The 263,546-nt window shown below is 38.5% G+C and overlaps 3 protein-coding genes across 5 annotated transcripts in view; 1 reads left to right on the forward strand and 2 right to left on the reverse strand.

Moving 5' to 3' along the window:
* ATM (ATM serine/threonine kinase) overlaps window positions 1-19,657 on the forward strand; it is a 135,076-nt gene extending 115,419 nt beyond the window's left edge. For 2 of the 3 annotated variants that reach the window (XM_037841327.1, XM_037841328.1), the window contains 4 exons: window positions 13,186-13,300; window positions 14,039-14,102; window positions 17,313-17,449; window positions 17,558-19,657. In XM_037841327.1, the coding sequence (XP_037697255.1) occupies window positions 13,186-13,300; window positions 14,039-14,102; window positions 17,313-17,449; window positions 17,558-17,741 (500 nt within the window). In that variant the 3' untranslated portion in view covers window positions 17,742-19,657. Of the gene's footprint in view, window positions 1-13,185; window positions 13,301-14,038; window positions 14,103-17,108; window positions 17,221-17,312; window positions 17,450-17,557 lie in introns of those variants that run through there. The other variant, XR_005217550.1, reaches the window with a different exon arrangement.
* Window positions 19,658-48,198: 28,541 nt separating this feature from the next.
* On the reverse strand, window positions 48,199-224,099 carry C6H11orf65 (chromosome 6 C11orf65 homolog). Its single transcript, XM_037839069.1, has 9 exons — window positions 223,980-224,099; window positions 202,495-202,584; window positions 158,317-158,409; window positions 137,686-137,739; window positions 137,354-137,554; window positions 82,578-82,708; window positions 70,550-70,720; window positions 50,354-50,409; window positions 48,199-48,266 (listed from the first exon to the last, which is right to left on the reverse strand). Exons 2-9 carry the CDS (start codon window positions 202,573-202,575, stop codon window positions 48,232-48,234), a joined length of 822 nt encoding a protein of 273 aa, XP_037694997.1. The 5' UTR covers window positions 202,576-202,584; window positions 223,980-224,099; the 3' UTR covers window positions 48,199-48,231.
* Window positions 224,100-228,385: 4,286 nt separating this feature from the next.
* POGLUT3 (protein O-glucosyltransferase 3) lies at window positions 228,386-252,453 on the reverse strand. Its single transcript, XM_037841349.1, has 8 exons — window positions 252,204-252,453; window positions 246,174-246,371; window positions 242,751-243,037; window positions 239,730-239,946; window positions 234,764-234,960; window positions 233,274-233,468; window positions 231,458-231,562; window positions 228,386-230,034 (listed from the first exon to the last, which is right to left on the reverse strand). Exons 1-8 carry the CDS (start codon window positions 252,400-252,402, stop codon window positions 229,909-229,911), a joined length of 1,524 nt encoding a protein of 507 aa, XP_037697277.1. The 5' UTR covers window positions 252,403-252,453; the 3' UTR covers window positions 228,386-229,908.
* Between the last annotated feature and the right edge of the window lie 11,093 nt (window positions 252,454-263,546).

A 263,546-nucleotide genomic window follows, 5' to 3' on the forward strand; every position in this document is an offset into this window, starting at 1 on the left:
CAAATAAATAAGAAGCTGATGAGTTAAGTTTTGCACATTATTTTGAGGTATTAATGGGACCGGACCGCCAGGTTGATTGGGCAGTTTATAGAGAGGAATGAAAAGAGGTTAAGCACAATGACAGAGATCTAGAACTGTCAACAGATGGTTTCAGTTGAAGTCATTGGACTGGAGAAATTCTCATCTTACACATCATCTTCACAAAGAGGATGAGAATGGAATTATAAGGAAAGGCAGCATCAAAAAGGCTAAGTCAGAAAAAAAAATTGAGAAATAGTCAACACATTATGGGAACCGGAAGATAGGGATATCTTGGAGCCAAGGGAGGAAAAATTTCATGAAGAAAAAAACTGCTCAATAGTATCTGATATAGAAAGGTCAAATAGGATGAAAGCTGAAAATAGGCCTTTGAATTTAACAATCCGTCTTAGAGGTCTGGGGGGTTTATCAGCTAGACTCTAAGTTTTGTACCCATAGCCTAGCAAGACTGTCTCAAGTACTCCTTAGTCCCTCAGCCATGTCATCTAGAATAGGAAAATGCCCCCAGGGGAAAGCAGCCCCAAATACCAGGCTCAATTCCTTGGATTTCCCTCTTTTCCCAGATTTTTCCTGGTAAAGCTTAACTAGTTTTGTTAGGAGGTGGATCGTTTGGGGCAGTGATCTTGTTATCCTCAGAGAGTGGTTCCAATTACCTAATACACCATTACTGGAAATGACAGTGGCCACATAGAGGTTAGCATCATATATTGATCATGTTGATATGAGTTAAATTGTTAATTTAACTTCATAGTCATAGAATATGATTTGTTAATTATTGTGAGAGTGCTCTGTGGCATATGTTAGCAATATTAAACATTCCATAGATATGGACAAGAAAGGAATGGAGTTAAATATAAATGTATTAAATCAATGATGGTATTTATATAATTCACATCATCTATGCCAGGGATCAGAAACTCACATACTTTTAAGAGTCAGACAGGTAAGTGTGTGATGTTGGTTGGAAGGTAAATCAGAGAGCTCATACCTTTTCTAAAGGGTCGACCACTATTTCAGTTTCGTCTGATTGTTGACAGGAATTTTGGCCAAGAATATCACAGCTTCAGATTTTCAAGAAGAGACAGAAATCTGGACTTTTCTGGGAAATCTGAATTTTTAACCTTGACAACCAATTTTTTTTAATATTCATTTTATTGAGATATATTCACATACCTTGCAGTCATACAAAACAAATCATACATTTGATTGTTCACAGTACCATTACATAGTTGTGCATTCATCACCAAAATCAATCCCTGACACCTTCATTAGCACACACACAAAAATAACAAAAATAATAATTAAAGTGAAAAAGAGCCACTAAAGTTAAAAAAAGAACACTGGGTGCCTTTGTTTGTCTGTTTGTTTCCTTCCCTCATTTTTCTACTCATCCATCCATAAACTAGACAAAGGGGAGTGTGGTCCTTATGGCTTTCCCAATCCCATTGTCACCCCTCATAAGCTACATTTTTATACAATTGTCTTCAAGATTCATGGGTTCTGGGTTGTAGTTTGATAATTTCAGGTATCTACCACCAGCTACCCCAATTCATTAGAACCTAAAAAGGGTTGTCTATGTTGTGCGTAAGAGTGCCCACCAGAGTGACCTCTCGACTCCTTTTGGAATCTCTCAGCCACTGAAGCTTTTTCATTTCCTTTCAGTTCCCCCTTTTGGTCAAGAAGATGTTCTCCACCCCACAATGCCGGGTCTACATTCCTCCCCAGGAGTCATATTCCATGTTTCCAGGGAGACTCACTCCCCTGGGTGTCTGATCCCACATAGCGGGGAGGGCAGTGATTTCACCTGCCAAGTTGGCTTAGCTAGAGAGAGAGGGCCACCTCTGAGCAACAAAGAGGCATTCAGAAGGAGGCTCTTAGGCACAATTATAGGGAGGCCTAGCCTCTCCTTTGCAGCAACAGTCTTCCCAAGGGCAAGTCCTGTGGTAGAGGGCTCAACCCATCAAATCACCAGTCCCCTATGTCTGTGAGCACGTTAGCAACCATCGAGGTGGGGCAGGCCAATACCCCTGCATTCTCCACCAGCTCCTCAACAGGGCTCTGCATTTTTTTTTCTTTTTTTTTTTTTTAAATCAACTGTATAAAAAATAAAAAAAAATTTTTAAAAACATACAATAAAAGAACATGTCAAACAGACCATAACAAGGGAGTAAGAAAAAGACAACTAACCTAAGATAACTACTTTACTTCCAGCATGTTCCTACTCTCTCCAAGAAAGTAACCTAATGTAGCAACATTTCTGTGAACTTGTTCCTACTATACCCATCAGAAATTAACAGATCATAGTCATTCCTGGGCATTTCCAGTACGTTAAATTTACCCATGATAGCTTATCTGTTCTTATTGGATTATCTTTCCCCCTTCCTTAATTGCTCTCTATCACTAGTTCCCCTACATGCTGCATTACAAACTATTTGTTTTACATTTTTCAGTGTTCAGATTAGTGGTAGCATATAATATTTCTCTTTTTATGCCTGGCTTATTTCTCTCAGCATTATGTCTTCAAGGTTCATCCATGTTGTCATATGTTTCACGACATTGTTCCTTCTTACTGCCGCATAGTATTCCATCGTGTGTATATACCACATTTTATGTATCCATTCATCTGTTGAAGGACATTTGGGTTGTTTCCATCTCTTGACAATTGTGAATAATGCTTTGCACATTGGGGTGCAGATATCTGTTCGTGTCACTGCTTTTAGATCTTCTGGGTATATATTGAGAAGTGCAATCGCTGGATCAAAGGGTAACTCTATATCTAGTTTTCTAAGGAACTGCCAGACTAACTTCCAGAGCGGCTGAACCATTATACAGTCCCACCAACAATGAATAAGAGTTTCAATTTCTCCACATCCCCTCCAGCATTTGTAGTTTCCTGTTTGTTTAATGGCAGCCATTCTAATTGGTGTGAGATGGTATCTCATTGTGGTCTTAATTTGCATCTCTCTAATAGCTAGTGTTCTAGTTTGCTAATGCTGCCAGAATGCAAAACACCAGAGATAGACTGGCTTTTATGAAAGGGGGTTTATTTGGTTACACAGTTACAGTCTTAAGGCTATAAAGTGTCCAAAGTAACACATCAGCAATCAGGTACCTTCACTGGAGGATGGCCAATAGTGTCCAGAAAACCTGTTAGCTGGGAAGGCACGTAGCTGGCATCTGCTCCAAAGTTCTGGTTTCAAAATGGCTTTCTCCCAGGACGTTCCTCTCTAGGCTGCAGTTCCTCAAAAATGTCACTCTTAGTTGCACTTCGGATATTTGTCCTCTCTTAGCTGCTCCAGAACAAGAGTCTGCTTTCCATGGCTGTCTTCAAACTGTCTCTCATCTTCAGCTCCTGTGCTTTCTTCAAAGTGTCCCAATTGGCTGTAGCTCCTCTTCAAAACATCACTCACAGCTGCACTGAGTTCCCTCTGCCGGTCAGCTCATTTATATGGCTCCGCTGATCAACTTAGACCCACCCTGAATGGGTGGAGCAACACCTCCATGGAAATTATCCAGTCAGAGTCATCACCCACAGCTGAGTGGGGCGCATTCCAAAGAAACACTCAAAGAATTACAGTCTAATCAACACTGATAACTTCTGCCCACACAAGATGACATCAAAGATAATGGCGTTTTGCGGGACATAATACATTCAAACTGGCACAGCTAGTGAAGCTGAACATTTTTTCATGTGTTTCTTGGCCATTTGTATTTCCTCTTCAGAGAACTGTCTTTTCATATCTTTTGCCCATTTTATAATTGGGCTGTCTGTACTATCGTCATGGAGTTGTAGGATTTCTTTATATATGCAAGATATCAGTCTTTTGTCAGATACATGGTTTCCAAAAATTTTTTCCCATTGAGTTGGCTGCCTCTTTACCTTTTTGACACATTCCTTTAAGGTACAGAAACTTCTAAGCTTGGGGAGTTCCCATTTATCTATTTTTTCTTTTTGTTGCTTGACAACCAATTTTTAAAAAATACTATGTGCGGCAAGCAAAACGCATCTTTGGGTTTATAGGCTCCTTGTTTTCAACCTCTACTCTATATCCTCCTTTACTTTCTGCTTACTTTATCTTCCAAGGACTGACAGAAAACGTTACCCATGACAATTCTATTTATTGCCGTCTCTATTTCTACATATATTTCACTGCAATGTTATTCACCACAAAAAGGTTAGCATCTCTTTAGGTCATTATATATCCAACTATTTCCTGGGGATGTTGTAACAAAGTGCTACAGCTGCGTAGCTTAAAATAACAGAAATGCATTATCTCACAGTTCTGGAGTCTAGAAGTCCAAAATTAGGATGTTTCAGAAGGGCCATGCTTTCTCTGAATTCTCTTGTGGAAACTCTGTTCCTTGCCTGTCTCCTAGCTTCCAGTGGTTTTAGGCAATCATTGGCATTTCTTGCCTTGTAGCAGCATAACTCCAATTTCTGCCTCGGCCTTCCCATGGCCTTCTTCCCTCTGTGTTTGTGTCTCTGTTTCCAGATTTTCCTTTTCTTGGGATCCAAAAAGCCAACAACCCAGAAATGCCAAAGGGCATAGTCAGACAAAGCTCTAGCAAAAGGCTTCTCTCTCTGACTAAAGTACCAGAAAAGGGGCAGACTAGCAAGAGAGGAAATTTTTAGACTATAACCACTCAACTCCAGTCAGCCACCAAAGGAAAAACTGTAGCCCTGTCCCTACCCATGCAAACAAAGGCCAAATGGGGGGCGTAGACTTCCCATCCTCATCAGGCAGTAGTGAGGCACCCAGATCTGCCTGCCAGGGTAGAGTCAGAGAAGGCTGAGTAGAGTCAGGACCTTCACACCTACTGGGCAGTAATGATTCTTCCCACCCTGACTCCACGGTATCCTTGGAGACCATGTGGGGACCCTGGACTTCCACCCCCACCCAGTAATAACAGGTCACCCCTTCTGCCTGCCCAAGGTGCATCAGAGAAGGCCTAGTAGAGTGTCAGGACTTTCAGAACTGCCCAGCAGTAACAAGGCCACGCTGTATCCCTGATGTCAGTGGAGGCCACATGTGAAGCAGTGATGAGTATCCTACACTCAGCCAGGGTGGCATCAGCAGAGGCCCAGTGAGGAGCTGGGATTCCCATCCATGCCCAGCAGTAGCAAGGAGTCCCTTTCCCCCTCGGGTGTCCGTCGAGGTCAAATATGGTACCTGGACTTTTATGCCCACCTGGCAGTAACAAGGTGGTGATCCCCTTCTGCTGGAGTGATGACTCACGAAGCCAGCTAAAACAGAAGGTTTAAATAAGACCCCAAGTCTTGTAACATAAAACCCAAAAGTGTCCAGGTTTCAACTGAGAAATCACTTGTCACACCAGGAAATTTTCAACTTGAATGAAAAATACAGTCATCAATACTGAAATGACAAAGATTTTAAGGCAGCCTTCATGAACTTGCTTTGCGGTGTAGTTACAAGCATACTTGAAACAAATAAAAATATAGAAAGGCTCAGCAAAGAAGGGGGTTTCATCAAGAAATGGAAGACATAAAGGAGAACCAGATGGAAACACTCAAACTAGAAAATACAGTAATTAAAATACTCGATACACTCAACAGCAGAATGAGGGGACAGAAGTAAGAATCACACAGAACAATAAAAATTTCCCAGACTGAACCAAGAGAAAATAGACTTTAAAAAGAAAAAATGAATAGAACCTCCAGGATCTGTGAGACTAGAAGAAAATATCTAACATTCCTATCATTGAAGTCCTGGAAGGAAAGGAGAAAGGGGGTGGGGCTGAAAAAGTACTCAAAGAAGTAATGGCTGAAAATTTCCCACATTGGACAGAAAATCAGCAAGGTTATAGAAAAACATAACATCAACCAATAGATTCTAATTGACATTTATAGAACACTCCACCCATTGACAGTGGAATACACATTCTTTTTAAACACCTCTGGAACATTATACTAAGATAGACCATATCCTGGGCCATAAAGGAAACTTTAGCATATTTGAAGTAATTGAAGTGATCCAGATAATTTATTATCTGACAGTGAAACCAGGAATATGACAGGAAATACTTGGAAACTAAACCCCCTTCCAAATAATCCATGGGTCAAAGAGGAAGGCTCAAGGGGAAATTTAAAAAAAAAAAATTGAACTGAATGACAATGAAATACAACATATCAAAATTTGTAGAATATAGCTAAAGTAGTGCTGAGAGGGAAATTTATATTACTAGATGCTTGCATTGGAGAAGAAGAAAATTCTTAAATCAATAATCTAGGCTCCCAACTGAAGAACTTCTGAAAAGAGCAAATAAATCCAAAGCAAGCCAAAGGAAAGAAATAATAAAGAGAAGAAGTCAATGAAATTGAAAACATAAAAACAATAGAAATGCCATTGAAACCAAAAGCTGATTCTTTTGAGAAGATAATAATATTGACAAACCTCTATCAGGAATTAATGAAGAAAAAATGAGCACAAATACAAGTTACTAATATCAGGAGTAAAGCAGTTTACGTCACCACAGACCCTGCTGACATCAATAGGATAGTAAGGGACATACTACCAACAACTCTGCCCACATATACGTGACAACTTAGATGAAATGAACCAGTTCCTCAAAAAAGCACAAACTACTACAACAAACTCAATATGAAATAGGTTATTTGAATGGCCCTATAACTACTAAGGAATTTGGATTTGTAATTTTAAAACTCTCAAAAAAGACATCTCCAGGCCCAGTTGGCTTCACTAGAGAATTCTACGAAACGTTTATAAGAATTGACACCAATTCTACACTCTGCTCCAGAAAATAGAAGAGGCTGGAATAGTTCCCAATTTGTTTTATGACTACAAAACAAAGACAGTACAAAAATAGAAAACTACAAACATTATCCCTAATGAATATAGACACAAAATCCTTTTTAAAAAATAACAAGTAGAACTCAGCAATATGTAAAAAGAATTATATACCCTGACCAACTGGGGTTTATTTCAGGGATGTGAGATCCGATATTCAAAACCCATTCAGTGTAATCTACCATATTAGCCAGGTAAAGAAGAAAAATTATATAATCATTCAATTGATTCAGGAAGAGCATTTGACAAAATTCAACAACCATTCATGATAAAAACTCTCAAAAAAATAGGAATAGAGGGTGTGATGGTTTGAATCTATTATGTCCTCCACAAAAACTGTTTTTCTACTGCAATCCTGTGGAGGCACTCTTATTAATCTTTTTGATTAGGGTGAAACCTTTTGATTGAATATTTCCATGGAAATGTGACCCACCCAAGTATAGGTGAGAACTTTTTGATTAGATTATTTCCATGGAGGTGTGCCCCCACCCATTCAGGATGGGTCTTGATTAGTTCACTGGAGTATTTAAGAGAGCTCAGGAGCCGATAGAGATGACTGGAGATGCTTGGAGATGTAGGCAGAAGGACTTTTGGAGATGCTAAGCTAAGAGATGAAGCCCAGAGTTGCCCCAGAGAAGTTAAGAGAGGATCCCAGATGCTTAGAGAGAAATGCCCCAGGAGAACCAAGCAGAGGGCTGAGAGAGAGGAGTGAAGACAAAAGCCCAGAGACATTTTGGAGAAAGCCGTTTTGAAACACAACCCAGGAGCAAAGGACCAGCATATGGCAGCCACATGCCTTCCCTGCTGACGAAAGTGTTCCGGATGCCACCGACCATTCTTCAGTGAAGTTATCCTCTGGTTGTTGTCTTCGACACTTTTATGGCCTTTGAACTGTAAATTTGTAACCTAATAAATCCCCTTTATAAAAGCCGATCTGTTTCTGGTATCTTGCATAATGGCAGCATTAGCAAACTGGAGCAGAGGGGAACTTTCTCCACTTGATGAAGAGCATCTACAGAAAACAGCTAGCGTTACCCTGACCAGTGAAAGGCAGAATTCTTTTACCCTAAGACTGGAAACAAACCAAGGATGTTTTGTTTCCTAAGACTGGAAACAAACCAAGGATGTTTCCTAAGACTGGAAACAAACATAAAGATAGAAGTTTTAGCTTGTACAATAAGGGAGAAAAGGAAGAAAAAGATCAGAAAAGAATAATAAAACAGTCCCTGTTTGCAAAGGACATGATTGTCTAGGTAGAAGATCCCAAGGAATCTACCAAAAAACAAAACAAAACAAAACAAAAAACCTTCTAGAACTTAAAAGTACATTCTGCTAATTTAGTGTATGAGATAAACATACAAAATTAAATTGTATTTCTATATCCTTGCAATGAACTTATAGATACCAAAAATAAATACAGTACTGTGGACAATCATTCAAAAAAAATGAAATACTTAGGTGTAAATCTAACAAAATATATACAGGATGGAGCACTAATGGAAGAAATCAAAGAAGTGTGAGGAAAGGAATCAGTCTACCCTATTCCAAGACTTACATTGCTGTGGTAATCAAGGCTGTATAGTTGGCAAAAGAATCAACACACAAATCAATGGAACAAAATAGAGAACCCTGGAACAGACACAAGTACAGACAGATGGCTTTTGATAAAGGTGCAGAAGCAATTAATAGGAGTACCTTTTCATCAATGAAGCTGGAGCAATTGGAAAAAAAAAAAAGCTTGACCTAAACCCTCACACCTTAGACAAAAATTAACTCAAGTGGATCTTGGACTTAAATGTAAAATATATTAAAACTGTAAAACTTTTAGAAAAAAAATGTAGAATATCTAGGGCTAGGCAGAGTTCTTAGACTTGACAGTGAAAGCACTTTCCACAAATGGAAAAATTGATAAATTGGGCTTCACCAAAATTAAAAATGTTTGCTTTGCAAAAGACCCTGTTAAGAGGATAAATTATAAACTGAGAGAAAATATTTGCAAACCACAAATTCAGCAAAGGACTGGTATCTAGAATTTATGAAAAACTCTCAAAACTCAAGTTAACAAAACAACAATCCAGTTATAAAATGGGTAAAAGGCATACACAGAGGATATACAGATTACAAGCACATGAAAAGATGTTCAACATTATTAGCCACTAAGGAAATGTAGTGAGTTATCACTACACAACTATCAAAATGACTGAACTAAAACTAGTGACACCACCAAATGCTGACAAGGATGTGGAGAAACTAGAGATGGTGAGAATGTAAACTGGGCAGTCACTCTGGAAAACCGTTCGGCAGTTTCTTTAAAAACTAAACACGCCAGTAGTATACAAACCAGATATTGTACTCCTTGGCATTTATCCCAGAGAAATTAAAACCTATGTTCACACAAAAGCCTGTAGAGCTTTTTTTTTTTTGTATGGCAGCTTTATTTGTAATAGCCCAAAACTGAAAACAACCAGACATTCACCCAGTGAATGTCTAAACAAACTGTGGTATATCCACACCATGGAATACTGTCCAGTAATAAAAATGAATGAAGTATTGAGAGGACTCGGGCAAGATGGCGGCATAGAGAGGAGTGGAAGCTAAGTAGTCCCCCTGGAACAACTACAAAAAAACAGAAACAACTAGTAAATAATCCAGAATAACTGCGGGGGGGACAAACGAGACCATCCATTCATCATACACCAACCTGAATTGGGAGGAATGCCCGAGAACACAGCATAAAATCTGTAAGTAAAACCTGCGGAACCAGGTCGGGAGACCCCCTCCCCCATAGCCCGAGCTGCAGAGTCGCGTGGTGCCACAGAGAAGCTCTCTCCCAGCAAGCGAATATAGCTCAGCTGAGCTCCAGTTGGGGTTTTAAGTAGCGAGTGTGAACTGCTCACTACAGGTACACATCCCCAAAAAACAGACAGAGGCTTTGGGTGACGACTGACCTGGGAGAGCCAGAGGGTCGCCTTGGACTGGGTCTGAAGGGGACTATCTGTTTCTTTTTTGGCTCAGTGGAGAAAGCCCCAGCCATTTTCAGTTTCCAGGGCTGTGACTCGGGGAAGGGTGGAGACAGCACAAGCAGAGAGCGAGACCACTGAAATGCTAATGACCTCCACCTGGGGGGTCTGTCTTCTCTAGGAGGAAAGGGGTGGGGCCCTTTCCATTCAGAACCAGACCCCAGAGCCTGGGGGAACACGGCCATACCTCCTCACACCAGTCAAGAATTATAGGCTAACAGGCGCCACCTGCTGGGCAGAAAAGCACAGTGACCCGAGGCATCAAAGGGTGGAGCAATTTTCTAAGACACACCCACAGGGAAACCAGTTACTGAATATTTCTTCCCTCTGGGACCTGAGCCTGTTCTGGTCTGGGAAAACCTGACTTGGATAACCAAGGAAACCATGCCTAGACAACAGAAAATTACAACCTACACTAAGAAAAACAAAGTTATGGCCCAGTCAAAGGAACAAACGTACACTTCAACAGAGATACAGGAATTTAAACAACTAATGCTAAATCAATTAAAAAAGTTTAGAGAAGATATTGCAAAAGAGATAGAGGCTGTAAAGGAAGCACTGGACATGTATACGGCAGAAATCAAAAGTTCAAAAAACCTACTAGTAGAATCTATGGAAATGAAAGGCACAACACAAGAGATGAAAGACACAATGGAAACATACAACAGCAGATCTCAAGAGGCAGAAGAAAACACTCAGGAACTGGAGAACAAAATACCTGAAAGCCTACACGCAAAGGAGCAGATGGAGAAAAGAATGAAAAAATATGAGCAACGTCTCCGGGAAATCAAGGATGAAACAAAGTACAATAATGTACGTATCATTGGTGTCCCAGAAGGACAAGAGAAGAGAAAGGGGGCAGAAGCAATAATAGAGGAAATAATTAATGAAAATTTCCCATCTCTTATGAAAGACATAAAATTACAGATCCAAGAAGCGCAGCGTACTCCAAACAGAAGAGATCTGAATAGGCCTACGCCAAGACACTTAATAATCAGATTATCAAATGTCAAAGACAAAGAGAGAATCCTGAAAGCAGCAAGAGAAAAGCAATCCATTACATACAAAGGAAGCTTAATAAGACTTTGTGCGGATCTCTCAGCAGAAACCATGGAGGCAAGAAGGAAGTGGTGTGATAATATTTAAGATACTGAAAGAGAAAAACCACCAACCAAGAATCCTATATCCAGCAAAGCTGTCCTTCAAATATGAGGGAGAGCTCAAAATATTTTCTGACAAACAGACAATGAGAGACTTTGTGAACAAGACACCTGCCCTACAGGAAATACTAAAGGAAGCACTACAGGGTGATAGAAGACAGGAGTGCGTGGTTTGGAACACAATTTTGGGAGATGGTAGCACAACAATGGAAGTACACTGAACAAAGGTAACTATGAATACGGTTGAGAGAGGAAGGTGGGGAGCATGTGAGACACCACAAGAAAGGAGGAAAGATAACAACTGGGACTGTGTAACTTGGTGAAATCTACAGTATTAAACAATTGTGATAAAATGTACAAATATGTTCTTTTACGAGGGAGAACAAGCAAATGTCAACCTTGCAAGGTGTTAAAAATGGGGAGGCATTGAGGGAGGGATGTAATCAGCATAAACTAGAGACTGTAACTAATAGAATCATTGTATTATGCTTCCTTTAATGTAACAAAGGTGATATACCAAGGTGAATGCAGATAAGAGGGGGGGATAGGGGAGGCATGTTAGACACTTGACATTGGTGGTGGTGTCTGATTCTTTATTCTACTTTGATTTAAGGTTATTTTTCCTTTTGCTGCTTCCTAGCTGTCATTTTTTTGTTTCCTCTTTCTTTTGCCTCTCTACCTTCTTTGACTCTCCCTCCTGCCTTGTGGAAGAAATGTAGATGCTCTTGCTTAGTATGAGCAGAATGTTCAATTAGGATGAACTTAAATGTTTGGAAATGAACAGGGGTGTTGGTAGCAAGATGTGAGAATAACTAACAGCGCCGAATGGTGTGTGAATGAGGTGGAAAGGGGAAGCTCAGAGTCATATATGTCACCAGAAGGAAAGTTGGAGGTCAAAAGATGGAAATGTATAAAACTGAATCCTATGGTGGGCAATGTCCACGATCAACTGTACAAATACTAGAAATCACTTCATGAACCAGAACAAATGTATGACAATACAATTAGAAGTTAATAATAGAGGGGCATATAGGGAAGAACTATATACCTATTACAAACTATATACTACAGTTAGTAGTATTTCAACATTTTTTCATAAACAGTAACAAACGTACTATATCAATACTAGGAGTCAACAATTGAGGGGGTTTGGTTAGGGATAGGGGAGGTTTAGAGTTTCCTTTTTTTCTTTTTTCATCTTTCACTTTATTTCTTGTCTGGAGTAATGAAAAGTTTCTAAAAATTGAACAAAAATTAAGTGTGATGGATGCACAGCTGTATGAGGGTACCCAGGGGCAAGTGATTGTACACTTTGGATCTTTGGATAATTGTATGGTATCTGAACAATCGCAATAAAAATGAAAAAAAAAAAAAAAAAGAGCCTAAAAAAAAAAAAAAAACGAATGAAGTATTAATACATAAAACAACTTGGATGACTCTCCAGAGAACATAAAATTAGCTGAGTGAAAAAAAGCTAATCCCAAAAGCTTGCATACTCTATGATTCCATTTATATAACATACTTGAAATGGCAAAATTATGGAAATGTAAAACAGATCGGTGGCTACCAGGAGTTAAGAACTGGGAAGAGGAGAGTCATGGGAGGGAAGTGGTTGTGGCTATAAAAGGGCAACATAAGGGGCCTTTGTACAAGGTGATGGAAATGTTCTCTACCTTGACTATTTCAGTCACTATACTAGTTGTGATACTGAGTTTTGCAAGATGTTACCATTAGTAGAAAGTGGGTGAGGGGTATGTGGGATGATCATTCTCTACATCTGTATGGGAATCTATAGTTATCTCAAAATTTAATTTAGTAAAAATAATTCTAAATACACACATGCATACATATTTCTACATTTAAATTCTACCAGCCATTACTTCATTTATAAAAGTCATCCTTTAATCTAGATTTCCTAATTACATCAGGAAGGTAGTTATGTTTTTTTAAAGGAAGGAAGATCTCATAGACAATCATGAAGATGAAGAAGCAGGCAGTGCAGAAATAGAAAACTTTATGTTCCTGTACTAATAGAATAAAGGTTACATGTTATTTGGTGCCTTTCAGAGTTCACATGCCAGTTGGAAAGGAAGCAGATTAACTGTCAAATCTCCTAACATCATTGTATATTTTACTTAGGGGTTGCTTTTGAACAGGGTAAAATCCTTCCTACTCCTGAAACAGTTCCTTTTAGACTCACCAGAGATATTGTGGATGGGATGGGCATTACTGGTGTGGAAGGCGTCTTCAGAAGGTAAGTGATGTAAAGAAAGGGAGGGCAGAGTTTTGGGTATCAAACTATTTGGATTAAAGATTTCAGTAGATTATAGAATTTAATGCTAGAATTATATCCTAGTGCTTTATCTATGCCAAGGAAAGATCCTGGGTAAAAGCAGTAATAGATTCCCCATCCCTCAAGCCACCTGGGACCTCAATATAACATACATGCTCTCATTGTTAACCTCCTATGGAATCGACTCCACTTTACCTTAATACCTCTTTCTTAGCTGTGTTTCATTTTACTGACCAGAATGACTATTGGGGTGCCCATTTTGGGGGATATAAAACCAACTACATTTTTATATTAAAGGAGCTTATATTCATTTATGAGTTCTTGCTAAAAGAGCTTTGCAGTTCTCTTAGTTTTCCCAACTTGAATCTATGTACTCAAAAAACTTTTATTAGGGCAGATTCCAGCCAAAATAAGCTAATAATTATAACAGTAATCGAAGACTTAAGAATGTCTCATAGGAATATTGTGTTATCCTCATAAATGCTAAGCATATGAAGTATTCACATAGATATATATTTGTATTCATTTCAGAAATATCTATTGAAAGCTATTTCTGCCAAGGTCTGTATTATTTGAGATATAAATTTGTAAATTATTAACAAAGAATAGTCTCGGCATACTACATGCGAGTATATTTAAAGATACATTAAAACCATTGGTGTGTAACGCAATCCATATTTATAATGTGTTTGACTCTAGATGCTGTGAGAAAACTATGGAGGTTATGAGAAACTCTCAGGAAACCCTGTTAACCATTGTAGAGGTAAGTGTATATATGTTTATAAGGAAATTTTATTCCTCTACTGATAGACCATGTATCTTGTTAGGGAAGTCACTGATTAGAAGATAATTGCTTCATTCTAATACAGTGGGATGATGCTAGGCAGCAGAAGGAGGAGTTGACACACTAAGCATTTTTATACACCAAAAAGTCCCCTCAAGTTTTTCAGAATATTTTAGTGTTGTAAGTAATCTCTAGTCGTTAATACAGAAATCAGCATTTTGACATCTTAGATATTCCTTATGGTACTGTTGTTTTCAGAATGGTTTCCATTGAGGTTTAAGAGAGATCAGTAAATTATTTCTCCTTTTTCCCTGCCCAGGTTCAGAACCAATTAGTCCAATAGATGGAGATCAAAATGTCAGTATTGTTATTGGAGGAACATGGCTTGAGGGAGAGAGGGACTGGCTTGCTGCTTTTGCTCCTTCGATGCCTCTCTTCTGTTTCAACCATGGAACAGCCCACCGGCAGAGATTTGGGCCTGCAGAGCATACACACTTAATCAGTATCTCTGCCTCGTGTTGATCCAGGAAAGAATGTCAAACAGATTTCCGGTTCTTATGACATTACCTCTACCCAGCAAGAACTGTATACCTGTGGTGGTTATTCACCACCCTGGTAAGGGATGTGCAAGAGATCAGAAGTATTTCCTCCATTAGGAAACATGGGAATAGGATAAGCATTCCTTCCTTATATTCTTCAGCTTTTCCTTCCTTTAAACTTCTGGACCTGGCTGCATATTAGAATTACCTATACTGCTTATAAAAAATATTGATGCTGACCAAATTCCAAGCAGATTTCTAGGGATGGGCATGGGCTTTTGTATTTTTTAAAAGCTCTTTCTACCATGCAGCCAAGGTTGTTATTCTAGTCAATCTAATCACTGCCTCAGTTCATTGGCATTATCCATTAAGCCTCTGGTCAACATAGGTGGGGCTATGTTATATCCCTTGGGGGATGAAATGAACAGTCTGTCAGAGTAGTCCTGTGTCCACCATTATAAAAGCCTCTTTACAGATCTTCTTTGGACTACTGGTGACAACGTGAATTTTGCTATAAGAGAGCTCTGAAATGGGTCCAAATAGTATATTGATAAAATTAAATCCAAGGTTATGCTAGTCCCAAGGCTGAAAATTCATTCCCTTTTCCATTTTAAATTATATTCGTACATGTTATCATTATTACAGTTTTCCAATAGTTCTGCATTAAGAATAAATGATAACATGGATGCCTCAATAATATAGAAATTAAAGTCCAAAATCAAATATCTTGTCATTTTGCCTATGACAAAAATAGCCCAAAGTTTTCAAATTAAGTTGCAAAGAAATTTAATGTGTTCCCTATATTTTATTCTTTTTCATCTGTCAGAAAGTTTTCTTTTAAATGTCATGGTAGATTTGGGTCTTCCTTCAGTAGCTGTATCCTAAGTTAACACTCACTGGAATGGAGTAGTTCTTTCAAGGCCTCAGAAGTTCTGTTAATTTAATGCCAAGTTGCTTATGAGCCTAATTCTTTAAAGAGCAGTAGGAGATCAAGTTAGAGAAGTTACAGTCACCAGATCACACAGGGATTCCTATTGTATTATAAAGACTTGGATTCTACTCTGTGTGAAATGAAAGCTATTAGAGGGTTTTGAGCAGAGAAGTGACTTTGATCTCCACCTACGATAACTATGTCACTTATAAATTCACCTTCTAATGCTTTGTGTGTTTCACACTGATCTACCTGATCTTCCTTCTGTAAATCTGTCCATATTTCCTGAAATCACTTGCTATGGTTGTCCCAGTCTTCAAGAGTGGTTTCCCACTTGGCTTGGTCTTTCTGTCTTCTACTTTAAGAGCATGCTTCTCAGTAGCATCCAGGGTCCCAATCCTCTGGGATGTCATTCCAGTCTCCTTTTTTGGATTCATTTCTTTTTCTCTGGTGGATTTCAGTGTACCTCAGTCACTTTCTAATCTGATAAACAATTAAAACATCTCCCTGCTTCCTAAATCCCTCTTTAGGAGCACTTTAACTGGGATGCATCCTCCTTTCCCTCTCATTACATTTGTCTCTCTTGGCCTTCAAAGATCTCATTTTCCTTTCCACAATGGGCCATCCTGTCCTCCGAGAACTCGTCTACTAAGGCTATCTCTGGAGACAATTTTGGTGTCACAACTGAGGGGAAAGAGTACTACTGTCATCTAGTGGATAGAGGGCAGGCATGCTGCTCGACATCCTGCAGTGCACAGGACAGCCCCCCACAACACAGAAGTATCCAACCACAAAATGCAGGAGTGCCAAGAAACCCTGCTCAAGCTTAATCAAACTATAGTTAAAACTAAAGCATATGTCAAACCACATGCATATAAGTTTAATCCTTCAGTTTTTAATGGCCCTGGAGGATGCTCAAAACAGCATAAAAAAATGACCACATGGCCTGAAAAAGTTTTGTGCTTATAAACACCAGAGACAGTTAGTTGTTCCAAACTGCCAACGTCAAAAAATCCCACATTACTTCATTACTAAAATTTAAGACCGAGAGCCAGTTGTTGTGGCCATGCCAGTTATTTTGGTACTCAAATTCTGCTCCTTACGTATATCTCAAAATCTCAACCACAGCATCATATCTCAGGGTTTTGAGAAGGTTTCAGTGAATTATTCAATAAATTATTGAATCAATAATCAATAAACCCTTATTTTCCTCTTCCAAGTTTGGAACTAATTGAGAGAAAAAGAGAGCCACAGGAGTTGGATTGGAGATCAAAATGTCAGCTTTATTCCTGATTGAACTGTTGGAGAACAAGGCTTAGGAATGAGGTACAGATGGCCTTGCTAGTACTCTCCAACTCCCATAACCTAACCTATGTTTTGGGACAGCCCACCTGAGGGAGAATAGGGGCCTGCAAAGCATATGTCCTTACCCAGGATCATGCTGGTTGAGAGGAAAAAGAGAAGAAAAGAAAGTGACTAGTGCATACCTTATTTTAATAGACTATTTTCACCCAGTCAGGAAACATGCATCAAGGAAGATCACTCCCCAACTATGGAGAAGAATGATTAAGGATGTGGTAAGAAGCCAGAGCACTAGGCTAGTAGTTCCCCTACAAGGAAACATGAGGCATGTGCAACAACGTCCCCATCCCCACTCCCAATCAATTGCCATGTGAATGGCCTATGTTAGTTTTGTAATACTGGTTCTCCTCTATTTAGGTCCTCTTATATGATCCTCTGTTTGACTGGACCATGAATCCTTTGAAAGCTTTGTATTTACAGCAGAGGCCAGAAGATGAAACTGAGCTCCACCCCACCCCGAATGCAGGTGACCAAGAACGCAAACGAAATCTCAGGTGAGCACATATTTTGGGAAGGGCCTATTGTCAGTTAATCAGATTTTCTTATTCTCAAGGCCCTTTAAACTCTTCCATTCATTAAAACCTTTGTATTTTTGTCATTAGTGATATCGACCAGAGTTTCAATAAAGTAGCTGAACGCGTCTTGATGAGACTGCAAGAGAAACTGAAAGGAGTAGAAGAAGGAACTGTGCTCAGTGTGGGTGGACAGGTGAATTTGCTGATACAACAGGCCATGGATCCCAAAAATCTCAGTCGCCTTTTCCCAGGATGGAAAGCTTGGGTGTGATCTTCAGCATATAAATTATCCTTGAATTCAACCTCTTAGAAATCAGCTTTTTTTTTAAATCCACCCACATATGTGGAATAGGTATTAGTATTGAACTACATGAACTATTGTATATACTGTTTAATATTCATTTTGAAATCTGATTCAGTTATTACACAAAGATGCTTTGATAATCTCAAGGGACATTTCTTCCCTCATAGTTTAGAAATAATTGTCATTCATACTATATTTCAAGGCAAAACTTTTGTATTTCTTCTCAGGTACATACTTGTGTCATTTTCAATAGAATCACTAATATATGCATTAGCCGAAAACAGTGGTAGCAAGAGTAGTGCGGGCACATTGGTGACAGTTTTCCCATTAGTGTTAAAAAGAACAAATAAGTAAACTGCTAGTTTTGAAGTGACTTTTAATTACAACTTCTTTCTCAAATATTACATATGAATGATGAGTGCTTTGATAATTGATATATAAAAAGAAAAAAAAGTTAACTTAATAACCAGCTCCTTTATATTATGGTAAAGCTCACCTACATTAAAAATAAGAAAAAATGTTGAAAACATAATAGTGTTTAAGATGTGTGTTTGAATTTTCAGTAGCAAAATCACCAGTGCTGCCGAAAAATGAAGTTATGTTATAGAGAACAAAGAGACAGTGAGTGTGGTTACTATTTTTAAAAAAAGTATATTGACCTTCTCTTTCTATCTTCTTTATCTTTTAATCCCTTCTGTATTTTCCATTATTTTGTCTTCTGTGATGCCATCATGGTGGTTTTTTCATATGTCTTCTATTTCATGAATTCTCTCTTCATTTGTATATAATTTCTTTTTTTAACCTATGCATTGGGTTTCTTCTTTCAAAATTGTTTTTAATTTCTAGCTATGTATCAGTCTTCAGTTACACCTATTTGTTTCAGCTTTCTAGTTTTTCTGTTTTTCATTGTTCAGTTCCTTCTTTTATGTCACTAATCATTTTAAGCATTCTTATTTCATGGTTTATCTAATATCTCTATTAAATGAGTTTCTTGAGCATCTAATTCTGCTGTTAGTGTCTGTTAATTCTTGTTTGTCAATTGTTTACCCAGGTCTTCTGTAATTTTGAAATGTGAGTTTATTTCAGGCAGGCTTTATCTGTGAGAATCCTAGGTGACTTGGGTTAAGAGTAATCCTTCCAGATAAGTTTTATGTCAGCTTATATCATGTATCCAGGGCAGTCACTGACACAGGACCACTCTCATTTTAATTTTGTTAGTTGGGAGTTTCCAGACCTCAGGCATAGTATAAATTTGAAATCCAAATCTACCTGAAAGCAGGTCTGTGATAATAGATTCTTAGAGGAGAAGGCTCTCCCAAGCCAAGGCATTGTTGTCATCACATACAAATTCCAGGAATGCTTTCTTATGACACTTCCAGTTTAATTCATGTTTTCTATCAAATTACTAATATGTGCCATGGAGGTTGGGGAGGAATAGGGGAATAATTGGGGAAGGTGAAGAAAGAATAAGGGATATAGGCCACTTAAGGTGTGGATTTGTTTTCAGGGGTGTAGATTGTGAACTGGAACTCAGTTACTTTTAATTGGTAGATATATAAATTGAAAGTCATTATAGTATATGCTTAAAATATATGCACTTAGAAATGCTAAGAATTTAAATATGGTCTAAAGAAAATGAAGAACAAAGAAGAAACACTGTGGATATCTTAAGAATTAAAATAGGCTAGACTTTTAAAAAGTAGAAAGCTAGTATACTGGTTTCAAATATAAAGATCTGTGTGCCATTTCAAGTACTTTAATTGCATCTTAATGAAATTGTATATTTTATATAGGTTTATTTTAGTGCTATTGAATGTATTTGCTTATACTGTTACCTAAACCTATTATAAAATATTTTTTGAATAAATAATTCCAAAATAATATGTATGCTAAGACTCGTTCATTTTATTCAAATAGTTGGGTATTCTGTGTTCCAGGCATGGAGCTAGGCCCTCGGGAAATACAGTGAGCAGGGCAGCCTCAGTCTGGGGAAAATAGGCAACTCAGAATGCAGTGAAGCCTGAGACACAGAACCAGCCTGAAACGTGCTGCATCTCAATCTAAATATTCTGTCAGTTTTATTGAATTATCCTACCACAGAAAGACAAATGGACGTTCATTGTTTTGATTTAGAAAGTAGTCAGTCGGCACTGGAATGTGGCAAATACAAACATCCTGATATCCTAAATATGAAGTTTGTATTCCACATACATATCATAGTTTTTAATAAATAAATTTAAACCTCTTCAGAGTTTCAGGCTCTTTTCTTCTCTAGTTTCTGATAAAATGAATTTTGCATAAATACAATAATTCAAAGTTTTCACAAATATTATACAAAAGTTGATATTAAGGTGAAAATATCATATCTTGAAAATTATCCCCTAAAATCCCTTACTTTGCCCATAAAGTATAGCATATTAAGTTTTATTTACAGTAATATGTGTGTGAAAATGTCTACTGTCTACACTACAATGTATGACTCTAGAACAGTGGTTCCCAACAAGGGGTGATTTTGCCACCGCCCCACCCCACCCTCACCTTCACCCTACCCCTCACCCCACCCCACCACCGCCCCCCACCCCACCCCCCGCACCAGAGTACATTTGGCAATGTCTGGTATTTTTTGTTGTCACAGTTGGAATGGGGATGGAGGAGTGCTGGTCTCTAGTGGGCAGAGGCGAGGGATTCTGGTAAACATCCTACAAAATACATGACAGCCCCCCACAAGAAAGAATTATCTGGCTCAAAATGTCATTAGTTGCCAAGGTTGAGAAACCTTATTCTAAACTAGAATACATTCAGGAATTAAATTACTCATGAGTTTTGCACCTTGGAGCATTTCCGATTTGTGACTATTATTAGTTTCTGGCTTTTACTATTTGCTGTCATCTCCTTCTTTGGAAAACATTTCTTCACTCTTCAAATTCTTGATACCATATTTCTGTGGCTAAGTCTTAAGTCTTTCATCTGAAACAAGGCTTCCATAATATATTTAACTTTCATGTTGACGATTAGGAAAACCTTCAGATCTTTCTCTCAAGTCTTGTCTAAAAATTTTTACCTTAAATAGTATCATCTTGCTTTATTTTACATCTTGCCTTCTTTCACTCAACATTTTTTTTTGAGGTCTACCCATTTTTGTTCACCTATAGTTTATTTAGTTTAACTGCTGTGTAGTATGTCATATGAATATACCACATTTTGTTCATTTATTCCCCTTTTATGGTTTTATAAATTGCGTTTTGACTGTTGTAATTTTGCTGTAAACATTACATGTAGTGTATATTTTCAGAAATACAATTGCTAAAACACATGCATGTTTTCATTTTTACTAGATAACTGCCAAATTGCTCTTTAAAGTAACTATACTAATTTATACTCCCATACATGGTATGGAAACTGGAATTTTGGTTATTCTGATGAGTATAAAATGGCATCATGTGTCTCATTTTAGTTTGCCTCTCACTAATTACTAGGGAGATTGAACTTATTTTTTTCATATGTTTAATATCCAGTATGTTTCTCTTTCATGAATTGCCTCTACATACTTTTTGCCAATATTTCTACTAGTCTTTTGTTAATTATATAACATCTTTACTAACATCTTTCCCCATTCTGTGGCTTGTCTTTTTGTTCTCTTAATAGTGACTTTTGAATAACAGGCATTTTAATCAAACTTTTCATTTATGGTTAAATCTTTCATATAAGGGAGTTTCCTATGTTCCCAGGCCTTTTTTTGTTTGTTTTTGAATTAAGATTTATTCACATACCATACAATCATCCAATGTATATAATCCATTGATCATATTACCATCATATAGTTGTTCATTCATCACCCCGATCAATTTTTTTTTAACATTTTCCTTGTGCCAGAAGAAGTGAAAGCAAGAATTAAAAAAACAAGAATAAAAACAACACCCAAATTGTCGCCCACCACCCCCATTCTTCCTTTAGGTTTTTTTTGTTGTTTTTGTTTGTTTGTTTGTTTTGCCCCCGTTTTTCTACTCATCCATCCATACACTGGACAAAGGGGAGTGTGATCCACATGGCTTTCCCAATCAGGTTGTCACCCCTCATAAGCTACATTGTTATACAATTGACTTCAAGATTCAAGGGTTCACATGGATGAACCTTGAAGACATAATGCTGAGCGAAATAAGCCAGGCACAGAAAGAGAAATATTATATGCTACCACTAAGTGAACTTTGAAAAATGTAAAACTAATGGTTTAGAATGTCGAATGTAGGGGAACTAGCAATAGAGAGCAATTGAGGAAGGGGACAGTAATCCAAGAAGAACAGATATGCTATTTAACATTCTGGGGATGCCCAGGAATGACTATGGTCTGTTAATTTCTGATGGATATAGTAGGAGCAAGTTCACAGAAATGTTGCTATATTATGTAACTTTCTTGGGGTAAAGTAGGAACAGGTTGGAAGTAAAGCAGTTATCTTAGGTTAGTTGTCTTTTGCTTACTCCCTTGTTACGGTCTCTTTGAAATGTTCTTTTATTGTATGTTTTTGTTTTTTGTTTCTTGTTTTTTGTTTTAAATTTTTTTTCCATACAGTTGATTTAAAAAGGAAAAAAAGGTTAAAAAAAAAAAGGAAAAAAATATGTAGTGCCCCCTTGAGGAGCCTGTGGAGAATGCAGGGGTATTGGCCTACCCCACCTCAATGGTTGCTAACATGACCACAGACATAGGGAACTGGTGGTTTGATGGGTTGAGCCCTCTACCGTAGGTTTTACCCTTGGGAAGACGGTTGCTGCAAAGGAGAGGCTAGGCCTCCCTATAATTGTGCCTAAGAGCCTCCTCCCGAATGCCTCTTTGTTGCTCACATGTGGCCCTCTCTCTCTAGCTAAGCCAACTTGAAAGGTGAAATCACTGCCCTCCCCTCTACGTGGGATCAGACACCCAGGGGAGTGAATCTCCCTGGCAACGTGGAATATGAGTCCCGGGGAGGAATGTAGACCTGGCATCGTGGGACAGAGAACATCTTGACCAAAAGGGGGATGTGAAAGGAAATGAAATAAGCTTCAGTAGCAGAGAGATTCCAAAAGGAGCCGAGAGGTCACTCTGGTGGGCACTCTTACGCACAATTTAGACAACCCTCTTTAGGTTCTAAAGAATTGGGGTAGCTGGTGGATACCTGAAACTATCAAACTACAACCCAGAACCCATGAATCTCGAAGACAATTGTATAAAAATGTAGCTTATGAGGGGTGACAATGGGATTGGGAAAGCCATAAGGACCACACTCCACTTTGTCTAGTTTATGGATGGATGAGTAGAAAAATAGGGGAAGGAAACAAACAAACAAACATACAAAGGTACCCAGTGTTCTTTTTTACTTCAATTGCTCTTTTTCACTTTAATTATTATTCTTATTTTTGTGTGTGTGCTAATGAAGGTGTCAGGGATTGATTTAGGTGATGAATGTACAACTATGGTACTATAAACAATCAAATGTATGATTTGTTTTGTATGACTGCGTGGTATGTGAATATATCTCAATAAAATGAAGATTAAAAAAAAAAAAGATTCAAGGGTTCTGGGTTGTAGTTTGATAGTTTCAGGTTATTTACTGCTAGCTATTCCAGTTCATTAGAATCTAAAAAGGGTTATCTATGTTGTGCGTAAGAGTGCCCACTAGAGTGACCTCTCACCTCCTTTTGGAATCTGTCAATCCTAGGCCTTTTTTAATGTCACTCAATGAAGTTTTACAGTTTCCCCTTACAAATCTTGCATATTTTTGTTACATTTATTTCTACACACTTTATTTTTGTGTTTTTTGTAAATGGCATTTTTTCATAATTTTTTCCCAATTACTGCTGGTATTTAGAATTAAAATTAGTCTTTGTATATTGATTTTCTATTTGGTAAGTTTGCTAAACTCTTATTTCTAGAAATATAACTAAATTATTTTGTATTTTCTACGTACATAATCATACCATTGATGAATAATTTCATATTTGTTTCTTTCCAAGCCTAGAATTATTTCTTTTTCTTGCCTCACTGTTCTGCATAGAACCTGTCTCCAGTAAAATGATTAATAGAAATGGTGATATTGGGACATTCTTGTCTTGTGCCTGCTCTCAAAGGTAAAAGTGTCAGTGTTTCACCATTAAATGGGTTTTTGCCACAGGTTTTTGTATGTTTTCTTTATTTTAACATTAAAGACATTCCATTTTATTCCTAGGCTGCTATGGGGTTTTATCATGAATGGGTATTGAGCTTTAATAGTTGATCAGCATTTAAGAATGATTTTCTTCCTTGAATCTGTTAATGTGGTAAATTACATTGCTTGATTTTTTTAAGGTTATATCAGTCTTTACACTTCTGGTATAAACACAACTTTGACTATTTTATGTATAATTTTATTCTGTTTGCTGATGATTAGTGTTTCCATGTGGGAATTCCTTCCTAGAATTTCTAGGGGAAATTTATGTGTTATATATGCATCATATAGGTATTTCTTTTTAGTTTCTAGGATATTAGAATAGCTAGAAGGAAATACCTGAATCTGTTGAACTATAATCCAGTAGACTTGATTCTCGATGATGATGATTGTATAACTAGATGGCTTTTATCATGGGACTGTGTGATTGTGAAAACCTTGTGACTGGCATTTCATTTACCAGTGTATAAGCAGATGAGTAACAAAGACAAAAATATATAAATAATAGGGGGGTATAAGGGGTCTAGAACGGTTTGGGTGTTCTTTTTTATTTCTTTTTTTATTTTTTTATATTTTTTTCTTGATTTTGGAATAATGAAAATGTTCTAAAATTGATTGTAGCAGTGAATGCACACTATGATTATACTTTGAGCCACTGATTGTATACTTTGGATGGATTATATAGTGTGTGAATATATCTGAATCAAATAGCATAAAAATAAAAAAATTAAAAGTTCAATAAAAGGTTTTGAATGGAATTAAACAAGCAGAAAAAAAGAATAAGTTGACTTGAAGCTAGGACAATTGAAATTATTGTTTGAGAAACAGGAAAAAATAAAAGAATGAAAAGAAAGGAACAAAGAGCCTCAGGGCCTGTGGGACACCATGAAGTATGCCAACTTACAAATTATGGGAGTCCCAGACAAGAAGAGAGAGAAAAAGAGTCAGAATAGTTGATGAAATAATGGCCGAAAATTTCTTAAATTTGACAAAAGGACATGAATATGCACAACCAAGAAGCTCAATGAATTCCAAACAGGATAAACTCAGAGTTTCACATAATACACATTATAGTCAAACTGTCAGTTGCCAAAGACAAAGAATCTTAAAAGCAGCAAGAGAGAAGTGAATTGTCATAATTGATCTTCAGTAAAGTTAAATGCTGATTCTCCTCAGGTCAGAAGGCAGTGGGATGGCATATTTAAAGTGCTGGGGAGAATAAAAAAACAAAACTAGTCAACCACCAATTCTAGATCTAGCACAACTAAGGGAGAGGTTAAGACATTTCCAGATAAACAAGAGCCGTGTTCAGTTCTCCCTTCTCCAGGGTTTTCTGTTATGTTTTTAATTATTGGAGGCTGAGTAATCCATTTGTTTAGTAATTATTCCAAACTATTTATGCAAAGTCTGTGTTTCTTGTCTTATGTGATCATTGAAATTTCTGTTCCTTTACCTTGTATTCAGCTAGTGTTTTTTAAAGCAGGTTTTCTTGAATACCAAGAGCTCAGGGAAAAAAATACATACACAAACAAAAAAAATTCTCTCCCAGTCTTTGCGCACTGGCTCCATGTTGAGGCTCTCCTTCAGTCCTTAGCCCAGCTTAAACTGAACTTACAGATCAGCATGAGGTGAATGCATAGGGTCTTCTAGGGTCTTCTTGGGTCTTTCTGGGCATGCATCTTTCCCTAGACATACATAGTGATTTTCAAACTTCCCCAGTAGGTACAAATACTCCTGCATGTTCTAAAAGCAGTCTTTCACCCCCAGGTGACTGTAGTTTGGTAGATTCCAGCCATTTTTCCATACCACTTCTCCACCCTGAGAGAGCTCTGGGTTAGGTGAAACAGATGAGTGTCTTGAGTCAGTCTTTTAGGTAGACACCAGACTGGTTGGAATAGACATATACACTAATTTGTGCATAAGATGTTCTCTGCTCCTTCTGTAACCAAATACAGGGACCTAGGTTGGGAATGCAGACTGCCATCCCACAGACATCATCTCAGTCAGAGAAGGGCGCAGGGCCAGGGCAAGTATAAGTGCCATGCAGCTTTTCTACTTTAGGTTGCCTTTTTCTTTATGCGGTGTTTGCTTGGTTGCTGAAAACCTTTGACTATTTGAGTTCTACAAATGTTTCTGACAATTTCTACTTGGTTTTTTTTTTTTTTTTGATGTTATGGGGGAAGATGAATGTGCATTTGGAGCATCTTACTCCACCATCTTGCTGATATCTGCTCATTTTATCACTGAATAATATTCTATTGTATGGATGTACCACAGTTTATCCATTCCACTATTGATGGACATCATGGTTGCTTACAGTTTGGGGCAATTATGAGCAAATCTCCCATAAACACTGGTGTGCATGTTTTTGCGTGGACATAGATTTTCATATCATTTGGGTAAATACCTCGGAGTGCGATTGCTGAATTTTATGGTAAAACTATGTTTAGCGTTATAAGGAACTGCCAAACTGTCTTCCAAATTGGCTGTACCACTTTGCATTCCCATAGCAATGAATGAGAGTTCCTGTTGTTTCTCATCCTCATCAGCATGTGGTATTTGTGTACTGTTTATCTCTTAATTTGCAATTCCCTAAGGACATATGTTAAGCATCTTTTCATATGCTTATTTACCATCTGTATATTTTCTTTGATGAGGTGTCCTGATCTCTTGTCCATATTTTAATCAGTTTTTCTTATTTTGAGTATTAAGAGTTCTTTGTATATTTTGGATATAAGTCCTTTATCAAATAATGTGTTTTACAAATACTGTCTCCCAATTTGTGGCTTATCTTTTAATACTTTTAATACTGTCTTTTTCAGAGCATAATTTTTTAGTTTTAACGAAGTCCAGCTTACCAATTTTTACTTCGTTTTTCATGGTTTTGGTGTTTTATCTAAAACCTCATCACCAAACCAAAGATGACCTAGATTTTCTCCTATGTTATTTTCTAGAAGTTTTATAGTTTTGCATTTTACACTTAGATCTGCCATTTTGAGTTAATTTTTATGAAAGGTGTAAAGTCTGGGTTTGTATTCATTGTTTTTCCATGTGGATGTACAGTTCACCATTTGCTGAAAAGACTATCCTTTTTCCATTGAATTGCCTTTGCTTCTTTCTTTGAAGATCGGTTGACTATTTGAATGGCTCTATTTTGGAGCTCTCTATTCTGTTCCATCAATCTATTTGCCTATTCTTTCACTAATACCACACTAACATGATTGTAGCTTTATAGTAAGTCTTGAAGTCGATCGTGTCAGTCTTCTGACCTTCTTCAGTCTTAGATACACTATTCTGAGTCTTTTCCCTTTCACTTAGTTAATCACATTGTTGATATTCATGAAATAACTTCATGGAATTTGATTGAGATTGTGTTGAATCTATAGGTCAATTTGTGATTGATTATATTTTAAAAATATTGGCTCTTCCTATGAACAAAAAAGGTCTCTCCATTTATTTATTTAGATCCTCTGATTTCTTTCATGAGAGTTTTGGGGTTTTTCTCTTTCATGTCATGTACATATTACGTTACATTTATTCTGGGTACTTTTTTGATGCTAATATAAATGGTGTGTTTTCAATTTCAAATTCTAATTGTTCATTGCTAGTATATAGAAAAGCAATTGACTGTTGTATATTAATCTGTATCCTGTATCTTGCTATAATTGCTTATTAGTTCTAGGAGTTTTGTTTTTGTCAGTTTCTTGGGGTTTTCTACATAGACAAATCGTGTCATCAGTGAAGAGAGATAGTTTCATTTCTTCCTTCCCAATGTCAATGCCTTTTACTTCTTCTTGTGTAATTGCATTAGCTAGGACTTCCAGTACAATGTTGAATGTACTGGAAGCCTCATAGGGGACATCTTTGCCTTGTTCTGGACCTTGGGGGAAAAGTAGTTTTTCATCATTAAGTATAATGCTTAATGATGAAAAACTAGTAGTTTTTACTACTTTTAGTTTTTACTAAAAGTAGTTTTTCATCAAGTATAATGCTGGCTGTTTGCTTTTTGTATCTATTCTTTATCTAGTTAAGGAAGTCCTCCTCTGTTTCTAGTGATGTTGTCAAGTGTTTTTTCTGTGTCTATTGAATTGATTTTCTCTTTAGCCTGTGATGTGATGGATTATGTTAATTGATTTTTGAATGCTGAGCCAGCCTGGTATAAATCCCACTTGGTTGTGGTGTATATACTTGTACACATTGTTGGATTTTGATTTGGTTATATTTTATTGAGGATTTTCACATCTATGTTCATAAGAGATATTGGTCTATAATTCTCCTTTCTTGTAATGCCTTTATTTGGTAGTAGGGTAATGCTGGCCTCATAGTATGAGTAAAGTAGTGTTCCTTCTGTGTCTATTTTCTGGAAGACATGGTAGGGAATTGATATCTCTTCTTAAATGTTCAGTAGAATTCACCAGTGACTGGTGCACTTAGGCCTGGTTCTTTCATTTGATAGTTATTGTGGATTCACTTTCTTCGGTAGATATAGGCCTATTCAGATTATTTCCCTTTATGTGAACTTTGATAGATTATGTCTTGCAAAGAATTGACATATTTCATCTAAGTTATCAAATTTATAGGCATGGAGTTGTTAATATCCTTTTTTAATTTTAACCATATTTTTTATTGTGGAATATAACATATATACATAGAAGTGATAATTTCCAAGTGCAATTTAACAAATAGCAAATTTCAAAGAATGTTGTGGGTTACAATTCCACAATTTCAGTTATTTCCTTATTGTGAAACATATGTGCAAAAAGGTAATAACTTTCAAAGTATGATTTAACAAGTAGTATATAGGAAATTTCCAAAAATGTTATGAATTACAGCACCATAGTTTTAGTTATTTCCTTATTGTGAAATATAACATATATACAAAAAGGTGACAACTTTCAAATTGCAATTTAACAAGCAGCTGTAGAGCAAATTTCAAAGAATGCTATGAGTTCCATTTCTACCATTTCATTTCTTCTAGCTATTCTAGTACCATAAGAACTAAGAAAAAGCAAATTATAAAACGATTATTCATAATCCTTTATTAAATTCCATTTTGTCTATTGCTACCCCTTCCTTGGGTTTAATCACTTTCCCACTCTTCAGGGATGTCTAGGCAGTGACCACCCTAACTTGTCCATATTGAAAAGGGGTATCGACATTATGGGAAAAAGGGACACATCTGGTTGATGGTTATTGCCTCTTTGTTTGGGGACTTAACTGGCATTGGAGTTCTCTTGAGGATTTAAGTTTCTGAAGAATAAACTTAGTGATCCAGGTATTCTTTAGCGTTCTCAGGACCCTGTTGACTTGGGCTTATCATACCGTGGTAATTTGGCATATCTAACGGAAACTTGCATAGAACTAAGCTCTGTGACAGCCTATTTTAATTCTCTCAGCCACTGAAACTTATTTTATTGCCTTTATTTTCCCCCTTTTGGACAACAGGGCATTCTCAACCCATCGATGCCAGGGTCAGGCTCATTCCCAGAATCCATGTCCCCACATTACCAGCAATACTCATCCACCTGGGGGTGCAGAGTTGGGCTTAGAGAAAGAAAGGCCACATTTGAGCAACAAAAGAGGTTCTCTGGAGGTGACTCCTAGGCATAACTATAGGTGGGCTTAGCTTCCCCTTTACAACCATATGTTTCACAAGAGCAAGCCTCGATATCGAGGGCTTGACTTATGAAGTGTAGAGGGATTCCTGAGTTCACAAAGCGTATGTTATGTCCACAGTAATCCATCCATATCTCACACTGTCATCACTTAGTTGTACAATCCTCATCACTCTCCATTTTAAAGAATTCTCATGACCCAAAACACCATAGCTCTTTTCAGCCCTTAATTATTTGTCCCTAGTATTTGGGTGGTAGTAGTAAGGTATTCCTATTAATTATATTCCCTGGTATACAATAAGTAAATTTTTCCCACATACCATTCTATTGTCAACTCTCTGTACTAGCATCATACCTTAGAACCATATCATGCAAACACCTATTTATAGTTGTAGTGCTGATCCATGGGATATATGCCTTTAAACAACCCCTTTCAATCCTATTCACCTTCAATACAGGTCTGATACTTACAATCCCATTAACAGTCATCACCCCTATCCATTCCCATGCCTTTGAATTCACCCTCTGTGCCGGTTTGGATGTATTTGTCCCTCACAAAAGATCATGATCTTTAATCCAATCTTGTGGGATATTGGGACTAGACTGTTTCCATGAAGATGTTATTCAGCCAACTATAGGTAAAACTTTTCATTGTATTATTTCCATGGAGGCGTGGCCCCACCTATTCAGCATAGTCCTGATTGGTTTACTGGAGTCCTTTAAAAATGCTGGCACAGACCCAGATGCTTGCTGGCTTAGCTCAGAGATGCTTGGAATTGTGGACCCCTCACGTTGCTGACACTTAGACATTTTGAAGAACACCATTTTGAAACGCAACCTGGGAGCAAGCAGGCATCAATGTGCCTTCTGAGCTGACAGAGGTTTTCTGGATGCCAATGGCCTTTTTCCAGTGAAGGATACTCATATTTATGCCTTAGTTTACATACTTTTATGGCTGTAGAACTGTAAATTTGTAACCAAATAAAACCCCTTTATAAAAGCCAATCCGTTTCTGCTATTTTGCATAATGGCAGCACTAACAAACCAGAACATCCTCATTAATGTATCTGAACATATTAGATTATCATTCCCCCTTCACTAGCTTCTGTCTATCATTTGGTCCCCAATATTCTACATTATAAGACATGGATTTTTCATTGTTCGAGGAGTTCATAGTAGTAGTAACATACAATATCTCTACTTTTGTGTCTGACTTATTTCATTCAGCATTTATGTCTTCAGGGTACATCCATGTTACCATATCTTTCAGAACGTTGTTCCTTCTTACTGCTGCATAGTATTCTGTCATATGTATGTACCACATATGTTTATCCACTTGTCTGTTGAAGGACACTTGCGTTGTTTCCATCTCTTGGCAACTGTGAACAATGCCACTATGAACACTGGTGTACAAATGTCTTTTTGAGTCACTGCTTTCAGATCTTCTAGGTATATATTGAGAAGCGGAATTGCCGGATCTTAGGGTAATTTGATATCTAGTTTTCTGAGAAACCACCAAACTGTCTTCCCCATCGGCTGTCCCATTATACAGTCCCACCAGCAATGAATAAGAGTTCCAATTTCTCCACATCCCCTCCAGCATTTGTTGTTTCCTGTTTGTTTAATGGCAGCCATTCTAATTGGTGTGAGATGGTATCTAATCGTTCTGATTTGCATTTCCCTAATAGTGAAGATGAACATTTTTTTATGTGTTTTTTAGCCATTTGTATTTCCTCGTCAGAAAAAAATGCCCATTCATATATTTTTCCCATTTTATAATTGGGCTGTTAGTACTATTGTTGAGTTTTAGGATTTCATCGTATGTGCAGGATATCAGTCTCTTATCAGATATATGGCTTCCAAATATTTTTCTCCCATTGAGTTGGCTTCCTCTTTACCTTTTTGACAAAGTCTTTTGAGGCACAGAAGCTTTTAATTTTGGGGAGTTCCCATTATATATTTTTTCTTTCATTGCATGTGTTTTGGGTGTAAGGTCTAAGAAGTGATGTCCTAATACAAGGCCTTGAAGATGTTTCTCTACATTGTCTTCTAGGAGTTTTATTGTGCTGTCTCTTATATTGAGGTCTTTAACCCACTTTGAGTTCATTTTTGTATAGTGTTTGAGGTAGGGGTCCTTTTTCATTCTTTTGGATGTGAGTATCCTGCTCTCCCAGCCCCATTTGTTGAAGAGACTGTTCTGTCCCAGTTCAGTGGATTTGGGGACTGTGCCAGGTTGAATGTATTATGTCCCCCAGAAAAAGCCATATTCTTTGTTGCAATCTTGTGGGGCAGACATAATAGTGGGGATTAAGTTGGAACGTTTGGATTAGGTTGTTTGCATGGAGATGCGCCCCACCCAACTGTAGATGATAACTGATGGGATATTTCCATGGAGGCGTGGCCCCATCCATTCAGGGTGGGCCTTGATCAGTGGAGCCATATAAACGTGCTGACTCAAAGAGAAGGAACTCGGTGTAGCTGTGAGTGACGTTTTGAAGAGGAGCAAGCTTACTAGAGAGTAACGTCCTGGGGGAAAGCCATTTTGAAACCAGAACTTTGGAGCAGACGCCAGCCACGTGCCTTCCCAGCTAACAGAGGTTTTCCGGACGCCATCGGCCATCCTCCAGTGAAGCATTAGCAAACTAGAACAGGGACCTTATCAAAAATCAGTCTTCCGTAGATCTGGGGATCTATTTCTGAACTCTCAATTTGATTCCTTTGATCAACATGTCTGCCTTTGTGCCAGTACCATACTGTTTTGACCACTGTGGCTTTATAGTAGCCTTCATAGTCTGGAAGTGTAGGTCCTCCCACTTGTTGTTCTTTTTTAGAATGTTTTTGGCAATTCGAGGCCCCTTTCCCTTCCAAATAAATTTGATAATTAGCTTTTCCAAGTCTGCAAGGTAGGTTGTTGGAGATTTGATTGGAATTGGGGTATCTTTGATTTTTTCACATTTATGTCATTTAGAAGAGTTGGGAAATTTTCCCCAACTATGTCTTGAAACAGACTTCGTAGCCCATTACTCTTCTCTTCTCCTTCTGGGACACCAGTGATTCTTATATTTGTTCTCTTCATGTTGTCCCTCATTTCCTTGAGATTCATGTCAAATTTTTCGATTTTTTTCACCATGTGTTCTTTTGTGTGCTCTCATTCAGTTGGTATGTCCTGAAGTTCAGTCATCCTTTCTTCTGCCTCTTCAGATCTGCTGTTTTTTAATTTATTCTTTCAAATTCTTCTTTATGCAATTCTAGAGTCTTGATATCCTTTTATGTCTTTAGCCATCTCATTGAAGTTGTTTTGGAGATTTGTGCTTCTTTAATTCAATGTTCCAAATTTTGTGACTCTTCTGTTTTTTTAATTTGTTCATTTGGGTTGTTCATTTCTTCTAGATTCTTCAAGTGCTCTATGATTTTCTGTTGGCTTCCAGGCATTTGCTTGTCTTGATAAGGTTATTGGGGTAGATGCAGGATTATTTGAGCATTTATATTTGATTTGGCAGAGCTGCAGCTTGCTGAAGTGCAGTTTCCCTATCCTACCAGCAGGTGGCACTCTTTAGCCGCCTTTTACTCTCAAGCCAGTCTTTCCGGAACTTCTCCTGTGTTCTGGGGAGAGCCTAAATCAGGTGGGGATCCAGTCAGTGTACCAGTTCTCCGTGTGCACTGCAGACTGCCTGCCCTGGGGGTGTGATGTGGGCAGTTCTGCAGGGAATCTGCTCTCTTCATGCTGTCAACCTGTGAACCTGATACTCTTTTATTATCCTTTTAATATCTGTGGGTTCAGCAGTGATGGTCCCTCTTTCATTTTTTATATTAGTAATTTGTGGCCTCTCTCTTTTTCTTGATTAGCCTGGTTAGACTTGGTTAGAGGTTTGTCAGTTGTATTGTTCATTTCAAAGAACTAACTTTTGGTTTCTTATTTTGGTTTCTCTCTTATTTTCCTGTTTTCAGTTTTATTTGCTCTCTTTTCTAATTTTTATTTATTTTCTTTGGATTGCTTTAGGTTTATATTGCTCTTTCTCTAGTTTCCTAAGGTCAACATTTAGCTTACTGATTTTGTATGTTTGTTCTTTTCTAATATATGCATTCAGTGCTATGAAATATCCTGTAAGCACAGAATTTGCTACGTCCCATAAATTTTTTCCCCAAACATCTGTGACATTATTTATTTTTTAATTTATTGTTTTTAATTTTTTTTATTAAAGAAGTTGTAGGTTCTGCTGGCTTGAAGCTGTTTGTTTCCCAGGAAAATATATTCTTAAATCTAATCCATTCCTGTGGACTTAAATCCAGTGTAAATAGGACCTTTTGCTGTGACCCACCTCATTCAAAATGGGTCTTAATCCTATTACAGAGTCCTTTATAAATGGAATGAATACTGAGAAAGAGAGAGAGCCATGGAAGCAAGACGGTGAGATCATTGAAATCTGGAAAAGAAGGGAGAGATGAGCAGACACTCCATGTGCCTTGCCATGTGGCAGAAGATTCAAGGATCACTGGCAGCTGGTCTGCAGAAAGAAAGCGTCTCCTTGATGATGCCTTGATTTGGACATTTTCCTGGCCTCAAAACTGTAAGTTAATAAATTCCCATTGTTTAAGCCAACCCATTTCATCATTATTTGCTGGAGCAGCCTAGGAAACTAAAACATAGGTTTTCAAAAAATCATGCTGAAAATAGTTAATACCCCCATATACCCTATTACTAACCTTTGCAATAGAGTGGAAACTTTGTTACAATTTTTGAAAAAATATTGTACTATTGACTATAGTTCATACTTTACATTAGAGTTCACTGTTTCTTGTACAATCCTATGGGTTTTTAAAAAGTTTTTATTTTAGTAACATATAGACAACCTAACATTTCCCCCTTTTAACCACATTTACATATATAATTCAGTGCCGATAATTACATTCACAATGTTGTGCTACCATCACCACTGTCCATTACCCAAACTTTTCCTTCATCCCAAACAGAAATTCTGTGCCAACATAAAGCATAACTCCCCATTCACTTTCCTCACCCTGGCTCCTGGTAACTTGTATTCTAGATGCTGACGCTAGGAATTTGCTTATTCTAATTATTTCAAATAATTGAAATCGTACAATATTTTCCTTTTGTGTCTGACTTATTTCACTCAACCTGACATCTTCAAAATTCACCCATGTGTTTGCATGTATCTGCATGCCATTCCTTTTTATAGCTGAATAATATTCCATTGTATATCTATAACACATTTTGTTTATCCATTCATCTGTTAATAGACACTTGGGCTGCTTCCATCTTTTGGCAACTGTGAATAATGCTATTATGAACATTGGTGTACAAATATTTGAATCACTGCTTTCAATTCTTTTGGATATATACCTAGAAGTAGGATTGCCAGGTTCATTTTTGAGGAACCACTAAACTGGTTTCCACAGCAACTGCACCATTTTATATTATCACCAACACTGAAGTCGTGTTCCTGTTTCTCAACATCCTCTCTGACATTTATTTTCCACTATTTAATAGCAGCCTTTCTAGGCGTTGTGAGATGGTATCTCATTTTAGTTTTGACTTGCATTTCCCTAATGTGTTTTTTGGCCACTTGTGTTTCTTCTTTGGAGAAACGTCTATTCAAGTCCTTGACCCATTTTTCAATTGGGTTCTTTGACTTTTTGTTGTTAAGTTGAAGATTTCTTTATATATTCTGTATATTAAACCTTATTGGATATGTGGTATCCAAATGTTTTCTCCCATTCTGTAGGTTGCCTTTTTACTTTCATGATGAAGTCCTTTGATGCCCAAAAGTTTTTAATTTTGATGAAGTCCCATTTATCTATTTTTTCTTTTGTTGCTTTTTCTTTTGGTGTCAAGTTGAAGAAACCATTGCCTAACACAAGTTCCTCAAGATGCTTCCCTAGGTTTTCTTCTAGGAGTTTTATAGTTTTTGTTCTTACTTTAGGTCTTTGATCCATTTTGAATTAATTTTTGTATATGGTACAAGATAGAAGTCCTCCTTCATTCTTTTGCATATGGATATCCAGTTCTCCTAGCACCATTTCTGGAAGAGACAATTCTTTCCCCATTGAGTGGACTTGGCACCCTGTCTAAAACCAATTGTACTTAGATGTGAGAATATATTTCTGAACTGTCAAGTTGATTCCATTGGTCTATGTCCATCCTTCGTTATACCAGTACCATACTTTTTTGGTTACTGTGGCTTTGTAATAATTTTTAAATCAGGAAATGTGAATCCTCCAACTTTGTTCTTTCTCAAGATAGAGAAAATTTCCATATAAATTTGATGATTGGCTTTTCCATTTCTGAAAAGAAGGCTGCTGGAATTTTGATTGGGATTACACTCAATCTTTAAACTGCATTGGGTAGAATTAACATCTTAACAATTTTGAGTCTTCCAGTCTATGAACACAGAATATCCTTCCATTTATCTATGTCTTCTTTCATTACTTTTAGCAATGTTTTGTACTTTTCTGTGTACATATCCTTTTCATCCTTGGTTATATTTATTCCTAGATATTTGATTCTTTTAGTTGCTATTGTAAATGGAATTTTTTTTCATGATTTCCTCTTCAGTTCATTCATTACTTGGGTATAGAAATACTCCTGGTGTTTGAATCTTGATCTCGTACTCTGTCACTTTGCTGAATTCATTTATTAGCTCTAGTAGCTTTGTTGTGGATTTTTTTCAGGATTTTCTATTTATAGGGTGTCATCTGCAATTAGGAAAACTTTTACTTCTTTTCCAATTCTGTTTCTTTTTCTTGCCTAATTGCTCTGTCTGGAACTTCTAGTACCATGTTGAATAACAGTGATAAGGGTGGGCATCATTGTCTTGTTCCTGATCTTAGAGGGAAAGCTTTCAGTCTTTCACTATTGAATTTGATGCTGGCTGTGGGTTTTTTATATATGCCCTTTATCATGTTGAGGAAGTTACTTTCTATTCCTAGTTTTCTAAGTATTTTTTTATCAAGAAGAGATGCTGGATTTTGTCAGATGCCTTTTTTTTGCATCAATTAAAATAATGTGTGTTTTTCCCTTTGTTCTGTTAATGTGGTATATTATAAAATTGAATTTTTACACTTGCATACCTAGGATATGTCCCATTTGATCATTGTGTATAATTCTTTTAACCTGCTGTGGAATTCTGTTTGGTAGTATTTTGTTGATTATTTTTGCATCTATATTCATAAGGGATATTGGTTTGTAATCTTCTTGTGGTATCTTTATCTGGCTTTGGTATTACGGTGATGTTGGCCTCATAGAATGAGTTTGGAAGTGTTCCATCCTCTAATTATTTTGCATCCCACAAATTTTGATAAGATAATTTCATTTTCTTTTAGTTCAAAATATTTTTAAATGTGTCTTAAGATGACTTCTTTGACTCATATGTTACTTAAATGTGTACTGTTTAACCTCTAAAAATTGGGGGATTTTTTTCAGCTATCTTTCTGTTGATTTCTATTTTAATTCCATTTTGTTCTGAGAGCATACTTTGTATGATTTCTATTATTTTAAATTTGTTGAGGTTTATGGCCCAGAAAATGGGCCATAAAATGTTCATGTTCATGTGAGCTTGAGGAGAATGTATCTTGCTGCTGCTGGATGAAGTGTTCTGTAAATGTCAGCTAGATCCAGTTGACTGATGCTGCTGCTAAGTTCAACTATATCCTTACTTATTTTCTGCCTCATGGATCTGTCAATTAGTGACATAGAGATGTTGAAGTCTCCAACTATAATGTAGATTTGTCTATTTCTCCTCAAAGTTCTGTCAGTTTTTTGCCTCACATATTTTTACACTGTTGTTAGGTACAAGAAGCAAGGCACATTTGGATGTGGGATAAATGGGAAAAGGGCTCTGCCTTACAGTAATGCTCTAAGTGCTTCAAATAAAGAAGGAAAATAATCAATATGAAGACATTTTGTACCCAAGTATAAATATTTATGTGTGGTTGTTAAAGCATTATGGTTTCTCAAAAATACCAGGGCTAATTTCTATGTTTTCCTTGACTGTTGTATTAAGTCCAATATTTTATTTCTCTTCAGTTTTTCCTTACTTAATTGGACTAGGTTCTGTGCTAAGAATACACAAGTCATGTTAGTTAGAATAAACTATATCTCTTGACTATAATTGGTAGATGCAGGACTTGAAGGGCTATAGCTCAGAAAGGAAAATAAAATAATTTACATTCAGGTTAAGTGGACTCAGGGATCTGTCTAGGAGATTATTGTTTTACATAAACATTTTGATGTAAAGGATAATTTTGTGTTCCCATCTGCTTCTCTGATACATCTTCATGGTCAGATGCTTTTTTCTGTGCTTGCTCAAACCTGAAACCTAAAGAAAAATGGCAAATGATTAGAAAGATGCTAAAGGTAAAAAGATAGTAGACTCATTCAGTGTGCTACTATGTGCCAGGTGAGGTGTATCCACATTGCTTTTCATCTCTCTTAAAGGAGATATCTTCCTATTTAAATGAAACCATGAATGTCCCAAATTTCTGAGCTTGTCCTTCTCTTCACTGCCATATACAGTTGATTCTCATTGTTCACAACAGTTATGTTATTATTTACAGTCTCTGAACACTGATAACAAATACTGAACCATTACCCCTGGAGAAAATATAGGGTGAGGTTCCTGTGATTGTCTAGTCACATTTCAATCAATACATAACCATGTTTTATGTGTTTGTTTAAAGATACCTTATATCTTTTGCTTTCTCTTTAAATCTGCACTCAATGATTCCGTAGGAAGTTCACCAACATTTTAGAGACTGCTCCCAATTAACTTCATCTAGAAATAGTATCATTGCCTTCAGAATATTTTAGAGCAACATTTAAACAAAGCCTCCGAACAAATTTAAGCAAGCTAAATCATAAATTCTGTTGGAGAGCAGGTAGTTGGAGCTCATTAAATAATGTGTTAATTCATTAACATTGAACTCATGGCCAACAGCATTATATCTCATGCGTGGATTAAGCTTATGTATCATGTATTTTCTCTGTAAGGCACATCACAGTCATCTAGAACTTAGGAACGTACAACACCACTTTAGCAGTACACTTGGGGACCATTTTAAACAGTGAAGTCACAAGCAAAAAGCACAAAAATGTGAAAAAGTAGCATTAAGTATATTATAAAAAGGACACTTGTTTGTAGTCTGAAAGCTAAAACATGAAGGCACATTGCCTTGTTCAACATCAGCTGGGATTATGTGTTTTGGGCAATTCAAAGTTTTCACGAATGACCACCAAAGCACAGTGAAAGTGCTGCAAATAAGGATATGTGATAAATGAAGAACAATTGTATCATTGCCCATCTCGACAAAAGGCTCTGTAGAACTGGATTTGAAATTTGACTCTGCTACTTACTAGCTGTGTAATTTGGGGCAAATTACTTAACCTCTCTGTCTAAGCTTTCTCATATATAAAATCGTGATAATAACCCAAATGCCAAACACTGTGCCAAGTTTTTTTTTATTTTTTTATTATAGAATATAACATATATACATAAAAATGGTAACTTTCCAATTGCAATTTAACAAGTAGTTAGCAAATTTCAAAGAATATTATAGATTACAATTCCACATTTCCAGTTATTTCTTTATTATGAAGTATAACTTATATACAAAAAGGTAGTATCTTTAACAAGTATATATATAGGAAATTTCCAAAGTTATTATGAGTTAAAGTACCATAGTATCAGTGATTTCCTTATTGTGAGATATAACATATACAAAAACGTATAGCTTTCAACTAGAATTTAACAGGTATAGAACAAATTTCAAAGGATGCTATGGGTTACAGTTCCACCATTTCAGTTCTTTCCTTCTAGCTATGCTAATACCCTAGCAATTAAGAAAAAGAAAATTATATAAAGATTTAGTATCCATAATCCTTTGTTAAATTCCGTCTTGTCTGTTGCTACCCCTTCCTCTAATTTAATCACTTTCCCCATCTTCAGGGACATCTAAGCAGTGACCACCCTAACCTGTTGGTGTTGAAAAGGGGTGTCAACTTTATGAGCAAAGGAGACACATTTAGTTGATGTTCTTGAAGAGGCTATTTTCTCTGGGTTTGGGGACTTAGCTCGCATAGGAGCACTCTGAAGGATTTAAGTGTCTGATGAATGAACTTAGTGAGTGAAATTTTTAGAGTTTCAGACAGGGATCTGGGTATTCTTTAAGGATTTCAGGACTACTGTTAACTTGCGTTTATCATATTGCGGTCATTTGGTGTATCTAGGTGAAGCTTGCATAGGAGTAACCTCCAGAACAACCTCTTGACTCTGAATTCTCTTAGCCACTAAAACCTTATTTTGTTGCTTTATTTTCCCCCTTTTGGTCCACAAGGCATTCTCAATGCCTCGATGCCAGGGTCAGGCTCATTCCCAGAATCCATGTCCCACATCACCAGGAAAGCTCATTCAACTTGGGGGTCCTGTCTGAAGTCAGGGGGAGGGTGATGAATTTATTTACAGAATTAGGCTTAGAGAAAGTCCACATGTGAGCAACAAAAGAGGTTCTCTGGAGGTGACTCCTAGGCATAATAACAGGTGGGCTCAGCCTCCTCTTTACAGCCGTAAGTTTCACCCGAGCAAGCCTTGATATCGAGGGCTTGACTTATAAAGTAAGGGGTTCCTAAGTTCACATAGCATATGTTATATCCATGATAATCCATCCATATCTCACACTGTCATCACTCAGTTGTACAATCCACGTCACTCTCCATTTTAAACAATTCTCATGACCTAAAACATCTTGTCACTCTTGTCAGCCCTTAATTATTTGTCCCTAGTATTTGTGTAATACTAGTATGGTATTCCTATTAATTATAGACCCTAGTATGCAATGTGTAGATTTTTTCCATGCACCCTTCTGTTGTCAACTCTGTGCTAGTGTCATACCTTAGAAGTATATCATGCAAGCACCTATCTATATTTGTGGAGCTGATCTGTGAGAAACCTGCCTTTAAACAACCCCTTTCATTCCTGTTTGCCTTCAATATAGCTCTGATACTTATAATCCCATTAACAATCGTCACCCCTATCCATTACTATACCTTCGAATTCACCATCATTAACATATCTGAACATGTTAGATTATCATTCCCCCTCACAATCTACTGTCTATCACTAGGTCCCCAATATTCTTATAAGACACTGATTTTACATTGTTGAGATGGTTTACAGAAGTGGTAACATTCAGTATCTCTCCTTTTCTGTCTGAGTTATTTCACTCACAATTATATCTTCAAGGTTTATCCATGTTGCCGTATGTTTCAAGACCTTGTTGCTTCTTACTGCTGTGCTGTATTCCATTGTATGTATGTACCACATTTTGTTTATCCACTCTTCTGTTGAAGGACACTTGGATTGTCTCCATCTCCTGGCAATTGTGAACAACGCTGCTGTGAACATTGGTGTGCAAATGTCTGTTCACATCACCGCCCTCAAATCTTCTGGGTATATATTGAGAAGTGGAATTGCCAGATCATAGGGTAATTCAATATCTAGTTTTCTGAGAAGCCACCAAACTGTCTTCCAGAGTGGCTGTACCACTATACAGTCCCACCAACAGTGAATAAGAGCCCCAACATCTCCACATTCTCTTCAGCTTTTGTAGTGTCTTGTTTGTTTGATGGCAGCCATTCTTATTGATGTGAGATAGTATCTCACTGTGTTCTTGATCCGCATCTCCCCAACAACCAGCGAAGATGAACATTTGTTCATGTGTTTCCTAGCCACTTGCATTTTCCTATTCGGAGAAACATCTTTTCATATCTTTTGCCCATTTTATAATTGGGCTGTTTGTACTACTGTCATTGAGTTGTAGGATTTCTTTATATATGTAAGATATTAGTCTCTTATCAGATACATGGTTTCCAAATACTTTCTCCCATTGAGTTGGCTGCCTCTTCACCTTTTTGACAAATTCCTTTGAGGTTCAGAAGTTTTTGATTTTGAGGAATTCCCAACTATTTTTCCTTTCATTGCTTCTGCTTTTGGTGTAAGGCCTAAGAAGTTACCTGCTAATACTAGGTCTTGAAGATGTTTCCCTACATTATCCTCTAGGAGTTTTATGGTACCGTCTCTAATATCGAGGTCTTTCATCCACTTTGAGTTAATTTTTTGTATAGGGTGTGAGGCAGGGATCCTCTTTCATCCTTTTTGTTATGGCTATCCAGTTCTCCCAGCCCCATCCATTGAAGAGACTGTTCCATCTCAGTTCAGTGGATTTGGGGTCCTTGTCAAAAATCAGTCAACTGTGTATCTGGGGTCTATTGGTGAACTCTCAGTTCTATTCCATTGATCAACATGTCCATCTCAATGCTATTACCGTGCTGTTTTGACCACTGTAGCTTTATAGTAGGCTTCAAAGTCTGGAAGTGTAAGTCCTCCCACTTTATTCTTGTTTTTTAAGGTGTTTTTGGCAATTTGCTTCCAAATAAATTTGATAACTAACTTTTCCAAGTCTGCAAAGTAGGTTGTTGGAATTTGGATTGGGATTGCTTTGAATCTGTAGATCAGTTTGGGTACAATTGACATCTTAACAATATTTAGTCTTCCTATCCATGAGCATGGAATATATTTCTACCTATTTAGGTCCTTTTTTATTTCTTTCAGTAAAATTTTGTAATTTTCTTTGTAGAGGTTGTTTACATCCTCAGTTAAGTTTATTCCTAGCTATTTGATATTTTTAGTTGCTTTTGTGAATAGAATTTTTTTTTTTTTGATTGTCTCTTCAGTTAGGTCATTACTAATGTATAGAAACATTACCGACTTATGTGTGTTGTTCTCGTTTGCTAATGCTGCCATTTTACAAAACACTAGAAATGGATTAGCTTTTATAAAGGGGATTTATTTGGTTACAGAGTTACAGTTGTAAGGCATAAATGTGTCCAAGCTAAGGTGTCAACAGGGTACCTTTATAGACGAATGGCCAATGGCATCTGGAAAACCTCTGTTGTCTGGGAAGGCACGTGGCTGGCGTCTTCTTCTTTTGCTCCCAGATTGTGTTACAAAGTGGCTTTCTCCCAGGATGTTTCTCTCTAGGCATCTGGGGGTATTCTCTTAGTTTCTCCCAGGCAAACTCGGGAGTAGCAAAAGTCTACTTTCAGCGGCAGTCTTCAAAATATCTCTGTTGGCTACACCACCTCCTTCTGTCTGTGAATACTTTTATAGGACTCCAGTGATTCAATTAAGACCCACCCTGAATGGGTGGGGTAACACCTCCATGGCAATTATCCAATCAAAGGTCTCACCTACAGTTGATTGATTCACATTTCCATGGAAACAATCAAAGGATTCCAACCTAATCAACACTAATACATCTGCCCCCGCAAGACTGCATCAAAGAACATGGCATTTTGGGAGACATAATACATTGAAACCAGCTCATGCATTAATCTTATATCCCACCACTCTGCTGAATTTAGTAGCTCAAGTAGCTTTGTGGTCGAATTCTCTGGATTTTTCAAATATAAGATCATATCATCTGCAAATGATGACATTTTTACTTCTTCCTTTCCAATTTGGATACCTTTTATATCTTTATCTTGGTGAATTGCTCTGGCTAGAACTTCTAGCACAATGTTGAATAACAGAGGTGACAGTGTTCCCGATCTTAGGGGGAAGGCTTTCAGCCTCTCACCGTTGAGTACTGTGCTGGCTGTGGGTTTTTCATATATGCCCTTTATCATATTGAAGAAGTTTCCTTCAATTCCCACCTTTTGAAGTGTTTTTATCAAAAAGGGATTCTGAATTTTTTCAAATGCTTTTTCAGCATCTATCAAGATGATCATTCAATTTTTCCCTTTTGATTTGTTAATGTCTTGAATTACATTAATTGATTTTCTTAGGTTGAACACCCTTGCATACCAGGTGTTCTAGTTTGCTAATGCTGCCAGAATGCAATGGTGTCCGGAAAACCTCTGTTGTCTGGGAAGGCACATGGCTGGCATCTTCTTTTGCTCCCAGGTTGTGTTAAGGCACTTGGCTGGCATTTGCTCCAGAGTTCTGGTTTCAAAATGGCTTTCTCCCAGGACATTCCTCTCTAAGCTGCAGTTCCTCAAAAATGTCATTCTTAGTTGTTCTTGGGGCGTTTTTCCTCTCTTAGCTTCTTCGGAGCAAAAGTCTGCTTTCAATGTCCATCTTCAAACTATCCCTCATCTGCAGCTCCTCTCTTCTCAGCTCCTGTGCGTTCTTCAAAGTGTCTCTCCTGGCTGTAGCAAGCTCGCTCCTTCTGTCTGAGCTTATATAGTGCTCTAGTAAACTAATCAAGACCCATGCTGAATGGGGGGGGGCCACAACTCCACAGAAATTATCCAATGAAAGATCTCACCCACAGTTGAGTGATCACATCTCCACGGAAACATCCGATCAAAAGTCTCCAACCCAATCAACAATATGTTTCCTGCCCACTGCAGCAAAGATAATGGCATTTTGGGGGACATAATACATTTAAACTGGCACACCAGGAATGAACCCCACTTGGTCGTGGTGTATTGTATAATCATTTTAATGTGCCTTTGGATTCGATTTGCAAGTATTTTGTTTAGGATTTTTGCATCTGTATGCATTAGAGAGACTGGCATATAGTTTTCCTTTTTTCAGTGTCTTTATCTAGTTTTGGTATCAGAGTGATATTAGCTTCATAAAATGAGTTAGGTAGTGTTCCTTTTTCTTCAATTTTTTGTAAGAGTTTGAGCAGGAATGGTGTCAATTCCTTTTGGAAAGTTTGGTAAAATTCCCCTGTGAGGCCATGTGGCCCTGGGCTTTTATTTGTAGGTAGATTCTTGATGACTGATTGGATTTCTGTTTCTTCTTGGGTCATTTTAGGTTGTTCATGTGTTTCCAGGAGATTGTGCATTTCCTCTAAACTGTCTAATTTGTTGGCATATGGTTGTTCATGGTATCCTCTTATGATTTTTCTTTTTTATTTCTTTGAGATTTGTAGTAATTATCCCCTTCTCATTTCTGAATCTATTTGGGTCTTCTCTCTTTTTGACTTTGTCAGTCTAGCTAAGGGTCTGTCAATCTTGTTGATCTTCTCAAAGAACCAACTTTTTATTTTATTTATTCTCTATTATTTCTTTGTTCTCAGCTCATTTATTTTTGCTTTAATCTTTGTTACTTCTTTTTTCTATTTGCTTGAGGGTTAGTTTGGTGTTCATTCTCTAGCCTTTTTAGTTGTTCAGTTAGTCTTTAGTTTTAGCTCTTTTTTTGCTTTTTGATGTATGCATTTAGAGCTATAAATTTCCCTCTCAGCACTGCCTTCACTGCATCCCACAGGTTTTGATATGTTGTGTTCTCATTTTTATTCATCTGTAGATATTTAGCAATTTCTCTTGCAGTTTCTTCTTTGACCCACTGGTTGTTTAGTAGTGTGTTGTTTAACTTCCATATATTTGTGAAAGATCTGGTTCTTTGGTGGTTGCTGATTTCTAGTTGCATTCCATTGTTGTCAGAGAATGTGCTTTGAATAATTTCAATCTTTTATAAATTTATTAAGACTTGTTTTGTGCCCCAGCATATGATCTATCCTGGAAAACGTTCCATGAGCACTAGAAAAGAATGTATATGCTGTGACTTTGGGATGTAATGATCTATATATATGTCTGTTAAGTCTAATTCATTTATCATATTGTTTAGGTTCTCAGTTTCCTTATTGGTCCTCTGTCTAATTGTTCTATCTATAGAAAAGAGTGGTATATTGAAGTCTCCCACTATTATTGTAGATGTGTCTGTTGCTCCCTTCAGTTTAGCCAGTGTTTGGCTCATGTATTTTGGAGTTCCTTGATTGGGTGCATAAACATGTATCATTTTTAATTCTTCTAGGTGAAGTATCCCCTTTATTTATATAGTGTCCTTCTTTATCTCTTAAGACATCTTTGCATTTAAAGTCTATTTTGTCTGATATTAGGTTAGCTACCCCAGCTTTCTTTTGATTGCAGTTTGTGTGGAATATTTTTTCCATCCTTTCACTTTCAGTCTCTTTGTGTCACAGGGTCTAAGATGAGTCTCTTGTAAACAGCGTATCGCTGGGTCATATTTTTAAATCCATACTCTCAGTCTGTATCTTTTAATTGGAGAGTTTAATCCATTCATATACAAAGTTATTACTATGAAGGGAGTTCTTGAACCAGCCATTGTCCTTTTGTTTTTAGTTGTTAGATCTATTTTTTCCCCTCTCTCTTTTTTTCCTATAAGTTACCCTTATTAATAACTGTTCAGTTCTGTCTTCTTCTCTAGACCTCTCTCTCTCTATTCTTTTTTTCTCAGCTGGTAGAGCTCCCTTTAGTGTTTTGTGCAGGGCAGGTCTCTTGTTAACAAATTCTCTCAGCATTTGTCTCAAAATTTTAAACTCTGATTTTTTTAATACGGTTTTATTGAGGTATTTTCACATACCCTACAATCATCCACAGTGTACAGTTATTCACATTACCATCATATAATTGTGCATTCATCATCAGAATCAATTTTTGAACATTTTCCTTATTCCAAAAGAAATAAAAATAAAAGTAAAAACACCCAAAGCACTCCATCCCCCCACCCCACCCTATTTTTCATTTAGTTTTTGTCCCCATTTTTCTACTCATCTGTCCATACACTGGATAAAGGGAGTGTGAGCCACAAGGTTTTCACAATCACACAGTCACACCGTGTAAGCTACATATTTATGCAGTTGCCATCAAGAATCAAGGCTACTGGGGTACAGTTCAACAGTTTCAGGTATTTCCTTCTAGCTATTCCAGTACATTAAAAACTAAAGAGGGATATCTATATAGCATGGAAGAATGCCCTCCAGAGTCACCTCCTGACTCCATTTGAAATCTTTCAGCCACTGAAACTTTTATTTTGTTTCATTTAGCTTCCCCCTTTTGATCAAGAAGATTTTCTCAACCACAATGCCGGGTCCAGGCTTATCCCTGGGAATCAGGGGTGTTTAGTAAGTTCAGCTGCTACGTGAACTGAGAGAGAGAGAGAGAGAGAGGGCCATATCTGAGCAACAAAGAGGTTCTTTGGGGAAAACTCTTAGGCACAATTAAAAGTAGGGTTAGACTCTCCTTTGCAGTAACAAGCTTCATAAGGGCAAGCCCCAAGATTGAGGGTCCATCCTACTAAATTGTTATCCTCAATGTTTGTGAAAATATCAGTAATAAACCAGGCAGGGAAGTCCAACATTTTTGCATTTTTCTCCAGTTCCTCACGGAGGGCCCTGCAAATATATTTTTATTCTCTGCTGAAATTACTTCGGGACGTATCAGGATTTCATACTAACCTGTACAAACCTACCAGATCTCACTTCCTAGTCAAAGTTCCATGTAATTATGGTGTTTGAATAAACTGACCGTGCAAGTTAAATTATTTAGTGTGGAGCAGAAAATATAGATCCTGCACCAAATAAACCTCTCTTGCTTTGTTCTCAAACAGAAGCTGAAGTTTTAAAACACAGTCAGTACTGTCCTTTACCCTTTGACCTAATTTGCCCTAGTCCTAACCAGATCCTCTTCATTCATAACTCTAACTGAAGTCTGAACTCTTTTTCAGCTTTTTTTTTAACAGTTGTTGTATGAGGCAATACTGACATTCATAGCTGCCAAACTGTAGCCCTGAGTTCCAGGAGTCGCACAGATACTCAAAGTTCCAAAGACCAACCAGGTTATCTCCAAATTCTGAGCTCAGCATCTCAGAATTTGGAGATAAGCATTACAACTCAGGAATAGATGTGGCTGCTGTAAGAGCTTACTATCTAGGGACCATAACAATGAGCATTCCCCTGATAAGCTGTGCCCTAAGATTCATTTCTCAGAGTTTACACATTGTAGTTAGTCCATATTAGTGAGGCACTATAATCTCCCTCAATTTTGAAGGAGAGTTTTGGTGGATAAAGAATTCGAGGGTCTTCTTCATGTCCTTTGTATCCTGAGCCATAATATTGATATTTGTGTGTACCTCTTTGATTAATTGCTCCAAATTTTGTGTCTCTTCTGGCTTTTTAATTTGTTCATTTGGCTTGTCCATATCTTCTATATCCTTCAAGTGCTTCTTCATTGTCTGTTGGCTTCGGGGCATTTGCTTGTCTTGATAGGGTTATTTGGGAAGTGCAGAATTAATTATTTATATATAATTTGGTTTGCTGGAGGGCAGTTTCCCAATCCTAACAGCAGGTGGCGCTCTTGAGGCACAGCTTTCTGGAGTGAGGTTTCCTTAACCTACCAGCAGGTGGCGCTCTCAAGTAGGTCTTCCTTGAACTTCTGTGCGGTGAGCGGAGTCCAAACCTGGTGGAGAACCAATCGGGGCGCTGGATCTCCGTGTGCTGTGTGGATTCCCGGTCCTGGGGCTGCAACTTGGGCTGCAAGCAGGGAGGCAGGGAGCCTGATCAAGGGCACCCCGTAGGTGGGACATGGGCCCTACCTGCCGGTTCCCTGTCTGCCTTGTGCCCGCCAGTCTTTGGGGTGTGGGAGGGGCTCCCAGTGGCCGGTATGGTGCCTCCCTTCCCTGCTTCTTTCCGTTGCGCCGCCCACCCCACCCCCCCATACTTCCATGGAGGGAGAGCACTCACTGCCTGCCAGGTTCCTTCATGGGAGCTCCAGGCTGTCTGGCTGTGGAAGATCGCCCCTCAGCAAACTGTCAAGGTAGGTGGACTGGAGTGGAGAGCCGCTGCTCACTCTCTTGCCCAGTGGTGGCTTTGCTGCTGGCCTGGGGAGGGGGGTGAGGGTCCAGACAGGGAACACACTCATCGCATCCTTCCAGCCACTGTCTTTCCTCTGTTTTTGTTGGGTGTGCCTTCCACATACTGTGGAGGACCCTCTAGCCAGTCACACCTGGAACCACAGTCCCTGGTGTCCTCTGACCCCTTTCTAGTTACTCTGAAGGAGGAGAAGCCCATTCTGCCGCACCTACTCTGCTATCTTTCCGGAAGTCTATGCTAACTTCTTTACACACACCATCACAGTTCAGTTTCACAAAAATAGGAAGGTGCTAATTGTGATGGTGTGTGTAAAGAACTTAGCTTAGTGTTTGGCTCTGATTGTTGCTCCACAGTTAACTTATTAGCCACCAATTCTTTATTCACAAATGAAGAGATTCCTTTTCCCTCTCCACAGCTAGTTTCCAAATCTCAAAATTTGATCTACTTCTTGAAGTGGCATCCGAACCACTCTTCTCCAATGCTAAAATCATCAGTGTTTCATCTTCCACTGGCTTCTATTATAATGCAGATATCCACTACTTAAAATAACTTGCACCTTCCAACTACTATACTGTATCTTCCCTTCTTTTCACAGTAATCTCTTTCAAATCAGTCAATTGTATTCTCTGGTTCTATTTTTTACCTATCATTTCTTTTTATCCTTTTCCTGCCATTGAATATTTACTAAGTGATACACATTGGGGATTTGCTAGTCAACAAAACAGACAACTCCCTGTCCTAGTGAAGACAGTTACCTAAAACTAATCTTTAGAAGGCAGTCAGCTTATTTAGTCCCCATGAAGTGAAAGGAATGAGGAATGAGGACAGTAGGACATGATGGAAGTGGAAAGATAGGCCAGATCCAGATACAGAAGGCAATGGTAAAGTTAGGATTTTATACCAAGTGCATTGGTATAAAAATAAGAGGATTCACAAAGCAGTTAAGAGTATGGATTCTGTACCTAGGCTACCTCTGTTAAAATCCTACTCCTGACACTAATTGATTGCATGACTTTGAGCATCTCTTTGCCTGTCTGTTCTTCTGTATGTTTATAGAACTTAGGTTGTTTGAAAATCAGATGAGTTAATATTTATAAAGCACTTTAAAACAGCACTTCCACAGTAATTGCCAAAGTAGAATTTGTTAAATAAATTGAAGTGGTTTTGAATAGGGAAGTGACTGGGGTGATCTGAATTTTTAAAAGATCCCCCCTTCTATTGTGTGGAGAATGGATTGGATATCAGCTTGAAGGCTACTGAAGAAGCCTGAAGATGTATGATAGCAGCTTGGACTGGGGTGGTAGCAATGAGTTGGAAATAAGTGGTTATGTTATGCTAACATCCATTGGCTACCTATTATGTGCTGGGCACTAATGTAAGCTCTTTACATGTATTACTTCTTATTACCTCACAACAATCTATGAACTAGATACTATTGTTACATACAGGTGAGGAAACTGAGCTCGTAACTTGCCCAAGATCACACAGCCAGTAAATAATAGAGCCAAAAATTGAACACAGGCAGTGTGAATCAAGACTCCACAATATTAACTTCTGTGCTTTTCACAGTACTAACTTCTGCTGCTTTTCACATCTGATAGGAAAGAATTCATACATTCAGATTATACAGTAACCATATTTAGACCACGGCTATATCAGTATTATTGATATTTCTGGGATATGATGGTACTCTTCTTCAGCCTGCTATCACTTGCAGCTTATCAGTGCTGTAAGTGACTGGTGTGATAATAATTCCATGGAGACTAAAAAATATTTCCAACATTTTAAGGCATTTATTTTGCTGAGTGAAGTTTGCTCATTTAAAATTATTACTGAAACCAAGAGATATTTAACTTGAAAAAATGCATTCAGAAAACAAAAATATTTCATCCAATCCTAGATAAAATAGAGTATTTCCTTCTGTTTCCAAATAACAGTATTACATATGAAGGCAAAAATGACTTCGCAAATTCATGTATACCTACCTATCTTTGCAGGGTGTTGAAAAGTTAAGACACTTAGAAATACATACATGTGTGAAATGTATCATTTTTGTTCACAATAATGTCACAAAGTATTGCTGAAAATCACCTACCCTTGAAGTTTGCTGAAGAGTTGCTTGTAGCCATTTCCTTCCAGTTGGCAATGTACCTAAGCACATTATATGGGCATTCATTGAATTGATTCATTAGTAAGTAATAAATTAATTCATAACTACATGTTCTTAGACTACTTCTAAATCTTAGACTACTTCTAAAATTCCACTGTCTCTAAGAAATCTTAGATTAATGTTGACAAATTTGCTATTCTAAATGTTTATTTTTGTGACTTTCCCACCTCTTAGGAGCTCACATGCACCTAAGGCACCCCCTTGGATAAGAAGTTGAAGGAGGTAAAAATAGTGCCCACCATTTACCATTTTAGTGCCCTTTTGTCTCCCTCCAACACACTTCATTTTAGCTTGTTTCATTCCTGCAAGATCATGTCCTCAGCCAAATTCTTATTAAGATGTTAACTAATAACTTTTAAAATTAAAAGCATGAACAGAAACACTCTGGGAGAGAAAAAGTCAAAAAACAAAACAAAACAATCTTCTCCTTGCTTTGGGATTGCCAGACCTATTGTCTTTGACATGTTAATGGAATTTTAAAGCATGTCTTTAATGATTTTATCAGAGCAGTGATGCTGTTGCTGCCACCCCCGATTTTGATGTCCAGTAAACATAGGAGATTACATTTAAATAGAGAAAATACAGCTGCCATCTCAGCTCCCCAAATAGATTGAAATAGGGAGAAAGAATAAGCCATGGGGGAGGCCAGGGTAGCCAGAGAAGAGGTAGCATAGGGAAGGGCAAGATACAAGCTACAAGGACAAGGGAAAGTTCCAAGAGGCAGATTTCTGTGACCTTATTCCATTTCATCTTAAACTCCTTATTCCTCTTTCCCAATGCTCCTTCCTTTCCACTGCACCATTCTTACAATGAAATCAGATTAAGAAATTGGTCACAGAGGCTGCTGAAGGGGAGCTGGCAGAGAAAGGACAAGGAAGCTTAGAATCATGTAGCTTAAAAACATTACGATTTTCCAAGTATTTATTTATTTGATTTGAATTATTTTTACTTTTGTTAACTTTGGGTTCCTGAAGTTTTTTCCTATAGGAAGGTATAATTGTCCAGTGGTTTTAACTGTAATAAATTACTGCATTTAAAAGCTGCTCCTTCCTGTTACTGCTACCTTTTATTGTTCCACAGACATTGTTCTTTCCCTTTAACTAGAATACTGTTAACAGGAACACTGTTAAATGAAAGAGTATAGGACAACAGCAGGTGGTGTAGGCCCCTTTCAAGATCTAGTAGGCAATTCAAACTGGCATCACCTTAAATTTAGGCTGACTTTGTGCTTTCATTGGTTGCTCAGGAATACGACTAAGAGTTGGATGTCAGTCACTCTGCTTCCTTGGATTTATATGCTAAAAGGTTTTCATTCCACCTTCAAGCAAACAAGGTAAATAGTACCTATCCCTGACAGTCTGGGACACAAACTTATGCCATATTAAGGCCTATCACTGATTCTGCCTGATCACTGTCCTAATACAGTGACATGAATTTATTCAATTATTTAAAAAGAACTTCTCATCAAGCATATACAAGCAATAATAAGAAATTTAAGTTTTACATAAAGAAGCAACAAATGCTGCTTGTATCATAGAGTTTCTATCTTTTACTAAGAAATTTTTGCAATTTTTTTAGTTAACAATTGTGGAATAAAATGTATATGGAATCTAGAATGAATCCCTTTAGGAGTATAACTTTAATATTTTAATTGTCCAAGAAAAGTCCCAGAGAGACCACATAATTACATGTCTTAGAAATCAAAGGAGCAGCTTCGGATGTAAAAACTTATCCATAATGCATGTGGTCACAGAGCTCTCACTAAAAGAGTTAATAGAATACCAGGAAGTTATTTAAGATTTCCCTGCTGCTGATCATGTAACAGGTTATATCAAAATTCTCTTGGATTTTGAAAAATACAAAGATTCTAAGAGAGGAACATCCATCTTGATAGAGAATATGCAGCAGAAAATCCATTAGAATGAATAGTACCAATAGTCACATAACCAACATGTGACATTGTGGGTGACCCAGTTATGGCTGTAGAGGGATTGTATTAAGTCTAAGAACCTGAAGCAAAGTATTTCTAGCTACTACAGTATTTGCAGCAGTACTCATCAGTGTCCTTGAGTACAAAAGTGAAGTTGGCTCTGTTTATTCTTCAAAATTATAATAATAAGGTACTCAGTTGATATTGTTCTAATGTGCATTTGAAGATGCAGCATGGCTTCTTCCCAGTAGAGTGTCCATCTCTCATACAAGGGATCAACACAAAAGCCTTTTGGGAAGAAATTGGTTTATATCACTTAGTATCAGTGTTTAAGGCATTTATGCCATTTTCATGGTACAAATGCAGAAAACCTCCACAGATTTTGAAGGACACTGTCCAAGGAACTAGTGGCTACCAATTTGGAATGGAAAAAATGTCCGACTCAGAAATTCTCATCATACAAGGTGTCCTTAAGCCAGTTACAAATATCTAGTCATTAAGAATCTTTAACACCTACTGGAGAAGGGCATTAGAGGGTCAGGAGTGAAGATGGGGAAAGGCTTATATAGACAGAGATGCCTGGTATAATGTTTACTTCGTTGCTTTGAAGTCAACTGTTTTGTGTTTTTTAAAACTTTTTATTGTGGTAACATATATACAACATAAAATTTCCCATGTTAATGACATGTAAGGATACAATTCAGTGGTATTAATTACATCCATAATTTCATTACCACTATCCATTACCAAAACTTTTCAACACCCTGAACAGAAATTCTGCAGCCATTAAGCAATGAATTTCCATTCCCCTCTCCCCTTTACTGTCAAATTATTAAGTCTAGTAGGTTTCTTGTAGAGTCTTTGGGATTTGGGGGCAAGGGCAGGGGGTGGTTTATGTATAGGATCATGTCATCTGTGAAGACAGATAGTTTTAATTCTTCCTTTCCAGTTTGGATGCTTTTTATTTATCTTGCCTAACTGTTCTGGCTAGAACTGCCAGCACAATTCTGAATAACAGTGGTGAAAGTGGGCATCCTTGGCTTGTACCTGATCTTAGAGGGAAAACTTGCAGTCTTTCACCGTTAAGTAGGATGTTAGCTGGGGGTTTTTCATAGATGCCCTTTATCATGTTAAGGAAGTTCCTTTCTACTCCTAGTTTTCTGAGTGTCTTAAGAAACTGCTCAATTTTGTGAAATACCTTTTCTGCATCAACTGAGATGATCATGTGATTTATTTTTTTCCTTCATTCTGTTATCATAATGTACTACTTTAGCTGATTTAAACCACCTTTCCATTCCTGGCATAAATCCCACTTGGTTATGGTATAAAATCCTTGTAATATACTATGGGAATTGGTTTACTAGTATTTTTTTTGAGGATTTTTGCATCTCTATTCAGAAGAGATATTGATCCATAATATTTTCTTCTTGTGAAAACTTTATCTGGCTTTGGTATTAGGGTGATGCTAGCCTCAGAATGACTTAAGAAATGTTCTCTCTTCAGTTTTTTGGAAGAGCTTGAGAAAGATGGGTGTTAATTCTTGGAGTGTTGGTAAAATTCACCAGTGAAACCATCTGGCCTTGGACTTTTCCTTGTTGGGAGATTTTTTTTTTTTTTAATCTTCATTTTATTGAGATATATTCACACACCACGCAGTCATACAAAACAAATCGTACATTTGATTGTTCACAGTACCACCACATAGCTGTACATTCATCACCTAAATCAATCCCTGACACCTCCATTAGCACACACACAAAAATAACAAGAATAATAATTAAAGTGAAAAAGAGCAATTAAAGTAAAAAAGAACACTGTGTGCCTTTGTCTGTTTGTTTGTTTGTTTGTTTCCTTCCCCTATTTTTCTACTCATCCATCCATAAACTAGACAAAGGGGAGTGTGGCCCCCATGGCCTTCCCAATCCCACTGTCACCCCTCATAAGCCACATTTTTATACAATTGTCTTCGAGACTCACAGGTTCTAGGTTGCAGTTTGATAGTTTCAGGCATCCACCACCAACTACCCCAATTCTTTAGAACCTAGAAGGAGCTGTCTAAATTGTGCGTAAGAGTGCCCACTAGAGTGACCTCTTGGCTCCCCCTGGAATCTCTCTGCCAGTGAAGCCTACCTCATTTCCCTTCACATCCCCCTTTTGGTCAAGAAGATGTTCTCCATCCCACGATGCCGGGTCTACATTCCTCCCCGGGATCATATTCCACGTTGCCAGGGAGATTCACTCCCCTGGGTGTCAGATCCCACGTAGCGGGAAGGGCAGTGATTTCACCTTTCAGGTTGGCTTAGGTAGAGAGAGAGGGCCACATCTGAGCAACAAAGAGGCATTCGGGAGGAGGGTCTCAGGCACAACCACAGGGAGGCCTAGCCTCTCCTTTGCAACAACAGTCCTCCCAAGGGTAAATCCTGTGGTAGAGAGCTCAACCCATCAAACCACCAGTCCCCTATGTCTGTGGTCATGTTAGCAACCATCGAGGTGGGGTAGGCCAATACCCCCACATTCTCCACACGCTCCTCAAGGGGGCTCTACATATTTTTTTCCTTGTTTTTTTTTAACTTTATTTTTTAATCAACTGTATGAAAAATAAAAAAATAAAAAATTTTTTTTAATTTAAAAAAAAAAAAATACAATAAAAGAACATTTCAAAGAGACCATAACAAGGGAGTAAGAAAAAGACAATTAACCTAAGATAACTACTTTACTTCCAACATGTTCCTACTCTACCCCAAGAAAGTTACCTACTATAGCAACATTTCTGTGAACTTGTTCCTACTATACCCATCAGAAATTAACAGACCAGAGTCATTCCTGGGCATTCCCAGAACGTTAAATTTACCCATGATAGCTTATCTGTTCTTCTTGGATTATCGTTCCCCCTTCCTTAATTGCTCTCTATTGCTAGTTCCCTACATTCTACATTATAAAACATTTGTTTTACATTTTTCAAAGCTCACATTAGTGGTAGCATATAATATTTCTCTTTTTGTGCCTGGCTTATTTCGCTGAGCATTATGTCTTCAAGGTTCATCCATGTTGTCGTTTGTTTCAGGAGATCGTTCCTTCTTACTGCCGCGTAGTATTCCATCGTGTGTATATACCACATTTTATTTATCCACTCATCTGTTGAAGGACATTTGGGTTGTTTCCATCTCTTGGCAATTGTGAATAATGCTGCTATGAACATTGGCTTGCAGATATCTGTTCGTGTCACTGCTTTCCGATCTTCCGGGTATATACCGAGAAGTGCAATCGCTGGATTGAACGGTAACTCTATATCTAGTTTTCTAAGGAACTGCCAGACTGACTTCCAGAGTGGCTGAACCGTTATACAGTCCCACCAACAATGAATAAGAGTTCCAATTTCTCCACATCCCCTCCAGCATTTGCAGTTTCCTGTTTGCTTAATGGCAGCCATTCTAATTTGTGTGAGATGGTATCTCATTGTGGTCTTAATTTGCATCTCTCTAATAGCTAGTGAAGCTGAACATTTTTTCATGTGTTTCTTGGCCATTTGTATTTCCTCTTCAGAGAACTGTCTTTTCATATCTTTTGCCCATTTTATAATTGGGCCGTCTGTACTATTGTCATTGAGTTGTAGGATTTCTTTATATATGCAAGATATCAGTCTTTTGTCAGATGCATGGTTTCCAAAAATTTTTTCCCATTGAGTTGGCTGCCTCTTTACCTTTTTGAGAAATTCCTTTGAGGTACAGAAACTTCTAAGCTTGAGGAGTTCCCATTTATCTATTTTTTCTTTTGTTGCTTGTGCTTTCGGTGTAAAGTCTAGGAAGTATCTGCCTAATACAAGGTCTTGAAGATGTTTTCCTGCATTATCTTCTAGGAGTTTTACGGCACTTTCTTTTATATTGAGATCTTTGGTCCATTTTGAGTTAATCTTTGTGTAGCGTGTGAGGTAGGGGTCCTCTTTCATTCTTTTGGATATGGATATCCAACTCTCCCAGCCCCATTTGTTGAAAGGACCATTATGACTCAGTTCAGTGACTTTGGGGGCCTTATCAAAGATCAGTTGGCCATAGATCTGGGGGTCTATCTCTGAATTCTCAATTCGATTCCATTGATCTATATGTCTATCTTTGTGCCAGTACCATGCTGTTTTGACAACTGTGGCTTTATAATAAGCTTCAAAGTCAGGGAGTGTAAGTCCTCCCACTTCGTTTGTCTTTTTTAGAGTGTCTTTAGCAATTCGAGGCATCTTCCCTTTCCAAATAAATTTGATAACTAGCTTTTCCAAGTCTGCAAAGTAGGTTGTTGGAATTTTGATTGGGATTGCATTGAATCTGTAGATGAGTTTGGGTAGAATTGACATCTTAATGACATTTAGCCTTCCTATCCATGAACATGGAATATTTTCCCATCTTTTAAGGTCCCCTTCTATTTCTTTTAGTAGAGTTATGTAGTTTTCTTTGTATAGGTCTTTTACATCTTTGGTTAAGTTTATTCCTAGGTAGTTGATTCTTTTAGTTGCTGTTGAAAATGGTATCTTTTTCTTGAGTGTCTCTTCAGTTTGTTCATTTCTAGCATATAGAAACATTCCTGACTTATGTGCATTAATCTTGTATCCCACTACTTTGCTAAATTTGTTTATTAGCTCTAGTAGGTGTATCATCAATTTCTCAGAGTTTTCCAGATATAACATCATATCATCTGCAAACAATGACAGTTTTACTTCTTTTCCAATTTGAATGCCTTTTATTTCTTTGTCTTGCCGGATTGCCCTGGCTAGCACTTCCAGCACAATGTTGAATAACAGGGGTGACAGCGGGCATCCTTGTCTTGTTCCTGATCTTAGAGGGAAGGCTTTCAGTCTCTCACCATTGAGTACTATGCTAGCTGTGGGTTTTTCCTATCTGCTCTTTATTATATTGAGGAAGTTTCCTTCAGTTCCTACCTTTTGAAGTGTTTTTATCAAAAACAGATGTTGGATTTTGTCAAATGCTTTTTCAGCATTTATTGAGATGATCATTTGATTTTTCCCTTTCGAATTGTTAATGTGTTGTAACACATTGATTCCTTTTCTTATGCTGAACCATCCTTGCATGCCTGGAATGAACCCCACTTGGTCATGGTGTATGATTTTTTTAATGTGTCTTTGGATTCGATTTGCAAGTATTTTGTTGAGGATTTTTGCATCTATATTCATTAGGGAGATTGGCCAGTAGTTTTCCTTTTTTGTAGCATCTTTGCCTGGTTTTGGTATTAGATTGATGTTAGCTTCATAAAATGAGTTAGGTAGTGCTCCATTTTCTTCAGTGTTTTGAAAGAGGTTAAGTAATATTGGTGTCAGTTCTTTCTGGAAAGTTTGGTAGAATTCCCCGGTGAAGCCATCTGACCCTGGGCATTTATTTGTGGGAAGATTTTTGATGACTGATTGGATCTCTTTGCTTGTGATGGGCTGGTTGAGGTCTTCTGTTACTTCTCTGGTCAGTCTAGGTTGTTCATGTGTTTCCAGGAAATTGTCCATTTCCTCTACATCATCCAGTTTGTTGCCATACAGTTGTTCATAGTATGCTCTTATAATTTTTTAAATTTCTTCGGGCTCTGCAGTTATGTCACCCTTTTCATTCATTATTTTGTTTATATGGGTCTTCTGTCTTTTTGATTTTGTCAGTCTAGCTAGGAGCTTGTCAATCTTGTATATCTTCTCAAAGAACCAACTTTTGGTGATATTTATCCTCTCTATTTTTTTTTGTTCTCTATGTCATTTATTTCTGCTTTAATCCTTGTTATTTCTTTTCTTCTACTTGGTTTATGATTGGTTTGCTGTTCATTTTCTAGCTTCTTCAGTTGCTCCATTAGTTCTTTGATTTTGGCTCTTTCTTCCTTTTTAATATATGCATTTAGTGCTATAAATTTCCCCCTCAGTACTGCTTTTGCTGCATTCCATAGGTTTTGGTATGTTGTGTTCTCATTTTCATTTGTCTCTATATATTTAGCAATTTCTCTTGCTATTTTTTCTTTAACCCACTGATTGTTTAGGAGTGTGTTGTTTAACTTCCAGGTATTTGTGAATTTTCTAAGTCTCTGATGGTTATTGACTTCTAACTGTATTCCATTGTGGTCAGAGAATGTGCTTTGAATAATTTCAATCCTTTTAAATTTATTGAGGCTTGTTTTATGTCCCAGCATATGATCTATTCTGGAGAAAGTTCCATGAGCACTAGAAAAGTATGTGTATCCTGGTGATTTGGGATGTAATGTTCTATATATGTCTGTTACATCTAATTCATTTATCAGATTGTTTAGGTTTTCAGTTTCCTTATTGGTGTTCGGTCTGGTTGGTCTATCTATAGGAGAGAGTGATGTGTTGAAGTCTCCCACAATTATTGTGGAAATATCCATTGCTTCCTTTAGTTTTGCCAATGTTTCTCTCATGTATTTTTTGGCACCTTGATTGGGTGCATAAACATTTATGATTGTTATTTCTTCTTGTTGAATTTCCCCTTTTATTAGTATGTAGTGGCCGCCTTTGTCTCTCAAAACATCCCTGCATTTAAAGTCTATTTTATCTGAGATTAATATTGCTACACCTGCTTTCTTTTGGCTGTAGCTTGCATGAAATATTTTTTTCCATCCTTTCACTTTCAATTTCTTTGTGTCCCTGTGTCTAAGATGAGTCTCTTGTATGCAACCTATTGACGGTTCATTTTTTAAATCCATTCTGTGAATCTATATCTTTTAATTGGGGAGTTTAATCCATTTACATTCAGTGTTATAACCGTGAAGGCATTTCTTGAATCAGCCATCTTATCCTTTGGTTTATGTTTGTCATATATATTTTTCCCCTCTCTCTATTAATATCCTTTAACGTACCCATACTGAATATCTTTAGTACTGAACCTTTCTCCAAGTCTCTCTCTCCTTTCTTTGTTTCTCTGTCTGTAGGGCTCCCTTTAGTATCTCCAGTAGGGCAGGTCTCTTTTAGCAAATTCTCTCAGCATTTGTTTGTCTGTGAAAAATTTAAGCTCCCCCTCAAATTTGAAGGAGAGCTTTGCTGGATAAAGTATTCTTGGCTGGAAAATTTTCTCACTCAGGATTTTAAGTATATCGTGCCATTGCCTTCTCGCCTCCATGGTGGCTGCTGAGTAGTCACTACTTAGTCTTAAGCTGTTTCCTTTGTATGTGGTGAATTTCTATTCTCTTGCTGCTTTCAGAACTTGCTCATTCTCTTCCGTGTTTGACAGTGTGATCAGAATATGTCTCGGAGTGGGTTTATTTGGATTTATTCTATTTGGAGTTTGCTGGGCATTTATGATTTGTGTATTTATGGTGTTTAGAAGATTGGGGAAGTCTTCCCCAACAAATTCTTTGAATACTCTTCCTAGACCTTTACCCTTTTCTTCCCCTTCTGGGACACCAATGAGTCTTATATTTGGATGTTTTATATTATCTATCATATCCCTGAGGTCCATTTCAATTTTTTTTTATATTTTTCCCCATTCTTTCTTTTGTGCTTTCATTTTCCATTCTGTCATCTTCCAGGTCACTGATTCATTGTTCAACTTCCTCTAGTCTTGTACTATGAGTATCCAGAATCTTTTTAATTTGGTCAACAGTTTCTTTAATTTCTATAAGATCATCTATGTTTTTATTTAGTCTTGCAGTGTTTTCTTTATGGTCTTCTAAGGTCTTCTTGATATCCTGTGTATCCCCTACTATGGTCTCATTGTTCATCCTTAGTTCTTCGATTAGTTGCTTTAGGGACTGCGTCTCTTCTGATCTTTTGATTTGGGTGGTTGGGCTTGGGTTATCCATATCTTCTGTTTTTTTTCATATGCTTTATAATTTTCTGTTGTTTTTGGCCTCTTGGCATTTGCTGAACTTGATAGGGTTCTTTTAGGATTTGTAGACCAATTGAAGTCCTTATCTCTAATTTATCAGATCTACAGCTTCGTGGAGTACATTTTCTCTAACTAACCAGCAGGTGGCGTCCACGAGCCATGTGTTCCCCTCAAGCCAGTTCTCCCCCGCTTTGCCTTTGTGGTCAGTGGGGGAGTGAGTTTTGTGGGGTCCAATTGGTGTACCAAGCTTGCATGTGTAGTTGGTGTTGCCCGCCCTGTATATGGGGCGTGTGTCTGGGCAGTCGGGGGGGGAGGGCGGCTCTAACAATCAAATCTCCCTGGTGTTCTTGGAGTTTTAAAGCTGCTGCAATAGTCTAATCCTTCAGTTCAGTCCTGCCACAGTTTGTCTCTGCCACTGACCCACAAGTCCTTCATATTGGCGTATGGCTCCCGAGACTTGCTAGTGGGTCCCTCTTCCAGGCCGTGCACCCCCTAGTCCTCTGTTCAGGGATGACTGTGCTATGTCACAGGTGAGTGCCATCCCCCCAGGGCAGTTCTAGGCTGCTGGGCTGTGTAGGGAGGCTCCCAGTCTGCTGAAATTACGGGTGAATGGGGCTTTGTTAATTCACACTGCTCCACCTTCCCAAGTCTGGGACAACCAGCTGAGACTGCAGGGAAGGCTAATGTCCACGCCCAGTTTTGTGGTGTGTGCATGTTATTTGAAGCACTTCCATCACACTGGGTTGTCTGGGGCAGCTCTGTGCTATGGGGCTGGTGACGGGCAGGAGTGTTCCCTGTCCACCAGGATGATGGCTGTGAGCGGATGCCCCCCTTTTCTTGGGAAGTTGTGGTGTTTAGTGAATTTTCTCAGCCACTGGATTATTGCCTTTTGTCTCAGAGCTCTCTTAGCTCTGCTCTTGTCTTGACCTGCCCAAACTGCAAGTCTTTGAGGCTTTCTATATTGGGCTTCTTAGAGTAATTGTTTTAGAAACAGAAAAAAAAAAAAAGCCCTTCTTGCAGATCTAATGGGTTATTGAAATGCTAAGAGACAAAGCAATTAGGGCCATTAAGGAAAGATCCAGGGGGCAGAGAGATCAGTTTTTCTTCAGGATTTGCATGTGAGCCTCAGGGCCTGAGCTCTGCCCTTCCCCTTTCTGTGTTCACCAGAACTCCAAAAATCCTCTGCTTTCATTTTGGAGTTTCTCTTGCTGTGTTTTGCTATGCCTGTCTCCTCTCTGCTGGGCTGGCTGCTCTCAGATTCTCTGGTGTCTGGTCTCAGTCTATCTGTGGTTGGAGTTTGGATCAGTAGAATGTGTTTCCGATAAGAGCTGCCACTGCAGTTCTCCCTTCTCCTTCCCAGCGCTGACGGCCCGTCCTCCCACAGGACTGAGCCTGGCAGGGAGGGGCACGGGTCCCCTGGCCGCAAAAACTTACAGATTTTGCTGATCTTAGCAGTTTGACGTGTTCATGAGTGTTGTATGAAGTATGCCCAAAGTCAAATTGCTGTGTGGTGTCCAGTCCACGCAGTTCCTGGCTTTCTACCTACTTTCCTGGAGGAGTAACTAAAACATACAGCTCACCAATCTGCCATCTTGCCCCGCTTCCGTTGGGAGATTTTTGATCACTGATTCAATCTCTGTATTTGTTTTTGGTCTACTGAGATCTTCTTCAAGTCTGTTTAGGTAATTTGTGTTTTTCTAGGAATTTGTCCATTGCACCTACTTTGTTGGTGTAAAATTGACCATAGAATGTTCTTATAATCCTTTTTTAATTCTCCAAAGTTGGTAGTAATGTTCCCTCTTTCATCTCTAATTTTAGTTATTTACATCCTCTTTTTTCCTGTGTCAGTCTAGCTAAGGGTTTGTCATTTGTATTGATCTTTTCAAAGAACTAATTTGTGACTTTGTTTATTATCTCTATTGGTTTTCTATTCCTTATTTAATTTATCGCTGCTCTAATTTTTAGTATTTCCTTCCCGCTGCTCACTTTAGGTTCAGTTTGCTCTTCTTTTTATAGATCTTCCCAATGTGAGGTAGGTTACTGATTTGAGATCTTTCATCTTTTTTAATGTAAGCATTTGCAGCTACAAATGACCCTTTGAGCACTGCCTTTGCCACATCCCGTAAGTTTGGGTGTGCTGCATTTATGTTTTCATTTGCCTCAAGATATTTCCTAATTTCTCTTGTGATTTCTTCTCTAACCGATTGTTTAAGCGTATACTAGTTTCCACATATTTGTGGATTTTTTTAGTTATCCCTGTTATTGCTTTCTAGCCTCATTCCACTGTGATAGGATAAGACACTGTGTATGATTTCAATCTTTTTAAATTTATTGATAAGAATGTTGACTATGTCTATTTTGTCTAAAATTAATATAGCCACCTCCATTCTCCTTTGGTTACTATTTGCATAGAATATTTTTTCCATATTTTCACTTTCTCTCTTTGAATTTAAGGTGAGTCTCTTGAAAACAGCATATAGTTGGGTCATGCTTTTTTTATCCATATTGCTAATAGCTGCCATTTACACTTTAACTAACTAGTGATAATGCAGTACTTTCTTCTGCCGTTTTGTTTTTTGATATTTATAAGTGTTATGTCTTTTTTGGTTCCTCAGTTCTTCCATTATTGCCTGTTTTGGGATTTAGTTAATCTTTTGTAGGAACCCTAGAGAATACTTTCTCAATTCCTTCTGTGTATATTTTTCAGATATTTTCTTTGTGGTTACCGTGAAAATTAAATTTAACATTCTAAGTCTGTAACAGTCTCTTTATTTGTTATCAACTTAACTTCAGTACCATACACAAATTATGTTCCTATACTCCTCACACTCCACCCCCTTATGTTAATGTTATCACAGATTACATCTTTATAAATTGTATGTCCAAAACTATAAATTTCTATCATTACATTTTATGCATTTGCCTTTTACATTCTGTAGGAAGAAAACAGTGGCGTTACAAACGAAAAATACAATACTGACCATCATGTTTATCCCTGAGGTTACCTATAGTGGAGACCTTTGTTTCTTCATATGGTTTCCAGCTACTATCTATGTCCTTTTCTTTCAACCTGAAGCCCTCCCTTTAGCATTTCTTATATGACAAATCTAGTGGTGGTGAACTTCCTTAGCTTTTGTTTATCTGGAAATGTTTTAATCTCACCTTTATTTTTGAAGAACAGTTTTACCAGATAAAGAATTCTTGTTTGGCATTTTTTTTCTCTTAGCACCTTATATATTGCATCCATGCCTTCTTACCTCCAAGGTTTCTGTTAAGAAATTGGCATTTAATTTTACTGATGCTCTCTTTTACATGAGTTGTTTTTCTCTTGGTGTTTGCAGTATTTGCTTTGTCTTTGGCATTCAGCAGGTAGATGATTATGTGTCTTGCTGTGGGACTCTTTTGAGTTTATCCTTTTGGAGTTTGTTGAGCTTCTCAGATGTGTAGATTCATGTCTTTCATTAAATTAGGAAAGTTTTTAGCCATTATTTTTTCAAATATTCTTTCTGCCCTTTCTTCTCCTTCTTGGGCTTTCATAATGTATATATTGGTATGCTTGACGGTATCCCACAGGTCTCTTTTTTAGGGGGTGGGGGAGTCTTTTTTACTTTATTTTTAAGCAGTTTATTGAGATATATTCACATCGTGCACTCCATCTAAAGTGTACCATCAGTGGTTCATAGTATCATGACATAGTTGTGCATTCACATCACATCCTATCAATTTTAGAACATTTTCATTATTCCAAAAGGAAAAAAAAGAACCTAAAACATCCTGTACCCCTAATTCCATCCTGTTATTGACCCTTAGCATTAGTGTGGTACACTTGTTACTGTTGATGAAAAAATATTAAAATATTATTGTTAACGATAGTCCATAGTTTGCAGTAGGTGCATTTTCCCCATATACCACTCTATTATTAACTCCTTGAAATAGTGATGTACATTTGTTCTTTTTTCATGAAAAGATGCTCAATATCACTAGCTATCAGGGAAATGCAAATCAAAACCACAATGAGATGTCATTTCAAACCCACTACAATGGCTGCTATTTAAAAAAAAAAATTAACAAGTGTTGGAGAGGATGTGGAGAAATAAGAACACTCATTCACTGCTGGTGGGAATGTAAAATTGTGCAGCCGCTGTGGAAAACAGTTTGGCGCTTCCTCAGGTAGCTAAGTGTAGAATTAGCATATGATCCAACAATACCACTGCTGGGTATATACCCAGAAGAACTGAAAACAGGGACTCAAACAGATATTTGCACACCAGTGTTCATAGCACATTATTCACAGTTGCTACAAGATGGAAGCAACGCAAGTGTCCGTCAACCGATGAATAAACAAAGTGTGGTATATACATAAGACAGGATATTATTCAGCAGTAAGAAGGAATGAAGTACCAAAGCATGTGACAACATGGATGAACCTTGAGGACATCATGTTGAGTGAAATGTCAGATGCAAGAGGACAAATATTGTATGATGTCACTAATATGAGATTAAGTATAATAAATAAACTCAGAGTTAAAATCTAGAATATAGGTTAGCAGGAAATAGAACGAGGGTAGAGAATGGAGAGCAGATTCTTAATATGTGCAGAATTTTTAAATAGGTTGCTTTAAATGTTTGAAAACAGATAGAGGTGATGGTAGCACAATATGGTGAGTGTAATTAACAGCACTGAATTATGCATGTGATTTGTGGTTCAAAGGGGAGGCTTAGAGCCGAGGATGTCACAAGAAGGAAAGCTAGAGGATAAAACAAGGAACTGTATAACAGTGAACCCTGTGGTGGATGATGACTGATTAATAGCAATGATAGCTGCCCTGCATCTGCTTCTACATCCAGAAGAAGTTCTGGGTCCAGCGAGACAGAGGTAAGCATTCTGTTCAGTCCTCCCGCTACCACTAGATATATTGGTACAAACATCCATCCATCCATCCATCCATCCATCCATCCTTGTATGCACATAAAGGTTATTCTGTTCCCTTTGGAACCAGTACCAGAGACCCATACTAGGGAGGAGGGGGGAAGGTCCAATAAAGTCACTGTGAGGTTTTCCTCCTGTTTCTAAGCTGCCTTTTTCTTGATTCAGTGCTCAGCCAGTTACTCTGAACCCTTAGCTGTTTTTCAGAGCTCTGAGAAAGATGGTTCTGCCAGTATATTCCTGTTCAAAATTTTTGTAGGTGGATGGAACCCTGGAGTGTCTCATTCTACCATCCTGTCTGACATTGCCTCTGAACTTGACTATTCTATTCTCTTTTTATTCCAGTAGTAATAAAATAAAGGATAATGGGTATGAATTTTTTATAATGTGTTATTAAATCTTGCAGGACTTTTGTTTGAATTAGCCAATTGTATAAGGGAAAGGCAGAGCAGGATTTCAAAAGCGCACCTGAGAGAACTCCCTACATTGACATGAGAAGCTTATTCAAAATGGACTTCCTCTTCTCTCTCCTTTCTCTACCCCAACTCTTTATATACATATATGTATGTATTTTTTTTATTGAGATTGTTCACATACCATACAAATATCCAAAGATCCAAGGTGTACAATCAGTTGCCCATGGTACCATCATACAGCTGTGCATCCATCACTACAATTAATTGTTTTTTCAATGTTTAGAACATGTTCATTACTCCAGAAAAGAAATAAAGACAAAAAAAAAAGGAAACTCAAATCCTCCCGTACTCCTAACCAACCCCTTCCATTATTGATTCATAGTATTGGTATAGTACATTTGTTACTGTTCAAAGAATGTTAAAATACTACTAACTGTAGTATACAGTTTGCAATTGGTGTATTTTTTTTCTTATATGCCCCTCTATTGTTAACTTCTAGTTATAGTGTCATACATTTGTTCTAGTTCATGAGAGATTTCTAGTATTTGTACAGTTAATCACAGACATTGTCCACCACAAGATTCACTGTTTTATACATTCCCATCTTTTAACCTCCAACTTTCCTTCTGGTGACATGTGTGACTCTGAGCTTACCCTTTCCACCACATTCACACACCATTCAACACTGTTAGTCATTCTCACAATGTGCTACCATCACCTCTGGCCATTTCCAAACGTTTAAGTTCACCCTAGTTGAACATACTGCTCATAGTAAGCAAGCACTCCCCCTTCTTTAGCCCCATTCTATATCCTGGTAACTTATATTTCATATCTATGAGTTTACATATTATAATTAATTCATATCAGTGAGACCCTGCAATATTTGTCCTTATGTGTCTGTCTTATTTCACTCAATATAGTGCCCTCAAGGTTTCTTCATCAACCCATTTTTTTAAGACGATTTTGTTCACAAACCATACATTCCATCCTAAGTAAACAGTCAGTGGTTCCCTGTATAGTAATGTATTTATGTATTCATTACCATCTCCCCTATCTGTATAAGGACATCTCCATTTCTTCTACAAAGGAGGAGGAAGAGTCAAAGAAGGTAGAGAGACAAAAGAAAAAGAAAAAGAAGAGGGAAAAAAAAAATGTAACAGCTAGGAAGCAACAAAAAGAAAGATGGCATTAAACTAAAGTAAAATCAGACATCATCAATGTCAAGAGTCCCATACCCTTCCCCTATTTTCCCCTCCCCCATATGAATTTAGCATTGGTATATTGCCTTTGTTATAGTAAAGGAAGCATAGTACAATGTTTCTGTTAATTATAGTCTCTAGTTTGCATAGATTGTATTTTTCCCCCATTCCCACCCTATTTTTAACACCTTGCAATGTTGACAATGAAATTCATTTTTTCTACCTCATGTAAAAACATATTTGTACCTTTTATCACAATTGTTGAACACCCTAGGTTTCACTGAGTTATATAGTCCCAGTCTTTATCTTTCCTCTTTCCTTCTGGTGTCCCACATGCTTCTAACCTTCCTCTTTCAACCATACTCACAGTCATCTTTGTTCAGTGTACTTACATTGCTGTGCTATTCCCAAAATTGGGTTCCAAGCCTCTCATTCCTGTCTTTTCCTTCTTGTCTGCAGTGCTCTCTTTAGTGTTTCCTGTAGAGCAGGTATCTTGTTCACAAACTCTGTCGTTGTCTGTCAGAGAATATTTTAAGTTCTCCCTCATATTTGAAGAACAGTTTTGCCAGATATAGGATTCTTGGTTGGTGGTGTTCTCTTTCAGTATCTTAAAATATATCACACCACTTCCTTCTTGGCACCATGGTTTCTATTGAGAAATCTGCACATAGTCTTATCAAGCTTCCTTTGTATGTGATGGATCACTTTTCTCTTGCTGCTTTCAGGATTCTCTCTTTATCTTTGACATATGATAATCTGATTATTAACTGTTTTGGTATAGGCCTATTCAGATCTATTCTGTTTGGAGTACGCTGCACTTCTTGGATCTGTAATTTTATGTCTTTCATAAGAGATGGGAAATTTTCATTGATTATTTCCTCTGTTATTGCTTCTGCCCCTTTTCCTTTCTCTTTGCCTCCTCGGACACCCATGACACATACATTTCTGCATTCATGTTGTCATTTAATTCCCAGAGATGTTGCTCATATTTTTCCATTCTTTTCTCTATCTCTTCTTTTGTGTGTAGGCTTTCAGGTGTCTTGTTCTCCAGTTCCTGAGTGTTTTCTTCTGCCTCTTGAGATCTGCTGTTGTATGTTTTCATTGTGTCTTTCATCTCTTGGGTTGTGCCTTTCATTTCCATAGATTCTGCCAGTTGTCTTTTTGAACTTTTGATTTGTACCTTACGTACATCCAGTGTTTTCATTATACGCTTCATCTCTTGTGCCATAGCTTCCCTAAACTTATTGAATTGATATAGCATTAGTTGTTTAAATTCCTGTATCTCAGTTGAAGTGTAAGTTTGCTCCTTTGACTGGCCCATAACTTTGTTTTTCTTAGTGTAGGCTGTAGTTTTCTGTTGTCTAGGCATCTGGTTTCCTTCATTACCCCAATCAGGTTTTCCCAGACCAGAACAGGCTCAGGTCTCAGGGGGAGGCAATAATATCTCATCTCCTTGAGGGTCTGTCTTAGAAGATTGATGCACCCTGTGAGGCCTCAAGTACTGTGCTTTTCTGCCCAGCAGGTGGTGCCTGTTAGCCTGTAGCTGCAGACTGGTGTAAGGAGGCGTGGCCCTTGGCTGTTTTCCCCCAGGCTCTGGGGTCAGATAATAGAGGGCGGGTAGTAGAGCTGGGGCCCCACCTCTTTCCTCTTAGGGAAGGTACACCCTTAGGGAAAGGTCATTAGCATTTGAATAGTCTCTCTGCCTGTGCTGTCTCCACCCTTATCTGACTCAGAGCCCTGGGAACTGAAAATGGGTGAGGCTTTCTCCACTGAGCCAAAAAAGGGACAGAAATCCCCCCTTCAGGGCCAGTTCACAGCCACCCTCGGTTTCACCCATCAGCCAGAGACAGCACCTGGTCCTCTGGGCTCCCCCACCCTCCCAGAGAGGTCCTCCAGCTCTCCAAGTCAGTCATCACTAAAAGCCTCTATCTGCTTGTTGGGGATTCATAGATTGTATTGAGCGGTCCACGTTCGTTAATTAAAACCCCAGTTGGAGCTCAGCTGAGCTATATTCACTTGCTTAGAGGGTGCTGCTCTAGCACTGCGAGGCTTTGCAGTTGGGGCCATGGCGGGAGGAGGCTCCTGGCTCAGGTTCACAGTTTTTACTTACAGATTTTATGCTGTGATCTTGGGCATTGCTCCCAATTCAGGTTGGAGTATGATGAGTGGACAGTTACGTTTGTCCCCCTGCAGTTATTCCGGATTATTTACTAGTTGTTCCTGGTTGTTTATTAGTTGTTCCAGGGGGACAAACTAGCTTCCACTCTTCTCTATGCCACCATCTTCCTCTCTCCATCCCAACTCTTTTAACTCTTAGGAAAGGAAGTAGAAGTAAGCAATACAGTTGATTTGGATGTCATTTCTTGCATCATTATAATTGATGTTTATTCAGTCTTAGAAACCACAGATGTACCATCTGCTGGAAACCCAAATACTACTATCTATCTGGACAAGATATGGAGGTTGTTATATCATAGCAATTTGTTTTCTATTGATTTCAGTAAGAATAATTTCTGAGCATCTGCTATGGATAATTCTTAATTTCTTTTCATCTTTCCCTTTTTATTTTCTAATATAGCCTTTTTTATCAAGATTTTTTATCTTTATTTACCCTTTTTTCCTATTTTCCTTTTTTCTTAATCATTCTCCCCCTTTTTCCTTCTTTTGTATCATCTTTCTCATTATCCTCTTCTCTGATTCCTCTGGTCTCTCTTTTTTTCCTGTTATATTGTTTAGTAACTCTCAATTTGACTTTCCTTACCCTGTTTTCTTATCTTTCTCTTCCTAATTTATTCCTTTTACTTATATTTACTTACTTTCAACATCTTTATTTTAATTTTTCTCCCTCTTCATCCATGAATAGTCACAATGATTATTGTAGTTGAGCAAATATTAAATATTTTAATAGTTTAGAGATATAATTCACGTACCATACAATTCACCCATTTGAAGTGTACAATTTAATGTTTGTTTGTTTGTTTGGTATATTCACAGAGTTGTGCTTCCATCACCACAATTTTAGAACATTTGCATTACCCCAAAAAGGAATCCCACACCGTTTAGTCACTCCCACCAATCCTACCACCATCACCACCATCCGAGCCCTAGACATCCACAAATCTATTTTCAAGTGGACATATGTTTTCATTTATTTTGGGTTTATACCTAGGAGTGAATGCCTTGATGATTTGGTGATTTTATGTTTAACTCTTTGAGGAAATGCCAGACTATTTTCCAAAGCAGCTATACCATTTTGCATTCTCAGTAATAGTGTTTGAGAATTCCAATTTCTCTACATCCTTGCTAATACTTATTATTATCTGTCTTTTGTTATTGTAGCCATCCTAGTGGTTATGGTTTTGATTTGCCTTTCTCTATGGCTATATTAAATATATCTAAATTTGCACCACAGGAAAAAAAATTCTAAAACTGTTTTTCAATGATAATAGGACGTCATTGAAAAATTAAAGCTTTTAAATTCCTTACATAGAAATATTAGGGAACACAGATGGAGGAAATTCTTTGTATGATTAATTTCATGTTCTTACTCTTGTTTCTAAATCCCAAAGAAGTAAATCATACTTAGACTAAGACATGCGATTAAGGGATCTGAGGGTAAAGAACACCTAAGTCTACTTCTCTTTTTTTTCTTTCATCCCTTTTTTTTACCTTGCTCCATCATATCTTCTTTATAAAAAAAATAAATAAATACTTATTTGGGGGGGTGGATTATGTTCATGGCACCAAGAGCCAATGTGGAAGTGGGAAATGTTAGAGAGAAAAATATATAAGATGATGCCTGCCCTTGTTCCCCAGGAATAACAAATGTATTTACTCATCGAAGTTCAATGCATTTGTCCAGTTCAGCACTTCATCCACTTCCCAGTCCATCACCGAATCTATTCCACCATCTTCAATAGCTCTTATTAGACCTTTTGTTGCTGTGTGAATTAAATCTAAAGTGTCAAGATTTGTTGAATTAGCTTCCAGGCTTCCTGTGTAATACCTAAACAGAGGAAAGAAAAGGAAAATAAATCCTTTAGAATCAGTGATTACAAGTAGGTGTAGTTGATATATATTGTTGCTGGGAATCTATTTTCATAGTAAACCAAGTTTTCATCCTGTATCTCTCAGATGCATCTAAACCAAGATCTCTGTGATAGGATGTTTTTTGGAGGAAAAAAACTTCATCAATTTCACTAACAAGATTTCAAAATTACCTCTCAGTAAGTTACATTTTAAGGATACAAAAAACACTAAGTTATCAATTCATTGAAGCAGAATTATACAGTGGGTAGGATCTTAGAGACCAACAAATTAGTGTACTCATTTTATAGGTGAAGGAAATTAGTCCTGGAGGAGTTGAGTAAATTTTCAAGATCACATGGCTATTGGCAAGTAGTAAGAGGGAGAGAAAGGAGTAAAAGTAAGGAGAAAAAGAGGAAGGTGTAAAGGGGAGAGTGATACTAACATCTTTGTGCCAGGTACTTTTCATATGTTATCTTGTTTAATTCTCTTTAAAAAAAAAAACATAGTCATTTATGACAGCAATTTTTATTTCCATTTTATGGATGAGTAAATTGAGACTTGGAGTACTTAAGAAACTGTTCAAGATTATATAGATAGTAAATATATCTCAGAGCCACTATTCAAACCAGACTCCAAGTTCAGGCTCATACCTCAGCACCGTGCTGTCTTATATTACTCTGAGCACATAGATTAATGCTTCTACCGAACATGAGCTAAGTGAGCAAAGACAGTAGTCCTTACAAAGAATAATGTTGGTTTCAGTTATGGGTGAGATTGTTTTGAATGGAAATAAGCATAGGAAATATAGAAGAAATTAAGTGGAAGATTATTATTTATATGCATTGGCTTATCACCAGCTGGTGTCTCCCAGCTGGTGCTATTACTGAGGCCTCAGCAAGCTATACCATAATTCTCTAAAGCCAGCTGTGTCTAGGTGATATGGCATATGGTAAGTGAATTCTACAATCTGTGCCCGTTACCATACTTCCTTTACTGTAAATGAGTCCCATGATTAGAGACAATGTTGTATGAGATAAAATAGCAATAGATCAGGCTTTCTGTTAGTTCAGGAATGGTGCTATTGACAGAAGTACTGCAAGCAGAGAAAGAAAATATATATCCAAAATATATTTGTTTATCATGGCGAGGCCAAAGGGATGCCTCTTGTATTATGGGAAGTGTCTAATGTAATCAGCCTGCAATCAGATAGCCAACAGTATTCCTGGGTAGCTCTTGCTATCCAGTTAGCTGTGAACGTAGATAAATTGGCCTTAGTGAGAGGAAGACCACATTGGTAAGTGTATATACGTAACCTCTACCTCTGTCAACATTGCCACTTTGTACATGCTCCCACTGAACAACCAGTGAGGTGGCTGAAACTAAAGGCTGACATCCACATCTTCTCTGATTACTATGAGCCTTCTGCTTCATATAAGCCCTTTGAAGGGCATTCACATGGGACACAGATATATTTCTACTTTGTGCCCATTCTCAGTATATCTTTCCTTAGACCATGTCACCAGTTTTCCAATTTAATTCTAAGTCCCTGACCTGGTAGGAAACTGTCCACAGTCAACAAGATCCCTACCTCAGGCTATTTCCCCTTCCACATGAAGTAGAAATCCAGATGTACCACCTGAACTTGTCCCCACGGGAGGATACCCTTTGAACATTTTCAGGGCCACCAATGTGAAGGAACGTAAGCTAGTAGGATTACATTACCATTTTTGGATGGTACTGGCATTCTATGAAGATTTATGATGAATTAGACCCATGATTTTCCTCCTCTGTTAACTGACAGGGAACTCCCAGTGAAGACAAAGGTATGGAGATGAAGAGAAGGCAAGGCAGCATAAGTAATGGCTGAAGGAGTCCGAGCCATCCACTCCTGCAGCTTTCTGAGGCCTTCCATTGTATGTCTGTAACACATTTTACTTGTCCATTTGTTGGCTCATGGTCACTTCAGTTGTTTCCATCTTATGGCATTTGTGAACAAATGCCCCTATGAACATGGGTGTGCAAATTTCTGCTCAAGTCCCTGCTTTCAGTTCTTCTGGGTATATACCTAGCAGCAGGATTGCCAGATCATATGGCAATTCTATACTTAGCTTCGTGAGGAAGCGCCAAACTGTCTTCCACAGCAGCTGCACAATTTTACATTCCCACCAGCAGTGAATGAGTGTTCTTATTTCTCTACATCCTCTCCAACACTTATTTTCTGTTTTTTTGTTTTGGTTTGTTTCGTTTTTTAATAGCAGCCACATAGCGGGTGTGAAATATCTCATTGTGGTTTGCATTTTCCTGATGGCTAGTGATGTTGAACATTTTTTCCTGTGCTTTTTGGCCATTTGTATATCTTCTTTAGGGAAATGTCTATTCAAGTCTTGCTCATATTTAATATGGGTTGTCGTTTTGCAGAGTTGTAGGATTTCTTTATAAATTCCCGATATTAAATCCTTGTCAAATATTTGGTTTCCAAATATTTTCTCCCATTGAGTAGGGGTTTTTTTGTTTTTATTTTTTTACTTTCAGGGTGATGTCACCTGAGACACAGAAGTTTTTAATTTTTATGAGATCCCATTTATGTATTTGTTTTTTCTGCTTTGTGTTACTCTAGATTAGTTTGCATGTTCTAGAATTTTGTGTAAATGGAATCATACAGTATATGCACTCATAATTTTATGACTAGCTTCTTTCAATGAGCAGTATTTTGAGATTTATCCATGTTGTAGTGTGTATCATTAGTCCATTCCTTTGTACTGCTAAGTAGTATTCCTTTGTGTAGATACGCCATCATTTGTTTATCCATTTACCTACTGATAGATATTTGGGTAATTTTCAGTTTGGGGCTAGTACAAATAAGGTTTCTATGAACATTCATATACAATCTTTCTGTGGATATATATTTTCACTTCTCTTGGATAAATACTGAGGGGCTGGGTTGAATGGTGGTTGTAGGTTTCACCTTTTTAAAAACTGGCAAACTATTATCCAAAGTGGATATGCCATTTTGAAAACCCACCAGCAATGTATGAGAGTTCTATTTGCTCCATATCCTTGCCAACAATTGTAATGGCAGACTATTTTAACCATTCTATTGTGTATATAGAAATATCTCATTGTGGTTTTAATTTGCACTTCCCCAATTATTAACAATATTGAACATCTCCTCAGGTGCTTATTTGCATACATTTTCAGATGATATATTTGTCAGTAAAATGTCTGTGCAATGTGTTGCCCATTTTAAAATTGTACTATTATATCTTATGACTGAGGTTTGAGAGTCTTGTTGGTTTTGTTTTGTTTTTTTAACACATCCTATGTTTGTATGTTTTTATATGTTTACCAAAAGTTGTCTCCCAGTCTGTGGCTTGCATTTTTGTTTTTCTAAGTGTCCTTTCAAGAATAAAAGTTCTTAATTTTGATGAAGTAAAATTTATCAATTTTTTCTTTTACAATTCACGCCTTTTACATTCTATTTAAGAAAGATTTGCCAGAACCAAGTGACTAAGATTTTCTCCTTTGGTTACTGTAGTGGTTTGGAGCCATGTACCCCAGAAAAACATGTTCCTTAACTTGGTCCATTCCTTGGGTGTGACCTCTTATAAATGGGACCTTTTGATGCAGTTACTTTGTTAAGGTATGGCCCAGCTGAGTCATAATGGGCCTTAATCCTATTACTGAAGGCCTTATAGGGAAGGTCCCAGAAGAGAGTGAAAGCCACAGAGAGCAGCCAGAAGCTGGAAGTCAACAGAACCCAAAAAAGAAAAAAGAAGCCAAACGGGCTGCCATGTGCACTGCCATGTGACAGAAAAGCCAAGACCAAGGATCATTGGCAGCCAGCCCCAAAACACCATAGTCTCTTGGGAGAAGGTCGCCTTGTTGACACCTTGACTTTTGACTTCTCTTGCCTTGAAACAATAATCCAGTAATTCCTGTTGTTTAAGACAACCATGGCATGGTATCTGTTTTGGCAGTTAGGAAACTGAAACAGTTAACTTTTAGATATCTTATACTTTTAGCTCTTACATTCAAAAAAATGATCCCTTTTGAGTTAATTTTTGCAAATGGTATAAGATAAGGGTCAAGGTTCATTTTTGGCATTTGAATATCCAATTTGTTGAAAAGACATCCTCTCTCAATTAAATTGTCTTAGCAGCTTTATTGAAAATCAGTTGACAAAATGTGTGTAGGTCTATTTCTTAATTCTCTGTTCTGTTCCATTGCTCTATATATCTGTCTTTATACTAATACTACAATGTCTTGATTACAGTAGCTTTATAATAAGTCTTGAAATCAGATATTGTAAGTTCTCTAAATTTGCTCTTCCTTTCCAAAATTGTTTTGGCTATTCTAATTCCTTTGTATATCCATATAAATTTTCAAATCAACTTACCAGTTTCCCCAAAAATCCTGCTGGGATTTAGATTGGGATTGCATTGAATCTATAGATCAATTTGGAGAGAATCGACATCTTAATAATATTGACCCTTCTGATTCATAACATGATGTATCTCCTCATTTACTTAGATCTTTCGTTTTTCTCAGCAGTGTTTAGTAGCTTTCAGTGTACCTGTCATGCAGATCTTTTCTTCAGTTTGTGCCTACGTATTTCATGTATTCTGATGCTACTATAAATGGTATTTTTAAAAATTTCTATTTCCAATTGTTTGTTGATATATAACAACACAGTTGATTTCTGTATTTCACAACCTTGATAAATTCACTTAGTTCCAGTGGCTTCTTTGTAGATTCCTTAGGATTTTGTACCTAAATGGTCATGTCAACTGAGAAGATAGTTATGGTTCTTCCTTTCCAATATCAGTATCTTTCCCCAAGCCCCCCATCTTGCCTTACTGCCAGTACAATGTTGAATAGAGGCAGTGAAAGCAGACATCCTTCCCTTTTTCTTGATCTTAATGAGAAAGCATTCAGTTCTTCCCCATTAAATATAATGCTAGCTGTAGATTTTTCATAGATGCCCTTTATCAGATTGAGAAGGTTCTCTTCTATTCCTAGTTTGCTTAGGGTTTTTATTATGAATGGATGTTGGATTTTAGTAAGTACTTTTCCTGCATTTCTTGAGATGATCATATCCAATTTTCTTTTTAAGTCTGTTAGTATGGTTACTCGCATTGATTGATTATCAAATGTTAAGCCAACCTTGTATTCTTAGGATAAACTCCATGTATTACCATGCATCTGTGTTCATGGGACAAATTGGTCATTGTTTGCTTATAATGTCCATTCTTCCCCCTTAAAAGCCTTTAAGTTGTTTTTATATCTAATAATGCTCATCTCATAAAAATTGTTGGGAAATGTTCTCTCCTCTTCTGTTTCCAGGAAAAACTAGTATAGAATTTTCTTTCTTAAATGTTTGCTAGAATTCACAAGGGAAGCCATCTAGACCTGGAGTTTCTTTATGGGAAAACTTTAATTGATAAGGCTATCCATGTTTGTGGTTTCTTTTTTTTTCCCCCACAGTAAGCTTTGGTAGTTCCATAAATACTTCTGTTTCACCTAAGTTGTCAAATTGGTGGACATCAAGTTTTCAAACTGATGGACATAAAGTTTTTTGTAACTTGTATTTTGTCCTCTTAATGTCTGCAGGATCTATGGTGATCTCCCCACTTTGATTTTTATATTTCTGATTTGTATGTATTCTATCTATCTTTTTAAATTAATTTGTTTAGAGGTTTATAAGTTGTATTGCTCTTTTCAAAGGAAACACTTTTTTATTTCATTGATTTTCTCTGATGGTTTTCTGTTCACAATCTCTGCTTGGTTTGGGTTTAATATGCTCTTTTACTGGTTCTTACGGTAGAAGCTTAGATAACTGGTTTGAGACCTTTCTTCTAGTATAAGCATTTAATTTTGTAAATTTCCCTGTAAGTACTGCTTTAGCTGCATCCCCAAGTTATTTAATATGTTGTATTTTAATTTTCATTATTAGAAACATTTTCTAATTTCCTTTGTGAGTTCCTTTTTGACCTGTGTATTATGTATAGGGTGTTTTAGTTTCTTGGCTGCTAAAGTAAATACCTATGCAATGGGTTGGCTTAAACAGGAATTTATTGGCTCAAGGTTTTGAGGCTAGTAGAAGTCCAAAATCAAGGCATGAACAAGGTGCTGGTTTCTCCCAGAAGATGTGGTATTCTGGAGCTGGCTACTGGGGATAGAAAGCTGTCCTTGGCTTTCTATCATATGGCAATGCACATGGCATCCTCTCCTGGCTTCTCCCTTTTCTTCCAGGTTTCATTGACTTTCAGCTCTGGCTGCTCCTTCTGGCTTTTTCTCTTTCTGTGGCCTTCCCTGTAAGGCCTTCAGAAACAGGATTAAAACCTGTCCTGATTCAGTTGGGCAACACCTTAAATGAAGTAACCTCATCAAAAGGTCCTGTTTACAAGGGCTCACACCCACAGAAATGGATTAAGAATGTCTTCTGGGGGTACACAGCTCTAAGCCACCCCAGAAGGGTACTGTTAATTTCCAAGTATTTGTAGGTTTTCCAGAATTTTTTCTGTTATTAATTCTTTTGTGTTTAATTCCTTTCTGGTCAGAGAAATTCCCATTGTGTGACTTTGTTTTGTTTTATGGTAGAGAATATGGTCTATCTTGGTGACTCTCATGTTCACTTGAAAAGAATGTGTCTTCTGTTGAGTGGAGTGTTCTAAAAATGCCACTTACATCAAGTTGGTTGGTAGTGTTGTTCAGGTCTTCTGTATCATTAGTAATTTACTGTCTACTTTTTATATCAATTATTAAAAGAAAGATTTGAAGTCTCTGATAATGTAGGTGTCTATTTTTCCTATCAGTACTATTAGCTAAGGTTTACGTTATTTTGAAACTCTGTTGTTAGGCACATAAAAGTTTATGATTATGATGTCCCCTGGATGGATTTAGCTCTTTATTATTAAATGACCCCCTTTTTTCCCTAATAAACCATGTTCTTTATTGTCCAGTAACTTGGAAGAGAAGTAGAGAGGCTTTGTCTGTCCTGAGTAGACTAGAAACATTTGGGAGTAGGAGGTGCATGAAGGTCAGGAAGGAGGTGGGGAGATAGAGGGAGAAGAACCCAGTGTTCTGAAAGGATATTTGCCCAAACAGCATTGCAAGGCCTGATTTTACTCTACAAGCATCCCATTTATAATTCCAGGGTCCCAATTGCTGGGTAAGGACTGGCAGCTTAACTCAGGTACCTGCAGCCTAGTTAAAAGCTAGTTATACATATGGTATAAATGACTACAAGAATATATCTCTGAAAATACTCATTGCTCTGAAATCTACTTTGATATTATTATAGTCACTCTAGCTTTCTCTAATTTTATTGCGATATAGTCACATACCATACAATCATTCAAAGTATACAGTTATTCACAGTACCATTATATAGTTGTGCATTCATCACCACAATCAATTTTTGAACATTTTCTTTACCACACAAAAAAAAGAATAAAAATTAAAGTGAAAAAGAACACCCAAAACATCCCATCCCCCAGTCCCTCCCAATTATTCATTTACTTTTTGTCCCTATTTATCTACTCATCTGTCCATACACTGGATAAAATGAGTGTGAGCCACAAGGTTTTCACAATCACACAGTCACACAGGGTAAGCTATATAGTTATACAATCACCTTCAAGAGTCAAGACTACTGGGGTGCAGTTTAATAGTTTCAGGTATTTCTTTCTAGCAGTTCCAATACACTGAAAACTAGAAAGTGATTTCTATATAATGCTTAAGAATAACCTCCAGAATGACCTCTCGACTCCACTTGAAATCTCTCAGCCACTGAAACTGTATTTTGTTTCATTTCTCTTTCCCCTTTTTGGTCAAGAAGGCTTCCTCAATCCCTTATTACTGGGTCCAGGTTCATCCGTGGGAGTCATGTCCCACGTTGCCAGGGAGATTTACACCCTTACAAGTCATGTCCCACATACAGGGGAGGGCAGTGAGTTTACCTGCAGATTTGGCTTAGAGAGAGGAGCCACATCTGAGCAACAAAAGAGGATCTCTGGGGGTGACCCTTAGGCACAATTATAAATAGGCTTAGCCTCTCCTTTTCAGTAACAAGCTTCATAAGGGCAAGCCCCAAGATCGAAGGCTTGATCTTCTAAATTGGTAGTCCCCAATGCTTGTGAAAATATCAGTAATTCCCAAGGTGGGGAAGTTTAGTATTTCCGCATTTTTCCCCAGTCCCTCAAGGGGACTTTGCAAATACATTTTTATTCTCTGCTTAAATTACTTTGGGATGTATTGGCTTCACACTAACTTGTACAAACCAACCAGATTTCACTCCCTATTCAACGTTCCATGTAATTGTGGTGTTTGAATAAACTGACCATATGAATTAAATTACACAGTGTGCTACAGAAAATATAGATTTTACACCAAATAAACATCTCTTTCTTTGGTCTCACACAGAAGTTGAAGTTTTAAAACTCCCATTAATATTGTCCTTTACCCTTTAGTCTGATTTACCTTAGTCCTAACCAAGTCCATTTTGTTCATATCACTAATTGAAGTCTGATCTCTTTTTCATACTTCATGTACTGTATGGGGTAATGCTGACATTCATAACTGCTGAACTCTGGTTCTGAGTCTCTCCATCTTTCTTTTGATTAGTGTTGGCATGCTATATATTTTTTGCATGTTTTTAATTATTTCCTACCTGTGCTTTACATTTCAAGTTAGTTTTTTGTAGCCAACATATGGTTGGGTCTTGCTTTCTTATCCAATCTGACAAGTTCTGCCTTTATTCTGCTTAGACCATCTACATTTAATATGAATATTGATATGGCTGGTTTTAATATACTATCATCCTATTGTTTTCTAATTGTCTTATTTGTTCTGTTTCCTTTTTTCAGCCTTCTTTTGAATTTTTTAATGATTCTATTTTATTGCCATTATTACCTTATTTGGTTTATCTCTTTTTTTGCTGTTATTATTTTTGTGGATACTTTAGTGCTTGTAGAATATATCTTGAACTTATCACATGCTGTCTTTGTGCCAGTTTAGATATATTGTGTCCTCCCAAAAGCCATGTTTTAATCCAATCTTATGGGATATTTGGATTGAGTTGTTTCCATGGAGATGTGACTCACCCAACTGTAGGTAAAACATTTTGATTAGATATTTCCATGGATGTGTGGCCCCCCCATTCAAGGTAGGTCTTAATTAAATCACTGGAGTCCTATAAGAGAGCTCACAGACAGAAAGAGCTCAGAGCAGCTGAGCGAGACTTTTGGAGAGAAGCTAAGAGCTGACACTGACACTAACACTTGTAGATGCTTGGAGACATTTGGAGATGCTAGCCCAAGCTTTGCTCCAGAGAAACTAAGAGAGGACCTCCAGATGTTAGATGCACAGGAGCTGAAGAAGCTAAGAGAGATAAGCCTAGAGACCCTTTGCAGAATGCCATTTTGAAACCAGAACCCAGGAGCAAAGGATCAGTGGATGCCAGCCACATGCCTTTCCAGCTAACAGAGCTGTTCTGGATGCCATTGGCCTTTCTTCGGTGAAGGTAACCTCTTGTTGATGCCTTAGTTTGGACGCTTTTATGGCTTTAGAACTGTAAATTTGTAACCTAATAAATCCCCTTTATAAAAGCCAATCCATTTCTTGTATTTTGCATAATGGCAGCAATAGCAAACTGGAACAGTCTTCAAGCAGTATTACACAACTTCATATGTAATGTATACTTCCAGCAGTACACTTCCATTTCACTTCTCCCAACCTTTGTGTTACTGTCATACATTTTACATCTAAACTGTTACTACTATTTCTGGTGCTCTTCATTCCTTTGAATAGATCTGGATTTCCATCTGGAAACATTTGCCTTCTGCCTGAGGATTTCCTTTAACATTTCTTACAGTGTAGTTATGCTCATGGTTGAGAGAACTCACCTTTTGTCTATCTAAATAGTCTTTCTTTCATCTTCATTTTTGAAAACTATTTTTGTCAGCTCTATTGCTATTAATTTTTTTTCTCATGGGATATATTTCCCCAATTTTTTACATGCCTGATAATTTCTTATTATAAGGTAGACATTGTGAACTTCATGTTTTGGGGTACTTGAATTTTTATATCCCTATACTTATTTTGAGGCTTTGTTCTGAGACAGAGCCAAGTAACTTGGAAATACTTTTATTCTTTTGAACATTTGTTAGGTGAGTTTAGAACAGCCTTTAGTGTAGAGCTTATTGGCTCCCACAACTGAGACAATAACCTCCTGAGAATTCTACTTGATATCCGTGGGTTAGGTCTTTCCATTCTGGTTGTTTGCAACATGAACTATTCCTGACCCTATATGAGTTCCAGGAATTGTTTGCAAATAAGTGTTCAGCTGAACCTTCTGCAGATTTTCACAGCCATCCCCCCTCCCGTCCCATTACTGTGCCCTGTGAATTTTAGCTACCTTGGCCTCCTCAGATTCTGAACTCTGTCAGCTCAGTTCAGGGATCCTTTAGGCTCTGTTTGGGTACTCCTTCCTGCACTGCAGGCTGGAAACTTTTTCCTGGCAACAAGATGGGGCACTTATTTGGCTCACCTCATTTGTTTTCTTGGTCTCAGAAATCACTGTCCTGAGCTTTTTATTGTTTTTATTATATTAAAAAACAGTTTTTTATTATGTTTTAAGTTAGGCAGGTAAATCTAGCTAGCCGTTTTTCTCCATCATGGCCAGAAGCAGAAGTTCTGCAGCCCTTTGTTTCCGTGTGTCTCTTGTAAAGTTTCCACAAGTACTTAATTGCACATTTATAGTTTTAAATGTCTCTGTTTCCTTGTGTCCACTACTGTAACCATAAGAGGAAGTTAGGTGACTCCACAGTCTTTATAATCAATATTATTGCCATAGAGACTGTCACAGTCACTTGATCACCTGAAGCCTTGCCTTCCATATGCATTTGGTCCCATGCCTCCACCACTGATAATCTGAGTAATCATTATGCCACAACATGCTATGAATTACCTGTATTGTATTTTCCACAGCAAGGAAATTCCCCATGCTCTTTGAATATATGACCAACTCCATCCCAGACTAACGTGTCTGTTTCTAGGGGGCTTTCCTGGTACCCATTACTATATCAGTTAGGATTCCAATAGGAAACAATGGCATAATCAAAATAGGCTAATTCAACTGAGTTTACAGAGACTATTTATAAAGTTCTAGGGGTAAGGGAACCACACACTCAGGGGAATCATTGGCATAGGTGATAGCACAATAATCCAGAGTTAGTGGCATTGAGCTGTTACTGATTCTAAGCCCAAACTAATAAAGGAAGGAACCAGAAACTGCAAGTCATGCAGAATAAGCTGCCTTGAGAAGTACAGTGTCTTTGATCAGGGGACACACCAGACCAAGTTGACATCACAGGGAGGGAACAGAAGAAAAAATAATACCTCTAAGTCAATTTTCTCCCCCTCCCTCGTTTCCTACCCATTGGATGAACCCAGTTGAAGACTGAGAGCACAAAAGCCCCTTGATATAATCATTCAAGTTCCGTCTCTCAGGGCAGAGAGAAGGGTGGAAAATGATATAGATGGGATCTAGAGGGGCAAATGGAAGTTATCTGATATAAAATAGCAAATGTTTATTCTCATATCTGACTTTCCAACAGATTTTAATTTCAATGAGGTCAAAGACATATCTTTTACCATTTATATCCCAGAGATACAAATATGGCTCATAGTAGGCATTTAAAGAAAGGTAACTGTAATCTTACATTTTCTTTTTAAAAATATCATGTAATTATTTTAATAGTGATAGCAAATATTTTTTAAAACTTAAAATACTGGATACTTCTTTTGTAAATCTAAGTATTTTATCAACTTACATGTGCCTCATCCATTCTATTTTTTTAATTTTTCTTTTCTTTTCCAAGTCTTGCTTTCTCTTCAGTTTAGAGAAATGGAATTCACTTTCCTTTTTGTCTCCCACCACTACATTTTCAATAGGCATCCAAAACTATTAAGAAATGAAAAAATGAATATACAAAATTTTGAAATATTTATTGTGAGTTATCTGACTATAAACAAGAACTGTGTGTTCAGCAGGAATATGCCAAGATAGAAACAGAGAGGGGAGACCAGTTTTAAGATATGGGTGAGAGTAGTACACTGAGTCAAGAGCAAATATCTCCCCGACAGGAGAGAGACATGCCACAGAGAAACTGGCAAAGTGCCTCTGTACTGAGGTACTTAATAATATTTGTTAAATAAAGAAATGAATAGACACATTCTAAGAATGTTTCATCTTCTCACATAAAGACCTGACCTACTTTTAGTGCTGGTGACCCTTGAAGACATTAATTCTCAAGGACAGATACCCACCAGGAACATAGAAGTCTCCTCATTATGTCCCAAGACTTTATGGTTTACCCTGTATGACACTGATGATGTTGATTTTAAATTTTTGAGAGGAACTGTTACAGCTATGAACTTAGTGCAACTTCTGTCTAACATAGGAAGTGTTGGCTATTTGAAACCATAGTCCTCAAAGCTGGGTGAAGAATTGTGAAACTGCACACCTCAGGCATCAGTCAGTAGAATAAAAGTAATCAGCTCTAGGGGAAGACTGTGGGAAGCTAACAGAGTAGGAAACTCCAGGATTAAGTCTCTCTCCTAGAACAACTATTAAACAAGAAGGAACTGTCTGAAACAACTATTTGGAAACACTGGAGTCCAGCAGACCAATGTATAGCATTCAAGGAAGAATAGGAGGAAGAGGCTGGTAAATTAAGGTAAATACCATTTAATGAACTCTTATCTCCACTGTGGTTACCAGTACCTATCCCCCACTCTTGTGGCAGGCTGCTGTGAGGTACAGACCCTAGCTAGCTCGCACTGGTGAGAAAAAGGGACACAAAAATCCACTTCCCTGACATCAGCAGCGGACATGGATGGGTTGCTAATCATGGCTTTTGATTAGCGACTTTGGATCACTGGGGACCTGGCTCTGAAGGGGGCCACTGTTCCAACCCACCCCAGACAAAGGCAGCAAGGATACTTAAAGACACTATGCTTCCTCAGGGCTGTGAGGAACAGTTCAACAGCTGCATTTACTGAGCAGGCCAGGGAAGCACAGCTTTGGGGAGCCATGGAAGAAGCTTCTAGCAGCCTTCCTAATCCCACCCCAGGGTACTTGGACCTGGTCTGCACCCCCTTGGTGGGTCCCTGGACTTGTTCACACTGGGAATCTCCTCTCCAGCGTGCATTCCCCTCCCATAATTTGCCCTTCAGGTAAAAGCAGCTAGAGATGATAAGGAAAGCAACATAAGAAACTATTGAGATTGATGGCCTGGGGCAAAGATTACCCGCTTAAAACACCAGAAAGGTTGGGGACGGGGTGTGTCTCCTGGGAAATAGAGGGAGAAATCAAGCTTCTATAAACAGGAGAACTCCAAAACCACTAACAAGCACAAACCAAGAACATGATGCAGGGCCCAGAAAAGAAAGGGAGAACCCTACAGTTTGCATTCACCTTGGGCACACTTCCCTAATAGGACGGCTGACACTCAAGAAAATCTCTGTCACATCACCAACTGGTTACAAAATCAAGAAACAGACATCTCAGGGAATAAAGCCCAGAGTTAATATTTTTAAATATTAAAATGTACCATGTGCAACAAGAAAACAAGACAACAAGACAAAGAAACAGGAAATGATGGCCCATCAAATGAAGGAAGATAAAAACCCAGAAACACCAATGAAGAGGACCATATGGTAGACAAACTGAAAAAGACTTTCTTAAAAAGTGATCTTAAAAATGCTCAAAAAGATGAAGGAAAATACAGAGAAATAAATAAAGGATATTAGGAAAACACCAAATGAGCAGTATGAGAATCTTAGTAAAGAGACAGAAAATTTTAAATGGAAACAAAAAGAACTACTGGAGTTGAAGACAATGATAACTGAAATGAAAAATTCCCAGGAGGGTTTCAACAGAAGATTGGAGCTGGCAGAAGAAAGAATCAGCAAACTTAAAGCCATTTGAAATGAGTCAGGCTGAGGAGCATAGAGAAAAAAGAATTTTAAAATGTGAAAATAGCCTAAGAGACCCCCTGGGACACCATAAAGCATACCAATATACACATATGGGAGTCGCCACAGAAGGATAAGAAAGAGAGAAAGGGGCAAAAGGAATATTCAAAGAAATAATGACACAGAACTTCCCAAACTTAGCAAAGATGTGAATATGCATATCAAGAACCCCAGAGAACACCAAACAGGATAAAAATGAAGAAGACACTCCATCATATGTTAGCTGAACTGTCAAAATGAAAAGACGGAGAGACGGAAAAGATGGTGGCATAGAGAGGAGTGGAAGTTAGTCCCCCCAGAGCAACTAATAAAAAAAACAGGAACAACTAGTAAAGATCTGGAATGACTGCTGGGAAATGGTGGCTACTGTCCACACATCATGCAACAATCTGAATTGGGAGAAATGCCCAAGATCAGAGCATAAAATCTGTAAGTAAAGGCTGTGGACCCGAGCTAAGAGCCCCCTCCCTCACAGCAGCCTCAACTGCAAAACCCTGCGGTGCTACAAAGAAGCAGTCTCTGAACAAGTGAATATACCTCAGCCCAGCTCCAACTGGGGTTTTAATTTTAACTGCTCAATACAAACTACAAATCCCCAACAAGCAGTTGGAGGCTTTCGGTGACGACTGACCTTGGAGAGTCAGGGGACGTATCTGTCTCGGGATGGGGAGCCCAGTGCTGTCTCTGGCTGAAGAGTGGGTCTGGGGGCCATAGACTAACCCTGGAGGGGGGCTTTCTGTCCCTTTCTCTCACACTCGACCTTGGCGGCTTGGTGGAGCAGGCCCCGGCTGTTTTCGGCTCGCACTGCTCTGCAGTAGAGAAAGCCTCAGCCATTTTAAACTGTCAGCACTCTGACCCAGACAACGGTGGAGGTAGCAGAGTCAGAGAAACAAAGAATCTATTTATATGCAAATAACCTCTCTCTAGGGGCATATCTTCCCAAGAGGAAAGAGGTGGGGCCCAGCTCTACTACCCGCCTTCCATTCAGAACCAGACCCCAGAGCCTGGGAGAAAACAGCCAGGGGCCACACCACCCTTACACCTAGCTGGAGTGACAAGCTGACAAGTGTCACCTGCTGGGCAGAAAAGCACAGGGTGTATCAATCCTCTAAGACACACCATCAGGGAAACAAATACTGAATATTTCTTCCTTCCAGGAATTGAGCCTGTTCTAGTCCGGGAAAACCTGATTGCAGTGGCCAAGGAGGTCAGATACCTAGACAACAGAAAACTACAACCTACACTAAGGAGAATGAAGTTATGGTCCAGTCAAAGGAACAAACTTACACTTCAGCTGATACAGGAATTTAATGCTAAATCAATTCAAAAAGTTTAGAGAAGATATGGCAAAAGAGATAAATGCTATAAAGAAAACACTGGACATATATGAGGCAGAAATCAAAAGTTCAAAAAAACAACTGGAAGAATCTATGGAAATGAAAGGCGCAACACAAGAGGCAAAAGACACAATGGAAACATACAACAGCAGATTGCAAGAGGCCAAAGAAAACATTCAGGAACTGGAGAACAAGGCACCTGAAAGCCTACGCACAAAAGAACAGATAGAGAAAAGAATGGAAAAATATGAGCAACGTCTCCAGGAACTTATGGACAAAACGAAATACAAGAATGTACGTATCATTGGTGTCCCAGAAGGAGAAGAGAAGGGAAAAGGGGCAGAAGCAATAATAGAGGAAATAATCAATGAAAATTTCCCATCTCTTATGAAAGACATAAAATTACAGATCCAAGAAGCGCAGCGTACTCCAAACCGAATACATCTGAATAAGCCTATGCCAAGACACTTAATAATCAGATTATCAACGTCAAAGACAAAGAGAGAAGCCTGAAAGCAGCAAGAGAAAAGTGATCCATCACATACAAAGGAAGCTTAATAAGACTGTGTGGATTTCTCAGAAAAACCATGGAGGCAAGAAGGAAGTAATGTGATATATTTAATATACTGAAAGAGAAAAACCGCCAACCAAGAATTCTATGTCCGGCAAAACTGTCCTTCAAATATGAGGGAGAGTTCAAAATATTCTCAGACAGACAGACAATGACAGAGTTTGTGAACAAGATACCCGCCCTACAGGAAATACTAAATGGAGCACTACACACTGATAGGAAAAGAGAGGAGTGAGAGGTTTGGAACACAATTTTGGATGACAGTAGCACAGCACTGTAAGTAAGTACACTGAACAAAGATAACTATGAATATGGTTGAAAGAGGAAGGTTAGGAGCATGTGGGACACCAGAAGAAAAGAGGAAAGATAAAGACTGGGACTGTATAACTCAGTGAAACCTAGAGTGTTCAACAATTGTGATAAAATGTACAAATATGTTTTTTCATGAGGAAGAACAAATGAATGTCAACCTTGCAAGGTGTTAAAAATAGGGAGGTATCGGGGGAAAAATACAATCAACGTAAACTAGAGACTATAATTAACAGAATCATTGTATTGTGCTTCCTTTACTGTAACAAAGGCAATATACCAAGGTAAATGCAGATAAGAGGGGGGCATAGGGGAGGGGTGTGAGACTCTTGACATTGGTGGTGTTGTCCGACTCTTTATTCTACTTTGATCTAAGGTTATCTTTCCTTTTGCTGCTTCCTAGCTGTCGTGTTGTTGTTGTTTTTCTTTTTCTTTTGCCTCTCTATCTTCCTTGACTCTTCCTCCTGCTTTGTGGAAGAAATGAAGATGTCCTTATACAGATAGTGGTGAGGGTGGTGAACACATAAATATGTGACTATACAGGGAACCATTGATTGCTTACTTAGGATAGAATGTATGGTGTGTGAACAAAACCGTTAAAAAAAAAAATGCATTGATGACAAAACCTTGAGGGCAATATACTAAGTGAAATGAGCCAGACACATAAGGACAAATATTGCAGGGCCTCACAGATAGGAACTAATTATATATGTAACTCATAGACATGAAATATAAGTTAGCAAGACAGAGAACAAGGCTAAAGAATGGGGATGTGGTTGCTTAATATGAGCAGAATGTTCAACTAGGTTGAACTTAAATTTTGGAAATGAACAGAGGTGACGGTAGCACATTGTGAGAATAACTAACAGTGCTGAATGGTGCGTTAATGTGGAAGGGAAGCTCAGTTATGGTCAGGTATGTCACCAGAAGGAGAGGTTGGAGGTTAAAAGATGGGAACGTATAAAACAGTTGAACCTTGTGGTGGGTAATGTCTGAGATTAACTGTACAAATATTAGAAATCTCTTGCATGAACCAGAACAAATGTATGCCACTACAACTAGAAGTTAATAACAGAGGGGCATATAGGGAAAAAAATATACCTAGTGCAAACGATATACTACAGTTAGTAGTATTTCAACATTCTTTCATAAACAGTAACAAATGTACTATACCAATATTATGAGTCAACAATGGAGGGGGGGGTGGTTAGGGATATGGGAGGATTTGAGTTTCCTTTTTGTTGTTGGGTTTTTTTTTTTTTTTTTTTTTTGGTCTTTGTTTCTATTCTGGAGTAATAAATGTTCTAAAATAGAACAAAAATTAATTGTGGTGATGGATGCACAGCTGTATGATGGTGCCAGGGGCATCTGATTGTACACTTTGGATCTTTGGATAATTGTATGGTATGTGAACAATCACAATAAAAAAAAATGAAAAGACAAGGAGACAGTAATGAAAGCTGTAAAAGAAAAGCAACATCTTACACACAAGGATTTCCCAATTAGACTGAGAGCCGGTTTCTCATAAGAAACCATGGAGGCAAGAAGGCAGTGGGTTGAAAAAATTAAGTGCTGAAAGAAAACAACTGCCAAAAAGAATTTTATATCCAGAGACAATTTCTTTCAAAAATGAGAGATTAAGACATTCCCAGATAAACATAAGTTGAAGGAGTTCATCACCATGAGACCTGCCCTATAAGCAATGCTAAAGGAAAATAGACAGTGGCTCAAAGCACCATAAAGAAATAAAGCCTTCTCGTAAAGGTAACTGTGCCAGTTTGTATATATTACGACCCCTGAAAAAGCCATGTTCTTTAATCCAATCTTGTGGGGGTAGTTAGTGTTGATTAGATTGGAATCTTCTGATTGTTTCCTTGGAGATATGATACAATCAACTGTGAGAGAAACATCTAATTAAATTATTTCCATGGAGATATGGACCCTGCCCATTCAGAGTGGGTCTTGATTTCATCACTGGCATCCTGTAAAGGAGCTCACAAACAGAAGAAGCTCAGAGCAGCTGAGAGAGACGTTTTGAAGGCAGCCATTGAAAGCTGAAACTTTGGAGATGCTAGCCCAGAATTTGCTCCAGAGAAGCTAAGAGAGACAAGCCTAGAGACATTTTGGAGAAAGCCATTTTGAAACCAGAAACCTGGAGCAGATGCCAGCCACATGCCCTCCCAGCTAACAGAGGTCTTCCAGATGCCAACAGCCTTTTTTCAGTGAAGTGAAGGTACCCTATTGTTGATGCCTTAGTTTGGACACTTTTATGGCATTAGGACTATAACTTTGTAACCAAATAAACCCCCTTTATAAAAATCAATCCATTTCTGGTATTTTGCATAATAGCAGCATTAACAAACCCGAACAGTAACCATTTGGGTAATTATAAATGCCAGTATTATTGTATTGTATTGTTTAGTATGTAACTCTACTTCTTCCTTCCTGCAGGTGCTAAAATGCAAATGTATCAAAAGTAATGATAAATCTATGGTTTTGGACGTGTAATGTACAAAGCTATAAATGGTAACAAGTACAAACAAAGGTGGGGGGACAAAGGAAAAGTATATGTGTATGCTACTGAAGTTAAGTTGGTATTAAACTGAATATGATTATTATATAGTATAGAGAGATTGTTAAATTTTAACCCCATGATAACCACAAGGAACATATATGAAAAATATATCCAGATATAAAAGAGAAGGTATTCAGTATGGTACAACACATTTTAAAAAATCAAATAAATATAAAAGTAGGCATTAATGGAAGAATTGAGGGAAAAAAAAGATAGGGGACTAAAAAGGTAAAAAGGCTAAATAGCAAAATGGTAGAAAAAATTCCAGCATTATCAGTAGTGACTTTAAATGTACATAGATCAAACTCTCCAGTCAATAGATAGAAATCGGCAGAATGGATTAAAAAAAGCACGACCCAATGTTTTAGTTCCCTAGGCTTCTCAAGCAAATACCATGAATGGTTTGGCTTAAACAAATGAAATTTATTCACTCATGATTTTGAAGCTGGGAAAATGACCAAATCAAGGCATCATCAAGGTGATGCTTTCACCCCAAAGACCTTGGCATTCTGGGGCTGGTTACTGGTTCCTCAGTCACATGGGAAGGCACATGGAGCATCCCCTGATCTCTTCCTTCTCTTCTGAGTTCCATTTCAGCTTCTTCCTTTCTGTGGCTTTTACTCTGTGTCTGTTTCATTCTGCTTATAAAGGGCTCAAGTAATAGGATTAAGACCCATCCTGATTGAGATGGATCATACCTTAATGAGTAACCTCATCAAAAGTCCTATTTACAATGGGGTTCAGACCTACAAAAATAGATTAAATTTAAGAACATAAATTTAAGAACATATTTTTCTTCAAACCACCACATTCAACTACATGCTGTTTTCAAGAGACTCATCTTAAATTCAAAGATACCAAGTAGGTTGAAAGTGAAAATATGGGGAAAAAAATATGCCATGCAAGTAATAACCAAAAAAGAGCTGGTGTAGCTATACTAATATCAGATAAAATAGACTTTTAAGTCAAAAACAAGGAATAAAGACAGTCATTATATATGGATAAAGGGGTTCAATTCAACAAGAAGATGTAACAGTTATAAATTTATATGTACCTAACAGCAGAGCCCCCAAAATATACAAAGTAAATATGGACAAATTTGAAGGGAGAAGTTGATGATTCTGCCTTACCAGTAAGAGATTTTAATACACCACTTTCACTAATGAATGGAACATCTAGAAAAAAGATCAATAAGGAAATTCAGGACTTGAACAATACTTTAAAAGAACTAGACCTAGACCTAACAGATTTCACCTAACAACAAGAGAATACACACTCTTCTCAAGTAGACATGGATCATTTTCTAGGATACACCATATGTTAGGTCACAAAACAAGCCTAAATTAATTCAAAAATATTGAAATCATACAATGTATCTTCTCCAACAACAAAAAAATGAATAAAAAAAAAAGCAGGGAGATAAGGAAAATTCACAGATATGTGGAAATTAAACAACACACTCTTAAACAACCAATGGGTTAAAGAGGAATTCACAAGGGAAATTCAGAAATATCTTAAGGCAAATGAAAATGAAAATGAAAATATAATTGAAGTGGGGTCCCTTTCCCTTAATCCTAAAACATCTGAAAAGCAACAGTGTTGTGTAAATGGCATTAGGCCATGGGGAGGGGGGAGTGAGACTGGGCCTGTACCAGTTAAAGGAAGCAAAACTTTACCGTTTAGGGGAGGCAAAGCTGCGGTTGCACGCATCAGCCAAGCATAACCCTTTTAACAATAACTGCTCCAGGTCCAAGTGAAACTTTTTGTAACCCTTTAATGATCAATAGCTGCTCCAGCTCCAAGTGAAACTCTTGTGAAATTGTTTTTGTGAAATTGTTTTTTATGATCAATAACTGCTCCAGTTCCAAGTGAAACTCTTTGTGAAATTGTTTTTTTGTGATCAAGAACTAACTGCCAACTCTGCTTCTGTTAGAATAGCTTGCTTGCTTGCGTTTCTAGGATACGGTTTCTGTCTATATAAGGCACCAGCGCACACAGGTCGGGGCTGCTTGCTGAACTCCCTGCACGGAGTGAGAGACAGCAGCCGCCGGCTAGCTGGCTAATAAAAGGCTCTTTAAATTCTGTTTGGCTGTCTTGTACTTTAACTCGCGGGCACCGTAACAATAATGTAAAACCAATGGGATGCAGTAAAGACAGTACTTGGAGAAAAAATTGTAACTCGAAATGTTTATAATTAAAAAGAACAAAGATTTCAAAGCAGAGACCTAACTTCAACAAGGGAAGAAATATAAAAAGAAGACCAAATTAAACCCAGAGCAAGCAGAAGGAAGGAAATAACAGAACAGAGGTAAGAAAAATGAAATAGAGGGGGGGAAAAAATCAATAAAAAGCATCAACGAAACCAAAAATTGGTTCTTTGAAAATATCAGTAAAATTCACAAACCTGAAGCAAGACAATTAAAAAGAGAGAAAAGACACAAGTAACTAAAATCAGAAATGAAAAAGGGGAAATTCTTCTGATACCAGTGAAATTAAACAGACTATTGGAGAATACTATGAACAACTAACTGTACACAAATAAATTAGGTAACCTAGATGAAATGGACAAATTCTTAGAAACAAACAAACTGGCACCACTGTCTCAAAAAGAAACAGAAGATCTCAAAAAACCAATTACCTTTAAAGACATTGAATCAGTCATCAAAAAAACTCCCAACAAAGGAAATTCTAGCACCAGATGGCTTCACAGGGAAATTTTACCCAACATTCCAAGCAGACTTAACACTAATCTTGCTCAAACTCTTCCAAAGAATTGAAGAGGAAGGAACACTCCCTAATTCATTCTATGAGGCTAATATCATCTTCATACCAATGCCAGATAAAGATACTACAAAAAAAGATAATTACAGACCAATATCTCTTCTGAATACATACCTAAAAATTCCTGAACAAAATGTAAGCAAAGTGAATAAAACGGTATATTTAAAGAATTATACATCATGATCAAGTGGGATTCATCCTGATATGCAAGGGTGGTTCAACATAAGAAAATTGATAATGTAAAATACCACATTAACAGCATGAAGGGGGGGAAATGATCATTTTAATTGATGCAGAAAAGGTATTTGACAAAATCCAGCATCCTTTCTTAATAAAAACACTCAGAAAACTAGGATTTGAAGGAAACGCCCTCAACATGATTGTGCTGGTTTGAATGTATTGTGTCCCCCAAATGCCATTATCGTTGATGTAGTCTTGTGGGACAGACTTTTGGTGCTGATTAGATTTGCTTGGAATGTGCCCCACCCAGCTGTGGGTGGTGACTCTGGTGGGATAGTCCCATGGAGGCGTGGCCCTGCCCATTCAGGGCGGGCCTTGATCAGGGGAGCCATATAAACGTGCTGACTCAGAGAGACTGAACGCAGTGCAGCTGTGAGTGATGTTATTTGAAGAGGAGCAAGCTTGCTAGAGAGGAATGTCCTGGGAGAAGCCATTTTGAAACCAGAACTTTGGAGCAGACGCCAGCCATGTGCCTTCCCAGCTAACAGAGGTTTTCCGGACGCTATTTGCCATCCTCCAGTGAAGGTACCCGATTATTGATGTGTTACCTTGGACACTTTATGGCCTTAAGACTGTAACTGTATAGCCAAATAAACCCCCTTTTTATAAAAGCCAATCCATCTCTGGTGTTTTGCATTCCGCAGCATTAGCAAACTAGGACAATGATAAAGGAAATATATGAAAAACCCACAGCTAACACCCCACCTAATGATGAAAGACTGAAAGCTTTCTCTAGAACATAAGGAATAAGATAAGGATGCCCACTGTCACCCACTCCTGTTGTTCAACATTATACTGTAAGTTACAGACAGAACAATTACGCAAGAAAGAAATAAAATTGGAAAGGAAGAAGTAAAATTTTCCCTATTTGCAGATGATATGATCTTATATTTAAAAAAAAAGTCCTGAAAAATTCTCAACAAAGCTCCTAGAGCTAATAAATGAATTCGGCAAAGTGGTGGGGTACAAGATCAACACCCAAAACTCAGTAGTGTCTCTATACACAAGCAATGAACAATAAGAAGGATTCAAGAAAAAAATCCCATTTGCAATAGAAATAAAAGAATCAAATACTTGGGAAGAATTTTAACCAAGAATGTAAAGGACCCATACACAGAAAAATACAAAACAATGCTAAAAGAAATCAAAGACCTAAATAAATAGAAGGATATTTTGTATTCATGGTTTGGAAGACTAAAAATCATTAACATGTCAATGCTACCCAAAACAATTTATAGATTCAATGCAATCCAATCAAAATTCCAACAACCTTGTTTGCAGAAATATAAAAGCCAATCATCAAATTTATATGGAAGGGCAAGGGTACCCAAAAAGCTTAAGCTACCTTGAAAAAGAAGAATGAAGTTGGAGGACTCACACTTCCTGACCTTAAAACTTATTACAAAACCACAGTAATCAAAACAGCATGGTTCTCACACAAGGACAGACATACAGAATAAGGGACTCAAACTAAGAGCTCAGTAATCAACCCTCACATTTATGGCCAACTGATTTTTACCAAGGAAGGTGGTAAAGACCATTCAGTTGGGAAAGAATAGTCTCTTCAACAAATGGTGCTGGGAAAACTGGATGTCCATTTGCAAAAAAATGAAGGAGCAACCATACCTCACACCATATACAAAAGTCAACTCAAATGGATCAAAGATCTTAATATCAGAGGTAAAATTATCAAACTTCTATAAGAAAATGTAGGGAAACATCTTCACGACTTATGTTAGGCAATGGTTTCTTAGATTTTACACTTAAACCATAAGCAAGAACAACAACAAAAATAGATAAATGGGATCTCATTAAAATTAAGAACTTTTGTTCCTCAAAGGAATTTATCATGAAAGTAAAACTACAACCTACACCATGGTAGAAAATACTTGAAATCATATATCTGATAAGAGTTTAATATCCAGAATATATAAAGATATCCTACAACTCAACAATAAAAAGACAACCCAATTTAAAAATGGGCAAAAGACTTGAATAGACATTTTTTCAAAGAGGAAATACAAATGGTTAAAAAGCACATGAAAGGATGTTCAACATTGTTAGCTATTAGGGTGATGCAAATGGAAACAACAATGAGATATCTTTCCACCACTACTAGAATGGCCACTATTAAAAAAAAAAAAAAAAAAAAAACCTACAAGTGTTGGAGAGGATATGGAAAAATAGGAACACACATTCACTGCTGTTGGGAATGTAAAATGGTGCATCACTGTGGAAGACAGTTTGGCATTCCTCAGAAAGCTAAGTATAGAACTATTCAATGACCCAGCAATTCTGCTACTAGGTATATACCCAAAAGAATTGAAAGCAGGGTCTCAAACAGATGTTTGCACACCAATGTTCATAGCAGCAGTATTCACAATTGCATAAAGGTGGAAGCAACCCATGTGTCCATCATCCAATGAATGGATAAATAAAATGTGGTATATCCATGCAATGAAATATTCAAATCTAAAAGGGAATGCAACAATATGGACAAACCTTGAAGACATCATGTTGAGTGAAATAAGCCAGACACAAAAGGACACTTATAGTATGAGCTCACTGATTTGAAACAATTAGTATAAGCAAATTCATAGAGTCATAATCTAGAATACAGGTTACAAGGGGATGAAGTGGGAAAAGGGAATGGGAAAGTTAAGGCTTAAAATGTACAGGGTTCCTATTTGGAATGATGAAAATATTTTGGTAATGGATAGTAGTGACGGTAGACCAACATTGTGAACACAATTAGCATATACCTGTATATGATTAAACAGAGAAATGTGAGATTGTATATTTGGTAACAGAATTAAAATTTTTTCATAAACCATGGAACTGCACTACACATTGGGCCCTAAGTTGAACCATGGACTTTACTGGTGCAGTTGTAGAAATGTGCTATCATCAACTGTAACAAATGTTCCCATACCAATTAGAAGGTGTTGGTGTGGAGTAGTGTATGGGAGTTAACATTTTATGCATGATTGTTCTGTAAACCCACAACTTCTCTAATAAAAAAAGACATTATTGGTGACTTTTGAAACACAGTCACAAAGAATAGATAACTTGATTCTAATTCTAGAGAATTGAGGACTAAATGGGTGGGAAGGAACTCAACCAAGTGCCTTCATGGTACATTAAGATGAAACAAGGCAGAGATAAACATTTTAGGCCTAGAAATCATTACTACAGGAAGAGAGAAAAGAGCCAGTGGAAGAAAGAGGGATGATGCAAGAAGAAGGGATTATTAATAGAAACAATCTGGGAATGGTGAACAACAAGAAGTTATGAGATCAGGAAACAAGCAGGCGAGTTACCTAAATAAAGCAACGAGATGGATAGAGAAATCCTAAAGTTTACTTACACTTTTTCAGTGAAGAAGGAAATAAAGCCATCTGAAAACGTTAAGGAAGAAGACTAGATTTTGAACATCAAGACAACTGAAAAGATTTGTAATGATCACAGGATAGTATAAAAGTGAGTCAACCCACAAAAATATTCTGGAATTAGTGCTGCACAACCTCGTGAATATATTAAAAGGCACTGAATTGTACATGTGAAAAGGTAAAACCCATGCTCATGCTACAGTATATCTTTCCTGGTATTTAGGTCTTTAAACTTATTCCTAAGAATTTTATACTTCTTCATGCTATTGTAAAGGGAATTACTTTAAACCTTATTTTACAATTGTTTGCTGCTAGCGTATAAGCATAAAATTGATCTTAATATATCTAGTATATACTATTAACCATGACATCTGGACGTGGCCGGACCTGGCTGAGGGATGGTGTGGGAGAATGATTTTTCATTAGACCTTTTTGATCCTTTCTCATTTTGTACCATGTTCCAAATAAATAATATTTTTAAAATAGGAAAAAAAAAAAAGTGAGTCAACCCAAAATAAATAAATAAACAGCTGAATAAATAGTAGGATTTCCCAGAGCCAGGAATATCAAGGGCAAGGTTAAACAATAGGAGGATGCAGCCACAGGGATCCACGGTGGATAGGAAGGTGAAGAAAGCCAGAAACAGTTCATATGTAATGACAAACTAAATGGCCAGCAGTCTTAGTCAGAGAGAATAAAAAAGTGGAAATGCTAAACTGGAATAAATGGGAAAATATATTATTTACATTTTAACCTTTTAATTTTAATTTCTAACTATGCCTCCCTTTAAAAGTATTTTAGATAACATCAAGCTGTTGAGGAGGACTGAGCAGAGCAGAAAAAAAAATGTATCTACTTGTTGCTAAGATAATGTTTGTCCTATGATCTGGGATTAGTGAAGAAGGTAACTTTTAGATGCCAAATTCAGAGAATAGAGTATCTAGACCAGTCCTCTGCTTCTAATTCTTTTCATTTCTGTCTCAAATCCTCTCCTCAATTATCCTGTATGCATTCAAGTCTCCCCTCCCCTTATTAGTCATGTGGTTTCCTCTGAGACTATGTTATTCACATAGCAAAAGGCCTAGAGTTTTTGCATTAAAGGAAAAAAAATAGATTGCAACTAGTCATAAAAGAGGACTGTGCTGTTTTGGAGCTGTTAGGTACCCCCAGAAAAGGCCATGTTCTTCTAATCCATTCCTGTGGGTGCAGATCTATTGTGGGCAGAACCTTTTGGTTAGGTTATTTCAATTGAGATGTGACCCAGCCCATTCAAGGTGGGTCTTAATCCTTTTACTGGACTCCTTTATGAGAAGATAAAAAACCTGAAAGAGCTTAGAGAAAAAGCCCCCAGAAGAACTGAGAGAAGAAGCCATTGAAGCCAGAAGTTGAAAGCAACAAAACCCAGGAGAAGGAACAGCAGATGCCAGCCATGTGCCTTCCCATGTGACAGAGGTGTCCTAGATGTTGACAGGCTTTCTTCAGAGAAGGTATCCTCTTGTTGATGCCTTAATTTGGACATATTTTCACAGCTTTAAAACTGTAAACCTGTAAGCTAATAAACTGTAAAACTGTAAACATGTAAACACGTTACTGTAAACATGTAAACATGTTACTGTAAAACTGTAAACATGTTACATGTAAACATGTTACTGTAAACATGTAAGCTAATAAATTGTAAAAGCAAACCTATTTCAGCTTTAGCAAATCCAAATAAGGACATTTTAGTAAAAGTATTGGCAGAAGTAGTGAGGGGCAAGGGGATTCCAGTTTTATTTTGTAATGTTCATGATAATGACCAAGACAATTAAATAGTACTAATATAGGAAATATTGCCAAAACTAACAATATTTATAAATAAGTTTGTTCTAGATTGCTAGGCTGCTGAAAGCAGATATATAAATGTGTTGGCTTTTTGTAATGGGAATTTATTAGCTTACAAGCTTACAGTTCTGAATCTGTGAAAATGTCAATATCAAGGCATCATCAAGTAGATATCTTCTTCCTGAAGACTGGCTGCTGGCAATCCAGGATTCCTCTGTCACATGGCAAGGCATGTGGCAGCATCTGCTGGTCTCTCCCTTCTCTTCATTGCTTCTAGCTTCTTATTTCCATGACTTTCTCTGTTTCTGAATTTCATTCTCTTATAAAGGACTCCAGTAAGAGGATTAAGACCCACCCTGAATAAGGTGGGTCATATCTTAAGATTGTACTTATCAAAAGATCATATTTTCAAGGGTCCACACCCCCAAGAAAGGATTAACTTTAAGAACATACTTTTCTGGGTTACATACAACTTCAAACCATCACAGAGTACCAACAAAATGAAATAGGAATGATAAAAATTTAGTTGGTTATTTAAACTCAATATTAATTATAGTTATTAGTGCATCTTGCCTACATATATAATAAATGTCAGATTAATTTTGTTCTAAGTTTTATTTTAACACAACAGTAATACTGTGTGCTCAGTCTTAATTTTTATCCATAAAACAGCTGCTTATTCCTGTCATGTGACTAAGTTGAAGGCCAAGGTAGTTGTCTAAGGTTATATACTTTGGACACTGGCAAAAAATGCATGACCAAGGGAGAGGTGGCAGCTGATATCTAGAAGGCCATTTCCTCCTAGAGGAAGGCAAATCTTTTTTGCCTCCACACAAAAGTGCCATCCGCTCATGAAGCCAAGTATCCAAGGGGCTGTGAAAACGCCTTTTGCTAATTTACATAGAGGCAAGAACGCAGTGGGATGACATATTTAAAGTGGTGAAAGAAAAAAAATTGCCAGCCAAGAATTCTATACCAGAAAAACGGTCTTTCAAAACTCATGTGAGGAGGGAAGCAGATGGCAGCATAGAGAGGAGTGGAAGCTAGTTTGTCCTCTTGGAACAACTAATAAACAACCAGGAACAACTAGTAAATAATCTGGAATAACTGCAGGGAGACAAACGTGACTGTCCACTCATCATACACCAGCCTGAATCGGGAGGAATGCCCGAGATTGCAACATAAAATCTGTAAATAAAAACTGCGGATCCAAGCCAGGAGCCCCCCCGCCCCTTGGCCCAAACTGTAAAGCCTCACTGTGCTAGAGAGCAACACTGTCCAAGCAAGAGAATATAGTTTAGCTGAGCTCCAGCTAGGGTTTTAATTAACAAACATGGACTGCTCAATACAAGCTATGAATCCCCAAAAAGCAGACAGAGGCTTTTGGTGACTACGAACCTTGGAGAGCGACAGGGTGGCCGCAGACTGGCCCTGAACTTGGCTTTCTGTCCCTTTTTTGTCTCAGTGGATAAAGCCTCAGCCATTTTCAGTTCCCAGCACTCTGACCCAGACACAGGTGGAGACAGCACAGGCAGAGAGACTATTCAGTTGTAAATGATCTCTTCCTAGGGGGTGTATCTTCCCTAAGAGGAAAAAGGTGGTAGGAAGTAGCTCTACTACCTGCCTTCCGTTCAGAACCAGACCTCAGAACCTGGGGGGAAACAGCCACAGGCCACACCTCCTTACACCAGTCTGGAGCTACTGGCTGACAGGTGCCACCTGCTGGGCAGAAAAGCACAGTAACTTGAGGCCTCACAGGGTGCATCAATCTTCTAAGACAAACCCTCAAGGAGACGTGATACTATTGCCTCCCTCTGAGACCTGAGCCTATTCTGATCTGGGAAAACCTGATTGGGGTTACAAAGGAAACCAGATGCCCAGACAACAGAAAACTACAGCCTACACTAAGAAAAATGAAGTTATGGCTCAGTCAAAGGAGCAAACTTACACTTCAACTGAGATACAGGAATTTAAACAACTAATGCTATATCAATTCAAAAAGTTTAGGGAAGCTATGGCACAAGAGATGAAGTGTATAATGAAAACACTGGATGTATGTAAGGTAGAAATCAAAAGTTCAAAAACACACCTGGCAGAATCTATGGAAATGAAAGGCACAATGGAAACATACAATAGCAGATCTCAAGAGGCAGAACAAAACACTCAGGAACTGGAGAACAAGAAACCTGAAAGCCTACACACAAAAGAACAGATAGAGAAAAGAATGGAAAAATATGAGCAACGTCTTTGGGAATTAAATGACAACATGAATGCAGAAATGTACGTGTCATGGGTGTCCAAGAAGGTGAAGAGAAAGGAAAAGGGGCAGAAGCAATAACAGAGGAAATAATCAATGAAAATTTCCCATCTCTTATGAAAGACATAAAATTACAGATCCAAGAAGTGCAGCGTACTCCAAACAGAAGAGATCTGAATAGGCCTATACCAAGACAGTTAATAATCAGATTATCATATGTCAAAGATAAAGAGAGAATCCTGAAAGCAGCAAGAGAAAAGTGATCCATCACATACAAAGGAAGCTTGATAAGACTATGTGCAGATTTCTCAATAGAAACCATGGAGGCAAGAAGGAAGTGGTGTGATATATTTTAAGATAATGAAAGAGAAAAACCACCAACCAAGAATCCTATATCTGGCAAAACTGTTCTTCAAATATGAGGGAGAGCTTAAAATATTCTCTGACAAACAGACAATGACATACTGATCTTATGGAAATAAAAGAAACTGTTGACCAAATTAAAAAGATCCTGGATACTCATAGTACAAGACTAGTGGAAGCTGAACAACGAATCAGGACCACAGAATGGAAGATAAAAGAACAAAAGAAAGAATGGGGAAAAAATCAAAATGGACCTCAGGGATATGATAAATAAAATAAAACATCCAAATTTAAGACTCCCCTTCCAGAAGGGGAAGGGAAGGGTAAATGTCTAGAAAGTGCATTCAAAGAAATTTTAGGGGAAAACTTCCCAAACCTTCTACACAATATAAATACACAAAGCATAAATGCCCAGCAAACTCCAAACAAAATAAATCCAAATAAACCCACTCCAAGACATTCTGATCAGACTGTCAAATACTGAAGAGAAGGAGCAAGTTCTGAAAGCAGCAAGAGAAAAGCAATTCACCACATACAAAGGAAACAGCATAAGACTAAGTAGTGGCCACCATGGAGGCGAGAAGGCAGTTGCATGACATATTTAAAATCCTGAGAGAGAAAAATTTCCAACCAAGAATACTTTATCCAGCAAAGCTCTCCTTCACATTTGAGGGAGAGCTTAAATTTTTCACAGACAAACAAATGCTGAGAGATTTTGCTAATAAAAGTCCTGCCATACTTAAGATACTAAAGGGAGCCCTACAGACAGAGAAACAAAGAAAGGAGAGAGAGATATGGAGAAAGGTTTAGTACTAAAGAGATTCAATATTCGTTCAATAAAGGACATTAAGAGAGAGAGGGGAAAAATACATCTGACAAACATATACCAAAGGGTAGGATGGCTGATTCAAGAAATGCCTTCACAGTAGAAACATTGAATGTAAATGGATTAAACTCCCCAATTAAAAGATGTAGATTGGCAGAAAGCATCAGAAAATATGAACCATCAATATATTGCATACAACAGACTCATCTTAGACAGAGGGTCACAAAGAAACTGAAAGTGAAGGGATGGAAAAAATATTTCATGCAAGCTACAACCAAAAGAAAGCAGGAGTAGCAATATTAATCTCAGATAAAATAGACTTTAAATGCAAGGATGTTAGGAGAGACAAAGAAGGCCACTACATAATAATAAAAGAGGCAATTCAACAAGAAGAAATAACAATCATAAATGTTTATGCACCCAATCATGGTGTCACAAAATACATGAGACAAACACTGGCAAAACTAAAGGATGCAGTGGATGTTTCCACAATAATTGTGGGAGACTTCAACACATCACTCTCTCCTATAGATAGATCAACCACACAGAAGACCAATAAGGAAATTGAAAACCTAAACAATCTGATAAATGAATTTGATTTAATAAACATATATGGAACATCACATCCCAAATCACCAGGATACACATTCTTCTCTAGTGATCACAGATCTTTCTCCAGAATAGACCATCTGCTGGGACATAAAACAAGCCTCAATAAATTTAAAAAACTGAAATTATTCAAAGCACATTCTCTGACCATAATGGAATACATTTAGAAGTCAATAACCATCAGAGACAGAAAATTCACAAACACCTGGAGGTTAAACAACACACTCCTAAAATAAATGGTTTATAATGTAGAATGTAGGGGAACTAGCGATAGAGAGCTATATTAATGAAGGGGGAACGATAACCCAGTAAGAACAGATAAGCTACTGTTGGTAAATTTAACGTTCTGGGAATGCCCAGGGATTACTTTGGTTTGTTAATTTCTGATGGGTATGGTAGGAACAAGTTCACAGAAATGTTGCTGTATTAGGTTATTTTCTTGGCGTAGAGTAGAAACATGTTGGAAGTAAAGTAGTTATTTTAGGTTGGTTGTCTTTTTCTTACTCCTTTGTTGTGGTTTGTTTGAAATGTTTTGGGTTTTTTTTTTTGTATATCTTTTTCTTAATTTTTTTTGATATAATTAATTTTTTTAAAAAGTTAATTAAGAGTTAATGGCAATCAATGCAATATATGTTACTGGAGTGGATCTAAGAATGGAGGAGAAAAACTCAAAGGGGGCATAAGGAAAAACTGGACATAGAATTTAAGCTTTATATCCATATTAATTTTCTTGAATTAACTGCAGTTAAGCTAATGATATAAGTGAATATCCTTGTTCGTAGGAAATGTACATGGAAATGTTATGATTTCAAGGAGTACGATATATGCAACCTGCTCTCAAATGTTCAGAAGATGATAAATGGGTAGATAGATAATTGACAGAAAGATAATAGATACAGTTGAAAGAAAGAGGGGAGAGGGAGAGAGGAAGGGAGGGAGGGAGGAAGGAGGAAAGGAAGGAAGGAAAGAAAGAGAAAGAAAGGTACTGCAAATGTAGCAAAATGTAACATTGGTACATACAGATATCTGGGGGTAGGGGGGGTGTTGGACTTCTCTGTATGGGGTCTGTATTGTATTTGCGAACTGTCCTATATGTTTGAAATTACTTCAAAATAAAAATTAAGAAAAAAAAAGGATATGATGGCTGATTCAAGAACTGCCTTCACACTTCACAGTAATAACATTGAATGTGACTGGATTAAATTCCACAATTAAAACATATAGATTGGCAGAATGGATTAAAAAAATATGGACCATCAATATGTTACTTACAAAAGACTCCTCTTAGACCCAGAGACAAAAAGAAATTGCTAGTGAAAGGATGGGGGAAAGTACTCCATGCAAGCTACAGCCAAAAGAAAGCAGGAGTGGCAGTATTAATCTCAGATAAAATAGACTTTAAATGTAAGGATGTCATAAGAGACAAAGAAGGACACTACATACTAATAAAAGAGACAATTCAACAAGAAGAAATAACAATCATAAATGTCTATGCACCCAATCAAGGTGCCCCGAAGTATATGAGACACACATTGGCAAAACTGAAGGAAGCAATAGATGTTTCCACAATAATTATGGGAGACTTCAATACATCACTCACTCCTATACATAGATCAACCAGAGAGAGGACCAATAAGGAAACTGAAAACCAAACAATGTGATAAATGATTACAACTTAGACATATATAGAGCATACATCCCAAATCACCAGGATATACATTCTTCTCTAGTGCCCATGGAACTTTCTCCAGAATAGATCATATGCTGGGTCACAATACCAGCCTGAATAAATTTTAAAAGACTGAAATTATTCAAAGAACATTCTCTGGTCACAGTGGAATACAACTAGAAGTCAATAATCATCAAAGTTGTAAGACATTCACAAATATCTGGAAGTTAAACAACACACTCCTAAACAATCACTGGGTTAAAGAAGAAATAGAGAAACTGATAAATATCTAAACATGAATGAAAATGAGAGCACAACATAACAACATTTATGGGAAGCAGCGAAGGCGGTATTGAGGGGAGAATTTATAGCTCTAAATGCATACATTAAAAAGGAAGAAAGAGTTAAAACCAAAGAACTAATGGAACAACTGAAGAAGCTAGAAAATGAACAGCAAACTAATCATAAACCAAGCAGAAGAGAAGAAATAACAAGGATTAAAGCAGAAATAAATGACACAGAGAGCAAAAAAAAAAAAAAAAAATAGACCAAATAAAACCAAAAGTTGGTTCTTTGAGAAGATCAACAAGATAGACAAGCCCTTAGCTAGACTGACAAAGTCAAAAACAGAGAAGACCCAAATAAGCAGAATAATGAATGACAGAGGGGACATTACTGTAGACCCAGAAGAAATTTTAAAAATCATAAGAGGATACTATGAACAACTGTATGCCAACAAACTAGATAATGTAGAGGAAATGGACAGTTTCTTGGAAACAGATAAACAAGTAGACTGTCCAGAGAAGAAACAGAAGACCTCAACAAAACAATCACAAGCAAAGAGATCCAATCAGTCATCAAAAAGCTTCCCACAAATGCATGCCCAGGGCCAGATGGCTTCACAGGGGAATTCTGTCAAACTTTCCAAAAAGAACTGACACCAATCTTACTTAAGCTTTTTTCAAAAAACTGAAGAAAATGGGGCACTACCTAACTCATTTTATGAAGCTAACATCACTGTAATACCAAAACCAGGTAAAATGCTACAAGAAAGGAAAACTACAGGCCAATCTCCCTCATGACTATAGACACAAAAACTCGCAAAATACTTGCACATCAAATCCAAAGACACATTTAAAAAAATCTTACACCATGACCAACTGGGGTTCATTCCAGGCATGCAAGGATGGTTCAATATAAGAAAACTGGTATGATACAATACATTAACAAATCAAAAGGGAAAAATCAAATGACCATCTCAATAGATGCTGAAATAGCATTTAACAAAGTCCAGCATCCTTTTTTGATAAAAACACTTCAAAAGGTAGGATTTGAAGGAAACTTCCTCAGTATGATAAAGGGAATATGAAAACCCACAGCCAGCATAGTACTCAATGGCAAGAGACTGAAAGCCTTCCCTCTAAGTTCAGGAATGAGATAAGGATGTCTCCTGTCACCACTGTTATTCAGTATTGTGCTAGAAGTGCTAGCCAGAGAAATCTGGCAAGACAAAGAAATAAAAGGCATCTAAATTGGAAAGGAAAAAGTAAAACTGTCATTATTTGCAAATGATATGATCTTATATTTGGAAAATCCTGAGAAATCAATGACACAGCTACTTGAGCTAATAAACAAATTTAGGAAAATAGTGGGATACAAGATTAATGCACATAAGTCAGTAATGTTCCTATACACTAGAAATTACCTAACCGAAGAGCCACTCAAGAAAAAGATGCCGAAGAGAAGGAGCAAGTTCTGAAAGCAGCAAGAGAGAAGCAATTCACCACATACAAGGGAAACAACATAAGACTAATTAGTAACTACTCAGTGACTCACATGGAGGCAAGGAGGCAGTGGTGTGACATATTTAAAATTCTGAAAGAGATAAACTTCCAACCAAGAATTCTATATGTAAGAAAACTGTCCTTCAAAAATGTGGGAGAGTTTAAAATATTTTCAGACAAACAGACAGAGAGTTTGTGAATAAGAGACATGGTCTATTAGAAATATGAAAGGGAGAGCTACAGGCTAATAGGGAAAGACGGGAGAGAGAGGATTGGAGAAGACTGTAGAAATGAAGACTATCAGGAAGGGTAAAAAGAGAGAGAGAAAAAATTAAGATCTGAAACATAAAATCCAAAAGACAAAATGGTAGAAGAAAGTACTGCCCTTACAATAATAACATTAAATGTTAATGGATTAAACTCCCCAATAAAAAGACAAAGACTAGCAGAATGGATTTAAAAACAGGACCCATCCATATGCTGTCTAAAGGAGACTCACTTAGACCCAAGGAGAAAAATAGTTTGAAAGTGAAAGCCTGGAAAAATATTTCATGTGAACAACAACAAGAAAAGAGCAGGGATGGCTATACTAAAATCAGATATATTAGACTTCAATTATAAGTCAATTAAAAGAGACAAAGAAGGACACGATTTATTAATAAAAGGGTCAATTCATCAAGAAGACACAGTAATCATGAATATTTATGCACCGAACCAAATGCTCCAAAATACATGAGGCAAACACCGATGACAATGAAGGGAGATGCAGAGAGCTCTACAATAGTAGTTGGAGATTTCAATACAGTGCTCTTATCAATGGATACAACATCTAGAAAGAGGATCACTAAGGCAACAGAGATGTTGAATTGTACAATAAATTAACTAGACTTGACAGACATTTACAGAACACTACACCCCACAAAAGCAGCGTATACATTTTGCTCAAATGCTCATGGATCGATCATTCCTGGGATAGACCAAATATTGAGTCACAAAGCAAGTCTCAATAAATTTTAAAATACTGACATACAGAACACTTTCTCAGATCATAATAGAATGAAGTTGGAAATCAATAACAGGTGGAAGGTTGGAATATTCAAAATATATGGAGGCTAAACAGAACACTCCTAAAAACCCAGTGAGTAAAGGAATAAATTACAAGAGAAATGATTAAACATCTTGAGGCAAATGAAAATGAAAACACAAAATATCAAAACTTTTGGGATGCAGCAAAGGCAGTGCTGAGAGGAAAATGTATTGCCCTGAATTCCTATATTAAAAAAAGAAGAGCAAAAATCAAGAAATTAACTGTCACCTGGAAGAACTAGAGAAAGCACAGTAAACTAACCCCAAAGCAAACAGAAGGAAAGAAATAACAAAGATTAGAGCAGAAACAGCTGAAACTGAGAACATAAAAACAATAGAATCAACAAAATCAGAAGTTGGTTCTTTGAGAAAATCAATAAAATCAATGGACCCTTAGCTAGGCTGAGGGAGGGCAGGGAGAGAGAGAATCAATGAATGCAAAGAACTAAAATCAGAAATGGGAAAGGTGGCATAACTACTGACCCCACAGAAATAAAAGAAATAAGGAGAGGATACAATGAGCGACTATATGGTAATAAACTAGACCACTTAGACAAAATGGACAACTTCCTAGAAAAGTGTGAACAACCAACACAGACTAGAAAAAAATACATAACTTCAACAAACCAATCACAAGTAAAGAGATTGAGTCAGTAATCAAAAACCTCCCCAAAAAGAAAAGTCCAGTCCCGGATGGCTTCACATGTGATTTCCACCAAGCATTCAAGAAAGAATTAGTACCAATCCTGCTCAAAATCTTCAAAAAAAAAACTGAAGAGGAGGGAAAGCCACCTGACTCATTCTATGAAGCCAATATCACCATAATACCAAAACCAGACACAGACACTTCAAAAAAGAAAATTACAGCCCAATCTCTTTAATGAATATAGAAACAAAAATCCTCAGCAAAATACCCACAAATCAAATCCAGCAATACATTAAAAGAATTATACATCATGACCAGGTGGGATTTATTCCAGGAATGCAAGGCTGGTTCAACACAGGAAAACCAATTAATGTAATACACCACGTCAATAAATCAAAGGAGAAAAACCACATGACCATCTCAATTGATGCAGGAAAGGCATTTGACAAAATTCAACATCATTTCTTGATGAAAACACTAAAAATGATAGGAATACAAGGGACCTTCCTTAATATGATAAAGGCAACACATGAAAAATCTACAGCTAACATCATACTCAATGGGGAAAGACTGAAAGCTTTCCCTCTAAGATCAGGAAGAAGACAAGGATGCCCACTGTCATGATTGTTATTCAACATTGTGCTGGAAGTTCTAACTGGAGCAATTAGGCAAGAAAAAGAAATAAAAGGCATCCAGATTGGAGAGGAAGAGGTAAAACTTTCACTATTTGCAGACGACATGATCCTTTTGTAGAAAATCTGGAAAAATCTACAGCTAAGCTAATATAGCTAATAAATGAATACAGCAAATTGGCAGGTTACAAGATCAGCACACAAAACTCAGCAGTGTTCCAATATACTAGTAATGAGCAACATGAAGAGGAAATCAAGAAAAAAATTCCACTTACAATAGCAACCAAAAGAATCAAGTATTTAGGAATAAACTTGACCAAGGCCACAAAAGATCTATACACAGAAAATTACAAGAAATTGCTTAAAGATATCAAACAGGACCTAAATAAATGGAAGGGCCGTGGTCATGAATTAGAAATCTAAATATAGTTAAGATGTCAGTTCTACCTAAACTGACTTATAGATGCAATGCAATACCAACTAAAATCCTAAGAACTTACTTTGCAGAAATTGAAAAACCAATAGCCAAATTTATTTGGAAGGGCAGTGTGCTGAATAGCCAGAAATATCCTGAGAACGAGGAAGGAAGTAGAAGGTCTCATGCTACCTGACATTAAAGCATATTACAAAGTTATAATGGTGAAAACAGCATTGTACTGACATAAAGATAGATATACCAACTAATGGAATTGAATTGAGTTTTCAGAAATAGACCCTGTCATCTATGGACAATTGATCTTTGATAAGGCAGTCAAGCCAATGCATCTGGGACAGAGCAGTCTCTTCAATAAATGGTATATGGAGAACTGGATATCCATATCCAAAGGAATGAAAGAGGACTCCTATCTCATACCTTATACAAAAAGACCTGAACATTAGGATCAAAGACCTAAACATTAGAGCTAAGACCATACAACTTTTAGAAGAAAATGTAGGGGAAAATTTTAAAGATCTGGTGATAGGAGGTGGTTCCCTAGACCTTACACACAAAGCACAAGCAATGAAAGAAGAAATAGATCAATGGAATTTCCTCAAAATTGAACACTTTTGTGCATCAAAGGAATCTGTCAGAAAAGTAAAAATGCAGCCTACACCTGGGAGACAATATTTGGAAACCATATATCAGATAAGGGTTTAATCTCCAGAATATATAAAGAGACCCTACAACTCAACAACAAAAAGACAACCCAATTAAAAAAATGGAAAAAAGACATGGGCAGATACTTTTCCAAAGAGGAAATACAAATGGCTTAAAAACATGAAAAAATGGGTGACATCAACAATATGGCAACGTAAACAGCCACTGAAAACTTCTTTTCGGAGATTTAATTAAGAAAAAGACAATTCTGAATTGTTTGAAACTCTGGAGGATGATATAGACTGGAGAAAGACCCTGCAAATGCTAAATTGAAGAAAGAGAGGAAATATCAGGTAGGAATTTTCCATCCCAGACCAGCTGGTCATCTCCCCTCCCCCTCATTCAGTCTCCGTGCGGTAAAGGCACAGAAACAGCAGACAGGAACCCTCCCACCAGGGACACAGATTTTAAAATCTTACAGCAGTGAAAAATACTCTCACTGTGTGAAGATCTGGTGGCCAGGGGAGGTCATTTCAAGTCTCAGATCAGTGAGGGACAGACAGAAAACAAGGACAGAGATGTATTTTCAGCCCTGGGTCTGAAAGCCCTTCCCCCAACCTTTAGGGAAGCAACAGCTGGCAGCTGTTTCCTTGCTTTGGAGACAACTAGAGTGCCAGGTCAGCTGAGGGAGCCCCATATTGAGCCAGATTTTTGCTGGCAAAGTGAGGGCATAGGAATCCTCAGTTTCACCTGGCTGGGTCAAACAAAGCCCATGCTCGGAGGCAAAGCAGCCTCTGAGGACAATTAAGTTACCGAATAGTACCATCCGCTGGACAGTCTACATGCCCTGTATGAAAACCCAGCCCTGTTTTGGCTGAGAAATAGGGAAGACCCAACTGTCAGAGCAGGGCCCCAAAACAAACTCAGTTCTTGCTAGCCAGTGGAAAATAGAGCACCACTGAAAACCATCAGATTTGTATTACCACACACAGTGATCTTGCTGGAGTGCCCAGTGCCTACCTCCCATCCCTGTGGCAGGCCATGATGGACACCTGATTTTGGGGGGGATAATGGGAGGGCAGAGCCAATCTGACAACTGGCCAGGGAGAGAAAAAAAGAAAAGATAGAGATCAAAGTCAAGCAACAAAAAAACCTTAGGCAAAAGAGAGAAAACAACCTCCACAATAAACCAATGAAGAAAATCAGGTGCCTAGACACCAGCAAAAAATCACGAGCAACATTAGGAAACAGGAAGATATGGCCTAGTCAAAGGAAGAAACTAACATTTCAACTGAGATTCAGGAGTTGAAACAACTAATTATAGATGTTCAAACAAATATTTTAAATCAAATCAATAAGGTGAGAGAGAATGTGACAAAAGAGATGAAGGATAGGGGATCATAAGAAAGAATTCGTAAGTTTGAAAAAACAATTGGCAGAACTTACGGGAATGAAAGGCACAAAAGAAAAGAAAAGCACAATGGAGATATACAACAGCAGACTTGGAGAGGAAGAAGAAAGGATCAGTGAGATGGAGGACAGGACATCTGAAATCCTGCACACAAAGGAACAGATACAGAAAAGAATGGAAAAATATGAGCAAGGTCTCAGGGAACTGAATGGCAACATGAAGTGCACAAATGTACATGTTATAGGTGCCCCGAAAGGAGAAGAGAAGGGAAAAGCAGCAGAAGGAATAATGGAATAATCAATGAAAATTTCCCAACTCTTATGAAAAACATAAAATTACAGATCCAAGAAGCACAGTGTACCCCAACAAGAATTGATCCAAATAGACCTACTCCAAGACACTTACTAATCAGATTGTAAAATGTCAAAAACAAAGAGAGAATTCTGAAAGAAGCAAGGGAAGAGCAATCCATCACATACAAGGGGAGCTCGATAAAACTAAGTGTGGATCTCTCAGCAGAAACCATGGAGGCGAGAAGGCAGTGGTATGACATAATGAAGATACTGAAAGAGAAAAACTGCTAACCAAGAATCCTATACCTGGTAAAACTGTCCTTCAAAAATGAGGGAGAGTAAAATATTTACAGATAGACACTGAGAGAGTTCGTGAACAGGAGACCTCTAAGGAAATACTAAAGGGAATGCTACAGACAGATAGGAAAAGACTGGAGACAGAGTTTTGGAGAAGAGTGTAGAAATGAAGATATGAGGAGATAGAAAGAGTGTTGAGATCGGGCATTTGATGTTGAAGGAGTATAGAATATTCTAGAGGATTGATTGTGTAGATGTAGAAATGGATAGCATAATACTCTGTGATGGTAGCACAGTATTGTCAGTACACTGAAAAAATCACTGTCAGTATGGTTTAAAGAGGAATGTTAGGGGTCTGTATTGATACCAGAATGAAAGATAGAAGATAAAGACTGGGATTTTATAACTTAGTGAAAACTAGAGTGGTCAGTGAGTGTGATTAAATACAAATATAAGAATATTTTTGCATGAGGGAGCAGCAAGAAGGAACGAAGTTCTGAGGTATACAACAAAGTGAATGGACCATGAGGACAGTATGTTGAGTGAAATAACCCAGAAATGAAAAGACAGACATTATAATGCCTCAATAATATGAACTAATAATGTGTAAACTGTGAGAATTGAATCTGGGAGCCTGGGTTATAAGGGGAAGGCTTATGTAAGGTTCCTAGATTGTAAACCCTTATAGCAGTCACATTTATTCATGAGTTGTAAGTTATTTCTAAAGTTTGAGATTCTGAGCTGTTTATGTGTGACATGGTCTGTCCCTGGAGTTTCAGGTGTCTGTGTGGCACCTGGGACTCAGAGCCAGAGTTCGGCAGCTGTGAGTGTCGGCATCGCCCCATGAATCAACAGTTAAAGAGGGTGAAAAGGAGTTCAGACTTCGATTGGAGATATGAACAAAATGGACTAGGTTGACTGGGGTAGATCAGAAACCAATAGCACAATGCTTTGTGATGGTAGCACAATATTGTAAGTACACTGAATAAAGATGACTGTGAATACAGCTGAAAGAGGAAGGCTAGGGACATGTATTACTCCACAAGGAGAGACAGAAGATAAAGACTGGGACTGTATAACTTAGTGAAACCTAGAGTGGTCAATAATGGTGATTAAATGTACGAATATAAAAATGTTTTTACATGTGGGAAAACAAATGAATTTCAACTTTGTAAGGTGTTGAAATGGGATGGTATTGGGGAAAAATATAATCAATGCAAACTAGAGTCTATAGTTAATAGTAACATTGTAATATGCTTCCATTAATTGTAACAAAGGCAATATACCAAAGCTAAGAAGTGTCTATAAGAGGGAGATATAAAGGAGGACTATGGGATTCTTGGTGGTGGTGTTCTTGTCTGACCTTTTTATTTTTTTTTTTAATTTTTATTTTTTCTATTAGTTTTTATTCTTAATTTTTTTGGAGTAATGAATGTGTTCAAGGACTGATTGTGGTAATGAATGCACAACCATATGATGATACCATAAACAACTGATGGTACATTGTGAATGACTGTATGGTATGTGAATATATCTCCATAAAATTGCAGGGGAAAAAAATAAATAGGGATACAAGTGCTGGACAAAATGTGGAGAGACAGATGTACCTAATCACTGTTGGTGGGGATGTAGAATGGTATATCCCATCTGGAGGGCAGTATGATGGTTCCACAAGAAGCTAAGTATGGGACTGCCATAAGGTCCTGCAACCCCATTACTGGGTATATAGGTGAAAGACCTGAGAGCAGGGATTCAAATGGACATTTGCACACTGGTGTTTATGGTGGCAGTATTCACAATTTGAATGGATGGAGGTGGCCTAAGGGTACATTGACTGATGAACAGAATGATGACCTGTGGTATATGCACACAATAGAATACTGAGTAGCTGCAAGAAGGAATGAAGTGAGGCAAGCAATTAGGTGAATGGACCTTGAGGACACCATTTTGTGTGAATTAAGCCAGAAACGAAAAGACAAACATTGTAACACCTCACTAATATGTAATAACTATAAATTACAAACTCTGAGAATTGAATCTTAAAGCATAGGTTAACAGGGGAAGGATTTATTGTAAAGGGCCCAAGATTGTAAGCTCTTACAGCAGTCACATGTATCTGCATTGTAATGGTTATTTCTAAATTCTGAGAGGCTGAGCTCTTTGTGTATAACCTGGTTGGTCAATGGAACTTCGAGTATCTGTGTGACACCTGAGACTCAGAGCTACAGTTCGGCAGCTATAAATGTCAGTATTACCCCATACAGTAACTTGTTAAAAAAGCTGAAAAAGAATTCAGACTTCAGTTAGATACATGAACAAAGCAGATCTGGTTGGGACTAAGGCAAATCAGACTAAAGTGTAAAGGATGATATCAGTGGTGTTTAAAACTTCAGCTTCTATGTGGGGCCAAGGGAGATGTTTATTTGGTGCAAAATCTATAATTTCTATAGCACACTGTGTAATTTAACTTGTGTAGTCAGTTTATTCAAACACCATAATTACATGGAACTATGAATAGGGAGTGAGATCTGGTTGTTTTGTACAGATTATTGTGAAGTCCTGACATCCCAAAGTAATTTGGGCAGAGAATAAAAATGTACTTGCAAAGCCCCCTTGAGGGACTTCCCCAGTGCTTTTGAGAATATCAGTAATTCCCCATGTGGAGAAGTTAATTATTTCCACATTTTTCCCCAGTCCTTCAAGGGGGCTTTGCAAGTAGGGACTACCAATTAAAAAGGATGAGCCTGGAGCTTGTTACTGCAAAGGACAGGCTAAGCCTACTTAAAATTGTGCCTACAGGTCACCCGCAGAGAACCTCTTCTTTTGCTCAGATGTGGCCTCTCTCTCTAAGCCAACTTGGCAGGTAAACTCACTGCCCTCCCCCCTACATGGGACATGACTCCCAGGAGTCCCCCTGGGACATGACTCCCCTCTGACAACATGGGACATGACTGCCAGGGATGAGCCTGGACCTGACATTGTGGGACTGAGAAAGCCTTCTTAACCAAAAGGGGGGAGAGAATTGAAACCAAGTAAAGTATCAGTGACTAAGAGATTTCCAATAGAGTTGAGAGGTCATTCTGGAGGTTATTGTTATGTGTTATATAGACAAACCTTTTTAGTTTTTAGTGTATTGGAATAGCGAGAAGGAAATATTCTGAAACCATTGAACTGCAACCCAGTAGCCTTGACTCTAGAATACGATTGTATAACTATAAAGCTTACACAGTGTGACCATGTGATTGTGAAAGCTTTTTGCTCACACTTCCTTTATCCAGTGTATGGACAGATAAGCCAGAAAATGGGGACAAAAATTAAATGAGTAATGGGGGGGGGGTGTTTCGGTGTTCTTTTATCTGTATTTTTATTTTTATTTTTATTTTGGAGTATTGAAATTGTTAAAAATTGTGGTGATGAATGCACAACTGTATGATAATTCTGTGAACTGATTATACACTGTGGATGACTGTATGGTATGTGGATATATCTCAATAAAACTGAATTAAAAAAAAAAAAGATACCAGCCCTACAAGAAAAATTAAAGGAGTTCTGCAGGCTAAAAGGAAGACAGGAGAGAAACAGACTTGGAGGAGAGTGTCAGAATGAACATTACCAGGAAGGGTAACCAAAAGGATAAAAAGAGAGACAAAAATAAGTCATGAAATATAAACAAAGGATAAAATGGTTGAAGTAACTATTGCCTTCACAGTAATAACACTGAATGTTAATGCATTAAACTCTGCAATCAAATGACACAGATTGGAAGAATGGATAATAAAATAAGATCCTTCTATGTGCTATCTACAAGAGACTCACCTTAGACCCAAGGACACAAATAGGTTTTACTTGAAAGGCTGGAAAAAGACATCCCATACAAACTGTAACTTAAAATGATCTGGGGTAGTTATACTAATATTGGACATAATAGACTTTAAATGCAAAACTGTTATAAGAGACAAAGAAGGACACTATAAATTAATAAAAGGGGCAATCCACCAAGAAGAAATTACAATCATAAATATTTATCCACCCAGCCATGGTTCCGCAAAATACATGAGGCAAATACTGGCAAAGCTGAAAGGAGTCTAGACGTCTCTAGAAAAATAGTTGGAGAATTCGATACACCATTCTCATCAGCAGAACATCTAGATAGAAGAGTAATAAGGAAACAGAGAACTTGAATAATATGATAAATGTACTAGACCTAATAGTCATATACAGAACACTGTCGCCCCCCCCCCAAAAAAAAAAAAAAACACAGCAGGATATATATTAGTCTCAAGTGCTTATGGATTATTCTCTAGGATAGACCACACGCTGGGCACAAAACAGGTCCAAGAAATTTTTTTAAATTGAAATTATACAAAGCACTTTCTCTGATCATAATGGAATGATGCTGGTAATCAATAACAGGCAGAGCCCTGGAAAATCCACAAATATATGGAGCCTAAACAACATACAGTTAAACAGTCAGTGGGTCGAAGAAAGCATGAGAGAAATCAGTAAACACCTTGAGACCAATGAAAACAGAACAAAACATATCAAAACTTATGGGATGCAGCAAAGGCAGTGCTGAGATGGAAACTAATTAAAAAGAAGAAAGAGCTAAAATCAAAGACCTAACTGCACACTTGTAGGAAGTAGAAAAGAACAGCAAACTAATCCCAAAGCAAGCAGAAGGAAAGGCGTAACAACGAATTGAGCAGAAATAAATGAAATTGAAAATAAGAAAATAGAGAGTATTAACAAAACCAAAAATTGGTTCTTTGAGAAGATCAATAAAATTGGCAAACTGCTAGACTGAGGAAAAAAAGAGAGAAGATGCAAATAAAATGAGAAATGAGCGGTAGGACATTACTAACCCCACAGAAATAAAAAAATCAAAAGAGGATACGATGAACAACTGTGTATCAACAAATTAGACAACTTAGATGAAACAAATTACTAGAAAAACAATCAATCTACAATGACTCTAGAATAAAGAGAAGACATCAACAGACCAATAACTAGCAAAGAGAATGAATCACTGGGCAAAACTCCCAAAAATAGAAAAGGCCAGGACCATATGGCTTCATAGGTGAATTCTACAATCATTCCAAGAATTACTACCAACCCTGCTCAACCTCTTCCAAAAAATTGAAGAGGAGGGAACACTACCTCACTCATTCTTGAAGCCATCACCCCAATACCAAAGCCAGATAAGGATACTAAGAAAAGAAAATTACAGACCAATTTCTCTGATGAATACAGATGCAAAATCTTCAATATAAAACTTGAAAATCAAATTCAACAGCACATTAAAAGAATTATAATGATGATCAAGTGGGTTTTATCCCAGGTATGTGAGGGTGGTTCAACACAAGAAAATCAATTAAAGAAATACACTGCATTAACAAATCAAAGGGGAAAGACCACATGATCATCTTGATTGACACAGAAAAGGTATCTGACAAAACACAGCATCCTTTCTTGATAAAAATACTTCAAAAGATAGGAACAGAAGGAAACTTCCTCAACATGATAAAGGGCATGTATGAAAACCCACAGCTAACATTGTACTTAATTGTGAAAGACTGAAAGCTTTCCCTCTAAATCTGGAACAAGACAAGGATGCCCACTGTCACCACCCTTATTCAACATTGTGCTAGATTTCTAGCTACAGCAGTTAGTCAAGAAAAAAAAAAGTCATTCTGATTGTATAACAACGGAGGCAAAAAAAAAAAAAAAAAAGGCACCCAGTATTCTTCTTTACTTTAATTGTTCTTTTTCACTTTAATTTTTATTCTTATTATTTTTGTGTGTGTGGTAATGAAAATGTTCAAAAATTAATTTTGGTGATGAATGCATAACTATATAATGGTACTGTGAGCAACTGATTGTACACTTTGTATGACTGCATGGTATATGAATACATCTCAATAAAATTGGATTTAAAAAAAATAAGTAATTCAAATTGGAAAGGAAGTAAAACTTTCAGTATTTGCAGATGACATGATCCTGTGTATAGAAAGTCCTGCAAAATATACAATGAAGCTACTAGAGCTAATAAATGAGTTCAGCAAAGTGGGGGGATACAAGATCAACACATAACATTAGTAGTGTTTCTATACACTAGTAATGAGCAATGTGAGGAGGAAATTGGGGCAGGGGGTGCGGGTGACTGAGCTTGTACCTCGACTTACCAGGCCTGGGCCAGGGGACCTGATATCACCCCCTGGGGAGGGTAGTGGGTACGGGCGTTAGTGCCCTCTGCAGCCCCCCCGAGCCTGGGGAGCGAGGTCAAGGCAGCTCCCTTTTCCTCACCCAAAATGCCACTGGCAGGGGAGGCTTGCCGGAGGGAACCGCCTTTCTCCCAACCGCCCTTTCCCCACTTCCTTATCTTGCCCGCACACTCCCCTGTGCCAAGGCAACTCCTGCCACCGCCAGCGCGCATGCACCGTGGCCGGAACAACTCCCGCCCGCTGCTACGGCTCCTGCGTCCTCTCAGAACCAATCCTAGCCCCTCTCCCTTCAGTATTGCCATTTAAGGCTACTTCACCTCCTTTCCAGCCCTGCCCTTCTTACCAGCCTATATAACCTGTAATCACCCCTAAATAAACTCTCTCTTTGGCGCATACTCCTACTGGATGAAGAGTGTTTAGTCCTTATCGCCGCCCTCCACACCTTGTACGCCCCCCGCCGAGGACCTGGCCAAGTCCTCCGCCTCGCCCTCGCCTCCGGGAAAGAGCCCCCGCCGCCGGTACCCTTTAAGCAGCCCCGAGAGCTGAGGGCTCCGCTACCGGCCGCCACTCCCCCCAGAAGCAGTAACCGTGACCGCAACTGGTGCCCCGTGTGAGGAGCGTCTCCACACAACAGTTCGGCAGGTCGCCCGCTCGCCCGGACGCCTCTCCAGCTTCCCGTTTCCTCGCCTGCAAGGTAAGGGCCGCCTCTCCTTCGCCGCTTCCGGAGCCGTGTGAGGTTCACCGCTCCGAAGCCGCTCCTCCCTTCCCCCACGCTCTCTTCGTCCTCTTGTATGCGCACTTCTATGACCCCCGTTTCTCCTAACGCTCTCCTTCTTCCCCTCCATTACTTTGCTGTGGTTCTTTGTATCTTTGTTTCCTCATTTGGCGCCGTGTGCCTCTTTGCAACCGCCCCCCCCCCGACTGCTCCCGTTGCCAAAGGGCACTGCTTTCCGCTCTCGCCGTCTCCTTTGGCCTCGCGGCCACGGTTTATCTCATTCTCTCTGCTCGGTAAACAACCCCCCCTCCTCCCCCCTCAGCTATGGGTAATCGTCTATCTACGTGCCAGGCACCTCAAGTTCGTGCTCTAGCGGGTCTCCTAGACACTCATCGCTGTAAAGTGTCTGTCCGGCAGCTGCAAGTATACTGGGACCTCCTGCTGCCCTTTAACCCATGGCTCACCACTTGCCATCTTTGGGACCCTGTTACTTATGATCGTCTTATTGATCGAGTCACTAACGCCATGGAACATGAGAGCAAGCGCTTCCCTCCCGGCTTGCTCCCCACCTTGATAACCATCCGCTCCTGCCTTCAGGGCTCCCTCCCCCCTGATCGAGGCCCCGTTAAATCCAAGGAGGCCCTATCAACCCAGCCAACAGATTCAGATAGCGATATTAATTCAAATCATGACTCGGACACGGAGTCCTTAGTCGAGCAGATTAACAACGCGCTCGAGGTGACTCCCAAAAAGCAAAATAACACTGCGCCACGCCAAGATGGCGAACTTCCTCCTTCTTTTTCCATCGAGGGGAGGAAATGCTCCGGCGATGACATCAGCCCTAAGCTGGGCCAGAAACCGCATACGCTTTACCCCGCCCTTCCACAGGGCGGAGCTAGTCCGCCATCTTGTGCCTTGAACCCCGCCCTTTCACAGGGCGGGGCTGATCCACCATCTTGTGTCTTAGCCACGCCCACCGCGCCGCCATCTTGCGACGCTTGGGGCCTCCCACTCCCGCCTCCCCCTTCGGCAAGCTCCCCCTCGGAGCCGCTACCGGCAGCTGCCGCCGCTCCTCCCACCCTGCCGACTAACAACCCCTGGCTGCCTTCTACACCTCAAGGCAACCCTTGGGGCAACGCTCCCCCTACCCCCACTCCCGCGCCAAGCCCTCTGCAAGCGCGTCCTCCTTTCTCTCGTGCTTTTCGCTGCTTTCCTCTTAACCTTGCCCCCACCCCACAGAAACCGTATGACTGGTATCCCATTGACTCAGATACTATCAAGCAGCTTCGCAGGGCCGTCAAGGAGGACGGGTTAGGTAGCCCATACGCTTCCCAAATACTGCAGGATCTCGGCATGGACTTTTGCATCCCCCAAGACTGGGCCTCGCTTGCCCGTTCCATTCTTAACCCCGGTCAGTTTGTTGACTGGCGTGCTCACTTCCGGGCGGAAGCAGCTAAGCAAAGTGAGCAAAACGCAGCTCTTGAAGTCTATCATCCCCCCGAAACTTACTTGGGCACGGGAGCGTTTATAAACGCATCTGCCTATATTAATGCGCCTGCCGCCTTTTGGCCTATCCTTTGGGGAATCGCCTTACGAGCATTTGCCAACTGCTCTGCCTGTCGGCCTAATAAATTCACCAAGATCTTCCAGAAGCCGAATGAGCCTTTCACCACCTTTGTCTCCAGAGTCGAAGAAACCTGCGCTCGAAAGGTAAGTGATCCCCAGGCCCAATATTACATGTGCCCATCCTCAAATCCTGGAAAATCGTACTGCAATTCCCCCAACGAGTACTACTGTGCATACTGGGGGTATGAAACATTAGCCACTAATTGGAAGCCTCCTGTTCCTAATCATTACCTTACCTTAAAATGGACCCCTACAGGGTGCAAACTCCCTACTGTTAACTGGCTCGGCCAAGAAAGTAAGGAATCCTGCACACATCTTAATCTTACAGTGCAGCTCCCCACTAATCCCTCCTGGTTACTCGGTCAAACTTGAGGCTTCAGAATCTATGAGAAAGGAACCGACCGAGGATCACTTATTCTAATAAAAAAGGAGGCTGTAAGCCAACCATACCAAAATACTGCTTTAAAAACACCCTCTGGCATAGGTCCCAATAAAGTCATTAACCCCCTTTTTCCACAGCTCTCCAGCCGCACCTCAGCTCCAACCAGCCGCACCTCAGCTACAAACAACGCATCGCCAACCCCACCACCCCAACCTTTTCTACCCCCCTCTCATTACTCCTCTCCCCTCTTCAGCCTTATCCAAGCGGCCTTCACCTCAGTGAATTCCTCCAACTCCAATCTTACCTCCTCTTGTTGGTCTTGCCTCTCTACTTCTTCCCCCCTATATGAACCAATTGCCTCCAACCTTTCCTTTTCAGAAAGCACAAAAAACAGCCCCTTGGAATGCAATTGGAATACCTCTGCCGTCCCCCTGACCTTTCATTCAGTCTCCTATACGGGAAAGTGCGTCCGCCCTCGCTCCAGTAACTCTCCCGACCTCACTGCCTGTGCCAGCTACTCATTTCCCAGCAGCTCTGCCAAATTTCTCATTTCTCATAACTCCTCCCAATGGCTCTGCTCCTCTACAGGACTTACCCCCTGTCTCAGCATGAATATCATCAGTGAATATAAAGAAACTTGCCTCCTAATTGTCCTTATCCCTAGGGTCTTATACCACAGCGAAGAAGACTTCTTCCTCCGTCTGGAAAGAACTGCAGCTCCTGCCCTTCTGCAAAAGCGAGAGCCCATCACCGCCCTCACAATTGCCTCCCTCCTAGGTCTTGCAGGCACTGGCACCGGAATCGCTGCACTAGCCAGTCAAGGCTCCGCCCTAACTCACCTCAGGGCGGCTGTTGACGAAGACATTCATCACTTACAAAACGCTATTTACCATCTAAAAAATTCTGTCAATTCCCTCTCTGAGGTAGTGCTCCAAAACCGCCGAGGTCTTGACCTTCTCCTCCTCAAAGAGGGAGGCCTCTGCGCCGCCCTAGGAGAAGAGTGCTGTGTATATGCCAATTCCACAGGTCTCGTCGAGGACAGCCTGAAAAGGGTCCGAGAGGGACTGAAAAAGCGTAAAAGAGATCGTGAAGCCACCAGTTATTGGTCCAGTTTTTTCACTCCCATCCTCCCATACATCCTTCCTTTTCTTGGCCCCTTATTAATAATTATTCTAGCTCTCATCTTAGGACCCTGCCTCATCCGCAAAATTGTCCAGCTTGTAAGAAAACAAACGGATGCCATTTTTTCCTCGTTCGTGCAAATCCAGTATCAGCGACTCGCCACCTCTGACGCCCCCCACTCCAAGATCACAGCCAACCCTCCGCGACCTCAACGCCACCGGTCAACTCGCCAACCGCGAGGCCCTTCTCAATCACCTAAACATCGCTCTCACCTCGAGTTCCAGCTTCTCTGAACCCCTGAACTTTAAACCCCTCACCTTCGCCCAGCCCGCTGCAGCGAAGCCATTGTCAAGCGCCCGGGCACCACACCAACACTAAGCTCCAGCCTCGCTGAGCCACCGTCAACTCCTTTTTCCCTTCCCTAACCTCCCCCTTCCCTCACCCTTAGCGGGCCTCTCCGGTAAAGCCTCTTCCTCTAATTAGAAAAGAAAGGGGAATTGCGGGTGACTGAGCTTGTACCTCGACTTACCAGGCCTGGGCCAGGGGACCTGATATCACCCCCTGGGGAGGGTAGTGGGTACGGGCGTTAGTGCCCTCTGCAGCCCCCCCGAGCCTGGGGAGCGAGGTCAAGGCAGCTCCCTTTTCCTCACCCAAAATGCCACTGGCAGGGGAGGCTTGCCGGAGGGAACCGCCTTTCTCCCAACCGCCCTTTCCCCACTTCCTTATCTTGCCCGCACACTCCCCTGTGCCAAGGCAACTCCTGCCACCGCCAGCGCGCATGCACCGTGGCCGGAACAACTCCCACCCGCTGCTACGGCTCCTGCGTCCTCTCAGAACCAATCCTAGCCCCTCTCCCTTCAGTATTGCCATTTAAGGCTACTTCACCTCCTTTCCAGCCCTGCCCTTCTTACCAGCCTATATAACCTGTAATCACCCCTAAATAAACTCTCTCTTTGGCGCATACTCCTACTGGATGAAGAGTGTTTAGTCCTTATCGCCGCCCTCCACACCTTGTACGCCCCCCGCCGAGGACCTGGCCAAGTCCTCCGCCTCGCCCTCGCCTCCAGGAAAGAGCCCCCGCCGCCGGTACCCTTTAAGCAGCCCCGAGAGCTGAGGGCTCCGCTACCGGCCGCCACTCCCCCCAGAAGCAGTAACCGCGACCGCAAGGGGGGATTCCATTTACAACAGCAACTGAAAGAATCAAATGTCTAGGAATAAATTTAACCAAAGATGTAAAGGACCTGTACAGAAAAACCTACAAAACACTACTAAAAGAAATCAAAGAAGACCTAAATACACGAAAACACATTCCATGTTCAGGGTTTGGAAGACTAAATATTGTTAAAATGTCATTTCTACCCAAAATGAGTTATAGATTTAACACAATTCCAATCAAAATTCCAACCGCCTACTTTGGAGAAATGGAAAAGCCAATTGTCAAATTATTTGCAAGGGTGAGGGTCCCCAAATAGCCAAAAACATCTTGAAAAAGAACAAAATTGGAGGACTCTCACTTCCAGACTTTAAAGCATACTATAAAGCTACAGTGGTCAGAACAGCATGGTACCAGCAGAAAGGTAGATATATTGACCAATGGAATCAAATTGAAAGTTCAGAAACAGAGCCTTACATCTATGGCCAATTATTTGACAAAGCTGCCAAATGCACTCAACATGGACAGAATTGTCTCTTCAACAAATTGTGCTGTAAGAACTAAATATCCATATGCAAAAGAATGAATGAGGACTCCTATCTCAAAATAAAACCACAATGAGATATCATTTCACACCTACTAGAATGGCCACTATTCAGAAAATAGAAAACTACAAGTGTTGGAGAGGATGTGGAGAAATAAGAATACTCATTTATTACTGTTGGAAATGGTGCAGCTGCTGTGGAGTAAAGTGGTGTGTTTCATTATTCCCAGGAAGCTAAGCATAGAATTGCCATATGATCCAGCAGTCACACTATTAGTATATACATATACCCAGAGAAACTGAAAACATGGACTCAGACATTTGCACACCAGTGTTCATGGCGGTATTATTCACAATTGCCACAAGGATGCAACCCAAGTGTCCATCAAGCAATGAGTGGATAGATAAAATGTGGTTTATACATACAATGGAATATTATTCAGCTATAAGAAGGAATGTAGTGCTGATGCATGCGACAGTATAGATTAACCTTGAGGACATTATGTTGAGTGAAATAAACCTGACACAGTAGGACAAAAATTGTATGATCTCACTGATATGAATTAATTATAATAAGCAAACTCAGCTTTAGTATTTAGAATAAAGGCTACCAGGGGATAGAATCAGGTAGGGAAAGGGGAGCTGATTCTTAATCTGTGCATAATTTCCATTTGGTTGATTGTAAATGTTTGGAAATGGATAGTGGTGGAAGTAGCACATTATTGTGAGTGTAATTGACAGCGCTATAATATGTCAGTGAATGTGTTTGAAAAGTGAAGTTTTGGGTCGTGTGTGTAACTAGCAGCAAAGTTAGAAAATAATAACTGAGGCTGTATAACACAGTGAACCCTGTTATGGACAATGGACCGTGGTTAACAGTACAAACAGAAGAATGTTCTTAAATGAATTATAACAAATGTACATCACTATTACTAGGTGCTAATAATCGGTTGGTATATGGGAAAAAACACCTAATATAAACTATGGTCTATCATTAACAATAATATTTTAATATTCTTTCATCAATGGAAACAAAGGTGCCACACTAATGCAAGTTTCAACAATAGGGGGGTTACGGGAATGCTGTATTTTTAAAATGACTTTTTTTTTTTTTTAATTAAATTCAGTTTTATTGAAATACATTCACACACCATACAATCATCCATGATATACAATCCACTGTCCACAGTATGATAACATAGTTATGCGTTCATCACCACAATCTATCTCTGAACATTTTCCTTACATCAGAAAGAACCAGAACAAGAATAAAAAATAAAAGTGAAAAAAAAACACCCAAATCATCCCCCCATCCCACCCCATTTGTCCTTTAGTTTTTATCCCCATTCCTCCACTCATCCATACACTAGATAAAGGGGGTGTGATCCACAAGGTCTTCACAATCACACTGTCACCCCTTGTAATCTACATTATTATATAATTGTCTTCAGGAGTCCAGACTGCTGGGTTGGAGTTTGGTAGTTTCAGGTATTTACTTCTAGCTATTCCAATACATTAAAGCCTAAGAGGTGTTATCTATATAGTGCATAAGAATGTCCACCAGAGTGACCTCTCGACTCCATTTGGAATCTCTCAGCCACTGAAAGTATTTCGTCTCATTTTGCATCCCCCTTTTGGTCAAGAAGATACTCTCAGTCCCACGATGCCGGGTCCACATTCATCCCCAGGAGTCATACTCTGCGTTGCCAGGGAGATTTACACCCCTGGGAGTCGGGTCCCACGTAGGGGGGAGGGCAGCGAGTTAACCTGTCGAGATGGCTCAGTTAGAGAGAGAGAGGGCCACATCTGAGCAACAAAGAGGTACTCAGGGGGAGACTCTTAGGCACCATTACATACAACTTAAAATGACTTTTTTGTAAACCTACAACCTCTCTAAATAAAAAAAATATATATGTGCAAATAATTTTTAAAACACATTATGCCAAGTGAAAGAAACCAGATACAAAGTTCTACATGTTATATGATTACATTTATATAAAATGTAAATATAAATAAATTTATAGAGACAGAATTAGATTAGTGGTTATGTAGGGCTGGGAAAGGATAGAGGATATGGGGTTTTTCTTTTTGGAGTAATGAAAATGTCCTAAAATTGGTTGTGGTAATGAATGTACAATTCTGTGATTATACTAAAAGCCACTGATTGTACACGTTACACTTGGATGAATTGTATGGTATGTGAATATATCTCAGCAATGCTGCTTAACAAAAAAGAACTGCATTTATATTGAAAAAGTTATGAATATAGGTGTCAACAAAAAGTTAAATATAGAAGTACCATATTACCCAGCAATCCCACTGTAAGCATATATCTAAAAGGATTAAAAGCAGGGACTCAATCAAATATTTGTACACCAATATTCACAATTGCCAAAGGTGGAAGCAACCCAAAAGTCTATCAGAAGTTGAATGGATATACACAATGTGGTATATAAATACAACAAAATACTATTCAGTCCTAGAAAAAGGTAATAAAATTCTGATAGTGCTATTATGTGGATGAATAATAAAACATCATGTTGCGTGAAATAATTCAGACACAAAGGGACAGATATTGTACAATTCCACTTATATGAAACAGATATAATATACAAATTCACAGAGACAGAAAGTAGAGTACAGGTTACTAGAGTGGGGTAGGAGATAAAATAAGAAGTTAATACATATTGGGTGTAGGGTTTTTGGGATAATAGGAAATTTCTGATGATAGATTGTGGTAAGGGTAGCACAACATTGTGAGACTGATTAAACCCACAGAATATATGCTTGGGAGAGGTAGAGATGAGAAAGTTCATGCTGTACATATGTGTGCTGGTTTAAATCTATTATGTCCCCCACAAAAGCCATGTTCTTTAATGCAATCTTGCAAAGGCAAACTTACTAGTCTTTGAACAGGGTGGGACCTTTTGATTAGGTTGTTTCCAGGGAGATGTGACCCACCAACTGTAGGTGAGACCTTTTAATTAGATCATTTCCATGGAGGTGGGTTTTAATCAGACCACAGAAGTCCTTTAAGAGAGCTCACGGAGAGAAGGAACTCAGAGAAGCTGAGAGAGACATTTTGGAGAGAAGCTAAGATATGTAATCCAGAGTTTGCCCATGGGAGAAGCTAAGAGCCAACACAGACCCAGACGCTTGGAGATGCAGACAGAAAGATGTTTGGAGATGCTGAGCTAAGAGATGAAGCCTAGAGTTTGCCCCAGAGAAGCTAAGAGAGGACTCCCAGATGCTAGAAAGAAATGCCCCAGGAGAACCAAGGAGAAATCTGAGAGAAGCTAAGAGAAACAGAAAGCCAGAGACATTTTGGAGAAAGCCATTTTGAAATGCAACCTGGAAACAAAAGACCAGCAGATGCCAGCCACATGCCTTCCCAGCTGACAGAGATATTCCGGATGCCATTGGCCCTTCTTCAGTGAAGGAATCCTCTTGTTGATGCCTTAGTTTGGAAACTTTTATGGTCTTGGAACTGTAAATTTGTAACCTAATAAATCCCCTTTATAAAAGCCAATCCATTTCTGGTATATTTTGCGTAACAGCAGCTTCAGCAAACCTGAACAATATGTTTCCAAAATTTAAAAAAGAGAGCTTAAAGAGACAATAACAACTAAAGGCAATACATGATCCCACTCTGCATCTAATAATGGAGGAGAAAATGCCCAAAAGAACATTATTGGGACATATGTCAAAATTGGAGCTTTATATCAATGTTAAATTTCTTGAACTTGATAACTGTACTTAAAGTGGTTACATAAGTGAATACCCTTGTTCTTAGGAAATGTACATGGAAATATTAAGTATTTAAGGAGCATGATGTATACAACCTACTCTCAATATTTTAGAGAATAGATGGATAGATGAATGGATGGATGGATGGATGGATGGATATATCATATGTACATACATACATAAGAAAGAAGATGAAGGAAGGAAAGGAAGATACAGCAAATGTGGCAAAACCTTGAAAGTCGATGGATCTGGGTAGGAGGTATGTTGGAGTTCTCTGTATGGGGTTGGTATTTTTGCAACTGTCCTGTTTGAAATTATTACAAAATAAAAATTTTAAAAAACTTAAAGAATACTGCTGTAATTACTGATGGTCCTTTTTATGGGAAGTTGTCTAGCCCTGCCTGGGCATATAGAGGGATAGTGACAGAATGGAATTAGAATATGTACCAGAGGGTGCTGTTTTCTTCCTACATGCATTCTTCCCTTTTTTGTAAAACAGAATCCCATTGTTTAGCTGCTTAGAATAAAGACACTTCCTGGACTTCCTTGCTACTAGGTGCATTAATGAGATTAACTGTTTCCTTGCTGATGGGAATGTGACTGTAATGGCTAGAGGTGGAGCAACCATTTTGGACCATCATATGATACTGGGAATGGAAGGTAGTCTGAGTCCCTAAACACTGTGAAGGACCATGCAAGCCCTGGACCAAAGAGCTTCAGACTTTTATATAACTGAAAAGTATAGTTTAAGCAACTATTATTATAGGGTTTATTTCAGCTGGGCCTATTCTAACTAACTACAAAATTATGGTCTTCCTATTCTGATTCAAGAGAGAATCACTTTCTAATATAAGATAGTGTCTTATATTTTGAGCCAAACTTCCTGCGTGCCTTTGGTCTGATTCATCCTTTCTCTACACAGATGTTATTATCTCTGAAAAGCGTACAGTCCATCCTCATTACTAGTGGATTAGACATTTGCAAATTTGCCTACTCACTAAAATTTGTTTGTAATCTCATATCAATATTTGCTGCACTTTTCTGGTCATTGGCAGATGTGTGCAGAGTAGTAAAAAATTTGGGTCGCTAGAGGCATATGTTTCTAGCTTAGTTTGAAAAAGAACCACTCTGACTTCTTGTTTCAGCTCTCATTCTTAACAAGTGACCTTTTTTGCAGTATATTCAGTGTCACATTTTCACATTTTGTGTTTTTGGTGATTTTGCTGTTTACAATGGCCCCAAATTGTAGTGCTGAAGTGCTGCCTAGAGTTCCTAAGCACAAGAAGGCTTTGATATGCCTTACAGAGAAAATACTTGTTAGATAAGCTTCTTTCCAGCAGGAGTTACAGTGCTAACGGCTATGAGTTCAATGTTAATGAAACAACACCTTATTTAATGAGCTCCAATTATCTGCTCTTCAGTGGAATTTATGATTAAACGGTGCTTAAATTGATGGTGCTCTAAAATGTTCTTAAGATAATGATACTGTTTCTAGATGGAGGTAAATGAGGGCAGTCTCTAAAAGGCTGGTAAAACAAAGAACTTAGGGAAACGTATGCAAATCTAAGGAGAAAAAAAGACATAAAATGTCTGTAAGCAGAAGCACATATAAAACAAGGATATGTACTGATTGAATTTTGCAGAAACCTCACCTGGTAATTCCCCTAGTTGCAAAGGTTCAGTTTTTGCTAATTCATTGTGCCAGGCAACTTTATAGAATAATGGTAATGAACAGTGGTGTGTAGTCTAAGCTCTAAAAGGATTTTTTTTTTTCTAATTCTGGATGTGGGAGCATGCTGATTTGGAGCTGCTACATACCTCACAAGAGGCCATGTTCTATTAATCCATCCCTGTGGGGGGGATCAATTGTGGGTGGTATCTTTTGGTTCAATTGAGAAGTGACCCGGCCCATTCAGAGTGGGTCTTAATCCCTTTACTGGGGTCCTTTATTAGAGTTAAGAGAGAGAAATGCCCAGAGACATTTGGAGACAGTCACTGAAACCAGAACCAAGAGAGAAGGATGAGCAGATGTCACCATGTGCCTTCCCATGTGACAGAGGAACCCTGGATGCGAGCAACCTTTCCTGAGAGAAGGCATCTACCTCTTGATGCCTTAATTGGGACATTTTCATGGCTTTAGAACTGCAAATTTGTAATCTAATAAAACCCCATTGAAAAAGCCAACCCATTTCTGGTATATTGCATTTGGGCAGCTTTAGCAAACTGACACAGGGAGTTTTTCCAACTTTAACATATACAGAAATTTTAACAACTTTAACAACTTTTAACCTATCCACAAATTAATAAACAGACTAGTATCAATACAAATATTATTCACTGTTAGTAAAGCAACAGAATGGAACTGCTTTCTCTTAGCAAAATTTGATAAGACCTTTCATAATCTGGCCCCTGCTTAACTCTCTGGCCTAGTCTCTTGCCTGTCAAAACCTTACATCTTTTGTTCCAGCTATAATAATGAAATATAGATAACTAGATATAAATATAGATATATAGATAATCATCTTCCTCTGGAGCTTTGAACCTGTTTTTTCATCTACGAACAATGCCTTTCCCCAATCTCTTCATCAAGTTAATTACTTCTTATCCTTTGGTGTCAGCTTAGATATTGGATCCTCTGTCATCCCTCCATAAATCACTTGGGACAGGGTTAGGTACCCCTCTTATGTATTCCCCACAGCACTATGTATTTTCTCCTTTTAAAGCTCTTAATACATTTATTGAACCCTACTGAAATGTCTTATTTAATTGACTGTCTCCTTAATTAAAAGGCAAATTACCAGAGAGGAGATCCAAGATACAAGATTAGGAGAGACAGAGCAAAATACTTCTCCATGAAAAACACTAGATAAAAGACAGAAAGTGCCCCAGAATACCAGTTCCAGGATTGTATTGGCTGGACAAGTTCTGCTATATCCACAGTGACTGTGCACTTGGTGAAACCGAGGGTCTGCACTAGAAACAAGCGAGTGAGGCTGCTGGGGAAACAGCAGCCATGCCGTGGTGGGGACAAACCAGGGGTCAGTGTTTGGAGATGGATTAGTTTAAAAACCCCAAAAGTGGCTGTGAATGCAGCAGCGAGAGCTGCACAGTCAAGCGTGGTGGGTAGTGCCTTCCATGGCCTGGGCACCTACCTCAGTATCTGGCATTGACCACAGCCTTTCACACACCCGCAGCTAATTGTCCCAGAGCCAGGAAGGCAGAGGTCCAAAGAAGTGGGAAATTACCAGGCCACATATAGCCATCTTTTCAGTAGGCTGGGAACGCCACTGCGCAGCACTGTGGCTGAGAGCTTCCCTTTGGATTCTGCTCGTCTGTGACGTTGCACAGTCTTCCTTTGCTGAGGCCTGTGGAGGGCACGGCTTGGAGGCAGGGTCCCACACAGAAGTCCGAAGGGCCCTACACCAATCCCAGGGACTTATGCGCCCACGGCAGAGAGAGACTGTGGGGAGTATGAGCCGAATGGTTGGACTTGTGCAACAGCTTTAAGTCTCTGGGAATGGCTGGGAGATTTGAGTCTTAGAGCTGCCTTCCCTCCCTAACTGCACAGGGCACAGACCCCACCTTCAGGGCTGGCTGCACCAACTACACATGGAAATTTGGTGCACTGATTGGACCCCCACAGATTTGGACCCCCACTCGCTGCAGATGAAGTTGGGGAGAACTGGCTTGAGGGTAATAGTGGCTCGGGGGCACCATCTGCTGGTAAGTCAGGGAGAGTGCACTCCACCAAGCAGTAGTTCTGACAAATTATAGATATTTAAATATGCCTGCATATCCTAAAAGAATCCTATCAAGAAAAGCAAATGCCAAGAGGCCAAAAACAACAGAAAATTTTAAAGCATATGAAGAAACCAGAAGATATGGATAACCTAAACCCAAACACCCAAATCAAAAAGTCTGAGGAGACACAGTACTTGGAGCAATTAATCAAAGAAGAAATCACAAAAAACAAGATCATGGCACAGGATATAAAGGACATGAAGAAGACCCTAGAAGATCATAAAGAAGAATATGCAAGAGTAAATTAAAAAATAGATGATTTTATGGAAATAAAAGAAACTGTTGATAAAATTAAAAAGATTCTGGATACATACAGTACTAGATTAGAGGAAGCTGAGGAAAGAATAAGCGAACCAGAAGAGTACAGATTAGAAAATGAAAGTACGAAAGAAAGAATGGAGAAAAAATCAAAAATTTCAAAATGGATCTCAGAGATATGATGGACAATAAAGCACACAAATATACAACTGTCTTCCAGAAGGGGAAGAGAAGAATAAAGGTCTAGGAAGAGTACTCATAGAAATTATTGGGGAAAACTTCCCAGTCCTTCTAAATGACATAAATATGCAAATGATAAGATGCCCAACGAACTCCAAACACAATAAATCCAAATAAACCCACTTTGAGACATATTCTGATCAGACTGTCAAATGCTGAAGAGAAGGAGCAAGTTCTGAAAGCAGCAAGAGAAAAGCAATTCACCACATTCAAGGGAAACAACATAAGATTAAGCAGTGACTACTCAGTGGACACCATGGAGGCAAGAAAGCATTGGAATTACATATTTAAAATTCTGAGAGAAAAATTGCCAACCAAGAATTCTTTATCCAGCAAAGCTCTCCTTCAGATTTAGTAAGGGTACCTTAAAGGAAATAAATAGAGAGGAGGAAAAAATTATCTGTCAAACAAAAACCAAAGGACAGGATGGCTGATTCAAGAAATGCCTTCACAGTAATAACACTGAATGTGACTGGATTAAACTCCCCAATTAAAAGATATAGATTGGCAGAATGGGTCAAAAAATATGAACCATCAATATGTTGCTTACAAGAGACTCATCTTAGACACAGAGACACAAGAAATTGAAAGTAAAAGGATGAAAAAAAAATATTCCCTGCAAGCTACAGCCAAAAGAAAGCAGGAATAGCAATATTAATCTCAGATAAAATAGACTTTAAATGTAAGGATATTATAAGAGACAAAGAAGGTCACTATATACAAATAAAAGGGACAATTTAACATGAAGAAATAACAATCACAAATGTCTATGCACCCAATCAAGGTGCCCTAAAATACATGAGACAAACATTGGCAAAACGGAAGGAAGCAATAGATGTTTCCACAATAATTGTGGGAGACTTCAACACATCACTCTCTCCTATAGATAGATCAACCAGACAGAGGACCAATAAGGAAACTGAAAACCTAAACAACCTGATAAATGAATTTGAGTTAATAGACATACATAGAACATTACATCCCAAATCACCAGGATACACATTCTTCTCTAGTGCTCATGGAACTTTCCCAGAATAGTTCATATGCTGGGCCATAAAACAAGTCTCAATAAATTTAAAAAGATTGAAATTAATCAAAGCACATTCTCTGATCAACATGGAATATAATTACAAGTAAATAACCATCAGAGACTTAGAAAATTCACAAATACCTGGAGGTTAAACACCACACTCCTAAACAAACAGTGGGTTACAGAAGAAATAGTAAGAGAAATTGCTAAATACAGAGAGATGAATGAAAATGAGAACATAATATATCAAAACTTATGGGATGCAGCAAAGGCAGTATTGAGGGGGAAATTTATAGCTCTAAACGCATATATGAAAAAGGAAGAAAGAGCCAAAATCAAAGAACTAATGGATCACCTGAAAAAGCTAGAAAATGAACAGCAAACCAATCCTAAACCAAGTAGAAGAAAAGAAATAACAAGGATTAAAGCAGAAATAAATGACATAGAGAACAAAAAAACAATAGAGAGGATAAATATCACCAAAAGTTGGTTCTTTGAGAAGATCAACAAGATTGACAAGCCCCTAGCTAGACTGACAAAATCAAAAAGAGAGAAGACCCATATAAACAAAATAATGAATGAAAAAGGTGACATAACTGCAGATCCTGAAGAAATTAAAAAAATTATAAGAGGATATTATGAACAACTGTATGGCAACAAACTGGATAATGTAGAAGAAATGGACAATTTCCTGGAAACATATGAACAACCTAGACTGACCAGAGAAGAAACAGAAGACTTCAACCAACCCATCACAAGCAAAGAGATCCAATCAGTCATCAAAAATCTTCCCACAAATAAATGCCCAGAGCCAGATGGCTTCACAGGGGAATTCTACCAAACTTTCCAGAAAGAACTGACACCAATCTTACTCAAACTCTTTCAAAACATTGAAAAAAATGGAACACTACCTAACTCATTTTATGAAGCTAACATCAATCTAATACCAAAACCAGGCAAAGATGCTACAAAAAAGGAAAACTACTGACCAATCTCCCTAATGAATATAGATGCAAAAATCCTCAACAAAATACTTGCAAATCGAATCCAAAGACACATTAAAAAAATCATACACCATGACCAAGTGGGGTTCATTCCAGGCATGCAAGGATGGTTCAACATAAGAAAAACAATCAATGTATTACAACACATTAAAAACTCGAAAGGGAAAAATCAATTGATCATCTCAATAGATGCTGAAAAAGCATTTGACAAAATCCAACATCCCTTTTTGATAAAAACACTTCAAAAGGTAGGAATTGAAGGAAACTTCCTCAACATGATAAAGAGCATATATGAAAAACCCACAGCCAGCATAGTACTCAATGGTGAGAGACTGAAAGCCTTCCCTCTAAGATCAGGAACAAGACAAGGATGCCCGCTGTCACCACTGTTATTCAACATTGTGCTGGAAGTGCTAGCCAGGGCAATCCGGCAAGACAAAGAAATAAAAGGCATCCAAATTGGAAAAGAAGAAGTAAAACTGTCATTGTTTGCAGATGATGTGATCTTATATCTAGAAAACCCTGAGAAATCAACGATACACCTACTAGAGCTAATAAACAAATTTACCAAAGTAGCGGGATACAAGATTAATGCACATAAGTCAGTAATGTTTCTATATGCTAGAAATGAACAAACTGAAGAGACACTCAAGAAAAAGATACCATTTTCAATAGCAACTAAAAAAATCAAGTACCTAGGAATAAACTTAACCAAAGATGTAAAAGACCTATACAAAGAAAACTACATAACTCTACTAAAAGAAATAGAAGGGGACCTTAAAAGATGGAAAAATATTCCATGTTCATGGATAGGAAGGCTAAATGTCATTAAGATGTCAATTCTACCCAAACTCATCTACAGATTCAATGCAATCCCAATCAAAATTCCAACAACCTACTTTGCAGACTTGGAAAAGCTAGTTATCAAATTTATTTGGAAAGGGAAGATGCCTCGAATTGCCAAAGACACTCTAAAAAAGAAAAACGAAGTGGGAGGACTTACACTCCCTGACTTTGAAGCTTATTATAAAGCCACAATTGCCAAAACAGCATGGTACTGGCACAAAGATAGACATATAGATCAATGGAATCGAATTGAGAATTCAGAGATAGACCCTCAGATCTATGGCCGACTGATCTTTGATAAGGCCCCCAAAGTCACTCAACTGAGCCATAATGGTCTTTTCAACAAATGGGGCTGGGAGAGTTGGATATCCATATCCAAAAGAATGAAAGAGGACCCCTACCTCACCCCCTACACAAAAATTAACTCAAAATGGACCAAAGATCTCAATATAAAAGAAAGTACCATAAAACTCCTAGAAGATAATGTAGGAAAACATCTTCAAGACCTTGTATTAGGCGGCCACTTCCTAGACTTTACACCCAAAGCACAAGCAACAAAAGAGAAAATAGATAAATGGGAACTCCTCAAGCTTAGAAGTTTCTGCACCTCAAAGGAATTTCTCAAAAAGGTAAAGAGGCAGCCAACTCAATGGGAAAAAATTTTTGGAAACCATGTATATGACAAAAGACTGATATCTTGCATATACAAAGAAATCCTACAACTCAATGACAATAGTACAGACAGCCCAATTATAAAATGGGCAAAAGATATGAAAAGACAGTTCTCTGAAGAGGAAATACAAATGGCCAAGAAACACATGAAAAAATGTTCAGCTTCACTAGCTATTAGAGAGATGCAAATTAAGACCACAATGAGATACCATCTAACACCGGTTAGAATGGCTGCCATTAAACAAACAGGAAACTACAAATGCTGGAGGGGATGTGGAGAAATTGGAACTCTTATTCATTGTTGGTGGGACTGTATAATGGTTCAGCCACTCTGGAAGTCAGTCTGGCAGTTCCTTAGAAAACTAGATATAGAGCTACCATTCGATCCAGCGATTGCACTCCTCGGTATATACCCGGAAGATCGGAAAGCAGTGACACGAACAGATATCTGCACGCCAATGTTCATAGCAGCATTATTCACAATTGCCAAGAGATGGAAACAACCCAAATGTCCTTCAACAGATGAGTGGATAAATAAAATGTGGTATATACACACGATGGAATACTACGCGGCAGTAAGAAGGAACGATCTGGTGAAACATATGACAACATGGATGAACCTTGAAGACATAATGCTGAGCGAAATAAGCCAGGCACAAAAAGAGAAATATTATATGCTACCACTAATGTGAACTTTGAAAAATGTAAAACAAATGGTTTATAATGTAGAATGTAGGGGAACTAGCAGTAGAGAGCAATTAAGGAAGGGGGAACAATAATCCAGGAAGAACAGATAAGCTATTTAACGTTCTGGGGATGCCCAGAAATGACTATGGTCTGTTAATTTCTGATGGTTGTAGTAGGAACAAGTTCACTGAAATGTTGCTATATTATGTAACTTTCTTGGGGTAAAGTAGGAACATGTTGGAAGTTAAGCAGTTATCTTAGGTTAGTTGTCTTTTTCTTACTCCCTTGCTATGGTCTCTTTGAAATGCTCCTTTATTGTATGTTTGTTTTCTTTTTAACTTTTTTTTTCATACAGGTGATTTGAAAAAAGAAGGGAAAGTTAAAAAAAAAAAAAAAAAAGAAAAAAAAAAAAAGAAAAATGAAAAACACGGGGAAAAAAAAAAAAAAAGATGTAGTGCCCCCTTGAGGAGCCTGTGGAGAATGCAGGGGTATTCGCCTACCCCACCACCATGGTTGCTAACATGACCACAGACATAGGGGACTGGTGGTTTGATGGGTTGAGCCCTCTACCATAAGTTTTACCCTTGGGAAGACGGTTGCTGCAAAGGAGAGGCTAGGCCTCCCTGTATTTGTGCCTAAGAGTCTCCTCCTGAATGCCTCTTTGTTGCTCAGATGTGGCCCTCTCTCTCTGGCTAAGCCAACTTGAAAGGTGAAATCACTGCCCTCCCCCCTACGTGGGATCAGACACCCAGGGAAGTGAATCTCCCTGGCAACGTGGAATATGACTCCCAGGGAGGAATGTAGACCTGGCACCGTGGGACGGAGAACATCTTCTTGACCAAAAGGGGGATGTGAAAGGAAATGAAATAAGCTTCAGTGGCAGAGAGATTCCAAAAGGAGCCGAGAGGTCACTCTGGTGGGCACTCTTATGCACACTTTAGACAACCCTTTTTAGGTTCTAAAGAATTGGGGTAGCTGGTGGTGGATACCTGAAACTATCAAACTACAACCCAGAACCCATGAATCTCGAAGACAGTTGTATAAAAATGTAGCTTATGAGGGGTGACAATGGGATTGGGAAAGCCATAAGGACCAAACACCACTTTGTCTAGTTTATGGATGGATGTGTAGAAAAGTAGGGGAGGGAAACAGACAGACAAAGGTACCCAGTGTTCTTTTTTACTTCAATTGCTCTTTTTCACTCTAATTATTATTCTTGTTATTTTTGTGTGTGTGCTAATGAAGGTGTCAGGGATTGATTTAGGTGATGAATGTACAACTATGTAATGGTACTGTAAACAATCGAAAGTACAATTTGTTTTGTATGACTGCGTGGTATGTGAATATATCTCAATAAAATGATGATTAAAAAAATAAAAAAATAATAATAAATAAAAAAAAAAAAAAAAAGGAGCTGAAACTTTGGTGTGTTTTAGCAAAGTTACTGAATCACATACCAGTAGTAACTGGGTATATTTAAGATCATTCTGCCCAATTCGCATGAGTACATGTTAAATTCACCAACACCATACGTAGCAGCCTCTGGCCTGAGCAAAACAGGCCTGTGGAACTTGTCGTCACACACCAGTGTGCTTGACCTGGGCAGCTAGTGTTTAACCTATCATCTTTGTAAACCAGTAGAGCAGGAAATTGTAAATTAACCTCAAAATGTAACTTAAAGATGTGAAACAGGAAATAAGCAAGGGGTGAGAACTCTTGGTCTCACAAAGGAGCAAGACATAAATGTAAAGTCTTATACCCAGATTTAAATAAGCATTCATCTATGGTCCCCAGACCTCCTGCTATCAAGTGTTAATAGTTTACTTCCTTTCTGACACTCTTGTGTTTATCTTTCGATCACCACCACTCCCATGTACAAGACACCCTGTTCCCGTGCTTATACCCTTAGGAATGTCTTTGTCTCAAACCCTTATAACTAACTCGGCCGGCTTCTTTAATTGTGTGGTCAGCTTCCCTGCAAATGCAGTACCCGCCCGGCATGAGAGAGCTGTTATGATCTGTACACCGAATTCCCATCCTGTAGATAAGCCCTGAATAAACACTCATGTATCAGAAAATGTCTGGTGTCTTCTTTGGCCTCTGGACTGCAACGCCCTCATGGGCCATGACACCATAAAAATTCAAGTGATGTTCCATCAGTCTCTGTTGTTACAAGCTCTCTAAAAGAAAATATATTGTTCTCAAGAACTTCTGCCTCTGGGCCAAGGAATACCATAGAGTCAACAACATCTTCATACTTCCTTTGTTATAAAGTTAGTAGAACTACTGAGTATCAGAGTACCAGAGTAACTCAAGATGGCCTATATTAAGGCTGATTATTAAAAGTAGAAGTAAATTTGGGAAAAAAAGATAAATTGCTATACCTTGAAGTATTATTTAGTTAGCCCAGAGTAGTTAATGTAAATGAGTAAAATGTATCATTTAAATTACTAAGATTAATTTTAAAATAACTTTAAAATTAATATTCAGAGAGACAAATGGGTGTCTAAATATATAAAATTCGAAATTATTATTTCTCTTTTCTTACCGTCTCAGAAACAGGTCTCCAGCCATTGTTCTCTATACGACGATACCAGCCACTATGTTCATCTTCCTGAAGAGTATCACTTTTAATACATGATGTTTGTTTTGCTGGAAGTTTTGCATAGACTCTAGGGCTGTTAGCACACAGATCTTCAATATGTCTGTGAGTGAAAATTTTGTAGTATATATTGGGTGGAAATGTAACCTGTAGAGAAAAAAGTTCAAAAGACAATTATAGTCAAATTATAAAAGTGTTTAACATTTAAAAACATACATCTTTCAAATTTCACATACATGTGCTTTAAAACTACTAAATAAGGATTCATTTATACTTACTCCACCTAATCTGAATCGTACGTTAATGCCAGCAGCAGCATCTAGAAGCTCTGCCTATAAGAAAAATAAAGTACTCTTCAACATTCTATTACCAATTCATTTCTTCTCACAGTTTTTTTTTATTTTGAAATAAATTCAAAGTTACATGAATAGTTGCAAAAACAATACTAGCCCCATACACAGAATTCCATCATACCCTGACCCCCTCCCCCAATAGCTCAATCCACCAACTTCAACATGTTGTCACATCACTATTTCTTTCCCTCCCTCCCTCCCTCCCTATCTATCATCCATCATATATTTCTCTGTCTTCTGAATATATGAGAGTTACCTGCACACATCCTTGAACATACACTATAATTCACATATGTACTTCCCATGAACAAGAACATTCTTTTATGTAATTCCACTAAGCACAGCTAAGAAGTATAAGAGATTCAACAATGATACAAAGCTTACATTTTGTATTTCCTTTTCCTTACGTCTCAACTGTGTCCCTTCGAGCCACCTGTCCTCCACCCTCCAATCCCATCCAAGTTCATCCTTAGCATTCAATTGTCGTCTAGTTAGACGGTCTTTTTTTTTTTTCTTCTTTTTTCAATTGTGGAAACATATATACAGCCTAAATCTTCCCGTTCCACCCCTTTCCTAGCCTTCCATTAGTGGGATTAATCACATTTAGAAAGATGTTATGCTCTTTCCGACCATCCATTACTAGAAATTTCCCTTCACCTCAAACAGCAACCCTACACTCCTTTCTTAACTTCCCATTGCCCCTTCCCCCATTTCTCTTAACCCAAACTCTACTCTTTATCTCTATGGTTATATTCTCTGATAATTTCTTTGTGTTTACTGTGGGGCTTAAAATTAACCTCTTAAATCCCTATCAATCCTGTTTTTCTTTGATACCACCTTCACTTCAATAGGGCACATAAACTATGTTCCTATACTCCTTCATTCCCCCACCTTTATATAGTTGTCTAAAATTACATATTTTCATTGAGTTCAAAACCACTGATTTGTCCTTAGAGTTTGTGTATTTTTTATCATGTAGGAAATAAATAGTGGAGTTACAGTTCAAAAATTATTGACTTCTATTTGTACTCCATTGTGTTTGGAGAATGTTCTTTGAGTATATTCAATTTTTTTTTTTTTTTTTTTTTAATTTCTTGAGGCTTGTTTTATGTCCCAGCTTATGGTCCCTTCTGGAGAAAGATCTGTGATCACTAGAGAAAAATGAGTGTCCTGGTGATTTGGGATGTAAGGTACTATGTCTGTTAAAATTCTCTATATCTCTTTCTCCTTTCTTTGTCTCTCTGTTGGTAGGGCTTCCTTCAGAATCTGAAGTAGGGCAGGTCTTTTATTGGCAAAGTCTCTCAGCATTTGTTTGTGAAAAATTTAAGCTCTCCCTCAAATTTGAAGGAGAGTTTTGCTGGATAAAGTATTCTTGGCTGGAAATTTTTCTCTCTCAGAATTTTAAATATGTCATGCCACTGCCTTCTCGCCTCCATAGTGGCCACTGAGTAGTCACTACTTAGTCTTATGTTGTTTCCTTTGTGTGTGGTGAATTGCTTTTCTCTTGCTGCTTTCAGAACTTGCTCCTTCTCTTCAGTATTTCAGAGTCTGATCAGAATATGTCTTGGGGTGGGTTTATTTGGATTTATTCTATTTGGAGTTCGCTGGGCATTTATGCTTTGTCTGTTTATATTGTGTAGAAGGTTGGGGAAGTTTTCCCCAAAAATTTCTTCAAATACTCTTTCTAGACCTTTACCCTTCTCTTCCCCTTCTGGGACACCAATGAGTCTTAAGTTTAGATGTTTTATTTTACCTATCATATCCCTGAGATCCATTGCGATTTTTTCAATTTTTTTCTCCATTCTTTCTTTTGTTCTTTCATTTTCTGTTCTGTGGATTTCTAGGACACTGAGATGTTGTTCAGCTTCCTCTAGTCTTGTATTGTGAATATCCAGAGTCTTTTTGATTTGGCCAACAGTTTCTTTTATTTCCATAAGATCTTCTATTTTTTTATTTACTCTTGCAATGTCTTCCTTATGCTCTTCTAGGGTCTTTTTTATGGCACTTATATCCTGGGTCATGGTCCTCTTGATGTCCTTTAAATCCTTTGCCATGTTTTCATTCTTTGATTGTGGTTCTTTAATTAATTTTGCGAGGTATAACGTTTCTTCAGAAATCTTGATTTGTGTGTTTGGAGCTGGATTCTCCATATCACCTGGTTTTATCATATGCATTAAGATTTTCTGTTGTTTTTGGCCTCTTGGCATTTGTTTTGCTTGATAGGGTTCTTTCAAGTTGTATCAAAAAAAAAAGGATATTGATCTAATTTTTCAGAGACACTGTTTGGTGACGTACACTTTCTCTAACTAACCAGAAGATGGCGTCTGTGAGCCACCTATATCCCTCCAGTCAGTTCTCAAGCTTTTTTCCTGCGTAGTGTGGGGAAATGATTCTTGAGTGTTCAGTTGGAGAGCTCAGCCTGGGCGTGCCGCTGGAGTCGCCAGCCCTGAATGTGGGTCGTGAGCACAGGTGGCCAGGGAGGAAGGGCAGCTCTCTCTCGGTGTCCCATAAACCACCGGACTTGGCGTAGCGCCCCTGGGTTCTCCGAGCGGATCCCCCCTCCTAGCCACGATCCTCCCTCAGCCGAGGGGGATGCCGTGCTACGTCATCAGTGTGTGCCATCCCTCTAGGGAAGCCCTGGGCCGCTTGGCTGTGCCGCGGGGCTCTCAGCTCGTTTCAGAATGCAGAATGTGTGAGGCTGTCTTTACTGCAACACCTTGTGGGCTGAGAGCAGCTGAGGTTTTCTCCACAGAGAGAGCGAGAGACAGACTATTTCCCCCGATTCTCCCAAGGTCAGTTGTCTCCAAAAGCCTCTGTCTGCTTGTTGAGGATTCGCTGTCTGTATTGAGCAGTTATTATTAAAACCTCACTTGGAGATGGGCTGAGAATGTGCACGGCGCGGCTTCTGTGAGGGAGGGGCTTCCGGCTCTAGGTTCTCGGCTCTCAGCGCGGGTCCGCAATTTTACTTACAGATTTTATGCTGTGATCTCAGGCATTCCTCCCAATTCATGTTGGTGGATGTTGAGTGTACAGACACGTTTGTCTCCCCGCTACCATTCCAGGTTATTTACTGGTTTTTTGTTCATTTATGAATTGTTCTGGGGGAGACTAAGTCTTCCACTTCTTTCTATGCCGCCATCTTCCCAGAATCTCTCATGTACATTTAATCTCTCACAGTTATTTTTAAGTAGTTGATATTATTTATGAAATAGACCTAAAATAATTCATTTAAAATTAGAAATTATTTTAAGAGCTAAGAACTTACTTTCTTATTGAAAACCCAATAGTAAAACAGTTTATATGATAATTGGAAAAATTATACCAAACTATATTTCTTTTCTATGCAATATGTAAGTATAAAAGTCAACTGATTTGCTTATTCATTAAACAGAAGTTTTAAAACAGTCCACAAATATATGGTGCTTTTAATAAAATGTCTTACATGTAAATTCAGAAAAAATGTGTGACTGGTCAACCTAAGTCCAACACCAGATGGCCTATCCTGACTAGCTCTTGTTAAACAGAAAAATACATGAATAAGTTTTGTAAGAACTGTATATAATAGGTCTTCTAAATTTAGTGTCCTGCACCACAAAGAAAGAAAAGAAAAAAAAAGTGTTGGTACTTTATTTGAAGAAAGTTTAACCTTGTTTCTTGATAATATTATTAGATGAGAAAATAAACTATCCTTAAATTGTTCAGTCTATAACCATGAAAGACATTAATTTTGCCCAACTTTTAGACATTAAAAAACATATATGCACATTTATTCACTCGTGGACAAATCTGAAATATATCGCTCCATGGATTTTTATATATGTATATCTCCATGAAACCACCACCCAATCAAAATATAGAACATATTTAGCTTCCCAGTTAGTTCTCTCTTGTTCACTCCTAGTCGATATCTTCCAAAAACCCTTTTATTCTGACTATATCACTACATAGATTAACGTGGTGTTTTTGCTTTTTTTTTTTACATTTTTCACCAACTTTTTGTTTTGAAAATGTTCAATCCTACTGAAAAATGGAAAGAATGATTCAACAAACATCTAAATAACCTTAATTCAAATCCTGCAGTTATTAACATTTGCTACATTTGCTTTTCTCTCTGTTTCTCTCTCTCCGCATACACACATATACACAGACTACATATACATTTTACCGTTGTTATTGAATGATTTGAAAGTAAGTTGTAGCCAATCAAAGATTAGTTTTTGCCTGCTACTTAACTTCATATAAAAGGAATTATACAGTTTTTACTTTTGTATCTGGCTTTTCACTCAACAGAAATCCATGATTATTCTAAGATTCATCCATGTGGTCACATATAGCAATAATTTATTCTTTCTCACTGTATCTAAAATATACCTTCTTTGTCCCTTAATTCCATTATTGACAGACCTTAAAGTTGTCTCCAGTTTGGGGTTATTGTGAATAAAACTGCTATGAACAATCTTGTTGTATATGACTTCTGGTGGATTATAGCAGTCATTTGTCCTGGTTGTATACTCGGGAGTGGAATATGGAAAGTCAATTGGTATATATATGATTAGTCATACTAGATACACAAAGAGTTTTCTAAAGTTTTTGCATCAATTTATCACCTACCAGCAATATATGGGAGTTCTGGTTGCTCCACATCCTTATCAACACTTGCTTTTGTCAATCCTTTAAGTTTTAGCCCTTCTCCTAGGGGTGTGATTAAAGCTCCTTGTGGTTTTAATTTGCATTTCCTTAAGGACTAACAATGTTGAGCACCTTTACATATGTTTATTAGCTATTTGGATATATCAGTCTTGCAAGAGGGTAATCAATTTTATCAATCTAGTCAAAGAATCAAGTAGCTTTGTTGATTTTCTCTATTCTACTTTTTATTCATTGATTTCTAATTTTGTTTTTACTATTTCCTTCTTTTCACTTTTTTGGGTTCAATTTCCTTATCTTTTTCTAGTTTCTTGAGATGGAAGCTTAGCAAATTGAGTTTAATTCTTTCTTCTTTTTTAATATATGCATCTAGAACTAGACATTTCTCTCTGAGCTCTACTTGAACTGCATACCAGAAACTTTGATATGTCATATTTTCATTATCATGCAGTTCAAAATATTTTCTAATTCACATAGTGCTTTCTTTTTTAGTTCATGGTTATTTAATATAATAGTAATGTTCATCTATCTGATGATTTTCTAGTGCTTTTACCATTATTGATTTCTAGTTTAATTCCACTGGAACAAGAGAACATTCTCTATGGTTTCAACCCTTTCAAATTTGTTGAGACTTGATTTGAGCCCCAGCATTTGATCTATTTTCAAAAATGTTTCATGTGCACTTAAAGAAAACACTAGTTTTGCAGAACTTTAGACATTTTTCAGTGTTGGTTCTGTATTCTATATATGCCAGCTATGACAATATGTTAGAATCTTCTATATCCTTTACTAATTTGTTTTGTCTTATTTATATCAATTACTAAGAGAATTGTGTTAAAATCTCTGAGTATGACTGATGATTCCTTTATTTCTTATGGTAGTTATATGAATTTTTGCTTTACATATTGAGGATTTGTTGGAAATTGAATCATACACCTCATAACACATTCAAGTCCTACCCCTGGTCCTGTGGGTGTGAATCCATTTGTAAATAGGAACTTTGAAAATGCTATTATTAGTTAATATGAGAACAAACTGAGTGAAGGCAGGCTTTAATCCAGTATGGCTGAAGACCTTATAAGCAAAGGATATTGGACATGGATGCAGAAAGCAGAAGGAAACAGAAGCCAGAAGTCAATGGAAAAAAGAGGAATAGATACAGAAGACAGATAGATCACCATGTGACAGAGGATTGCCAGAAATTACAGATTCCAGGAGAAAGCAAGCCTTGCCAATACTTTAATGTTGGACTTCTTGCCTCCAAACCAAGGGACAATAAATTCCTGCTGTTCAAGCCAGTCCATTGTGTGGTATTTGTCAGGGAACCACTGACAGATTACAACAGGACTGTTGTATTTTTCTGTTAATGGACCTTTATCTTTATGAAAAGTCTCTGTATCTCATAATACTTCTTGCCAGAAAGCCCAATTTGTCTGATTTAATGTGCTACCAGCTTTCTTTTTTTTTATATAGTTTGCAAGGTGTATTTTTCCATCATTTTACTTTCTATTTTTCTGTACCTTTATATTTAAAGTATGTCTTTGAAATGATGCATTGTTGGATTTTATTTTTTTTATCTACATGTGATGGTTAAGTCCATGTGTCAACTTGGCCAGGTGATGGTGTCCAGGTGTCTGGTCATGCAAGCACTGGCCTGTTATTGCAAGGACATTTCATGGCTGGTTAATAAACCAGAAGGTTGATTTATTAAATCATCAATTAACTGCACCTGTGACTAATTACATCAACATGTCTTCCACAATGAGAGAACTCAATCAGCTGAGGGGTTTACGGGAGAAAGAGAGAGGACCTTCACTTCTTCTATGGCTAGCCAGCAAAGCATTTCCTGAGGAGTTCATCAAATCCTTCATCAGAGTTGCCAGTTCACTGCCTGCCCTACAGAATTTGGACTCGTGCATCCTGCCCTATGGAATTGGACATGTGCATCCCCACAGTTGTGTGAGACACTTATATAAAATCTTATATTTACAGATATCTCTTGTTGATTGTTTCCCTAGAGAACCCTAACTAATACACTACTCTAACAAGCTTTGTTTCTATTTGGATTGTTCAGTCTATTTATATTTAATATAATGATTAATATACTTAGGATAAGTCTTACAGCTGGGTTAAGTCTACCATCTTATTCTTTGTTTTCTATTTGTCCCATCTGTTCTTGATTACATTATTTCTCCTTTCCTGCTTTATTTTTGATTAATCAAGTAATTGTTAATATGCTATTTTTTTCTCCTCTACTAACTTTTGGTAATATTGTTTTGTATGATTCTTTTAAAAGTTACTCTGGAGATGACAATATGCATATAGTCTATCTTAAATTAGTACTGCTACCACTTTCTAAATACAAAAATCTTATAAAAGTGAGGATTGTAGGAAGATGGTGGAGTAGAAAGTACCAGGAATTAGTACCTTCCCAGAACAACAACTAAACAGGAAGGAACTGTCTGAATCAACTATTTCAAAACTCCAGAGTCCAGAAGAACACTGATCAACATCCAGGGAAGAACAGGAGGAAGAGGCTGGTAAATTATAGTAAACACCAGTTAGTTGCTCTATCCATGGGGTGGTTACTGGCACCCATCCCCCACTCTCACAGCAGGATGCAGTGGGGACCAGCCCCTGGCATGGATTTCTGGGGCCAGAAAGGGACATAAAAATCCACATTCCCAGGATCCAACGTGGGCAAAGACCTATTGTTGATTGGTCAAAACTTGTAATTTTCTGTTTTCTTAATAGTAGCCTTTTTAGTAGGCATGAAATTATATCTCATTGTGGTTTTGATTTAAATTTCCCTAATCTCCAGTGATGTTGAGCATGTTTTCACGTGCTTTTTAGCCATTCGTATTTCCTCTTTGGAGAAATGTCTATCCACTTTTTAATGGTGGTTTTTAATATGTGGTTTCCAAATATTTTTAATTGCCCATTATCAGACTGTGGTTTCCAAATATTTTCTCCCATTGACTAGGTTGTCTTTTTACTTTTGTCAGAAAGCCCTTTGATGCACAGAAGTTTTTAATGTTGAGGAGGTACCATTTATCTATATTTTGTTGCTTCTGTTTTGGGTGTAAAGGCTAAGAAACCATTGCCTACCAAAAGATCTTGAAGATGCCTCCCTACATTTTCTTCTAGGAGTTTTATAGTCCTGGCTCTTATATTTAGGCATTTGATCCATTTTGAGTTAATTTTCATATACGGTGTGAGACAGGAGTCTTCTTTCATTCTTTTGCATAAGGATAGCCAGTTATCCCAACCCAACTTGTTGAAGAGACTATTCTATTTGAGTTAAGTAGACTTGGCAGTGTTGTCAAATATCAACTGTCCATAGATGGAAGGGTCTATTTCTAAACTCTTAGCTCAATTCCATTAGTCAATGTATCTATCTTTATGCCAGTTCCATGCTGATTTGACCACTGTAGCTTTGCAATATGCTTTCAAGTCAAGAGTATGAGTCCTCTAACTTTGTTCTTCTTTTTGAAGATGTTTTGGCTATTCAGGCCCCTCACTCTTTCAAATAAACTTGATAACTATTTTGATATCTGCAAAATAGGCTGTTGGAATTTTGATTGGGAGTGTGTTTAATCTGTGTGCCAGTTTATATATATATATATTATGTCCCTCAGAAAAAGCCCTATTGTTTAATGCAATCTTGTGGGGGCAGACTGATTAATCTTTTTGATTAGGGTGTGACCTCTTGATTGAATGTTTCCATGGAAATTTGGCCCTACCCATTCGGGGTAGGTCTTGATTAGTCCTTTAAAGGGAGCTCACACAGAGGGCAGAGAGAGGAAAATGCCCCGGCATATGCTAAGACAGAACACACAGATGTTAGATGCTTTGGAAGGCCCAGGTGCTTACTGACACTTTGAGATGCTAGTCCAGAGTTTGCTCCAGAGAAGTGAGAGAGGAAAAAACATCACAAGAACAGCTGAGAGAGACTTCTGGAGAGATGCTTAGGAGCTGACACTTAGAGATTCTTAGAGATGCTTGGAGATGTGGACAGAAGGATGTTTGAGATGCTTAGCTAAGAGATGCTAGCCCAGAATTTGATCCAGAGAAGCTAAGAAAGATAAGCCCAGAGACATTTTGGAGAACACCATTTTAAATGCAACCTGGGAATAAAGGAATAGCAAATACAAGCCACATGCCTTCTCAGCTGACAAAGGTGTTCCAGACACCAATGGCCATTCTTCAGTGAAGGTATACTCTTGTTGATGCCTTAATTTGGACATTTCCATGGCCTTAGGATTGTAACTTTTTAACTTAATAAATCCCCTTTATAAAAGCCAATACATTTCTAGTATTTTGTATAACGGCAGTTCTAGCAAACCAGAACAATCTGTAAATCAATTTGGGTACAACTGACATCTTAACAACATTTAGCCTTCAATCCATGAACACAGACTGTCCTTCCATGTATTTAGGTCTTATTTGATTTCTTTCAGCAATATTTTGTAGTTTTCTGTAGTTTTCTATTTTGTAGTTTTTTGTTTTTTTCTCCTTTACATCCTTTGTTAAATTTATTCCTAGATATTTGATTCTTTTAGTTGCTATTGTAAATGGAATTTTTGTCTTGATTTCCCACTCAGATTGCTCATTACTAGCATATAGAAACCTTATCGATTCTACATGTTGATTTTGTATCCCACCACTTTGCTGTACTCATTTATTAGCTCTAGTAGCTTTGTTGTTAATTTTTTGGGACTTTTATATATAAGATCACGTCATCTGCCAATAGTGAAAGTTTTACTTCTTCCTTTCCAATAAGAGTGACTTTTATTTCTTTTTCTTGCCTAACTGCTGTAGCTAGAACTTCTACCACAATGTTGAATAAGAGTTGTGACAGTAGGCATCCTTGTCTTGTTCCATATCTTAGAGGAAAGCTTTCAGTCTTTCACCAATGAGTACTATATTACCTGTGGATTTTTCTTACATGCTCTGTATCATGTTGAGATAGTCCTGTCTTTTGAAGTGTTTTTATCAAGAAAAGATGCTGAATTTTGTCAAATGCCTTTTCTTTGACAATCAAGATAATCATGTGTTTTTTTCTCCTACACTTGGTTAATGTGGTATATTACAATAATTGATTTTCTTCTATTGAACTACCTTTTCATATGGTGCAACTACTGTGGAAGAGTTTGACATTTCCTCAGAAAGTTAAGTATGGAGTTGCCACTTGACCCAGCCATTTCACTTCTAGATATATACCCAAAAGAACTGAAAGCATGGTCTCGAACAGATATTTGCTCACCAATGTTCATAGTGGCTTATTCACAATTGCAAACAGATGAAAGTAATCCAGGAGGCGGGGCAAGATGGCAGACTGGTGAGCTGTATGTTTTAGTTACTCCTCCAGGAAAGTAGGTAAAAAGCCAGGAACTGCGTGGACTGGACACCACAGAGCAATCTGTCTTTGGGCATACTTCATACAACACTCATGAAAACGTGGAACTGCTGAGATCACCGAAATCTGTAAGTTTTTGCGGCCAGGGGACCCGCGCCCCTCCCTGCCAGGCTCAGTCCCGGGGGAGGAGGGGCTGTCAGCTCCAGGAAGGAGAAGGGAGAATTGCAGTGGCTGCTCTCATCGGAAACTCATTCTACTGATTCAAACTCCAACCATAGATAGACTGAGGCCAGACACCAGAGACTCTGAGAGCAGCCAGCCCAGCAGAGAGGAGACGGGCATAGAAGGAAAACAACACGAGAAGCTCCAAAGTAAAAGCAGAGGATTTTTGGAGTTCTGGTGAACACAGAAAGGGGAAGGGCGGAGATCAGGCCTTGAGGCGCATATGCAAATCCCGAAGCAAGGCTGATCTCTCTGCCCAGGGCACCTTTCCTTAATGGCCCTGGTTGCTTTGTCTATTAGCATTTCAATAACCCATTAGATCTCTGAGGAGGGCCGTTTTTTTTTTTTGTTTTTTTTTTTTTGTTTTTTTTTTTAAATCCTTTTTGCTTTTTCTAAAACAATTACTCTAAGAAGCTCAATACAGAAAGCTTCAAAGAATTGAAATTTGGGCACGTCAAGTCAAGAGCAGAAATAAGAGAGCTCTGAGACAAAAGGCAATAATCCAGTGGCTGAGAAAATTCACTAAACAACACAACTTCCCAAGAAAAGGGGGGGTGTCCGCTCACAGCCACCATCCTGGTGGACAGGAAACACTCCTGCCCATCGCCAGCCCCATAGCCCAGAGCTGCCCCAGACAACCCAGTGTGACGGAAGTGCTTCAAATAACAGGCACACACCACAAAACTGGGCGTGGACATTAGCCTTCCCTGCAACCTCAGCTGAATGTCCCAGAGCTGGGAAGGGGGAGCAGTGTGAATTAACAGAGCCCCATTCAGCCATCATTTGAGCAGACTGGGAGCCTCCCAACACAGCCCAGCAGCCCAGAACTGCCCTGGGGGGACGGCACTCACCTGTGACATAGCACAGTCATCCCTCAACAGAGGACCCGGGGTGCACAGCCTGGAAGAGGGGCCCACTTGCAAGTCTCAGGAGCCATACGCCAATACCAAAGACTTGTGGGTCAGTGGCAGAGACAAACTGTGGCAGGACTGAACTGAAGGATTAGACTATTGCAGTAGCTTTAAAACTCTAGGATCATCAGGGAGATTTGATTGTTAGGGCCACCCCCCCTCCCCGACTGCCCAGAAACACGCCCCACATACAGGGCAGGCAACACCAACTACACACGCAAGCTTGGTACACCAATTGGGCCCCACAAGACTCACTCCCCCACTCACCAAAAAGGCTAAGCAGGGGAGATCTGGCTTGTGGAGAACAGGTGGCTCGTGGACGCCACCTGCTGGTTAGTTAGAGAAAGTGTACTCCACGAAGCTGTAGATCTGATAAATTAGAGATAAGGACTTCAACTGGTCTACAAACCCTAAAAGAACCCTATCAAGGACAGCAAATGCCACGAGGCCAAAAACAACAGAAAATTATAAAGCATATGAAAAAACCAGACGATATGGATAACCCAAGCCCAAGCACCCAAATCAAAAGACCAGAAGAGACACACCTAGAGCAGCTACTCAAAGAACTAAAGATGAACAATGAGACCCTAGTACGGGATATGAAGGAAATCAAGAAGACCCTAGAAGAGCATAAAGAAGACATTGCAAGACTAAATAAAAAAATGGATGATCTTATGGAAATTAAAGAAACTGTTGACCAAATTAAAAAGATTCTGGACACTCATAGTACAAGACTAGAGGAAGTTGAACAACGAATCAGTGACCTGGAAGATGACAGAATGGAAAATGAAAGCATAAAAGAAAGAATGGGGAAAAAAATTGAAAAACTCGAAATGGACCTCAGGGATATGATAGATAATATGAAGCGTCCGAATATAAGACTCATTGGTGTCCCAGAAGGGGAAGAAAAGGGTAAAGGTCTAGGAAGAGTATTCAAAGAAATTGTTGGGGAAAACTTCCCAAATCTTCTAAACAACATAAATACACAAATCATAAATGCTCAGCGAACTCCAAATAGAATAAATCCAAAAAAACCCACTCCGAGACATATACTGATCACACTGTCAAACATAGAAGAGAAGGAGCAAGTTCTGAAAGCAGCAAGAGAAAAGCAATTCACCACATACAAAGGAAACAGCATAAGACTAAGTAGTGACTACTCAGCAGCCACCATGGAGGCGAGAAGGCAATGGCACGATATATTTAAAATTCTGAGAGAGAGGAATTTCCAGCCAAGAATACTTTATCCAGCAAAGCTCTCCTTCAAATTTGAGGGAGAGCTTAAATTTTTCACAGACAAAGAAATGCTGAGAGAATTTGCTAACAAGAGACCTGCCCTACTGGAGATACTAAAGGGAGCCCTACAGACAGAGAAACAAAGACAGGACAGAGAGACTTGGAGAAAGGTTCAGTACTAAAGAGATTCGGTATGGGTACAATAAAGGATATTAATAGAGAGAGGGAAAAATATGGCAAACATAATCCAAAGGATAAGATGGCCGATTCAAGAAATGCCCTCACGGTTTTAACGTTGAATGTAAATGGATTAAACTCCCCAATTAAAAGATATAGATTCGCATAATGGATCAAAAAAAATGAACCATCAATATGTTGCATACAAGAAACTCATCTTAGACACAGGGACACAAAGAAACTGAAAGTGAAAGGATGGAAAAAAATATTTCATGCAAGCTACAGCCAAAAGAAAGCAGGTGTAGCAATATTAATCTCAGATAAAATAGACTTCAAATGCAGGGATGTTTTGAGAGACAAAGAAGGCCACTACATACTAATAAAAGGGGCAATTCAGCAAGAAGAAATAACAATCGTAAATGTCTATGCACCCAATCAAGGTGCCACAAAATACATGAGAGAAACATTGGCAAAACTAAAGGAAGCAATTGATGTTTCCACAATAATTGTGGGAGACTTCAACACATCACTCTCTCCTATAGATAGATCAACCAGACAGAAGACCAATAAGGAAATTGAAAACCTAAACAATCTGATAAATGAATTAGATTTAACAGACATCTACAGGACATTACATCCCAAATCACCAGGATACACATACTTTTCTAGTGCTCACGGAACTTTCTCCAGAATAGATCATATGCTGGGACATAAAACAAGCCTCAATAAATTTAAAAAGATTGAAATCATTCAAAGCACATTCTCTGACCACAATGGAATACAATTAGAAGTCAATAACCATCAGAGACTTAGAAAATTCACAAATACCTGGAGGTTAAACAACACACTCCTAAACAATCAGTGGGTTAAAGAAGAAATAGCAAGAGAAATTGCTAAATATATAGAGACGAATGAAAATGAGAACACAACATACCAAAACCTATGGGATGCAGCAAAAGCAGTGCTAAGGGGGAAATTTATAGCACTAAACGCATATATTAAAAAGGAAGAAAGAGCCAAAATCAAAGAACTAATGGATCAACTGAAGAAGCTAGAAAATGAACAGCAAACCAATCCTAAACCAAGTAGAAGAAAAGAAATAACAAGGATTAAAGCAGAAATAAATGACATAGAGAACAAAAAAACAATAGAAAGGATAAATATCACCAAAAGTTGGTTCTTTGAGAAGATCAACAAGATTGACAAGCCCCTAGCTAGACTGACAAAATCAAAAAGAGAGAAGACCCATATAAACAAAATAATGAATGAAAAAGGTGACATAACTGCAGATCCTGAAGAAATTAAAAAAATTATAAGAGGATATTATGAACAACTGTATGGCAACAAACTGGATAATGTAGAAGAAATGGACAATTTCCTGGAAACATATGAACAACCTAGACTGACCAGAGAAGAAATAGAAGACCTCAACCAACCCATCACAAGCAAAGAGATCCAATCAGTCATCAAAAATCTTCCCACAAATAAATGCCCAGGGCCAGATGGCTTCACAGGGGAATTCTACCAAACTTTCCAGAAAGAACTGACACCAATCTTACTCAAACTCTTTCAAAACATTGAAAAAAATGGAACACTACCTAACTCATTTTATGAAGCTAACATCAATCTAATACCAAAACCAGGCAAAGATGCTACAAAAAAGGAAAACTACCGGCCAATCTCCCTAATGAATATAGATGCAAAAATCCTCAACAAAATACTTGCAAATCGAATCCAAAGACACATTAAAAAAATCATACACCATGACCAAGTGGGGTTCATTCCAGGCATGCAAGGATGGTTCAACATCAGAAAAACAATCAATGTATTACAACACATTAAAAACTCGAAAGGGAAAAATCAATTGATCATCTCAATAGATGCTGAAAAAGCATTTGACAAAATCCAACATCCCTTTTTGATAAAAAACACTTCAAAAGGTAGGAATTGAAGGAAACTTCCTCAACATGATAAAGAGCATATATGAAAAACCCACAGCCAGCATAGTACTCAATGGTGAGAGACTGAAAGCCTTCCCTCTAAGATCAGGAACAAGACAAGGATGCCCGCTGTCACCACTGTTATTCAACATTGTGCTGGAAGTGCTAGCCAGGGCAATCCGGCAAGACAAAGAAATAAAAGGCATCCAAATTGGAAAAGAAGAAGTAAAACTGTCATTGTTTGCAGATGATATGATCTTATATCTAGAAAACCCTGAGAAATCAACGATACACCTACTAGAGCTAATAAACAAATTTAGCAAAGTAGCGGGATACAAGATTAATGCACATAAGTCAGTAATGTTTCTATATGCTAGAAATGAACAAACTGAAGAGACACTCAAGAAAAAGATACCATTTTCAATAGCAACTAAAAAAATCAAGTACCTAGGAATCAACTTAACCAAAGATGTAAAAGACCTATACAAAGAAAACTACATAACTCTACTAAAAGAAATAGAAGGGGACCTTAAAAGATGGAAAAATATTCCATGTTCATGGATAGGAAGGCTAAATGTCATTAAGATGTCAATTCTACCCAAACTCATCTACAGATTCAATGCAATCCCAATCAAAATTCCAACAACCTACTTTGCAGACTTGGAAAAGCTAGTTATCAAATTTATTTGGAAAGGGAAGATGCCTCGAATTGCTAAAGACACTCTAAAAAAGAAAAACGAAGTGGGAGGACTTACACTCCCTGACTTTGAAGCTTATTATAAAGCCACAGTTGCCAAGACAGCATGGTACTGGCACAAAGATAGACATATAGATCAATGGAATCGAATTGAGAATTCAGAGATAGACCCTCAGATCTATGGCCGACTGATCTTTGATAACGCCCCCAAAGTCACCGAACTGAGCCATAATGGTCTTTTCAACAAATGGGGCTGGGAGAGTTGGATATCCATATCCAAAAGAATGAAAGAGGACCCCTACCTCACCCCCTACACAAAAATTAACTCAAAATGGACCAAAGATCTCAATATAAAAGAAAGTACCATAAAACTCCTAGAAGATAATGTAGGAAAACATCTTCAAGACCTTGTATTAGGAGGCCACTTCCTAGACTTTACACCCAAAGCACAAGCAACAAAAGAGAAAATAGATAAATGGGAACTCCTCAAGCTTAGAAGTTTCTGCACCTCAAAGGAATTTCTCAAAAAGGTAAAGAGGCAGCCAACTCAATGGGAAAAAATTTTTGGAAACCATGTATCTGACAAAAGACTGATATCTTGCATATACAAAGAAATCCTACAACTCAATGACAATAGTACAGACAGCCCAATTATAAAATGGGCAAAAGATATGAAAAGACAGTTCTCTGAAGAGGAAATACAAATGACCAAGAAACACATGAAAAAATGTTCAGCTTCACTAGCTATTAGAGAGATGCAAATTAAGACCACAATGAGATACCATCTAACACCGGTTAGAATGGCTGCCATTAAACAAACAGGAAACTACAAATGCTGGAGGGGATGTGGAGAAATTGGAACTCTTATTCATTGTTGGTGGGACTGTATAATGGTTCAGCCACTCTGGAAGTCAGTCTGGCAGTTCCTTAGAAAACTAGATATAGAGCTACCATTCGATCCAGCGATTGCACTCCTCGGTATATACCCGGAAGATCGGAAAGCAGTGACACGAACAGATATCTGCACGCCAATGTTCATAGCAGCATTATTCACAATTGCCAAGAGATGGAAACAACCCAAATGTCCTTCAACAGATGAGTGGATAAATAAAATGTGGTATATACACACGATGGAATACTACGCGGCAGTAAGAAGGAACGATCTGGTGAAACATATGACAACATGGATGAACCTTGAAGACATAATGCTGAGCGAAATAAGCCAGGCACAAAAAGAGAAATATTATATGCTACCACTAATGTGAACTTTGAAAAATGTAAAACAAATGGTTTATAATGTAGAATGTAGGGGAACTAGCAGTAGAGAGCAATTAAGGAAGGGGGAACAATAATCCAGGAAGAACAGATAAGCTATTTAACGTTCTGGGGATGCCCAGAAATGACTATGGTCTGTTAATTTCTGATGGTTGTAGTAGGAACAAGTTCACTGAAATGTTGCTATATTATGTAACTTTCTTGGGGTAAAGTAGGAACATGTTGGAAGTTAAGCAGTTATCTTAGGTTAGTTGTCTTTTCTTACTCCCTTGCTATGGTCTCTTTGAAATGCTCCTTTATTGTATGTTTGTTTTCTTTTTAACTTTTTTTTTCATACAGGTGATTTGAAAAAAGAAGGGAAAGTTAAAAAAAAAAAAAAAAAAAAGAAAAAAGACAAACAAGGGGAAAAAAAAAAAAAAAAGATTTATTGCCCCCTTGAGGAGCCTGTGGAGAATGCAGGGGTATTCGCCTACCCCACCTCCATGGTTGCTAACATGACCACAGACATAGGGGACTGGTGGTTTGATGGGTTGAGCCCTCTACCATAAGTTTTACCCTTGGGAAGACGGTTGCTGCAAAGGAGAGGCTAGGCCTCCCTGTATTTGTGCCTAAGAGTCTCCTCCTGAATGCCTCTTTGTTGCTCAGATGTGGCCCTCTCTCTCTGGCTAAGCCAACTTGAAAGGTGAAATCACTGCCCTCCCCCCTACGTGGGATCAGACACCCAGGGAAGTGAATCTCCCTGGCAACGTGGAATATGACTCCCAGGGAGGAATGTAGACCTGGCACCGTGGGACGGAGAACATCTTCTTGACCAAAAGGGGGATGTGAAAGGAAATGAAATAAGCTTCAGTGGCAGAGAGATTCCAAAAGGAGCCGAGAGGTCACTCTGGTGGGCACTCTTATGCACACTTTAGACAACCCTTTTTAGGTTCTAAAGAATTGGGGTAGCTGGTGGTGGATACCTGAAACTATCAAACTACAACCCAGAACCCATGAATCTCGAAGACAGTTGTATAAAAATGTAGCTTATGAGGGGTGACAATGGGATTGGGAAAGCCATAAGGACCAAACACCACTTTGTCTAGTTTATGGATGGATGTGTAGAAAAGTAGGGGAGGGAAACAGACAGACAAAGGTACCCAGTGTTCTTTTTTACTTCAATTGCTCTTTTTCACTCTAATTATTATTCTTGTTATTTTTGTGTGTGTGCTAATGAAGGTGTCAGGGATTGATTTAGGTGATGAATGTACAACTATGTAATGGTACTGTAAACAATCGAAAGTACAATTTGTTTTGTATGACTGCGTGGTATGTGAATATATCTCAATAAAATGATGATTTAAAAAAAAAAAAGAAAAAAAAAAAAAAAAAAGAAAGTAATCCAAATGTCCATCAACTGATGAATGGATAAACAAAATGTGGTATGTTATACGGAATGGGAAGTTAAGGCTTAAAATGCACAGGTTTCCTATTTGGAATGATGGAAATGTTTGGGTAAGGGATGGTGGTGATGGTAGCAGAATATTATGAATGTAATTAACAACATTGAATTATGTGTCTGAATGTGGTTAAAAGGGGAAATGTCAGATTGTATATATGGTAACAGAATAAAGATTTAAAACAAAATTCATGGAACTGAACTACACAGTGAACCCTAAGTTAAACATGGACTATAGTTAACAAGAATATTATAGAAGTGTGCTTTTTACAATTGTAACTTATGTTTCACACCAATGCAACATGTTGATAATAGGGTGGTATATGGGAATCCTGCATTTTATATGAGTTCTATAAACTCACAACTTCTCTAATAAACAAAAATGAGGGATGGATTAAGACATTACTAGATAAACAAAAGCTGAGGGAGTTTGTCGCCACTAGGCCAGCTCTACAAGAGATGCTATATGGAGTTCTACAGGTTGAAAGGAAAGGATAATAGAGAATAGATTTAAAATACATGAAGAAATAAAGATCTCTGGTGTGGGTAATAACATGGGTAAACATAAATGCCAGGATTGAATTTTTGGTTTATAACTCCACTTTTTACTTCCTACAAGATCTAAAAGGCAAATGCATAAAATGAAATGATAAATCAGAGGGAACTCATAATGTATAAATAATATAATTTATAACAAGAACTACATGAAGTTACAGTGATGGAGGAGTATAGGAACACAGGTTGTGTACTACTGAAGTTAAGTTGGGATCAAAGCAAATGCGTTTGTTATATATTTGGGAGGTTAAATTTAAGCTCCATGGAAACTACAAAAAAAAATTCAAGCTAATAGAGACCAAAATTAGAGTACAGGTTGGTAGGAGCAGGGGCAGGGGAATGGGGGTTAAGGCATAATGGGTATTTGGGGTAATGGGAAAGTTTTAGTAATAGAAGGTGGTAAGGGTACCACAATGTAGGAATGTGATTAATCCCACTGAATGGCATGCTTAGCAGTGGTAGAAATGGGAAAGTTTATGTTGTATATATGTTCCCACAATTTTTTAAAAATAAAGAGCTAAAGAGACAATGACAATTAAATGCAATACATGATCCTGGATGTGATCTGGCAAAGGGAGGAGAAAAGGCTCAAAGGGACATTATTGAGATATAAAGAAAAAAAAATTGGAATATAGACTTTAAGCTTTATGTCAATATTAAATTGCTTAATTTGACAACTATACTTAAGGTGGGTACATAAGTGAATATTCTTGTTCTTAGTCAATGTAAATGACAATATTAAGTGTTCAGGGAGCACTCAAGTGTTCAGAAAATGGAAAGATGGATGGATAGACAGACAGACATAATGATATGGCAAATGTGGCAAAAAGTTAAAATTGATGTATCTTGGTATGGGGGGCAAGACATAGGGCATTTCTCTATATAAGGTTTGTATTATTTTGTTAACCGTCTTATAAGTTTGAATGTATGTCAAAATAAAAAGGTAAGAAAAGAAAACATCCTTAATTTGCTTCAAGTTAATCTATAGGTTGAGGAAAGTGGGTGGGTGTGTGGGTGACAAAAGATGGATCATAAATTTGTTAATTATTGAAGCTAGGTAATGGGTAAATGGTGCTTTATTACTCTCTTCTTTCTAGTTTTGTATATGTTTAAAATTTTCAATAATAAATTACAAAGGCAAAGATTCTATTAAGAGAGTGAAAAGTCAAGCCATGCAATGGAAAAAAAGATACATTTAACACAGATCACTGACAAAGGACTTGTATGCAGACTATATAAAGATCTTGTAAAAACCAGTAAGAATAAGACAACACACAACCCACACGCACACACACACACACACACAAAAGTAAGAAGTTTGAATAAGCCCTTCACAAAAAGTACTCAACCTCAATAGTAATCAGGGAAACGCATACTTAAAAATGGACAATATTAAGTGTTGATGAGGATGTAGGGCACCGAGAATTCCTACAGATTGCTAGTAGGAGTACAAATTAAAAGAATCACTTTTGAAAATAGTTTGGCATTATCTTCTAGAGTTGAAGATATGGATTTCCTGTCAAGTAGCAATTCCAGTTCCAGGCAGAGTAGAAGCCAAAAGCCATGTGTGCACATGTGTACCAGGAGATACCAATAAGAATATCCCCAGCAGCAGTCTTTATAATATTTCCAAACTGGAAACACTCAAAATATCAATCAACTGAAGAATGAATAAACAGATACATCAGAAAATGGAATAATGTGTATTAATAAAAATGAATGAAATTTAGTTACACAAGCAATGTTAAAATAAATGAAGCTAGAACAAAAATGTACTGTAGGATTCTAATTATATTTAATTCAAAAACAGAGGAAACTAAAATAGTGGTTACCTTTTTACAGAGTGATTTACAAGGGTGCAAGAGGCTGGTGGTATGGCATTTGAAAACATTGACTGGGGGTAATGGCTATACAGGCATTTGCTTCGTAATAATTTAATGGGTTATATATTTATGTTTTATGAACTTTTCTACATTTATATAACACTTTAATTTGAAAAGTTTTAAAAAGAAACAAATATGAGCACATTGAATTGGTAAAGTAGCCATATACTTTTAAAGAAATAAATAAAATACTATTATCAATAAAAATGTCCTTACTTCTTTAGGATTAATATATCTTACTATATGACGTGGCTCCCCTTGTCTTCTTAAATTAATCAGATTTTTGAAGTGCTGAAATATTGCAACATCCTAAAGGTTCAAACACATAAGATTTTATAGTCAACACTGGATTTTTCTACTTCAAATTAGCTTTTTGACTAATTAGGGCAATGACGAGTATAAACAATAGGATTGATTTTATATATATAAACTAAATTTTCGAAATATTATCACTCAGGGTTTGTTCTGACAAGACAGGTATTATTGGTATTGTTCTCACATCATTCTTTCAGGAGACCAAGCTTCTGTGTGACAAAAGATTATTTGGAACACTTCCATCATAGAAAGGGCCACACTTTGTACTCACTAGAATTGACACTTTACCCTTCCATGCATACAATGCTTCTGCAAAACCATCATCTGCAGACTTTGAGAATGCTTTATTCACTGCCATAGTATCCCATGGAGCATTGCTTCTGATCAGGGAACTCCGTACACAGCAAATGGAGCCATGCTCATGAAATTTACTAGTCTATCACCCTAAGACAACTGGCCTGATAGAATGAAATGGAATTTTGACAATTCAGTAAAAAGATCCAGATCCATTGATAACACTTTGCAGACTAGGGTGACATCTTCCATGTTATAGCATATGCTCTGAATCAATAACTAATATACGGTACCACTTCTCCCACAGCCAGCATTTACGGGTCTTGGAATCAAGGGGATGAAATGGAAGTAACTCCCTCTCAATATTACCTGTAATGATTCACTAGTGAAATTTTTGTTTCCTTTCCTTGTAACTGAGCTCTGTTGGTGTAAAGATCTTAGTTCCCATGGAAGGAATGCTTTTACCACGATACACCTCAATAGTTCTACTAAAATGGAAGCTGATGCTGCCACCTTGCCATTTTGGCCTCCCCATGCCACTGAATTGGCAGGCAAAAAAAGGTAGTTACTTTACTGGCTGGGGTGATTCAGTGGAAAATTAAAACACAGGCAAATTGTTTAAGGCCTAAACTGTTTAGGAATGAAGGTCTGAGTCATCCCACCAGGCAAGTAATCACAACCAGCTGAGATGCTTACTGAGGAAAAGAAAAGGGAATATTAAATGGATAGTGAAAGAATAAAGCTATAAATATTAGCTACAACCCCAGGATTAGTTGCAGAAACAAATAGTATATATCAGGATTTCTTCTACATATCTGTATAAAATATTAGCCAATTATTTTTCTTTTGTTTTTTCCCCTTTCCCATAACACTACAATCAAATGTGAGATGTATTAACAGTGGTATGGAAGATATAATAATGGCTTCCCCAAAGATGTCCACTTCCTAATCCTCAAAATATGTGAGTATGTTGTTACACAGAAAGAAGGAATTAAGGTTGCTAATCAATTGACTTTGAGATGGGTAGATTATCCTGCTAAGCCCAAAGTAATCACAAGGATCCTTATTAGTCAAAGAGGAAGGCAGAACAGTCAGTATCAGAGTGATAAAATGTAACAAAGACTAGACTGGCCATTGCTGGCTTTAATGATGGAAGGGAAACACAGATCAAGGAATGTGTGCCTGGAAAGGCAAGGACAGGGATTCTTCCCTAGAGCCTCCAGAAAGAACACAGTCCTGCAAACACCTTGTATGTAGTCCAGCTGGACCCATTTCAAACTTTTGACCTCCAGAACTATAAAATAATAAAGTTGTATTGTTTAAAGCCACTGAGTTTGTGCAACTTGTTACTGCAGAAATAGAAAACTAATACAAGTGGTTATTATTTTATCTAGTATTTAAATTACAGGAAATCATAGGTAGAGTGTGACTCCTCTAGAATAGGAATAAAAAGTAATGCAAAGATGGATAAACTTACTTTTGGGGAGACAGTTAACATGTTTGACTTATATGAGAGACAACTGCATCATGTTAGGTAGAAGTATGATTTTAATATTCATTTGATTTGGAAGTTAAATTTAGTTAAAAATGTGTATATGGATGCCAAGTTGACAAAGGTAGACTTGGCTGGATTATTCTATTGTCAACTTGGTCAAGCAGGAAAAATATAAAGAAATGAAACTTAGACACATCACAATCAAACTGCTAAAAACCAAAGCAGCAACTTAAAAGCAGCCAGAGATCAGTGTCTAAGAGATCTCAAATAGAGTTGAGAGGACATTCTGGAGGTTACTTGTATGCAAGCTTCAGCCAGATATTGCAAATTGCCACAGAATGCCAAGCCCCAGACAACAATATTTCTGAAAACCCTAAAGAATAACCTGGGCTCTGACTGTATAAAAGTTCTACCTGTTTTTTTTTGTTTGTTTTTTGTTTGTTTTTCAGAAACTTAAAGCCTTCAGATGACTCCTATGCCAGATAAGCCCTGAAACCCAGAGGTGCCAGTCTCTCCAAGAACATCAATCAGTTTCATTCCCCTACACCATAAGGTCTATCCCCCTTTTTCAGCACAAAGAAGTTAGGAAGTTCATTGCCCAGGTATCCCTGAAGGTTGAGAGACTGATCAAATGAGAGGGAGGTGTTGTAACTGAGAAGTTAGGATTTTACAAAAGATTATGACTACTGACTCAATATACAGATATTTCTTTTTAGTTTCTAATGTATTAGAATAGCCAGAAGAAAATATCTGAAATTGTTAAACTGTAATCCAGTAGCATTGGTCTTTGATAATGATTGCATAACTATATAGTCTTTATCTTGTGACCGTATGATTATAAAAACCTTGTGACTGACACCCCCTTTGTCCAGTGCATAGGTAGATGAGTAATAAACTGAAGATACTCATGAAAAAAAAATAGGCTAGGGATATGGGAAAAATATCCCTACTAAACTATGGACAATAGTTAATAGTACTACTTTAATAATCTTTCATCAATTGTAACAAATGTAAATACTGTTAAAAAAATAGAATTACAAAAAAGGTGCTATCATCAACTGCAACAAATTTTCCTCAACAATGCAAGTGTCTGTGGTGTATTTTATACACAACTAAATTAAACTGTGTATATACAATTAAATCCACAACTTCTCTAATAATTTTTTTTTTTAAAAAAGCAGCCAGAGAATGAAAAACACTTTACTTTCAGGGTAAAAAGAATAACACTGATGCTTGACTTTTCAATTTTTCTGGAAGCCAGAAGATGATGGGATGGTATTTTTAAGGTACTGAAAGAAAAAAACAAACAAATATAACCCAGATTTAAGTATGTTTTGATAATATTCTTCAAAAATGAAAATAAAATAAAGATGTCAGAAAAACAAAAGCTGACAGAATTTTCACAGGCGGCCTGTCCTAAAAAAAAATACACACACACACACACACACACACACACACACACACACACACACTATAGGGATTTCCTCAAGTTGCAGGACAGTAACATCAGAGGAAAGCATGCTACTATAGGAAGGAAAGAAAAGCCCTGGAAAGTGTAAATATGTAGATAAGTGAATATTGACTGTTTAAAACAAGAACAATGTCTTGTGCTATTTTACTTATCCATCTGTTTTAAATATCTGACAATAGCACAAAGGAGGAAAATGGATAAACAGAATTAACCCATTATCAGACTCTTCCATTGTTTTGAAAAGGGAAAAAGTATTAACTTAAGGTAGAATCTAGATTAGTCAAGGATGCATATTATAAATCTAGGTTAATCCAATAAAAGAATATGTAACTACTCTAGTTATCTATTGCTACATAGCAAAGTACCCAAAATTTAATGGTGTACAACCACCACCATTTTTTATGCTCACAATCTTATGTGTCATGGGTTAGAAATTCTGGTAGGTCATAATGAGGAATTCTTGACTCAGCTCCACAATGACTGTGGCTTCCACTGTGGGGGCCTGAATAGCTGGGAATGGCTGAGATGGCTCAACTGGAGCCATTCATCAGGTACCTCAATTCTATTGTTAGCCAGATCTCTTGGTTCTTTTTCATATCACACACACTGGGGTTGGAATATCAAGGATGACTTTATCCACTTACATGTACAATAAGTGAGCTGGAAAAGCTGTAAGCAGCCTCTCCATGAGGCTAGCGTGGGTTTCCTCACAGCATGGCAGGGTATGCTTCACCCACAGTGACCATTTCAAGTGACATATATGGAAGATGCAAGGCTTCTTATGACTTGGATTCAGAGGTTCCAGAATGTCACTTTCAGTACATTTTATTGGTCCAGCAAGACACAAAGTTCAGACTAGATTTAAGGGGATGTGGTTTATTAAATCATCAGTCAATTGACTGCACCTGTGACTGATTACATCAACAAAGAGCATGTCTTCCGCAATGAGAGAATTCAATCAGTTGGATTAAATCCAATCAGTTGAAGACTTTTAAGGGAGAAAGAGAGAGGACCTTCACTTCTTCTTTGGCTAGCCAACAAAGCATTTCCTGAGGAGTTCATCAAAAACCTTTATCAGAGTTGCCAGTTTGCTGCCTGCCCTACGGAATTTGAACTTGTGCATCCTGCCCTACAGAATTTGGACTTGTGCATCCCCACAACTGCGTGAGACACTTTTATACAATCTTATATTTACAGATACTCCTTTTTGGTTCTGTTTCCCTAGAGAACCCTAGCTAACACAACAGTGTTGCCAAAATTTCCACCACCACAAAATAGTTTTTTTAGGCTCTTCCAAGTTCCACCTGCTGCCTGGTCCCAAAGCCAATGCCACATGTTTTATGTTTTTGTCATCAGCACCTCAATTTTGGTACCAAATTATGGTTCCGTTATTTATTGCTATATACCAAAATTACCCCAAGACTTAGTTTAGTTTGCTCATGATTTTGTGGATTAGAAATCTAGGCAAGCACTATGGTACATCTTGTCTGTCCTCCATGATGATTAATTGAGGTTTCTGATTGCTGGGCTGACTCATCTGGGGCCATATGTCTGGGACCTCAGACATGGACTTTCAACCAGGTTCCTCTCTGTTATTCCATGTCACATCTACTGGGGCTGGAACATTTAAGAAGACTTCTTGAAATACATCTAGTGCCTGGGCTTGGACAGCTGGAACAGCTGAGCTGGCTAGGCATCTTTCCATCTCTACATGACTAGTTGGGCTTCCTCAGAGCAAAGAAAAATCAGAGTAGTTGTACTTCTTACATGGCTGCTGGCTTCACCCAGAATGAGCATTTCAAGAGACAGTTGAGGAAGGTGCAAGTCTTCTTTATAATCTAGACTCAGAAGTCCAATAGCATCACATTTCACCAGTTTTAAGGTAAAGCAAGTCAATAAAATAGCCTGGTTCAAAGGGGGGAGATTGCCACTTATCTCTCAAAAGAAGGAGTAGCAAAAAATTTTTATAATTGGCAATCAATCTTTAATCAACCAAAACAACTAATAGAGAAGAGAAACTGAAATACAAAAACTGCTTAATTAATACAAAGAAAGGCAATAAAGGATAAATACTGGCATAAAGAAAAGATCACAAAGTAGAAAACAAACAACAATATGGTATACTTAAATGCAACAAATATAATTACATTAAATATAAATGTGAAAGAGAGAGCGGATACAAATAAACACAATCAGAAGTGGGAGAGGGGACATAACTACTGATCCTGCAGAAATACAGGAGATAATGAGAGGATACTATAAGCAACTATATGCTAATAAACTAGACAACTTAGACAAATTGGACAGCTTCCTAGAAAAGCATTGTTCGTGTTTGCTAATGCTGCCGGAATGCAAAATACCAGAAATAGATTGGCTTTTATAAAGGGGGTTTATTTGGTTACAAAGTTACAGTCTTAAGGCAAAAAAAGTGTCCAAGCTAAGGCATCAGTCCTAGGGTACCTTCACAGAAGAATGGCCAACGGCATCCAGAAAACCTCTGTTAGTTCAGAAGGCATGTGCTGGCGTCTGATTGCTCCCAGAACACGTTTCAAAATGGCGTTCTCCAAAATGTTGCTCTTGGGGCATTTTGTCCCCTCTTAACTGCAGCTCCTCTTCAAAATGTCACTCTCAGTTGCTCTGAGTCCTTCTGTCTGTGAATTTCTTTATGCAACTCCATGATCCTATTAACACCCACCCTGAATGGGCGGGGTAACAGCTCCATGGACATTATCCAATCAAATGTTTCACTTATAGTTGACTGAGTCACATCTCCATGGAAACACTCAATCAAAAGATTCCAATCTAATCAACATTAATATGTCTGCCCCCACAGGATTGCATCAAAGACCATGGCATTTGGGGGAACATAATACATCCAAACCAGCACAAGCATCAACAACCAACATTGACTCAAGAAGAAATAGATGACCTCAACAAACCAATCACAAGTAAAGAGATGGAGTCAGTCATCAAAAAGTTCCCCAAAGAGAAAAGCCCAAGACCAGATGGCTTCACTTGTGAATTCTACCAAGCACTCAAGAAAGAATTAGTACCAATCCTATTCAAACTCTTCCAAAAAATTGAAGAGGAGGGAAAGCTACCTAATTCATCCTATGAAGCCAACATAACCCTAATACCAAAGTCAGACAAAGATACTACAAATAAAGAAAATTATAGACCAATCTTTTTAATGAATACAGATACAAAAATCCTCAATAAAATGCTCTCAAATCGAATCCAGTAGCACATTAAAAGAATTATACAACATGACCAAGTGGGATTTACTCCAAGTATGCAGAGCTGGTTCAACACAAAAAAATCAATTAATGTAATACACCACATCAAAAAAATCAGGTCAGGGGCAAGATGGCGGCATAGAGAGGAGTGGAAGCTAAGCAGTCCCCCTGGAACAACTACAAAAAACCAGAAACAACTAGTAAATAATCCAGAATAACTGCGGGGGGACAAACGAGACCATCCACTCATCATACACCAACCTGAATTGGGAGGAATGCCCGAGAACACAGCATAAAATCTGTAAGTAAAACCTGCGGAACCAGGTCGGGAGACCCCCTCCCCCATAGCCCGAGCTGCGGAGCCGCGTGGTGCCACAGAGAAGCTCTCTCCCAGCAAGCGAATACAGCTCAGCTGAGCTCCAACTGGGGTTTTAAGTAGCGAGTGTGAACTGCTCACTACAGGTACGCATCCCCAAAAAACAGACAGAGGCTTTGGGCGACGACTGACCTGGGAGAGCCGGAGGGTCGCCTTGACTGGGTCTGAAGGGGACTATCTTGTTTCTTTTTCGGCTCAGTGGAGAAAGCCCCAGTCATTTTAAGTTTCCAGGGCTGTGACTCAGGGAAGGGCGGAGACACCACAAGCAGAGAGAGAGAGAGACCATTGAAATGCTAATGACCTCCACCTGGGGGCTCTGTCTTCTCTAGAAGGAAAGGGGAGGGGCCCTTTCCATTCAGAACCAGACCCCAGAGCCTGGGGGAACACGGCCATACCTCCTCACACCAGTCAAGAATTATAGGCTAACAGGCGTCACCTACTGGGCAGAAAAGCACAGTGACCCGAGGCATCAAAGGGTGGAGCAATTTTCTAAGACACACCCGCAGGGAAACCAGATACTGAATATTTCTTCCCTCTGTTCTGGTCTGGGAAAACCTGATTTGGATAAACAAGGAAACCATGCCTAGACAACAGAAAATTACAACCTACACTAAGAAAAACAAAGTTATGGCCCAGTCAAAGGAACAAACGTACACTTCAACAGAGATACAGGAATTTAAACAACTAATGCTAAATCAATTCAAAAAGTTTAGAGAAGATATTGCAAAAGAGATAGAGGCTGTAAAGGAAGCACTGGACATGTATACAGCAGAAATCAAAAGTTCAAAAAACCTACTGGTAGAATCTATGGAAATGAAAGGCACAACAGAAGAGATGGAAGACACAATGGAAACATACAACAGCAGATCTCAAGAGGCAGAAGAAAACACTCAGGAACTGGAGAACAAAACACCTGAAAGCCTACACGCAAAGGAGCAGATGGAGAAAAGAATGAAAAAATATGAGCAACGTCTCCGGGAACTCAAAGATGAAACAAAGTACAATAATGTACGTATCATTGGTGTCCCAGAAGGAGAAGAGAGGGGAAAGGGGGCAGAAGCAATAATAGAGGAAATAATTAATGAAAATTTCCCATCTCTTAAGAAAGACATAAAATTACAGATCCAAGAAGTGCAGCGTACTCCAAACAGAAGAGATATGAATAGGCCTACGCCAAGACACTTAATAATCAGATTATCAAATGTCAAAGACAAAGAGAGAATCCTGAAAGCAGCAAGAGAAAAGCAATCCATTACATACAAAGGAAGCTTAATAAGACTATGTGCGGATCTCTCAGTAGAAACCATGGAGGCAAGAAGGAAGTGGTGTGATATGTTTAAGATACTGAAAGAGAAAAACCACCAACCAAGAATCCTGTATCCAGCAAAGCTGTCCTTCAAATATGAGGGAGAGCTCAAAATATTTTCTGACAAACAGACAATGAGAGACTTTGTGAACAAGATACCTGCCCTACAGGAAATACTAAAGGGAGCACTACAGGGTGATAGAAGACAGGAGTGTGTGGTTTGGAACACAATTTTGGGAGATGGTAGCACAACAATGTAAGTACACTGAACAAAGGTAACTATGAATATGGTTGAGAGAGGAAGATGGGGAGCACGTGAGACACCACAAGAAAGGAGGAAAGATAATGACTGGGACTGTGTAACTTGGTGAAATCTAGAGTATTCAACAATTGTGATAAAATGTACAAATATGTTCTTTTACGAGGGAGAACAAGCAAATGTCAACCTTGCAAGGTGTTAAAAATGGGGAGGCATTGGGGAGGGATGCAATCAGCATAAACTAGAGACTGTAACTAATAGAATCATTGTATTATGCTTCCTTTAATGTAACAAAGGTGATATACTAAGGTAAATGCAGATAAGAGGGGGGGGATAGGAGAGGCATGTTAGACACTTGACATTGGTGGTATTGTCTGATTCTTTATGGTGGGCAATGTCCATGATCAACTGTACAAATACTAGAAATCACTTCATGAACCAGAACAAATGTATGACAATACAATTAGAAATTAATAATAGAGGGGCATATAGGAAAGAACTATATACCTATTACAAACTATATACTACAGTTAGTAGTATTTCAACATTTTTTCATAAACAATAACAAACGTACTATGTCAATACTAGGAGTCAACAATTGAGGGGGGTTGGTTAGGGATAGGGGAGGATTAGAGTTTCCTTTTCTTTTTTTCTTTTTTCATCTTTCACTTTATTTCTTGTCTGGAGTAATGAAAAGTTTCTAAAAATTGAACAAAAATTAAGTGTGATGGATGCACAGCTGTATGAGGGTACCCAGGGGCAAGTGATTGTACACTTTGGATCTTTGGATAATTGTATGGTATCTGAACAATCTCAATAAAAATGAAAAAATGAAAAAAAAAAAAATCAAAGTGGAAGAAACACATGATCATCTTGATCAATGCAGAAAAGGCATCAGACAAAATTCAACATCCTTTCTTGATGAAAATGCTTCAAAGGACAGGAATAGAAGGGAACTTTCTCAATATGATAAAGGCAATATAAGAAAAACCCACAGCTAACACCATATGCAATGAGGAAAGACTGCAAGTTTTCTCTCTAAGAACAGGAACAAGACAGGGATGCCCATTGTCACCACTTTTACTCAACAATGTGCTGGAAGTTCTAGCTAGAGCAATTAGGCAAGAAAAAGAATTAAAAGGCATCCAGATTGGAGAGGAAGAAGTAAAACTTCCACTGTTTGCAGATGAAATAATCCTATATATAGAAAATCCAGAAAAATCTACAGCAAAGCTACTAGAGCTAATCAATGAGTGCAGCAAAGTGGCAGGCTACAAGCTCAATACACAAAAATCAGTTTTCTTATACATGAGGAGGAAATCAAGAAAAAAATTCCATTTACAATAGTAACCAAAAGAATCAAGTATTTAGGAATAAACTTAACCAAGGCCACAAAATACCCATTCAGAGAAAACTACAAGAAACTGCTAAAAGAAACTGAACAGGACCTAAAAAAATGGAAGAACATACCGTGTTCATGGATTGGAAGATTAAACATAGTTAAGATGTCAACTCAACCTAAACTGATTTATAGAGTCAATGCAATACCAATTAAAATCCTAAGAACTTACTTAGCAGAAATAAAAAAACATAACCAATTTATTTGGAAGGGCAGAGTGCCCCGAATAGCCACAAATATCTTGAGAAAGAGGAACGAAGTGGGAGGTCTCACACTACCTGACTTTGAAGCATAGTACAAAGCTACAGTGGTCAGAACAATATGATACTGGCATAAAGAGATATACTGACCAACAAAATTGAATTGAGTGTTCAGAAATAGATCCTCTCATCTATAGACAACTGATCTTTGATAAGGCAGTCAAGCCAAAGCAACTGGGACAGAGCAGCTCCTTCAATAAATGGTGTTTGGAGAACTGGATATCCATATAGAAAAGAATGAAAGAGAACTCCTCTTTCACACCTTATACAAAAATTAACTCAAAATGGATCAAAGACCAAAACATTAGCACTAAGACCATAAGGCTTGTAGAAGAAAATGTAGGGAAATACCTTAAAGATCTTGTGATAGGAGGTGGTTTCCTAGACTTTATTCCTAAAGTCTGTGCAATCAAAGAAGAGATAGATAAAGGGGATCTCCTCAAAATTAAACACTTTAGTACAGCAAAGGACTTTGTCAGAAAAGTGAAAAGGCAGCCTATGCAATGGGAGACAATATTCAGAAACCACATATAAGATAAGGGTTTAATATCCAGAATATATAGTGATCCTACAACTCAACAACCGAAAGACAACCTGATTTAAAAATGGGCAACTTGGGAAGACTGTTGCTGCAAAGGAGAGGCTAGGCCTCCCTATAATTGTGCCTAAAAGCCTCCTCCCAAATGCCTCTTTGTTGCTCAGATGTGGCCCTCTCTCTCTACCTAAGCCAACTGGAAAGGTTAAATCACTGCCCTCCCCGCTACGTGGGATCAGACACCCAGGGAGTGAATCTCCCTGGCAACGTGGAATAAGACTCCCAGGGAGGAATGTAGACCCGGCATCGTGGGATGGAGAACATCTTCTTGACCAAAAGGGGGATGTGAAAGGAAATGAAATAAACTTCAGTGGCAGAGAGATTCCAAAAGGAGCTGAGAGGTCACTCTGGTGGGCACTCTTACACACAATATAGACAACCCTTTTTAGGTTCTAATGAATTGGGGTAGCTGGTGGTAGATACCTGAAACTATCAAACTACAACCCAGAACCCATGAATCTCAAAGAAAATTGTATAAAAATTTAGCTTATGAGGGGTGACAATGGGATTGGGAAAGCCATAAGGACCACACTCCCCTTTGTCTAGTTTATGGATGGATGAGTAGAAAAATAGGGCAAGGAAACAAACAAACAAACAGACAAAGGCACCCAGTGTTCTTTTTACTTTAATTGCTCTTTTCACTTTAATTATTATTCTTGTTATTTTTGTGTGTGTGGTAATGAAGGTGTCAGGGATTGATTTTGGTGATGAATGTACAACTATGTAATGGTACTGTGAACAGTCGAATGTACGATTTGTTTTGTATGACTGCATGGTATGTGAATACATCTCAATAAAATGAATATTTTTAAAAAATGGGCAAGACATTAACAGACATTTTTCTGAAGAGGAAGTACAAATGGCCCAAAAACATATGAAACAATGGGATTGGGAAAGCCATGTGGATCACACTCCCCTTTGTCCAGTGTATGGATGGATGAGTAGAGAAAAGGAGGCAAAAACAAAACAAAACAAAAAAACAAAAAAAAACACCCCAGTGATCTTTTTACCTTAATTGTTCTTTTTCACTTTAATTTTTATCCTTATTATTTTTGTGTGTGTGGTAATGAAAATGTTCAAAAATTGATTTTGGTGATGAATGCACAACTATATGGTGGTACTATAAACTACTGATGGTATGCTTTGTATGACTGTATGGTATGTGAATATATCTCAATAAAACTGAATTACTAAAAAAAAAATATGAAAAGATGTTCAACTTCACTGGCTATTAGAGAAATACAAATCAAAACCACAATAAGACATCCTCTCACACCTACTAGAATGGCCATTATCAAAAACAAACAAAAAAAAAAAACAGAAAACTACAAGTGCTGGAGAGTATGTGGAGAAACAGGCACACTTATTCACTGTTGGTGGGAATGTAGAATGGTGCAGCCACTCTGGAAGGCAGTGTGGCAGTTCCTCAGGAAGCTAAGTATAAAACTGCCATATGATCCAGTAATTCCATTACTAGGTAAATACTCAGAGGAACTGAAAGCTAAGACACGAATGGACATTTGTAAACCAATGTTTATAGTGACAGTATTCATGATTGCCAAGAGATGGAAACAGCCCAAATGTCCATCAACAGACAAATGGATAAACAAACTGCGATGTATACACACAATGGAATATTATGCAGCTGTAAGACAGAACAAAGTCACGAAATGTGCCAATTTGAATGTATTATGTCCCCTAAAATGCCATTATCTTTGTTGCAATCTTGTGTGGGCAGATATATTAATGTTGATTAGATTTTAATTCTTTGAGGTGTGGCCCTGACCATTCAGTGTGGGCCTTGATTAGTTTACTAGAGCACTATATAAGCTCAGACAGAAGGAGCAAGCTTGCTACAGCCAAGAGGGACACTTTGAAGAACACACAGGAGCTGAGAGAGGAGCTTCAGTTTACAGAGACATTTTGGAGATGGCCTTTGAAAGCAGATTTTTGCTCCAGAGAAGCTAAGAGAGGGCAAACACCCCAAGAGCAACTAAGAGTGACATTTTTGAGGCGCTGCAGTCTAGAGAGGAACGTCCTGGGAGAAAGCCTTTTTTTTCTTTTTATTCAATTTTATTGAGATATATTCACATACCATACAATCATCCAAAGTGTACAATCAGTTGTTCACAGTACCATCATACAGTTGTGCATTCATCACCCCAATCTATTTGTGAACATTTTCCTTATACCAGAAAAAGTAATAACAATAAAAAATAAAAGTAAAAGAGAACCCCAAAATCATCCCCCCTCCCTATTTTTCATTTAGTTTTTTGTCCCCGTTATTCTACTCATCCATCCTTACACACTGGATAAAGGAACTGTGATCCACAAGGCTTTCATAATCACACTGTCACCCCTTGTAAGCTACATTGCTATACAATCGTCTTCAAGAATCAAGGCTACCGGATTGCTGTTTGATAGTTTCAGGTATTTACTTCTAGGTATTCCAATGCATTAAAACCTAAAAAGTCTTATCTATACAGTGCATAAGAATGCCCACCAGAGTGACCTCTCGACTCCACTTGGAATCTCTCAGCCACTGAAACTTTATTTCATTTCATTTTGAGAAAGCCATTTTGAAACCAGAACTTTGGAGCAGTCGCCAGCCATGTGCCTTCCCAGCTAAGAGAGGTTTTCCAGATGCCATTGGCCATCCTCCAGTGAAGGTACCGATTGTTGATGTGTTACCTTTGACACTTTATGGCTTTAAGACTGTAACTTTGTAACCAAATAAACCCCCTTTACAAAAGCTGATCCATTTCTGGTGTTTTGTGAAAAGGCAGCATTAGCAAACCAGAACACAGAACATACAATAATATGGATGAACCTTGAGGACACTATGTTGAGTGAAGTTAGCCAGAAACAAAAGGACAAATACTGTATCATCTCACTAATATGAACTAACATTAATGAGCAAATGTTGAGAGTTAAAAGCTGAGAACACTGGTTATCAGGAGATAGAAAGAGGGTAGGATCGGGCATTTGATGCTAAAGGACTATAGAATGTTCAACAGGACTGACTGTATAGATCCAGAAACAGCATAATACCGTGTGATGGTAGCACAATATTGTAAGTACACTGAACAAAGATATCTGTGAGTAAAGCTGAAAGAGGAGAGCTAGGGGTATGTATGACACCAGAAGGAAAGATAGGCAATAAATACTGGGACTGTATAATTTTGTGAAACCTAGAGTGGTCAAGGATTGTGACTAAATGTACAAATATAAAAATGTTCTTACATGTGGGAGAACAAAAGAACATCAACCTTGCAAGGTGTTAAAAATGGGATGGTATTGGGGGAAAAAATATAATCGAAGCAAACTGGAGTCTAGGGTTAACACTAACATTGTAATATGCTTCCATAAAGATAATATGCCAAAGCTAAATGTCATGAGAGGGGGATATAAGGGACAGGTATGGGATTCTTGGCAGTGGTGTTGTTGTCTGACCTTATTATTTTATTGTTTTGTATGGTATTTTAATTTTTTAAATCTTTTTTATTATTCTTAATTTTTTTTGAGTAATGATTATGTTCAGGTGCTGATTGTGGTGATGAATGCACAACTGCTTGATGATACTGTGAACAATTTATTGTACACTGTGAATGATGGTATGGCATGTGAATACATCTCTATAAAATTGCAGGGAAAAATACAAACAGGGACACAGGTGCTGGAGAAAACATGGAGAGAGGGATGTACCAATTTACTGTTGGTGGGGAAATAGAATGGTGTAGTCTATCTGGAGGACAGTGTAATGGTTCCACAAGAAGCTAAGTATGTGGGTGCCATAAGGTCCTGCAACCTCATTATGGGATATATACTTGAAAGATCTGAGAGCAAGGACACAAATGGACATTGGCACACTAGTGTTTATGGCAGCAGTATTCACGAATTGCAATGGAGGCAGGTTGCCTAAGGGCACATCATCTGATGAACAGAATGATGAACTGTGGGATATGCATACAATAGAATATTGAGCAGCTGCAGGAAGGAATGAAGCTGTGAGTCATGCAACTAGGTGAATGGATCTTGAGGACAGCGTTTTGAGTGAAGTACACCAGAAACTAGAAGATAAACACTTAATGGCTCACTAATACAGGCTGACTACAATGTGTAAACTCTGAGAATTGAATCTCAGAGCACAGCTTATCAGGTGAATGCTTATTGTAATGGTCCCTCAATTGTGAGCTCTTACAGCAGTCACATCTATTCCTGAGTTGTAATGGTTATCTCCAAATTCTGAGATGCTGCGCTCTTTGTGTACAACCTGGTCGGTCTCTGGAAATTTTGGTATCTGTGTGAGACAGGAAACTTAGAGCTATTCTCGGCAGCTATGAATAGTCAGTATTACCCCATACAGCAACTGTTAAAAAAATGCTCAAAAAAAGTTCAGACTTCAATTACAGTTATGAATGACAAGGATCTGATTAGGACTAAGGCAAATCAGGCCAAAGGGTAGAGGAAGATACTGACTGTGTTTTAAAACTTCAACTTCTGTGTGAGACCAAGGGAAGAAATGTTTATTTAGTGCAGGATCTATATTTTCTGTAGCACACTAATTTAACTTGCATGGTCAGTTTATTCAAACACCATCATTACATGGAACTTTGAATAGGAAGTGAGATCCTGTAGGTTTGTACAGGTCACTGTGAAGTTCCAATACATCCCAAAGTAATTTGGACAGAGAATAAAAATATATTTGCAGGGCCCCCCTGAGGAACTGGGGGAAAATGCAGAAATGTTGGACTTCCCCACCTGGGTTATTATTAATATTCTCACAAACTTTGAAAACTAACAATTTAATAGGGTAAGCCCTCAATCTTGGAGTTTGCCCTTATGAAACTTGTTACTGCAAAGGAGAATGTAAGCCTACTTATAACTGTGCCCAAGAGTCTCTCCCAGAAAACCTCTTTGTTGATCATATGTGCCCCCGCCCCTCAAAGCCCACGCAGCAGGTGACCTCACTGCTCTCCCCCCTACATGAGACATGACTCCCAGGGGTGTAAACCTCTCTGTCAACATGGGACGTGACTCTGGGGATGAGCCTGGACCCAACATCGTGGGACTGAGAAAATCCTGACCAAAAGGGGGAAGTGAAATGAAACAAAATAAAGTTTCAGTGGCTGAAGGATTTCAAATGGAGTCGCGAGGTCACTCTGGAGGGCATTCTTATGCACTATATAGATATCCCTCTTTAGTTTTTAGTGTATTGGAATAGCTAGAAGGAAATACCTGAAACTGTTGATCTCTAACCCAGTAGTTTTGATTCTTGAAGAGAAGTATATAACTATGTAGCTTACAGGGTGTGACTGTGTGATTGTGAAAACCTGGTGGCTCACACTCTCTTTATCCAGTGTATGGATGGATGAGTAGAAAAATGGGGACAAAAATTAAATGAAAAATAGGGTGGGATGGGGGGGGGATAGAATGTTTTAGGTGTTCTTCGTACTTTTATTTTTATTTCTTTTGGAATAAGGAAAATGTTTAAAAATTGATTCTGGTGATGAATGCACAACTATATGATTGTACTATGAATAATTGATTGTACACCATGGATGACTGTAGGATATGTGAATATACCTCAATAAAACCGTATTTTTAAAAAATATTTAAATGGGTATACATGCTAATTAATAAGCAAATATTATCAGTCTAATATTAAACAAAATTAAACCTAACTATACATTATTTACAAGAGACAATTCAAATATAAGGACATAAAAGGTTTGAAAGTAAAATAATAAGCAAAAATATACCATGCAAGCACTAACCAAAAGAAGGCTACTGTCACCATATTAATATAAAATAAAATAGATTTTAAGGTGAGAATTGTTGCAAATATGAGATGGAATGTTTCATAGTGACAAAGATCAACTTAACAACATATAACAATCCTCAGAGGGTATATATGTAATAACGTGACTTCAAAATATATAAAGCTAACAATGACAGTATTACCAGGATAAACAAATGAATCCATAATCATACTGAAACAACACCCCTCTCTCAGGAACTAATATAACAAGTAGGCAAAAACTCATGGCTACCAAAGATGTGAAGAATATCATTATCCAATTTTAACTACAGAACACTTTTTTTTTCAAGTTCACATGGAATATTTGTGAAAATACACTGTTTTCTGGGTCAAAAAGCAAGCTTTAACAAATTTCAAGTAATTGAAATCATACAAAGAACATTATATGGTATCAGTGGAATTAAGCCAGAAATCACTAATAGAAAGAATACTAGATAACCCCCAAATGTTTGGTAATCAAGAAACATCTAAATAATCCATGGGTCAAAGAAGAAATGCAAAATATTTTTAGTTGAATGGTAACAAATACATGACATGGAAATTTGCGGGATACATTTAACGAAGTGCTCAGAAGAAAACTGATAGCGTTAAATGAATATATTATAAAAGAATAAAGGTTGAAAATGAAGATCAATTTCTATCTCAAGAAGCTAGAAAAAGAAGAGACTATCAAACCCCCAAAATAATGAAAGAAAATAGTTAAAGTTGAGACTAGCAATGAAGTGTAAAGTAGAGGTAAAACAGAAAAAAATCAACAAATCCAAAGATAAGTTTTAAAAAAAAAGATTAATAAAATTGACAAACCCCTAGCAAGGCAGATGTAGGGGGATGAAAAGAAAACACACTTAATACAACTAAAGATCTTACAAACATTGTTCTGGTTTGCTAAACCTGCCGTTATGCAAAATACCAGAAATGGATCAGCTTTTATAAAGGGGGTTTATTTGGTTACAAATTTACAGTCCTAAGGCCATAAAAGTGTCCAAACTAAGGCGTCAACAAGAGAATACCTTCACTCAAGAATAGCTGATGGCCTCTGAAACACCTCTGTCAGCTGGGAAAGTACATGGCTGACATCTGCTGGTCCTTTGCTCCCAGACTGTGTTTCAAAATGGCTTTCTCCAAAATGTCTCTGGGCATCTCTCTTAGCTCCTCCCTCTCAGCTCCTCTGAGTCCTTGCTTCTTTCTCCCAGGATGTTTTTCTCTATGCATCTGGGGATCCTCTCTTAGCTTCTCTGGGGCAAACTCTAGGCTTGCATCTCCAAACATCCTTCTGTCTGCATCTCCAAGTATCTCCAAATGTCAGCTTTCAATGTTCGTCTCCAAAATATCTTTCTCAGCTTCTCTTGGGGTGTTTCTGTCCTCTCTGCTCTCTGTGTGAGCTCTCTTTAAAGGACTCCAGTGATCTAATTAAGACCCATGATGAATGGGTGGGGCCAAACCTCCATGGAAATATCTAATCAAAATGTTTCACCTACAGTTGGTTGAGACACATCTCCATAGAAACAACCTAATCCAAATATCCCACAAGACTGGATAAAAACATGGCTTTTGCAGGCACATAATATATCCAAACTGGCACAGATATTAAAAAGATAATTAGAGGAAATTGTAAAGAACCTTATGGTAATTTACATGAAATGGACAAATTCCTTGAAAAAGCAACTTACTAAAATAGGCTCAAGAAGAAATACAAGTCTGAATAATCCTGTATTATTGGAGAAATGGAATTCATAATTAAAAACCTTTCAACAAAAAACTCCAAGCCCAGATGACTTTGCAAATGTATCCTCCAAATATTTAGGGAAGAACTAATACCTCTCACACAAACACTTTCTTATAATCAAAAAGAAGGAACACTTCCCAGCTCCTTTTATGAGGCTAGCATAATCCTGATTACAAAACCTGGCAAGGACATTACAAAAAAGGAAAATTATATTCATGAACAATTACATACAAATCCTAAACAAAAGTTTAACAAATCAAATCCAAATAACACATTATGGTGGCATGGGTTTATTCCAAGAACGCAAGGTTGGTTTAACAGCTGAATATGAACCAATGACAAAGACCATACTGTCACCTAATAGATGCAGAAAAAGCATTTGATAAAATTTAACACTTAGTTTTCATAGGAACAACAACAAAAATGTCAGCAAAAGGAGGAATAAAAGGAACTTCTTCAATTTGAAAATGAGTTTCTATAAAAAAATAAAATTAATAAACAACAAAGAAAGCCCCAACTACATTTAGCATCACAACTAATGTTGGAATATTAACTGCCTTCTCCTTTGGAATCAGGAAAAAAGACAAAAATGTCCATTACCATACGTCTAGTCAACATTGTTCTGAAGGATCTAGTGAATGCAATAAAACAAGAAAAATAAAAAAGGTATAAAATTTTCACAGGAAAAAGTAAACCCCATCATTCAAAAATGACATGATTAAGTAGAAAATAAGCAATAAGAAGTAATAAGTAAATATTAGGTCCAAATACAAAAATAAATTATATCCTCAAGAATTAGAAATAAACAAACTGAAAATAATTTTTTTAATACTACATACAATAGCATCAAAAAAACATCAAATCCCAAGAAATAAATCAAATGAAAAATGTGCAAGACATCTAAACTGCAAACTATAAAACACTGTGGAGAGACATTAGGAACACGTAAATAAATGGATGTGGTGGCTTGAGTTATGCATCCCAAATTTAGACATTTCTTGGTCTTAATACACATTCCTGTGGTTATGAACTTATTGTAAATAGAATCTTTTTAAGAAGTTATTTTTAGTTAAGGTGTGGCCCAAATGAATGAATTTGGACCTTAATCCAGATTACTGGAGTCCTTTATAAGCATCAGACAATCAAAGAGATAAAAAGCCACAGGGAAGAGCTTTCCAAAGGTGGAAGTCAATGGAACCCAGAAGAAGAGGGGGAGAACATTGCCATACGACGGGAAAGCAAAGGAACCCAAGGATTGACAGTCAGTCAGACACTGCCAAACTGGGGAGGAAGCAAGGCTTCCAAACTCTGAAACTGTGGGCCAATAAATTCCTGACTTGTTAAGTCAGCTCATTGTGTGGTATTTGTCATAGTGCCAGGAAACTAAGACAAAAGGGAAATTCACCATGTTCACGAAGATTCAATATAGTAAGTTCCCCCCAAACTGATCTAGTCATTCAATGCAATCTCAATGATAACCTCAACAGGAATTTTCATACAAATTGATAAATTTATTCTAATATTTATGTGGAAATTCAAAAGCCCTGGAATAGCAATGATAATCTTGAAGAACAAAAAATTTAGAGGACTACACTACCATATATCCAGACTTAGTATAAGTACTTATTAGAACAACGTGGTATTGGGCCATCTATAGACCAACAGACCAATAGAACAGAAATAGAAAGTACAGTAACAGACCTTCCCATATATCATTATATGATTTAAACAAAGGCATAACTGCAACTTATTGTAGAAAAAATGGTATTTTCAGTAACAGGTAGTAGATTAGCTGGATATCCATAGGGAAAAAAAGTGAACCTTGTCCATATCTCATAATATATATGAAATTAATTCAGGATGAATAACAGATTTAAATGTAAAACTTAAAGAAATCAAGCCTCTAGAAAAAATAAAAGGAAAATACCTTCTGACTTTGGGTTAGACAAAGATTTCTTAAACAGTTCACAGAGAGTACTAACCATAAAGGAAAAGTGAAATTGGACTAACATTAAACTTAGACTTCCCTTTATTAAAAGACACCATTAAGAGAGAAATGAGACCAGCCATAGCCTAGGAGAAGATATTTGCAATAAATTTATTCAATAAAGGACTTGTGTTCAGTATATATGAAGAACCTCCTCCAAGTGGATTCTTGGAGTAACAGTACAGGTGATGGAAATTGGGGGCTTGAAGAGAGAGAGGAGTGGTGTAGGAAAGACTAGGGATATTTGTATACTCATTATATATAATGGGGTGTCAAATGCTCCTAAGTTTGATGGAATTACCATATGATCTGGCAACTCCACTTCTAGGTATATATCAAAAAAAAACCTGAAAACAGGAACTGAAACAGATATGTGCACACCAACGTTCAGAGCAGCATTACTGACAATAGCCAAAAGGTGGAAACAACTCCAATGACCATTGATGGAAGAATGGATAAACAAGATGTGGTAAATATATGCAATGGGATGGAGAAACAAAATGTTGTGTGTGTGTGTATATATATATATACATATACACACGATGGAATATTGTTCAGCCATAAAAAAGAATGAAGTTCTGATACAAGCCACAATATGGATGGACCTTGAAACCATTGTGATCAGCGAAATAAGCTGGACACAAGGACAAGTATTGTATGATTACACTTATATAAAACATCTAAAATAAGCAAATCAATAGAGACAGAAAGTTGATTGCACCAAAATGTACACTTCAGAATGGTCATGAAGGGAAATTTTGTGTTATTTATATGCTACCACAATGAAAAATAAAGATTCAAATATTCTTTAAACCGAAAAGGTAACAAAGAGAGGAACTAAAAAATAGTGACACGATACTGGGAGAGAAGATAGGCAAAGTCATACAGGATAAATAAGCTAAGTTCTCAAATCTTAGCAGAAAGTCAACAGATTACCTATAAAATTGATGATTTAAAAAATAACTGAAAGCAGGGCGGGGCAAGATGACGGATTGGTGAGCTGTATGTTTTAGTTACTCCTCCAGGAAAGTAGGTAGAAAGCCAGGAACTGCGTGGAATGGACACCACACAGCAATTTGACTTTCGGCATACTTCATACAACACTTATGAACACGTCGAACTGCTGAGATCAGCAAAATCTGTAAGTTTTGTGGACAGGGGACCCGCGCCTCTCCCTGCCAGGCTCAGTCCCGTGGGAGTAGGGGCCGTCAGCGCTACGAAGGAGAAGGGAGAACTGCAGTGGCAGCTCTTATTGGAAACTCATTCTACTGATCCAAACTCCAATCATAGATAGACTGAGACCAGACACCAGAGAATCTGAGAGCAGCCAGCCCAGCAGAGAGGAAACAGGCATAGCAAAAAACAGCAAGAAAAACTCCAAAATAAAAGCGGAGGATTTTTGGAGTTCTGGTGAACATAGAAAGGGGAAGGGAAGAGCTCAGGTCCTCAGGCTCATATGCAAATCCCAAAGAAAAACTGATCTCTCTGCCCCCTGGATCTTTCCTCAATGGCCCTAATTGCATTGTGTCTTAGCATTTCAATAACCCATTAGATCTGCGAGGAGGGCTTTTTTTTTTTTATCTTTTTTTTTTTCTGTTTCTAAAACAATTACTCTAAGAAGCCCAATACAGAAAGCCTCAAAGACTTGCAATTTGGGCAGGTCAAGATAAGAGCAGAACTAAGAGAGCTCTGAGACAAAAGGCAATAATCCAGTGGCTGAGAAAATTCACTAAACACCACAACTTCCCAAGAAAAGGGGGGTGTCTGCTCACAGCCATCATCCTCGTGGACAGGAAACACTCCTGCCCGTCACCAGCCCCATAGCACAGAGCTGCCCCAGACAACCCAGTGTGACAGAAGTGCTTCAAATAACACGTATACACCACAAAACTAGGAGTAGACATTAGCCTTCCCTGAACCCTCAGCTGGTTGCCCCAGACTTGGGAAGGTGGAGCAGTGTGAATTAACAAAGCCCCATTCAGCCGTAATTTCAGCAGACTGGGAGCCTCCCTACACAGCCCTGCAGCCCAGAACCACCCTGGGGATGGCACTCATCTGTGACATAGCACAGCCATCCCTCAACAGAGGACCAGGGGGTGCATGGCCTGGAAGAGGGACCCACTAGCAAGTCTCAGGGGCCATACGCCAATACGAAAGACTTGTGGGTCAGTGGCAGAGACAAACTGTGGCAGGACTGAACTGAAGGATTAGACTATTGCAGCAGCTTTAAAACTCCAGGAACACCAGGGAGATTTGATTGTTGGAGCCACCCCCCCTCCCTGTCCGCCCAGACACACGCCCGATATACAGGGTGGGAAACACCAACTACACATGCAAGGTTGGTACACCAATTGGACCCCACAAGACTCACTCCCCCACTCACCACAAAGGCAAAGTAGGGGAGAACTGGCTTGTGGACAACAGGTGGCTTGTGGACGCCACCTGCTGGTTAGTTAGAGAAAGTGTACTCCACAAAGCTGTAGATCTGAAAAATTAGAGATAAAGAATTCAATTGGTCTACAAATCCTAAAAAAAAACCCTATCAAGTTAAGCAAATGCCAAGAGGCCAAAAACAACAGAAAATTATAAAGAATATGATAAAAACAAACGATATGGATAACCCAAGCCCAAGCACCCAAATCAAAATATCAGAAGAGACACAGCACCTAGAGCAACTAATCAAAGAACTAAAGATGAACAATGAGACCATAGTACAGGATACAAGGGATATCAAGAAGACCCTAGAAGAGCATAAAGAAGACATTGCAAGACTAAATAAAAAAATAAATGATCTTATGCAAATTAAAGAAACTGTTGACCAAACTAAAAAGATTCTGGATACTCATAGTACAACACTAGAAGAAGCTGAACAACGAATCAGTGACCTGGAAGATGACAAAATGGAAAATGAAAGCACAAAAGAAAGAATGGGGAAAAAAATTGAAAAAATCGAAACGGACTTCAGGGATATGATAGATAATATAAAACGTCCAAATATAAGACTCATTGCTGTTCCAGGAGGGGAAGAAAAGGGTAAAGGTCTAGGAGGAGTATTCAAAAAAAATTGTTGGGGAAAACTTCCCAAATCTTCTAAACACCATAAATACACAAATCATAAATGCCCAGCGAACTCCAAATAGAATAAATCCAAATAAATCCACTCCAAGACTTATTCTGTTCACACTGTCAAATACGGAAGACAAGTGCGGTCGCGGTTACTGCTTCTGGGGGGAGTGGCGGCCGGTAGCGGAGCCCTCAGCTCTCGGGGCTGCTTAAAGGGTACCGGCGGCGGGGGCTCTTTCCCGGAGGCGAGGGCGAGGCGGAGGACTTGGCCAGGTCCTCGGCGGGAGGCGTACAAGGTGTGGAGGGCGGCGATAAGGACAAGACACTCTTCATCCAGTAGGAGTATGCGCCAAAGAGATTTATTCAGGGGTGATCACAGGTTATATAGGCTGGTAAGAAGGGTAGGGCTGGAAAGGAGGTGAAGTAGCCTTAAATGGCAATACTGAAGGGAGAGGGGCTAGGATTGGTTCTGAGAGGACGCAGGAGCCGTTGCAGCGGGCGGGAGTTGTTCTGGCCACGGTGCATGCGCGCTGGCGGTGGCAGGAGTTGCCTTGGCACAGGGGAGTGTGCGGGCAAGATAAGGAAGTGAGGAAAGGGCGGTTGGGAGAAAGGCAGTTCCCTCCGGCAAGCCTCCCCTGCCAGTGGCATTTTGGGTGAGGAAAAGGGAGCTGCCTTGACCTCGCTCCCCAGGCTCGGGGGGGCTGCAGAGGGCACTAACGCCCGTACCCACTACCCTCCCCAGGGGGTGATATCAGGTCCCCTGGCCCAGGCCTGGTAAGTCGAGGTACAAGCTCAGTCACCCGCAATTCCCCTTTCTTTTCTAATTAGAGGAAGAGGCTTTACCGGAGAGGCCCGCTAAGGGTGAGGGAAGGGGGAGGTTAGGGAAAGGAAAAAGGGGTTGACGGTGGCTCAGCGAGGCTGGAGCTCAGTGTTGGTGTGGTGTCCGGGCGCTTGACAATGGCTTCGCTGCAGCGGGCTGGGCGAAGGTGAGGGCTTTAAAGTTCAGGGGTTCAGAGAAGCTGGAACTCGAGGCGAGAACGATGTTCAGGTGATTGAGAAGGGCCTCGCGGTTGGCGAGTCGACCGGTGGCGTTGAGGTCGCGGAGGGTTGGCTGTCATTTTGGAGTGGGGGGCGTCAGAGGTGGCGAGTCGCTGATACTGGATTTGCACGAACGAGGAAAAAATGGCATCCGTTTGTTTTCTTACAAGCTGGACAATTTTGCGGATGAGGCAGGGTCCTAAGATGAGAGCTAGAATAATTATTAATAAGGGGCCAAGAAAAGGAAGGATGTATGGGAGGATGGGAGTGAAAAAACTGGACCAATAACTGGTGGCTTCACGATCTCTTTTATGCTTTTCCACTCCCTCTCGGACCCTTTTCAGGCTGTCCTCGACGAGACCTGTGGAATTGGCATATACACAGCACTCTTCTCCTAGGGCAGCGCAGAGGCCTCCTTCTTTGAGGAGGAGAAGGTCAAGACCTCGGCGGTTTTGGAGCACTACCTCAGAGAGGGAATTGACAGAATTTTTTAGATGGTAAATAGCGTTTTGTAAGTGATGAATGTCTTCGTCAACAGCCGCCCTGAGGTGAGTTAGGGCGGAGCCTTGACTGGCTAGTGCAGCGATTCCGGTGCCAGTGCCGGCAAGACCTAGGAGGGAGGCAATTGTGAGGGCGGTGATGGGCTCTCGCTTTTGCAGAAGGTCAGGAGCTGCAGTTCTTTCCAGACGGAGGAAGAAGTCTTCCTCGCTGTGGTATAAGACCCTAGGGATAAGGACAATTAGGAGGCAAGTTTCTTTATATTCACTGATGATATTCGTGCTGAGACAGGGGGTAAGTCCTGTAGAGGAGCAGAGCCATTGGGAGGAGTTATGAGGAATGAGAAATTTTGCCGAGCTGCTGGGAGATGAGTAGCTGGCACAGGTAGTGAGGTCGGGAGAGTTACTGGAGCGAGGGCGGACGCACTTTCCCGTATAGGAGACTGAATGAAAGGTCAGGGGGACGGCAGAGGTATTCCAATTGCATTCCAAGGGGCTGTTTTCTGTGCTTTCTGAAAAGGAGAGGTTGGAGGCAACGGGCTCGTACAGTGAGGAAGAGGTGGAGAGGCAGAGCCAGCAGGATGAGGTAAAATTGGGGTTGGAGGAGTTCACCGAGGCAAAGGCGGCTTGGATGAGGCTGAGGAGGGGAGAGGAATAACGAGAAGGGGGCAGAGGAAGCTGGGGTGGTGGGGTTGGCGATGCGTTGTTTGTAGCTGAGGTGCGGCTGGTTGGAGCTGAGGTGCGGCTGGAGAGCTGTGGAAAAAGGGGGTTAATGACTTTATTGGGACCTATGCCAGAGGGTGTTTTTAAAGTAGTATTTTGGTATGGTTGGCTTACAGCCTCCTTTTTTTTATTAGAATAAGTGATCCTCGGTCGGTTCCTTTTTCATAGATTCTGAAGCTCCAAATTTGACCGAGTAACCAGGAGGGATCAGTGGGGAGCTGCACTGTAAGATTAAGATGTGTGCAGGATCTCTTACTTTCTTGGCCGAGCCAGTTAACAGTAGGGAGTTTGCACCCTGTAGGGGCCCACTTTAAGGTAAGGTAAAGATTAGGAACAGGAGGCTTCCAATTAGTGGCTAATGTTTCATACCCCCAGTATGCACAGTAGTACTCGTTGGGGGAATTGCAGTACGATTTTTTAGGATTTGAGGATGGGCACATGTAATATTGGGCCTGGGGGTTACTTACCTTTTGAGCGCAGGTTTCTTTGACTCTGGAGACAAAGGTGGTGAAAGGTTCATTTGGCTCCTGGAGGAGCTTGGTAAATTTGTCAGGTTGACGGGCAGAGCAATTGGCAAACGCACGTAAGGCGATGCCTCTGAGGATAGTCCAGAAGGTGGCAGGGACATTAATATAAGCAGATGCATTTAGAAACGCTCCAGTGCCCATATAGGCTTCGGGGGGATGATAGACTCCAGTGGCTGCGTTTTGCTCACTTTGCTTAGCTGCTTCCGCCTGGAAGTGAGCACGCCAGTCAACAAACTGACCGGGGTTAAGAATGGAACGGGCAAGCGAGGCCCAGTCTTGGGGGATGCAAAAGTCCATGCCGAGATCCTGCAGTATTTGGGAAGCGTATGGGCTACCTAACCCGTCCTCCTTGACGGCCCTGCGAAGCTGCTTGATAGTATCTGAGTCAATGGGATACCAGTCATACGGTTTCTGTGGGGTGGGGGCAAGGTTAAGAGGAAAGCAGCGAAAAGCACGAGAGAAAGGAGGACGCGCTTGCAGAGGGCTTGGCGCGGGAGTGGGGGTAGGGGGAGCGTTGCCCCAAGGGTTGCCTTGAGGTGTAGAAGGCAGCCAGGGGTTGTTAGTCGGCAGGGTGGGAGGAGCGGCGGCAGCTGCCGGTAGCGGCTCCGAGGGGGAGCTCGCCGGAGGGGGAGGCGGGAGTGGGAGGCCCCAAGCGTCGCAAGATGGCGGCGCGGTGGGCGTGGCTAAGACACAAGATGGTGGATCAGCCCCGCCCTGTGAAAGGGCGGGGCCCAAGGCATAAGATGGCGGACTAACTCCGCCCTGTGAAAGGGCGGGGTAAAGCGTATGCGGTTTCCGGCCCAGCTTAGGGCTGATGTCATCGCCAGAGCATTTCCTCCCCTCGATGGAAAAAGAAGGAGGAAGTTCGCCATCTTGGCGTGGCGCAGTGTTATTTTGCTTTTTGGGAGTCACCTCGAGCGCGTTGTTAATCTGCTCGACTAAGGACTCCGTGTCCGAGTCATGATTTGAATTAATATCGCTATTTGAATCTGTTGGCTGGGTTGATAGGGCCTCCTTGGATTTAACGGGGCCTCGATCAGGGGGGAGGGAGCCTTGAAGGCAGGAGCGGATGGTTATCAAGGTGGGGAGCAAGCCGGGAGGGAAGCGCTTGCTCTCATGTTCCATGGCGTTAGTGACTTGATCAATAAGACGATCATAAGTAACAGGGTCCCAAAGATGGCAAGTGGTGAGCCATGGGTTAAAGGGCAGCAGGAGGTCCCAGTATACCTGCAGTTGCCGAACAGACACTTTACAGCGATGCGTGTCTAGGAGACCCGCTAGAGCACGAACTTGAGGTGCCTGGTACGTAGACAGACGATTACCCATAGCTGAGGGGGGAGGAGGGGGGGGTTGTTTACCGAGAAGAGAGAATGAGATAAACCGTGGCCGCGAGGCCGAAGGAGACGGCGAGAGCGGAAAGCAGTGCCCTTTGGCAACGGGAGCAGTCGGGGGGGGCGGTTGCAAAGAGGCACACGGCGCCAAATGAGGAAACAAAGATACAAAGAACCACAGCAAAGTAATGGAGGGGAAGAGGGAGAGCGTTAGGAGGAACGGGGGTCATAGAAGTGCGCATACAAGAGGACGAAGAGAGCGTGGGGGAAGGGAGGAGCGGCTTCGGAGCGGTGAACCTCATACGGCTCCGGAAGCGGAGAAGGAGAGGCGGCCCTTACCTTGCAGGCGAGGAAACGGGAAGCTGGACAGGCGTCCGGGCGAGCGGGCGACCTGCCGAACTGTTGTGTGGAGACGCTCCCTCACACGGGGCACCAGTTGCGGTCGCGGTTACTGCTTCTGGGGGGAGTGGCGGCCGGTAGCGGAGCCCTCAGCTCTCGGGGCTGCTTAAAGGGTACCGGCGGCGGGGGCTCTTTCCCGGAGGCGAGGGCGAGGCGGAGGACTTGGCCAGGTCCTCGGCGGGAGGCGTACAAGGTGTGGAGGGCGGCGATAAGGACAAGACACTCTTCATCCAGTAGGAGTATGCGCCAAAGAGATTTATTCAGGGGTGATCACAGGTTATATAGGCTGGTAAGAAGGGTAGGGCTGGAAAGGAGGTGAAGTAGCCTTAAATGGCAATACTGAAGGGAGAGGGGCTAGGATTGGTTCTGAGAGGACGCAGGAGCCGTTGCAGCGGGCGGGAGTTGTTCTGGCCACGGTGCATGCGCGCTGGCGGTGGCAGGAGTTGCCTTGGCACAGGGGAGTGTGCGGGCAAGATAAGGAAGTGAGGAAAGGGCGGTTGGGAGAAAGGCAGTTCCCTCCGGCAAGCCTCCCCTGCCAGTGGCATTTTGGGTGAGGAAAAGGGAGCTGCCTTGACCTCGCTCCCCAGGCTCGGGGGGGCTGCAGAGGGCACTAACGCCCGTACCCACTACCCTCCCCAGGGGGTGATATCAGGTCCCCTGGCCCAGGCCTGGTAAGTCGAGGTACAAGCTCAGTCACCCGCAGACAAGGAGCAAGTTCTGAAAGCAGCAAGAGAAAAGCAATTCACCACATACAAAGGAAACAGCATAAGACTAAGTAGTGACTACTCAGCAGCCACCATGGAGGCGAGAAGGCAGTGGCACGATATATTTGAAATTCTGAGTGAGAAAAATTTCCAACCAAGAATACTTTATCCAGCAAAGCTCTCCTTCAAATTTGAAGGAGAGCTTAAATTTTTCACAGACAAACAAATGCTGAAAGAATTTGCTAACAAGAGACCTGCCCTACTTGAGATACTAAAGGGAGCCCTACAGACAGAGAAACAAAGAAAGGCGAGAGAGACTTAGAGAACGGTTCAGTACTAAAGAGATTCGGTATGGGTATGTTAAAGGATATTAATAGAGAGAGGGGAAAAATATATATGACAAACATAAACGAAAGGATAAGATGACTGATTCAAGAAATGCCTTCATGGTTATAACGTTGAATGTAAATGGATTAAACTCCCCAATTAAAAGACATAGATTCGCAGAATGGATTAAAAAAATGAACCATCAATATGTTGCATACAAGAGACTCATCTTAGACACAGGGACACAAAGAAATTCAAAGTGAAAGGATGGAAAAAATATTTCATGCAAGCTACAGCCAAAAGAAAGCAGGTGTAACAATATTAATCTCAGATAAAATAGACTTTAAATGCAGGGATGTTTTGAGAGACAAAGAAGGCCACTACATACTAATAAAAGGGGCAATTCAACAAGAAGAAATAACAATCATAAATGTTTATGCACCCAATCAAGGTGCCACAAAATACATGAGAGAAACACTGGCAAAACTAAAGGAAGCAATAGATGTTTCCACAATAATTGTGGGAGACTTCAACACATCACTCTCTCCTATAGATAGATCAACCAGACAGAAGACCAATAAGGAAATTGAAAACCTAAACAATCTGATAAACGAATTAGATTTAACAGACATATATAGAACATTACATCCCAAATCACCAGGATACACATACTTTTCTAGTGCTCACGGAACTTTCTCCAAAATAGATCATACGCTGGGACATAAAACAAGGCTCAATAAATTTAAAAAGATTGAAATTATTCAAAGCACATTCTCTGACCATAATGGAATACAATTAGAAGTCAATAACCATCAGAGACTTAGAAAATTCACAAATACCTGGAGATTAAACAACACACTCCTAAACAATCAGTGGGTTAACAAAGAAACAGCAAGAGAAATTGTGAAATATAGAGAGACGAATGAAAATGAGAACACAACATACCAAAACCTATGGGATGCAGCAAAAGCAGTACTGAGGGGGAAATTTATAGCACTAAATGCATATATTAAAAAAGGAAGAAAGAGCCAAAATCAAAGAACTAATGGATCAAATGAAGAAGCTAGAAAATGAACAGGAAACCAATCATAAACCAAGTAGAAGAAAAGAAATAACAAGGATTAAAACAGAAATGAATGACATAGAGAACAAAAAAACAATAGAGAGGATAAATATCACCAAAAGTTGGTTCTTAGAGAAGATCAACAAGACTGACAAGCCCCTAGCTAGACTGACAAAATCAAAAAGAGAGAAGACCCATATAAACAAAATAATGAATGAAAAAGGTAACATAACTGCAGATCCAGAAGAAATTAAAAAAATTATAAGAGGATACTATGAGCAACAGCATGGCAACACACTGGATAATGTAAAAGAAATGGACAATTTCCTGGAAACATATGAACAACCTAGACTGACCAGAGAACAAACAGAAGACCTCAACCAACCCACCACAAGCAAAGATCAGTCATCAAAAATCTTCCCACAAATAAATGCCCAGGGCCAGATGGCTTCACAGGGGAATTCTACCAAACTTTCCAGAAAGAACTGACACCAATCTTACTCAAACTCTTTCAAAATATTGAAGAAAATGGAACACTACCTAACTCATTTTATGAAGCTAATATCAATCTAATACGAACACCAGGCAAAGATGCTACAAAAAAGGAAAACTACTGGCCAATCTCCCTAATGAATATAGATGCTAAAATCCTCAACAAAATACCTGCAAATCGAATCCAAAGACACATTAAAAAAATCATACACCATGAACAAGTGGGGTTCATTCCAGGCATGCAAGGATGGTTCAACATAAGAAAATCAATCAATGTATTACAACACATTAACAATTCAAAAGGAAAAAATCAAATGATCATCTCAATAGATGGGGAAAAGCATTTGACAAAATCCAACATCTGTTATTTTTTTTATCTTCATTTTATTGAGATATATTCAAATACCACGCAGTCATACAAAACAAATCGTACTTTCGATTCTTCACAGTACCATTACATAGTTGTACATTCATCACCTAAATCAATCCCTGACACCTTCATTAGCACACACACAAAAATAACAAGAATAATAATTCGAGTGAAAAAGAGCAATTGAAGTAAAAAAGAACACTGGGTACCTTTGTCTGTTTGTTTCCTTCCCCTATTTTTCTACTCATCCATCCATAAACTAAACAAAGTGGAGTGTGGTCCTCATGGCTTTCCCAATCCCATTGTCACCCCTCATAAGCTACATTTTTATACAACTGTCTTCAAGATTCATGGGTTCTGGGTTGCAGTTTGATAGTTTCAGTTATCCACCACCAGCTACCCCAATTCCTTAGAACCTAACAAGGGTTGTCTAAAGTGTGCGTAAGAGTGCCCACGAGAGTGACCTCTTGTCTACTTTTGGAATCTCTCTGCTACTGAAGCTTATTTCATTTCTTTTCACATCCCCCTTTTGGTCAAGAAGATGTTCTCCATCCCAAGATGCCAGGTCTACATTTCTCCCTGCGAGTCATATTCCACGTTGCCAGGGAGATTCACTCCCCTGGGTGTCTGATCCCACGTACGGGGGAGGGCAGTGATTTCACCTTTCAAGTTGGCTTAGCCAGAGAGAGAGGGCCACATCTGAGCAACAAAGAGGCATTCGGGAGGAGGCTCTTAGGCACAACCATAGGGAGACCTAGCCTCTCCTTTGCAGCAACCATCTTCTCAAGGGTAAAACCTATGGTAGAGGGCTCAACCCATCAAACCACCAGTCCCCTATGTCTGTGGTCATGTTAGCAACCATCGAGATGGGGTAGGCGAATACCCCTGCATTCTCCACAGGCTCCTCAAGGGGGCACTACATCTTTTTTTCCTTGTTTTTCTTTTTTTTTTTTAACTTTCCCTTCTTTTTTAAATCAACTGTATGAAAAAAAAAGTTAAAAAGAAAATAAACATACAATAAAAGAACATTTCAAAGAGACCATAACAAGGGAGTAAGAAAAAGACAACTAACCTAAGATAACTACTTTACTTCCAACATGTTCCTACTCTACCCCAAGAAAGTTACCTAATATAGCAACATTTCTGTGAACTTGTTCCTACTATATCCATCAGAAATTAACAGACCATAGTCATTCCTGGGCATCCCCAGAATCTTAAATAGCTTATCTGCTCTTCTTGGATTATTGTTCCGCCTTCCTTAATTGCTCTCTATTGCTAGTTCCCCTACATTCTACATTATAAACCATTTGTTTTACATTTTTCAAAGTTGACATTAGTGGTAGCATATAATATTTCTCTTTTTGTACCTGGCTTATTTCGCTCAGCATTATGTCTTCAAGGTTCATCCATGTTGTCATATGTTTCACGAGATCGTTCCTTCTTACTGCCACGTAGTATTCTATCGTTTGTATATACCACATTTTATTTATCCACTCATCTGTTGAAGGACATTTGTGTTGTTTCCATCTCTTGGCAATTGTGAATAATGCTGCTATGAACATTGGCGTGCAGATATCTGTTCGTGTCACTGCTCTCCCATCTTCCGGATATATACCGAGAAGTGCAATCGCTGGATCGAATGGTAACTCTATATCTAGTTTTCTAAGGAACTGCCAGACTGACTTCCAGAGTGGCTGAACCATTATACAGTCCCACCAACAATGAATAAGAGTTCCAATTTCTCCACATCCCCTCCAGCATTTGTAGTTTCCTGTTTGTTTAATGGCAGCCATTCTAATTGGTGTGAGATGGTATCTCATTGTGGTCTTAATTTGCATCTCTCTAATAGCTAGTGAAGCTGAACATTTTTTCACGTGTTTCTTGGCCATTTGTATTTCCTCTTCAGAGAACTGTCTTTTCATATCTTTTGCCCATTTTATAATTGGGCTGTCTGTACTATTGTCATTGAGTTGTAGGATTTCTTTATATATGCAAGATATCAGTCTTTTGTCAGATACATGGTTTCCAAAAATTTTTTTCCATTGAGTTGGCTGCCTCTTTATCTTTTTGAGAAATTCCTTTGAGGTACAGAAACTTCTAAGCTTGAGGAGTTCCCATTTATCTATTTTTTCTTTTGTTGCTTGTGCTTTGGGTGTAAAGTCTAAGAAGTGGCTGCCTAATACAAGGTCTTGAAGATGTTTTCCTACATTATCTTCTAGGAGTTTTATGGTACTTTCTTTTATATTGAGATCTTTCGTCCATTTTGAGTTAATTTTTGTGTAGGGGGTGAGGTAGGGGTCCTCTTTCATTCTTTCGGATATGGATATCCAACTCTCCCAGCCCCATTTGTTGAAAAGACCATTATGACTCAGTTCAGTGACTTTGGGGGCCTTATCAAAGATCAGTCGGCCATAGATCTGAGGGTCTATCTCTGAATTCTCAATTTGATTCCATTGATCTATATGTCTATCTTTGTGCCAGTACCATGCTGTTTCGGCAACTACGGCTTTATAATAAACTTCAAAGTCAGGGAGTGTAAGTCCTCCCACTTCGTTTTTCTTTTTTAGAGTGTCTTTAGCAATTCGAGGCATCTTCCCTTTCCAAATAAATTTGATAACTAGCTTTTCCAAGTCTGCAAAGTAGGTTGTTGGAATTCTGATTGGGATTGCATTGAATCTGTAGATGAGTTTGGGTAGAATTGACATCTTAATGACATTTAGTCTTCCTATCCATGAACATGGAATATTTTTCCATCTTTTAAGGTCTCCTTCTATTTCTTTTAGTAGAGTTATGTAGTTTTCTTTGTATAGGTCTTTCACATCTTTGGTTAAGTTTATTCCTAGGTACTTGATTTTTTTAGTTGCTATTGAAAATGGTATCTTTTTCTTGAGTGTCTCTTCAGTTTGTTCATTTCTAGCATATAGAAACATTACTGACTTTTGTGCATTAATCTTGTATCCCGCTACTTTGCTAAATTTGTTTATTAGCTCTAGTAGCTGTATCGTCGCTTTCTCAGGGTTTTCTACATATAAGATCATATCATCTGCAAACAATGACAGTTTTACTTCTTCTTTTCCAATTTGGATGCCTTTTATTTCTTTGTCTTGCTGGATTGCCCTGGCTAGCACTTCCAGCACAATGTTGAATAACAGGGGTGACAGCGGGCATCCTTGTCTTGTTCCTGATCTTAGAGGGAAGGCTTTCAGTCTCTCACCATTGAGTACTATGCTGGCTGTGGGTTTTTCATATATGCTCTTTATCATGTTGAGGAAGTTTCCTTCAATTCCTACCTTTTGAAGTGTTTTTATCAAAAACGGATGTTGGATTTTGTCAAATGCTTTTTCAGCATCTATTGAGATGATCAGTTGATTTTTACCTTTTGACTTGTTAATGTGTTATAATACATTGATTGATTTTCTTATGTTGAACCATCCTTGCATGCCTGGAATGAACCTCACTTGGTCATTGTGTATGATTTTTTTAATGTGTCTTTGGATTCGATTTGCAAGTATTTTGTTGAGGATTTTTGCATCTATATTCATTAGGGAGATTGGCCAGTAGTTTTCCTTTTTTGTAGCATCTTTGCCTGGTTTTGGTATTAGATTGATGTTAGCTTCATAAAATGAGTTAGGTAGTGTTCCATTTTCTTCAGTGTTTTGAAAGAGTTTGAGTAAGATTGGTGTCAGTTCTTTCTGGAAAGTTTGGTAGAATTCCCCTGTGAAGCCATCTGGCTCTGGGCATTTATTTGTGGGAAGATTTTTGATGACTGATTGGATCTCTTTGCTTGTGGTGGATTGGTTGAGGTCTTCCATTTCTTCTCTGGTCAGTGTAGGTTGTTCATATGTTTCCAGGAAATTGTCCATTTCTTCTACATTATCCAATGTGTTGCCATACTGTTGCTCATAGTATCCTCTTATAATTTTTTTAATTTCTTCAGGATCTGCAGTTATGTTACCTTTTTCATTCATTATTTTGTTTATATGGGTCTTCTCTCTTTTTGATTTTGTCAGTCTAGCTAGGGGCTTGTCAGTCTTGTTGATCTTCTCTAAGAACCAACTTTTGGTGATATTTATCCTCTCTATTGTTTTTTTGTTCTCTATGTCATTTATTTCTGCTTTAATCCTTGTTATTTCTTTTCTTCTACTTGGTTTATGATTGGTTTGCTGTTCATTTTCTAGCTTCTTCATTTGATCCATTAGTTCTTTGATTTTGGCTCTTTCTTCCTTTTTAATATATGCATTTAGTGCTATAAATTTCCCCCTTAGCACTACTTTTGCTGCATCCCATAGGTTTTGGTATGTTGTGTTCTCATTTTCATTCGTCTCTATATATTTCGCAATTTGTCTTGCTATTTCTTCGTTAACCCACGGATTGTTCAGGAGTGTGTTGTTTAACCTCCAGGTATTTGTGAATTTTCTAAGTCTCTGATGGTTATTGACTTCTAATTGTAGTCCATTGTGGTCAGAGAATGTGCTTTGAATAATTTCAATCTTTTTAAATTTATTGAGGCTTGTTTTATGTCCCAGCATATGATCTATTCTGAAGAAAGTTCCATGAGCACTAGAAAAGTATGTGTATCCTGGTGATTTGGGATGTAATGTCCTGTATATGTCTGTTAAATCTAATTCATTTATCTGATTGTTTAGGTTTTCAATTTCCTTATTGGTCTTCTGTCTGGTTGATCTATCTATAGGAGAGAGTGATGTGTTGAAGTCTCCCACAATTATTGTGGAAACATCCATTGCTTCCTTTAGTTTTGCCAGTGTTTCTCTCATGTATTTTGTGGCACCTTGATTGGGTGCATAGACATTTACGATTGTTATTTCTTCTTGTTCAATTGCCCCTTTTATTAGTATGTAGTGGCCTTCTTTGTCTCTCAAAACATCCCTGCATTTAAAGTCTATTTTATCTGAGATTAATATTGCTACACCTGCTTTCTTTTGGCTGTAGCTTGCATGAAATATTTCTTTCCATCCTTTTACTTTCAGTTTCTTTGTGTCCCTGTGTCTAAGATGAGTCTCTTGTATGCAACATATTGATGGTTCATTTTTTTTGATCCATTCTGCGAATCTATACCTTTTAATTGGGGAGTTTAATCCATTTTCATTCAACGTTATAACCGTGAAGGCATTTCTTGAATCGGCCATCTTATCCTTTGGTTTATGTTTGTCATATTTTTCCCCTCTTTCTATTAATATCCTTTATCGTACCCATACCGAATCTCTTTAGTACTGAACCTTTCTCCAAGTCTCTCTGTCCTTTCTTTATTTCTCTGTCTGTAGGCCTCCCTTTAGTATCTCCAGTAGGGCAGGTCTCTTGTTAGCAAATTCTCTCAGCATTTGTTTGTCTGTGAAAAATTTAAGCTCTCCCTCAAATTTGAAGGAGAGCTTTGCTGGATAAAGTATTCTTGGCTGGAAATTTTTCTCACTCAGAATTTTAAATATATCGTGCCACTGCCTTCTCGCCTCCATGGTGGCTGCTGAGTAGTCACTACTTAGTCTTATGCTGTTTCCTTCATATGTGGTGAATTGCTTTTCTCTTGCTGCTTTCAGAACTTGCTCCTTCTCTTCCGTGTTTGACAGTGTGATCAGAATATGTCTCGGAGTGGGTTTATTTGGATTTGTTCTATTGGAGTTCGCTGAGCATTTATGATTTGTGTATTTATGTTGTTTAGAAGTTTTGGGAAGTTTTCCCCAACAATTTCTTTGAATACTCTTCCTAGACCTTTACTCTTTTCTTCTCCTTCTGGAACACCAATGAGTCTCATATTCGGATGTTTCGTATTATCTATCATATCCCTGAGGTCAGTTTCGATTTTCTCAATTTTTTTCCCCATTCTTTCTTTTATGCTTTCATTTTCCATTCTGTCATCTTCCAGATCACTGATTCGTTGTTCAGCTTCCTCTAGTCTTGTACTATGAGTGTCCAGAATCTTTTTAATTTGGTCAACAGTTTCTTTAATTTCCATAAGATCATCCATTTTTTTATTTAGTCTTGCAATGTCTCCTTTATGCTCTTCTAGGGTCTTCTTGATTTCCTTTGTCTCCCGTACTATGGTCTCATTGTTCATCTTTAGTTCTTTGAGTAGCTGCTCTAGGTGCTGTGTCTCTTCTGGTCTTTTGATTTGGGTGCTTGGGCTTGGGTTATCCATATCGTCTGGTTTTTTCATATGCTTTATAATTTTCTGTTGTTTTTGGCCTCTTGGCATTTGCTGAACTTGATAGGGTTCTTTTAGGATTTGTAGACCAATTGAAGTCCTTATCTCTAATTTATTTGATCTACAGCTTCGTGGAGTACACTTTCTCTAACTAACCAGCAGGTGGCATCCACGAGCCACCTGTTCTCCACAAGCCATTTCTCCTCTGCTTAGCCTTTTTGGTGAGTGGGTGAGTGAGTCTTGTGGGGTGCAACTGGTGTACCAAGCTTGCGTGTGTAGTTGGTGTTGCCTGCCCTGTATATGGGGTGTGTTTCTGGGCAGTCAGGGGCAGGGGGGTGGCTCTAACAATCAAATGTCCTAGAGTTTTAAAGCTGCTGCAATAGTCTAATCCTTCAGTTCAGTCCTGCCACAGTTTGTCTCTGCCACTGACCCACAAGTCCTTGGCATTGGCGTATGGCTCCTGAGACTTGCAAGTTGGCCCCTCTTCCAGGCTGTGGACCCCGGGTCCTCTGTTGAGGGATGGCTGTGCTATGTCACAGGTGAGTGTCATCCCCCCAGGGCAGTTCTGGGCTGCTTGGCTGTGTAGGGAGGCTCCCAGTCTGCTGAAATGATGGCTGAAAGGGGCTTTGTTAATTCACACTGCTCCACCTTCCCAACTCTGGGACAATCAGCTGAGGTTGCAGGGAAGGCTAATGTCCATGCCCAGTTTTGTGGTGTGTGCTTGTTATTTGACGTGCTTCCGCCACACTGGGTTGTCTGGGGCAGCTCTGGGCTATGGGGCTGGCGATGGGCAGGAGTGTTTCCTGTCCACGAGGATGATGGCTGTGAGCGGACACCCCCCTTTACTTGGGAAGTTGTGGTGTTTAGTGAATTTTCTCAGCCACTGGATTATTGCCTTTTGTCTCAGAGCTCTCTTAGTTCTGCTCTTGTCTTGACCTGCCCAAATTGCAAGTCTTTGAAGCTTTCTGTATTGGGCTTCTTAGAGTAATTGTTTTAGAAAAAGAAAAAAGGATTTAAAAAAAGGGCCCTCCTCAGAGATCTAATGGGTTATTGAAATGCTAAGAGACAAAACAATTAGGACCATTAAGGAAAGGTCCACAGGGCAGAGAGATCAGCTTTTCTTCGGGATTTGCATATGAGCCTCAGGGCCTGAGCTCTTCCCTTCCCCTTCTATGTTCACCAGAACTCCAAAAATCCTCCGCTTTCATTTTGGAGTTTTTCGTGTTGTTTTTTTCTATGCCTGTCTCCTCTCTGCTGGGCTGGCTGCTCTCAGATTCTCTGGTGTCTCGTCTCAGTCTATCTATGGTTGGAGTTTGGATCAGTAGAATGAGTTTCTGATAAGGGCTGTCACTACAGTTCTCCCTTCTCCTTCCCGGAGCTGACAGCCCCTCCACCCACGAGACTGAGCCTGGCAGGGAGGGGTACGGGTCCCCTGGCCACAAAAACTTACAGATTTCGTTGATCTCAGCAGTTCCACGATTTCATGAGTGTTGTATGAAGTATGCCCAAAGTCAGATTGCTCTGTGGTGTCCAGTCCACGCAGTTCCTGGCTTTCTACCTACTTTCCTGGAGGAGTAACTAAAACATACAGCTCACCAGTCCGCCATCTTGCCCCGCCTCCTCACATCTGTTTTTGATAAAAACACTTCAAAAGGTAGGAATTGAAGGAAACTTCGTCAATATGATAAAGAGCAGATAGGAAAAACCCACAGCCACCATAGTACTCAAAGGTGAGAGACTGAAAGCCTCCTCTCTAAGATCAGGAACAAGACAAGGATGCCCGCTATCACCACTGTTATTCAACATTGTGCTGGAAGTGCTAGCCAGGGCAATATGGCAACACAAAGAAATAGAAGGCATCCAAATTGGAAAAGAAGTAAAACTGTCATTGTTTGCAAATGATATGATCTTATATCTGGAAAACCCTGAGAAATCGATAATAGACCTACTAGAGCTAATAAACAAATTTAGCAAAGTAGTGGGATACAAGATTAATGCACATAAGTCAGCAATGTTTCTATATGCTAGAAATGAACAAACTGAAGAGACACTCAAGAAAAAGATACCATTTTCAATCGCAACTAAAAAAATCAAGTACCTAGGAATAAACTTAACCAAAGATGTAAAAGACCTAAACAAAGAAAACTACATAACTCTACTAAAAGAAATAGAAGGGGACCTTAAAAGATGGAAAAATATTCCATGTTCATGGATAGGAAGGCTAAATGTCATTAAGATGTCAATTCAACCCAAACTCATCTACAGATTCAATGCAATCCCAATCAAAATTCCAACAACCTACTTTGCAGACTTGGAAAAGCTAGTTATCAAATTTATTTGGAAAGGGAAGATGCCTCGAATTGCTAAAGACACTCTAAAAAAGAAAAACGAAGTGGGAGGACTTACACTCCCTGACTTTGAAGTTTATTATAAAGCCGTAGTTGCCGAAACAGCATGGTACTGGCACAAAGATAGACATATAGATCAATTGAATCGAATTGAGAATTCAGAGATAGACCCCCAGATCTATGGCAGACTGATCTTTGATAAGGCCCCCAAAGTCACTGAACTGAGTCATAATGGTCTTTTCAACAAATGGGGCTGGGAGAGTTGGATATCCATATCCAAAAGAATGAAAGAGGACCCCTACCTCACCCCCTACACAAAAATTAACTCAAAATGGGCGAAAGATCTCAATATAAAAGAAAGTACCATAAAATTCCTAGAAGATAATGTAGGAAAACATCTTCAAGACCTTGTATTAGGCGGCCACTTCCTAGACTTTACAGCTAAAGCACGAGCAACAAAAGAAAAAACAGATAAAGGGAACTCCTCAAGCTTAGAAGTTTCTGTACCTCAAAGGAATTTCTCAAAAAGGTAAAGAGGCAGCCAACTCAATGGGAAAAAATTTTTGGAAACCATGCATCTGACAAAAGACTGATATCTTGCATATATAAAGAAATCCTACAACTCAATGACAATAGTACAGACAGTCCAATTATAAAATGGGCAAAAGTTATGAAAAGACAGTTCTCTGAAGAGGAAATACAAATGGCCAAGAAACACATGAAAAAATGTTCAGCTTCACTAGCTATTAGAGAGATGCAAATTAAGACCACAATGAGATACCATCTCACACCAATTAGAATGGCTGCCATTAAACAAACAGGAAACTACAAATGCTGGAGGGGATGTGGAGAAATTGGAACTCTTATTCATTGTTGGTGGGACTGTATAATGTTCAGCCACTCTGGAAGTCAGTCTGGCAGTTCCTTAGAAAACTAGATATAGAGTTACCGTTCGATCCAGCAATTGCACTTCTCGGTATATACCTGGAAGATCGGAAAGCAGTGACACGAACAGATATCTGCATACCAATGTTCATAGCAGCATTATTCACAATTGCCAAGAGATGGAAATAACCCAAATGTCCTTCAACAGATGAGTGGATAAATAACATGTGGTATACACACACGATGGAATACTACACGGCAGTAAGAAGGAATGATCTTGTGAAACATATGACAACATGGATGAACCTTGAAGACATAATGCTGAGCGAAATAAGCCAGGCACAAAAAGAGAAATATTATATGCTACCACTAATGTGAGCTTTGAAAAATGTAAAACAAATGGTTTATTTTTAGAATGTAGGGGAACTAGCAATAGAGAGCAATTAAGGAAGGGGGAACAATAATCCAAGAAGAGCAGATAAGCTATCGTGGGTAAATTTAACGTTCTGGGAATGCCCAGGAATGACTATGGTCTGTTAATTTCTGATGGATATAGTAGGAAGAAGTTCACAGAAATGTTGCTACATTAGGTAACTTTCTTGGGGTAGAGTCGGAACATGTTGGAAGTAAAGTAGTTATCTTAGGTTAGTTGTCTTTTTCTTACTCCCTTGTTATGGTCTCTTTGAAATGTTCTTTTATTGTATGTTTTTTTTTTAATGTTTTTTTTCATACAGCTGATTTAAAAAAAAAAAACTTAAAAAAAAAAAAACAAGGAAAAAAATATGTAGAGCCCCCTTGAGGAGCCTGTGGAGAATGCAGGGGTGTTGGCCTACCCCACTTCAATGGTTGCTAACATGACCACAGTCATAGGGGACTGGTGGTTTGATGGGTTGAGCCCTCTACCACAGGATTTACCCTTGGGAAGACGGTTGCTGCAAAGGAGAGGCTAGGCCTCCCTATGATTGTGCCTAAGAGCCTCCTCCCGAATGCCTCTTTGTTGCTCAGATGTGGCCCTCTCTCTCCACCTAAGCCAACTTGAAAGGTGAAATCACTGCTCTCCCCCCTACGTGGGATCAGACACCCAGGGGAATGAATCTCCCTGGCAACGTGGAATATGACTCCCAGGGAGGAATGTAGACCCAGCATTGTGGGATGAAGAACATCTTCTTGACCAAAAGGGGGATGTGAAAGGAAATGAAATAAGCTTCAGTGGCAGAGATATTCCAAAAGGTGCCGAGAGATCACTCTGGTGGGCACTCTTACACACAATACAGACAACCCTTTTTAGGTTCTGATGAACTGGGGTAGCTGGTGGTAGATACCTGATACTATCAAACTACAACCCAGAACCTATGAATCTCGAAGACAATTGTACAAAAATTTAGCTTATGAGTGGTGACAATGGGATTGGGAAAGCCATAAGGACCACACTCCCCTTTGTCTAGTTTATAGATGGATGAGTAGAAAAATAGGGGAAGGAAAGAAACAAACAAACAAACAGACAAAGGTACCCAGTGTTCTTTGTTACTTTAATTGGTCTTTTTCACTTTAATTATTATTCTTGTTATTTGTGTGTGTGTGCTAATGAAGGTGTCAGGGATTGATTTAGGTGATGAATGTACAGCTATGTGGTGGTACTGTGAACAATCAAATGTACAATTTGTTTTGAATGACTGCGTGGTATGTGAATATATCTCAATAAAATGAAGATTTAAAAAAAAAACTGAACAAGCATATTATTTAGAGATATGGATGTATACACTAGAAGATTAAAAACAAAAAAAGAAGTGGTTTCCTCAGGGGCATGAAAGTGGAAAAAAAGTGGTATGGGGGAAAGACTCGCTGTTTATTATAAGTTCTTCTACATTATTTTATTTATTTTAATAAAGTACTTTAATATTACTTTGATAAAAATATTTAAAATGGCAAAAGCACAAATAAACTGCATTTACTTTATTACAACTATGCCAATAATTCACCTATTTATAGGACCAAGTAATGTGCTAACCTGTTTTTACAGAATGGGGCACCTGAAGTAGGATGTACCTAGAATCAAGATCAAATGTGTTCTCTTTGCATCTAAGACTAATTTTAATTTGCTTTACATTTGGATCATGACTTTCATGTTTCCTCTTGTGTTTTTTTTTGGAGCTTCTAACCACCTTTTTACCTCAACCTCATGGTCATACTTTCTACTGCATGGAGTACCATTTTTCCGCCAAGTACAACCCTCTCAGAGCCATTCAACATCCTGATCCAATCTAAATTGATTACTACTTTTATTTTCTTCAGATTCTGGTCTGTCTTTCTTTTTTTCCACTGTTAGTTTTCCTTAAATGTCAGGTGATCTTTGGTTGTCCAGTTGTCCAGTGCTCTTGTGTAAGTCAGCCTTTTTCCTGGTGCTCTCATTCATGAACAGGAAGACTGCTTGGGAGATTTGTGTCTGTGAGTGGAATAAGTGAATTAGTGGGCTTTCTTTAAGGGAATGTGGTAAGGTAGCCCAAGATTAAGTGAGGTATCACTCAAATATTAAGAGGGCTTTACTACAGGTTGCCAAACCCACATTGAAGAACTACCTTTCTCAGATAGTTCAGTTGATTTTTACGTTTTTAAGAAAATAAGCTTTCATGCTATTTTTGCCTAATAGTAAATATCCATTCACCTGCAGCCCTGATCTGGAAGTAACAGTGGAGGTAACTGGCAGAGCTATTCCATATACAGACTTCCATATACACGAGTTCAACAGTCCTTTTAAATTGCTGACTCCAAATTCAGAGCCTCTTTGGGGTTCCAATGGCAAACCAGTTCCCTCACTGTAGCCCCCCTAAAATATGTCCAGGCAAGTGTTTCTACACATTTTTAACAAACAGTATGCTTCCAACTGGTTTTGGTCTTCCAGAAATGAGATAAAATTTATCTGCTCATGAACCCCCTTCTCTGTTTTGGGTTAACCTTTTCAATGGACTTCTTGAGGGACAAAAAAATAAAATAAAATGGGGTTCTGGAGGCATAAAAAATGTATGCTCAGTCTACCATCTTGGTAAAATATACATGCAGGCACATACAGACACACATTCACTTGTCTGCTCATATATATGGCTTCTCCACTGAAGCTCCTTAAGTACAGTGATGTACTGTAAGGTGCCTACCAGAGTGCCAAGAATTAAATTGTAGCAAGTTGGATGTGGGTTTAAGAGTTGTTGATGACAGAAAAGCTTTAGTCCAAATGACAAATATGTTCATTTCTATGAGCGTATTTCTTTTAAAGAATAATATTTTAGTGTTGGAAACCAAAAGCATTATGCCCCAGTATAGTTTTTATGGCTTTGGTAGAGGCAAGAGAGACAAACAATGGAACCATTTCACAAGATTCCATTCTGTGATACAAAGATGGTCTTGTGTATTAAAAACAGAGCCATACCACTTCACACAAAATTACCAGGCATACGAAGAGTCTTGCTGCTCTCAGAGAGAAAAGAGAGAAGTCATTGTAGCTCTTGACTCTTACCCAACCAGGGAAATCCACTTGGCATATTCCTTACATCTAAGACAGCAGCTCTTCCTATACTCAAGAGTAAGTACTCCATAAATATAATATAATGAATGAACGTATCCCTAATATTTGGACATCAACTTGATTAGTAAGTCAAGAAATATAGCCTTTAGAGGTGAAAGCCCAATGTGACTATTAGTGAAACTTTTGTTGATATTAGTGCTTGGCCCAACAGAAACACAACAAGTATTTGTGAAGCTAATGAAATACTTAATGGTAATTTTTTGAAATGTTTAAAAAGTTTGCTTTTAAAATGAGGAGTGGTTACACAACTCTGTAAATATATTGAAAACCACTTAATTATATACTTTAAACAAGTAAACTTTATAATATATCAATTATATCTCAATAAAGCTGCTAAGAAAAATTAAACTCACAAGGAAACTTTTCCAGGCGTGCTGAATGATTCTAGCAGCACTATCCCGCTTCTTACGTTCTAATTCCCAGTTCAAAGGCATTTGAAAATCCTAAAAGAAAATAAGCAAAAAGGTACAATTAAAATTGATTTACATGCTCCATTTTAAAACTATTACTATAACTCAATGAAAGAGTTGAATAAATGAAATAATGAAAATGAGATCTGGTATCAAAATAATTATAATAAAATTAAGACAGTCAGCTAATATTGATTATCTAACAATTCCAATTTGTTTACTCTTTCTAATTCCAACAACCCTACCCAGATTTTACCAATACGCTTGTTTTAGAGAGGGGGACTGAGCTTCTAGCTTAACATAATATACTGAGTGATTAAGCCAATACTGAACCTGTCTCTTTTACTTAATAGGCCATGACTTTTCCCTACTCTATTCTGTGACCTCAAATAACCCTTTCTTAAAAATCAACATGCACAGAGACATCTACAAAATGCCTTTACCAGACCCCTCACCTAGCATAAAAAATGGTTTTAGATTTTTCTTTTCTTTGCAACTCTTAAAATGCATTGACTATTTAATACATCATGCATTAAACTGCCAAAAAACATGAAGATTCACTATTTTAAGGAGCAAAATAAACCCACTATTTCTAATTCATAATTTTTATTTAAACTGTGAAGAAAATAGTAATAGGAAAGTCAGAAAGCCATTATGCTTTATGAGTCTCAAAAAGTTGCAGTCAGCTAAAACTTGTTCTTAATCCTGCTTAAACATATACTACCCTAAAAAGTATCTCATCCAAGACTGAATTATCATTTAGGTCAAACAAGGAAATGGTCTCAACATTGTTCCACAGTTATCAAAAAGGTGATAAGCAAAAATGTTCTGTTTGTATAGGTTATATCATTTGTGCACAACAATTTTATGCACCGTTCAGTATCCATAATGAGAGAAAATACAAGGTTAGACATAAGATTCACAAGTAACTCATTGCTTTTTTGGTAGTTTTCTTACATATAACCATAGCAGGAAGACTAATGAAATGAAAAACTTAGTATGTCTCAGTCTTAGTTCTTACTGCTACTTAGTAATTCTTATTGCTACTTATTGCTTAGCCTTCAACAGCTTAACATCCTTAGGCTTCAGTTTCATCACTTATAAAATGAAGCACTGCAATAAACTAACTCTAACAATATTTCAGTTTCACAATTCTGAGTTTACATTACTTTTATAAAAGGCACAATGCACCATGAACAAATATAAAGCAAACAAACAAACAAAAAATGCTACACTGAACATAGAAAGAAACATGGATTTTAGATAATCTCAGATTTATTAATACTTCACAGTATAGATAAATGTCATTCATTACATTTATAGCAGGAATATAGTATATTAAGATGTTTTATCATACTTCATACTTAGTAAAGTCAATAAATTTTGATCAAAATTTTGAAATTCTGAACATCTACTTTGTAGAATACTAAGTGCACAAGGATTTAATCCCAAAGCCCTCAACTATTTTGAATATATAACATACAGTCTTCTAATATGTGCATTATATTGAGTGAGAGAGAGAGAGAGAGAGTCACCAAACAGGGTGAAAAGTGTGTAAAGGATATGTCATTTATTAAAAACAATGAAAAAGGACTTCTGGGAAGATGGTGAAAGAAGAGAGGAAAAGCAAACTTCTTCTCTGTGAAAAAAAAAAAAGAACTAGAAAAAGGGCAGAAATCCCCCTAGAACAGTGGTTCCAGGGTGCAACTGGCTGGAGAGGGACTTCTACAATACAGAGTGGGACTTGGATGAAAAAGCAAAGAAATAGTGTCTGAAAGGATGACGTGAATTTATTTGACTGGGAAGACCACCAGGGGTTGGTGGCCGAAGCTGGCTGCAAGGAGGGAAAGGAGTGGCTATCAACTCCCCGTACACCCATCTCAGCAGTTGGCTGAGGAGATAACCATTCACAGCCCTATGGCCAGGAGTTTCCGTGAGGGAAACTGGGATTCAGCAGACTTGCAGCAACTGCATTTACTCTTCCTGTGGTGTGCACGGGCGAGAGGCTGGGAGACACAGGGTGCCATGTGGAAGCTCCAGGAGCTGCTCTGCAACCCAGGAGGCTGGCAGGCACACAGCAGACAGGGACTATGGTGTATTTGAGCTGCAGGGTGAGAGTGACAGCCCCACAGCCCAAGAGTCATCTGCTCAGAGGCCCAGGAACCACTGGGCCCACTGTGCCCTGGAGAGGACTCCCTGCCGAAATGCACAGGGCCCACACCCCACCCTCAGGGCTGGCAGTCCCCAGTGCACACACACAACTAGTGTGCTGACTGGATTTCCACCTGGCCCCTGCTCAGTGCACAGGCAAACTTAGGGGAAAGCTGGCTTGAGGGCAAGAGTTGGCTCAAGAGCACCATCTGCTGGGAAGACAGGGAAAGTGCACTGCAGCAAGATGTACCTCAGTCAAATTATGGATAAATGTTCAAAGAATCCTGCATATCCCAAAATCATCTTATCAAGATAAGCAAATGCCTCTAAGCCAACAGAAAAAAACCCCAAAGCATATGAAGACCCAAGAAGATATGGACAAGGCAAATGACCAAATTAAAAAGCCAGATGAGACACAGAATCTGGAGCAAATGAAAGAAGCACATACAAATCTCCAAAGCAACATCAATGGTTTAGCTAAAGACATAAAAGACATCAAGAAGACTCTAGAAGAGCATAAAGAAGAATTTGAAAGAATAAATTAAAAAATAGTAGATCTTATAGAAATAAAAGGTACTGTAGATCAAATTAAAAATATACTAGAGATACACAGAAGCAGATTCCAAAAGGCAGAAGAAAGAATAAGTGAACTACAGGACAAGCCAACTGAATGAAAACACATAAAAGAACAAATGGTGAAAAAAATTGAACAATTTGAAATGCATCTCAGGGAAATGAAGGATAACATAAAGCGCACAAATATAAGACTCACTGGTATCCCAGAAGGAGAAGGGAAGAGTAAGGGCTAGGAAGACTGTTTGAGAACAAAGAAAGGGAAAATATCCCAACCCTTATAAAATGATATAAATATGCAAATCAAAGAAGTCAAACAAACAAAAATAGAATAAATCCAAACAGACCCACTCCAAGACATATGTTAATCAGACTGTGAAATGCTGAAGAGAAGGAGAAAGTCCTGAAAGCAGCAAGAGAAGTGATTCACCACATACAAGGGAGACCACAAAAGACTAGGTGCTGTCTACTCAGCAGGCACCATGGAGGGGAGAAGGCAATGGTATGACATATTTAAGATACTGAAAGAGAAAAATTTCCAGCCAAGAATTCTTTATCCAGCAAAGCTCTCCTTCAAATTTGAGGGAGAGCTTAAGTTTTTCAAAGACAAACAAATGTTAAGAGAATTTGCTAACAGACCTGCCCTACTTGAGATGCTAAAGGGAGCCCTATTGAGAGAGAAACAAAGAAAGGAGAGAGTGATATGGAGAAAGGTTCAGTACTAAAGAGAATCAGTATGGGTACATTAAAGGACATTAAGAGAGAGGGGGAAAAATGTATCTGACAAACATAAACCAAAGGATAGGATGGCTGATTCAAGAAATGCCTTCACAGTAATAACACTAAATGTAAATGGATTAAACTCCCCATTAAAAGATACAGATTGGCAGAACAGATAAAAAAATATGAACCATCAATATGTTGCATATAAGGAACTCATCTTAGACACAGGGACACAAAGAAATTGAAAGTGAAAGGATGGGAAAAAATATTTCATGCAAGCTACAGTCAAAAGAAAGCAGGAGTAGCAGTATTAATCTCAGATAAAATAGACTTTAAATGCAAGGATGTTAGGAGAGACAAAGAAGGCCACTACATACTAATAAAAGGGACAACTCAACAAGAAGAAATAACAATCATAAAGGTTTATGCAACCAATCAAGGTGCCACAAAATACATGAGAGAAACACTGGCAAAACTAAAGGAAGCAATGGATGTTTCCACAATAATTGTGGGAGACTTCAACACATCACTCTCTCCTATAGATAGATCAACCAGACAGAAGACCAATAAGGAAATTGAAAACCTAAACAATCTGATAAATGAATTGGATTTAACAGACATACATAGAATATTACATCCCAAATTACCAGGATGTACATTCTTCTCTAGTGCTCATGGAACTTTCTCCATAATAGATCATATGCTGGGACATAAAACAAGCCTCAATAAATTTTTAAAAAAATTGAAATTACTCAAAGTACATTCTCTAGCCACAATGGAATATAATTAGAAGTCAATAACTGTCAGAGACTTAGAAAATTCACATAGACCTGGAGGTTAAACAACACACTCCTAAACAATCAGTGGATCAAAGGAGAAACTGCTAAATATATAGAGATGAATGAAAATGAGAAAACAAGATATCAAATCTTATGGGATGAAGCAAAAGCAGTACTGAAGGGGAAATTTGGAGCACTAAATGCATACATCAAAAAGAGATAGAGTTAAAATCAAAGAAATAATGGAACAACAGAAGAAGCTAGAAAATGAACAGCAAACCAATCCTAAACCAAGTAGAAGAAAAGAATTAACAAGGATTAAAGCAGAAATAAATGACATAGAGAAAAGAAAACAATAGAGGGAATAAATAACACTGAAAGTTGGTTCTTTGAGAAGATCAACAAGATTAACAAGCCTCTAGCTAGACTGACAAAATAAAAAAAGAGAAGACCTAAATAAACAAAATAATGAAGGAGAAAGGTGACATTACTGCAGATCCTGAAGAAATTAAAAAAATTATAAAAGGATACTATGAATAACTGTATGCCAACAAACTGGATAATGTAGAGGAAATGGACAATTTCCTAGAAACATATGAACAACCTAGACTGACCAGGGAAGAAATAGACCTCAATCAACCAATCACAAGCAAAGAGATCCAATCAGTCATCAAAAACTTCCCACAAATAAATGCACAGGGCCAGATGACTTCACAGGGGAATTCTACCAAACTTTCCAAAAAAGAACTGACACCAATCTTACTTGAACTCTTTCAAAACACTGAAGAAAATGGAACACTACCTAACACACTTTATGAAGCTAACATCAATCTAATACCAAAAACCAGGCAAAGATTGCCTACAAAAAAGGAAAACTACCGGCCAACCCTCCCTAATGAATATAGATGCAAAAATTCTCAACAAAAGTACTTGCAAATCGAATCCAAAGACACATTAAAAAGATCATACACAATGACCAAGTGGGGTTTATTCCAGGAATCCAAGGATGGTTCAACATAAGAAAATCAATCAATGTATTACAGCACATTAACAAATCAAAGAGAAAAATGAAAGGATCATCTCAATAGATGCTAAAAAAGCAATTGACAAAATCCAGCATCACTTTTTGATAAAAACACTTCAAAAGGTAGGAACTGAAGGAAACTTCCTCAACATGATAAAAAGCATATATGAAAAACCCACAGCCAGCATAGTACTGAATGGTGAGAGACTGAAAGCCTTCCCTCTAAGATCAGGAATGAGACAAAGATGCCTGCAGTCACCAATATCATTCACAACATTGTGCTAAAAGTGCTAGCCAGAGCAATCCAAGCAAGGCAAATAAAAGGCCACCCAAACTGGAAAGGAGGAAGTAAAAAACTGTCATTATTTGCAGAGGATATGCTCTGGTATCTGGAAAACCCTGAGAATTGACAATACAGCTACTGGAGCTATTACCAAATTAGAGCAAAGTAGCAGGACACAAAGATTAATGCACATAAGTCAGTAATGTTTCCATACACTAGAAATGAAAAAAGGGAAGGGACACTCAAGAAAAAAGATACCATTTTCAATAGCAACTAAAAAAATCAAGTACCTAGGAATAAACTTAAACCAAAGATGCAAGAGACCTATAGAAGAAAACTACATAACTCTACTAAAAGAAATAGAAGGGGACCTTAAAAGATGGGAAAAAATATTCCATGTTCATGGATAGGAAGGCTAAATGTCATTAAGATGTCATTCTACCCAAACTCATCTACAGATTCAATGCAATCCCAATCAAAATTCCAACAACCTACTTTGCAGACTTGGAAAAGCTAGTTATCAAATTTATTTGGAAAGGGAAGATGCCTCAAATTGCTAAAGACACTCTAAAAAAGAAAAACGAAGTGGGAGGACTTACACTCCCTGACTTTGAAGCTTATTTATAAAGCCACAGTAGTTAAAACAGCATGGTACTGGCAAAAAGACAGACATATTGATCAATGGAATCAAATTGAGAATTTGGAGACAAACCCCCAGATCTACAGCTGACTGATCTTTGATAAGGCCCCCAAAGCCACTGAACTGGGACATAACAGTCTTTTCAACAAATGGGGCTAGGAGAGCTGGATATCCATATCCAAAAGAATGAAAGAGGACCCCTACCTCACACACTACACAAAAATTAACCCAAAATGGATTAAATATCTCAATATAAGAAACAGTACCATAAAACTCCTAGAAGATAATGTAGGGAGACATCTTCAAGACCTTGTATTAGGAGGTCACTTCCTAACCTTACACCCAAAGGACAAGCAACAAAGGAAAAAATAGATAAATGGGAACTCCTCAAGCTTAGAAGTTTCTGTACCTCAAAGGAATTTCTCAAAAAGGTGACAAGGCAGCCAACTCAATGGGAAAAAATTTTTGGAAACCATGTATCTGACAAAAGACTGATATCTTGCATATATAAAGAAATCCTACAACTCAATGACAATAGTACCGCCAGTCCAATTATAAAATGCACAAAAGATATGAAGAGACAGTTCTCTGAAGGGGAAATACAAATGGCCAAGAAACACAAGAAAAAATGTTCAGCTTCTCTAGCTATTAGATAGATGCAAATTAAGACCATGAGATACCATCTCACACCAATTAGAATGGCTGCCATTAAACAAACAGGAAACTACAAATACTGGAGAGGATGTGGAGAAATTGGAACTCTTATTCATTGTTGGTGTGACTGTATAATGGTTCAGCAACTCTGGAAGACAGTCTGGCAATTCCTTAGAAAACTAGATATAGAGTTACCCTTTGATCCAGCGATTGTACTTCTCAGCATATACCCAGAAAATATGAAAGCAGTGAAAGCAAAGAGATATCTTCATGCCACTGTTCATAGCAGCATTATTCACAATTGCCAAGAGATGGAAACACCCAAATATGCTTCAACAGATGAGTGGATACATAAAATGTGGTATATACACACAATGGAATACTATGCAGCAGTAAGAAGGAATGATGTTGTGGAACATACGTGGATGAACCTTGAAGACATAATGCTGAGCAAAATAAGCCAGGCACAAAAGGAGTGAGATTGTATGTTACCGCTATTGTGAATTCCCTGAACCATGTAAAATCAGTGTCTTACAATGTAGAATACAGGGGACCTAGAGACAGACAGAAGCTAGTGAAGGGGGAATGATTACCCAAGATGTACAGACATGTTAATCAGGGTGAATTTAAAGGAATGGGAATGGACAGAAGTGATGATAGTTGGTTAATGGAATTATAAGTATCAGTGCCACATTGAAGGTGAACATGATTGAATGGGATTGTTTAAAGGTATCCCACAGATTAGCACTATAAATATAAATAAGTGCTTGCATGATCTACATCTAAGTTATGACTCTGGTACAAAAAGTTAACAACAGAATGGTATATGGGAAAAACTACCTATTGCATATTATAGACTATAATTAATAGGAATACTTTACCAGTAACACACTAATACTAGGGATAAATATTTAGGGGCTGATAAGAGGTTTGGGGTGCTTTGCATTATGATAACTGTTTAAAATTGAGAGGGATGGTAACTGTACAACTAAGTGAGGATAATGGGAGATGGTGATTACCTTGGACAGAATATGTGTTATGTGAAATTAGGAACCCCCTACTTAATTAAGTCAAGCCCTTGATCTTGAGGCTTCCTCTAGTGAAACTTATGGCTGTAAAGAGGAGGCTAAGTCTACCTATAATTAACCTAAGAGTCACCTCCAGAAAATTTATTTTCTTGCTCAGATGTGGCCTCTCTCTCTCAAAGCCCAACTCTGAAATTAATTTATTACCCTTCCCCCTACATGAGACTTGACTCCCAGGAGAGTGAATCTCCCTGGTGACACGGGACACGACTCCCAGGAATGAGCCTGACCCTGGCATCAAGGGATTGAGAATGCCTTTTTAACCAAAAGGTGGAAAAGAAAGGTAACAAAATAAAGTTTCAGTGACCAAGAGATTCCAAATAGTGTCGGCGCTATCCTGGAGGTTATTCTTATGCAAGCTCCAGTTATATATTATAAATGCCCATTGTAAGTGAAGCCCTAATCAACAGCCATCCCAAAAATACTAAAGAATACCTAGGTCCCTGTATTAGTTAGGGTTCTCCTTGGAAACAGAATCAATGAGAGATGTCTCTTATTATCAGATTGTAAAAGTGACTCACGCAACTGCGGGAGCGCATGAGTCCAAATTCTGCAGAGCCGTCAACAAGCTTTCAACTCCAAGGAAGACGTCCGACGAACTCCTCGGGAAACGAACCGACAACTTTGACGAACTCCTTAGGAAACGAACTGGCAACTTTGACGAACTCCCCAGGAAAAGCTTCACTGAACAGCTGAAGAAGTGAAGGTTCTCTAACCGTCCGGCTTATAAGCCTCCAACTGATCACCCGGACCAAATCCAGCCAATTGCATTCTCTCACTGTGGAAGCACGCCCCTTGATGAGTCATCAGTCAGCTGCAGTCAATTGACTGATGATCCGACAAACCAACCAGCCTCAAATAGCCTCACAGGAATCGTCAGGCCAGTGCCCGCTTGACCAGACAGCTAGGCCACCTAGCCAAGTTGACACATGAACCCAACCATCACAGTCCCTATCTGAGACAATATAAAGCCTCAATAAGTTTACTTTTCAGAAACTTAAAACTCCAGAGTGTTCCTATGCCAGATAAGTCTCAAAACTCTGAGGCAACAACTTCTCCAAGAACATCAACCAGAGGCAGCCCTCTTTCCCAAATGTCAATACCCTTTTTCAGTATAAACAAGTTAGGATGTCACTGCCTGGATATCCCTGAAAATTGAGAAAGTGATCAAATGAGAGAGAGGGGTAGCAACAGACAAGATAGGATTTAACAAAGGAATATGAATACTGAAGCTTTATATAAATTTTTTTTTTTAGTTCCTAGGGTACTAGAGTAGCTAGAAGGAAATAACTGACATGGAAGAAGTGTAACCCATAACATGCTTTGAAATTTGCTCTATACCTACGTGCTAAATTGTGCTTTTGAAAGGTATCACCTTTCTGTATATATGTTATATTTCACAATAAGGAAATAACTGAAACTGGAACTGTAACCCATAAAATTCTTTGAAATTTGCTCTCTACTTGTTAAATTATACTTTGAAAGTTATCAATTTTCTGTATATATGTTATAATTCACAATAAAAATGTTTAAAAAATACACTACAGGCATATAGCAGCAGATCTGAAGAAGCAGAAGAAAGAATGAGTGAATTAGAAGATAGGACAATCAAAATATTACAGACAGAAGAATAGATAGAGAAAAGAATGGAAAAATTGAACAGGGTCTCAAGGAACTGAATGAGAGCACAAAGCCCAGAAACATACATGTCTTGGATGAAGGAGAATGTAAAGGAAAAGGGGAAGAAAGAATATTTGAGGAACTAATGGCCAAAAACTTTCCAACACTATGAAAGACATAAATACACATTTCCAAGGAGCACAACATACTCCAAACAGAATAAATTCTAAAAGACTAACTCTGAGACACATACCAATCAGAATGTCAAATGCTGAAGATAAAAATCAAATCCTGAAAGCAGCAAGAAAAAAATGATTCATCACATACAATGTAAACACAATAAGTCTAAGTATCAATTTCTCATCAAACACCATAGAGGCAAGAAGACAGTGGTATGATATATTTAAGGTACTGAAAGAGAAAAACTGACAGCCAAGAATTCTTTATACGGCAAAACTGTCCCTCAAAAATGAGGGAAAGCTTAAAATATTCACAGATACACAAAAACTGAGAGTTCATCAACAAGAGACCTGCCATACAAGAAATACTAAAGTGAATTTTGCAGGCTGAAAAAAAAAAAGACAGGAGAGGCTGGAGCACAGTGTGGAAATGAACATTATCTGTAAGGGTAACTGAAAGGATAAAAACACAAGCAAAAATAAGATACGACAGATAAAAACCAAAGGACAAAATGGTTGACGTAAGTACTGCCTTTAGAGGAATAACACTGAATGTTAATGGACTAAACTCCCCAAACAAAAGACACAGATTGGGAGAATGGATAAAAAGTATGAACTATCTATATGCTGCCTACAAGAGACTTGCTTTAGACCCAAGAATACAAACAGGTTGAAAGTGAAAGGTTGGAAAAAGATAGTCCAAGCAAACAGGAACCAGAAAAGGGTGAGGATAGCTATACTAATATCAGACAAAATATATTTTAAATGCAAACCTGTTGACAAGAACCTAAAATGGCGGCTAGGTGAGACACGGCAAAAAATCACCTCCGTGAAAAATACTAGATAAAAACCAGAAGGTGACTCAGAATACCGGTTTCAGGGATGCACCAGCTGGACAAGGTCTGCTAGAACCACAGGGGCTATGCACTTGGTGAAACCAGGAGTCTGCATTCAGAAACGAGTGAGTAAGCCAGCTGAAAGACCCGCAGCCATGCTGCAGTGTGGGGAAACCTGGGGTTGGTGTTTGGAGACAGACTGTTTCTTTTAAAAAAAAAAAAAAAAAAAAGGGAAAAACCCAGGAGCGGCTGCAGTTGCGACGGTGGGAACTGCGCAGTGAAGCACGGCAGAGCGGGCTGAGCCAACCTCTCGGTGTCTGGCGTGGAGGATAGCCCTCTGCAGATTCCCTCAGGGCCAGGGAAGTGGAGGGGAGAGCCAAAAGGAGAAAGAAACCCGCTGCTTGCAGCTGGATCCCCGGTGGGCTGGAGACACTCCTGGCCTGGGGCCGTGCCCACAGCCCAGAGCCACGCCAGCTGTCCGGGAACTGGGAATGAGGAACTGTGTGAAAAGGGGCGGGGGTTGGGATGCCCCATTCAGCCATCTTTGCATCAGGTTGAGAGCGCCCCTGCACGGCCCAGCGGCCCGGGGCTTCCTTTGAGGGACAGCGTGCACTTGTGATGTAGCACAGCCTTCCCTCAGCAAAGGTCCTGGAAGATCACAGCCGAGAAGGGGGGCCTGCTCGGAAAACCCAGGGATGCTATGGCAATGCCAGTGGATTATGGGTCAGCGACAGAGAAAATCTGGGGCAAAACTGAAATGAAGGCTTAGACTCTTGCAACAGCCTTCAATCTCCGGGAACACCTGGGAGGTTTGAATATTAAAGCAGCCCTGCCTCCCTAACCACCCACATGCCCCACATTCAGGGCGGACAGCTCCAACAACACACGCAAACTGAGTTCTTCAACTGAACCCCACAAGAATCATTTCCCCACACACCACAAAGACAAAGTTGAGGAGAACTGACTTGAGGGGTATAGGTGACTCACAGATGCCATCTGCTGGTTAGTTGAAGAAAGTGTATGCCACCAACTTGTATTTCTGAAAAATTAGATTGGTATTTTTTTTTACAACTTGAAAGAACCCTATCAAGCAAAGCAAATGCCAAGAATCCAAAAACAACAGAAAATCTTAATGCACATGATAAAAACAGACAATATGGAGAACCCAATCCCAAACACCCAAATCAAAATATCAGAAAAGACACAGTGCTTGGCACAATTAATCAAAGAACTACAATCGAGGAACGAAAACATGGCAAAGGATATAAAGGACATGCAGAAGACCATGGCACAGGATATAAGGGACATAAAGGAGACCCTAGAAGAGCATAAAGAAGAAATTGCAAGAGTAAATAAAAAAATAGAAGACCTTATGGAAATAAAAGAAACTGTTGGCCAAATTAAAAAGACTCTGAATACTCATAATATAAGATTAAAGGAAGTTGAACAATGACTCAGTGTCCTAGAACTCCACAGAAAATAAAATGAAAGAACAAAAGAAAGAATGGAGAAAAAAATTGAAAAAATCGAAATGGATTTCAGGGATATGATAGGTAAAATAAAATATCCAAACTTAAGACTCATTGGTGTCCCAGAAGGGGAAGAGAAGGGTAAAGTTCTAGAAAGAGAATTCAAAGAAATTGTTAGGGAAAACTTCCCCAACCTTCTACGCACTATAAATACACAAGGCATAAATGCCCAGCGAACTCCAAATAGAATAAATCCAAATAAACCCACTCCAAGACATATTCTGATCGGACTCTCAAATACTGAAGAGAAAGAGTAAGTTCTGAAAGCAGCAAGAGAAAAGCAATTCACCACTTACAAAGGAAACAACATAAGACTAAGTTGTGACTACTCAGCGGCTACCATGGAGGCGAAAAGGCAGTGGCATGACATATTTAAAATTCTGAGAGACAAAAATTTCCAACCAAGAATACTTTATCCAGCAAAACTCTCCTTCAAGTTTGAGGGAGAGCTTAAATTTTTCACAGACATACAAATGCTGAGAGACTTTGCCAATAAAAGACCTGCCCTACTTCAGATACTAAAGGGAGCCCTACTGAGAGAGAAACAAAGAAAGGAGAAAGAGATAGAGAATTTTAACAGACATATATAGAACCTTACATCCCAAATCACCAGAACACTCATTTTTCTCTAGTGATCACGGATCTTTTTCCAGAATGGACCATATGCTGGGACATAAAACAAGCCTCAATAAATAAAAAAAAAAAAATTTGAATATATTCAAAGCACATTCTATGACCACAATGGAATACAAATAGAAGTCAATAATTTTTGAATTGTAACTCCACTATTTACTTCCTACATGATATAAAATACACAAACTTTAATGACAAATCAGTGGTTTTGAACTCAATGTAAAATATGTAATTTTTGACAAGAACTATATAAAGGTGGGGGAATGGAGGAGTATATGAACATAGTTTATGTGTCCTAGTGAAGTTAAGTTAGTATCAAAGCAAAACAAGATTGTTATGGATTTAAGAGGTTAATTTTTTTTTTAATTTATTTTCTTTTTAATTTTTTTTCAACTTACTTTTTTTAATCTTCATTTTACTGAGATATATTCACATGCCACGCAGTCATACAAAACAAATCGTACATTCAATTGTTCACAGTACCATTACACAGTTGTACATTCATCACCTAAATCAATCCCTGACACCTTCATTAGCACACACAAAAAAATAACAAGAATAATAATTAAAGTGAAAAAGAGCAATTGAAGTAAAAAAGAACACTGGGTACCTTTGTCTGTTTGTTTGTTTGCTTCCTTCCCCTATTTTTCTACTCATCCATCCATAAACTAGACAAAGTGGAGTGTGGTCCTTATGGCTTTCCCAATCCCATTGTCACCCATCATAAACTACATTTTTATACAATTGTCTTCGAGATTCATGGGTTCTGGGTTGCAGTTTGATAATTTCAGGTATCCACCACCAGCTACCCCAATTCTTTGGAACCTAAAAAGGGTTGTCTAAATTGTGCGTAAGAGTGCCCACCAGAGTGACCTCTCGGCTCCTTTTGGAATCTCTCTGCCACTGAAGCTTATTTAATTTCCTTTCACATCCCCCTTTTGGTCAAGAAGATGTTAAGAGGTTAATTTTAAGGCCCACAGTAAACACAGAGAAATTATCAGAGAATATGACCATAGAGATGAAAAGTAGAGTATGGGTTAAGAGAAATGGGGGAAGGGGCAATGGGGAGTTAAGAAATGAGTGTAGGGTTGCTGTCTGAGGTGAAGGGAAATTTCTAGTAATGGATGGTGGGAAGGAGATAGCTTTACAACATTCTAAATGTGATTAATCCCACTAATGGAATGCTAGGGAGGGGGTTGAATGGGAAGATTTAGGCTGTATATATGTTTCCACAATTGAGGGGGAAAAAAACAAAAAAAAGACAGTCTAAATAGATGACAATTGAAAGCCAAGGATGACCCTGGATGGGATCTGAGGATGGAGGACAGGAGGCTCAAAGGGACACAGTTGAGACATCAGGAAAAAAAAAAAAAAAAAGAAGAAGGAAATATAGAATGTAAGCTTTGTATCAATGTTGAATCTCTTGTACTTCTTAGCTGTGTTTAATGGGATTGCATAAAAGAATGTTCTTGTTCATAGGAACTGTATATGTGAATTATAGTGTTTGTTCAAGGATGTGTGCAGCTAGCTTTCATATGTTCAGAAAACAGAGCAAAAGGTGATGGATGGGGGACTCGGGCAAGATGACGGCATAGAGAAGAGTGGAAGCTAAGTAGTCCCCCTGGAACAACTACAAAAAAACAGAAACTACTAGTAAATAATCCAGAATAACTGCGGGGGGACAAACGAGACCATCCACTCATCATACACCAACCTGAATTGGGAGGAATGCCCAAGAACACAGCATAAAATCTGTAAGTAAAACCTGCGGAATCAAGTCGTGAAACCCCCTCCCCCATAGCCCGAGCTGCAAAGCCTCGTGGTGCCAGAGAGAAGCTCTCTCCCAGCAAGCGAATACAGCTCAGCTGAGCTCCAACTGGGGTTTTAAGTAGCGAGTGTGAACTGCTCACTACAGGTACGCATCTCCAAAACACAGACAGAGGCTTTGGGCGACAACTGACCTGGGAGAGCCGGAGGGTCACCTTGGACTGGGTCTGAAGGGGACTATCTGTTTCTTTTTTGACTCAGTGGAGAAAGCCCCAGTCGTTTTCAGTTTCCAGGGCTGTGACTCTGGGAAGGGTGGAGACAGCACAAGCAGAGAGCGAGACCATTGAAATGCTAATGACCTCCACCTGAGGGGTCTGTCTTCTCTAGGAGGAAAGGGGTGGGGCCCTTTCCATTCAGAACCAGACCCCAGAGCCTGGGGGAACACGGCCATACCTCCTCACACCAGTCAAGAATTATAGGCTAACAGGCGTCACCTGCTGGGCAGAAAAGCATAGTGACCCAAGGCATCAAAGGGTGGAGCAATTTTCTAAGACACACCCTCAGGGAAACCAGATACTGAATATTTCTTCCCTCTGGGACCTGAGCCCATTCTGGTCTGGGAAAACCTGATTTGGATAACCAAGGAAACCATGCCTAGATAACAGAAAATTATAACCTACACTAAGAAAAAGGTGATGGATGACAGATAGGAAGGGAAGGAGGGAGGGAGAGAAAGAAATAGCGGTGTGACAGCATGTTAAAGTTGGTGGACTGGAGTATTGGGGGAGGGGGGTCAGGGTACGCTGGAGTTCTGTGTATGGGGTTTGTATTATTTTTGCAACTGTTCCTATAACTTTGAATTTATTTCAAAATGAAATTAAAAAAAAAACAAAAAAAATACAAAACTGTTAAAACAGAGAAGAACATGATCATTAATAAAAGAGGCACTCCACTAAGAAGAAATAACAATCATAAATATTTATGCACCTAACCATGGCACCCCAAAATACATACACAAACACTGACAACACTGAAGGGAGAAATAGACATCTCTGCAATAATGGCTGGAGGCTTCATACACTATTCTCATCAACTGAGAGACTATATAGACAGAGGATCAATAAGGAAAAAAACAACTTGAATAATATGATAAATGAACTAGACCTAACAGACATATACAGAACACTTCACCACAGAACAGCAGGATATACACTATTCTCAAGTCCATATGTAACACTCTCCAGGATAAACCACATTGTGTGACACAAAACAGGTCACAATAAATTTTAAAACACTGAAATTATACAAAACACTTTCTCTGACCATAATACAGTGAAACTGGATATCAATTACAGGGAAAGAACTGGAAAATTCAGAAACATATGGAAGTTAAATAACACAGTCTTAAGCAATCAGTGGGTCAAAGAGGAAACTGCAAGAGAAATCAGTAAATATCTTGAGATGAATGAAAATGAGGACACAACATACCAAAACTAATAGGACCTAAATGCTTACATTTAAAAAAGAAGAGCTAAAATCAAAGATTTAAGTGCAAACCTGGAGGAATTAGAAAAAGAGCAAAAAAACTAATCACAGAGCAAGCAGAAGGAAAGAAATAAGCATTAGACCACAAATAAATGAAACTAAGAATAAAAAATGAGAGTCAATGAAACCAAAAGTTGGTTCTTTGAGATCAATAAAATTGACAAACCCTTACATAGACTGACCAAAAAAAAAGGGAGAAGATGCAAACAAAATCAGAAATGAGAGGAGGGCATTACTACTGACCCCACATTAATAAAAAGGATCATAAGAGGATACTATGAACAACTGTATGCCAATGAATTAGAGATCTTAAATGAAATGGACAAATTCCTAGAAACACATGAACCTACACTGACTCTTAGAAGAAACAGAAGATTTCAACAAACCAATCATGTAAAAGAGATTGAAACAGTCATTAAAAACTGCTCAAAAGAAAGCCATGGAAAGGAGCTGTAAACCAGAAGTCAACAGAACCAAAAAGAGAAACGAGAAGACATCATCATATGATAGAAAAGTTCAGGAACTAAAGGATTCTTGGCCAGAGAGAATGCTACTGAACCTGGGAGGAAACAAACATTGTAGTCTCTGAAACTGTGAGCCAATAAATTCCCATTGTTTTGCCAAAAACAAACCTCTCAACAAATAAAAGCCCAGGACCAGATGGCTTCACAAGTGAATTCTGCCAATCATACTAAGAAGAATTAATACCAAATCCTACTCAAGCTTTTCCAAAAAACTTGAAGAGGAGGGAATGCTACCTAACTCATTCTATGAAGCCAAAATCACCCTAATACCAAAGCCAGAAAAGGATACTAAAAGAAAAAGAAAATTACAGCCAATTTCTCTAATGAACATAGATGTGAAAATCCTTAACAAAATACTTGCAAACAGAATCCAATAGCCCATTATAAGAATTATACACCATGATCCAGTAGGTTTATCTCAGGTATGCCAGGGTGGTTCAACACAATAAAATCAGTATCTGTAATTCACTGCATTAACAAATCAAACAGGAAAGATCACGTGATCATCTTGATTGACACAGAAAAGGCATTTGACAAAACTCAGCATCTTTTCTTGATAAAAACACTTCAAAAAATAGGAATAGAAGGAAACTTCCTCAACATGATAAAGGGCATATCTAAAAAAAACTCACAGCTAACATCATACTCAATGGTGAAAGACTGAAAGCCTTCCCTCTAAGATGTGGAACAAGATAAGGATGCCCACTGTAACCACTCTTATTCAACATTTTGCTAGAAGTTCTAGCTAGAGCAATTAGGCAAGTCAAAGAAATAAAAGTCATCCAAATTGCAAAGGAAGAAGTAAAACTTAACTTGCAGATGACATGATCCTATATATATATATAAAGTCCCCCAAAAATCTACAACAAAGCTACTAGAGCTAATAAATGAGTTCAGCAAAGTGGTGGAATACCAGATCAACATACAGAGATCAGTAGTGTTTCTATAAACTAGTAATAGCAAATTTACAATAGCAACTAAAAGAACCAAACATCTAGGAATAAATTTAACCAATGATATAAAGCACTTATACACAGAAAACCACAAAACACTGCTAAAGGAAATCAAAGAATAAATGGACAGACATTCCATGTTAATGGACTGGAGGACTAAATATTGTTAAGATGTCAATTCTACCCAAGTTGATTTACAGATTCAATGCAATACCAATCAAAATTCAAATTTCATCAAATTTATTTGGCAAGGCAAAGGGGCCTGAATAGCCAAAAATATATTGAGTTAGAAAAACAAAGTTGGAAGACTCACACTTCCTGACTTCAAAGCATATTACAAAGCTGCAGTGGTCAAAACAGCACGGTACGGGCATAAGGATATATATAACAACCAGTGGAATTGAATTGAGAGTTCAAAAATAGACCCTCACATCTAGGGTCAATTGATTTTTGACAAGGCAGCCAAGTCCACTCAACTGGGGAAGACAGGCTCTTCAACAAATGGTGCTGGGAGAATTTGATATCCATATGCAAAAGTATGAAAGAAGACCCCTTTCTCACACTTTATATAAAAATTAACTTCAAAATGGATCAAAGACCTAAACATTAGAACTAGGATCATAAAACTTCTAGAAGAAAATGTAGGAGGGAAGCATTTCAAGATCTTGTGGTAGTAGGTGGTTTCTTGGACTTTACACCTAAAGCACAAGCAATGAAAGTAGAAATAGCTAAATGGGATCATCTCAAAATTGAATACTTTTGTGTCTCAAAGGACTTTGTCATGAAAGTGAAAAGGTAGCCTAGTCAACGGGAGGAAATATTTGGAAACCACATATCCGATAAAGGTTTAATATCCAGAATATATAAAGAAATCCTCAACTCAACAATAAAAAGGCAAACAACCCAATTAAAAAACAGGCAAAAGATTTGAATAGACTTTCTCCAAAGAGGAAATACAAATGGCTAAAAAGCATATGAAGAGATGCTCAATATCACTAGCTATTAGGGAAATGCAAATCAAAGCCACAATGGAATATCATTTCACACCTACCAGAATGGCCATTATCACAAAAACAGAAAAGTACAAATGCTGGAGAGGATGTGGAGAAATAGGAACACTTATTCACTGTTGGGAAGAACGTAAAATGGTGCAGCTGCTTTGGAAGCAGTTTGGCATTTCTTCAGGAAGCTAAGTATTGAAATGCCATGTGATCTTGCAATCCTGTTACCTTGTATATACACAGAACAACTGAAAGCAGGGACATAAACAGACATTTACACACTGATACTCATAGCGGCATTCACAATTGCCAAGAGATGGAATCAACCCAAGTGTCCATCAGTGATGAGTGGATAAACTGTGGAAAATATTATTCTCAGCTGTAAGATGTAATGAATTCCTGATGCATGCAACAACATGGATATGAAAACATCATGTTGAGGAAAATATGCCAGACACAAATGGACAAATATTGTATAGTCTTACTAATATGAACCAATTATAATAAGCAAAATCTGGGAGTTAAAATCTAGAGTATAGGTTACCAGGAAATAGAAAGAGGATAGAGAATGGACAGAAGATACTTAAGGTGTACAGAATTTTTAATAAGGTTGATTGTAAATGTCTGGAAATGGACAGAAGTGATGGTAGTACAATACTGTATATGTAATTAATGGTGCTGAATATGAGTATGGTCGAAAGGGGAAGTCTAGGGTCATGTATGTCACTAGAAGGAAAGCTAGAGGCTAAAACATAGGGCAGTATAACAGCAAAACCTGTTGTGGACAATGACTGTGGTTATCTGTACAAATATAAGCAAGTTCTTACATCAACTATAACAACTGTATGTCACTATTAAAAGGTGTTAATAATCAGGTGGTATATGGGAAAAATACAGTTAATACAAACTATGGACTATAGTTAACAGTAACATTGTAATAGTCTCTCATCAATTGTAACAAAGGTACTATACCAAAGCTAAGTGCTAATAATAGGAGAGTATACGGGTTATGGGATTTTTTTTTTTTTTTTTTTTTTTTTTTTGGAGCAATGAGAATGTTCTCAAATTGATTGTGGTAGTAAATGCAGAACAACTCTGTGATTATACTGAAAACCATTAACTGTACACTTTGGATGGATTGTAAGGTTGTGTGAATAAAAGTTTAAAAAAATAAAAGTTAAATATAGAATTACCATATGACTTGGCAATTCCATTTCTGGTTTAGACCCAAATAGAGTGAAAACAGGATCTCAAAGAGATACTTGTACCCCAATGTTCATAGCAGTGTTATTCACAAAAGCCAAAAGATGGAAACAACTCGTGTGTCCATCAACAAATATATGGATAAACAAATGTGGCACATACACACAATAGTATATTATCTGGTTGTGTAAGAATGCAATTATAAGATAGGCTACCACATGGAAGAACCTTGAAAACATTATGCTCAATGAAATAAGCAAGGTAATTAAGGACAAAAATTGTATGATATCCCTTATAAAAGATAATTAGAAGTAGCAAATTTCCAGAAATAGAGAGCAGATTAGAGATAAAGGAGGGACAGAGGATGGTACAAGGGAAAGTGTACACATTTTTTTAAATGTCTTCATTAAAAAAATCTGTTAACATTAAGTGATTGGGCAAGGAAGTCATCCACATCACTGAGGAATTCCATGTATTCCAATAAAGAAAATGTGCTATATTGCGCAAAATGTTGCTGGAGGGTCAAGTAAATTAAGAAAAAAACAATTAGATTTGGCCAAATATCATCCCTAGGCATTTTGGTAAGTACAATTTCAGTGGATGAGCAGAGAAGAAAGCCTGTTCTCAGAACACCGAGATGGTGAATACACTAACAGCTTTTGGGAGTGCTGTAAAAGCGAGCAGGAAAATGAAGTGGCAGCTGGAGGGCAGGAATGGATTGAAGGGATTTTTTTTTTTTTAATATGGGAGCTTTTAAGGCATGTTAAAATGTTGGGTAAGATTCAGCAGTAAGGGAGAAATTAAAGATGCAAAAGAAAGTTAATAGTCTTTGAGTGGTTTTAAACGTACACCGTACAGAACAGAGAAGGGAGTAGGGACAGATGATTGGCCTTAGATAAGACACAATCGAGTTTCCATTTGTTTTTGAGAGGCTCCAAATAAATTAACCAATGTGAAAGCACTTCATAAACTTTTAGATACAAAAAAGTACTTTCAAACCACTATTCAGATAGATTTTGCTACACCCAGGTTCCACTTACAGATTCAGAGATAAAGATTTTAAAAGGGTTCTACCTACCTCGAGAGATACTATCCTAAATCAATAACCTTTACTGTAATAGATCTTGGCTCCACTTACCTATTTTTAGTTTTCATGAGAAAAAGCCTACAAAGTAAGTCTTTGAATTCTCAGTTTCACTTGCTTTAAAGCCTGAGAAATAGTCTTTAAATTAATTTGCTGGCATCGGAACCTATACTTCCTATATTATTTCCCTTACTAAATTTTAATGAATAAGCAAATGTGTTTCGTTATCGTTAGTAATTTCGGTTTTCCTTTTACCTGTGGCCCTTTATACCGAAGGCAGAAGAGAAAAATTAGCTAACAACCTACTCCACTTTCCATCTCTAAATAATGAAAAGACAGAAAACCATTTTATGGATCCAATTCGGCGGGGGGGGAGCCCAGAAAAAATGTGAGGTAGGTTAACAAGTATTTCCCGCCAGCTACACGCTGGCAAGCAGTATTTGCAGAGATATGGGGAGAGGGAATTCGTGAGCGCGGAGACGGGCACTGAGCCCTTCTCAATCAGACCGACTGAGGGAGAGGGGAAGAAGCTCTGGGGCGAGAGGTTAATCCCGGGTAAGAAGATAAACAAGAGACTGGAGGCCTAGTGGTGGGATTCAGAGGAGCGAAACGTCCGCAAGAGGGCTGGTTGGGAACACGGACCTCAAGAACATAGGGCCTGTAGACCTGAGCCTGAGGACTCTCGGACCAACTGCCACGACGGTTTGCAAAACAGGAGAGGGACGGCCTGAAAGGGCGGGGACACCGTCCTCTTACTTGCCAATCGCGGTTGGCCCGGGCTCCCCTGGTTTCTTTGGTAGCGTCCACGGGCGGAAATGACGCAATTCTTGTTCCGTTCCATTCCTCACCGCCCCTCACCGCTGCTCACCGCCTCGCCTTTTAGCGCGGCTCGAGGCCCCGCCCCTGTGCCCAAGCTTCTCTCTCTACGGACCAGGTTTTTTTTACCTGGGAAATCAGCACCTAGGGTTGGGGGCTAAGTAGAGCGGAGCTAGAGGCTGGTTTAACAGGATTTTTCCCAGGCCAGGGGATCCAAAACGATGGTCTATAAAGATGGTTGCACCTGTTAGGTGGTCTGGTTGCTGTTTATCAGTGGCTTTAAGGCAAAGGATTTGGGCATGGAAACCAAAGTGATTTTCTGTGAAATTGAGCTGAATATATTATAAAGCTCCATCTTTTCAACCAAGAACCTTAAAGCTGTTGGAGAAACATAATGAAATCTCTTTTATTTAATTAATTTAATTTATTCATTTGTAAATAAGAAAAATAAACCTTCCAGCCATTTGACCGGTCTTGCTCAAGGTCAAAGAGTATTTGACCCGTGACTGCAGGCCAATGCTGTTTATGAATTTAAGTTCTTTATCCGGGGTCCTATCGCAGTTTTTAGTTGAAAATAGTGACCTCTTAAATCAGTTTTCAAATAACCTTAAGTTATATAAAACTGTGTATCTAAAGCAAGTTTGATTTGCTTGAATTCTAAATATCTGATATTTTGACAATGCTTTAGATTATTTGCAATGCAAAATAATCTTGTTCAGAAACTGCTGAGTTCTCTTATTGCCCACCTATGCTCATGTATGTAATACAAGTGGTTTGTAAGGAAGATGAATATCTAGGGGGGGAAATAATTGCAAAACATTTTCCTGATATAATATTTGTACAGAAGAAATTCCCTGTAGGCTAATTCAGTGACCCAATTAGTTTCCAGAGTTCTTTAAAACTCTTTAAAATCGTTATCATAACCATAATAAGCATGGGGGTAAGGGTGACCTTTAGTTCCTTTTCATGTCGTTATCTTGATACATTAACATAGAGTAGCTATGAATAATAAACCAAAAAATATAGTTATGGAAACATTATACTTGTGCTAATTTTTAAGCTACTAGAAACGGTTTAAAAATTCGAATTCAAAATTATAAAACTAGGCCAGTAAATAGTTCAAAATATTTCCTAAATGAGGAGAATGAAATATAAAAATATATTTAAGGTATACTACTTTGTTTATATATTAAAAGCATTTTTTACATGTTTTTTAGTAAGGTGCCTGTCTGAATTACTAAACATAATGGCTACTAATTGAGCATTTATTATATCTCTAACCTGATCCAGAAGAATTCAGGAATTTCTTAGTCTTAGGTACAGACCTTTTCTTATTGCTCTCATATGTGTAAAACTCTTCCAGTTCTTCAAAAGTAAAAGTATTTTTCTTTAATATTCCTTCATTTCACCTTTACTTCTTTTTTCTTTTCCTTTACTTATCGTTATTATGTAATGTGTTGTATATTTATGAAATTAATACTCTTGCTTTCTAGTTAGAAGGCAGATATTTCCTTTTATAAACCATATGAAGACAAAATATGAGGAAACAAATTGAATTAGTATAAGAGAAGGGGATATTACTTAGTGCAGAGGGACAGGAGTCAGAATTACATGCCATTTCTTTCCTCCGCTGCTTTGGCACAGGAACAAACTCCAGCAATGGACAAGACTGCCTGTGAATGTAAACATGAAACCTTTCATAGTTGTAGAAAACATCTCACGTAGTAAGTAGGAAAAACCCACAAAGTTACACAAGTACGGGTATGGGATAAAGGCATTGAGTCTTGCAGCACGTGGGGAGGTCAGGTGGATCACCAGCCTGTCTTTCTGCTGAGGTTGGAATTTGAAGAGGCTGGGGTAAGGGAGTTGGTACCTTTAGCCAGTTCTTTGCACAGAAATCCTGCCCTATAAGTCTTGTTAAGGATTGCCCTGTGGCTTTCTTAAAAGGATCTTAATGATTGACCATGCTAGTAGCAATGAATGAGTATACAGAAAGCAAGATGAGGGCCCATATCAGGTCTGCGAGTTAGAAATTCCCTCATTCCTGCCTTAATATCTGAGTGATACAGGATTTTGCCTTTTCCATAGGACCCAATTTGTTTAACAAAAGAATTGTGTAATATTAGCAGTGGTGTGCTAGCAAACCAGCTCTCTAAACCAGCAACAAAACTAAAACCCTATAGCACTGCTGATTTCCGGTGCTTCAAATACTCCCACCAAGGCTGATTTCAAACTAACATCTTGCTGCCTCTAAATGTAGAGTTAGCAGCAAAGTCTTCTGACCTACAAGCCAGCTGCAGCACACCACTGAATTGGGCACTTTGTTCTTAGGGAAGTTGCTGCTGTGGACTCTGAACTTGCCATTGTAGCACTCCTGCTCTTGGAAGTTTGTATTTTAAAGGCTACTTTCTGTTACTGTTCTATCTCATGTGACATAGCTATTTAAAGCTAAATTGTATCTTATATGTAACATAATTCTATTTATTTAGAGAAAACAGGATTTTTATTGAAGCAGCAAGAACAGAAACCTGTTATAGTATTTTCTCACTTTACAAGTTTTCCTGTCACACAAAATTATTCCAAATCATTTTAAATCATCCTGATTTTAAATGATAGAAACATGGGGCAGAGGGCTTAAGTCATTTTCTGTGGAGACTCATTTAGCTCCTACCCAGATGGGCAGTCCTTTCCTTTTCTGTTCCATAGTTGTGATGCTAGTGGTACCAGAGATGCTGATGATAGTAGAGGTTTCTCATTACTCTTCCTGGAGGGTAAAATAGAGGAGGTAGAATGTGGTGTGCAGAGAAGTCCTTCAGGTTTCTCCAGCTGGGTTCATTTTGTCATCTGAATAGGACCTAGTATTTCTTGTTGCCCAGTAGTTCACAATAAAATTGTGAATATAACCCCTTGAAATCATGGAGGGAGGTTTACTCTGTCTATTTAAAATATCCCCTTACCATGTGCCCTGAAATATATTAGATGGGATTTGGATGTTACAACATATCTTTATGTATCTCAATAAAATTGTGTTTAGGAAAAAAAAAAAAGATTTCCCAAATTTTATGCTTAAGTCAAATATCAGTAAATTATAATTCTGGATGTAAAATTAGAGCTTCTATAAGAAGCAGCTGTCTTCTAAATGCCAACCCAGTGCTTTTCCATGTGGAAGGATGTTTCTCTTGATTAGATTTATAGCATTTTCCATGCCGTTAATCAATGCAGCCTCAATCAAATATCTCTAATCAACTTTGCTTCCTATTATATTAATAAACTCTAATTTTCACAAAGAAAAAAAGCTTATTCATAAATATATATAATATATCTTTATGAAAAAGCTCAGGTATTTGTCCCAAACTCTATGGAGTGAGGGTAATATTGCTATCTCAATCCCTTACATCAAGCCTCATGGTTTAGGTGGTTTTCAGGGGATCCTCAGTTCCCCAGGTCCTCAGAGACATCTCACACAAGATTCTTTTTTTGCTAACTCACTTTCCCTCCTCCCCTCACTGTGGCTGTCATACCTCCCTATAGAGTAAATAATAATACAGAATAAGAAACCCCAGTTTCTTACCTTCCTGTGTCTAAGAAATGGCCCAGTGCCAAATAACTTAAAGTTAGTGGCTCCCTCTTCCATACAACTTTGCAGAGGACTTTACTTAGAAAAGACAGCTTTTATCTAAGTGTCTAGAGGGGCTCCACAGAGGATGGGTGGGGGTAGGGATGAACAGCAGTAGTTGGGAAAGGGTAAACTGTGATTCTGTACATAAAAGAGAGATTGCATTAACGGGTCTGGCTGGTTTCTCCTCAGTGATTTGAAGTCAAACATGCTTCAGTACCACAAGGATGATTTCTTTTCCTTCCACACAAGGAGTTTATATTTCTGCTAACCATGACCTTATTAGGCTAGGGGAACATTTGTCTTCTTTCTGCCCTGGGTTGTGTTTTATCATCTACTGAAAACGAGAATGCCAAGTTCAAATATCTTTTCTCTAATATTAGATTTTTGCCCATTGGGAATTGAATGGTGGGAGTAGAAGTTTTGGTTCATTTAATTGGGGAGATATAATAGAACTAAACTTAGACTCCTCAGTTACCAAAATGCCAGGGCTATAGAGGTTATAATCTGTTTCTTAAAAAACAAAATTTATCTTTTTTAAAATTTTATTTAGAAAATTTACTTTATTTAAAAGTGTATGTGAAGTCTTATAACTTAAAATACTAGATATGGTAGACTTAAAAACAGCATAATAGAAAATATAAATATCCATTTTATTTTCCTATTTATATCTTTTGTGCATTTATTCTTTTCCCAGGTTTGCATTTTTCTTAATTTTACAATTTGATTAATACTTATAGTACAAACAATTTAAATACAAAAAGGTATAAAGCAAAATGCAAAAATTCCCTTTTCTCCATCCCTTCCCCATATATTGGTGAATATCCCTCCAGACTTTCAAACACATGGATACATTTACTTTTTTACATAAATGGTTTAACATTATACATGTTATTCTGTAACTTGCTTTTTTCACTGAACACTATCATGGAAATCTTTCATGATAGTATATTTAGAGCCACTTCATTCTTTTTTAATGGCTGCATTGTATTCCTTGATTTATCATTATCTATTTAGCCAAATCCCTAATGATGGCTATTTAGGGTGTTTCTAATATTTTATAAACAAAAACAATGCTGCAACAAACATGTTGATAGTTTACTTAGATACAGTTATATTTACTTGTATATCCTTACAACCCTCTCCTCCTTTTAAAAATCAGATATTTTTAATGAAAACTTGAATTTTAAAAGTGGCTAAGGGTAATAATGAATTGAAAGGGTCCCTTTTAAAGATTAAAAAAATCAAAGATCCCCACATGACTACAATTATCTTTATCATTATATAGACAATGAATGGTACCCACAGGAAGCTTTTATCTACTTTAATAACTCTGCTGCCCTTAATGGGTGTGCAACCCAGATAGATCAGCAATTACTAGCCTGAAGCACAATTTCTCCTTTATTTTAGTTTGAGGTCTTGGTGAAATGTAGTTAAAAAAGATACGAGCAGTGCATTAAAGATATTCTCTTCACATAATAAGCAAATACATAAGGATAAATATTGTGTGATGTCACTTATAAGAATTCCCTAGAAATAGCAAAATCTCAAGAGACAAAATGTAGATTAGAGGTTACCAGAGCATGTGGGTGAGGGGTAAAAAGGAATGTATGTTTGTTGGATGTAGAGATAAATTTATTAAAATAAAAAAATATATATTCCCTTCACATTCTCCATGCTACTTTTAAGAGTTATCCCTATCTTCTTATCAGACTTTCCAAGAGGGGGCTGCTCTTACCAAATGCCAAAAGCAGCTTGTAAGAGGAGAAATGATGCATTAATGATTGGAAGGGAAAGAGTGAAAATGAACAAGGGATAAAAATAAACCAATAAATATGTTATAAATTAGTTTCATAGAGAGTGATTTATATTCTGGCAAGCCTCCCTATCTATTATGATCCCCAATGATTTCTTTTTAAAGAAACTAGGACACTGAAAATAGCAGTTCTTACTTAAAAGAAATATCCAAAGATATGTGGTAATACTTGGTCTAATATTGCTATATCCAAGTTATATAAAGCCACCAAGAGACCTGGTCCACAGGGTAAAATCTTCTGTGCTGCTCTTCACGGCTTATATTCCATCTTGCTTCCATTAAAGATGTGACTGGCAAATACAGTAGTGTGAATCAGGGTGGACTTAAAGGTCTTCTCTTACAGACTTTTTCCTGTGGCACTGGCAGATGGATGTGTTATCATCTGGCTGAGTAACAAGTTCCATTCCATCATGTACTTCGGGTTTGCTGGACTGGCGCTCAGCATATTTCTGAAATGTGAGTGTGAAGGCAACTGAAATATTAGTCCACACTTGATTCCATTGAGTTCTCCCACCCTACTGCCTTGGCTTTCATGCCATGCTTTCTATTTCCCATGTATCTTCAGATGAAAACCAAAGGTCTGGTTTGTTCTAGTCCTAAAGTTATACTTTTACTTTAATTATTACAGACAGTAGTATAATATTTCATAATCTAATGAGGGATCCACAATTTTATTTGTATGTAGGTAAACTCTACAAAATGGATATCAAACCAAGTGCTCCCTCTTGAAACAAATAGCACCTCTCAACATTTATCCTTTTCTTGTTAATGAATAATTAACTGTTGAATATTCAAATCAGCAAAAAAGATGATAAGCATCTCAAACTAAAGGTGGTGGCCTCACATGTTCTCCCCTTTGGGACTGTAGTCATGCACATTTTTAAAAGGGCAACTGGCCAGTGAACTGAAATATTCCTATAAGTTATATATTTCAATTTGGCAGCTCAGTGTACATTTAACTGTACATTCCTGGTCTTGGTCCAAAGCCAACAAAATGCCAGCGTGAGCATAATTAAGCTTTTAGGGGGAGAAACTCTTAGTAAAATTAAAGTTAGATTGGCAGAGAGGGCAGAATTCCTTAAGGCAAGGGCTGCTTCTGGGAAATGGTGTAATTTATCATATTTCTTTTTCTTTAATAGGGTGATATTCACAGGCACCTGAGGAAAATATTTTTTTCTGCCCATTGAAAAATAAGTTCAGGTTAAAAACAAAAGCATAATTTCTTTTATTTTTTTCTTCCTGGCTAGATTTTACTAAATAAAACACAATCTAGTTACTCAAAGAACCAATCATCAGATTCCCAAGAATCATATGTACTTCAGGATTCAACCCTAAGGTGCTAGAATTATTATAAAACTTTTTCATCTGATTGTTTTATATAGCAAGCTAAATATTTGCTTTCCATCCTGTAATATTTCTAAAGGACTCCAAGTTATGATTGCGAAGACCTGGATCTTAAGTAGCTAGCAGAACAAAGAAGGGGGGCATGTGAGCAGCAAGAGATGTTTAATGATCTCTAGTCCAACCTTCTCATTTTCCAGATGAGGAAAAATGTTCTCTGAGGTCCAGAGAACATCCAAAGTAGCAATTCATAAGGCATTTATTAAAAGATAGCACTGACAAGATGGAAGAATCTCCTGATCTACATTTTAAAGAGCTCTAAGCATTATTTTTCATAATACTGAATGGAGATAAAAATATGGTGATCACAAAGAGACCTGAGCAGCTAGTCCTATCTTTTCACAGGCTGATACCTCAGCTTAGAGAGAATTGCATATGCTGACTCTCTGATACTCTTCAAGAAGTGTAGGTCAGTGCAAGCACATGGTCTGAGGAAGCTTGACCCAAGCAGGGTAGATACTTTGAACTGACCTGCAGCACTTCATAATAGTAGCAGTAAAGCCTGTGTGGCTGTAGCAGATCCCTAGCAGCCAACTGTCCTTCTTTTGCAATCTTCTTGGCTTCTACATCATTTTCCTGAAAGGTTTAAAAAGAAACAATGAATATAAATTATTTCTGAGACCCACAAAGAAAGCTAGGGGTGGGTGTGGGGTGGGTCAGATGTGGGGTTGAATGGGAAAAGCATGGGAGAGATGGAACATACTAGAAAAATAACTTAAGAATGAGGCTATGGGCAAAAGGTGGAAGCAACCTAAGGAGCCATCAATGGATAGATAAACAAAATATATTCAGTCATAAGAAGTAATGAAGTTCTGATACAGGCTCACAGCATGGATGAAACCTTGAAAACATTATGCTAATTAAAATAAGCCAGACACAAAAGGGACAATATTGTATGATTCCACTTACCTGAAATATCTAGAATAAGAGCAAATTCATAGAGACAGAAAATAGATTAGTGATTACCAGGGACTGGGGCGGTGGCGGGGGGGGGGCGGAGATGGAGAGTTTTTGCTTAATGGGTAAAGAGTTTCTGTATTGAGTGTTGAAAAAATTTAGTAATGGAGAGTGCTGTTGGTAGTACAACACTAAAAGTAATGAATGCCACTGAATTGTACATTATAAATGGTTAAAATGACAAGTTTCATTATACATGTTATCACAATAGAAACAATTTTTTAAGTATGAGGTTATGGAAATGGATAAACTACCTTCCTAGACAACTCTGTTAGAGAAAAATGACCATATTTGTTTGGACCCTATTCCCTATGCCCTGTAAACAAACTCCCACTGCAACAACCCACCAAGCCTTGATTGTGACTACTCTGGTACTTCCCTAGTTACCCAGGAGGTAAGCTTGGGGTTCAGCATCTATCTCCCCATCACAGCACTCTGCTTGATATTAAAATGCAAAGCAGAATGGAATGAGTCAGTTTTCATGTTATAACATCTTCTAAAAGTTCCATTTAAATATGCAGTGAGAGCCCCCCCCAAAATGCGTTTTAAAATGGTAGCTATAAAGGAATATAGTGTTATTGTAATAAAAAATTCAGTCATTAATACTCTAAGGCGTCAGTAACAGGAAGAGTCAGTGTTTCTTATTATAATTTTTCAAAAATAGCTATTCTTTTACCATGCTGCCCATAGGAAAAGTCATTGGCAAGCAATTCTGACTCTTATAAAGCTCTAAGTTTCCACCTCAGGCACCCAGTTATTTCCATAACCAAATATTGCTTGTCAGGAACTTAGAAACAGTATGAAGTATAAAATGGAAGGGTAAATTTTTGTATTTTTATGATAACACACAATAACTTTTAAATAATTTTACTTTAGAAAAAGAATTTATATTTTCTGAGAAACCTGTGATTCTTGGGATGTTGTATAACATGCATTTGTTAAGGACGTGTGCCTTTGGGGTAAAGAAAGAGGACCATAATTGCCTCAAGTGTTTTCTTGTGCATAAAGCCCTTTGGCCCTGAACTTGTCCATCTGTAATTTGCATTTGGTGTCTTTGTATGTAAGCATAACTAGTGATTCATTAGAAAATCTATATTCTGTGTAACACTGGACTTCAAATCATATAGAAATCCTCAAAAATATTGATACGGGGTATATGAAATGACCCTAATGTTGATCCTTTAGGAATTTCAAAGGAACAAATATTTCAGAAAATAATACTTATTTTAATTAAATTATGTCAAATTAAATTGTGCTGTGATGGAACTCATGTAAATAATATTGGTCAATTTGTCACTGTCCAAAGAAACTAAAATTGTGGAAAACATACCTTGGCCCATTTAATTTTCTCTAGTAAATTTCTAAGATTTCTTTTAATTGGAACATAATGTTTCCAAGGCTTTAGTGCCATGTAGAAATGTTCATAATATGGTGAGTCCTGCTTCAGAACCAGACTGTCACCCAGCATGAGGTAAGGGTATCGATAAGCAGCCACAGTTCCATCCACATTCACTTGATACTTGTACTAACAGATTGAAAACAAATAAACAAAAATTTTAACAGTTATTTGCTTCTTTCCTGCTTCTCATCAACACTGAAATACTGAATACAAAGGAATTATTTTCTATGTTCCGACTTTAGTATTTAAAAGTTGGACATTTTATTTCGTAACTTACCTTTTTCCTTGGTATTAAAATCATAAGTAGCCTTTAGTAGGTCAATACATTTAAAGATAAGGTGGTAAATGATATTAGGAAATAGGAATATCTACTTCAACAATGCATACAAAATGGGAAATTCAGATTTCTGTAACCAGGCAGGAAAACTATTTCCAAAAGTTCTATATTGACAACAATTTGCATGTTCATTTATACATTATCTCAATGGTTCTTTATACCCAGTCTATGAAACAGGAAGGCATTATCTCCATTTAATGATTTTAGAGTTGAGGAGACAGAGGCCTGGAGATGTTTAAGGAGTAGCACGATGCCAGCCACATGGTTGGTACCTGTTTACATCTTTGTTGGATTATTAGTCTCTCATTTCCATTTCAAAAGCACTTTTCCTAGGGATAAACCCCATTCAACTATAATAATGTGAAGTAGATATTATTAACCCCTTTTCTTAGAAATGAGAAAACCGGTGTGCAGAGAAATTAAAAACCTCTGTTCTTTGAATCCAAATCCCATGTTCCTTTCATTACAAGATACCGAATGAATGGGATATGTTCAGAGACCTGGTAATCAATCTGTCCTTAAATAATTGGTACCAAGGAGTTTTCCAACCAGTCAGATTTTGTCATGCATTCCCCTTGACCTCCTTTGAGCCTCATGACATTCTCTGAAGGAATGAGGAGGCTCAATCTCTAAATATACCTTTAGAGAGCAGAGGCACTGAGAGGCATTAAGAGGCGCCACAGTTAATGGCAGAAGCAAGACTAGAAGTCTAGAAGCCTAGTCTCTTGAGCCCCAATTCCAGCCCCTATTATATGGAATTTATACTCTTTCTGTTTACAGAAGTGATTTGAGATGTCTTCATGTGAAAGCATTTATATTCAAAACAAACAAACAAAAAACCAGAGACGTAAATACACCAACACTCCAGGTTAATCTTTGTGCTGTACTTTGAGCATTAAATTTAGCTCTGAACTATTTCATAAACCAGATAAAAAAAATAAAAGCACAATAAGTTTTGGAATTACCTATGCCTGATAAGAAAGTGGGTGTCAGTTCACAAGACAGTACCCATGCCCAGCTATTTGGTAGACTTTTAGCACAAGTTTATCACTTCATATCCATACAGGAGGATTTAAATGCATACCTTAAAGAAGTCAAAGAAACCTATCAACTTAGCTTTTCCAAGCTCCTTTTCTTTCTCTTGGAAAAAGAAATATCCTGTAATTCCTGCATCTAGCAGCTGTGGATTTTCTTTGGACAGCTGTACCAACTGAAGCCTTTCCTCTCGGCTATCTCTGCCTCTGAAGAAAGCTTTCTCTGTTTTATTGATCCAGGAAGGCCCTAGAAGTTTGAGGCCATAAAAATGTTTTTGATTATGACATTTCAATATGATAAGCACAATCTTCTTTAATCTATCATTGTCATGTAAGATGTTAAAGCTCTTTTATCATCAGTTCATCTTCTCAAGTAGATGCTAGTTCCAAAGAATATGGGATCGAGCTTCCACTTGCCGGAGAAAGTTGCAAGTATAAACCTTTAAAAACAGTCCTTTCATTTGGTGTATCATATAAAAGAACTCTGATTTCATCCATTTTTCTACTGGTGAGAGTTCACACAAATCAAATATTGGAGTTTTCTGTTGTATGACAGGGAAATATCCAAAATAACATGCAAAAAAAGCCAAGGCATTTGCTTCTTCCATCTTTTGTGTTTCATAATCAAATATGAGATAGGCTTTTTTTCTTAGACAGGGTAATGAGAAAAACTATACAATTAAATAATACCCATAAATCTTTAATCTTTAGATTGTTCAGAATTCTGAGCATATCACTTTTGAATACAAGGAAGCCTTTTCCTAATATGCTGTTAAATACAAATATTTATGTGTAAATCAACCATATACATATATTTGTCTTTTCTTTAGTGGAAAGGAAATTTTTTTGAAGGAATTAATTTAAATTCATGTCTGTTATCCTTAAGAGTAAAGTCATTGTTAACACTTCTCAGTATTCTAAGGGATGAATCATAAAACATAAAATTGGAGGGGTCAGTATCGTTACTCTTTTAGCATTCTTTTCAGGAATTCACTGGTATCAAACAAAAAGTAGGCCAGTTTTCATTTCATATCTTTAGATAGTTTACAAAAAAAAAGTATCTGGTCTCATCTACCAAAGAAGGCAACCAAGTCCCAGTAAACAGAAATAGAGGTTATAAAGACAAGGCAGGATTCTTTTCTGCTAAGGAAGTTTGGTTTAAAGAAAAAAAAAAGTGTGCCATACCATAAATCTAATGCCATCAGACAAGGTTTTGGAAAGGAATCCAGATTTTAGAGGATCAAGAAAGGAGAAAAGAGGAAAGGGGAGAATTCCTTACAAAGTGTTGAAGGTAGGAATATCCAAAGTACACTGCTTATCCCAATTCTTTCACATTTACATATAATTTAATATTTTTCACAATTCTCTCTCACTTCATCCAGCAACATAAAAGGCACTGGGGGGGAGAAACTAAGATGGCGGCTAGCTGAGACAGGGCGAAAAAAACGCCTCCGTGAAAAACACTAGCTAAAAACCAGAAAGTGACCTAGAATACCAGTTACAGCGATGCGCCAGCTGGACGAGGGCTCCTAGCTCCAGAGGGGCTGTATACTTGGTGAAACTGGGAGTTGGCATTCTGAAACGAGTGAGTAAGCTGGCTGGAAGACCTGCAGCTGTGCGGCGGGCTGGGGAAGCCAGAGTTCAGCGTTTGGAGACCAGCTGGCTCTTTAAAAAAAAAAAAGGGAGCGGCTCCAGCAGCAATTGTGGGAACCACGCAGTAAAACACAGCAAGCGGGGGCTGGGCCGGCCTCTCGGTGTCTGGTCGGGAAGATAGCCCGCTGCAGATACCCTTGGGTTCGGGGGAACAGAGGGGAGAGCCGGAAGCAGAAAGAAACTCCGTGGCTCACAGCTGGCTCCCCGGAGGGCTGGATAAACTCCTGCCTGGGACCGTGCCCACAGCCCAGAGCCCCACCAGTTCTCCCGGAGCTGGGAAGGAGGAACTGTGTGAGGAGGAGGGGGCTGAGATGACCCGTTGGGCCATTTTTGCTTCAGGCTGGGAGTGCGCCGCCGCACGGCCCGGCGGCCCAGGGCTTCCCTTGTGGGACGGTGTGCACTGGTGACATAGCACAGCATTCCCTCGGCTGAGCTCCTGGAGGAGTGCGGCTGGGAGGGGGGATCCGTTCGGAGAACCCACGGACGCTAAGCCAAGTCCGGTGGTTTATGGATCAGCGAGAGAGAGGGTCTGGGGCTGAACTGAAATGAAGGCTTAGACTCTTGTGGCAGCCTTGAATCTCTGGGATCCTGGGGGATTTGAACATTAGAACTGCCCTTCCTCCCTGGCCACCCGTACACACGCCCCACATTCAGGGCGGACAGCTCCAGGAACACACCCAAACTGAGTTCTCCAACTGAACCCACAAGAATCATTTCCCCACACATCGTGGAAACAAGGTTGAGAACTGACTTGAGGGATATAGGTGATTCACAGATGCCATCTGCTGGTTAGTTAGAAAAAGCGTACATCACCAAACTGTTCCTGAAAAATTAGATCGATATCCCTTTTTCTTTGCAACTTGAAAGAACCCTATCAAGCAAAACAAATGCCAAGAGGCCAAAAACAACAGAAAATCTTAATGCATATGATAAAACCAGAAGATATGGAGAATCCAACTCGAAACACACAAATCAAAATATCGGAAGATACACTATACCTCGCAAAATTAATCAAAGAACTACAATCGAGGAATGAAAACATGGCAAAGGATTTAAAGGACATCAAGAAGACCATGGCCCAGGATATAAGTGACATAAAGAAGACCCTCGAAGAGCATAAAGAAGACATTGCAAGAGTAAATAAAAAAATAGAGGATCTTATGGAAATAAAAGAAACTGTTGGCCAAATTAAAAAGACTCTGGATATTCACAATACAAGACTAGAGGAAGCTGAACAACATCTCAGTGTCCTAGAAATCCACAGAACAGAAAATGAAAGAACAAAAGAAAGAATGGAGAAAAAAATCGAAAAAATTGAAATGGATCTCAGGGATATGATAGATAAAATAAAACGTCCAAATTTAAGACTCATTGGTGTCCCAGAAGGGGAAGAGAAGGGTAAAGGTCTAGAAAGAGTATTCAAAGAAATTGTTGGGGAAAACTTCCCCAGCCTTCTACACAATATAAATACACAAAGCATAAATGCCCAGCGAACTCCAAATAGAATAAATCCAAATAAACCCACCCCAAGACATATTCTGATCAGACTCTCAAATACTGAAGAGAAGGAGCAAGTTCTGAAAGCAGCAAGAGAAAAGTAATTCACCACATACAAAGGAAACAACATAAGACTAAGTAGTGACTACTCAGTGGCCACCATGGAGGCGAGAAGGCAGTGGCATGACATATTTAAAATTCTGAGAGAGAAAAATTTCCAACCAAGAATACTTTATCCAGCAAAACTCTCCTTCAAATTTGAGGGAGAGCTTAAATTTTTCACAGACAAACAAATGCTGAGATACTTTGCCAATGAAAGACCTGCCCTACTTCAGATTCTGAGGGGAGCCCTGCTGGCAGAAAGACATGGAAAGGAGAAAGAGATATAGAGAATTTTAACAGACATATATAGTATCTTACATTCCAAATCACCAGGACACTCACTTTTCTCTAGTGATCACGGATCTTTCTCCAGAAGGGCCCATAAGCTGGGACATAAAACAAGCCTCAAGAAATTAAAAAAAAAAAAATTGAATATACTCAAAGCACATTCTGCAACCACAATGGAATACAAATAGAACTCAATAATTTTTGAACTGTAATTCTACTAGTTACTTCCTACATGATATAAAATACACAAACTCTAAGGACAAATCAGTGGTTTTGAACTCAATGTAAAATATGTAATTTTAGACAACTATATAAAGGTGGGGGAATGAAGGAGTATAGGAACATAGTTTATGTGTCCTATTGAAGTGAAGGTGGTATCAAAGAAAAACAAGACTGATATGGATTTAAGAGGTTAATTTTAATCCCCACAGTAAACACTAGGAAATTATCAGAGAATATAACCATAGAGATGAAAAGTAGAGTTTGGGTTAAGAGAAATGGGGGAAGGGGCAATGGGAAGTTAAGAAAGGAGTGTAGGGTTGCTGTTTGAGGTGAAGGGAAATTTCTAGTAATGGATGGTGGGAAAGAGCATTGCAACATTCTAAGCCTGATTAATCCCATTAATGAAAGGCTAGGGAGGGGGTGGAATGGGAAGATTTAGGCTGTATATATGTTTCCACAACTGAAAAAAAAAAAAGAGAGTCTAACTAGATGACAATTGAATGCTAAGGATGAACTTGGATGGTACTGGAGGATAGAGGACAGGTGGCTCAAAGGGACACAGTTGAGACATAAGGAAAAGGAAATATAGAATGCAAGCTTTGTATCATTATTGAATTTATTGTACTTCTTAGCTGTGCTTAATGAGATTGCATAAAAGAATGTTCTTGTTCATGGGAAGTGTATACGTGAATTATAGTGTATGCTCAAGGATGTGTGCAGCTAACTCTCATATATTCAGAAGACAGAGCAATAGATGATGGATGATAGATAGGGAGAGAAAGAAATAGCGATGTGATAGCATGTTAAAGTTGGTGGCTTGAGCTATCGGGGGAGGGGGGTCAGGGTATGATGGAATTCTGTGTTTGGGGCTAGTATTGTTTTTGCAACTGTTCATATAACTTTGAATTTATTTCAAAATAAAAAAAAAAGGCACTGGGGTCAGAATTAAGTTAACTGACAATTTTACCAAATATATATTTTCAAATGTATTTACAAGTGACTAACTCAATTAAGGCAGATTTGGACACTGATAGCCCAACTGATATATCTTTAATTTTTTGACTAGAAGAATTCTAAACAAACCACTTCAGAGTTTAGGGTGCTGTGTTTGTTTTGTTTTATTTTATTTTTCCTTGGTTAGAAAATAAGAACAATGGTTACTTAAATACACACATTTACTCTCACTCAGTGAATATTCTCACCCTTTAAAAAAAAAAAATCAGCATTTTTTAGAGAGAATTAACCTTAATTTACCTGTATTTCCCTGAATAGACAGGAGATCATTAGTAACACCCCTCATTGCTTCAAGTGTTGAATGGGTGATGTCGTACGTTGGAAGGATAATATCTCTTGAATCCAGAGAGCCACACCATGAAATGATAGGTATAGGGCCAGGAGTTTCATTGACTTTTCGATGTTCCAAGGGCCAATCTCCAACATTTATATAAAACTCTAAATCTGGGAGAAGGACCTATATAAGCAAAAGTATAAACATCAGTACTAAGCATAACTCAATCATTGGTGCTAAATACTACAGTTCTTTGGCTTTCATAAATATTTCTGATAGAATTGAATGTATGAAAAAGTAGAAGAGAGAAGAATGCCTCTCGGTCATGAGCAATATCATAAAACCATGGGTGTGGATAGTACATGGCAAATTCACGTACCCGGGAGCCAGCAAACTCTGGCAGAGGCTGGCATCTAAAATTATGTTTAGTAGTACAGAAGCTAAAATTGTGCAGAGAGGTATTGAAATGAGTGGCTTCTTTGCTAGTTGCCTAAGCAAGAATCTACAAACCTAGAACTGATCCCTTGTTTTCTCCCCCTTTTTGCCATATCTACCTTTGTTTCTAGAATCTACCACCCCGTATCTTTTTCCATCTCCATCTTTATGGTCAATGCCTAGTTTGGGCTCTTATCTTCTCTTGCCCAAGTCAATGCAATAGATTCCTTACTAGGTGTGCTCGTAACAGTCTCTCCCCACTCGAATCTGCACTCCACATTGCTGCTCAAATTTCTAAAACCCAAATTTATATGTCACTACCATGCTTAACAGAACATTAAGCCTATGAGACAAGGTCTAAACTCTCTGGTGGCATTAAGGGCCCAACTATCTTACTCCAAGTTAGCTTGGAGCCCCAACTTCCATCTGCCCACACACCAGTCTTTTGTTTACTCTCTGAAAATGCTATCCACTTCAATATGTAATTTCCTTCACTTGGAATGTCTCCCACTTATTCCCTTGAGTCTCCTTTTCATCCTTCAAACCCAGATCAAATGTTACCTCCTCTGTACCTCACCCTCAAGCACTTCAACCCTTGATATCTACTTCCCTTACAGGCCTATCACGTTTTGGTACAATTATTTGTTTGTATTCACATTCCATCCCCACTTCTAAGTAACAAAAACAAGTCCCACTATAATGAGCTGCTCAAAGCCAAGGCTGAGTCTCATTTATCTTAGATTTCTCCCCAGCCACTTGGCTAAGAATGTGGAATAAAAGGCAAGCTGAGGGATGTAAATGTTTACCCTGTTGTTTCCCTGATAGCATTTATAAACTCATTAAAAGACTCAGCAGCAGAAGTTCTCACTACAGAGTAGAGTTTCTCAACGGTGGCACTATTGACATTTTGCACTGGATAATTCTTTGCTGTGAGGGGCTGTCCTGTGCATTGGAGAGCGTTTGGCAGCATCCCTGATAGTAGCAACTCCGCAGTTGTGACAACGAAATGTCTCTAGACATTACCACATCCCCCGAGGGCAAAACACTCATGGTTGAGAACCACTGCTATAGAGGCAGCAACATTACATGAGTACAATATACAGGGAACATGCAGGCAGAATGAACTGGTGATTGCCCAGGGAGAGAGCACCACCTTTAGATCAGGTGTCCATGATGTGCTCCTATGCTCATGCTGTGTGGGGGTAGAGGTGGGGGTGACGTGGGGGGGCAACTGCTGTTTAAATGAGAGCTGATTGCAGCCACACATTCAGTATACTTGGGAAATTGTTTAACACATGTCAGGAAAGCTGGTTTAGAAAACCACCTAATGGTCTCTCCAGACAAGAAAGGTGGAGACTGCCCATCCCCACCTTTCACCCGGCATGGTCAAGAAGAAGGAAGAACAAAAGGAAGTTTGAATTTCTCTGCTTCAGAGGAATTTAAAGTTTTGCAAATGTGGGAAGAGAGGCTGAAAGTTTGCGTGTGTCGGGGGGGGGGGGGTCGGGGAGAAGTGAGGTGTTCTGAAAGATAGGGGGCCCAACTACACCATAAAAGGCCAAAAGCTGATGATCAAGGAAAGTCAGTGAGAAATTTTCTGAGGCAAGGAAGACTGAGAGCTTGCTTAGAAGAGGGATATCTATTTTCAAATGTTAGTGTTTGTTTGTTTGTACCATGCAGCAGTACAAAATAACCCCTCCCTGTTACCCCATCCTTCAACAAAATCTTCCATATATACTATCTTCTAGAGGAGTTTTATGGATTAAATCATTTCCCGACAAAAACATGTTCAAGTTCTAACCCCTAGTCCTGTGGATGTGACCTCAGTTGTAAATACGATCTTCGAAGATTCTATTAAGATGAGACCAAACTGAATCAGATTGGAGTCCTTATAAGCAAAATTTGGACACAGTAGTAGGAGGAGGAGATGGGAGGAGACAGGTGGCCATGTGACAGAGGCAGGGATTGTTATGGATTGTCAGCAAGCCAGCACCAGAACGCAAGACTTTGGAGAAAGCATGGCCTACTGATACCTTGACTTTGGACTTCTGGCCTCCCAAACTGAGACAATAAATTCCTGTTGTTTAAGCAAACTGAATGTGGTATTTGTTATAACAGCCCTGGCAAACTGAGACAAGGGTGCTTAGCACAAAATAAGGAAAATGTGTTCCAAGATCAAGACATTTTGAGATAGAGAGAGGAAAACAGCTGCAGAAGGTGAAGTCTGAATATGCAGAGGAGTTTGGGGCAGGAATAGAGAATTTCAAGAAGTGACCTTGCAATCGAAAACCTCTGAGAGTTCACAGAAATCTTGGGAGTATCCTGTGTAGCCTATTTATACCTGAGATGAGGGCTAACACCATTTAATTTAAATATTATAGGCAATAGAGTTCCAAAAAAAGGGGAGGACTCAGAAACTCTCAGGAAGTAGATGTCTTAGATGTGCATTTTCCAAGCCTGGAATCAATTTTTTCATCTGTTGGCAATGTTATTTATTATTATCTAACTGTTACAATTAAATTACAATTGTTTTTGGAATCAATTCATTCTCATACCTTTCTTGCCAGTGACAGCAAAATCTCATCAGAGAACATTTTGAAGTCTGTGTATTTCCCTAAAGATCTCCGGTAGATGTGGTTATTGAGAATCGTGTAATGAACAATAGCACCTCTTTCATCCCCAAACCTTTTTGGAACTTCATTTAGCATCTGCTGCAGACTGATGCTGGGGAAAGAAGCAAAATCTTTTGCAATCTGTGGTTCCGTGGTTGGACAAGAAAGAGTTTTCTGCCAGGCCTGAGGATCCTCTTCTGGACACGTACAATACTCATGGTACACGGGTCCTAGGGAATGGAAATGCAGAATGCCATGCTCCGTTAGCAAGCATCACAACACAAGGAGTTGTTTCTACCCCAGTATGGACACAGGAGGGCTTCCTGATGAATTCCAATTTTCTTCATCAGGGATACTCTGCCATAGACAAATCAGTGCTGCAAATAATTAAGTCAGAGTCCTACTTTCTCTCCCTTTTTCCTACCACCCTGGATAACCTAGAATAGTATATATGTTCTCCCAGTCTATCCCACTCTCAATGAATAAGTTGATCAGTTCATTTATAGTGAGGTATAAATGACTGAGGAACATGAAACAACTTACCTTTTAACAAGGAAAAGCAGAAAATATTAATTTTAAGGAATTATTGTGTAACAGGGCGGTGATTTTTTAAGACAGGATATCTGTGCCCCTAAAATCACCCCTTCTAGCACTTCTCAGAGAGAAAATATGTAACCCAAGGGAGTCTGCCAGTATAATTTTAAGGGGCCAGTTATAACCATAAAATTTATCTGAAGAGTCATTTAAAAAAGAGTTCATGTGAATTTTATATCTTATTCCAAAATGTATCAATATTTATTTTAATATAAAAATGATTTTTTAAAATGACTTAATTTTCTTGAGGATTTCCACTCTGACCAAGATGAGTAACGTGGATGGGATTTATACTCCCACCTGAAACAATCAGAAACATAGGCAAAATATGGGAAACATCAGCTGTTAAAACACCAGACATCAGGCAAAGAAAGACAGTGGATCTGAAAGATGAGAAACAAGTGAGGTGAGCCCTTTAATTCCCCCAGCTTACTGCCTAAGAGAGTTTCCAGGTTATGGCACAGGCAGAGCTGGAGTTCTCATAGAGTTGAGGAGACAGAGCTGAGGGTCCCAGGAGACTAAGGCAGCTGGAGTTTTTAGGACAGAGTACCTGAGAGGCGAGAGCTACACAGAAAGAGACCTCCAGAGATCTGCAGAAGATCTTCTTCAAGTATTCAAAAGAGTACTGCTCAGCATATACATGTGAAGAAACTAGCCAAGGCCAGGGGAAGAACCATCCAAAAGGATTAAAGGGAACAGCACCCACCATATACACAGGGCTGGGAATTGTCCTGTTCACACCAGTCAGACTGGAAAACCTCGTAATTCATGGGGTATAGGGTAGAGTATGTAGGAGGGTATTGCTCAGAAGTAGAGAATAATCAGACCTAGAGTAAACACAGCTCTGTCCTGCCTAACAAACCATAAAAGCAAAACTCAAAAGGATCAAATGATTTCCGAGTAACTTACTACATCCCGTAAAAAGCTCAAGAAGATGAAAACTCATCAAGAGATGAAAAATAAACTACATGGGATTAATGACAAATTGGATATTGAGGAAGAAAAGATTAGTGAACGTGAAGGCACAGCAATAGAAACTATTCAGAATGAAACACACAGAGGAAAAAAGAATTGAAAAATGAAAAGAGCCTGGGAGAACTTCAAGCCCAATATATGGGTAATTGGAATCCTTTCAGGGTGAGGGATATAGAATAGAAAAAAATTTCAAAAAATAATAGCCAAAATTTTTCCAAATTTGATGAAAATCCTAAATTTAAGATCCAAGAAGTTTCACAAACTGCAAGCATAAGAAACATGAATAAAACTAAACCAAGGCACATACTAATCAAACTGTGCAAAACCATGGACAACGAGCAAGCCATAAACAAAGGAACAAAGATAAGGTTGATAGCAGAATTATTGTTGGAAACCATGCAAGCAAGAAGACAGTGGATTAAGCTCTTCAAAGTATGAAAAGAAAAAAACTGTCAACTACAGTTTTATACCTAGCAAAAATGTTTTTCAAAATAAAGGTGAAATAAAGACTTTGAGACATTCAAAAGCTGAATGAATTCATTACCAATATATCCCCGCCACCCCCCCACCCACCCCACCCCCTCTCTCTCTCTCTCACACACACACACACACACACACAGAAAGAAAATCCTTCAGGTAGAAGGCAAATATTTCTAAATGGCAATGTAGACCTACACAAAAAATAAAGAGTACCAGAAATGGTAACTACATGGGTAAATACAAAATATTTTTCCCTTACCATTTAAATCTCTTTAAATTATTTAGTTTTTTTCCCTAAAATTTCAAGTAAAATTGAGCTGCAGGAGGTATGTGTACCATGTCTACCCTGTGCACAAGCCTTGGAGGTCACCTAAACCTCTCTGAAAGACATTGGACCTAAACATAAGACTGGCTTTTTTCTAGCACTATTAAGGGATTCTCAATGGTTTTCCTAATAATGGACTTTGGTATTGCTAAGCACTTACCAAAAAGGAGCTGGAGTACTTGTCTACTAAAGAAACAAAACCATTACTTAAAACAGATTTTCTTCAAACTCTGAAAGTGACTATGTTTTCTCTTTGAAGTACAACTAACCAAACAAAATTTATCTGGAATAGCCATCAACAACAAAATTACCTGATCACTCTTGGGTTTTGAAACTCCTACTAGCTTTGGTTGAAGCTTGGTTTAGCTTTCTTCCCAGACTATGACCTCCTTTCTGTTCTCTTACTGCAATTGTACATGGCTAAGAATTCAAGAGCCCACATTGTCTAAAAAACATGCTGCCCTAAAAAATTTAATGGAACCCCAAGAAGCATGGTTCAGTGCTTCTAAAATCCATGCAAGCCACAGCACACCCAGAAAACTGTACTATAGATGGACTGAGACAAACGATGATGATGGTACCCGGTGTCTTGTTACTCCTTTGCTTGCTGCAATAGGATTTACATCTGACAGCAAAGATAATGGCTGATCCAAAAGTTGAAGGTTCTCCTACCAAATAGAGAACTTCTGTAAATGGTAATGGTAAAAGCACAGGGGAGAACTCCATTCTGTTAATTTCTGGAACCAAGTTTCCAAAAGTTGACGTGATACACTATTTCACAGTGTTACTGTACGCCATTGGTATCTGTCCTAGAAAAGGATTTTTACCATTTCTCTAAGGACTCTGGCTCAGTTCAGTGCCCCCCCCCCCATTTTCTATGGCAACAGCTCCAGATCTAGAAAATATATGTTAGTAATTTATCTATTTTGATAGTGTTATAGGAATTTCCAGTTTAAATAGATAGGATTCTGGATTACATAATAATCACTTACCTTTCAAAATATAAGGAGACTGAGCCACATGTTCTACACCATAAAGGACCTCTATCCTCAGTCCTTCATTGACGCTTTCATACATCCTATATCTTATCAAAAATGTTCCATCATTCCTGTCCAAAGGCTTAGGGACGTGAATCCGGACTAACTCTTTAGGTGAAAGAGATTTGATTACTACTTTGAATAGTGTTTGACCTGAAAGAAAAAATATATATAAATGACTCTACTACTTCATGATTATTTTGCAACAATTACTGGATCAGTGGGTCTATACAGAAGTTAGTTTTTTCTGTGTTTACCATAGTGTCAGTGGTAAACAAAATCATTTCAGCTTGGAAGATCCTTGAGGCCAGGAACTATGTCTGATTCATGTCTACAAACCAAGGGTCTGACTCAATGTCTGATCCATCAGTCAGTCAATAAAGATTTATTGAATGAACAACATAAATTCATGAAAAAAGCAAGAAAGAAATTAACTATTTATCTAGTTGCTCTTTTCTCCTTTGGGAAGGATTAAAGCCCAACCATTCCAGGTGGTTAAAAATCATGAACCCCAGAGTGACAAAACCTAAGGTAATCCAACTTTCTCCTTGTAAAATGCACACAAGCTTTTTTTGTAAATCATTTCAGTATCTAATATCGTTCACTTCTGAGAAAATTTCCCTTTTTTAACCCAAATTTCAAATTATACTTCTAAGCCCATTTTCTGAGAGATTATAGCTAGTTATTCTGTGCACAAATACATACACTCACACACACACACTTTATAAATACTACAGTTTATTTCTCTGAGCCTGTTTCCTAAGCTTGAAATGAATTTATTATATTAAGATAATCTATCATCTCTTCCAGCTCCAAAATTCTTGGGTTTTCTATTGTAAGGTAAATAATAACCTACTTCCTATTTCACAAACTTTCCCTTCGCTCTTTGCAGTATATTAGCTGACTCTAGGCTTTGAAATAATATTGCTGTGATTACAATTACTGTGGCTCAGGAAAAAACTTCTGGAACCTCTTTCTCCAGATATTCAGCCTGATCTCCAGAAAGTTTAAGAATAAAGAGCAGTTAATGGCCAAGAACAGTTAATCACCCTGTCAAAGGGAAATGTTAAATAAATGGCAAATCCTCTGAATTCCACAGCCCTAGGAAACTGTTAATTGTGACCAAAGTAGTCTTTAAGAACCTAAGTCATTCGATACCATTTTTTTCTTTAAGTTTCTCTCTTACCCCATGCCACTTGGTTCTGTATATGTTGTGTATATGTTTCTCATTCTTTTCTTCATATCTCTTCCTTTCATCTTAAATCTATCATATTATGAATTAAGTGTCATTTAATATATGTTTTTTGAAATGATTGAAAAAAGTTTGTTTCTCCTACTCACATAGTTTCTAAATCTAGTGAGTATAAGTGTACTTTCTTTTGATCTTCAAAGGTTTTGTTTTTCCTTGTGGGGTCAGGAAAAATGTTTCTCAGCCTCTGCAACTTAGTAATAGTAAAGTAATATCAGACATCTTGTTATTATTAAATAATTAAGTAACAACAACATATATTTTAGGATCCTTGAAACAAGTTTGATAAAATTATGGTAGAAATCTGCTAAAATAAATGAACTATAATAGATAAACAGAGGATTTTGTAAAAAAAAAAAAAAAAAGTACTGATTTACTGTAAAATTATTTAAAATGTTGGCCAATTACCTGACATGCTTAAGAGAAATACATAATGTATTGCTTTGTGGCATTTCCCAGTTGGTTTCAGAAAGGCAAGGTAGTGTGGTAAATTGAAAATCAGGAGCACAGAGTGGGAATTAGAAAACCATTTCTATTGCTCCCTCCCCAAACTGGAAATGCACAGAAAGATTTTCCTGCCTCCTGATCAAATAGTTCTTATATGCTATAATTTTATGATTTTATATAAACAAATCAGACATAAGACAACTATATTTAATCATTGTGATTTTGTTGCTGTTGTTAAGAGCTAGACTTACAGAAGAAAGCTAGTTCCACAACCTTAGGCAAGTCACTTCATTATTTTTGAAATGAAGATATTAGATTAGATTTCTATGGTCTCTTTTAGTTATAATATTTTGTACCTCTGAAATAGCATTTGAAAGTTATATTTCAAAATACATATAAAATACAATATAACCATTGGAAATACATATTCTAAATGTTCAGTTATTTTCATGATCTTTTATGCCCAGGCCATCTTCAGCATAAAATTAATATTAGAATCAATGCAATAATATTGAACATGTTCTGAAATGGAAACAAGAAATTCTAACCCCATAAAAGAAAAAAGGAGAATAATATAATTTCAATTTGCCCCAAATGGAGAAAATATGAATTCCTATTTACCCTGGGGCTAACATATGTAACAGAATTGAAGTTTAGTTGAGTCTTTCTAACTCCACGAATCCAAACTCTTTTAAGAGAAATCCCTAATTGGATGGGAGTGCAGTGACAACAAAGCAAAAGGAGGTTGATACTATTAGAGTCTTAGATCATTAGAATCAGAAATCTTGAACATTTTTGATTTGGAAAGAAATTAGAGGCTTTTTTTTTTTTTTTTTCAATTCACTTAGCACCTATTATGTACCAGTCTCTGTGCTTGAGATTTTCAAATGTATTTCATCTCATCTATTTTCTACGACTTGAAAGGTCGGTATCTGTCACACCCATTTTACCAATCAGGAAATCAAGACTCCAAGTAACTTGCCCAAGATCACATACACAATGAGTAGCAGAGCCAATGTTTGAACACAGCTTGAGTCCATTTTCTTTCAAATGCGGCTCTCAGGTATTAATAATGGCATTTAAATAAATGCTACACTGTTAAATGGGAGTGATATTTAATAAGGGAATATCGGCAAGTCCCTTTAAGGCAGATGCAGCTTGAGAAAAATTTTCCACTTTTTCAATTAGTTCTTGGAAGAGGTAAGAGTTTAGAACTTGCAAGTGAATGACAGGTGGCAGAAAACGTAAGAAACTCATTGGGTGAGCTTTTCAGGGCCATAGAGTAGCTTTTGAAATGGAAGTCAAGTGGTGGAAAGGAGAATTCCAGGGAAAGAAAGTAAGGTTGAAAAGATTTGGTGTAAGGCTTTAGGTTTGCTTTGTATAAAAAATGACTTTGTCTAGATTATAAAAGTATTGTGCTTATTTTGTAGAAAAATTTTTTGGGGAAAAAGAAGACTATGAAAAAGAAAAAATTCCTTATCATCCTCTTATAACCACTGATAACATTGATCCGCATAGGTATGAGTTTATTTATTTATTACAAATTGGGTTGAAATTAATCATTTATTTCCTGTCTGTTCCACCTTTGACCTAGTATAAACATTATTTAATAATTTTTCAAACACTACTTCTAACGGCTATAAAGTATTCCATCACATGAAGGTATCATACTTTATTTAGCAACGACCTTATGGGTTGGCTATTTAAACTTGCTGTAATAAATAATTATAATACTGCAGGCATATCCTTGTATATATATTTTTTTACCACATTCTGATTATTTTCTCAGGAAAGATACTTTGATTACCAGATTAAATGGCATGAATGCTTTTTGTAAATGGCGTTTTAAAAAAATTATATTTTCTAACTGTTGAAACTTGTTTTTTGCAAATTAGGTTTGTAAATTTATAAGACTCTTAATAGTTTGGAAAATTACTTTCCAGAAACAGTTTACCAAATTGTGCTCCCATGAGCAGAGGATGACGGTCACTGTTGGAGAGCATCTTATTGCTCCGTTATGAGCTTCAAAGATTATACTTAAAAAATCTTTGCAATATTTTCATATAAAAATTTTATTTGAATATCTATATCTCCTATTAATAGTAAGATTATCAATATTTCATGTTGGATTGTGTAATTTTCTTCTTCGTGTATAAATTAATTTTTTTCTTTAGTGTCCCATCTTATTTTCTTTCTAAAGTTTCCCTAATTATAAAATTAATTGTAAAAAAATAAAGAAAACCATAAAGAAGGAAATACATGCTATAGTGAAAGACTTTGAATCTAAATCGAACAATCTTTTCTTCTGATCCTTAGGGCAATGAAAAGCCTTTCTAAGACTAAACAAAGTCATAGTTTTGAAGATTAAGCCATCCAGAAACACAGATATAACTTCCTTTTTATCAAGGCACTTAATAGACACTCTTTGTAAACCATGTCTGGTTTTAAGTCATGTATGCCTTGGGTTTTAATTGAGGGTCCCTCACATACATCAGGGATTGGCAAACCATGGCCAATCCAGTTTGCAGCCTGTTTTTGTAAGGCCAGTGAGCTAAATGGTTTTTACATTTTTAAAAGGTTAAAAAAAAAAAAAAATCAGAAGAATATTTTGTGGCACATGAAAATTATATGAAAGTCAAATTTTGGGGTCTATAAAGTTTTATTGGAACACAGACAAGTCCATTTGTTTATGTGCTATCCATTGCTACAAGACAGAGCTGAGTAATTGTAACAGACTGTATGACCCAAAAAGCCTATAATATTTACTATCTGCCCTTTTATAGAAAAAGTTTGCCGAACTCTGATATACACTCACTAATTGCTGTCAGTAGTCAGAATTATTCTACCCTAACGCCTATACAGCATATTGAAACCAGTTGTCTAAGAATTTAGGGTCTAATTGGTTGACATGTTATCAAAGTGATATCAAACACAACTTTAGTATTGGTGTTCTGAATCAAATATAGAGCACAAGCCACTGAGATGGTTAAGGAAAAGGCAGATTCTTGTCATTCCTTAGCTCAACATTCTTCTCCTTTACCTTCTGGCTCTACTCCTACAAGTCCTTTCTGCTCAGCATCATTAAACTACTTCCTTTCCCAACACCATGCTCTCTGATGCCTCTGTGCCTGCTGGTTCTCCATCTGCATGCTGCCTAGGAAACCCTCACAATCTGCAAATCTGGGCTCCTGAAATCTTCCCCAACTTTCCTAGGCAGACTCTGGTGATCCTCCTCTTATGTTCCCACTGCACACACCTTCACTGTAGCAATTAGCTAGCTCTGAGATAGGTTATTTGCATGTCTGTTTTCCCAATTCCTTGATGGGCTGCCTTTTCATACTTACATCCCCAGCAGAATACCACTTAGTAAGGAGACAGTCAATAAATATTTGTTGAATGAATGAAATTTTAAAAATATCAGTAAATCTAAAAGTGAATTGTTTGGCTCCTAAATTCTCTGCTTTATCTTAATTGCCCCCTCCCCCCCCCCCAATCTGGGGCCCATTTTCTGCAGCTAAGTGAAGTTCCCAGGCAAGGGAAAAGACACTGGGTTATTCTGATTATCTCTTTGTTGACAAAACAGAGTGAGAGTTGGCTGGAGCCCTAAACAGACATACATTAATAAATCTTGACTGGCAACATCTTGAAACCAGCACGACAGGTTGTAAAAAGTTGCAAAGCTAAGATGAGAAGGAGAATGTGGGAGGGCTGGGATGAAGGAATTCAGGACAAGATCCATCCTCGGTACAATGAAAACCTAATGATTTCTGGTGAGTTCACTAATTCCTGTAATCTGTTTTCAATAAGGAGAAAACAAAAATCTATCCTCCTGCTCAGACATTTGCTCTTTGGGGCCGTAGCTGTTTCAAACAGATCAGGCCAAAACATCTTGGGCTTGATGACTCATCACAGCAAGGCACTCCCTGTAAGTTGTAACAGTTCAGACAAGAAAGTTAGAGGTGGAACGACATCTCTAAATGAGGCCCACCCAGTGTTCATTAACACCCTAGGTGCCATCTATTCAGACCATCAGTCCCTGCACATTAAATGCGGAAGAGCCCCAGGGGTTCACTGATTCATTCGACAAACTTCTGTTGCTATTTCCCTTTGTGTAGGGGTGCAGAGGAGGTGACCCGACCGGAAAGGGCGACACACGCTGGAGGAAGGACACCATGCAAGCCACGGCGCAGGGCGCTGGCGGATTCCCGGGTGGCTGGGGGTTGCGGCGGGGACGCGCGGTAGAATGGGAGGGGAGCTGGCAGCGAGGGAGGCCCGAGGCTGAACGCTACCTGGGGGCGAGCGAGTGAGGTTTTGGCCCTCCGAGTTGACCGCCTGCAAGTAGAAATAACGGACGGGTAGAACGATGCCCGCCTGCAGCCCTGGCCCCCATACCAGGCTTCGTGACGCGCTGACCGGCGCCTCGGGGGCCCCCGCGACCATGAGCAGGGCGAGCTGCAGGGGCAGTAGGGATGGGGGCAGGCGGCGCATTGTCGGGCTGGGCCGCTGCAGTCCGGCTCTGCGGCAGCGGGGAGGTGCTGGAGCGCGCCAACCAGGCGGGGGCGCATCCCAGGGCGGGTCGTGCGCGACCTCCAGGCGTCCAGCCCTCCCCGGGCTCTCTGGGCGGGAGCGCGAGAAAGCGCGGTAATCTCTGGCCTGGAGCACAGCCCAGGGTGAGCACCGGCAACGCCCCTTGCTCCCAGGCGGGATGACCCAATAAGGAAACGGATCCCTACTCCAATATTGAGACGTAGGGTGAGAGTGTGCGTCCTTGATTGACGAGGCCTCTGGCACGTCCGGTCCCCAGTTCTGGTTGCTTGAGTTTGTCAGTTATTTAGAGGAAACCTTTTTTAAGGGACGCAGTCATGGTGGTGATTCCTTTGGGATGGGAGAAAGGGGTTTGCTGTGAAGAACTTCGTTATAGTTTTGAAAAAGGCCTTTCGCCAAAGAATTTCACTGTTTTTATAAGATGCAGAACAAACGCCCCCCATGCACACAAACACCAGCTTACAGCCCTCTGTTCACACCAGCACCAACCGCGTTCTACTGTTGTTTTATTTAGTCTTTTTTCCCCCTCTGTCTCCAGCTCTGAAATGAGTCCCTCCGTCCCTTCTCCTCCCCCACCCTGCCTCACAAACATTCTGCTTCTGTCTGCAAGTGTTTACTAAGCAGCCACTGAGTTTGGGTCAAGCCCTGAGTGAGGCTCTGGGCACAGGGTTGAGCCTGGTGGTTGAGCTTCACCTCAAAGCCAGGAACCTCCTGTCTCCTGTAATGAATGAGAAATGGGTAATCCCGCCTATGCGCCACCGTTTCGCAGAGGCTGGAGGTTGGATCCAGGAAGAGGCTGACAGGGGCCCTAAGAGCCTGAAGCTACCTGCCTTTCTTTTCTGACCATGTAATCCATATTTGATAATTTTTTCCTTTTTTTTTTTTATTTGATTATGGTTTGAATTTATTCAAAGGAAATAAAGATTCGATTCTCTTCAGGTCGAGTGAGCCAAGGGGAATTCACACCACAGAATGCACACAGATTTTCTGCACCCTTTGGGCAGGCCTCTATTTGGAAACACCAGAACCACACACTGGGTGGCCCTCTGTCCATCTTATGGCCTTAGTTGAGCTACTCTGCATTCCAAATGTGAACAAGTTTTACCAGGGCAAAATCCATCCCATATTTTCACCAGTTCTCTTGATCTATTTTAGTAACATTGAGCAGAGATTGCAGATGGTGTTCTTCATACCTTGGAAAAATTTTCAGGAACCAATAGTAAATTACTGGTAAATTGTGGGGCTAAAGTGTAGCATTCCTTGGTTCTACTTTCATTGCTAAATTTTATTTTGCAGGCGTGTCTGTATGCTTTAAATTGTAAGCTTTACAATGCTCCAAACATCACCTCCATTCTTTGACACTCTTCCAAAATCAAACTTAAAAAATTTTCCAGAGATATAATCTTAGTGTTAGCTGGTACTGGATGATAGTAAACTAGGGCCTAATACATTATAAGACTTCTGGTAACTCCCAGTTTTTGTTTTTGAGAATATGTCAAGGAAGCCATGTAATTGTATCTGAACACTCTCTGGTTTAGCAATACTAAATCTGTACCAACTTGTTTTCTTCCTTATCTTAATCCATCTCTTATAAAGCACATCTGTTCAGATCAACCAATGCCCTGACCAGATTCTTTATCGTACATCAAATTTCATTTATTCAATTAATATTTATTCAATGCCTACTATATATTTTAGACATTATAATTTGACTTCATTGTACCTGTAGTTTAATGGAAAACAAGGACAAAGAGGCAATGTAAATAGTGTGATAGATGCTAAAAAACAGTATGGGTGTTAAGAAATGTAGAGTCTGGAATTCTGTACTGTTTACAAGTTAACAAGTTAATCTGTTGCTATTTCACTGCCACAATATTCCTTGATGAGAGACAAAGGACTCTATTAATAACTGCAAAAACAGTAGCCATTGAGGGATCGTGCCCCTCCACATTGGTTTGTGTTGGCTCCCCATGCCCCCGAAGTCCCATGGAAGCAAAAAGGGATAGATGGATATCCACAAGAGAGGAACACTGAGCATAAGTGATTTACTGCTTTTAGAGTAAGCTGAATCAAGCCTGCTCTTTGTCCATGGGGAGCATTATCTTATCTTTCAAAGTTGCTTGCTACAAACACAAACCTGAGAAATGCCCTGGGTAAAGAGTGGTCAGGGCCTTACAGTCTTCACATTTCCAGTAAGAATGTTCAGGAAACTTCAGGGCCATTGCAGACTGCCTTTCCCAACATAAGTCCAGTACACCATAACTGGACTAACAGTAACTAATCTTGGGGGTATCAAGAGAGGCTTTCTGCAAGAGGTGACATCTATGCTGAAACATGAAGATCAAAAGGGAATCAGGAGAGGCGGGGCAAGATGGCAGACTGGTGAGCTGTATGTTTTAGTTACTCCTCCAGGAAAGTAGGTAAAAAGCCAGGAACTGCGTGGACTGGACACCACAGAGCAATCTGTCTTTGGGCATACTTCATACAACACTCATGAAAACGTGGAACTGCTGAGATCAGCGAAATCTAAGCTCAATACAGAAAGCTTCAAAGAATTGAAATTTGGGCACGTCAAGTCAAGAGCAGAACTAAGAGAGCTCTGAGACAAAAGGCAATAATCCAGTGGCTGAGAAAATTCACTAAACAACACAACTTCCCAAGAAAAGGGGGGTGTCCGCTCACAGCCACCATCCTGGTGGACAGGAAACACTCCGGCCCATCGCCAGCCCCATAGCCCAGAGCTGCCCCAGACAACCCAGTGTGACGGAAGTGCTTCAAATAACAGGCACACACCACAAAACTGGGCGTGGACATTAGCCTTCCCTGCAACCTCAGCTGAATGTCCCAGAGCTGGGAAGGGGGAGCAGTGTGAATTAACAGAGCCCCATTCAGCCATCATTTGAGCAGACTGGGAGCCTCCCAACACAGCCCAGCAGCCCAGAACTGCCCTGGGGGGACGGCACTCACCTGTGACATAGCACAGTCATCCCTCAACAGAGGACCCGGGGTGCACAGCCTGGAAGAGGGGCCCACTTGCAAGTCTCAGGAGCCATACGCCAATACCAAAGACTTGTGGGTCAGTGGCAGAGACAAACTGTGGCAGGACTGAACTGAAGAATTAGACTATTGCAGCAGCTTTAAAACTCTAGGATCACCAGGGAGATTTGATTGTTAGGGCCACCCCCCCTCCCCGACTGCCCAGAAACACGCCCCACATACAGGGCAGGCAACACCAACTACACACGCAAGCTTGGTACACCAATTGGGCCCCACAAGACTCACTCCCCCACTCACCAAAAAGGCTAAGCAGGGGAGAACTGGCTTGTGGAGAACAGGTGGCTCGTGGACGCCACCTGCTGGTTAGTTAGAGAAAGTGTACTCCACGAAGCTGTAGATCTGATAAATTAGAGATAAGGACTTCAAGAGGTCTACAAACCCTAAAAGAACCCTATCAAGTTCAGCAAATGCCACGAGGCCAAAAACAACAGAAAATTATAAAGCATATGAAAAAACCAGACGATATGGATAACCCAAGCCCAAGCACCCAAATCAAAAGACCAGAAGAGACACAGCACCTAGAGCAGCTACTCAAAGAACTAAAGATGAACAATGAGACCATAGTACGGGATATGAAGGAAATCAAGAAGACCCTAGAAGAGCATAAAGAAGACATTGCAAGACTAAATAAAAAAATGGATGATCTTATGGAAATTAAAGAAACTGTTGACCAAATTAAAAAGATTCTGGACACTCATAGTACAAGACTAGAGGAAGTTGAACAACGAATCAGTGACCTGGAAGACGACAGAATGTAAAATGAAAGCATAAAAGAAAGAATGGGGAAAAAAATTGAAAAACTCGAAATGGACCTCAGGGATATGATAGATAATATGAAACGTCCGAATATAAGACTCATTGGTGTCCCAGAAGGGGAAGAAAAGGGTAAAGGTCTAGGAAGAGTATTCAAAGAAATTGTTGGGGAAAACTTCCCAAATCTTCTAAACAACATAAATACACAAATCATAAATGCTCAGCGAACTCCAAATAGAATAAATCCAAAAAAACCCACTCCGAGACATATACTGATCACACTGTCAAACATAGAAGAGAAGGAGCAAGTTCTGAAAGCAGCAAGAGAAAAGCAATTCACCACATACAAAGGAAACAGCATAAGACTAAGTAGTGACTACTCAGCAGCCACCATGGAGGCGAGAAGGCAGTGGCACGATATATTTAAAATTCTGAGAGAGAGGAATTTCCAGCCAAGAATACTTTATCCAGCAAAGCTCTCCTTCAAATTTGAGGGAGAGCTTAAATTTTTCACAGACAAACAAATGCTGAGAGAATTTGCTAACAAGAGACCTGCCCTACTGGAGATACTAAAGGGAGCCCTACAGACAGAGAAACAAAGACAGGACAGAGAGACTTGGAGAAAGGTTCAGTACTAAAGAGATTCGGTATGGGTACAATAAAGGATATTAATAGAGAGAGGGAAAAATATGGCAAACATAATCCAAAGGATAAGATGGCCGATTCAAGAAATGCCTTCACGGTTTTAACGTTGAATGTAAATGGATTAAACTCCCCAATTAAAAGATATAGATTCGCAGAATGGATCAAAAAAAATGAACCATCAATATGTTGCATACAAGAGACTCATCTTAGACACAGGGACACAAAGAAACTGAAAGTGAAAGGATGGAAAAAAATATTTCATGCAAGCTACAGCCAAAAGAAAGCAGGTGTAGCAATATTAATCTCAGATAAAATAGACTTCAAATGCAGGGATGTTTTGAGAGACAAAGAAGGCCACTACATACTAATAAAAGGGGCAATTCAGCAAGAAGAAATAACAATCGTAAATGTCTATGCACCCAATCAAGGTGCCACAAAATACATGAGAGAAACACTGGCAAAACTAAAGGAAGCAATTGATGTTTCCACAATAATTGTGGGAGACTTCAACACATCACTCTCTCCTATAGATAGATCAACCAGACAGAAGACCAATAAGGAAATTGAAAACCTAAACAATCTGATAAATGAATTAGATTTAACAGACATCTACAGGACATTACATCCCAAATCACCAGGATACACATACTTTTCTAGTGCTCACGGAACTTTCTCCAGAATAGATCATATGCTGGGACATAAAACAAGCCTCAATAAATTTAAAAAGATTGAAATTATTCAAAGCACATTCTCTGACCACAATGGAATACAATTAGAAGTCAATAACCATCAGAGACTTAGAAAATTCACAAATACCTGGAGGTTAAACAACACACTCCTAAACAATCAGTGGGTTAAAGAAGAAATAGCAAGAGAAATTGCTAAATATATAGAGACGAATGAAAATGAGAACACAACATACCAAAACCTATGGGATGCAGCAAAAGCAGTGCTAAGGGGGAAATTTATAGCACTAAACGCATATATTAAAAAGGAAGAAAGAGCCAAAATCAAAGAACTAATGGATCAACTGAAGAAGCTAGAAAATGAACAGCAAACCAATCCTAAACCAAGTAGAAGAAAAGAAATAACAAGGATTAAAGCAGAAATAAATGACATAGAGAACAAAAAACCAATAGAAAGGATAAATATCACCAAAAGTTGGTTCTTTGAGAAGATCAACAAGATTGACAAGCCCCTAGCTAGACTGACAAAATCAAAAAGAGAGAAGACCCATATAAACAAAATAATGAATGAAAAAGGTGACATAACTGCAGATCCTGAAGAAATTAAAAAAATTATAAGAGGATATTATGAACAACTGTATGGCAACAAACTGGATAATGTAGAAGAAATGGACAATTTCCTGGAAACATATGAACAACCTAGACTGACCAGAGAAGAAATAGAAGACCTCAACCAACCCATCACAAGCAAAGAGATCCAATCAGTCATCAAAAATCTTCCCACAAATAAATGCCCAGGGCCAGATGGCTTCACAGGGGAATTCTACCAAACTTTCCAGAAAGAACTGACACCAATCTTACTCAAACTCTTTCAAAACATTGAAGAAAATGGAACACTACCTAACTCATTTTATGAAGCTAACATCAATCTAATACCAAAACCAGGCAAAGATGCTACAAAAAAGGAAAACTACCGGCCAATCTCCCTAATGAATATAGATGCAAAAATCCTCAACAAAATACTTGCAATTCGAATCCAAAGACACATTAAAAAAATCATACACCATGACCAAGTGGGGTTCATTCCAGGCATGCAAGGATGGTTCAACATAAGAAAAACAATCAATGTATTACAACACATTAAAAACTCGAAAGGGAAAAATCAATTGATCATCTCAATAGATGCTGAAAAAGCATTTGACAAAATCCAACATCCCTTTTTGATAAAAACACTTCAAAAGGTAGGAATTGAAGGAAACTTCCTCAACATGATAAAGAGCATATATGAAAAACCCACAGCCAGCATAGTACTCAATGGTGAGAGACTGAAAGCCTCCCCTCTAAGATCAGGAACAAGACAAGGATGCCCGCTGTCACCACTGTTATTCAACATTGTGCTGGAAGTGCTAGCCAGGGCAATCCGGCAAGACAAAGAAATAAAAGGCATCCAAATTGGAAAAGAAGAAGTAAAACTGTCATTGTTTGCGGATGATATGTTCTTATATCTAGAAAACCCTGAGAAATCAACGATACACCTACTAGAGCTAATAAACAAATTTAGCAAAGTAGCGGGATACAAGATTAATGCACATAAGTCAGTAATGTTTCTATATGCTAGAAATGAACAAACTGAAGAGACACTCAAGAAAAAGATACCATTTTCAATAGCAACTAAAAAAATCAAGTACCTAGGAATAAACTTAACCAAAGATGTAAAAGACCTATACAAAGAAAACTACATAACTCTACTAAAAGAAATAGAAGGGGACCTTAAAAGATGGAAAAATATTCCATGTTCATGGATAGGAAGGCTAAATGTCATTAAGATGTCAATTCTACCCAAACTCATCTACAGATTCAATGCAATCCCAATCAAAATTCCAACAACCTACTTTGCAGACTTGTAAAAGCTAGTTATCAAATTTATTTGGAAAGGGAAGATGCCTCGAATTGCTAAAGACACTCTAAAAAAGAAAAACCAAGTGGGAGGACTTACACTCCCTGACTTTGAAGCTTATTATAAAGCCACAGTTGCCAAAACAGCATGGTACTGGCACAAAGATAGACATATAGATCAATGGAATCGAATTGAGAATTCAGAGATAGACCCTCAGATCTATGGCCGACTGATCTTTGATAAGGCCCCCAAAGTCACCGAACTGAGCCATAATGGTCTTTTCAACAAATGGGGCTGGGAGAGTTGGATATCCATATCCAAAAGAATGAAAGAGGACCCCTACCTCACCCCCTACACAAAAATTAACTCAAAATGGACCAAAGATCTCAATATAAAAGAAAGTACCATAAAACTCCTAGAAGATAATGTAGGAAAACATCTTCAAGACCTTGTATTAGGAGGCCACTTCCTAGACTTTACACCCAAAGCACAAGCAACAAAAGAGAAAATAGATAAATGGGAACTCCTCAAGCTTAGAAGTTTCTGCACCTCAAAGGAATTTCTCAAAAAGGTAAAGAGGCAGCCAACTCAATGGGAAAAAATTTTTGGAAACCATGTATATGACAAAAGACTGATATCTTGCATATACAAAGAAATCCTACAACTCAATGACAATAGTACAGACAGCCCAATTATAAAATGGGCAAAAGATATGAAAAGACAGTTCTCTGAAGAGGAAATACAAATGGCCAAGAAACACATGAAAAAATGTTCAGCTTCACTAGCTATTAGAGAGATGCAAATTAAGACCACAATGAGATACCATCTAACACCGGTTAGAATGGCTGCCATTAAACAAACAGGAAACTACAAATGCTGGAGGGGATGTGGAGAAATTGGAACTCTTATTCATTGTTGGTGGGACTGTATAATGGTTCAGCCACTCTGGAAGTCAGTCTGGCAGTTCCTTAGAAAACTAGATATAGAGCTACCATTCGATCCAGCGATTGCACTTCTCGGTATATACCCGGAAGATCGGAAAGCAGTGACACGAACAGATATCTGCACGCCAATGTTCATAGCAGCATTATTCACAATTGCCAAGAGATGGAAACAACCCAAATGTCCTTCAACAGATGAGTGGATAAATAAAATGTGGTATATACACACGATGGAATACTACGCGGCAGTAAGAAGGAACGATCTGGTGAAACATATGACAACATGGATGAACCTTGAAGACATAATGCTGAGCGAAATAAGCCAGGCACAAAAAGAGAAATATTATATGCTACCACTAATGTGAACTTTGAAAAATGTAAAACAAATGGTTTATAATTTAGAATGTAGGGGAACTAGCAGTAGAGAGCAATTAAGGAAGGGGGAACAATAATCCAAGAAGAACAGATAAGCTATTTAACGTTCTGGGGATGCCCAGAAATGACTATGGTCTGTTAATTTCTGATGGATGTAGTAGGAACAAGTTCACTGAAATGTTGCTATGTTATGTAACTTTCTTGGGGTAAAGTAGGAACATGTTGGAAGTTAAGCAGTTATCTTAGGTTAGTTGTCTTTTTCTTACTCCCTTGCTATGGTCTCTTTGAAATGTTCTTTTATTGTATGTTTGTTTTCTTTTTAACTTTTTTTTTCATACAGTTGATTTGAAAAAAGAAGGGAAAGTTAAAAAAAAAAAAAAAAAAAAAAAGAAAAAAGACAAGGAAAAAAAAAAAAGATGTAGTGCCCCCTTGAGGAGCCTGTGGAGAATGCAGGGGTATTCGCCTACCCCACCTCCATGGTTGCTAACATGACCATAGACATAGGGGACTGGTGGTTTGATGGGTTGAGCCCTCTACCATAAGTTTTACCCTTGGGAAGACGGTTGCTGCAAAGGAGAGGCTAGGCCTCCCTGTATTTGTGCCTAAGAGTCTCCTCCTGAATGCCTCTTTGTTGCTCAGATGTGGCCCTCTCTCTCTGGCTAAGCCAACTTGAAAGGTGAAATCACTGCCCTCCCCACTACGTGGGATCAGACACCCAGGGAAGTGAATCTCCCTGGCAACGTGGAATATGACTCCCGGGGAGGAATGTAGACCCGGCATCGTGGGATGGAGAACATCTTCTTGACCAAAAGGGGGATGTGAAAGGAAATGAAATAAGCTTCAGTGGCAGAGAGATTCCAAAACGAGCCGAGAGATCACTCTGGTGGGCACTCTTACGCACACTTTAGACAACCTTTTTTAGGTTCTAAAGAATTGGGGTAGCTGGTGGTGGATACCTGAAACTATTAAACTACAACCCAGAACCCATGAATCTCGAAGACAGTGGTATAAAAATGTAGCTTATGAGGGGTGACAGTGGGATTGGGAATGCCATAAGGACCAAACTCCACTTTGTCTAGTTTATGGATGGATGTGTAGAAAAGTAGGGGAAGCAAACAAACAGACAAAGGTACCTAGTGTTCTTTTTTACTTCAATTGCTCTTTTTCACTCTAATTATTATTCTTGTTATTTTTGTGTGTGTGCTAATGAAGGTGTCAGGGATTGATTTAGGTGATGAATGTACAACTATGTAATGGTACTGTAAACAATCGAAAGTACAATTTGTTTTGTATGACTGCGTGGTATGTGAATATATCTCAATAAAATGATGATTAAAAAAAAAAACAAAACAAAAAAAAACAAAAAAAAAAACAAAAAAAAAAAAAAAAAAGGGAAAAAGATCTATGAAGAGGGGAAGGAGGGCATTCAAGGCAAGATGACCAAAATGTACAAAATCTGAAGTAAAACACATACTTGAGAAACATGCTGTGGGAGCCCCTAGCCCCCAAGTGTCTTGAAAATTGCACACAGCAGTTTGCCTGACCTAGGACCCCCAAAGTTTGACTACTCTCCTTGTAATATCAGATGCTGACTGTAATCTATACCTGAAACTAGCTCCTCCCTGAGATACTGTTATCTCTATAATCTTCCCCTCCTCCCTGTTGGTTACAATCAACCCCTCCCTACATTGCATGACCCTGCTCCCTGCCTTATGCTCTCATACCCATCGGAATGTTGAGACCTTATAACCAGCTTATTCAGCTCCCCATAGTGCTGACTATTTCCACGTTATGCTCTGAACTGGCCGCCATTCAGAGCAGCTCCTGAATCCGTTCAGAGAAGCTCCTGATTTCAGGGCAACGTGGCTCAACCTTCCCACCCTGTAGGTAAGCCCTAAAATAAAAGCTCATGTCTCAGAACGTGTCCGGTGCTTTTAGTCCTTTGGCTACAAAAGCCTTCTTGGGCCGTGGCATATTCTCTTTCCCTTTCAAATTCATCTCCATACCAAGCTCCAATCTCAGACACATAGAATTGTAGTCTGTGTGTAACCGTGGTAAGTCTAGATTCACTACACTTTTATGAATTGCACTGGTCCCTGGAGTCGTCACATAAGAGCCATGTAAGATTGACATCTATTGATTATCAATTCAGTCCTCATTTCCACCTTTTCTAGTAACTGGTTCTCTTTTTTTCTTTAATTTTTTCCTCCACCATTCACCTGGGTAGTGGTGAAGCTTTGTAAAACATGACCTTAATCCATGGCCACAGTTGATTGGCTGGTGGTTTGGGACCACCCCAAGCTAAACCAATCAGAATCCTTTCCCTGGGAATTTAAAATCAAGGATACAAAATTTCAACTTGTAACTTACTGCTCTCTTCAACAGAAGGAATGTAAACGTCACTATTTTCTGCCTTGTAGTCTGAACTCTCTGGGTTCTCTATAGTGCAGTAGGTCATGGTACAGGTCATTCTCGGCTAAGCTGCGTCTGTGCCCCTCGTATCTGAGACATCTTTATGTCTTTATAATAAATTACTCTTAACTTAAAGCGTTGTCTCATTTTCAATGTTATTAGCTAATAAAAATTTTACATAGGGTTTAGATCTGATAAAATATATATAGATTTAATTATTTCAATAATATTTATTGAGCACTCACTTTATGTCTGCAAGGTGCTGGGGATATAAACTCAGTCCCAGGCCTTCCAGATATTACAGTCCATAGGGTAGATTTT

Source organism: Choloepus didactylus, chromosome 6 (assembly GCF_015220235.1).
Source record: "Choloepus didactylus isolate mChoDid1 chromosome 6, mChoDid1.pri, whole genome shotgun sequence".
Taxonomy (NCBI): Eukaryota; Metazoa; Chordata; class Mammalia; order Pilosa; family Megalonychidae; genus Choloepus; species Choloepus didactylus.

Bases quoted from the DNA above. Each gene is read 5' to 3' on its own strand.
- C6H11orf65 (XM_037839069.1), bottom strand. From the start codon at position 202,575: ATGCCTTTGAACTGGGAATTAGAACGTAAGAAGCGGGATAGTGCTGCT. The intron at 137,555-137,685 runs GTAAGTATAAAT...TTTTCTCTACAG, and splicing joins TACGATTCAGATTAGGTGGA to GTTACATTTCCACCCAATAT. The intron at 70,721-82,577 runs GTAAGTTGATAA...TCCTCTGTTTAG, and splicing joins ATAGAATGGATGAGGCACAT to GTATTACACAGGAAGCCTGG.
- POGLUT3 (XM_037841349.1), bottom strand. From the start codon at position 252,402: ATGCGCCGCCTGCCCCCATCCCTACTGCCCCTGCAGCTCGCCCTGCTC. The intron at 246,372-252,203 runs GTAGCGTTCAGC...TTTTTCTTTCAG, and splicing joins CCTCACTCGCTCGCCCCCAG to GTCAAACACTATTCAAAGTA. The intron at 234,961-239,729 runs GTAAATTAAGGT...TCAAACTTCTAG, and splicing joins GTCTATTCAGGGAAATACAG to GGCCTTCCTGGATCAATAAA.